The following is a 288,358-nucleotide window of genomic DNA, read 5'->3' as shown; positions in this document are numbered from 1 at the left end:
TCAAATCTACATTTGAAGTCATCTAGAAAGGGTTCAGAGTTTGACCAAAGGTAAAACCCCTAAAACTCAGATATTGGAACTAACTGTGTCCTCATGCCTTCTCTTCTGCTCTGTATTTCTGTTGGAAACACTAGTTGTTATACAAGAAACTTTAAAAAGGCCAATGTCAGATTTTTCTAAGATAAAATGAGTTTGATTTTTTGAAATTATAATGCAATACAAGAACTATGTGTGTATTTTATTATTTTTCCGTTGATACTGGTTTGATTGCATGCAGCCTGGCAATGTGTGATCATAATTTTTGGATGGTCACTTTCGTGTTATGTTTTTATTTTGTAGTTTTCCTCAGAATGATCTTTTTTAAATCAAATGAAACTGATGTGATGCCATTGAATCAAGATTAATTTTACCATTTAGTTCCATTCACAGAATATATACTGTATCTATTGAGCTGTGTGGGAATGTGTGTTAGAATTATATTCAATTAAAAATTAAAATGTGCTAGTTTCATTTACTTACTAATGCCTAGCAACCAGCTAGGATACTCTAGCATTACTGCAGCCAGTAAAGACATTCTATGAAATAATTAAAGACTAATTCATATAATGTACAGGGACTTGATCACTTTAGAATTAAGATTTTATTGGATTGCTTAAAAAAATTAACTTTTCAAGGGTCTTGGTCAAATGTAGTCCATGTGTTGCTGTATTTATGATTTTAATCTGCAGTATTTTCACACCAAGATTTGATCTTCCATTCCGGTTTCCTCTCATTTTTTAAATCTAATTTAATGCTACAAAGTCTAAATCGCCATCGTAGTCACCAAACCATAACACGATGCTGCATGTAACACATGCATATGATGATGAAAGGGTTGAATTGCTTCTTTAAATAAGAAAAGATGAGAGGAAAAAGACAGGAATTAATAAAGTGTTCCCGGTATTATTTGTGGGTGATGCAATAACAGCCTCTAATTATGGCAAGATGGCCTCAAATATCAAACCTTCCTGAGATTTCTATAAAACCCTTTCCACAAATACTTTAATATTTTTCGCTCTGTGTTTAATTTGCATGACATTTCAGAATTAGATTTTGAGGGAGAGAATTAAATCTGTGCAAACAAACAGGAACAGAAAAATCTACTTTTAAGTCTGCAAAATCTAATTAAATAGAGAATTTAATTCAAAGCGGAATGTCAAAACAAATCCAACTAGATTTTAACATTTTCTGGAGAAAATGCTAGCGGTTCTCGTTTGTGCAAAACTAGCTTTTTGTTAGTTCACTGTATAATGTTGGCTACTCCAGGCCATATGCAAATTAATAAATCGCATGCATGCACATTTTTCATCTGATGAGAACTGCAGTCTAATGTATTTAGTTTTACAAATTAGCTTCTGCACTATGCTACTACTGCTATTTCAGTTTCATCTATGTTTATTGTATCTGTCCCTAATAAATGAAACATTAAATAAGTATTACAGGCAAACACTAGGGGGCGTGATTGAGTCTGGCTTCATAAAGCTGCCAGTATATTTCTGTTAGTCCAGTATGAAACCGCTCAATGTCCTAGCAGGACTGCGGAGAGCTCAATACCACCGACAGAGGCCTTGAGGTTTCTTCATGGCATTATGTAAGTGCTGTTGCGCCTAGATGAGGCAGATGACTTCCTTACAACGACTGGCATTTATCCACACACTATTTTACAGTAAGGAGTCCCACCTCTAATTTGGTAGTGTAAGGACTGAAAATTGGTGTGCAACGGGAATGAAAGGGAAGGAAAAACAGTGAACAGTAAATAGTGAGTGAGACTGGAGGGGAGAGCTGTTGTAGAAGTTGCGGCTTCATTGGTGATGGGCACCACTTCAAGTTTCTCTCTCTCGCTCCACCCCAAAAGCCACTTTTATGGTGCTGTTTACTAGCTGAAGCTTCCAGAGATCTTTATCACAAAGTCTTTGATAGGCCAGATTTCTTCCACAGTCCATATGCTGCTGGATCTGAGCACCAGACCACAAGAGACGGGAAAACCAACAGCGCTTACAGGACAGTACAATACTTCACTTGTGTGTTCAGATGTGCTGTACAGATATTCTCTACGGAAAATTAATGAGGGGAAAATAGTCAGGGCATTACTAAAAGTCAGTGACTAACATGTCAAAATATTGTAGCATTTCATAAGAACACACAGAAACCGGGCCTGATATTTACACTACAACTGTACATTTATTCAGCAGTGAATCCTTTGAAAATGTAAAAGTTTACATTTTATCATAAATAAATATTGTTCTTTGGAACTTTATTTTTATCAAAGCATCATGAAAAAATGTATCACGGTTTCCACCAAAAATCTTAAGAAACAAAAACTGTTTTCAACATTGATAATAAAAAGAAACGTGTCTCGAGTGCCAATTTCTAAAGGATCATTTGACACTGAAGAATGGAGTAATAGCTGCTGCTGAAAATCAGCTTTTACATCACAGGAATAAATTATAATTTTTAAATATATTCAAATAGAAAACTGTTATTTTGAACTGTAATAATATTTCACAATTTGACTGTTCTTACTGTACGTTTGAACAAATAAATGCATCCTCGACAAGCATAAGAGACTTCTTTCAAAACCATTACAAAACTGGCTGGTAGTGTATATCAAATATTTGTTATATATGCAATGTTATATTTTACTGGTGATATAAAATTAAGCAACACCACATTATAATAATTAAAAAAAATCATACCTCTTTCGGCAAATATTTATAATTTGCAGGAAATCAAGAGAAATGTAAATTATAAATACAGTCCAACTTATGCTTTATTCAGTACCATATAGCATTAAAATAGTTCAAATAACATTGTCTTTTCTTTTAGCCAATATTCATGTATATTATCATGTTATTTATGCAAATTTTGCCCCAGAAATTGAGCAATGGTCTAGCAACCACTTTAGCATCAACTAACAACTACAAGCTACATCTTATCAATCACCTAACACCACATATCGATGCTTTAGTTTATATGATCCTCTGGCCTAGAGTGAAACACACAGTTATGTAATATCAGACATATGCACAGAAATGGAGACGTTTCAATTCCAAAACACAGAAAATAAACCATGGAGCAAACAGGAGGTATATCACATCCACTTCCACCTGCAGTAAAAACTACAACCGCTTCCACTTAACTTCAATCCAAGCCAAAGCATCAGTGTCCTTCATATTCACAAAAATAAACAATAGCATCTCTCATGTGTAAACTCACTGCCTGAGTGAATCTGTGCCACGACTGACCAGAGCGGATCCCGTAATTATACTGTGTTTAGTGGACGTTGTTCAATCAAACCGTGGTGACCGAGAGGAACAATAGCAGCAGCGCTTAGTCTATGAAGAACCAAAGGCAGCCAAACCAGTCTGGCACCTTCATCAGCACTACTGACTTCCTGCTTACGGTCACATGACCAGGGTCAACAGGAAGTCAGATCCGCTATATACGGCGGCGGATTGCACTTACGAATGGCAACGTATGGCAAGGACTTGAGGGTTTTCTGAGGATATAGCTTTGGTTTGAATGATAGGCTTTCTAGAAGATTATAGGTTTGGATTCGCCTCTATGTTGTCGCTTCTTTCTTTGACAGAAATGGTCTGTGGAGAGGAAAGGAGAGGTGAAAACCCAAAGTGACAAGGAATGTGAAAAAGAGGGAAGGAAAGCTTGTAATTCCTGTCGGGTTTCATGCGGTCCAAAAACGGAGACAAAGGTGGTCTGTGGAAGCGGTGACCCTGCCATTGAAGATCATTTACATAATGGCGTAGACGTTTGGAAGAAAGGTGAAATTTTAGACTTCCATTCTAACACAAATAATGAAACCAAGCCTGGTAATTATTTCCTTCCCCACCCATCTAGTTTAGTTTTTTAAGATGAAAAAACTCTTTTTAGCTGCTGATTTTCTTTCAGTGTTTAGGAGGTGGAGAAACCTCACGTGCTGTGCTTCCAGAGTACGTTTACACTGGTGTAAAGCATCAGGGCTTGTGGAGACATTAGAGGCCCAGACTAGAAGATATGTGGTCTACCTCTTTCCCTCTCTCTCTCTGTCTGTTTACGTTCCTTCTTCCCCTTCATGTTCTATCACTCTTAGTCTCTCTGCGGTGTTTCCATGTCAGATTTTCCCTGGCTTTCTCTTTCTTTTCTCTCTCTGTTGTATATGTGGTTGCTGCTGCTATTATGAACACTGCAGACATGCTCTGATATACACTGCTGTTCTAACGTTTGTGGTCAGTAAGAAAATAGTGCTGTTATTCAACAAGGGAGCACTAAATTGATCAAAAGTGGCAGTAAGGACATTTATATTATTGCAAAAAGTTTTTATTTCAAATAAATTCTGTTCTTTTGAACTTTCTATTTATCAAAGTATCCTAAAAAAACAAATGAATCATGGTTTCTGCAAAAATATTAAGCAGCACAACTCTTTTCAAGATTGCTAATAATTAGAAATGTTTCTTGAGCAGCAAATCAGCATATTAGAATGATTTCTGAAGGATCATGTGACACTGAAGACTGGAGTAATGATGCTGAAAATTCAGCTTTGCATCACAGGAATAAATTACATTTTAATATATATTCAAATAGAAACTGGTTGTTTTAAGTTCTAATAATATTTCACAATGTTGCTGCTTTTATTGCATTTTTGAACAAATAAATGCAGCCTTGGTGCACAAAAGAGATTTCTTTCAAAAATATTTTTAATATGCTGTTTATAGTGCTTGCCTCGTATTGAATCTGGAACTTTCCTTAAAATTGTTGGATCTACAGTATATGTCAAAAATGTTCATTTAAGCTCTCAGCACAGGAAAGATGACTTGTGACAGATCACAGTTTGCTCTTAAGACGTCTTGATTGACATCAGCAGCCTGTGAGAGAGTTCAAAGGTCAGACGTTCTTATGCTGTGACAGTACAAACTACCTAGTGAGTGTCAATATTACAGTACAAACACTGTGTTTCTGGTCTGGTTTGGAGTTCCAAGTAGTGCCAGATGTTTATATCAAATAATCACTACAGACTTGTGATATATAGTGAAACAACATCATGAATAAAACATATCTCTGCATGGTATTATCATAACGTAAAATGTTTTGTCTCTCCTCTGTCTGTTCACCTTCATCTGTCTCTTCTGAAATACAAGAATAATACCCAACTTTTAAAGACTGGAACTAAAACTGAACCGTATATAATTTTATAATTCCTCACAAAAAAAGAAGAAGAAAGTGTCTTTCCCTCAGTGCACGTATACACATCTGGAGAGAATTGTCTGCCGTTTGTTCTCCTCTCTTGTGTTATTGGCAGGGATCTGACCGGAGCGTACTCTCATATTGCCAGTGTAACACTTTAGAATGGAAATATTTAACTTACTATCCACCCTGTATAAACAGCTTCTTCTCTTCGCAATACTCCTGCCCACGACCGGACAGCATGCGGGACATCACGGTGATCTGCTCAAGTCTGATCGGGGAATGGGACTCTTGCATGCAAATGTGAGTGGCTTTGTTTCAGGGAGTGCAATAAGTTCACCAGGTAATAAACTTGTGTGCAGACAAGGAAGAATTTCTTATTATTTACATTTCAGTGAGTTGATATTAGCAATTATGTAATATTAGTAATTACAATTATTAATCCTTTAGGGGTTTAATCAGTCAGTGGTTACATGACATGCTAGTAAATAGAATATTGATTGAAATATTAGTAATATATTGAAATATTACTAAATATATTTAATATATATTCAATATAGTTAAATTATAAAATTGTAATATTTTAATAGCAAAAAACAGTAATAGTAATTAATATGTATTATTATTAAATAATATTTAGGGAGTTATTTAATTATCATTATTTTATTATAATTCAAAAATTAATATGAATTACAACTATTATTAATTTAACTCTAATGATAAAAATATATTAATATAATAATATTAAGATATAAGATTTAAATATAATAAAGATATTACTGTTTAAATTATAACTGTACTATAAATAATTTATTTTTTAATATTTCATAATTCTAATAACAATTTTATTTTATACTACAAGTTACAGTACTAAGATTTATGTTTTGAATTCTTCACTTTCAAACGTTCAAACCCTCGAGCTTTTAACTTGTAAAATCCTTAAACTTTTATTTTGGCAGAATACTAATGAAAATTCCATAAAAACATTGGAAATTATACAAAAGTGTACTAGGACATGCCCTGTTCCCAAATGTACACTAGTAGCTTTAAATCTTCAATTCAATTTAAAATTGACCCGACCCCTAATGGCATGTAAAATAAATGAGCTTTGATTGGTCACTTCATATGTGAGTCATGCAGTCTTTTCTAAGTGGGCGGTGCTTGAGTAGAATCAACTGCAAAATGCACTACAATTTATCCAGACATTTATCCAGCGACTAGAGACTTTATTAATATGATAATTGTTTGTTGATCATAAAAGGCTTCTGATCAGTACAGTATCTTGACCTCCTCATATGGCTACCAGACTTTTATCCATGACGTGAACTCTGTCATTTGCCTTCTTTTTGACCTTTGTCCACTATTTTAAACCGAAAGGCGTCTCTCATTTCTCTAGCAGCTTGGCAGAGCCCTGCGTCTGACCACAAGACCATAAGGAAACCGCCACTCACCAATACAAGCACAAAGGCAGGGGTCGTGACTGGTCACCCGTCCAGACGGACCTGACGTCCAGCCCGTACACTCTCACATCCCTGCACAGCTGGGCCCATTTCCCTGGAAGCTTGACCTTTGACCCCTGACCTTGAACTTGAGCATGGCCTCATTTTCCGAGCGCGGTCTGACCGCCGCGTGACACCGCAGATGACCCTCTCTGGGTTTCGGAAGGGTGTAGTGGTAATGGCATTGATTAGCAGGGTCTGGTGCCAATATATTTCTCTCTGAAGCCGTTTTGATGGATGAGGCCTCGTCTAAATAGATGAGTGTCTGGCTGAAGAGGCAGGTGCGACGTGAAGTTAATGTTTCTAAAGTGATGTGGACATGGTGGAAGGATGCTACCGTTTGACCTTGGGGTCTCAGACGTCGCCCCTCCTCTCTCATTTTCCCTGTTTCCCCCGTGAAGTGCACGTCTTTTGTAGTTTGCGGGCTCAAACACCGTAACCACCAGCAGCAGCTAATTAAAACATAGCTGTTGTCATTTAAACATTTGATGACTTTGACCCTCATCTTCTGTTGGAAGTTTTAGAGACCCCAGTGTCAAGAGTCTTAGGCCTCTTATTAGTTGAAGTATCAAGTTTACGTCATAATTTTTCCTAATCTTATGGGAACTGATTAAGAAAGGTTTTATAATTGCATGTTATATATATATATATATATATATAGAGAGAGAGAGAGAGAGAGATTATTGATATAAAAAAGGAACAATTATCTTTTTTACCAGTGTGTTTTTACTGAGCTCAAATTGTTATTCTGGATAACAGGCACATTTCTGAAAAGTGCATGTGGTAAAACAGGTTTTAAGCTTCAATAAAATCTGTCTAGTGGACTGTGATTAGGTCTGAAATTAATAGTAAAAAAATGGATAGAAAATTAAAAGGTTAATTTTAGTGTTTTACACACTTTTACAATTTATTCTAATATTATTTTATTAAATGCAGACATTATTTTTTTTTTACGAATTCATTACAAATATTTTATTTTTCAATTTATTTTATTTGATCAAAAGTAGTTTAAAATAGTTAGATAAAAATCGTTTTTATCAAAAATATCATTCTGACAGAGATCACTGATATACATGTTGGCAGGATGGCCTGTGTCCTTTTTAGAAATCTGCAGTCAGAAATACTTTCTGTCTATCAGTGATTTTGCACGTTAAGCTTTGCTGGACTGGTTGACGTCTTTATAGGATGAGTTTTTAGAGATGGGGTGTGTTTCACCTCGCCTTCCCTCTCCACAGACCATTTCTGTCAAAGACAGAAGCGGTTCACTCTTAGCGACAACATAGAACCATTTTTAAAGTAACAGGGTTTGGCAAATTTATTTAGATTATTAATGTGACTGAGATTTGTCAGCGTAAATTTGCCAACAGTATTAGTGGATATACCAACAGCATTCAGTCAGTGTTTATGAGGATCTCTACAGGGACAACAGGGGAAAATAAATCCAACTGTCCATTCAGGCGTTGCACTAAACGACAGGCTATAATGGAAAATGAAGTGTTCAGAGAGTGCTTATGATATGAGGCCCTACAGAACACCACAGAAACGTCACACTCTGTGCATTAATATTTCAGAGATCACGCACACAAGCAGACAACACATTCTCACACACTGATGTTGGTGGATATTACTGTTTTGTTTTTGTTTTTTTGTGGTTGTGGTGGATGTTTTTATTTTATAATGTTTCCTGCAATGCTCTTATAATGTTATTAGGATTTTTACATCAACAAATGTCATAATTTTGAAATAAAAAAAAAGTCCTCTGATCTAAAACTCCATTTATAAAATAGATGGATGGATTGATGGAAGGTTAGATAGGTCGTTTAACCTTTTTTAAAACTGTAATTCCATTTCAACTAAGAAATAAGCATTGCAGTCATTAAATATTAACTGTGTCTAAGCCTCACTTTTGTATTTTTTTTCTTCATGCAGAACAAAACAGGAAAGCAGAGGCCTTCAGTTTTGGACAGAGCAACACACTCTGCTATGTAAATGTGGATGATGCCTAGTGAACTATTCAACTGGAGAACACGTGTTATATTTGTTACTAAATTGTGTTTTACCATGACTGTAATGCTGTATAGAGTGCATTATTGCCTTTTTAAGTGGTTTTGGTTCCAGAAGTATTTTCCCATTCATTTTCTCATAAGGATTTTGGAAAAATCTTTGTTAAACCACTAAAAGTCCATACCAAACCAACCAGCTTCCAGGTGAATCGCAACATTACAAACTATTTTATTTGAAGCAAAAAAAGTATTTTAAATTCAGACCGTACAAGATTGTGAAATCAGTGGATTTAGTGAGGGAAAGAACTGCAATCCCATGAGGCATTGCTAATTACATAAATAAAAACAATGAATATAAAATTATGAAGTTGATAAAATGATGAAGAAACGATGAAGTTATAGATATTTAGTTAGTCATAGTTTATTATATATATATATATATATATATATCTGTCTATATGTATGTACTGTATATATACACACACATACACAAACAACATTTTTTGACAGCATAGAGAGGCAGACTTGATTACAACATTTGCAATGCAGTTGGTGGAATGTTTTGCACAGCATCTTGGGTAATGAAGTTTTTAAATCTCAGATTCAGCTGTTAAACACAATTATTTTAACAATACGTTCAAATAATGTGAACGGTTGGCTTCAACAAAAGTGAATTCCATTGATTAAGAGGTTTAATTAACATTAAAAAAAAAATGAAAAATTGGAAAATTTAATAGGATTTTTACTTCTGGAACCTGACTGTTGTTGACCAATCAACATCCAGGAATAGAACTCAGTTTACTTTAGTTCATATTTATTTATATAGCACTATTAAAGCAACAGGCCTTTGAGTAGTGTGCTGTAGAATAATAAAAAGATGATGATATAGGACCGGAATAAATAATTGATCACACACACACACACACACACACAAAATATTAAAGAAAAACACAGGCTAAATCAAAGTTCTGTTGAGCTAAATGCCAGAGGGCTTTTAACAAAAATATAAAAATGTTTGAAAAGTTGGGACTAGTCTTATATGAGGATAAACTATCAGTTTTATAATTCTAGGGCCTGTTTGCAATTATATAGCTATCCAATCGTGAAGATGCTCAACACACAATCATCTTCATTAAAAGTAGTAAGACTAACTTATCTCTCTAGTGCTGATGCTGCTCTCTCTGCTGTTGCAGTCTTTGATCTTGAAATTAGCTGATGATTAATAAAATGCAGCACATATCTGTTGCTTTCATTGATATTAACTCTGTTAAATTTGCATGTTGCATGGAAATTGAAGATCGGATTTATATCTGTTTTGTGCAGACACATTTATGTGGCCAAGTGTAAATGGAACGGTTTTAAAGGGGTCATCGGATGCAAAATTCACTTTTCAAATAGTCTGAACATAAATGTATGTTGGAAGTGTTTGTACACATCCATCCTATAATGATAAAAATCCACCTAGTGATTTTTTTTTTTTAAATCCCTATTTTAAAATCCCCTCTCTCAAATCAGGCTGTTCTGAGATTCCTGTCAGAATGATGTAGTTCTGCACAGGCCACTCCCACGATAGTTGATTGACAAGACCATGTTACCTTAGACCCGCCCTGAGTGAGCTGTCTGCCTCTGATGCAGGGGAAGACAAGAATGTCTCCAATTAAGCGATTGAAGTGCTTTGTTGTTGAATGTAATAATGAATATAGCAGTCATCATTAACTCCCGACATCTGAGCTGCTGAAGATGCAGAGGATTAACGTTATTTTCGCTTTGAAGTGAATGCACCGATCCTCGATCTGCCTAAATGTGTCTATGTTCGCACAAATCATTTGTGATCCAGCTTCATCTACAGAAGAAGTGAGTATAACGTTTTTTTTATGAATCTTTACAAATCGTCTTTCCTAATAATGTGTTAGTTAGCCAGTTTCGCGACTGAAGTAAACAGCACTGCTGGTCACCCCACGGAAGAAAGGGGCGGGGTCAGCAGAGCTCATTAGCATTTAAAGCAACATGGACTAAAAAACGGCTTGATGAAAACAGCTGATTTTGACAGGGTAAAGAAGGTGTTTTTTACACTACCATAGAGACATTTTAACCAAAGTATGTTATAGACTTTCCATTAAGACTCCTATCAACTGAAAAAGGGCATCTGATGACCCCTTTAACAAATTAGATATCTATCCGATCAGAGAAAACACATGAAGTAACCAGCTGTAAACATTCTCCTAAATACTGATAATGAAAAAAGAAATGAACTTCTAAAGAAATGAAGAATCCTAAAAGAGACTTACAATAAAGAGCTGTAACATGAGAAGAGCAGCAAAACAAAGTTTCTGAATTGGCAAGAACAGTACAAGCCCAGACAGAGATGGAGTGTCTCACTTTGGCAGGTTGCTAGTGCGGATTAAAAAGTGCCGTGATAAATGTGTGAAATCATTTCACAATTATTTCTTCATTGTTTCTGGATTTTCCTCATTGTGCTCCAGTCATCTCTGGTCTGATTTCTGATATACCCCGGGGTGAGTGGTACCCTCATCAGAACTCTGCCAGAGCCGCAGCTGGTTCGTATCGACAGTGTAATCGTCTCCAGAAGCTGTTTTACTCAAGATTTAACAGCTCTAACGTATTTTTCACATCACTGACATGTATGCCCTCACCAACAGAAAAAAGCCAGTGCTTTTGATCAAATTCACACCGCATGCATCTCCAAGAAGATGAGTTTGAGACTGTGTGGAAGTGTGTTTTTATCCCTGTTTTGATCAGGCTTTCTCTTCTCTCGTGTGCCAAAGGTTCTTGTGTATGTGGCGTGAGTTTGTTCCAGAGTCTTGCGGTGAGGCTGCACCAGAAAAATGGGTCTTTCTGGATCTTCTGTCAGTGACAGAAGAAGGATGAGCAACAGGCTTGGAGGACATTTATCTCTGACGCTGAGCAGAATCGCCACATGGACACGTTTAGTGGCTATGGACAATAGCTAAGCCGCAAATTTCTCTCTCTGTGTCTGTCTAAACACAAACTGATCCATATGGAAAGATTTCTGCTAGTTTGTACCAGCACACTGGTGTCATACTGAAAACCTCCCCTGTTTGTGAAAAAGAAAAGGCAATCAATGCCTCATATCAACTATCTCGTTGCTGAGATGGGCTAAATGAAGCGTTGGCAGTTAGAGGATGGCGCTCGCAATCAAGGCCCAAAGCGATTTCTTACAAAGCAAAACCAGTGGAAAAAGACTGTCAACAGAAATAAACCTAAAGCCCTGTGACTGTCCGTATCAGTGGAAACACTGGAGAACAATGGCTGTAATGAAGCCAGAGAGCTCAGGTCCAGCTGAATGTTGCTGAACATTAGACGAGGTCTTCAGGAACAAATCTAAGTCTCAAAGGATCAGTGATCATGGTGATGGGATTTGATTGCTCTTTGGCTTCTTGAGGTTGGAAATCTCATGATTTACTCATAAAGTAAGTGATGCAGAGCTGTAGAAAGTACAATCTCTTCTCTTCTCTTCTCTTCTCTTCTCTTCTCTTCTCTTCTCTTCTCTTCTCTTCTCTTCTCTTCTCTTCTCTTCTCTTCTCTTCTCTTCTCTTCTCCTCTCCTCTCCTCTCCTCTCCTCTCCTCTCCTCTCCTCTCCTCTCCTCTCCTCTCCTCTCTTCTCTTCTCTTCTCCTCTCCTCTCCTCTCCTCTCCTCTCCTCTCCTCTCCTCTCTTCTCTTCTCTTCTCTTCTCTTCTCTTCTCTTCTCTTCTCTTCTCTTCTCTTCTCTTCTCTTTTAAAAGTAAAGGTTCTTTATTGGCATCTGTGGTTCCACGAAGAACCTTTAACATTCATGGAACTTTATTTATACTAATTTATTGTGGGAAAAAAAGGTTCTTTAGATGATTCAGATGTTCTTCACACTCAGAAAAATAGTTATTTTGAGAACTGGTCACTGAAACCTTGAAAATAAGTCATTTTTTAAAAAAGTAATTGAAATAAAATGAGATGTAAATGTTAAAAAACTTAAACTAAAACAAAATTATGTGAAATTAAAAAAATTATAAAAAATGAAATTAAATGTGAAATGTTGCCTTGGCAACAATAATAATAATAATAAATAATTAATAGAACTCTACAGAAAAACTAAAAACATTAGTTTTATTTAAAAAAATATAAATGTATATATAACAATTATTAAAATTTAAACTATAATGAAAACTGAAAATATAAAAATAAAAGTTAATTCAAAATAATTAAATAAATTATTAGCACTATAATATTATATAAATAATACTGAAATAATACTGCTTTCACCTTGGTCTAGAAAAGCAAATTAATTAAATATTCTGAAATATATAAAGAAAATACAAATCTCTTTTCTCTTCTTATTTCATTTATTTTTTTATTTTCTTTTATATCTCATCGCATCTCTTCTTGTGTTCCTTTCTTCCCCTTCTCACTTGTTTTCATCTCTTATCGTCTCATCTCAGCTCTTCTCATCTTTTCTCAATTCTCTGATCGCATCCATTCTTGTCTTGTCTTTTCCCTCTTCTGTTTTCATTTATTGTCCCACATCTTCTCTTCTAGATTCTTCTCATCTCATTTTGTATGTTCTCAATTTGAAGGATCTTTGGAGTTTGACTTGGTGTAGCTTAAAAGCTTTAGTAGAATTGTTGGTCTTAGAAGAGCAATAAAACTTGAAATGCAGGTCAGCATAATTAATGTGCTGTTAATGATAACAGTGTTCTTTTAAAAGGCCGGGTTTATTCAGAACGGGTTTCACAGCTCTTCTTTAGGATTTCCTTCACTTGGGGAGGAACGTGAGATCAACTTTCATCGTTTTTCTGATCATGAACTTTTTAAGTGCATTTTATCAGATAATGGTCTACAAAAATGAAAACGATTTTGTAAAATGATCTGCAAATAGCTGCTCTGACCCGTTTTGTAAGTGTCTTTAGAATTTTAATGCTATCAGATATAACTCATAATTGTAATGCTATCAGACATAACTGGAGTTATTCGCATCACCTTCATCACCAGCGCTGAGAGAGAGACACATACAGTAGCGCCGGATCTTCATCTGCCATCAGGAGCATTGATTTATTAATGTTAGCGAGGCCTGCTACGCTAATAGGGTTTAGATCCAGGAAGTGAGTTAATGTAGCTGACAGCGATACAGGAATTTAATCTCTCGAGTGCAGAGAATTATGACTGCTCCCTATCAGAGCCGTCAGCGAGGGGGAGAGGAAATCAATCGGCGCTGAACGCAGTTTAACAGAGATACAGGCCTGATCACCACCATCAGACTCCTGCACGTCAGCTTGCCGACTTCACTATATGTCACTCAACTTTGTGAAGTAAATATGCATTAAATCATTTACATTAAGTGAGGGAAAAAATGTTTTTTCTTTTTTCAAAGATTTTAGTTTTCTGCTAAAATTGAGGCTATTTCAAACTGTCAGGCGTACCTGCAGCCACTATATTAATGTCATGATTTCTTGCATTCATGCAGTGGCTCATCTCTGATTACATTGAAATAACGTTTATATTTCAACTTATTTGAAACTGTCTATAATATATATATATTTTTTTTTTACTTTTATTAGTTTACACTTTATACATTTAATTATATATATATATATTTACAATATTTAACAGTACAATTATATTTATTGTTTTACTAACCATACCTTTTCATGGTAACTGTAACTTCGTTACAGTTAATATGAATTAAATTTAATTAAATATTTTTTGCTAAAAATATCATATATGGTAAAGTAACTTGAAGTTAACCTGTCTTTATTTTAATTATTTCTATTATTTGTAATCTATACAGACTGTGTCTGTTCCCCGAATAGCGAGGTCAAAATATAAATTTAATGCAGGATCTAGAAAAAATCTGATCGTGATTAAACAAGAAAAACGCAAAATAAATGAACAAAAACTATTTTTAAAGCTTGGGCTCCTAAATATTAGATCACTCGCACCCAAAGCAGTTATTGTAAATGAAATGATCACAGATAATAATTTTTTTTTTTTTTTTTTAAATACCGGCATAGTTTTATGAAAAAAAGGCATTTTCAGACTCTTAATCCTGGCTGTGCAACCTCAAATGTCCACTGAGCCAACAAAAAGCATTTGCCCAAGGAAAAAGCTTGTATGTCTAGAAGTAATCATCAGTAATTGAAATTCGCGTGGAGCAAGCCAGCCTGTGCTGATTGTACAGAAACATAAAGCTAAAAGTAGCACACGGCCGGTGGTTTGTCTGCATGTCTACACTGACTCAGCTGTAATTGGCTATTGGTTTAGTAGGTGAGGTGGTGTTGAAACGCTGGTGCCGGTGGGGAGATCTCTTCTAATGGTGTCCAGCGGCCGCCCAAAACCACACAACACACTCAGCATTCACTCCACACGCGGTGCCGCCCAGACAGGCGAGGTGTGTGGGCCTGGGTGCACAGGAGAACCACACTCACCTTCTGTGTCTGTGTCTCACTCCTTTCATTTTCTTCTAGGAAATCACAGGAATGAGAGGTCATTGTTAGAGGAAGAACACATGCAGAGGGACCATGAAGCTTCACATCCAGATGCACTTGTGGTTCACAAGGAAAGTATAAAACAGAGTTTCTCTTGTCTTTCTGGTGATTTGTACATGCAAAGAAGTCGAAAAACCCCAAAAAACAACAACATTTGATCATAACTTAATTTTACAATTAAAAATATCTATATGTAGAATAGTGCACTGCATTTTTTAGATGCATTTAATCCTAATGAGAGTCCATAAACCAGACTATTAGTGTTAACCCAGCCTGACCCCGTCCTTAGTTTAATGGATTGAGAAAGAGCTGCATTGCTTTAGATAAGTCTCTCTTTCTTTTTTTTTTTTTTTTTCTTTTTTTTTAGAAATGAGAAGGACCGCACTGCCCACACTCCAAGTTCTCTTGTCCCGAAAACCACATCTGACCACCAGGACCTCAGGGAAACCACGGCCTGATGGAGGAATAAAGAGAGCGAGAGAGACAGAGAGAGGTGGAGAGGCTTTGGCCCCACAGCAGCTGATGGTGGTATTAAGATATTAATTGCTTTTTGACATTATTTGGTTGTGGGCGGGTTGGTGAACCCTTGTTTTACACTGAAGGCCACACAGACTAAAACACACTTCATTCTGCCTCTGCCTGAAAACAGCATTGATTCTAATATGTGAAATGCTACAAAGGACTGTAATGAAATAAATATGCTAGACTGAATTTCCAATATTGCATGCAAAAACAAAATAAATGTTCATACGTCAGTTCAGGTCAAGAATAATTTGCAAATCATTGTATTTGTTTGAAGAAAATTGTAGTTACTACCGTAATCTATTAAAATGACATATTTTAGGTAATATATTCTGATTACTATAGATTACTTTTAGACTACTTTTGATTTAGATTCCATATTCATATCAGAAAATATATTCTATATAGAAAACATCTAAAAGTGTTAAGATAAAATATAATAAATTTTTATCAAGGACATGAAAGACCTGTGAAGAAACTGCAGGGAGTTTTAGAGTTGATGAAAGTCAAATAACTAACTAAAAATGTAAAAAATATAATAAAATAAATAAATAATCAAAATAAAACACTTGAACACAAAAATGTTTTATTTGTTTACCTGCTTGTCATATAATCATTAGTTTAATTTAAAAAAATGTACTGCCACTGTTTGAATAATATGTAATCATGTAATCAATAAATATTTAACTGTAGTTTGATTAGTTTGAAGAAAACGATTTATGCATGCGCTGATTTGTGACTGCGTGTTTTGAGTTTGAGCTCCATCAAGTTGATTCTTTATCGTCTATTTTCTATCTTAAAACAATTTTATACACTATCATTTTCGTTTCTATAATGTGTGACTATATCCCCTATAGCATTCTAAACCAATCAGAGCGCCTTGTTATCACTAGTTTTATTTGGATTTCTCGAGTCTGCTATTAGCTTATAGCCCGTTAGCATCGGCAGCGCAGCTTTGAGTGCAGGTGAGGACACATTCAAGCTGCATTCGGTGCAGCTGGAGCTGGAGGCCGTGGAGAAGCAGATCCGAGACCTGGTGGAGAAGCAGGCCCAGCTGAGAGAGCGGAGAGCCGCGCTGGAAACATCCCGGGCTGACGCTCACAAGTCCGGGGTAAGTATACAGCACACTGCTAACACCTCCACCACCTCTACTCTGTGTGTTTCTCTGCACAGACCTGTGCACCCAGGACGCGATCTTTCCAGATGTCCTTCACTCCGGCGCCGGGACGACCTCTCCCCCTCCGCCGCCTCCGGTCTTCGAGATCTCCACCCGGAACCGCTTCGCTCCCCTCCGCGAGACGGAACACGACGCTGTGATCGTCGGAGACTCCATCGTCCGGCACGTCCGTGCTGCGTTAGCTGAAGGTAAAGTGCACACTCACTGTTTCCCCGGTGCTCGTGTTCTCGATGTTTCTGTGCAGATACCTGCGATCCTGAAGGGCGACGAGAGCATCGGTGCTGTCATGCTGCACGCGGGGGTTAACAACACCAAGCTGCGGCAGACGGAGACACTGAAGAGGGACTTCAGGAGCCTGATCGAGACGGTACGCAGCACATCGCCCGCGACGATGATCATCGTGTCAGGATCGACGAGGACACGAAAGGTTCAGTAGACTGTTTGCTTTAAACAAATGGTTATTGTCATGGTGTAAAGAACAGAAACTGCTCTTTGTTAATAATTGGAATCTTTTCTGGGAGCGTCCTAGGCTTTTTCATGCTGATGGCCTGCACCCCAGCAGAGTCGGAGCGGAACTCCTGTCGGACAACATCTCCAGGACGCTACGCTCCATCTGAGTAGTAAGCCAACTCTCAGATAACTGCTATGATGACTTTTGTTCTACCCACTTAAATGATAGAAGTACTTGCGTTGTCCAATCTATACAGACTGTGTCTGTTCCCCGAATAACAAGGTCAAAATATAAATTTAATGCAGGATCTAGAAAAAATCTGATTGTGATTAAACCAGAAAAACACAAAATAAATGAACAAAAACAAATTCTACTGCGTCTAGTATTTCAGCTTCATTCATCGCACCCAAAGAAAAACTGCAGTGCTTTACAACTATAGGACAGGAAGAGCTAAATAAACTTATCATTACATCTAAACCAACAACATGTTTATTAGTTCCTGTACCCACTAAACTACTGAAAGAGTTGTTACCTGTAGCAGAAGAACCACTTCTCAATATTATTGAACTCATTGTTATATTTAGGTCACGTCCCAAAACCATTCAAGCTGGCGGTTATTAAGCCTCTTATTAAGAAACCACAACTAGATTCTAATGAACTGGCAAATTACAGGCCCATTTCAAATCTTCCATTTATGTCTAAAATTTTAGAAAAAGTTGTGCTCCTTCTTGCAAAAAAATGATCTCTATGAAGAATTTCAGTCAGGTTTCAGGCCTAACCATAGCACAGAAACTGCACTTGTTAAAATTACAAATGACTTGCTTCTTGCTTCAGACCAAAGCTGCATCTCATTGCTAGTATTACTTGATCTTAGTGCTGCGTTCGACACTATGACATACTCATAGATCGATTACAAAACTATACTGGTATTCAAGGGCAGGCTTTAAGATGGTTTAGATCCTACCTGTCCGATCGCTACCACTTTGTTCATTTAAATGGGGAGTCATCTCAATTATCACCAGTAAAGTATGGAGTACCACAAGGATCTGTCCTAGGTCCTCTGCTATTTTCAATATACATTTTGCCCCTTGGTAATATTATTAGAAGAATACAGAATTAGTTTTCATTGTTATGCTGATGATACTCAACTATATATCTCAACAAGACCAAATGAAACTTCTCAACTATCTAAGCTAATAGACTGTCTAAAAAATTTAAAAGATTGGATGACCAATAATTTCCTCCTATTAAATTCAGATAAGACAGAGATATTACTTATTGGACCAAAAAACAGTACACAAAATCTCTTGGATTACAATTTGCAACTAGTCGGATGCACTGTCACATCCTCTAAAGTCAAAAATCTGGGTGTTATATTAGACAGCAACTTGTCCTTTAAAAATCATATTTCCCATGTTACAAAATCATCATTCTTCCATCTTAGAAACATTGCCAAGCTTCGAAACATGCTACCTGTTTCTGATGCAGAAAAGCTAGTTCATGCATTCATGACCTCTAGACTGGACTATTGTAATGCACTGCTAGCTGGTTGTCCTGCATCTTCAACAAACAAGCTACAGATAGTCCAAAATGCAGCGGCTAGAGTTCTTACCAGGTCAAGAAAATATGATCATATTACCCCAATTTTACAGTCTCTGCACTGGCTACCTATTAAGTTCCGTATCATTTACAAAATATTATTACTTGCCTATAAGGCCCTAAATGGTTTAGCTCCTATGCGTACCTAACTTGTCTTCTACCACGCTACAATCAACCCGCTCTCTAAGGTCGCAAAACTCTGGACTTTTGGTAGTACCTAGGATAGCAAAGTCCACTAAAGGAGGTAGAGCTTTTACACATTTGGCTCCCAAACTCTAGAATAGCCTTCTTGATAATGTTCGGGGTTCAGACACACTCTCTCTGTTTAAATCTAGATTAAAGACACATCTCTTTAGCCAAGCATTCATATAATGCATCTTATAATCTTGTACTGCAGTTATATCTGATCAAATGCACATTATTATTATTCTTTAGCTTGTGTTGAACAAATAATTTTTGCTTAGATGGAACAGCAGCTACGCTAATTATGTCTCTATTTGTTTCTCTGTTGATTAACATCCCGTGGTAACTAGGAATTACAGAAGCTTCAGTCTGGATCTAACCCTTAAATGATCTGAGATGACCGAACACCTGAGAAAAGATAATGCCAACCCCTCAGAGGACCTCATGGATGCCAACGCTCAGACAACATACAGAATTACCAAATTCTGCCATAAGTTAAATATATTAAGGTTCTGCAATATATAAATATATTGTGGAAACTTACGATTTGTATCGTAAAAAGCGCTATTCAAATAAACTTGAACTTGAACTTGATTATGAATATTTTAAAATGTAATAATATAATTATCAGTGTTATTAATATTTTGAATCAGTTTTTATTGGTCTATGTTATGTTTTCATTTTCATTTTAATTAAATTTTTCAGTAATTTATTTTTTTCTTTTTCTTTTTTTTTTCTTTTCTTTTTCCTCCAATGTTTTTGGCTTTATTAATGTCTATATAGTTTTTATTCATTTTATTTCAGATTTTTTTTTATTACTTCAGGTTAAACTACATTAATATGAGAAATGTTGCCTTGGCAACTAGCTATTTTTTTTTATATCTTTTATTTCAGTTAATATTTTTTAACGAAGATTTTTTTTTATTTTTGTTTTACTGGTTTTGATTTTAGCTTTAATATAATAGCACTGCTATTTACAAGTACTTAATTTCTGTTATTTCAGAAATCCAGATTACATGTAATCAGTTACTACCCAGCACTGACAACAGTTAAAAGTCAGGCTTGGCTAACACTAACCTTGAAAAGACACAAACATTGTGTAACCTGTGTGAGTTTGTAGACCACAGGCCCATAAACACCAGTGTTCCTGGTCAGGATCAGAGCGATGGAGAAAGTGAATCACCAGGCGTTCGCTCTGAAGGACATACCCTATACTTAAACTACTGCAGTCATCATGCATTCAGCCTGTGTGTTTAAGTACAGGCAAGCTCATATTACATATATTAGGTGACTTTTTTGCATTTTTTAAAGAAATAGCTGCAATATGGATATTATGTTCTATAAGATCCCTATAGTCTTTCTGCTGGCTTTTCATTCATATGAATCTCTTCAGTCAATCTCTTGAAAGTCAGTCACAAGCTTTATAAAGTATTTAATATTTCACACATTAAACAGGTATTTTTATTTTTACATAATGAATTTAGCTTTATTTTGTTTTAAACTTCTGTTCCACTTGCTTATTTTGTGAAATACATGCTTCTTGTTGCTTGCCAGACCCCTAATCTTAAAGTATTAAACGTATCATCCTTCAGTGTTTTGGTTACAGACATGAATGATTCATTAAATCATGAGGATTTTTGCAGATACGTGTGCATCAGATTTTCAGGTACTTGCTTGGCAAATGATAAAAGACATAAAATCCCATATATTCACATTAAAGAAAAGGCATATAAACGTTGGGAGAAAAAACAATGAATGGATAGCAACATGCTAAAACAGCACAGAACATGCTAGAAACTGGATAGCAACACGCTAAAATGTCGCAGAACACGCTAGAAACTGAAACACATTAAAAATGCACAGAACATGCTTGAAAGTGGATAGCAACATGCTAAAACTGCTCAGTACATGTTTGAAAGTGGATAGCAACATGCTAAAACTGCTCAGTACATGTTTGAAAGTGGATAGCAACATGCTAAAACTGCTCAGTACATGTTTGAAAGTGGCTAGCAACATGCTAAAACTGCTCAGTACATGTTTGAAAGTGGATAGCAACATGCTAAAACTGCTCAGTACATGTTTGAAAGTGGATAGCAACATGCTAAAACTGCTCAGTACATGTTTGAAAGTGGATAGCAACATGCTAAAACTGCTCAGTACATGTTTGAAAGTGGATAGCAACATGCTAAAACTGCTCAGTACATGTTTGAAAGTGGATAGCAACATGCTAAAACAGCACAGAACATGCTAGAAACTGGATAGCAACACGCTAAAATGTCGCAGAACACGCTAGAAACTGAAACACATTAAAAATGCACAGAACATGCTCGAAAGTGGATAGCAACATGCTAAAACTGCTCAGTACATGTTTGAAAGTGGATAGCAACATGCTAAAACTGCTCAGTACATGTTTGAAAGTGGATAGCAACATGCTAAAACTGCTCAGTACATGTTTGAAAGTGGATAGCAACATGCTAAAACTGCTCAGTACATGTTTGAAAATGGATAGCAACATGCTAAATCTGCTCAGTACATGTTTGAAAGTGGATAGCAACATGCTAAAACTGCTCAGTACATGTTTGAAAGTGGATAGCAACATGCTAAATCTGCTCAGTACATGTTTGAAAGTGGATAGCAACATGCTAAAACTGCTCAGTACATGTTTGAAAGTGGATAGCAACATGCTAAAACTGCTCAGTACATGTTTGAAAGTGGATAGCAACATGCTAAAACTGCTCAGTACATGTTTGAAAGTGGCTAGCAACATGCTAAAACTGCTCAGTACATGTTTGAAAGTGGATAGCAACATGCTAAAACTGCTCAGTACATGTTTGAAAGTGGATAGCAACATGCTAAAACTGCTCAGTACATGTTTGAAAGTGGATAGCAACATGCTAAAACTGCTCAGTACATGTTTGAAAGTGGATAGCAACATGCTAAATCTGCTCAGTACATGTTTGAAAGTGGATAGCAACATGCTAAAACTGCTCAGTACATGTTTGAAAGTGGATAGCAACATGCTAAAACTGCTCAGTACATGTTTGAAAGTGGATAGCAACATGCTAAAACAGCACAGAACATGCTAGAAACTGGATAGCAACACGCTAAAATGTCGCAGAACACGCTAGAAACTGAAACACATTAAAAATGCACAGAACATGCTCGAAAGTGGATAGCAACATGCTAAAACTGCTCAGTACATGTTTGAAAGTGGATAGCAACATGCTAAAACTGCTCAGTACATGTTTGAAAGTGGATAGCAACATGCTAAAACTGCTCAGTACATGTTTGAAAGTGGATAGCAACATGCTAAAACTGCTCAGTACATGTTTGAAAATGGATAGCAACATGCTAAATCTGCTCAGTACATGTTTGAAAGTGGATAGCAACATGCTAAAACTGCTCAGTACATGTTTGAAAGTGGATAGCAACATGCTAAATCTGCTCAGTACATGTTTGAAAGTGGATAGCAACATGCTAAAACTGCTCAGTACATGTTTGAAAGTGGATAGCAACATGCTAAAACTGCTCAGTACATGTTTGAAAGTGGATAGCAACATGCTAAAACTGCTCAGTACATGTTTGAAAGTGGATAGCAACATGCTAAAACTGCTCAGTACATGTTTGAAAGTGGATAGCAACATGCTAAAACTGCTCAGTACATGTTTGAAAGTGGCTAGCAACATGCTAAAACTGCTCAGTACATGTTTGAAAGTGGATAGCAACATGCTAAACTGCACAGAACATGTTAGAAACTGGACAGCAACACGTTAAATCTACGTAGAACACGCTAGAACTGCACAGAACATGCTAGTAAAAGGATAGCAACACACTAAAACAGCATAGAACACGATAGAAACTGGATATCAACATGCTAAAATTGCTCAGAACATGCTAGAAACTGATTAGCAATGTCCTGACAACCACCCAAAACACCCTAACATCATTACGATAACTTTGTCACAACTAAATAGTGCTCACAATTGAGTAGTGAATGTTGAATTTGGTGTTACAGCCAGTCTCAGCAAAGTTTCAGTGTGAAACAAACCTGTGTGTGTGTTTGTAAGGTCCTGAGATGTTCTAATTAACAGTTTGATGGATTGTGCTCTATCTAGGTGCTGGATGATATATAGGTCCACTACTGTCAAAGAAAAACAGCTTTCATCAATAGACCTGCACTGAAAAACACAAACCCGTGCCAGAAAAACAATTATATCCAGAAGGTATCAGCATTTATATCAGTGTGATTTTAAGATAAAGAGAGAGATAGATGCCTGAGAGAACTGCAACGCATAAATATTTAGAAAACAGAAAGGTTCCATGGGAACTAGAGACCTGATGAAGTTCCTTTGGAATTACTTGATAATATGCATGCATCAAAACGACATGCAGTATTTGCAAGATTCGTTTTAGTAATATACCATTGTCATATTTAATAATATTTCTAATTAGCTTTAATTTGTACATTTTTATTTTGATTTAAATTTGAGTTCATTTTAGTAATTTTATGTGCTAGAGTATTAAAAAAAATATTATTATATACTTTCTAAATAAATATTAAATTAAATTAATTTTTAAACATTTTCATTTAAGTTGCAGTATGTTGTACTGCATGGATAATCAAGCTTTTTTGCTGCTGGAACTAACATTTTTGTATAGTCAATAGCAGCTTAACATTGACATTCTCAGTGTGCATCTCTGCTGCAAAACTCTGGACTGCAGCTCATTAAAAATAGACAGAGTATTTAGAGAGAGTTAAAGTCCTAATGTAAAATCTTTACCAGTGACTTAAGTACAGCGCTGAGATCTGTTTCTGCTGAGCGTGCTGAATAATAAACTCAATGTCTACTGCGCACTGAGTTACAGCAGCCATGTCTGCGTGGGGCTTTTATTTAATCGCTTTGTTTTTCTCTCATTAAAAGTCCATCAATGTCAAGAAGAAAGCAATAATTATGTTGTCTTGACAAAGATACTGTTAATGTACAAACATCGGCACAATCCCTCAACCTGTTTTCCATTAGTATGCTTTATTTTTTCCAACTTGTTGGAATTGCAGTTTTCACATTGTACTGCTTATTATTTCAAATAAAGCTGTTCTTTTGAACTTTCTATTAAGCAGCACAACTGTTTTCAACACTGATAATAATACGATGTTTCTTGAGCAGCAAGCCTATTAAAATGATTTCTGAAGGATCATGTGACATTGAAGACTGGAGTAATGATGCTGAAAATTCAGCTTTGCATCACAGGAATAAATTACATTTTAAAATATATTGAAATAGAAAATAGTTATTTTAATAATTTTAAATAAAAAACAATATTATTGTTTTTTACTGTATTTTTGATCAAATAAGTGCATGCTTGGCAAACATAAGTAACTTTTTTTTTTAAACTTTAAAGTCATTTTGTCTGAACGAATCTATTATTCTAGTATTGATCCATTTCTAGTTCTACTTAGTGTTTGGCTAATTCTGTGTTTACTTGCATACACTTTAAAGGCCATCATTTTTGCAGGCTTTGACTGAATAACCCATTCCCTCCCTCCCTCTCTATGGCTCTGTCTCCAGCGTCTTTTCAGTATAATACAGAGCGTGAATGTGAAAAGCGTCGCCGATGGGCAGCCGCACAATACCACTAACGCGTTAAAATGACTTCCAGATGTCTCCGACTCCTGATCAAGAGGAGGAAGAGTAGGGGGGAAACCAGAAGAGTACAGGAAACCAAAGCAAAATAAATGATTTGCAAATGTAGCGTGGGGTGGGGGAGACTGACGGACGGCTAGAGCCGGCGGTCTGGTGCTGGTTAGATGTGCTGCTGGCTCCGGGTGGGCTGCTGTGGGTGACAGTGATGGAGGAGGTGAGAGAGAACGCCCGGTGCAATCGGTCAGACACCTGTGCCAGCGCTCGTATCGCCTCTCAGAACCCACTCACAGATCGGACGTCCCATGAGGGCTGCAAACTACAAGAATTTTTAGTTTCAGCTCGCACTCTTAAAAATACAGGTTCTAAAACAGTGTTTTCATGGCAGAGACAGAAAAAGAGTTTCCCAAAAAAACGTTTTTCTTACGCTTCTTAAAATAAAGGTTCCAAAAAGTGTGTTTTTCACAGTGATGCCAACCATTTTTGGTTCCCCAAAGAACCTTTCATTGAACATTTCTTAAAATAACATTGTTTTTTCTTAAAGGGAAGAACGTTTTAAAAACCTAAAGAACCTTTTTGCATTATCAAGAACATTTTATGCTATTGAAAGCTTCAAATTTAAGATTTTTCATGGAACCCTCAATGTCCCAAATGGGTGTTTTTGCAACGATGCCATACAAGAACCATTTGAATTCTCCAAAGAATCTTTCAAACAAAGGATCCAACATAGGATTTTCACTGTGATCCCATAGAAGAACCATTTTTGGTTCCTCAAAGAACCTTTCAGTGAACAGTTCTTAAAAGAACCATTTAGAAGAACATTTTAGTAATTTGAAGAACCTTTTTCCACTGGGTACCTTTTGTGGAATGGAAAGGTTCCATAGTTGTTAAAGGTTCTTCATGGAACCAATGATGTCAATAAAAAGCATTATTTTTAAGAGCGTACAAATGATCATTAGTGCATTTATAGTGCACTCTAAAAGTGTTAAAACACTTCAATTAGACATGGCCTCTAAAATCAGATGGAATTATAAAGCAGAGGCATCCTCTTTTCCTTTTTACAGCTTTTGGCTCTGACTGTCTAATGCTTCCAAATCATTCAGTTTGTCCAACGTGAGTTCATATTTCGGTTCTGGGAAAAAAAGTTAACTGCAGGCAGTGTGAATATGACCGAGTGTGTATATCTGAGACAGATAGGAATGCGTAGTTTGTAGTCTAATAATTTATCATTATTTCTTGCAGTTGTGTCTGAATGTATTCTAAATATATTACATTGGAGGCCTTAATTTGGTGTTTAGATTTGGGGATCTCATTATACAGAATCTCAGCTTCGATCAAATCTGAAATCTGCTACACTGGAAGTCTTTTTTCTGTAATATTGCATGGAGAATTTGCATGGATAATATTCTTCTCCAGATCTTCTCAGTACAGTACGGCACTGTACTCTCTGTACTGTCAACAACACAAGCATCATATGATAGATGTTGACAGCAAATATTTGTCAGTGCTAGTGAGCGTTTTATAGGTGTGGAATCTAATCAAGTGTTAACCTTCAGCTCAATGACCTCTCAAGGGAAAGACACAGAGAGAGAAGATGAGGGGAGGGCAGCATGAAAAATGTGCGGAGAGTAAAATAAAGGAGGAAAAGAGGAGACTAAACATTACACCACAAAGCTTTTGATATATATTTTAATGTAAATGTAAAAAAACAAAATTTAGATTTTTGAATTCTGCAGTGTTTTGTGTATTCATTGGTTTAAAATGTATAATCAATGCTTTCATTCAGCAAGGATGCATTAAATTCAAAAGTGATAGTAAAGACATTTATATTGTTACAAAAGATTCACATTTTTCAAATAAATGCTATTCTCCTGAACTTTCTATTCATTAAGTAATGCTGGAATGTGTTTTCACTAATGTGTTTTCATTACTAAGCTACTAATGTGCCTTTCAGCGTTTGTTCTTTAAGTTCTGTTTCTATCCATTTAAGTATCTACTGCATGTCTTTTTCTGTCTTCCGGCTTCACTGTTTTCTCTTTTTGTCTCTTCAGGCTCAGAAAGAGAGTCAATTATAGGGCTATAAAGGTCTCTTTAGCCTAGAGACGAGCCGCCCGTGTCGGGGGAAGCTGAAAGCTAACATGATTACCGGGTAAGTTTATAAGCTGTAAGTGCTGAGATGAAGTGAATGCTCTCTCAGAGGAGACAAACAGAAAGATAAACTCTCTTATTCTCTTTCAGAGTGGAACAACTAGCAGCACACAGGAGACACACAGGAAAACTGTATACATGCCTCTGGAGGTTAGCACTGACGGATCTGTGTCCTGACTACATCCTTTTTCGGGTAATTTAAAGCCTGGAGAGATCATGAAGTTTTTGAAAAAGTAATTAGCTAGGCTATCCATACCAAACTTCTCAAAAAATGTAACTAGATAAACTATGCTATAGAAAACAGTATTTAAATTGACCAGGGGTTCCAAAAAAACCCACCATAAAAGTAGTCCAGACAATTCATGCATTATATTTTATGATTTCTGAAGCTATTTGAGTGAGAAACAAGACTAAATTTAAGGCAGTCATTCTTGTCGAAGCTTGTATTGAATCTTTTGTCACCGCAAACAAAAGGTTTTCTTACATTGTATATTGTTTTTCATTACAAGTCTAAAAATTCTTAAATCAGGATTCATTTACTTGACATGATGGCATTATTTTTTTTTCGTTTTGGGTGAACTATCCCTTTAGATCAAGATACATTTACTTGTGAACCAAAATGACTTATGATATTAAAAATAAATGACTTGAGATATACAAGATAAGTCTTGTTTCTTGAGAAATGCATCACAATTAAGTGAGTTTATGCTTAAAACAGGAAAAAAATATCTGCCAGTGGGGTAAGAAATATATTGTTTTCATTTTGAATTAAGCATGAGCATAAACTCATTTCACTTTGATGCACTTTTCAGAAAACATGACTTAACATCTTAAGTCATTTTATCTAGCAAATGTATCTTGATTTAAAGGGATAGTTCACTCAGAATGGAAAATTCTGTCATTTACTCACCCTCAACCCTGCTGTTGAACACAAAAGAACATACTTTAAAAAGTGTTATTAACAAGTGTGAGTAGCCATTGACTTTCATGCTATTTTTTCTCTACTATGGAAGTTTGGTTACCCACATTCTTTAAAACATCTTCATTTGTGTTCAACAGAAGAAAGACACTCATAGAGGTTTGGAACAACTTTGAGTTTTCATTTTTGGATGAACGATATATCCCTTAAATAGTTTACTTTTACTTGCATAAATGCAAAGTTAGGGTTGGTATTAAAACAATTTCATTATATTGCTAATTGATATTTCCTTTAAGATATGCTACAGCAGCCTATGTAATGCAGTAAAGCAAGAATGTACAAGCAGTGCTTTCCTTCAATGACCCCTTCGGATTTTTCACTAAATGCGTTTTATTTCACACATATCTTAGGAGAACCACTGACTAAAAATATCTCCTCTCCACAAATGGAACATCATTCACACACACTTCTGAACAGCCCATACTGTACACGTGTGAGTGAACACACACTCACACAGCTCCGCCCCGGGTTTAGTTTGCCCTCAGTTCTCCTGATCTCCGGCCAATGTCCTGCTAGCGTTCTGGGTGGTCCCATTCCTGTGGTTCTGGCAACCCATCTGTCCACCGAGCCAAAATATTACAAACACACCCATTTACTTGTCTATATGACAGAGTGAGGTTAAATGACTAGATCATGAATGCTAGTGACCCTCCTATCCAGTGGTCGTATGTGCAGTACACTTACACGTTGTGAACGGCCATTGTACAGCTTGAGAACACTTCAAATATAGCGCACTAGTAGAACCGGTGACGTTTATGGTTGCTTTTTGGAGCCAAACAGTGAAAAGCATTGTTGAAAAAAGCAAAGTTGAGCTTCAGGTAGAGTTTGGGTAAATTCCTCTGAAGCAAACCAAATAAATGGTTACACTGAACCTGCAATCATCACAATTCATTCAGTGGCAAACATGTTGACACATTTTTGCCCAGGGTTGTTTATGGTGTCCAGAATTCTCGTCATGCATTTTTATATATTATACTGTATTACAGTAATCAATCACCACAAAAAATGGGAAATACAGTAAATTATTATCATGCATATTTATATAATGTATTTATATATTTGATGTAATTCAGTAAAATTGCAAAAAATAAATAAATAAAACAGTATTTTTATTACAGTAATAAAAATTATCATTGAAAATAATGGGAATTTAAAAAACTATAATGCAGTATTTTAAAATAGATTTTTTTAAATGTAATTAAGTAAAATGACAAAAAAGGGAATTACAATAAAAAAAAAAAATATTTTAAGTATTTAAAAAATGTTTATATGACACAGTAGTTTTATTTTTTTCTATGTAATTTATTGTAATGAAAAGTAGAGTCATCAGTTAAAAAAACATTATGTTAGTGTTTAAAAAATATTTAAATGTAATCCAGTTTTTTTATTTAATTTAATGTGATATGAAAATGTTTTAAGAAAATATTAAATATTTTTTTATAAATGCAGTTTAATAGAATACTGTATTGCAGTAATCAGAATCACCATTGAGAATAATGGAAGTTACAAAAAAATGTTTTTAATAATTAGGTGTAATTGTGTTTATATATAGGGAGTCTCAGTCACAAATCAGCCTCAGACCACCCACAGCCCATTCACTGATGGATGCACACAAAAATGGCAAGCACTAACTGAAATTCATCAGATTCGATCAGACTGGCTGGATGTACATCAGTCTACCTGGAAACAAAGTCATGTTTACGAGCTACCAGGTTGATACAGTGAGCACTTCTGAGAAAGAGCTAGACCTGATTTTGCAAAAGTTATCCAGGTTAGTGGCATCGGATCTTTGAAAGGTATTCAGAGCTTTGTTTTGGACATACAAAAGTTTTGATTACAAAGGCTTTTTTGCCAATACAGATGATCACAGATTGACATTGCAATTATTTGAATAAGTGTCTCCATGTTAGTCTGTTAGTGTCTCCAGGTGGATGCTGCACACTGGTGGTGGTTGAGGAGATTCCTCCCTTGTATGTAAAGTGCTTTGAGTGCCTAGAAAATCGCTATATAAATGTTACAAATTATTATTTATTATTATTAATGTCATGTCAAGTTCAAATAAATCTGTAACTAGTTAAAACATAAAAACCAAAACAAATAGCTTTTCATGTAAGTCGGGGGGACTTTTCCTGAGTGGGCGGTTCTTGGTTAGAATAAGCTGCGAACTGGACTAGAATTTATGCTGATAGTCAAACATCTGACTATGTGAGACTAGGCCTCTGCTGGCCATGTTTTGGTTTGTATGGAGAGTCTACTTCAGCTATTTGCAGCGACAAAATGACTACAACTTGTTCAGATGAGCTGACGATTTGTGCACATTGTGAATGTAACCAACAGCCAACAATACAACCAGTCTAATGTGTTCAAGTCCTCCTCAGAAGCTCTTATTTACGAGGCAAGTTGTAAATAAGTTAAAAAGAATAACAGTTCATTAATTTAATCAAATTGCCTTCAATACAGATGCTGCATCTATTGTATCCGCCATATTTTCTCACTGATGCGCCTCAAACTCAGAAACTCGGTTGGGTCCTGTGGATTCATCTTCCATAAGGTCTTGATATCCAGTACTGAAGCCTGAGTATCACTCTTTTGCGGTCTCATTCTCTTTCTATCTCTCTATTTTTATGAGAACAAATCCAGAATAGCATTTCTTCTTAACAAAGCTGTGCAAAACCAGCCAAGCAAGTTAATATATCAGATGGAAACGACAACTGCCTCACCATTGCATACATTTATCAGCATACATTTTCATAACTTTATAACAGCGTGATTTATATTTCTTTAACACCATCCATACTGTACCCATTATTCCTCTCTTAGGATGTGTTTCATGCAGGGGAATTGATTTATGAGTCGGTTACTCTGTTCTGGACTGAGTTACACGCAGCAGTTCACCCCACGAACCGCAAAATGCTGTTGCTTTATATCAACAGGTGTTGATGGATCACATTAAAGAGAGATAGAAACAGATTGAAAAGGTGTGTGTGAGCGCGCACGAGAGAGAGAGAGAGAGAATGAGAAAGACAAGCAGAGAGAGAGAGAGAGCTCCCATCTGCTCTGCATTAGCCACCGTTCTTCGCGGGTCAAGGTTTTGCTCTTTGTAAATGTATGTTTGTACAGGTTCGTGTCACAATAACTTGCAGAGTAGAAACAGCAGTTTCTCAAACGTGTGCAATTGCTCTCCACTCTGTAACCAAAGAGTGATGTTCGTTCTGTCTTCCAGGTCTCCCTTATGTAAGGCTCGTACCCCCACGCCAGCTTCGGCTTCCGCTCTTAATGAGATCCAATTGGAGAAGGGCTGCTCTCGTGGCTTTTGATGGCTGTCACATGTGGAAGTGATTGCCGAATCTCGTGCTGCCGACAGTGAGCGTGAGGACCAGAAAGCCCTGGGTGTGTCTCAGCAGCTCCAGCGTAAGCCGTCCAAGAGAGAGCAGTTTGTAACAGAGGCCTCACAGGGGCTGATTCGCTGAAGTACAAAGTATTTCAATGCAAAAAAACCCAGCATTATGTATTCAGTAAATACCCACAATGCAATTTGTCCTGGTACTATATGCACTGGTATTTTAAAGGGTCGGTTCAGGTGCCTCAATCGTGTTTCATGAAAATTGCATTTAGCACAGATTGTCATTACTGTGATGCAGAGAAGATAATGATAAAAGTATTTTAAATACTTGTTGTACTGCTTTAAATGTATTCTGATTTTAATAAAATAAAATCATTATAATGCAGCATTTAAAAAAATATTTTTATGTAATTTATGGTAATGAGAATGAATGGGAGTTACTGTTTTTTTATTTATTTATTTATTTAAAAATCCAGACACACTACTGCAGTGATTTGAGAGTTTGGGGGTAAATGGAGGCTTAATATATAATATCATTATTGAATTATTTAAATAATATACAGTCATGCCCAAAAATATCGGCACCCTTGGTAAATATGAACAAAAGTAAATATATGCAAAGGAAATACAGTTATTATAAACTGTAATATATATAGCTACGGAAGCAGACTTCACACGCAGGTTATCAAAATAGGTAAGGTTTATTAATAGATGAGCAGTGGAAGGAGATTGCAACGGTGAGTATATACTGCAGAGACTTTTGGATGAAGAGATGAGTGAATCACTAGACTGTGTTGTCTTTGACAGGAGCTCGTGGATGACGGGAGAACCACACACCTCACTCTTGGCAGTACAGCTCCAGAGATGACGAACTGGGATCCAGGACACGGATGGACACAACACTCGGCGAGATCACAAGAGGTAAGTACACAGGCAGGTAGGTCGCTGCGATAGCATACAGGAGTCCACTTCGTATGAACGAGACCGGATGTCTGAATGTAGTGAGTATATATATAGTATATAAATTACATTTTATATATATATATATATATATTAGGGCCGGGACTCGATTAAAAAAATTAATCTAATTAATTAGAGGCTTTGTAATTAATTAATCGAAATTAATCGCATTTTAATCGCATATAAATATTTGACCTGAGAACAGTGAGAAGTAAGTTTTTTTATATGGATTTTTAAATTTCCCATCCACAGGGCCAACCAAAGCGGTCTCATCAGCTTCTTTGTCCATGTTCACTGTGGTTTGTTTTTGGCTGTTTCTCAATATGCGTTCTTCAGCGATCTTGCGTCCTTGTGTTCTCGTTCTACGTCATCATTAACCGTCGAAGTTCAGTTCCAATTCTCAAGAACGCAAGTACAGAGGATGCATGAAAGTGCCCGGATATGTTCTTGAAACTGAGGATGCATCGAGTGCAGACTTGAGAGAATCGAGCCGTTAGAAATCCCAGAAAACGCTGTGGGTGGCCGGTGTAAGGAAGCCTGTAAGCTTTAAAGTCGCTCTCACAAATACTTAACGGCTCTTCAAGTTGAAAGTAAACATTTATCGTTTTGTTTTGGTTAATTTTAATAAAGTTATAAGACCCGGAGAAAGTCTGCATTTTTATTGGCAAATTAAAATGAATCTTAACAGTAAAACATATAACGCTGTAAAATAAAACAATACAATTATATGAAAGTAATATCTATAATAGTATGAAATGTTTTAAGTTATGACATTTTGTAATATTTATTGTTCATTGGTCGCTGCTTATGCTGAGACTATGCGGTCAGTTAAGCAGGAATGCAGTACATCTCAGTTCTCATAAGTGTGCGTTCTGTGTTCTCGCGTCCTTCCGAGTTCGTTCTTCCAAGGAAGCTTGGCAAGACCCATAGATATATATACTGACTAGATGTCGCCTTGGGCCTCTAAGCATGCATCAACATCGCCGCCATCTTGGGTCGGGGATCTGAAGGAAGCGCCAAAGTTTCCCAGCATTCAGATCAACTCTGAAGATGCCGGACTTTTGTGCTGTAGTAGATATTTTCATGAACTGGATGTTTTCAAAGAATGGTTAACCTGTTATATACTGTAGCCTAATCATTTAATAAGCTGTTGTAAATACTGGAAGATGTTTTCACACTACGTACGCACGTTATGTTTGTTTTTGTGTTATATAACCATTTTACGCTGGGTCATTGTATTGCAGGCTTGCTGATGTACAAAATAAACCAGTACAATTCAAATGTTTTAATTAACATGTATTTTTAAGTATGGATATCACACCATTGTAGCCATTTTGTGTGCAGTAGACTAGGCTAAGGTAAATAACAATAGTTAATTTTAAGTTCACTGAAGTGGAAGAATAATAAACTTACACCTAGTTTTGAAGTAGATTAATATCAAAAGCTTCAATTTTCTCTGGACTCGATCATAAATACATGTCTGTCAGTTGGAACAAACCAAAAAAATAAGCAAAATCATTTGAGATTTGGACGATTTATGATGATTTAATTTCTGCCTAGATGCAGATGTTAGGTTCCCCATCCTAACATTCTGAGGTCTGTTGGTCAGGAAGTCCATAATTGTTTTTTCCCCGCTTTGTTTGTTTAACTCTTGCCTTTAACTCTTTAAATTTTGCTCTATTATTTATTTATATTTTATATATACTTTATATTATTCATGTTTTTTTCATATCACTATCAGCATACTTGTAATTGTTTTGTGCATTGTAGAACAAATTAATTAGTTATGTAGGTGTGTCCAAGTATTGTATTGTATATGATATATCACATATTTATGATAAAACATATATATAAGTAAAATAATTAATCTATGTTCTATCATAAATATATGTCTGACATTTATAATAAACCAAACGGCTTGAAAATCGGTTGAAAATTAAGCAAATTAAGGTGATTTTAATCGTTGATAGTTCTCTGCCAATGTTAACTAATGCAGAGTAGACGCGGCTTCCCCCGACCCAAGATGGCGGCCGCGCTGACGCATCGTTCCTATGGACAGCAGCGTCAGAGGTGACATCTAGTCAGTATATATATCTATGGGCAAGACCGGTCTCCACGAGAACGCAAGTCTGAACGCTAGTTGGTGCTCCAGTATAATCGGTCCGCCGAAACTCATCCAGTGAGAAACGTTCCGCGGAGCAAAAATAAGTGCGATTAAAATGCGTTAAAAAAATTTAACGCGTTATTTTTGTGTAATTAATTAATCTAAATTAACGCGTTAAAGTCCCGGCCCTAATATATATATATATATATATATATATGTATGTATATGTATATGTACTGTATGTGTGTGTGTGTTGCTTTTTGAAATGTGTTTCATGTTCATCAAGACTGGATTGATTTGATCAAAATACAGTAAAATTGTGAAATATTGTTACAATTTAAAATAACTGTTTTCTATTTGAATATATTTTAAAATGTAATTTATTCCTGTCATGTAAAGCTGAATTTTCATCATCATTACTCCAGTCTTCAGTGTCACATGATCCTTCAGAAATCATTCTAATATGCTGATATGCTGCTAAAAAAACATTTTATTGATTTATTATCAATATTGTAAACACTTGTGCTGTTTAATATTTTTGTGGAAATTGTGACTTTTTTTTCAGGGCTCATTGATTAGAAAGTTATTAACAATACAAATGATTTTACTGTCAATTTTGATCAATTTAATCAGCCCTTGCTGAATACAAGTAATAGTTTCTTTCAAAAAACCCAAAACACATTGCATATTGTCCATTATCTGGAAGTTTTATTTTTTCTTATCTTGATTCAGACCTGTGCGTTATAGTGTAGTTTGTTTCTCACCCAAACGCTTTCTTTTTTCATTGAATCTTTTTTCCCAAAGAAAATGATGGGAAAGCCCCTGAGAAGCACGGACAGGCCCTCCTCATCATCTGTAAGCCATGTGCATGTGCATTAGAGTTGTGCGTAATAAGTCCTCAGAGGGATCTAATGGATTATGGGCCAAACACATGAAGACCTGTACAAAGAGCAGGGCCAGAAAGACCAGCATTGTGTAGTGTCATTAGCCTTGTCTAATGAGGGTTCTGGTGAATAAAGGAGTTGGGTGAGTAAATAATGCATTGGTGTTGTTTAGGGGGGATTTCTCCCAGTATATGAAAACACAGGATCCATAAAGTATGTATTTAACGAGGACACATGGCATCATTTCCCCTGAGGAAGGAGAAAGTGTGTCATAAACTCATGTGACTGGTTCAAAAGATACAAAACGCACCAAATGTGAGACAAGTGGAAAATTAATCTAAAAGATTTGCTAATTTCTTTCCAGGTTCCTATATACATGCTGTAAGAAAATCTGTTCCTGCCATGGAACAAAATTGAAAAGGTATGCGACTATCTCACAATTCTGACTTTTTTCTCAGAATTGCGAGATGTAAACTCTTCTGATATTCTTGCAATTCCAAGTTTACAGCTTGCAAAGTTTATATCTCGCAATACTGTTTTTTTTCTGAGTTTAAATCTCAAAATTCTTTTTTTCTGAATTCTGAGTTTACATCTTAGAAGTCTTTACTTTTCTGTTTCAGTAACAATAAAAAAAGCAATTTCGAGTTTATACCTTACATTTCAGACCTTTCTTCAAAGAATCTTGACAATTTTTTTTTCTCAAAATTGCTTGTATCTCACAATTCTGAGTTTATCTCGCAATTGAATTTTTCTTAGACTTGTGAGAAAAAAAATCTGAATTTGTAAGATATGGACTTGAGAAATGGAAAAGAGAAATAATCACAATTACCTTTCTATTCTTTTTCCATACAGCCACCAAGTTTGCATAATGCCATCCACGCACTGTAAAAAAAAAAATATTGTAAATAAGACAAAGGTTTACAAGAAAATGCTATTTCAGTCTTTCAACTTCAAAATTTAATGTTTAATTCTATAACTTGCAGTTTCTTTGTAATTGTGATATTTACTGGCATTTTCTGAGTGAAAATAGCTTCAAAGTAAACAAACAGCAAGCCTTTACATTAGATACTTGCATCTTGCACGTTATTGATTAAAAATCCTTAAATATAGCTAAAGAATGACACAAATGACTTCGGACAATCATATGGAGGACGAGTTGCATCATTTCCATTACATTGAGCCGGGATGTGTGTGCTCGGTTAAATAGAACAGAAGCAGATTTTTATTGATATGCCTAATGAAAGAGTGCGGACGGATGGATGGATATATTTCATGCTTTGACGGACTGCCATTCCCGGAGACGAGGCTGAGGATCAGTGTCAGCTGGTGAATAATAGATGTTGTTTATGAGAGTATATATTCAATCTGACCCCAGAGGTTACCGACAAAACTGCAACACTACTCCCGCAGGAGGAGAGAGGGAGAAGGGGAGAGATAGAGAGGGAAAAGTGACAGATGATGTTCGTTCAGGGACGCGATGGGTCTTTGAGTGAGGAGGGACTCCATGATGAGCCATTAGTGACACTTCTCAAATCGTCTAATACACACACACGCACAGCTATTAGTGATGTCAAATGTCTCTGTAAACATGCACAAACACAAAGCACTCAGTCATATGTGCAACAGCATCACATGTGCTGGTATGACCTGTAAGTGGGTCCATGACAAGGTTGTCCGAGATAATGAAAATAAAACACACACACACACGTTGGTTTTTGTGGTTTATGGGGACTCTCCATAGGCGTAATGGTTTTTATACTGAACAAACTGTGTGTGCTATTACCCTACACCTAAACTTAGCCCTCACAGGAGACTGTGCATTTTTAGATTTTCAAAAAAACACCATTTAGTATGTTTTTTAAGCCTTTTGAATTACGGGGACATAGGCAGTGTCCTCATAAACCACCTTCATATTGCAAATACCTCTGTCATACCCATGTCATTATACAAATTTGTGTCCTCATAAACCACATAAACATGCACACACACACACACACACACACACACAGTTGTTGTATTCATGTTTCATTCAGTTTTAAAAAAAACTTTCATGATTTAATAACTTAGAAATGTAAAGTGGTGTAACAATCAAGTAAAAAATTATAAAATAATGTTATATCAATATTATTTAATATTTCTTTGCATGCATTTGCTCACATCTTAATCTTAATCTTAAAAAGTATTATTTTTTACTAATATTTATATATATATTTAAATATTTTTAATTAAAATGTTAGAATTTTTTTTAAAGAATCATGAAATTGATATGTTTTGATTTGACAACCTGAAACTTACATCAGCCTCCCTTTGTCTTACAAAAAACTCTTACTGACCTTGACACACAGTGATGAGGATGTATTAGCGTCCTCTGTGTGATGCCATTTCCTGTTGGTTTTCTTGTGAAATGACAAGCAGCATGGTTACATCACTCTTACTTTGATTTAGCATACAAAGGTTGTTCAAATATTCATATATTAAAACTCCTTCTCCTTATTTATTTTTAGATTTTTTTTCTTCATAACTATACATGCACCACACAGTAAACTCAGATGAATGGAGTGAGTTACTCATGACTGTTCACATACTGTTAGATCTGAAGCATCGGTTTGATTGGTGTCTGCCAGCAGGTGGAACCCCGTGTCCCTGTATCACCTTCCTCTGTGACAGCTGCAGGTCTGTCTGTCTCCATGCTTTGGCCTATTTAAGCTTCATCAAGCTTTAGGTCTACACCACACCATCTACCAGCAGTTATTTAACTGTGTAAGTATTTTCAAATTGTGAAGCACAGAAATTCATGCATTCACATGATGTGCAGAGTCAGACTAAAGCTTACACTGATGCAAAGATATTCTGAAATCTGATGTATCTGTTAGCGTGTGGGCCTTCTTGACTATTTTCTCCTGCCAAAATTAGACATTTACAAATCTGGCAAAACCCCCTTCACAAGCACATATGATGTATCTAATAGAAGACAGCCTTTATATGTTCCAAAAAGACTGTTTTCCTATGGAAATAGGGTTATTCTGCAGTCATTATAATTAGATACATGCAATATATAAAACCAGAGAGTCTCCTGTTCTTATATAAAAACACAGGTGTAGGATTTACCGTGAACATTTTTCACTCAGAAATTGCAAAGAAGCAGCAAGTTAAAACACGCTTAATTTAATATTGTATCATTAACTTTCAAAAAACATTTTTACACTGCAGAGATCTCTTTGTAATGTCAATTGTTTCTCCTAGACGTTAAATGAAAATGGAGACTTCTCAGATTTTTCTCTTGAGAAATTTCACATGTATATCTCAAATATCTCTCAAAATGACCAGTGACAGTTTAATTTTTCAGTTATTATCTGTGCTATACTATCCACATTCATTTTCAGCTACTTTCTCCATTTGTGTCTGTTTTTATTAGGAGCACGTTTAGGAACAACATCTAAGACAAAGTTGATGCTTCGCTGAATCATAACTGAGCGCTCCATTAAGTCTCTTGCGCTCTGGAAGAGCGATCTCTGGGCTATATACAGTATCTTATTTTTGTGAGATAAAGTGACATAACCCAGGATTGATAGAGGATTTGTGAGGGTAAGCAAATTCATAACACTCTCAGATCTGTTCATGTCAGTCATTTCCCTGCCTTCGGCCCTCTAGAGTCCCGCTATCAACTATGAACACACACTCATCATCATCATCTTCATCACACAGACAAGCTCTGGGTATCACAGTGGGCCGCTCTAGATAATATGGGGCTGTCTGTCTGTTTTGCGGCTTATGTCCAGGAAGCAGAAGTGTGAGAAATTAACGAATTGCTGCTAAATGTTGCCTGTGGTTTCAGACTTTCAAATATGTCTGATAACTGTGTGACTGATAATATTAACATGTTTAAAAATGACTCAGAATAAGGAACTGTCTGGCTTCTTAGGGGAAAACTAGAGAATAAACAGAAATAGAATCAAGAGTGAAATAGAAAATGAGAGAATCCGTGAGAAACAATGTCTTGAGATAAGAATACAGATGTAGGGGACAGAAAATAAATGTGTGTGTGTTTGTGTGTACACACATTAATGAGGGGCATGTGATCACAGTTTTGCCTTGTTTAATAATTCACTTGTCTTGGGACAGTCCCATTCTGAGCACATGTCCATTAGAGATGTCACACACCTTGTGTGCGTCTCTTTCTCTCTGAGCACTGCTGTAATAGACCAGAGGTCACAGGTTAGCATAGCAAACACATGACCTTTAACATTAATGTGCTCACACACTCATGAAGCCATTTAGCACCAGTTAGAAATGGGCCCCAGCAGGCACTCGCTCTCTCAGACACGTGCATATAGGCCTGTGAACAGAAATGAGTTTCTTATGTTGTGTTTAATGGCTTTTGTCTTTAATTGACAGGACAGTGGCAGGAGAGAGAGAGAGAGAGAGAGCGATGGGATTTGAACCTGCATGTTGTGAGCACTTCATACTGGGCCACAATGTTTTATGGTCATCCTCAGCAGTTTACACTCTTTGTTTGTTTAGTCCAAGATTGCAGACCTGAGGTAAATTTTACATTTGTTTTGATGGTTCAGTTAATTGTTTTGAATTTAGTTTGAGAAATATTGGTTTGTATTCTACAAATCAGCAAAGTGGGCATAATTAGTTCTGAGAAATAAAGATTCATTTGATTTATTTTACAACCCGAATTCCGGAAATGTTGGGACGTTTTTTAAATTTGAATAAAATGAAAACTAAAAGAATTTCAAATCACATGAGCCAATATTTTATTCACAATAGAACATAGAGAACATAATAAATGTTTCAATGGAGAAGTTTGACACACTTATACACTAAACGAGCTCATTTCAAATTTGATGCCTGCTACAGGTCTCAAAAAAGTTGGAACGGGGGCAATTACGGGCTGAAAAAGCAAGACATTTAGAAAAGATTCAGCTGGGAGAACATCTAGCAACTAATGAAGTTAATTGACATCAGGTCTGTAACATGATTAGCTATAAAAGGGATGTCTTAGAGAGGCAGAGTCTCTCAGAAGTAAAGATGGCCAGAGGCTCTCCAATCTGTGAAAGAGTGCGTAAAAAGATTTGGAATACATCAAATTGCAAAGGCTTTGCAAATCTCATCATCTACAGTGCATAACATCAGAAGATTCAGAGAAACTGGAGAAATCTCTGTGCGTAAGGGACTAGGCCGAAGACCTTTGTTGGATGCCCGTGGTCTTCGGACCCTCAGACGACACTGCATGATCGCTCATCGCACAATCACTCATCGGCATGATTCTGTCATTGACATTAGTAAATGAGCCCAGGAATACTTCCAGAAACCACTGTCAATAAATACAATCTGCCATGCCATCTGCAGATGCCAACTAAAGCTCTATCATGCAAAAAGGAAGCCATATGTGAACATGGTCCAGAAGCTCCATTGTGTCCTGTGGCCCAAGGCTCATTTAAAATGGACTGTTTCAATGTGGAAAAGTGTTCTATGGTCAGACGAGTCCAAATTTGACATTCTTGTTGGAAATCATGGACGCTGTGGCTAAAATGCAAGTTAGGTTTTTTTCTTTAAAAAAAAAAAATAGAATTACTCTTTAAATATGACTGAGGTGCAAACTTACAAAGAACATTAAAAGTAGTGTTCCGGACGGCTCTGATTGATGCTGCCTGCATGTACACGAGAGATGGCAGCAAACGCTTATCGCAGTCGGGATGCTTACAATTAACTTTAATTAAAAGTTGGGATCATTTGTTTGTACAATGGATGACATGAGTCTTATGTTCGGTTAAACTGAAGCAAGACAAGCGGTGTTACGTACGATCTTATCATGGTTTGTGCTAAAATGTCCGGGGAGGTTTTTAGTGGACATTTCACTTGCATTGCTGGGTCAGTCTGTATGTCTACGCATTCATTTTTATTTGTACAGCTCTTTTCACAATACATATCGTGAACTTTACAGTGCAACTTTACAGAACATGCATGTTTATTACAACGCTAAATGAATGCTAGTAAGCTAATCACTTCATGCCATTATTACTGTTTTCATTCGTTTTATAATGTGTGCTTAGTTTGGTCAAATTTGTTGCTGTGGAACAGTGCTAGAAAGCATTTGAATGCTCTATCTGAGCCATCATGTGGTCACAAATAAACAAGATGGATGCAATTCAATGCTGGCTACCGTGTTTTGAAATAACCTTTATTATTTTTTTTATTTATTTTTTTAGATAAAAGTAGAGCCTACATGCAGATTAATAAGTGCACACACACTACAGAGTATATATGTGGGTATGTATGTTGTTATGCACATTTACTGTAAATACACATACAGGTAAAAAGTATGGGCACTTTTACTATTTTTATTTTATTTTAATGTTTTTGAAATAAGTCCAATGCTCATCAAGCCTGCATTTAATTGATCAAAAATATAGACAAAAACAGTAATATTATAACTTTTGTATTATTTGAATAAAAGAACAGCATTTACTTTATTTATAATAGAAATGTTTTGTAACAACAAAAATTTAGGGTCAGTATTTAAAGAATATGGATACATTTATTAGCAAGGATGTTTTTTTTTTAAGTAATAGTAAAGACATACTGTTAAATCCCTGCCAAGATCCAGAAAAAAAATATTAAGCAGCACAATTGTTTCCAACACTGACAATAACCAATTATCAAATCAGCACATTAGAATGATTCCTGAAGGATCATGTGACACTCAAGACTGGAGTAATGGCTGATCAAAATCCAGCTTTTCATCACAGAAATAAATATAAAGAATATTAAAACATAAAACGATTATTTTAAATTGTAATATTTCACAATATTACTGATTTTGTCTGTATTTTTTATCAAATAAATGGAGGCTTGATGAGCATAAGATACTTTTTTCAAAAACATCAAAAATAGTAATGCGTCCAGACATTTGACCCGTACTGCATATAAACAAAAGACAGAGACTGTTTACAGCATATTTATTAACATGTGATCAATATCAAAAGCAGCAGGCTGACCATGAGCAGCTTTGAGTACTACATTGCCTTTCATCAAGTTCTCAAACACATCTGGGTGTTCATATGGTCACATGTGGTTTGGCACTGTCCTGTCTCCCTAAGCACTCACTGTCTTAGCTGTCTTACAGATGATGGCTTTCCTAAAGACAGAAGTAGAAAAACAATTATTTTATTTAATGCACAATATTGACAAATAATACTATTATTGTTTAATACACCAGTACATGTTGGAATTAACATTAGACAAGCTTAATAAGTAATGAAAAATGGTTACCGTTAGCTTTTGTTAACTAAGTTACTGCAGTTAACCGTTTCACTATTCAACATTCAAGTTTACAGAATACATTTCTATAACGTGTTACTCACTGCATTTATCTGCTGACAAGACAGCTAGACAACTAATGAGAACTCATTTAATTATAGCCCACATAACGCTTGCAATAAAACGGAAATAAAAGCTTGGCCTTTTTCACTAAACAACACTAAACACAATGCTGCACCATACTTAAAGAGTTAACATAAATAATTGCAAAGATGGAAAAAACAAGAACTTGTCCTTACCTGAATGGAAATGTGCTGTATATCCTAGAGCTGCTGGTGTCTATTCTTCTTCTCGCTTCACTGCTGCAATCCAGGCACGATTCTCAGAAATCAAAACCCTTTCATTTCCGATTATTTATAAATTAATGTTATTTCCAGGCCAGAGGGAGCAACGATCAAAAAGGATCTAATTTTAATTTTGACATTTTAAACAGCAGAATGAAATCAATTAATCGCAATCCCTGCCGCCATTGTTTTGAATGCGCTCGAACGCTAACGCCGGAAACGTTAGCGTTCCTTAAACCACCGAATATCCGTTGAAATGATCCATAGTGAATAAAATATTGGCTCATGTGACTTGAAATTCTTTTAGTTTTCATTTTATTAAAATTTAAAAACATCCCAACATTTCCGGAATTCAGGTTGTATTTTAATAATATTTTGTAATAATTAATTAAATCATGACATATCTATTTATTTGCATTAATTGGCAGAAAAGAAATTCCTCTGTTGCATGACATTTTAATACATTGCAAGTCAGTAGTTCTTTGCGATTATTGATAATTATTTATTTAATCGATTTAGTAATATAGATTTATCTATTTTTTTTTTTGCAGTAATTGGTTGTTGTGATTATTGATATTTAATTAAAAAATACAAAATATTAATTTATTTCTTGAGAATTTATTTAGAATTTATTTAAATATATTTTTTGTTTTATTTATTTGCAATGTCTTGCGATTATTGATATTTATTCATTTATTTGCAATAATGTTTTGTGATTATTTATATTTATTGCATTCAGTTCTTTTGTACATGCAGTTCAGTAGTGTTTTGTGATTATTGATAAATGTTTGTTAGAAATTAGTTAGTATTTATACATTTATATATTTAGTTTTTATTTAAATGATTTTTTGCATTTTTCTTTTGTGTGACTGCTACATTTTTATGAGTTGCAATTCAGTCATTTTGTTATTATTGATATTTAATAAATTAATTTATTAAGAGATATATAAGAGATATTTATTTGTTTATATGTTGTGTCAACAAAATGTGCTTTGAATCTTTTCAATGTATTGTTTGAACAAGTTCACAAAACCATTCCTAATGATTCAAGAAATTTTAATAGCGAGAATTAATAGCCACAAACAAAATGTACTGGGAATACTTGATTATGACAATTTGTCAACTCACATACAAATCAGTTAGTTTTAATAAATAACATTTATTAAGTCATGCAAAAACTTTCTGTTGAGAAATGGAAATTAATTTTAGTATTGCTGTTTGTAAATGCTAATTATTTTTTTAGTTTTGAACTCACTTTATTTTGTCAGCTGAATCATAGCTGCAGTAAACCAAACTGGAACACGATTTTACAATAAACATGCTTATTAATAAACCCTAATTGAAAAAGAGCAATTGAATTGGCTAAGCTAACCAGCCAATCTTTGACCCCCTGTTTGCTGTGGTTGAGTTGATGGTGACATCTGACCTCTGACTCTTAAGAGTTGAAGAATTTAAATGCTCACCACAGATGATACATTATGTGAGAGTGTATGTGTGAGAGAGCGTTAGATAAGGCAGTTATGTATAACTCTCACTCTCGCACTCTTTTCCTCTCCGGGGCCATGAAATATTACAGTGACATCCGATACCACTTGATTGGGCCGAGGGCTGTCTGACCCACTGCCTGTCAGCAATTACCTCACGTTAAAATATCCCCCTCGAGTTGCAAATTCAATCAGGCAGGGCTATCATTGCCAGCCCTGTCTCCAAACTACAGAGCTGTAAACCAGATTACAGCGCCGACCTCTCTAAGAATCAGATCTCTTACCCGGTTGATCAATATCTGAATATGTCTACAGGCGGCCCTGGAACTCCAAAATGTCTTCTGGGTTCCTCAGACGGGACAATGAACTCTTTAGATCAGTACGGGAGAGAAAAAAAAGCAGCAAAGTGATCTAGAGCTCATGATGAACTGCAAAAGACAGGAGAACGAGTTCAGTTGATGGTTCAGAACATCTAAAGCTAGCAAATTATGGGGAAATTGTTCAATGGCTTCTAATGTTTCTTGTGCTGCTTTTACAGATTTAATTGAGTGCATACACAACGTTCATGTAAAATGAATGATGTGTAAATGTGTGTGTTTTTTATCTCAGGATTTCCTTGGTGCGGTGCAATTGTGGGCAGTGAACGGTCATTTTCGGCATGATAAAGCAGGAAGTGGTCATAATGATTGTCATAATACTCTGTGCTAAGTCACAAATGGGATTGACAGGTATTTTTATGTGTGACTGATGTCTACCGTGCCTTTCCCGGGAAAGAGGGCGATCGGAAATGTTAATAATGTGGTAACATTTGTATGTGATAAATGGATGCGTACAAGATGAATGGTATAGAGTTTAACTATTAATGTGAGTGCATCTGCACAAGCACCCACCCCTATCTAGATGCTTTTCTTATGGTGTGTGTGTGTGTTCTTGAAGAGTCTATGGAGTGTGTGGTCAGCGCTGGACTCAGTGGTTTGGGTTTGACCACGGTGGCTCTCAACTGTGGGCCATGTCTATTCTACCTGATAGAAATGGGCATTATCATTTGTTAAGTGCCCTCTTTGCCTCTGGCCAATAACTCTTAATGCAGCCTGTGGTCACTCTGAGCGATCGGGAAGGTAAAATATTCATCGTTCAGAAGTGGTGGTTTTCCTTTGGCCAGGTCTAAAAGCTTGGACTGGTTTTGTGTCTTTTAACCAGGCCTCTAAAACTCGGTCGCTGAGGAATTGTGCAGTCAGGAGTAATGATCACTGCACTCAAATGTAATGATCACAGCAGTCAGCGGTAATAATCACTGCAATTAAGAATAATGATTACTGAAAACATTCAGTGCAGTCAGACATGACTGTCATTGCAGTCAGATTAAAAAAATCACTAAATCAAAAGTAACGGTCACTGCAGAAGCTACTGTCAATGCAGCCAGATGTAATAATCACTGCAGTCAAAAGTAACGGAGAACAAATGGTATATTCTATACAATGATTCTTCTAAAGAAAATGTTATCTTGTTTTAAATATGTTTAGATAGTTTTACAGTATAACAAGGCAAAATACTGAGTTAAAAAAGTTGTGTCTGCAACTCTCTTCTAGTGTACGCATGGTGTGAGGCATCACTGCACATTATAAACCTTGCACAACATAGCATTCAAATCTACACCCCAAATCTGCATGTTTAATTAATTGCAGTGAGATGATCTAATCTCTGTGTTCAGAAGTAAACTGTCACTGCAATGATCGTTGCAGTTCGAGGTATCGGTCCCTGCACACAGTAGTAACGATGGTAGCAGTCAGACGTAATGGTAACTGCAGTCAGAAGTAATAGTTGTTCCAGTCAGATGTAGTAATCTTAGATATAATCATTTCATTCTGAAGTAACAGTCACTTCAGTAATGTTCACGGCAGTCGGATGTTATAATCCCTGCAGTCAGAAATAACGGTCAATGCAGTCAGATGTTATAATCATGGCAGTCAAATGTTATAATCCCTGTGGTCAAATGTTATAATGCCTGCAGTCTGAAGTAACGGTCACTGCAGTCAGATGTTATGATCACTTCAGTCAGACATTATAATCCCTGCGGTCAAATGTTATAATGCCTGCAGTCTGAAGTAACGGTCACTGGAGTCAGATGTTATAATCACTTCAGTCGGATGTTATAATCCCTGCAGTCAGAAGTAACAGTCAATGCAGTCAGATGTTATAATCAGTGTGGTCAAATGTTATAATGCCTGCAGTCAGAAGTAACGGTCACTGCAGTGAGATGTTATAATCACTGCGGTCAAATGTTATAATGCCTGCAGTCAGAAGTAAGGGTCACTGCAGTCAGATGTTATAATCACTTCAGTCAGATGTTATAATCCCTGCAGTCAGAAGTAACGGTCACTGCAGTCAGATGTTATCATTATGGCAGTCAGATGTTATAATCCCTGTAGTGATATGTTATAATAACTGCAGTCAGATGTTATAATCATTGCAGTCAGATGTTATAATAACTGCAGACAGAAGTAACGGTCACTGCAGCCAGATGTTATAATCATTGCAGTCAGATGTCATAATCACTGCGGTAAAATGTTATAATCCCTGCAGCCAGATGTTATACTCACTTCAGTCAGATGTTATAAAAACTGCAGTCAGATGTTATAATCACTTCAGTCAGATGTTATAATAACTTCAGTTAGATGTTATAATAACTGCAGTCAGGTGTAATAATCACTTAAGTCAGATGTTATAAAAAGTGCAGTCAGATGTTATAATCACTTCAGTTAGACGTTATAATAACTGCAGTCAGATGTAATAATCACTTCAGTCAGATGTTATAATAACTGCAGCCAGAAGTAATGGTCACTGCAGTCAGATGTTATAATAACTGCAGCCAGATGTTATAATAACTGCAGTCAGGTGTAATAATCACTTAAGTCAGATGTTATAAAAAGTGCAGTCAGATGTTATAATCACTTCAGTTAGATGTTATAATAACTGCAGTCAGGTGTAATAATCACTTAAGTCAGATGTTATAAAAAGTGCAGTCAGATGTTATAATCACTTCAGTTAGATGTTATAATAACTGCAGTCAGATGTAATAATCACTTCAGTCAGATGTTATAATAACTGCAGCCAGAAGTAATGGTCACTGCAGTCAGATGTTATAATAACTGCAGCCAGATGTTATAATAACTGCAGCCAGAAGTAACGGTCACTGCAGCCAGATGTTATAATCATGGCAGTCAGATGTAATAATAACTGCAGTCAGATGTAATAATCACTGTAGTCAGATGTTATAATCACTGCAGTCAGTAGTAATGCTTCTTTATTTGATTTATGCAAATGCTTGTTCTGATTATTCCTTGGTCTGTTTTGTCACACTCCAATGGAACACGCAAGCACGGAATGAGGAATTCAAACAAGTCTTTAATAATCCAACAGGGAGCATAGGAGGCACAGGAAACACAGGGAATGACATTCAGAACCGACAAACACTCGCAGAAGGACTGGGGCTTTTAAACATAGGATAATAGGGGAAGACGACGAGACACACCTGGAATCAAATTAACACAATCAACATGAGGGAAAAACTGGGTCACAGGGAACACATGGGGAGCAAAACACACACAAGACAGTCCACAATCCTGACATGTTTCTGTACTGTCAACTTGAGTCAGTGGTACATTGCCAAACTCACTGGTGTTTATTAATAATCAGAAAGCTTGTGGTTTTTGCAGACGTCTGAATATTTTATTTGTTTCATATGTCTTAGGCTCCATTTACACTGCAAGTCTTGATGACCTATTCCGATTTTGTGACTATATCCGATTTTTTTGGATGACGTGCTTACATTTCTTTTAAAAAGTGACCCGTATCCGATGTGTGCATTTTACACTGCACTTGGTGAAACAAGCCAAAAATAGCATATGACATCACAAATCAATTTGAATAGTAGATTGAGTTTAATTTATTGACATGGAATTCATATAGAAACGTTTTAATGCAATGGTTACATCTATACATCAAAATAATTATATAGCCTAGAACAAATTCTTCAGGACAGTGATGAACTTCAGCTCTGCTGAATGGTTGCGAGTGGAATAATACTCAGGTGGAAGGTAATGTTAAGCATGTCACATCGTCTGTGTTTTTAGTAATTAAAACCAAATGCGTTCATCGGTGATTGTATATCAAAGGCAGTGACATGTTTGTGTGCATTTTATTTTGTCGTTTCAATGGAATGAATGTGACTGAAGTGCTCGTCTGTGCACGAGCCATCGTCACTGACAACAGAAGCACATTTCAGCATCAGATCGTCTTTTATTCAACACAAATTAATGAATTTAATACTCTGCTACTCAACTAGAGATCTTTCATTTGTTACAGGTATGTCTGTACCGCGAAATGTTTCAAAAAACGCACTTTTCGATGACGTAGGAGTTGCATTTACAGGGGAATATCCGACATGACCGCTTACACAGCAGGCGCAAATGTACGTATCAGATTCATATCTGATTTATTTCCACATATGAATGAGGCCTGAAACCGATCGGAGAATATCGGAATCCATGCGATTTTCTTTTTGCTGCTTACACGGTTGTGGGCCATATTGGAATTGGGTCACTTGAACCATGCAGTGTAAATGCGGCCTAAAGATATAGGCTACACCAGTCAAATGTCTGGATGCATTTTTACTGCATGACTGCATGATTGTATGTGTCTTTTGATTTTAAAACATTTTGAATTAAAAGCTTAAGCTTAAATGCTTGAAATGAAGTTTGAAGGCAAATATTTGATTTGCTTGCAGAGAAAGGTAATGAATGTAGTTTGCTATTATTCTAAAATGTGGGGAATGATAATCAGTGTATAGGTGTGTCAGCATTTGGTGTAAATCTGCATCGTTCAGACTACTACATGCTTAAATGTCAAGCGAGGAGAAAATACAGAATCCTGCTGATGTGGGACATTCCTGCAAGGCACGTACCACAGATAAGTTTCTTTTACCTGTCATTCTTTTTATATGTCATACTGCTAAACTCTGATTCATATCTAGATCTGCTTGCAGAGTGCAGCACGCTTCAGAAGGTCCCCCGACCCCTTTGCGAGCACGCTGCTCTCTCTGGGTTTTTCCAGCATAGAGTGCTGCTAAACCACAGGTCACATGAGAGCAGGCTGACCTTTAGAGAGGCCCGCTCAGTGTGTCACTCGACTTGCTGCTGATGGGAACGCAATGAGTGAAAATGGAAATCAATCTGTGTGGTTTGTAGCACGTCAGAAGAATTGGGGCCGTTACTGATAAGTGCAGGTCGTAGTTTGACGTAACAATATGCACTTTGAAAAGGAAGAATATCAAAAGTGCAAATATGTTTGTTTGTCCCTAAAATGCCTCATTATGCATCATCATGTTTCAAACTTGTATGCTACTTTCTTCTGTAGAACACAAAAATGGGAGATTTTTTAAAAACTGTCATGCTACCATATGCAGCTCTCAAATTTACATTTAATTTTTTTTAAATGTCTTTGAAGAAGTCTCTTATGCAGTAAAAACACTATTAGTGTGAAATATTATTATAATTTAAAAGAACAGCTTTCTATTTGAATATATTTTAAAGTGTAATTTATTCCTGTGATGCAAAGCTGAATTTTCAGCATCATACTCTAGTCTTCAGTGTCACAAGATCCTTCAGAAATCATTCTAATATGCTGATCTGGTTCTCATGAAACATTTATTGTAATTATCAATATTGACTACAGTGGTACAGCTTTGCAATCACAGGAATACATTACATGTTAAAATATATTAAATAATATTTCACAAAATTGCTGTTTGTAAGGTTACCACTGCATCTTTCTAAAAAAGAAAACATCTGTGATTAATATATAGTTGATTTATAATTATTTTTGAAGCTTTCAATGTACTGTCATTATAAAAGAACTTCATAATTGTTTATTTTATTCTAACAAAAATAATTTTTTATAATTTCTACACAGGAGAGACTTGGTGTTGTTTCCAAACAAAAGGAAATATACCAGTATCGGCATCAGCTATCGGCCAAAATGAGTTAAAATATATTGGATACTGGCAAAAATCCAATTTCGTGCATCCTTTTTACCATATTTTTGATACAAAAAAAATGCAGTCTTCTTGAGACTTTCAAAAACATTATAAAATATTTCTGACCCCAAACTGTTAACTTGTATACTTGTATCTTGTTTTAAAGATGTTTAGATATTTTTACTGGCTAATTAGACAAAATACTGATTTAAAAAAAAAATTGTCTTCCATTGTATGCACGGTGCATCCCTGCCTTGTCAGAATTATGACTTGAATCCTATTCTTTCTTTCTCTTGTTTATTCATTCTGTTTTCTTCTGGCCCACCCATTCTATCTCCCTCCTTCTCTTCCTCTCATCCATCTGTTTGCCATGGATCTCAGTGGGATGTAGGCAGTGGTTTCTGTCCTTTCACTTCAGGCCTCAAATCATATCTGTAGGGCTTGTAGGCGTCACACCACCGGATCCTCCCATGCATAGCCAGACCCTGGTGGCATATTCGGTCAGCCATGCTGGCTCAGCCTGCACCAGTTGTGGCAGGTGTAGCCTCAGCAGCGTGGTGGAGAGGAAAACTGCAGGCTGCACACCATACTGCCATTATCACATACTGCACCTCGCCACACGTGGCACGCCAGACGGAGATCTATGGAAAATGGTTTTTAAACATCTCAGGGTGATATTTTTCACTCTAAAGCCACCACTGTTCTCTATATATATGGGCAGTCGTGGCCTAATGGCTAGAGAGTTGGACTTGTAACCCGAAAGGTTGTGATTGTAGATGGGGGAGTGAATAACCAATACTCTCTCCACCCTCAACACCACGACTGAGGTGAGACCCTTGAGCAAGGCACCGAACCCCCAACTGCTCCCCGGGCACCGCAGCATTGGCTGCCCACTGCTCCGGGTGTATGTTCACTACTGTGTGTACACTTGGATGGGTTAAATGCAGAGCATAAATTCCGAGTATGGGTCACCATACTTGGCCACACACCACTTCCCTTACCCTTCCCTATAGTGCAGGTGTTGTTTTTCGCCTCTCAGGATGCAGATGGGTTGCTTTGGATGCAGCTTTCAGCAGTTAACTGAGTAATGTCTGTCATTGTGGTTTTTATAGTTAAATGAGAGTTTAAGACATCCATGCTGAAAAAAACAGCTTAAACCAGCCTAAAGTGGTTTGATTGTCAAAGCTAGTTTAGCTGGTCTCTTGCTGCCCTTTCAAACCAGCAAAACAGACCAGCCTGACCAATTTGGGTGACCACTGAACAACCTTCTGTGGATATATACTGTCTTAAAAATCTTTAAGGATTTTTAAATGTAGGATTTTAAAGTGACCATGAAATAAAAATGGACTATTATTTTTTTTTATGGAATACTGCAGTATTTATTATAAATTATTTAACCATGCATAGCATTTTTATTATTATTTTATTTTATTATTATTATTTAAATCAACCTTATATTTTTCCTTGTTCAAGAAGCTGTTTGACTTTGATGAGCATCAAAGATTACAATTTCCGGTAACACTTTACAGTAAGGTTCCATTACTTAATGTTAGTAAATGTATTAACTAACATGAATAAACAATGAACATACAATGAAAATGCTATGTTGTTCATTGTTAGTTCATGTTAATTCACAGTGCATTAACTAATGTTAACAAGCACAACTTTTGATTTTAATAATGCATTAGTAAATGGTGAAATTAACATTAACTAAGATATATAAATAAATGCTGTAGAAGTATTGTTCATTTTTAGTTCATATTAACTACAGTAGTTAACTAATGTTAACTAATGAACCTTATTGTAATGTTACCCAACTTCCACTTCGTGCTGATTTCATTAGTTTCACATTTGCCTGTCTCTAAGCTAATAATGCGAAAAACTAATAAAAAGAAAAATAGTTAATCATTGGATGGAACATTTTTATGGATGTTTAATAAAATGCAAAAATATTTTATAAATAATATAAAATATGTAAATATATATTTTAATATATTTTATATTATCAAATCTGTTTAAATGTTATATATATATATATGCTCACACACACACACACACACACGCGCACACACACACGCACACACATATAGTATATATATATATATATATATATATATGAGCAGTTTTATTTAACTAACAGGTCACAGCTTCAAGTACTGATATCTTACTATACAGCCATATTTAATGCTTATAATGTATGTCTTGAAACATAAACCATACAGTGATCGCTTGCTGATTTCAGAGCAGGATATTTTTACTACCAAACCGGAGACATGACAGAAGACGTGACACGAACGGAAAAGGACAGACGGATGGTGTGAGAGAGAAAGAGTGAGTGAGCAAGATATCAAAAGGGAAAGAGACATAACGTGAAAGTAGAGACACTTCTTTCGGCTTCGCTGGAACGACAGATGACCGGCATCATCTGTGTATGAAATTCCATCTCAGGTTTAATATACATTGAGTCTATGAAACTCAGTCCGAGGCAGACTACCTCCAGCCAGGCCGCAGTGGTCAGGCCGTGGGCAGGATAACCCTCTCTCTCCCTCTGTTTTAAAATTTGATAAAGATCAATTGTCATTAGTTTCTCATAACTCGGGAAACTGAGCCCAGACTCTGGAAACCTCAGCTTGAGCTCACTATCAGCAGGTCAAAGCCATTAAAACCTCGATGGTGGTTCATATTTATATACCGAAACCTCTGTGTTAGCGGGACATTAATTCTGATGTTAGTTATTTGATATAATATATTTCCATGCAGTCGGAATCTCACTCCAATAGACCATCTTGTAGGGGTTTTAAGTTCATGTTTATATATATATATATATATAAAAAATACAACCAGAATTCCGGAAATGTTGAGACGTTTTTTTAAATTTTAATAAAATGAAAACTAAAAGACTTTCAAATCACATGAGTCAATATTGTATTCACAATAGAACATATGTATCATAACAAATGTTTTAAACTGAGAAATTGTACAATTTTATGCACAAGATGAACTCATTTTAAATGTGATGCCTGCTACAGGTCTCAAAATAGTTGGGACGGGGGCATGTTTACCATGGTGTAGCATCTCCTCTTTTTTTTCAAAACAGTTTGAAGAAGTCTGGGCATCGAGGTTATGAGTTTCTGGAGTTTTGGTGTTGGAATTTGGTCCCAGTCTTGCCTGATATAGGTTTCCAGTTGCTGAAGAGTTTGTGGTCATCTTTGACGTATTTTTCGTTTAATGATGTGCCAAATGTTCTCTATAGGTGAAAGATCTGGACTGCAGGCAGACCAATTCAAAGCCATGCTGTTGTAATAGCTGCAGTATGTGGTTTTGCATTGTCCTGCTGAAATACACGTCGTCTGGAGGGGAGCATATGTTGCTCTAAAACCTTTATATACCTTTCAGCATTCATAATGCCTTCCAAAACATGCAAGCTGCCCATACCGTATGCACTTATGCACCCCCATACCATCAGAGATGCTGGCTTTTGAACTGAATGCTGATAACACACTGGAAGGTCTCCCTCCTCTTTATCCCAGAGGACGGTGTCCATGATTTCCAACAAGAATGTCAAATTTGGACTCGTCTGACCATAGAACACTTTTCCACATTGAAACAGTCCATTTTAAATGAGCCTTGGCCCACAGGACACGACGGCGCTTCTGGACCATGTTCACATATGGCTTCCTTTTTGCATGATAGAGCTTTAGTTGGCATCTGCAGATGGCACGGCAGATCGTGTTAATCGACAGTGGTTTCTGGAAGTATTCCTGGGCCCATTTAGTAATGTCAATGACAGAATCACGCCGATGAGTGATGCAGTGTCGTCTGAGGGCCTGAATACCACAGGCATCCAACAAAGGTCTTTGACCTTGTCCCTTACGCACAGAGATTTCTCCAGTTTCTCTGAATCTTTTGATGATGTTATGCACCGTAGGTGATGAGATTTCCAAAGCCTTTGCAATTTGACATTGAGGAATGTTATTTTTAATGTATTCCACAGTCTTTTTATGCACTCTTTCACAGATTGGAGAGCCTCTGCCCATCTTTACGTCTGAGAGACTCTGCCTCTCTAAGGCATCCCTTTTACAGCTAATCATGTTAGAGACCTGATGTCAATTAACTTAATTAGTTGCTAGATGTTCCCCCAGCTGAATCTTTTCAAAATGTATTGCTTTTTCAGCCCTTTGTTGCCCCCATGCCAACTTTTTGAGACCTGTAGCAGGCATCAAATTTGAAATGAGCTCATTTAGTGGATAAAAGTGTAAACTTCTCATTTTAAACATTTATGTTCTCTATGTTCTATTGTGACTAAAATATTGGCTCATGTGAAAAAATCACACAACTTACCCATTTATTTTCCTGTTATAACAGTGGTTCCCAACTATTTTTACTCTAAGACCACACATTGTCCACAACAATAATCAAAGGCCCCATTACTTCTCTAGTTCATGATTTGACTGGATAAGGATTTTTAAAAAGATTTTTTATTTACAATTTCAAAATATTTTAGAATTTAAAAAAAGTATATTCATAAAATGTACATGAAGTTGAACTCAAACATTCAAAATTAGAGTACCTCATATATACAGGTTTTTCTTGACTGTGAGCCCTAGTTCTTTAAAGAAAAATAAAACGGTTGAATATCTAGATTTGTAGTCACTTTAGCTTGTTTTAATGTTGTTTTGTTTATTTTTAAATTATTTAAGAGGTCTCTACATTTTTTTTATAATAATATAATCCATAATAATGGCCAAAAATTTATTGATTATTGATTATATCCAAATATTATATTCACTTAACTTTTAAGTTTACTTAACTTTTTTATTATTATTATTATTATTTACTTAATAATTTTAAGGCAACAGGTTTTTTTTTAAGTTAAGTCAACTTATCACTTTTTACAGTGTACATTGTTTTAACATTTCAATGAAAAAATAAAACAAAAAATGCCAAACAAAATATGAAATATAAAAATATAAATTAGAAATGAAGACATGCTTCAATGGCATGTTTTTCCCACCTATTTTTTTCCTTCCTCTTCTGATATGGCACGGCGGGCCCAATCCATTTTAAGTTTAGAGTTTAAAATTATCTTGAAGCCCCCTATTTGAGAACCACGGTATTACAGTCATGGTTAAGTTTAGTTGAGTTCATCTGAGGGGTTGGACTTTATGATTAGGTCTATGTTTAAATTGTTTATTTGTGTTCATTTTGTATGAATTATTGCAGCTTCTTGAGGTTGGGTTGCTTTGGATGCAGCTTTTGTTTCCCAACGGGACGATTAAAATCCTGTGGCTCTCGACTCCTGAAAGTCAGCTTAGTGGATCTCGACTCCTCAGATCAGGCTTTACCTTATTAGTGTGCGACTGGCATCAGTCAATCCGTGAAGCAGTCGTGGGATGATCTGTGGCTGAATCTAATGTCCACCACAGTGGTGAGGAGAGGTGCTCTTGCTGTGCCTCTTGTTGGTTAACGGAGGAAAGGTGCGGCCCAAACCACCTCTACACTTACTTCTCATCGTGTTCAGTGGTTGTTTTTATGTTGTATCGTAAGTCTTTTATGGTTAGCAAATGCAATCCCTGTTACTCTTATCTCTGAGTGTTCGAAAACCTGCCTCACCTTGGTTTGTGGCACTTACCCTCAGTAACAGCAGGCTTTCCACATCTCTGTAAACACACTGAAACCTCATCACAAAGATGAACTAAAGGGCCTCTCTTTCTTCCTCATATGGCGAATTAAATCACAGAGAGGAGAGTGGCTTTTGACAACCTGAGGGCAGCCACTACACGGTCTTGAATCTGTCGTAGGATCACCACAGGCCTCATCTGCTGGAGTGTGTGGCAAACAGCTGTAGATTCATAAAGCTGGGATCGGGTTATTGTGGGTGATACCATACTGATACCATATTGCCACTTGTGAAAATACAGTACCTATTTCTCAATACTATCTGTCTGAAATCAGCACACCTAGACATGACCTCAACTCTGGTGTTAAAACTCTTGTTTCTTCACCTAGGATGTAGCGCTCGAATGTCATTCAGTTCAAGCGGCATCAAAAACCATTGAGCTAGGTTTGACATTGTTGACTTTGAACTGAGTGCAAAAAGTCTTGATGCGGTATGCTGTGACAGAGAGTGAGATTTGAAGTGCATATTGACTTGCCTTCTTTTTTATTGAGCAAGGATGCATTAAATTGATAAAGTAACAGTAAATACAATTAAAAAGTTTCCACACACAAAAAAACATAAAATTATAAAAAATATAAATAAATGAAAATGTTTTCAAAATTGACGATAAGAAATGTTTCTTGAGCAGCGAATCAGCATACTAGAAGGATTTCTGAAGGATCATGTGACACTGAAGAACGGAGTAATGATACTGAAAATTCAGCTTTTCATCACAGAAATAAATTACATTTTAAAATATATTCAGTTATTTTAAATTGTAATAATATTGTTAAATTGTATAATAATATAATGTACTTTTTTAACTATAAAAGGTGAATGTATATATGTATCCTAAAAATATTCTCAAATAGATCTGCAAAGGTGCTCTAAAAACACCTGAAAAAGAAAATATTTTGAACACTAATCTCAGCATTATCGGTTCCTTGAGAATGGTACAAGGAAGTGGATATGGAAATTCTCAGGATTTTCCAGCACAAGTCAGCAGATCAGTGTTTGGCCACATTAGAAACTCATAGTCATAGTGGCCTTCCATGTCATTAAACTACATTGTAAAATACAGATTTGCTTTAAATTTGTTTTGTGATTTAGATTAGTCCTGTCTTAGTTTCATATAGACTAGTATAACTAATACTCCATGATTAGCCCTGTCATGACCTGTCCTGTCTATGGTGAGGTGTGGTATCACAGGGCAGGAAGGTGACTGGTCTGTGGTGGGAGCTCTGGTTTCTTCAGATTACATTCACTTAGTACTACTGCAATAATAATAGTATCATGTGGCAATATGATGTTTTAAGCTTTTTGGTTTATGTTCTGATTTATGATCTGTTTTGACCAATTTAGAAGAGCAAATCTCTTGATAATTAATATTCTTTCTTATTATTTACTCCAGGGTTCCCACACTTTTCGTGCTCCATGGCCTTTCCATTTGTGTGTGTTCAACAGACCTTAATCAGTTAAAATGCCATACTGAAATTAATGTGCAAGGATAGACTTTATAGTGACACACACTGGTCTTAAATCATGTAATTCCCACAAGTCACAACTTTAAAACTGTTTTATGGAGATTTTGTCTATTTTAGGTTTTTTTCATCTATATGTTGGAAACAATAGTACAAACCGTTGAACACATTGCACATGCTACCCTGACTAAGGTCTAAGGATAAGTATTACATTCATGCATTTAGCAGACGCTTTTCACATCACATTCAAAATATACATTTGATCAGTTCATGCATTCCCTGGGAATTGAACCCATGAACTTGACGTTGCTGGCGCCACATTTCACATTTTGTACAACAGGAATTTCAAATCTTTTTGATGCAAAGTGATTCGCTAAAGAATCAATCAGAACCATTTGGGAACCAATTCAAGCAATGGCTAGCATAATCTATACGATTAACTTAGGCAATTAACTATTTTATAGCAGAGCATAACTAGAAAAATGTATTCACTATAGAATTTTCATGACTTTTCAGACTGTGTTTACTTATTTTATTATTAATTCTGTAGTAATGTCAACTTCGAGGCCTTAAAAACATTTCTGAAATATCTCTTGGTCAGTGATTGACAAACCTGCTCTTCACCATCATTGTTGCTTCAAATCCTGCTGTTTTCCAAAAGAAAAGCATGGAATCACATGAGGGAGAGGAAATCACTTCATTTGGGTTTAATTTGGATGAGCCATTTCCAGCCTTTCTGGACTATTCTTCTTATTTTCAGTGTTAAATGCTGACTATATCAACATGCAGAACATCATATATAGGTTCTAAGTTTTAAAATATTATACAATTGTCTGTCAAGCCAATTTAAGTCTTTATTTTGTTCAAATAAACTTTCATTGCAGAATGCAATGTCAGAATTTAAATGATCCTGTTCCTGTACAATGAATCATATGTTTTGCTGGAGAGGGCAGTAAACGACAGGATGAATTCTGCTTGTTGACATGTAAAAAAAAAAATCAAGGATTGACAGGACCGTCTCGTCCTTTCCCACGCTGAACATCTGACTGCCCCCCCCCCCCTTCTGTGAGAGAAGTCTGAAAACCACGGCAATGGCCATCAAAAAACCAACAACTTCCTCTGTCGCCTGCTCACTTCCTGTTTCTGCGTCTGAGGGCCCAACGGTGCAGTGATGATTAGCTGGGCCTTTGCGTGACAATCAAGCAGCCAGACGCTTTTAGTTTCCCCCATTCAGACCGGAAGCAGCACTATTGCAACGGTAAACTGTTTCTCACTTCTGCTGCGACAGTCACACACGCTGTCTGAGCATCTTATAAAATGTGTATTGTTTTGCTTCTTATTTTTGCAGAATCATCTGTGAAATCTGTCTGCACCCTTTCAAAAACAGGAAGTGTGACTGAGATCTGATAAAGACCCTCTCGATTTCATCCAGATCACGTGGGCATCAGTCATCAGGTGTCTCACTGGGTATTTACTGCCCTTTGATTTCTCATAGTTCCATTATTCACTCACAGCGAAGATAAACATGGTTTGTGTCAATTGCAATTTGTTGTGTCTAGTAAAAAGTATTGGATACTGAGAGCACAAAACTGAAATTAGCAAAAAAAACAACAACTTATATTTGCATATGCATGGTTCAATTTGGATGTACATTTACATTTGCAAACTGCATGACTTTTTTGTGACTTTTTTTCTCACAAATCTAGGTTTATATTTCACAATTTATATTTCTTGCAGTTCTGAGAAAAAATGTGCGATGAGCGCATAATTTTATGATGCACGATAAACTCGATGTTAAGTCAGATGTTAACTGAAATATAAATTTGAATTTGGTATTGTGATTGGTCAAATCAACTGTCAATCAAGCTCCCTGCAAAGGGCCAATTGAGAGCTCAATGCTGAGTTTATATTTAAAAAGTCTGATTTGTGAGTTAAAATGCAAATGACCTTTTATTCTGTGGTAAAAGCAGGGTTCCGTGAGTGACATATTGAATAAAATGTAAAAAAAAAAAAGAAAAAAAAAAATTGTAATAACGATAAATATTCAGGTTTGTGACAGCACTCTTATTGACTTGGTACACAGGTGCAGATACTATTGACATCTCTACTTTTATGTGTGTGGGGTTTTCATATTTTTTTTCAAATATTATTTTTAATAGCATATTGGAGAGCCATACTCAAAAGAGATGAGAAGTCATGACTCACTGCCTCTTTTGACTGTTTCTAAAGAACAAATGTGAGTGAATTGGTTCGAGCACTATGGAATTTAGGTCTGAAGTTTCCATGAGTCACTGGACTCATCATAACGTCTGTCCACTGAACCTACAATTGCATTTATCACATTAGCATCAGATAGTGCTGAGATCATTTTCCATGATCAGTAGACTCCAGTTTAATAATGGAAGTTTTGACTGTGCAAACAAAAACCAACAGAAATAGAGAAAACTGGCTGAGGATGATTTAGATGGTGTAACTGCCCAAATACCTGGTGAAACTGGTTGACCATCATTTCTAGTAACACCGGTCAGTCAAGAAAGACTTAAGAGTTAACCCTAAGGCCATCCAAAATAATAATAATTAATAATAATTTGTTACATTTATATAGCGCTTTTCTGGGTACTCAAAGCGCTTTACATGGAATGGGGGGGGGGGGGGGGGGGGGGGTCGAGTAGACGACTACTCCTCACCAGTAGATCTACAAGATGAGTTCTTCATGGGAACAGATTTGGAGAAATTTTGCAATACATAACTACACCAATGGATCCTCTGCAGTGAATTGGTGCCATAAAAATGAGAGTCCAAACAGCTGATAAAAACATCACAATATTCCACAAGTAATGCCTTAATGATGGATTTGTTTATTACAAGCACACAGCTTTTCACTTACAAGTGGATTATTGTGATGTTTTTATCAGCTGTTTTGGACTCTCATTCTGACGGCACCCATTCACTGCAGAGGATCCATTGGTGAGCAGGTGATATAATACCATATAGTTTGTAATGTACCTTGTCTCGGTTAGTTGGCTCTCATCCAGTGCTCAAGTAAGGTAGCAGTGAACATCACCTTTAAAATGCATAATCACCTGCCATAGGTAGGATACCAATTTGAGCCATTTTCACTGAGCTTCAAATGTCGATGATATAAAATTCATAATAATCAAATAAGTTAACCTGAAGAGTTTAACAGGAAAAATGAGTTGAGAAGATCATCTTGTGTGAGTCAGAGTGGTACAGTGGTTTGTTTGGATGTCAGCATGGCCTTTATATTATCATGACGCCCACGTTTCACTGAAATACAGGTGAATTTTTTTTAAACTTTGGGTTGTACCCAGTGTGTGAGAAATATGCATGCATGCATACAAGGATGAAAGCTCTGAGAAGCCCTGCATTATTTTTCCTGTCCCCTTTTCTTACGATCGTGCCTAAAATGTATTAAATTTACATTTATGCACTTGGCAGACACTTTTATCAAAAGTGACCTACATTGCATTGAAGGTATACGTTTGATCAGTTCATGCATTCTCTGAAAACTTAACCCATGAGATTGCTGTTTGCTGCATGCTTCATGCTCTACTGTTTGACCTACAGGAAATTTATCGTGATCTCATCATAACTAAAGTTGTTTTCTTCACTTAATTTTCTCAAGAGAAGAAAAAAGATGTCATTCGCCATTTTCTGGTCAACCACAAACTATTTAATCGGCATCTGTCAAACATCATGCAGACGAGTGAGCAGCCAATGAAACTGACCACATGTTCAGAGTCGCTATAATGAGACGATAAAGTTGTAATCTACAACAATAAAGTTCTCAAGTGTCAGATACTGTTGTGGAAGTTGATTCTGCCACTGACATAAAGATATTTCATCTCGAGTGAGTCTCTGAACAAAGCAACTAATCAATTTGCTTATGTATGTTGCACCAGTACATATATATTGAAATGTCTTTTGTTACAAGACCAAGAAAAACAAGTAACTTTTGAGTCAAAATCACATTCAAATTAAGCTGTTTGCTAGCTACAGTGTAAAAAAGTTGTAAATAAAATCAAGATTATCGGAGTATGTTTTACAAGAAAATACTTTAGTCTTTCTACTTCAAAAACAGATGTTTAATTTAATGAGTTACATGTAGTTTATTTGTAATTATTAGACCATTTTAGACATTCTGCTATACTTTAAGTAAAGTTGGAACTACATGTCAACTAGCTTATAGTGTTAGGGTTAGTAGAATAATTTGTCATGTACTTGCAAAGTTTCTTGTAGTTTTGTGTAACAATATGTTACTGAGAAATTTACTAGCGTGAAAACTGTTTCGGACACCATTTTTTGGTGTCTTGACTGATAATGTGGATGTATTTATCCAATTTAATTTAGTTTCACACTAGACTGTTGATTTAATGCATACTAAATGTTAGCATGAGAAAATATTCAGAACTGACTGAAATATCAAGATTTGTCTTAGAAATCAGCTTTTATTAAATATTTATGCATTTGATTTTTTTTATATTCTGTCATTTTCTTTTCATATGTATGATTTGTCTCCTGCCCGTTTCAACAGGCCGTGTGGCTTCACGTGTCCCATGAAGGAAAATATTGCTCAGCTGCAAAAAAAAGGACCAGGATATTTCACAGAATGATGCCTTTGCAATCAAGGATGTCATGCACCTGCCTCAGGTAACATCTGGATCTAATAAACAATCACAATATGGTTGTTGTGCAGTTTTATTATGGGTAACACATGCAGAAGGACGTCTTTGGCCTTTGCACTGCACATTGCATATTTTCAGCATCTTTAATTGCTTTGTTTTGCATACAAACTGCTATGTCAAGGTACAAAAAGATACAAACAAACAAAACAACACTCAACAATCATGCATATCATTTTATGTTAATGTACTACGTAACATAATTAATTTAGTTAGGTAATTTGTACAAGTTACTTTCACCAACCGCCTTAAAATAGGTATTGATTATTGCATTTTTTATGCATTTAAAGTCACTTTCTCACTTTAGTGTCGCCAAGCGTTGCATTTAACAAAAGCATCTGCTAAATAAATGAATGTCGCAGGCTTTGAGCGGCGAACCATGAATCCGCATGAAAACCAGTCAGCTGCGTCGTTCTCTTTTGGCAGAGTATGTGTTCATGCACTTGATTTGGTCTGATTTCCTGAGCTTTATAATGCAGAGTCTTTGCCCACAAACCTCTGCTGTGGCCCCAATCACAGAGCCCACAGGAGTATTTGGGCCTTTTAACCTCCTACAGCAAACCTCTCGAACTGATAAACAAACCTCTCTATTCTGCTACCCCATAAACACACATCTCTCTACTACTACACTGTAAAAACGACACACCGCATCATGATCAAACGAAATGACGCTTCCCTATGAACCCTCACATACCAAGTGAGAAAATTTAAGCTTGCCAAGTAACGTTTTTCTCACCCTGTAGGTTGATCGATTTTTTGCACTGACTAATAAAGGGATGTTCACACGGACTGAGATTTTCCACAACATTTGTTTTACATGAGTAGATTAATCATTATGATTTTTTTAACAACACTGGAAATTGCTATGAAAAAATGTTTTGTGACGTGTCACTGTGATATAGACCGATGGGAATGAAAAAATATTAATTTTTCACAAATAATTGAAAATATGATTCAATAAGAAATGTTAATGGCTGGTAAGTTTTTTTCAGTTGGTGAAAAATGTGATAAATATGGTGAAAAATGATGTTTGCATCCTAGTTACACACCACTAAATGTATATCTCTTGATTAGTGTAGAATAATAAACAGTATTATCATAACGTAAACGAGCAATGAGAGGATAACACAAACAACCTGACTTCATATCTTATATATGGAAAGTTGCATTGCTGTGCAAGGACAGATACAGAGAGAGAGATAGATAGAGAGAGAGAGAGAGAATGTTTCCACACACCCACGCTCAGGCACATATCGCAGTGCCGGAAACCAGACCTGAGTCTATTGTCACGAAAGCTTCATGTTTGACACAAATGGTGCTGAATTCAGCTTGGTGCGTTCTGCATGTGTCCTCACAGTCAATTCCTTCGTTTGCGAGTAGTAGAGCTTTGACTACAACCGCAAACCCTGTAAACACCTGCCACCGTGAGACACAGAGAACACTGACTATCTGCTCTTTGATTCAAACATTTGTTAGAGATGGTTCTCCGTGATTATGTCACTCATGTTCTAAACAAAACAAAAGAGAACAGCTGCAGCGATTATGACAATTAGGCTGGTGATTAACTGTTGAACAATAAAGTGTGATCAATGATTTTGTCCAATATGGAGCATCATAGTAATACTGTTCTATATAGAAGTAAATTGAACAACAACAACAATAATAACTAATTTGTATGTGTATCTCTCTATCTATCCCTCTCTCTCTCTCTCTCTCTCTCTCTCTCTATATATATATATATATATATATATATTTATATACATATTTATTTATTTATATTTTCATTTATATGAATAATTTATATAAATGCAATTTCATATTTAAGTAATAATTTCATTAATTTTTTTCTAATATAATATATTAATAATAATAACTAATGTGTATGTGTCTCTATATATCACACACACACACACACACGTTTGTTTTTGTGAAAAGTGGGGACATCCCATAGGCGTAATGGTTTTTATACTGTACAAACTGTATGTGCTATTGCCATACACCTACCCTACACCTAAACTTAGCGCTCACAGGAAACTGTGCATTTCAACCTTCCCCAAAAAACTCACTCTGTATGATTTGTGACCATGTAATACCTGTGTCATACCTGTGTCATTATACAAATTTATGTGCTCATTTGTCCCAAAAACGCGCGCACGCACACACACACACACACAGACACATATATATGTTTTCATTTATATAAATATTATTTCATATTTAAATAATAATTTCATATCGATTAATTAATTTTTTTGCACTAAAATGTTATATCTTTAAATTTTACACTCCTCTAGAACAATTCTTCTCTCTCCAAATAATGTATTATATATTAATGCATTATATATTAAAATAAATATTATTCAATAATAATAATAATAATTCTTATTGTTGTCATTTAGTAGCATATTTAAATAATTGTTTAGTATATTAATTTTATTTATGCTTCATTCTGATGCGTTTGGAGAGAATATCTGACATTATGCGTACTCAAAGCTCACCATTTTGTAAAAAATAAATAAATAAGTAAATAAATAAATAAATACAATTATATGAGGGTATTCTCATAAAAGGTTAAGGATGTACAGCTCTTTAATATGTACCTCCCCTCTTTTCCAAGTGACCATAAGTAATTGGACAATTGCCTCAAGAATCATTTCATGGACAGATGTGGGCTATTCCTTCGTTATTTCTACCACAATTAAGCAGGTAAATTGTCTGGAGTTGATTCAAAGTGTGCCATTTGCATTTGGAAGCTGTTGCTGTGAGCCCCCACATCATGCGGTCAGAGGAGCTCTCCATGCAAGTGAAACAGACGATTGTTAGGCTTCAAAAACAAAAGAAATCCATCAGAGCGATAGCAGGAACATTAGGAGCGGCCAAATCAACAGTTTGGTACATTCTGAGAAAAAAAGAACACACTGTGAGCTCAGCAACATAAAAAGCCCTGGATGTTCACAGAGGACAACAGTTGTTGATGATTGGTTGATCCTCTCCATGGTAAAGAAAAACCCTTTCACAACATCCAGCCAAGAGAAGAACACTCTACCGGAGGCAGACATGTCACTGTCAAAGTCTACAATCAAAAGAAAACTTCACTAGGGCAAAAAACACAGGGTTCACCACAAGGTGCAAACAAGGCCAGATTAGACTTTGCCAATAAACATCTAAAAGGCTAGACCACTTCTGGAAAAGCATTCTTTGGATGGCTGAAATTAAGATCAACCTGTACCAGAATGACGGGAAGAAAAAAGTATGGAGAAGACTTGGAACAGCTCATGATTCAAAGCATATAACATCATCAGTGAAACATGGTGGAGCAGTGTGATGGCATGAGCGTGCATGGCTTCCAGTGGCACTGGGTTACTGGTGTTTAATGATGACGTGACAGAAGACAGAAGCAGTCGGATTAATTCTGATGAGTATAAGGGATATACTGTCTGCCCAGATTCAGTCAAATGCAACAAAGTTGATAGGACGGCACTTTATAGTACAAATGGACAATGACCCAAAACATGACCCAGGAGTTTTTGAAGGTAAAAAGGGGAATACTTAGTGATGGTCAAGTCAATCTCCTGATCTCAACCCGACTGAGCATGCATTTCACTTGCTGAAGACAAAACTAAAGGCAGAAAGACCCACAAACAAACAACAACTGAAGTCAGCTGCCGTAAAGGCCTGGCAAAGCATCACAAAGGAGGAAACCCAGTCTCTTCTGATGTCCATGAGTTCCAGACTTAAGGCAGTCATTGCCTGCAAAGTATTCTCAACAAAATATTAAAAATGAACATTTTATGAATTACTATATTTATATGTCCAATTACATTTTGTCACGAATCTAGCCATTCACCACCAGAGGTCACCCGCTCACCACATGGACTATTGTATATACATGGCCGAGTATTGTATAGCGTATATCCTAGCGATAGCTACTCTACGGAGCCCACTCAGTTGTTATAGTCTTGCTAATTTTCTCGTGTTTGATACCTGCCCGTGTTTTCTGGATTAACCCTTTGCCTTGCCGCTCGGACTTTGTTTGCACCTCGTTTGGATCATTGCTCGTGTACCTGGATTATCTCTCTGCCTTGCCCTGTTGGATATTGTTTGTCGATCGTCGACCCACGCTTGCCCTAGGATTACTCTTTGTCTTGCCTGTGTTGTTGCTGTTTGCCATTTCATGAACCTTGCTTGTTTTGTGACCTTGCCTTTGAATAAAGCTTGCAAATGGATCTGTACGTCTCATGTCTTGTTCGCCCAGTAACACATTTGAGCCCCTGAAAATGGGGGGGACTGTGTATAAACATGGTTGTAATTCCTAAGCAGGGAAGCACGATATTGGATTTTTGTCAATATCCAATATGCCGATAATTTTTAACTCATTTTGGCCGATAGCCGATGCTGATACCGATATATAATTATTTTAAATTTTTGGTGCAGAGGTAACCTTAACATTTTATTTTATGATTTAACATATGTAGATGATCTAAAGCAAAAGAGTTGTAAATATCTGAAAATTGAAAATCTTTTAGAGCTCATAATTTGTTTAAAAAATAAAACATATTACACATTAAAGAATAAATCAGTATATATAAAACTGTTTAATTTAAGTGTCATGTTTGCGATTTTTTTTTTTCAAGTAAACTATTGCTTCTGAAATTTAAATAAAAGATTTATGATTTTATGGCATCAATTACTGCTTTATTTAATCCAAAACACAGTCTAAATATTATTTGTGTATTTTGCTTTCATTTTATTAGAAGTAGGCCAACAGCACCCCCTATGGGATTAAAATGTTACTGTGCGGGCATAAGGACCTGGGGAGGCTGCCGCGACTGCACATGCTATTGCTGTTTACTCTATCATACACCGAACACGTCATTCTGTACTTGCATTTTCAGTTTAAATGCAGCAATCTAAATCCAATCACCATTCAGGCGAAACTTTGCTTCAAGAATGAGCCACACTGCTGATGTGATCTAATCGCTAGCACACCCTGAGCACATGTGAGTTAACGCAAGACATATCGGCATAATTTTTCATATCGGGCCAATGCCGATATTTACATTTAAAGCCATTATCGGCCGATTCCGATATTGGTCCGATAATATCGTGCATCCCTGTTCCTGAGCATTTTATGTTATATTTTTGTTAAACCCCTTGAATAAAAACTTAAAGCCTGCACTTCAATTTGATATTGATTGTTTCATTTTATTTCTATTCTGGTGGCATACAGAGCCAAAATGATGAAAATTGTGTCAGTGTCCAAATATATATGGACCTGGCTGTATATATATTCACTCACAACTGCGTATTGTCACAGAGCACAAACAACACATTGTCTGCTGTGGGCCTCTTTAGTTTTACTATATATATATTACTGCATGCACACATCTATTTGCAGAGTAACAAAGGAAAGCGTGGGAAACTGCTGTGTGGTCTTGAGAAAAACAACAGCAGAGGAGAAAAATGACAGAAACAGAAAGCATTTATCAATAGTGCAACGTAATGACAATATCTCCAGTATAAAACCTTTGTAGCCAGCACACTGACACACAGAGAAACACATTAGATGATGATCACGAAAAATATATTCTCAGGCTCATGAGAACACATATATGCACATGCAGTAATGCGAACAGACACGTTTAGGAACAGGCGTACACAAACATGCTCATATAATGATGAGTTTTGGATGTCAAGCGAGGACAAACTGGCAACAGATTGAAATAAATCTCTTTTTGTCTCACATGAAATGCACTCTCTGATTCACAGGATTTCTCTGAACCAAATGAGTGATGGGCCCAACTGAAAGCAGGTCATACCAACCGCACGACTAACCATGGAACACACACATACTTACACACTCACAGACAGAGCCGGTTTAACATGGAACACAAACACTCGCACTTCACACACACAGTCACTTTACCGTGGAACACTCATTTCACAACCGGTGGTCACATCCCTACCCAGAATGCACTCTGGCTGCGGTGACTCATGGCATTCTGATAATCACCCAAAAACTGAAGTTCCACCGAACTCGAATGTGTGTTTTTGCGGGGGTGTAAGGAAAGAGACGTGGATTTACAAATGTACAGATAGATAGATATACTGATGTATTATGAACAGATGAATATTAAATAGAAATGTAATTTTCATTTGTTTCTTAAATTCACATTTTTAAGAAGAAAAATCTATTACCATTACCATATGCACACTGATACCGGTATGTATGTATGTATTAAAATTTTATATTGCTTTTAAATTATTGAATTACGAACAATTATGAAAGTTCTTCCAATAACGTTACTGGAATGTTCATTCAGTGTTATCTGGTCTTTAATAATGTTCTCAAAACATTAGCACAATAATGTTATTTATACATTGTTTATGGAACTTTTTTCAAAAATGTTTTAGTAAGACGTTTGTCTGACATTTTTACTTCTTGCTCCAGACCATTCAGAGAACATTTTTTTAATTATTGAATGTTCAGAGAACCATATTTCTATTTTCATAAACTAATGGAAGCATTAGCAAAACATATTTTTGAGCCCTATAGAATGTTGTTGTAATTTTGTTACAATTCTGTGACAGTAAGAAATGTATAATAGACTCTTTTTTTTAGTCATTTCAATCATAATGGTAATCATCAGACTGCTTTTATCTGTTTATATCACTGTAAATACTGCTGAACTATTATCTGTTGGATACCATTTATCTTCTCATTTCTCTATGTGAAGGTATGATTTTATCAGGGCTGCAGACAACATCATATTCCATCCACATGACTGAGGAAAAAAAACACGCATGCATGCAACATTAACTCTTAAAGGTAACGATTAATTCATTGCATAACTAAAAAATGTACACATTTTTTAGTCTCTTTGCACAATGATTTGTGAATCTGTTGCTTAAAATGCATGGTATCTTTCTTTACAATACTTGCTAACCTGTTGCATATTTAATGCATTGACATTCAAACATTTAAGCATGCAAATATACGTTTTGCCGTTATATATTTGCTGTATTATATGCACTCACACACAGTGTACTGTATGTAAATATGTAAATGTGACTGTCTGCATTCAGTGTGAACAACATCTCTACATCCTGTCCCAAGCTCTGAGCTCTCCTTTTTGTCTGGCACATGCAAACCTCTGTCTGCACCACAGGAAATCAACAGGTCTAATATACACACACACATACAGACACAAACACTAACCAATACATAGACACACACGACACGCATTTAGAGCCGTGTGGCACTGTAGCACGCAACATGCACAAAACACACAAACAAAACCATACATAAATGTGAGCAGAAATACAAATGCACCGTACACACTGACATAAGATACAATAGATGCATTTTATGCATGCAAAATTGATAAATCAGATTATCTGCACAGGTACTTTAGAAACCTCGTGCAGGTCTGGCACGAGAAGCGATTTGTTTGTTTCATCAAAGCCAAACGCAACCGAAACTGAGCAAATTTCATTCTGTGGGAGAGAGAAAACAAGAAATGCGAACGCGGGATTGACTGGCACGGCTTCATGTGACACACATCTGCATGTTTGAAGTGCTCTGAATGGTAAGGAGCCGAGGTTGGTGGTTGGGTTTTGGTCGACCGTGCTCTGGCCCAGATCTGGTGTGATCTGGTCTGGTCTGGTTTGAGGAATGTGAGATGGTGGATCTTGAGGTGGAGACCGTGGCTTTCAGGGCTCCCACGCAGTGGAGTCTGCCAGTGGAACTCTGTAACCCCACATTAATGTAGTTTTACCCCGTCAGAAGCAGTGATGGGTCGCAGAGCAACCCCAGTGTGGAGGAGGTCATTTCTGTGAAGATGACTAAGGCGAAGCAGTATTATTAGCTTAGGAAGCTTATTATTAACCCCATTTAGACATCTGTGCCTTACTTTAAATAGCCAATAGATTTTAGTTTACATTGTAAGCCCTGAACCATGCTAGAAGTAGGTGATTTTCATTCTAGAGTGCATTTGATTGGACAAATTTTGTTTGTAAATTCCACTGAGAGCAAGATGAATCATCATTTTAGAATATTTTTTGGTCTGTTTTCCCAGATAAGAAAGACTGTACACTTTTTATGTGCATTAAGTTTTATGCGTGTTAAGTATGCATGGACGCACTGACATAATTATGCTGCCTTCTATGATACTTTCTTTGGCCAGCATTGCATATATTGATTCACAATACAGAATGCAATCATTTTATTTTGTGGTGAGCTATCCCTTTAAAGAAATGACTTAAAGGGATACTCCACACCAAAATAAAATTTTTTGACATTAATCACTTACCCCCATGTCGTTCCAAACCTGTAAAAGCTTCGTTCGTCTTCGGAACACAATTTAAGATATTTTGAATAAAAACTGGGAAGCTTGTTACTGTCCCATTGACTGCATGGTAAACTGCACTGTCAAGGTCCATAAAAGTATGAAAAGCATCGCCAAAATAGTCCATCTGCCATCAGGGGTTCAATCTGAATTTTATGAAGCGATGAGAATACTTTTAGTACACAAAGAAAATAAAAAATAACGACATTTATTCAAAAATTCGTCTCCTCTCTGTCTCTCTTTGTCAGCGTAGCGCCATTTTGAAGAGCAGCCAATGGACGCAAAGTGCGTAGACTATTCTCTGTCATCAGTAATGCATGGATATGCAGTTCATCCATTCAAATCAGTGTAAATAAACGTACAATACTTATCCATGCGTTACTAATGATAGAAAATAGTCTACGCACGTTGCATCCATCGGATGCTCTTCAAAACGGTGCTACGCTGACACAGAGAGACAGAGAGGAGACGAATTGTTGAATAAATGTTATTTTTATTTTATTTTTACGGGTTTGAAACGACATGGGGTAAGTGAATATTGACAAAATTTTCATTTTGGGGTGGAGTATCCGTTTAAATAATTGCACTAGTGTTTCAAGCATTGTAGTATTGAAGTTCTCAACATAACGGCATGAACTAAACAAGTTCATAGGTCTCTTGAGTATTTGCACTTACACCACAACTGTAGTGAGTACTGACAATGCTTTCTCATGAGAAAAATAATTTTGTAAAGGCCACGTAAACCCGACAGACATGATCTATAAGGAACTTAACGAAGGGGTCATGGGTGTTAGGAGACTGTGTGAAATATTGGAGTGAGGGTGCAGATTGTGCATTTCAGTAACTGAGAATGCTGTGCAGATAATGTGGCTGTACTTGTATGCGAAGGAGATTGGACAGAAGAACAGTATCAGATTTAAAGGAATCATTGACGCAAGTATGTGAGCCATCATAGATGATACTCGGTATTACTAAATGCTCATTAATATGCATAAATGGAATAAAATTTAGCCAGTGCTTTTTTCTTTAATATTTCATCTCAGAAGAAAATGCATTTGCCTGGTGTGTTTTTCTGCTGGTAAAGGCTCTGTGGTTGAGAGAGAGTGTGAGAAAGCGGAAGGCAGGAGGTGTGGGTACAGCTCTGTGGAAAGGGGAGGAGCTTAACAGGCTGGCAAGGCGATAAACAGGGCAAACTTATTTGTTTTTATCGCTTACTTTCTCTCTTTTAAAATTTAAACTTGATAATTGCTTGTATTGTACAATGGAAAGAAGTTATGACCTAATATACTATGTCTTTCTAACTAATTGAACAGATTTTATGTAAAAAGGATGTTGAGAGTGAATGTTTTGAGATTCCCATTATTTTCAAAAAACCTGACCTATTCAATTGGTATCAACAGTGGCAAGAAAAAAAACAAGAAAGACGAATCGAAACTCTACCATCAGCAATGGTACCTGTGGGAAAAAACGGATCCAACACTTTCTTGAGCTTTGTTATTTTAGACGTGTGAGAAGCCAGGGATTGACACAAATGTTATCTTTCATTAACACATGCAAGAAGCCACTTCCCCTTGGAGAGGATTTCAAACAGGACAAGACAAAAACAGGCAAATGAGATTAATTTAGAAAGAGTGCTATAATATCATATAATGATATATTATTATAGCAAACAGATTCCAGTTTGCATTGATTACAAATAAAAATGCACTGTTTATATTCATAGAGAAACTCATTTTAAAGGGTTGCTCCACCCCAAAATGAAAATGTTGTCATTAATCACTTACCCCCATGTCGTTCCAAACCTATAAAAGCTTCGTTCGTCTTCGGAACACAATTTAAGATATTTTGGATGAAAACTGGAAGGCTTGTGACTGTCCCATTGACAGCCAAGTAAATACCACTGTCAAGGCCCAGAAAAGTATGAAAGACATCGTAAAAATAGTCCATCTGCCATCAGTGGTTCAATCTGAATCTTATGAAGCAACGAGAATACATTTTGTATGCAAAGAAAATAAAAATTATGACTTTATTGAACAATTTGTCTCCTCTGCGTCACCGTAGCGCCATTTTGGAGAATATCCGCTGCACGCAAACTGTCCCTGCGTTCCATTCGGAAGGGCTCATCCCTATGCCCTAATCCCTACAAAGGGTTTACCCTCCGGAGTGAGAGCTTCGAAGGGTTGAAGGGTGTAGGGGACCAAACAACTGTTTCTTGAAGTGCCCCTCTGCATCATCATCCCGTGCCCACACGGAGGCGCCGTCATCATGCAAAAAATCAGCGCAAAGGATCATGGGAGTCCGAAGTGTCCACCAGTTGTACCCTTCGAAATCCTTCATTCCGAAGGGCCCTTTGAAGTGGCTAGTTTTGAGCACTTCAGTTTGGAACGACCTTTCAGTATGGCGGCCATGATTGTTTTCACTCCGAAGTGCCCTTCGGAGGGTGATATATCCTGTTTGGAACGCACCGTGTATATGCTGTACTGTGTTAGCTGCACCACATGGATACATTTTCTACGTTTATTTACGCTTTGATTTGAACAAAAACAGTGTATCCATGAGGTGCGACTGACAGAACAGCATACGTTGTTTGCGTACAGCGGCTATTCTCCAAAATGTCTCTACGATGAATAACGTTGTAATTTTCACAAATATCAGCATAGATGCCATTCTTCTTATGATGTAACGAGTACATCATGTGTTATGGGAAGTGTTCCCGGTTCCGGTTGATCTAATTAATGCAGCCTAACAATCCTTTAACGGATTTGAATAATATAAGTGTATTATTGTGTTATTTGTAAGCCAGGTTAAAGAAGTGTGTCTTTAATCTAGATTTAAACTGACAAAGTGTGTCTGCCTCCCGAACAGTATTAGGTAGATTTTTCCAGAGTTTGGGTGCTAAATAGGAAAAGGATCTGCCACCCGCAGTCGATTTTGATATTCTAGGTATTATCAAATGGCCAGAGTTTTGAGAACGCAGCAGACGCGGAGGACTATAATGTGATAAGAGCTCGCTCAAGTACTGAGGAGCTAAGCCATTCAGGGCTTTATAAGTAATTAACAAGATTTTAAAATCTATATGATGTTTGATAGGGAGCCAATGCAGTGTTGACAGAACCGGGCTAATGTGGTCATACTTCCTGGTTCTAGTAAGGACTCTAGCTGCTGCATTTTGGACTAACTGTAATTTGTTGATAAAGCGTGCAGAACAACCACCCAATAAAGCATTACAATAGTCTAACCTTGAGGTCATAAACGCATGAATTAGTATTTCTGCATTTGACGTTGAGAGCATAGGTGTCAGACCTCTGTTGTGTGTGTCTTGTGTTTCCACGTGCTCCCTGTGTTTCCGTGCCCATATTTGGTTTGTTTCCTGTCCTTGTCTGATGTGATTATTAGTTAAGGCTTGTCCAGCCGTGTTCGTCTCATTATCTATGATTTACCTGTGTATTTATAGCCCTGTCTTCAGTATAATGTGGTCTGGTCTACTCGTTACCTCAGGTGTTTCTTGTCTGTGAGTTTGCCTTGTCCTGCCCTGTCTTCAGTAAAGCCTATTGTTTGAGTTTACGTCCTTGTCTGCGTGTCCTTGATCCTCCCTGCTGTGTGCACTGTGACAATAGGTCGCAATTTAGATATGTTTTTGAGATGGAAAAACGCAGTTTTACAGATGCTAGAAACATGGCTTTCAAATGAAAGATTGCTATCAAACAGCACACCTAGGTTTCTAACTGATGAAGAAGAATTGACAGAGCAGCCGTCAAGTGTTAGATAGTTTTCTAGGTTATTACATGTGGGGTTTTTAGGTCTGATAATTAACACCTCTGTTTTTTCAGAATTTAGCAGTAAGAAGTTACTCGACATCCAGTTTTTTATATCGACTATGCATTCCGTTAGTTTCTCAATTTGGTGTGTTTCACTGGGCCACAAAGAAATATAGAGCTCAGTATCATCAGCATAACAGTGAAAACTAACACCATGACTCCTGATAATATCTCCCAAGGGTAACATGTAAAGCGTGAAAAGTAACGGCCCTAGTACTGAGCCTTGAGGTACTCCGTACTGCACTTGTGATCGATATGATACCTCTTCATTCACTGTTACGAACTGATGGCGTTCAGATAAGTACGATTTGAACCATGCTAATGCACTTCCACTAATGCCAACAAAGTGTTCTAGTCTATTTAAAAGAATGTTGTGGTCAATAGTGTCGAACGCAGCGCTAAGATCCAGTAGAACTAATAAAGAGATACAACCATGATCAGATGATAGAAGCAGGTAATTTGTAACTCTAATGAGAGCAGTCTCAGTACTATGATACGGTCTAAATCCTGACTGGAATTCCTCACAAATACTATTTTTCTCTAAGAAGGAATATAATTGCGAGGATACTACAATTCTAGTATCTTTGACAGAAAAGGGAGATTTGAGATCGGTCTGTAATTAATTAAATCTTTGGGGTCAAGTTGTGGTTTTTTAATGAGAGGCTTAATAACAGCCAATTTGAAGGTTTTGGGGACATATCCTAATGACAGTGATGAATTCCCCCCACTCACCATCATGAAAAGCACCGTGACTGCAGTGGAGTCATTCAGATTCCTGGGCATCACCATCTCCCAGGACCTGAAGTGGGATATTCACATAGACTCCATTGTCAGGAAGGCCCAGTAGAGGCTGTACTTTCTTCGCCAGCTGAGGAAGTTCAACCTGCCACAGGAGCTGCTGAAACAGTTCTACTCTGCCATCATTGAATCCATCCTCTGCACTTCTATAACTGTCTGGTTCAGCTCAGCTACCAAATCTGACCTCAGAAGACTATGGAGGGTAGTCCGGACTGCTGAGCGAATCATTGGTACAACCCTCCCCACTCTCCAAGAACTGTACTTATCCAGAGTGAGCAAAAGGGCTGGTAAAATCACTCTGGACCCCTCACACCCAGCACGCTCCCTCTTTGAACTGTTACCGTCTGGTCGACGCTACAGAGCTCTGTGCACCAGAACGACCAGACATAGGAACAGTTTCTTCCCTCAGGCAATCCATCTCATGAACACTCAACAATAAACGTGGAACACACAACTATAACACACTATCCATTCACCACACTCACTAATTTTATCTTTATTTTCTCATTTCTAATTTGCAAAAATTAGAGGATCTATGAAAAGAGGATCTAGAAAAGAGGATCTATGACTTCTGGAAGCAGCTCTTTTAGTAGTTTAGATGGAATAGGGTCTAACATACATGTTGTTGATTTAGATGATTTAACAAATTTATACAATTCTTCCTCTCCTATAGTAGAGAATGAGTAAAATTGTTCCTCAGGGGATCTATAGTGCATTATCTGATGCGATATTGTATACTATCTGACGGCTGCATGGTTACAATTTTATCTCTGATAGAATCGATCTTGGAAGTAAAGTAGTTCATAAAGTCATTACTGCTGTGCTTTTGGGAAATGCCAACACCTGTTGATGCTTTATTTTTCGTTAATTTAGTGACTGTATTGAATAAATACCGGGGGTTATGTTATACGAAATACCTCTAGTTTTGTTTTCCTCCATCTGCGCTCCATTTTCCGGGCTGCTCTCTTTAAGGTGCGAGTGTGCTCATTATACCATGGAGTCAGACTGTTTTCTTTGATCTTCCTTAAGCGTAAAGGAGCAACTGTATCTAAAGTGCTAGAAAAGAGAGAGTCCATAGTTTCTGTTACATCATCAAGTTTTTCTGGATATGCTGAGGAATTGAGAGAAATCAGGAAGATTACTCACAAAGCAGTCTTTTGTGGTAGAGGTGATGGTTCTACCATACTTGTAACAAGGTGTAGAATTTACAGTTTTAGCTATGTGGAGTTTACACAAGACTAGATAATGATCTGAGATATCATTGCTTTGCTGCAGAATTTCAACACCACTAACATCAATTCCATGTGGAACACCACTAACATCAATTCCAACTAAAGTTTGGGTGCGTGTTTCTAATTCTGAAACCTTCTCTGTCAGCCTAACTATTTCCCTGCATTTATCACATGTGAATCACTCGTCGCCGACAGAGAGAGATAAACTATACATGTGGCATGAAGTGCAAACAACAATAGCAGGAGAAGAAGCCATTACTCACCGTGACTGATGAATGATACCAACTTAACTTACCACTTACCACTGTTGTTTGATGAACTCGTGAAAAACGGAGCGAGAGAGAAATGAAAACGGAGCGAGAAAAAAGAAAACAATAATAGGTGCGAATAGAAGCACGAATGGAACCGCGAGTAACAAGCTAACCAGCTGATGCGCTGCACTCGCGGTTTTAAAAAGCGAACGATCAAATTATTTAGATTAGTTTCATAGATAATACCAGAAATATGGTGGGAATTAAGTTATATATCTCAGCAAACCTCTCAGTAGCACAACAGACAGGAACAGACTGAAGAAATTGAAGTGATTAATGACAAAATTAAAATTTTGGCGTGGAGAAAACCTTTAACAATGTCATATACTGATGATATGAATAAGGCAATATTGTTTTGTACCACCATTGCAGATTCTGTTATATCATTTGCAGTGCTGGTACACAGTCTTAACTTTTTACTGATTTTCATATACTTTTATGCTTTAAATTAAAGTTAAATGAGCTTGTGTTTTTTCTTGAAGCAGGATTGTTGGTTGGGTTCATGATTTGAAATCCATATGGAGATAAAAATCTGAAAAAAAAAAAAAACTTCGGAATCAAGGTCGGAGGTAGGTAAGGTAGGAGATCACTTTGTGCTTTCTATATACTGCATAATTTTAATATAAGAATAATTCACTGAGTATGAACATTTCAGTTTCCATACAGAGAGACGAGGTGCCAGAAAAACAGAAAGTGATCAAATGTGTGTGTGCAGGAACACGTTGAACGTTGCTGTGAAAGGTAGTTTTTTTTGTGGTGTATTTTCTGCTGAAGTGGCCTGACGAATATCTTTTTTCCCTGCTGATGAATTAACTACACATTCACAGCTTTTTTCTAGATGTCAACACATCTTAACAAAGTCATCATGTCAGCAGACAACTAATTGTTGATCTTGCATTTCCTGTCGGTTAATATCATGCACATGTGCTGCTAGTTGTACAACAGTGGAATCAAGCATGACATGAATCTTTATATATAACCCATGTAAAATATTTTGAAGTGAAACACAACATATATGCTGGTAAATATATTTATGTATGTATACATTAAATAATATATGGATTTATTTCCCAGCATGATTCAATTTGAGTTTTCCAGATTAAAGATTAAATAATTTTAGCACCACTAGTGTCAACACAATTGTTCAATTAATTATTGTTTCCAAGGTTCAAGTTTACATCGGTTGGACTCAGAGACATATGATTGATTAATGGAATAGTTCAGCTAAAAATGAGCATTTGCTGAAGATTTACTCACCCTCAGGCCATTCACGATGTAGATGAGTTTGGTAACAGATTCATCGTAACAGATTTGGAGAAATTTAACATTACATCACCTGCTCACCAATGAATCCTCTGCAGTGAATGGGTGCCATCAGAATGAGAGTCCAAACAGCTGATAAAAACATCACAATAATCCACAAGTAATCCACATCACTCCAGTCCATCAATTAACGTCTTGTGACGTGAAAAGCTGTGTGTTTGTAAGAAACAAATTCATCATTAATGCGTTACAGCTTAAACAGTTCCTTCTAGTCAAAATAGCCCATAATAACGCTTGCTTCAGTAAAAAAAAAGTTCATTTGCTGTGGTCTTCTCTCACGCTTGTAACCAGTGCTTTATCTGTGCATATTTCTCTCTAGATTCAGAAAGACAATGTTTTTTTTCTCTGGAGAATCTAATATTATGGTGTTTTTATCAGCTATATGGACTCTCATTCTGATGGCACCCATTCACTGCACTGACACCGACTTAGGAATAGTTCACCCAAAAATTAAAATTTCCTGAAAATCCAAGTCATCTACAACTGAATTTTCAGGAAATTTTCATTTTTGGGTGAGCTATTCCTAAGTCAGTGTTGTTTTAATAGGGTCAGTGTTGATATAAAAGCTGTACGATTTTGGGATTCATGAAATCGAAATGGCTGACTGTAGTTTCTCATATCCTTTTCTCATCCTTCAATCCAAAAGCCTCAATCCCCCTTAAGCGGCATAGCCAGATTTAGACTCAGGGCGTTCGCTTTTGGTCCGAAAATGCGTTTGAAGTGAAGATGGCCACCTCATCACTATATTTTTCCTTCTGTCCTTTGCTGTGTTCCCCCTTTATGAGTTGCACATGGGGCAGCCTGCAATTTATACACCACAAAATAAGCCCCTGCACATCTGCGCTCGCAACCGCACGTTCTAGCCACCACCCCGCTCTGCCCCACCCGTGGGGTGGAGGGACATTGGCAGCGTTCGGCCCACCGCAGGTCTCTCAGCAAAACACTGCAGTTATATTAAACTTAAATACAGGGGCTTGATAAACAAGAGAGAGAGAAAGAAAGAAAATCATCTCTGTCCGATCGCTGCAGTGCTGCTTCCACCATTTTTGCTTGTGGTTAGTGAACGTCGCTGCTAAGAAACCCTTTTCCCAAAACACAGAGCAGATGGTGTTTGTGTCTGTGGAAAGAAACTGGACAGCCCCGTCCTCAATGTCCAATACACTCTTCGGGAAGACATGCACTTGTGGTGTACTTGCTAAATTTATACATGTGCATAAAAATCTGAATATGGCATTAAAAACATTGACATTAAACATTACTATTATTATTATTACATATTATTGTCTTATACTGTGTTTCATCTATATGCACACAATTCCAATTTAAATAAAACAATGTTGCAAAGGCTACTGCTGTAGGTAATGCAATCGTAATAAAATTTTGCCAATAGTCAGTGATTTAATGTGTAACATACAGCAACAGTAGCAAATAACAATAGACTGAATGCATTAAGATGCTCTCTAGAGTGAATTTGACCTGCAGCCTGCACTTCCTCAAACAAAAGAAAGCCTTCCATACTGTTCTGGTATCGAATGCCCACATTGATCCAATCAATTCTCAATGAATAAAATTCAAGTTCCTCTCTACAGTGTTTTCTCTTTATCCAGTTTCACTCATGTGACAATGACGTTGAAGCAGTAGATCCCACACAGGTGCACACACAAACATACAGTGACCGAGCTGGGTGATTCTCTCGGGAAACTTTGTGAGGTTGGAATAAGGTTGATAAAAGCCCTGAAGTCATTCTGTGGCCTCGCCATAGGCCACACTCCCTGGAAGTGTGTCATTTGCCTCACGCACACACACATCCACTGTGTCATTTTCCCTGTGCTGCTGACTGACCAGCACACAAGTGCTCATTTTCATGGCACTGTGGCTGCAAATGGCATGTTACAACATAAACTCAATCACACACTCACACTTATCTATCTATCTATCTATCTATCTATCTATCTATCTATCTATCTATCTATCTATCTATCTATCTATCTATCTATCTATCTATCTATCTATCTATCTATCTATCTATCTATCTATCTGTCGTTCTGTCTGTCTGTCTGTCTGTCGGTCTGTCTGTCTGTCGGTCGGTCGGTCTGTCAGTCTGTCTGTCTGTCTGTTGTTCTATCGTTCTATCTATCGTTCCATCTATCTGTTGTTCTATCATCTATCTATCTATTCATCCATCCATCCATCCCAGAACACCTGCCTAACAATATCCAGCAAGCATGTAGCAAAGCCTTAGTAACCAGCCAAAACAGCCTGAAAGCCACCTAGCAATGCCTAACAACAACATACTGTAGAAAAGCCTTAGCAACAAGCTAACAATGCCATAGCAACCATCTAGAATACCTTTCTTAGTTAGTATTTCTAAGTTGTCTTATATATCAGTTGGAATGGTGAATCAAAACTGCATCAAACACGAGATTTATTCTGGGGACAAATTTCACACACACACACACACACACACACACATACCGATATGCACAGTTAGATGGTGTAGATAAAAAGATACACATGTTTAATTTTAACGAGGCCACTGAAATCAGGCCATACATGAAAGGTGTGTCAAATACCGCAAATATTTCGGAAATAAAAAGTAGGCTGCCCACAGTCATGTCAACTTCATAAAGCACAGAGTATTGGGGACAAATGAGGGTAAAAAAGCTAGTGGGAGGCCTAATGAAATGTCTGGCATGGCTGTTTTTAATGAGGCTAACATTGAGATACTATCAAGTGGTGAATGAGGGTGGAAGGGTGGTTTAACATGCTAAAACCACCAAAACACACCCGCAGACACACATCAGCACTCTTTTTTCCCTAATAATCCTCTTACATCCCACATTTTCTGCAGTGTCTTTCACTTGAGAGTTTGTCTCACATCTAAGCTCCGTGGCCCCTCTTCTAGAAGGTCCCATCATCCTCTGAGAAACCATTCAAAAAACACTCATCAGCCAATCAGATGGGTGTGAAACACACTGGGAAAGGAGAACTTCACTGCATGCAAGTGAGAGAGAGAGTCATGTGACTTGAGATCCACCAATCAGATCATGGGATTGCTGTGCAGCAGCCCTACCGCGGGAGCTGTGACCTCGGATACCTCAGACATGCGACTGACAGGCCGTTACCACGGAGATCACCAATGCGAGAGCGTCAGACACCTGAACTTTCAACTACCTGACTAAAACCACGTCGAGAGAACAACCACCACTAGAGAGACAGACAGACAAAAGTGTCCATCATCAAAGGTGAGTCCATCGCTCAGATTGTCTTGATCTGTCTCTCTTTCTCTCTCTCTCGCTCGCTCTCACCACACGGCACATATGCTGTTCTGTTAGTCGGCTTGTGGCGAAAGATTCCTGTGGCACTCTCAAACCCCAAATTCTTGGTTGCAGGCAGTCTATGTAGTTTCTCTATTTCTCTTTCTCCGATTGTCATTCTCTCAGGCTGAAGTCGGTGAGGCGGCGGAGAGGCCAGTTCTTTTCCCTCCCGAGCGAGACACATGGCTTCAAACAGCATCTTTGACACATTCTCCAGCTACTCGCCCAGTTTACTGCGAGGTAAGTCACCCATCGTGGCGTTCCCTTCCCTCCTCCTCCACCGCTGTGGTGACCAGAAAGCTGTCAGGCGTAGTCGTAACGTTCATAAGAGTGTATCTGTTGTAGTTTGTTGTGAATCTGTGGCAGTTTCGCAGTTCTGAACGTGTGACAGTGCATGCTTGGGTTTGACGTGTTGAATAAGGACTACAAACTCCCTTGAGAACTATTATCTAACACTTTTTAAAGTGCAACCTGTCCGTTTAAAGCATAGACCACTTAATGCTTGTTTTGCTTTGTAAACAGACTGCTTAAAATGGCTGTTGCTGTAAAAGAGCACCATGTAATTTTATGTATATAGGTTTGAGCCTTTACGGCCTTCCATAGATGCCGTGAAACCTAGATCAGGGTATTCAATGCACAGATCTGTGCATATGAGTTACCTGCGCATTTGTCTCCCGTAAGATGTTTGTTTTATAATGCCGCAGTCTGTTTGGAGCAGTTCTGATGGGTTTGGATCATAATGGCCTGCTCACCGCAAGCATTAGCACCATAAACGCTCTCTCAGTGCAGGGCGCAAGGGAGGAACCAGCTAGACCAACCTTTACTGGAACTCACAAACCAGTCAACTTCTGGAGCCAGGGCACTCTCGGCCTTTCTGTGGTCACTGTGTATATGTGTGGGTACGAGCCCAATTCAACATTAGTGATTTACTGGCATCTGCATCTCCTGAGCTCCTCAGAAGAAGCCATTTGTCACTATGGTAACGGCAACATGTGACGAGGAGCTTCCTGCCCTTGGATTGAGTCCGGTTTTGTTTTAAAAACAATGCAGAATCATTCTCCTCATGAAGTGCTCATTTAGGGCGAGATGAAGATTTAAATCAATGTGAGGTCAAAGCTGATATTTACTCTTTAAAGCATGTATCTGGTCTAATTGTATGTGATGCAATTACTAGAAATAAAAAATGTTTGACTTCATAACGACTTTCCTAATTGGCTGACGTCACAAATTCTTCCAATTACCTGTCATTCTCATATGGAATTCTCAGTTTTATATCTATATATTCTCTCTCTATATATAGATGTATATATATATTCACATGTTTTTGAGTGGCTTATTGCTTTTATGAAAGGGCTGCAATTGACCGTTCACAAAGTGCTTGATTGACTGGCGAGCTGACCAATCAGAACGCGGATATTATGTGCCACCGCTGCTATCTTGAAAACTTGAATAATGGTGTGGTCCGCAGTTGAAATAAAACACTTTCTGATGTTTATTCATGTTCATTTCGTGCTTTAAGTAAATATGAAAAGTCGATCGGTGTTTGAACTGAGGCAATACAGTGATCTGTCACGACACATTGAAGAGCCACAAAATGGTATTTTTTATTTGAATTTCTTTTAAAAAAGACTCAGTTTAAAAGCTGAGGATCCAGAAGTAACCTGCCCTGATTTGTAGTGTGAGGGCAGGACTGTTTATCGGTCATGGCAATGGTAACTAAGGGTTGGCGGGTTTTGCGAACGGTCAATAGAGTGGTGGAACTATGATGTCACTTTGAAGGCGAAAACCCAGAAGCGAGTTAGCATTTTAGCACTTCCGGTTCCATCATCCTAGAGTCAATGGGTTTTTTGAATGGGATTTTGGTTAAATCAATTAAATAAGGTCCGTGGTTTACACAGGCTCAAGATACTTTCACGTTTTATTCTATGACATAAAACACACCAGTTACACCTCACTCGTGATTTTTTTAAGCTGTTACGTTTCTTTAAAAAGACGGTTGCTAACAAGTTGCTAAATGGGACTACAGGCGCTGTCGGAGACATTCAACGTCATCACGCCGAACAGGAACTCATTCTAACCCGCTTTTACAGTCTCGTGCTCTTTTGGATTAAAATTCATCCAGAGTAAATAATTAGGTAACACTTTATTTCGATAGTCCACTTTAGACATTCTACTAACAGTAAGTAACTTTGCAACTACATGTCAACTAGCAGTCATTAGAGTATTAGTAGACTGTCTGTTTAATATATTCCAACACTTTATTTTTATGGGTCCACAACATACAATATACTAACTATCAGAAACTTTGCAAGTATACGTCAATTTATTCTACTAACCCTAAACCTACCCTAACAGTCTACTCTGAGAGTTAATAGATATGTAGTTGCAATTTAATGATAATTAGTTGACATGTAGTTAAAAAGTTACTTATAGTTAGTAGCATGTCTAAAGTGGACTATCGAAATAAAGTGTAACCAATAATTATCATGGAAAATGTTTCTAAAAATAAGTTTAAAAGTGGTCAGAAACATGGTGGTGGTGACGTTGAAGGAGAGCGACCGTGGTGCTGTAGTTTGTTTATAGCTTTTTAGTTCTGGCGCTTGTATTTAGGCTTCAAAATTCATAAAATTTGTATTACTTTGTAAAGATTATCTCGATTGTCAAAACGTGTAAGTTTCATGAACTATGATTGAACACAGAGCTTATTTTTTGCGATTATCCAAAAGCCTATGGGGAAATCCTATTGGGTTTTTGTCCAGGGAACCAGTTTCATGTTAACAACTGATCCGCCTACAGAGTGACGTCATAGTTCCCCCACTCTATTGCAATATCGTATAAGATGTCAATGTGCAATAGAAGGTGAAGTTTATTAGTATTTATCTTTATGCATTTGGCAGGCGCTTTTATCCAAAGCAAGTACATTGCATTCAAGATACGGTATGTATTTCATCAGTAAACACATTACCTGAGAATGCTGTATATTAATCTTAATTATTCCTCTAGCAAGTAATATTTATTTGTGTAGGCTGTTTACAACGTAGCAACTTGGGGCATTAAAGCAACTGCTTTCTAAAGCAGCTCATCCAATCGAAAATATCTGTTTTAGAAAACAATTTGTGTAAGATCAAAGTAAAGAAGAGCAAATCACCCCTCACCAAGTTTACAACTGATGCTTTTGGTCTTGTTAAGTGACGCCACCCTGCCCGGCAGAGACAAAATATATACAGCCTGCCTGTGTTGTTTTCTACTTTTTTGCAGTCCATTTCACATAGATGACTTCAGATCCATTCATATCCCACTCACCAGCTCACATGAAAGTCTAGAAGTTTGAGTAATTGCTGCTGAATTGATCCTCACATGGTACGGTTGAGTCTGTGTTTACATGCATCAGCAGAACTCTGAGCTGGTTAACATTACCGTAGAGTCTGGGATGGATCTGTGTGAGTTAAATAAAGTAGCTCAGAATTGGACTGAGTGAGCGCTGATGTCATCCGCTTTATGTAGTAAGCAGTAGCTAAATGCTAGCGGGGGTTTAGGTTTGCTATGTTACTGTAAACTCCCAGCATGCCGTTCCACTCTCATTCCACATGTTCAGTACTGGAGGGACAATCAGTCAGTGAAAGATCTTGATTGATTACTAATCAGAATAATTTAGGGAAAATGTATCCCAATGTCTGTGGTGGTTACATCCCTGCGGGAAGAGCTGAGGGTTTCAGTTTGTCTTAACAACGTGCTCACATCCAACAATAAGGAAGAAAAAGAAACAAAGGGACAGAAAACAGAAGTGTCAAAATGTGTGTTTGCTTTAGTAACAGTGTTGCCAAAATAAGAGTCTGGGGCAAGAGAGTTTGCAGGATATTTTTAACCAGTTTAAAGACAACATGAAATACCTTCCGAACTCATTTTACTGTTTTTAATTTATTTTATTTCCAAATAAAACTAAAAAAAATGTAGAGTGTTTTTAACCTGAGCTGATTTATAAAAGCAAGGGCTACATATCAGAATAGGCTCAGGTGATTGGAGAGAAGAGGTTGAGAAGTAATAGAAATTTGTGACAATAGATGGAAAATAATGTCGTTTCAGAGCTTAATTGCATTTTGAGGATGGAATATGATGATTTTCTTTAATTAGCAACATTTTTTAATTGGCAAATATGTGCACTGATGAATCAATCACAATTATGATGTATTAGGAAAGGAAATAGGATCCATTTTGATTTAGTCAGTTATAGTCTTTCTTTGTTCCTTTCTTTCTTTCTTGAATCAATGAACTATGAAATCAGTTTCTACTGAGTCAGAACTTCTCAGATACCAAAACGCCGCTCTAATTACCATTGGAAATCATTTGTGAATATACAATATCCTTTTTTCAGTTTGTTTGGCCATGAAACCAAAAGTGAATCATTTAAAAGGAGAAAGCCATTAAGTTCTCCAATCTGAGATGTTCATATATCCTTTATGTTGTGGGAAAAAAAAAGAAAAGCTTTTGGACCCATTCACGCTTTTGTGTGTGAAATCATACTCCATTTTGTAACATTTGCTCCAAATGTTTTCATAAGGATTAACAGTATATAGAGTATTTACTCTATTATACCTGTCAAGAAATATAGATATATATTCTAAGGTCTAAATAAAAACATTTATTCAGAAATATATTAAATTCTGAAAAGTTCTTCCAAATTCCAAACTCAAATTTAAAGGCAACTTAATTGGATGAAGACAGTCATGACACGTATCCAGCACACAAATAAATAAATAAATAAATAATACATTTAATAAAAATATAATTTTAATAATCCGTATTTTTGTCTTGTGTTGTTTAATATTTAACCATCCTTAAAACAGGGTATATTTACTTGAGAAGCAAAATTTCATAAAATATTTAGGCAATTATCCAGATAATTAACCTTATTTTTCTTACTCCACTGGAGTAAGACGTTTGTTTGTTCTTGATTTAGGTATAAATCTAATACAATTTACTGAGGTTTATGAATAAAACGAGAACATTTTCCTGTAGGCAAAGAATAATAAACTTAATTTAAGTACATTCATTTATCTCATTAAGTACATAAAATTATTCACTTTTAAGTATGTTTAGATATTTCACTGGAAAACAGAAGAAATAATTATTTAAAAATTCTTTGCAATGGATATGTGCAATGATGTACGATACAGAAAGGGTCTCGTAAAATGATTCACATACAAGAGAAAGAGTGAGTGTGAGAAAAGAAGGGTGAGTGTGTGCACATGTGTATGTGTATGTGTGTGTGTGTTGCGTGTTAATCTGATGCAGACTCTGTTTGCTTCTGCTGCTCACCAGCAACCACAATGAGGTCACACCTGTTGCACTGAAACAGCAGTCTAAAGCACACACACACACACAATATATAAATATATATAAACGTCTATACAAGCCATTTACTTGCATAAATGGAAACACATGAACACACAACCACATTCACACACATAAGAGTATGGGTCTGCTCGCATTAAATTGGCCTAAATCTTAAACATGCAATGTAAAAATGATTCACAGATCAAATAAATAATGTTCTTTTACTTGATTATTACCATTTGCATATTTGTTCTAGTAACTTGTCATTTTCAGGAACACCAGTAATGCATCTCAATGCAGTTTATTTCCATATACTTTCTATATATATGTTTTTTTTCTTTGTTTCTATTGTTCAAACTAACACGCACAACTGGACTCATGCAGTATTTGAGTTCCAAAGTCCTGACAAATGAAAAATCTTTGGATCAGTCCTATTCAATCTCTAACAAGCATGCACTAGGGCACAAATAATTAATATGCTTGGATATGTTTAACCAGTTGTTTACACTGTTGTTGTTGATTTTGTTGTCACATTTAGCAACTTGTTGTCTTGTGATGTCAGGATGAGCTTGTTGCTCTCAGTTAAAAAAAAAAACTAAAAAAAAACTATTTTGATCAATTGATTTTTAACCTTATTGCATTTCATGTACCAAGTGTTGTGGTCTATGTGGTGTCTAAAGGGACTTCATGACTGATTTTTGTCTCACGAGTGTTCATATGGTGAGTGTTCATATGATTTTGTCAATAGTTAACTCTACACAACATGCTTAAGTTCGTTTAGGACAAGATATTTCTCACAATTGAATATATATATACATACAATATACATACAATTTAACATTTTGGTCGTCGCTTTTAGTTAAAATAATTAAAGGAATAAAAATTCTGTCTTCATTTATTCACTCTCATATCATTCCCAACCTGCATTACTTTCTTTTTTATCTATGGAAAAGAAAGTACAAAGAATGTAATGTTTGGACCTCAAAGGTCTTCAAAATATATTTAAGTTTGGAACAACATGTGGATGAGAAAATGATTACAAAATTTCAATTTTTAGTTGTGTTAACCTAAAGAAACTGAATTCAACTTAGAAAAACCCATGCAAGTGGTTGCCTTCAGGTTCCCACGAACGCCTCATTTTGTACAGCGTGCAAACATGCGTACACAAGCATACATCTGCATGCATGCACATATGTAGACATGCATGGTGGAACCACTGTGGAATCCTGCCTGAGTCTTCCGGTTGAATTTTACCAACATAACATCGGCTTGAGCTACAGAATACATCTATCATATTCTGCTCTGAAGCATTTGTGGCAGAACTTAAGGACACAGTGCTTCACCCACAGATTTACCAGTGCAGCATGCAGGTCGTGCAAAACTTCAGATGACAGAATTTATTAATTTCATAAAGACATGGTTCGTGCTCCTATATATTGATACTTCACTGCACTGGAGCGCATTCAAAGGCTTTCGGCTCCTGCCCATTACCCTCGGCCCCCGAAAATATCAGCATCCAAGGCAAGAACTGAAATCTGTAACCAGATATTGAGGGTCTGGATATTGGACAGGGAAGAGAGTAATGAAAACTGCATGAGGGTCTCAGCGGAGGGTCTGGCTTCTGTGTCTAATTTAGCCGAGAACAATTCCTATTTATAAAGCACTGGCTCTGTTGTGGGACTGGAGTTGATTAGGGAAATGTCCCGAGTATAAGAGGAGTGTTTTGCAGGGATTTCTTGTCACTGGTCCTGAAGCTAGCGATCAGAGATCTAATGGCTGAGATGAGTGAGAGATTTTCTCATGTAGTCGCTCTCTTTCTTGGGGGAACGTTGTTTAGGTTGCAAACAGAGTTTTTTACCCTGTAAAGCCGGACATATGTGACCCTGGAGCACAAAACCAGTCTCAAGTCGCTGAGGTATATTTGTAGCAAAAGCCAAAAATACATTGTATGGGTCAAAATTGGTTAAAAATATTTTATGCCAAAAATCATTAGGATATTAAGTAAAAATATTATATATAAAGATATTTTGTAAATTTCTTACTGTAAATATATCAAAACTTCATTTTTGATTAGTAATATGCATTGCTAAGAACTTAGAACTTTAAGAACTTTAAGTTGAAGTCATCAACTTTAAAGGCGATTTTCTCATTATTTAGATTTTTTTTGCACCCTCATATTCCAGATTTTCAAATAGTTGTATCTCGGCCAAATATTGTCCGATCCTAACAAACCATACATCAATGGAGAGCTTATTTATTCAGATTTCAGATAATGCATAAATCTCAATTTCGAAAAATTGACACTTAAGACTGTCATGTGGTCACATATGAAATAAGAGTCCAAAAATCTATTTGTTTTTGTTTATTGTATTATTATGTATTGTATTCATATATTCATAACAATATAAAATGTATTCTTGTTTACTAAAGATTTCAGAGCATAAAGACATGTGAACCACGACCTGAAGGTGGGCAGTTTTAGAATTATACTAAAAGCCAAAGTTTTGATCATGTTAATAATGGAGGCTTTAGAAGTTTGTGTATCAAATATGATATAGTGGGCTTTATAGGGTCAAAGTTTAATTCTAGTGTCTGAGAGTCTAAATATATAAAAAATGTTTTATTTTGGGGTAAACTATCCTTTAACATGTGCTTTTCGGTTACTGTCGCGGTAAATGCCATTAACGTGCTGATATTCAGGTACCAAGCTATAGTCAATTTCCTTTTTAGTTTTTATCATATTTAGTCAGCCTATCCTGTTATTTGTTTAGTCAAGTTTTATTTGCTAAAAGTCTGGAACTTTTAGTGTGGTTTTAGCCAATGAAAACTTAAAAAACTTAAACTGAAAATCCCAATTATTTTGCTTAAAATGATAATCACGTTTACTCATCATGATTGATGTCATTTGAGAAATTTCATCAGAATTATTGCACTTTCACCTATAAGCACAAATGAGACGAATATAAACTGATACATATGGATTATTTTACCTCATCTAGTTTCCTGATTTATTAAATTATCATATCAATGTAAATTTACATGTAAACTCTATGAAAACTCGGAAAAGGAGCTTTTCTCAAAAACTGAAACAATGAAATTCCTTGTATTAATTTTTATTCATTCCAATTTATATTCATGTTTTTCTATTAAAACAACAACAGAACAAACTTGTGGCACAAAGGTTGCGTAAGTGCACTTATTCAGAAACCACATCCATGTTTGGATTTATTGCTCCTCACTGAAAAGGTCTGGCAGATTTAGTCACAGCAAACGGCCATCTGAAGGAACACAGACTAACTCTAGTACACATTCATTGTCAATGTTTTCAGCTCATCTGCGCTTTTTCCACAGTGTAGAGAGAACATGTGCGAATGGTTGCCAGGTTGCAAAGATCAAGTAAAACACTGGGAAGAAAGTGTGTCCTTTTAAGAGTAAATCTCCGAGGGATTTGAACCCTTGACATCTAACAACCCCAAGCATGAAAATTAGTTGAGGTCTATACTTTTTCTCTGTCGGTGTCGTCTCATCTTTGCCTCGCCTCTTAATCAAGGAAAAAAGGTCATCAACATATACATTTCATTAACAAAATTAACATTGATTGCATATTAAAGTTGTTTTATTGATTAAACTCTGACATATTTCGGAACATAATGGGTGGTTAGAAGATTTTCCATTCAAAATACTGGTATGTTTTCGAGGCTTAAATGCTGCCTACGTTAGGTTTTGGAACAGAGCCAGCGTGCTTCTTTTGTAAACCAGAATACTAGGCCTTGAAAAGGTCAATGCGTGTGCATCAAAAGTGTTTTTCATGTATGTGCGCTCCAGCAGCCGTGTACTGGGTTCACCCAGAGTTAGCGTGTGTTTTCAGCTCTTGGGCGTGTGATTCTGTGTGACAGCAGCGAGTGAAGCCGATTCCTGGGTGAATGCGAAACACATTACCACAACACACAGTGAGGAACAACTGAGGAACAAGAGGTGTTCGGTGGTCCTTCCATAATGATCTGTCATGATATGAGGAGGTAGAGGGATGTCAATGTCATTTATAATGTCTAGACGAGCTATTTTTGAGAGACCCTCGCTGCAGTGGAACAGACGTCATGAAGGCAGGATGAACACTTCCAGAATATCCACAGCACTGGAAAGCTCAGTGGAAATGCTCATAAAATAGTTTCTGTTTGATTCTCTGAGCATGTTCAAATAAATGCATCTAACATCGCTATAGCTCACATGTTCCAGTGAGTAATGGACCATTAGGAGAGATTGCAATCCCACAGTACAGTTTGATTCATGCTTATGAAACTTTTCTCTCCACCACTGGTGATCTTTTTTATTTCAGTACTGCTCATTGTCTCTCCTTATGATTCATTGCATATGTTTGTGATTTTCATTCATTTTCAGGCAGAAGTGTATGAAAACTAAATAAATGTAAACATAATATAGGTAATTCAGAATTTTACTTGCAGAAACACATACACTATCATTCAAAAGTTTGGTTTCAGTAAAATTTAAGAAAAAAAAATACTATGCTCACCAAGACCTTTTTTTTTAATCCAAAATGCATTAAAACAGTAATTTTGTGAAATATTATAAACAACTGAAAATAACTGTTTTCTATTTGAATACATCTTATCTGCTTAAGAAACATTTCTACTGAATTTAAATTTAATATGTTTTTTTTTCAGGATTCTTTGATGAATAGGAATCCTTATTTAAAACAGAAATCTTTTGTAGCACTATAAACGTCTTTACTGTGACTTTTGATCAATCTAATGACTCCTAGATGTATTAACTTCTTTAAACAAAAAATCTTACTGACCCAAAACTTTTAAAATGGAAATATATGACATGCACTTGTGCTGAATTATAAGTTTTCCATCCCAGAATAGCAGATGGCCTGTAGCAGATCTACATGTAAAAATACACTGTGATAAGAACTTTGTGGCGAGTGAAATTGTTTAGGAGTGGTGTGACATACTGTACTGTTATTTTATGTTATGTTAAAGTCAAAATATTGTGAGAGGAACTGAAAGGTTTACACCCTACTTTCAGAGAGGCCATCAACAATTGACAGTCATTATGACAACTGTAATGGAGGTGGACAAAGTACACAACTTCATTACTTGAGTGAAAGTGCAGATGCACTTGCTTTTAAAAGTACTTAAAGGAACACTCCACTATTTCTAAAATATACATCAATTAGACTGTCTGAGAAAAAAAGTCAGGTTTTAGAGAAGAAAAACAATCACCCACTGACTTTCAAAGCTGCTACATGACTTTCATAAATAAAAACTCTTCTTTGTCTCTAGATTCCAGATGGGATGTGTGTTCGGGAAAGTTTTTTTAATTATTATGGAAATTAAATGTTATTTATTATAATCGTTTGCAATTCCATTTGGTGCCACTAGTGGCGCAAGCCACATTTTGGCTTTAAAATATGAAAGAAAATGTCATCATTCAAGATATAAGACCAATAAACCAATTGGAAGATTCAAAACTTTCCAAATAGATTCAGGTTGTAAGAAAGAAGACCAATTAGGAGACTTGAGAGATTTTTAAACTAATAAGACTGCAAAATTATTTTCAAAATCAGAGTCTGAATGGAGCCTGAATTAATTCCAATACATAGGGTTAGAGGTTTAGAACAAACCTTAACCAGAATATTCGAGGAATATTAATACAGTCCTGCTTTAATGTGTTTAAAGATTGGACGAATATAATCATTTTGACTGTAATAAGAACATGCAATGCAGACGGAGTCGTTCACAGCCACAGACCACTGTTTTTTATCAGACGGACAGAGGAGGACCGGGCTTTAAAACATCATTCTGAACTTATGTAAATTACTTTAGGTCTCACTGTAGCGTTTAGTCATCTCTTTTTTGTTGTTACTTTAAAAATAACAGAAGTAATCATGTATTTTCACCACACAGCTCGACACCTGCTCTTGAACACTGATAAGCTTGTTTTCCATTAGTCTCACTTCCAGACCTCACCCAACACCTGAATGAGAGCGCAGAGAAGCTAACAAACACTCGGCTTTTCAAGCAAACACATACAGATCCTCCCAAACACACCCTATAACTGTTATTGCTATGGCCCCACCAAGATGCAAAACCACTAAGAACATTAGTGCCGCATTTTTCGCTCCAGTTCACACAGTGTTTTCACAGAGTAACTTGAACATTTCCACATTAGGACTTTAACCCTCAGAGACCCGCTGTTGCAAAACTGAAAAGCATCTTAAGAGCAGTTCAGCACTAATTATGGGTTAAAACATACAACAGTTGATCATTTTATGAAATATAGCATTGTTATGAGAAATATTTCCAGTTGGAATCTGTGGGTTTAAGAGACTGAGGGTTTTAGCAACTTATTTCTAAGTTTGGTCAAGAATAAATGGAATACATGGAAAATTAGAATTTGCAGTGATTGCTTTGCCTCTTTAAAACTGTGCCCTGAAGCGTCTGCACACAATCGTTTTATTTGTCATTCAAACCTCAGACCAATGCGTCATCAGTGCCTCAATTATCCGTCTGAAAGCGTACGAGACTGATACGCGACGGAGACTCTTCTGCCATGAGAACTCTCACACACAGACAAAAATCCTTAATCGTCTTCAAAACCTCTCCCTTCCTCTCCCTTATTTGCCAGAGTGCAATAAAACAAGTTAATTATGGCGTTGAAAATATGAGGATAATGATAGGATATAAGATGATGGTCGCCCTGAGGTTATGAGTTTTTGATTCTCTCTGTTGCCTTTTTGTTTTTTTCGCTCACTAAATCCAAGGCGCCCTTCCCAGAAAAAGCTGAAGTTGTTTACAAGCGGTTTATTGACTTGCGTTGGGTGATGGGAGATTTTCAGGTTGGTCTTTGTGAAAGGAAACAACTCAGAGTTCTTTAAGTAAATAACAATTTCAGATGCATATTTCAATGCATTTGTGGTTTCTCCTGTTAAAATCAATGCCTATAGAAGAAAAGGAATAGTCACATCTGAATAGCCAAATCTGTTTTCTTCCTCCATTAATCGCATAAGGAGATGTTAGGCAGAATGTCCAAGCTGCTCTTTTTCTTACAATTAAAGTGGATATTAAACAAGAGAATGTAGGATTTGATTCTATTTAACAGGTGTTGATTGGATTGTAAAAAAAAATCTATTCACTAAAAAACGGGTGTATAAATCATTCTACAAATAAATTTCAAGTAAATTTAATTCAGAAATCGCTAGTAAATTTCACTAGCAATTACAAGGAAATGGCAAGTAACACATCGAATTAAACAAGACATTTTGAAATAGAAAAATTGAAATAGTATTTTCATGTAAAATGTACATATATGCAAAATGTACACCAGTAATGTTTTTTTTTCATCATTTTTACATTGTATGGCATTTGAGAAAAAGGTTGAAAATTTATATGGTGAAAGGAAGTTGTATAAAAAGTTATTAACATGTATTTTTATTTTTGGGAATAACATGCATGGATGAATAATCCACAAAAAAACAGGAATATACATTATTGACATACAAAAAAAACACCAAAAAAACAATTTAAACAAAAGTTCTTTAAAAATTTAAAATTATTGGAGTACATTTATAAGAAAATACTATTTCCGTTTTCTTCTTCAAAATGTACTTGCTATTTCTTGGTAATTGTTTGTGAAATTTACCAGCATTTTCTGAGTGAAAATTGTTTCTACACCATTTTTTTCCCCACTGTAGGCTCCGTTTTGATTTCATGTTGACTGTGAAGTTATAATGTAAATAGACACATGCACAAACATCCAATTTTATTAAGCTACTGTGCACAAAGTGTGTATTTTAGATTGGGTAGTCTTTAAACTACAGTAATCTAGTTTCTTTGAACAGTTCATAAACCATAGGGAACTCGGGAAGTGGCCTTTTCATTCATCTGATGAGGTAGTAATTTTAGTTTCACTAGTGAACTAGTTTTAGTTTTAATTTGAGAATACCTGGCATAATCTAATCTTGAACTGCACGTGTGAGCTCGAATAGAGCTAAAACAACAAGTGTGTTTGTGTGTTTATGGAGTTGCAGAAGTTCCTTTTCTGAGGAAAAGCCCCAGTTGAACAGCCAGGGATTCCCCTTCTCACAGACACACACACACTCACACTCACGCTTTCTCTCTTCCCATTCCTCTGCTCTTCTGTGTCTGGACTCTGGTCAGACTGTCTGGATCACTCTCACGACATTCCCATGCAGACACACATAATACTGTACAAGTTGCAAAATCTCTCACACTTTCTTTCATTTTTGCAGACCGATGACAGACATCATGCTGCTGACTCGTTATGTCACAGTGATGACTTGGCGATTTCCCTCCATCTAGAAAACTTCATGACAAATATTCACACTGTCACTTCCTGTTGGACATTCCATGCTTCATTTAACTGATGTCTCTCTGAAAGTGTGAAAACCAAATTTAGGAATTCATTTTAAAGTCAAAATTTTGCAGGAACAATCCGCCTATTCCACATGAACTCAGAAAATTGATCTGAAATAAATATTTATTAGCTGTGAAATGGCTATTAAAATGTTTATTTATTTAAAATTTAGCATTTTATACATGGGGTAAAATCTATTATTAAATTAAAATTGTATTATTATAATATTATAATTATTATTTAATATTTATTATAATATATGATTTGTATACATTTTATATTATTATTATTATTATTATTGTATAAATATAATTTAAGAAATTTAATTATTTCCTTATTATTGTTATTATTTTTACTAGCTGTTTTTGGTGGCTTTATGCAAGGAATATTTATTTACAACAGATGTTTTCATTTGTACACATTTAGTATGTGTCTTTAATTTGAATAACTCTTTATTTTTTACCTCATTTATTATGTTGCATTTCCTGATGAGGTCACAGACCAGCTGGCAAGTAATTTTTAATTCAGCATATGATTTATGAGTTGGTACCTTAATTGATTAGTAATGTTGCAATGTTGTAAAGGTTCATTATTTTTGCATTTATTGCTTAGGAAAAGGATGTTTGCCAGCAAAAATGAGCTCAGCGGTGTGAAAACACTCTTATCTCTCATTTACTGGCCACTGATAGGAAGTCAAACTTGGCGAGCCCATTATGAGTGATTAAACATGCAGCAGTCTGTTAACGAGCTCGTTTTAGAGCTTTGTCTTTAATCAATGCAATGGCAGAGTCTTTACATGCTCTTGGATTGATTAGTTCAAATAACAGCACAGAACGACACCTTCCAGCACTGTGACTGAGTTTACAAATGCACCAGAAGAGAGCTTTAGTCAAAAACTATACAGGCGGAAATTTTGTTCAAGGCCTGATATGCGATTCAGAGACTTTCGATGTTTGCTGCATATTATGTAATCATTTACATTTTTATGTTTTTATGCACTTATTAGACACTTGTATCCAAGGTGACTTTATGTTGCTTTTGCAGGAATGCATTTCATCAGTTCATGCAATCCCTGGGAATCGAATCCATGACCTGGGTGTATTATGCACCATATTATGCAGCACAGTGTTATGCATCTGCACTTTGTGTGTTTCAGTCAGAAAATCTGCATCAACATAATCATGCGTGCTGACTGCGTTCACTCATGTGCACATGCTCTGACAAGCGTGCTGTTTTGACGAATTCCTCTGTTCTGTGTCGACCTACTTTTTTAATTCCCTCATTCCTTTCATATACAGCATACCTCCTCCTTCTCAGACACTCGTGAGATGGAGCGCTTCATCTGAACAGAAAAAAAAGATAAACATGTGGCTTTTGTTGCAGGCGGGAATGAATGACAGCATTCCGCATGATACCACATAAAAGGCCCCCTATATCTCACACCATTTCTCCTCTTTCTGTTCTACCAGTTTGTCACGCTTTAATTTTTGTCATTATATTTGTTTTTCTCTCGGTTTTAATTGCCTTTTCGAATCTAACAACATCTACCTATTGTTTGTTCTATCATTCATTCTATCATACATTCTGTCTAACATTCTATCAATCATTCTGATGTTCTATGTTTTACTGTATTTATTGTTCTTTCTATCTTTCCATTGTTCTGTCATTCTGTCTGTCTTTTCTTTCTTTCTTTCTTTCTTTCTTTCTTTCTTTCTTTCTTTCTTTCTTTCTTTCTTTCTTTCTTTCTTTCTTTCTTTCTTTCTTTCTTTCTGTCTGTCTATCATCTGTCTGTCTATCTATCTATCTATCTATCTATCTATCTATCTATCTATCTATCTATCTATCTATCTATCTATCTATCTATCTATCTATCTATCTATCTATCTATCTATCTGTCTGTCTGTCTGTCTGTCTGTCTGTCTCTATCTATCATCTATCTATCTATCTATCTATCTATCTATCTATCTATCTATCTATCTATCTATCTGTCTGTCTGTCTGTCTGTCTGTCTGTTGTATCATTCTATCGTTCTGTCATCAGTCGTTCTATCTATCTATCTATCTATCTATCTATCTATCTATCTATCTATCTATCTATCTATCTGTCTGTCTGTCTGTCTGTCTGTCTGTCTGTCTGTCTGTCTGTCTGTCTGTCTGTCTGTCTGTCTGTCTGTCTATCTATCTATCTATCTATCTATTTATCTATTTATCTATCTATCATTCTAATGTTCTGTCTTTCATCCGATCTAATGATCTATCTGTCTAGTCTTTCTTTCTTCCCGTTCCCCCCTTTTTCTCTGAATCTCCCTGTCTGTGTGTTCCGGCTGAGTAAGGGCCCACCGCATGCAAACACAAAGGGGCATTGTATTCTGGGTAAAATGTGGTAAGCAGACGCTGGTGGACAGCCCTAGCGGTTGCTGGCAGGCAGACACACTTCCTAACGCTGCCGGCACATGAGCTCTTGTTTTGGGAAAGCCCTGAGTTATGGCGGCTGTGGCGAGGGGCATTTATGAAATTGGGACGTGGCTTATTTTGGGAGCCTGTGGGGTGGAGTGTAAGTTTAGCCCCACCACAAGGTCACCCCTGGATCTCTTTCTCTCTGTCTCCCTCATTAAGACATCCGTACATCCATCTATTGTCAGGGCGGGACCACCGTGTGCCCACTGAAACTCATCTCTCACTTACTCCATCAAATTGGTTCCAACAAGTCTGAAAATACATCTCTATTCTGTGCTCGGGGATCTTTTGCAAGGGCCTTTTAAGTTTTCCTAGAGGGTCAGACTTCCCAGTGGTGGTGGTGGATTACTTCGGCTGTAAAAATAGAGCCGCATAATAGAACTGTGTGCCAGCAGAATTAATGTATATGAGATTGTATTATTTAGAAATATGGGAGATTTTTTTCCGCTAAATTTTTTTCTGTCCTCTAAGATAATTTTACAGATCTTTTTAGTTTTAAAGGTGATGTATGTAATATCTTAAATATTCTATTTTTTGTCCAAGCTTAATGTGGAGAGACTATCCCCCAGTTTCACAGACAAGGCTTAAGCCTAGTCCTAGACTAAAATGTAAGTCTGAGCTGTTTCAACTGAAAGAAACTTGCACTGACTGATCTTAAAATATATCAGTGCCTTTTTTTTTGTCTCAACCAGTAATGTTTTTTTCTAAGCACGTTTATAAAAATAGCTTAAAGTCCTAATTGACCTCTGATCTAATCCTGGCTTAGTCTAAGCCCCGTCTGTGAAACCGGGCCTAAGTACTTCACAAAAAATAAGCCATTCATAAACACTTTGGCACTATGTTCAAAACAATGACGTTTGATTGGTGACTGAAGCAAATATTCATTAAGAAATCTGTTTGAAAACAGTTATTATTTTGCATTTCCATTTGGTGGCCATAGGTGGAAATTACACACTTCACCTTTAAAATATAGACAGATTATACCCCCGGTTTCCCAGACAAGGCTTAAGCCTAGTCCTAGACTAAAATATAAGTCTGAGCTGTTTCAACTGAAATAAACTTGCACTGACTGATCTTAAAATATATCAGTGCATTTGTTGTGTCTCAAGATGCACCCCAGTAATGTTTTTTTCTAAGCATGTTTATAAAAATTGCTTAAATGTCCTAATTGAACTATGGCCTAATCCTGTTTTAGTCTAAGCCCTGTCTGTGAAACCGGGCCATAATGTCTATATATCTTATATATTATAATATCTAAATTTTATAAAAGTGCCTTATAGTTCATTAGTTAAGTCTTGGTTATAGCTCAAGTCCAAGGCTTATCCCATTTGTCTTTTTAAAAAAAAAAGGTATCATTGAGTCCAGGATATTTTGTAAATGTTTTATAATAAAACTAAATTTGAAAAAGTTAAATTTTTAAGTATCGCAAATGCTTCTAATTGAAGAATCATACATTACTGGTTAATATCAGAGTTTTAAAGAAACCCTCAAAACACACAGATTCCTCTTCAGATGACTCTGTGTGAATGACATCACAAACGTACGGCAGTCATGGGGATTCTCATGTGTTGTGAACTCATAAATGAATGCTGCTGGTCAACCACAGTCAGAGGCAAAAAGTTCTTGGTCAACAGCATGATTTTAATGAAACACTGTACATTGTCTGACCACATATGAAAGAACTTCTTGAAAGAGCAGACTGGAAGAGTCTGAGAAAGAAAGCGACTTCTTGGCTTGGGAATGGCAAATGTTTTAAATACGAGTTAAAAGAGGCACATTTTGGTGGGAAAAATCAGCCCGCTGTTTGTTATGGCAGTGAAATATGTTGTAGTTGTTTTTTGCAGACTGTTTAGCAACTAGACTGGTGTGGTGCATTCTTAAAGGGATATTTTCTTCTTCTTTTTTTATTCATTTTATTTTTACCCCTAACACTCAATAATGTTAGTAAATGTACACATTTTCCACCCTCTCTTTTGCACTTGTAATTAAAAGGGTTGTTTTGAAGCTGTGTGCAAACTATGTAAACTTCCTCTGCACATCTAAAATGTGATAAAGCACTCTGGGGTTTTATTTTCATTTTCCTGTCTTTTTATAGAGTGGAACTGCTAAAACATGCAATTATTCTAGATTAGAGATGCAATATCACAGCATCGGACACACAGTGGGAGTGACACAGTGAGAGTGATGCAGTGAGTCACTCTGTGTGAATGTGGGTGCGAGTTTTCTTGCAGGTGTTTGTGTATTTACAGGTTGTATTTAGACCTTACTTTGTGCTGATGTTTCCTGTGTCTCCCACCAGTGATGTTTCAGAAGCTTCAGCTGATGCACATGCCTCCTCTAGGGACCAGGAGGACGACTGTACCACCATGAAGCTAGTCCAAATCTGACTGAAAGAGGAAATGACATTGAAATTGCACACATCTCCATAAAAGAGCATTTGATTTATTTCTCAAGGGAGGCATTTTACTCAGACAGTTCTTGCTGCGGAGTCTCAATACTCCTAACAGCGTAATAAATCTTTGTACTTTTCTACTGCAAACATTAACTCCGATCTCTCTCTGTAAAACACTTCCTGCATGCTCCATGAAAAACAGACTATTTCGATGACACGATTCATCATGCATTTTCAGTGTTATGTCACATGAAACTTTTCCAAAGCATCTAAGCGTTTTAGTGCTGCTAAAAGTATCAAGCCATGCAAAAATGCACTAAATTGTATTTGTACCTTCACTTAAATAATGCATGAGAAATTGAGAAGATTGGTGACACAGACAGACGTTGCCATCTGAACCCATCAGATATTTCATTGAGTAATGTGTTTTTTGGAGACTTTTAAAGTTTATTCATCCTAGAGAGTTCTAGTGAGCAAATATGGCTTTAATTTTGTGCTCTGTGAGAGAGGGAAATACAAAATAACTGTTTGTTTTACATTCTCTGAAAAGATCCATATACGTTGCGAATGGCGTCATCTGTAATATTTCAGTACAATAACAATTCAGATTCATCCATCAGCAAAATATGCTTTGATCTGACACGCTTTACTTAAAATATAAAACAAATTACAGCTTAGAGTGAATCATTCACCGCAAGCTTCACTGTATTTGACAAAAGGCGGTAAACTGAGCGTCATTACAGTCAACAGTGCCGAGAGCGTGTTTATGTATTCTATTAATATTGTGCATTGTGCATTGATGTTATTTTTCCTCACATGAATTGGAGTGTTAGCTGCATGCGATGAAACAAAAGATGACATTACAAAGACTTCAGAGAGATGCATTGCGCTTTAGATAGGACACTGTGATGATGTCATTAGGGACACCTGATATGAGGTGGGGCTGAAATTCAAGCATGTAAACGGGAGATTTAGAGTTGACTGCAGGTCATCCGTGCTGCTTTCTCAGGCAGACAAACCCGCAGCTGAAACACAAGGAGACACTGTACGGAAGGAATGCTCTCTGCGGCTTCCAGACTTGCTCCCTCTGTAATTTGTAAATGTAAAGAAATGTGCTGCCGCCCACAGAGGGGGGAAGATAGCAAATCCACAGACTTATGTCAGCATTTTATGCCCGATTTGATTTTTTTCTGCGGCTATGGAGGCCTGTGTGTGTGTGTGTGTGTTTGGGGGGTGATGACTAATGAAGTAATGTTTTACCAGTTCAGAGCGTTTGGGCACATATCTGTGGTTTCTTCAGATTCAGTACTCTTCAGATTGTCGTGTTGATTTTGCATGAAATCTAAGTGGGTTCGTTTGTGTGTGTGTGTGTGTGTGTGTGTGTGTGTGCACATGCTCTCAACATTAACCTTAGAGACATATGAAGTTACTTTTGACTTGCTATTGGATAAAGAGTGAATTTAGTTTGGCATGTGGACTGTTTAACATCTTTGTCACTACTTTGTGGGTGCAATGGAGTGAAAAGCCTAATATGTGGAGTTAGGTCCCAGAGTATATGATCATTTATATATATTTCTTGATTGAACAACATAATTTGCATAAAAAAATTGATATGTTGTGATTTAAGTTTTTATGATGAAACTTGTGGCAAAAAGCCTCTAGTTATTGATTTTGAGTAGATATGAGGCGAAACTCATTTGCAACAAATGCATGATATTTTTGGAACAACTTTTAAATAACCACTTTAGCAAATGGTTAACCAGTTTTGTCTGTTTATTCAACCACTTTTGACATTTCATAACCTCTCGAGTATTTTTTTTTTTATTGAGTTTTTCAAAATAATCTGCATACACAGTAATGTGTAAAGCATTAACAGTGTACAATGTATAAGAGAAAAAAAAAGGAATAAAAAAATAAAAATAGTGGTGTGGTCTAATTCAAAACAATATTACAGTACCATCATGTAGACAGTTAAGGATACATGGTAGACTTATTATCAATGCCAAGACAACCTCTCAAGTATTTCATGCAAATAGTGTTTTTCTTTTAGTACAGTAGGTGCAGTGTTAGTATAAGCGTATACTACAAATTAATCTCCATTGTGATTGGAGTAGTCGGTGTGAGCCCACTTTGCACATGCTTTGCAATAAATCTTTTCCCTCCCAATTATGGAAAGCAATTTGTTGCTGTTCAGGCGTACTGTATCGATCCTGTGCCAACCAAAGACTTTTTGGTGATGCTTTTAGCCACAGTGTTTTTTTTATTCTCCCTCCCAAGTGGAGCCTTAAGATTCTACAAGGACAATTAACTTAATATATGTCAGAAATGCGCTATATAGAAGTATTTAATTGTTAATTACATCCTACTTATCTAAAATAGAGTATATGGGGTTTTACTTGAATCGTAAAATTAATTTTTTCATACTATTTCCTTTTTAATAGTTTTTTGTAATGCATTGCATTTTCATAATAAGTCATTAAGAGAGAACATTCACAACTGAACAACTTATGGTATGCATGCTTTGTTTCTTTCTGTTAAATGCATAAGGGGATTCCCTTTTGTTGCAGTGTTCAAACATTTCCTTTTTGTCTCAAAATGCATGATATTTTCAGGGATTCTCATTAGCTACATGAATATGCCACATGTTTTAGTACTAGACAGATCAGATTCATGTTGATCTCAAAATCAACATTTAGGAACTGCGTGCATGACTTCATGTTGCTTGTGCAAGGCATAGTGACAAATAGGTTTAGCAAAGAGCTGTTGTGGTTTTTGTTGCTATAAAATCGAATCAAAAGGGTCTTTTTCTCCTGGAGGCATTTAAAAAATGATGGCATGTTGGTGCTATGGGCTGTATCTTTCATTGTTTGATCTTCAGGCTGTTTTGGAGGGCTCGTGCCTCTTTGAGTCCGCTCACATCATTTCTCAGCGCTTGCTTACTGGATGTGTATTTGACGCGGGCTGTAAGCTGTGCCTCTCTCAGATCACATATCAGAGAAACGCGCGTCATTAAGGAGGGCACGTCGCCGCGCGACTGTAACTGTAGAAACTGCACGCGGAGTCTTAATATGACAGGCTGAGCGCGTGCGGTCACGTATTAATAATGAACAGATGCTGAAATATCACCGATATATGCATGCATAACGACCCCTGACCAGCTTGTGTTTGGGGAGGTTTCTTGGCACGTTCGTGTTCAGGATAACAATTTATGTTATAGTGTTTATTCTTCTTCTTCTTCTTCTTCTTCATTTTTCATAGAAGTAGGCTATATATGCCTAGTTTTTATTTATTTTATTTTATTTTATTTTTTTAGATGACTTAAGTTTAAAAAGCTGTTCTAGTGGCGCCAGAGGATAATTTGCTCTGGGCGAGACGAACTTTGACAGATTGCGCCCCAAAATACCTATATGTTTATGATCAGACTTTCTTATGTTATCAATAAGAACAAACGCGCTACAAAATGATGCAGTAATGCACTTCTTTTAATGCATCCTTAATGTTTATTAGAAATTAGCTATTAGTATTTGCTAGTATAGTAACAGGCACGCTATAATGTATAGCATACGTGTGAATAAAGAAAATATCCCGCTTTAATTTAAGCGTTTAGGCAACACATGTGGGTCTATTTCGACAAGAGTTACTCAATGCAACGGGCGGGTGGAAGGCGTGAAAAGAGGAAGACTACTTCGCAATAGGTCTTTCGAGTTGATGAAACATGCTAATGATCTTGAGATGTAGGCTCTCTTAGACCACTGGTGCGGGTGAGACTTTGACTTCCCTTCTAGGCTATGTTCACAATATTTCCTCACATGAAGATGAAAATAAACATCAGTGGTGTAACAGCAAAAAAATGCTGCGATAACAGAAAAAAATAGACGGATTCTTGGCGTTTTGAGGTTTTCGTGGAATAATAATAGCTATTATTATTATTAATAATAATATTAATAATAGCTAAGTTTTTATTATAATACGTTTTTATTATTATTATTATTATTAAGCTATATGTTTACATGGTTGTTGCTTTTTATTGTTTATTCATTCAAACATGTGTGTGTTTTGTTTTTGTTTGTTTTAATGTGTTGTTGCCTTTATGTGACCAAACGCTGGTTTCAAACTGAGCTCATCTTTAGCATGTGAACCCGCAGAATTCTGGCACGAATCCTGCCAACACCAGCTAAACCTCAAGCTCCCTGCATATATATAACTCTGAAACATACACTCCCTCTTTCCGTCACAGAATGACCCACTAAAGGAACGAATACAAACAGAATAAAATGCATTTTACGAAGTAATCGACTGTTAAAAATGTAAATTACTATTGTAAAGGCATTCCTGTTGGCTTTAAAGAAATATGAGACATGGTAAATTGTATTAAATTATTTTATAAAGAAACATTTAATATAATAATAATAATAATAATTACCTAATAATAATATTTACTCGATTTGTCTTGCGAATGGAAGAAAACATCTGTTCTTTCTGACTGCATAATGCTTTAGTCGTTCAGAGTGAAACTATTAAATTTAACTCAGAATATAAAAATGCACGTTTTTATATAATGTATGTAAATAAATCATTATTTTAGCAGCTGGGGCGTTTGTAGAGAGAAAAGACTTTTCTCCGTTTACTCACCTTAAACAATTTGTTTAGGATTTGTTAATCAGTGAGTTAATTCATTTGTTTCTTTGTGGTGTTAGTTTTAGTGCGCGTTATAGAACATTTATGTAGCCTATCATCGATAATCATCAAAGAAACAAACAAAACAACTGAAGAAATGCAAAGAAAAAGATCAATTCGTTCAGATGACCAGCTGTAGCTGCGAGAGTCGCTTTATTTCTGCCTCTCTGTTTTTTTTTTCTTTCTTTCTTTCTTTCTTTCTTTTCTTTCAGTCTGTCTCCCTCTCTCTGTCTTTTTCCTTCCCATTCAGTGTTAGTTTAATGCGCTTTAATTCGCTTTCCGAGGCGCCACTGAAGGTTTTTAAACGACAAATGCGCCTACTAGTGGTGACAGTGTGAGCTCAGGGTGTGTCAACCACACAGGAACTCATTAGATTCTAATTAAACACCATGTATGAGACTTATAAAATCCATTATCATAATTATTGTTGGTCTGTTATGATGGAGCAAAACCATTAGTTATTAGAAAATTAATTTAGCACAAGATGCATGGGAGATAGACTTTAATTTACCACTTTCCTGTGCAAAAATGCTTGTTTAAATGTTATTACTGTTTGAACGTTGCTTATTGTTATTGCTACAGTTTTTAACCTAATTTGTTTTTGAGGGATAATTGCTGCTTTAACAATTAATGTTAATTAACTGTTTCTGGATTGCTCAATACATTATTCGTTTTTTACAAAAGATTAAACTGGCACACAGACATGAATAACTTCGACAAAAGATATTTAAATTTTTGTCTGTGTTTTTTTTTTTTTTTTAAAAGGTTACACCTGGCAAACTCTAAACCTTAATCCATTATGTGCCATAACATGTGAGGAGAGGATTGAAATATTTATTGATTGTTCATTAAGTGTATGACTGATAATAGCTTTCAGTTTAGCTTCGGCGCGTTTGATGGACGCATCAAACCCAGCCCTGTTCGCGGATTGGTCGATTAAACCCGGTCCTGGTCGCTGATTGGTCGATTAAACCCGGCCCAGATCGCTGATTGGCAGAGCGCTCAGCGCACTCCAGGCTATAATGAGATGAGTAAATAACGCTTGTCTGCAGAGCGCAGAGCGCAGCTTATCGCACGTACGTCTGACAACCACAAACTTTTTTTCTCGTTTAAACTCACTTTCACGCGTAAACATTCAATTGGAAGCAGAGCATTTGACAGCTAAACCGGACTTTATTGCAGAAGCTCTTCTGAAACTGTGGGATTAATTTGTGTGGACTTTATTTTCAGAGACTCTGGACTGAACGGAAAGTGTCGCTCTGGCAGAAATTAAACCGACATCCAGGAGCAGCACACACCTGCTGTACACACTCTGGAATAAATGCGGTTTAATAAACAGCTTTGAGAAGCATACTTGTATCAGTTTTGTGCTTTGACTCCAAATTCCTTTCATCGTGCAGAACGAGAGCGTATGTGTGTGCTTGCGGTTTCTTGGTTTTTGCTGAAGTCAGTGGGAAACTCAAGCGCGCTTTAACGCTTCTGCGTCCTGCACTGAAACGCAAAGTAAACGGTCACGGAGGACACTCTCACGGACTTTCTGTAGGCTACTTACCCCATTTGGGTGCCTGAGCTCTTCACGGGGGTCTCATTTGCAATCTGTTGTGATGCATATTCCCGTAGACCCAAGCACGAGCAGACGGTTCACGCCGCCCTCCGCCTCGTTCCCGTGCGCTAAAGTGACCGAGAGCCCGAACATGAGCGCACCGGGTCCGCTTCGAGCCGGCCGGCCGGTGGAGAGCCGCTCCGTGGTGGACGTTCTGGCGGATCACGCCGGAGAGCTGGTGCGCACCGACAGCCCCAACTTTCTCTGCTCGGTGCTGCCGTCACACTGGAGGTGCAACAAAACCCTGCCTGTGGCTTTTAAGGTAAATAAAACATTAATTTCTGCAATATAACTAATTTTGTCCGTTGAATCACGTTGAATCAAGTCAGTCAGAACGCGCTCTTTTGAAGAGATAACCATAGCAACGGTAGACTGCGCGAGCCTTTTCAGTTAGAATTCAAAACAGATGGTAAGTGCTATCATTATTAATCGCTTCTCGCATATTTATATATCATAGGTTCATAACTAAATATGTTTTGCAGATAGAGTGAAATAGTTGACGTTTGGTTCGTCAGAAGTTAAATCGGTGGCGGGAGCCATGCTCACCAGTTTCTTGTTTTGGAAATTACTGACAGAAATTTCTTTATAAAAAGCCCACTAACCTGAAAGTCACTGAATAACTCTTTTAATGCTTATGCTTTTTTTTAATGTTAATGCTTTTTCCCCTCAGATATCATCGTAACATACTTCTGCTACACTGATAATATAGCATATAATATAGAAGATAAAAACAAAATTTTGATCACGTCAGTGAAAAAGATATTGTACGATCCTTGAATTGTATTATTATTATTTTTATTATTATTATTATAGGCCTATTATTATTATCTAATTGTAAAAGAGCAATGATCACCGCGACAACTATTATAGCCTATATATATTCCGGTAATAATGTTTTGTTTGCGAAAAAAATACCGTTTGGCTAACGTACATGCAATTATTATTCATATCTAAATTGTGTTTGTTTTATGTTTAACATATACACAAATCACAACCGTGAACTTGCAGAACGTAAGCTAATTTAAATAAAATTGCTAAAATAGAAGAAAAAATATTTATGTATTATAATTTATATGTGCATAAAAGTAGAATAATATTAAGAGTAATCGTCAGTATATTGTAATTATGTACGAGCAAGCTTATAATTATTGCGGGGGTTTGTTGGGTTTGTGTGTGTTGTTGATTGGGTTTGTTGGGTTGATCTGTGTGTGTATCAGGTGGTGGCTCTGGGTGACGTTCCTGACGGGACTCTGGTCACGGTGATGGCCGGAAATGATGAGAATTATTCCGCGGAGCTGAGAAACGCGTCTGCCGTCATGAAGAACCAGGTGGCGCGATTCAACGACCTGCGCTTCGTGGGCAGGAGCGGCAGAGGTGCCACATCTAGCAATCTGTGTTTCTGTCTGTCTCTCTGTGGTCAGATGCATGTATGTGTTGGAAATGCAACAACATATTTATACTATATTATGATTATATTTTTTCTTCATGCAAGCACAATTTGAAATTGCTAAATTGTCATGCATTTAAATTTAAACACGTAAGCTGCAGTATTGCACAGTGGAGACTGGAAAAAAAAAATGGGCACATATAACAGCATGCTTCAATTACTTGTCCCAGAGAAATAATTTCCCCACAGCAGAATTTTTCTTAAAAGATTTGAGGTTTAAAACCATCTTGTTTACACACCTAAAAACACCCCACCACTTACATAGCTCACATTCTTTCACAAGCTTTTCCTTCTCGTCTTTTTCCTTTTGGCCTCGCTCCTTCATACTCACATTTTTCCTGTAAATGTAACACTTTAAATAGTTGCAGACGGATGAGTGGAAAGCGCTGCAGTTTGCGAATTAAAAGTACCTTTCATTTCTGCAGTCAATTACCCCACCCTCATAGCCCTCATACAAGCCACGGCTTTCTCCCCCTCAAAGCGTGGCTTCATTGCATTTAGAGATCACACACACACACACGCGCGCACACATGCACACAGACACAGCGGAGTCCCGGGAACAATCTGGAACACATTGTCTGACTAATCCACATCATAAACGCATTTGAAAGCGCATCAAAGCAGTAGTGCTGTCTCTTTTCAGAGGAAACTCATTCATTTCTCCCAGCTGTATGTGACCCACCTTATTGGGATTGTGCATCGAATCTTTACTTCATGCAGCCTGAGGGAGTTTCTGTTTTACCTGAGGGCTTTACTGGTATATTATCAACTTTATGTAATGTAGTCATTTTCCACAACTGAAAAAAACTGAAAAGAAAAAAGGTACAAAGCTGTCAGTTGAGCTGTGGCCTAAGGTACAAAAGCTAAAAGGTACATTTTTGCACCTTATTTACCCCTAAATGCTATCTATTATTACCTTAAAGGTACATTTTGGTGCTTTAAAACTTACTTCAAAAGTACACACATTTTAATACCTAAAGTGTAGTACCTTTCACAGTATTGTACCTTTTTTTCTGAGAGTTTACATGATAGTCCCGTACGCCAAGTATGCAAATATTATGTGAAGATTATTTTGTCATAAGCATGTTGATAAAATACTGGCTGCACAATATTTGTCATTTTTTCAAACCACAAATTCTTTCCATTTTTGACTCCACGTTGACAGTGGGGTCCGAAATCTGAAACAGCTAGATGAAATGCTTCTCTTTTGCAAATTATTTCAATACAAATGTTATTATCAGCAGAATCGTTTCAGAGAAAAGTTGAATTGCAAAAAATTCATTTTAAAATGCCCTCATTTTGTTTTAGTGTCAACAGCACTCAAGCTACATGAACGAAACTTGATGATCATGTTATCCAGCATGATCTGAGAATGCTTATGTTTATTTCTAGGATTTATTTTTTTCTTCTGTGAATCATGCAATCATTTTTCAAACCAGCGAGTGACATTTTATCCCATGTCTTCTGGTCGTCCTTAGGAAAGAGCTTCACTTTGACCATCACTGTGTTCACTGGACCACCCCAGGTCGCCACATACCACCGCGCTATTAAAGTCACCGTGGACGGACCTCGAGAACCAAGACGTAAGTACCCATAATTCCCCTGAATGACTATCAAAAAGAGCGTTGACCAACAGCACTGACAATGATAACATTGTCTTGCACTGGTATCCACCTCTTTGCATGACAATGTTCTGCATGAACTCAATGGTTTGTTTTATATAAAGTACTTTATCAGGAGCTGCGTGTTTCTTTGTGCATGAAACCAGCGTAGAATACAACAGAAAGAGGCGCTGTCTGTTTTATTGATTTATCGTCTGTGTATAATTTCATGCTAGACTGCAAATCACAACTCTGGTAGAAAAGCATTTCTTTTGCGGTGTTTGAAAGCGAGGGAAAGTATTTGAGGAGGTGATACGAGATGAGGAGTCTCTCCTTTGTTTCTGCTTTATACCGTGTTATTTACTGCAGTAAAAACCAGGCTGAGCAGTCTTTAGAACATGTGCCAAGTAAAACAGATTTGTTAATCTGTTGGTTCCTGAAGTTTTTCTTCCTGTATTAGAGCTGGGAGGTTGATTATTGCACACTACTGTTGCTAAATCGGTGAATGTGCATAATGGTTTTGATATTACACCATGTTGGGACGGAGTATTCAGACGGTGGGACGAGTATTTGAACTATTTTCGGAGCACCAACGGCTTTAATAGTCCTATTAGTCATTGACAAATGATACCGGGGAGTAGAGCCACTGTGTGTGTGTGTGTGTGTGTGTGTTCCCAAATACAGTGTATTTTTGTGAGTAAGTGTTGGTTTCGATGTCTCCTTGTATTCTCGTGTTTGGGTGTATACATACCTGCCCAACAGTGTGTGTTAGTATTAAACAGCGAACAGTTCTTCGTGGTCTAGATGGCTGCCAACCTCAGATGTCAGTTGTGGTGTGTTATTAAGCCGTTTCGGGCGCAGAGAGCGAGGGTGCGTCTCTGAGCCGCAAACACAGAGGGCTCAATGAAAGTGGCCACTCTTTCTGACCAGCGGGGTCAGCAGTGCCTGACCGCATTAGAGCCGCTGAATTAACACAGCACCGAACGCCTGCTAGGGGTGCAGATCCATAACGCTAATGCAGCCCGCGACCACAACAAGAGGAGATCAGAGAGAGAGAGAGATAAGAGCAAGTTAGTGCCACTGTTTACAGAGCTGTTGTTGTATTTGTTCAAACACTAGCCCCCAAAAAATACTTTGGAAACTGTAATGAATTTAAGATTGTCTTTGCACTAGATCTCAAACCAAGCACAGGTATACTTTTTAAGCGAAACGGCAGTTTTGTTTGATTTGAAATGATATGTAAATAGATCTAGCGTACCTCATAAATGAACCTCATAAAGTCTGTCAAGAATATGCCCAGCTCATATTTCCAATTTTTAAAAAAAGTAATAAGAAATTATATTTAGTTTAAAGAAGAAGCCTACTTTTAGGAACAATATTTATTTATGTATTTAAATATTTTTTTGACAGTTTAGCACACCCCACTGCCAGTTCTCATGATTTAATGACATATATATTGTCATTAAATTTTATTATATATAAAGTTATAATTATTTTAAGTTCATTTAATTTATACACACACACACACACACATATATACACACACACACACACATATATATATATATATATATATAGTAAATTTGAATTTATGAATACATCATTTGTTGTATTGCCTAATTTGTGCTCAATCTTAAAGAGTTGTATTGCAGTATTTTTGTTAACGTTTGTTAAGAACTTATATTGAGAGAAGACGTGTTTGCATTAAATAATGCAAAAAATCCTAATGACCCTAAAAATAGGCTTTATTTTCTTTCTATATTTTTTATTTTTTTTGAATGTTTGAAATGCGACCTGGACATGTTTTTGTTCTGTAAAAAAAATCTAGCATTACGCATTACAAATGTCACTTGTTTTGATATTTTATAAAATGCAATGACATGTAGTAATGCAAAGTGTATGCAAAAATCCCTTTTGGTTCAATCCGGCACTATGTTTACCTTTTGGTTACGTCTGTAATTCTAGATTTCCTCATGCATGTCATATTTATCATATTGGCTGTCTGACGCTTGGCCTGTAATGACTTTTTAGAGCCATTTCCCGTAGAGTGGGTCGCGCTGCCGTACCTGTAGCCTACGCTCACTCAACTAGCACTAATGAACAGGTGCTTCAGACGCGATGCAGTTTGAAATGATGTGTGAATGAGCATGGTTTCAACGTGGTTATGGTGGCGCGGTTGCATTAGACTTTGAGTATGTGAAATTACTTCAGACCCCCAACGAATATGAGATACAGGCTATGAGATGTTTTTAATAAACAATATTTTATAAATATTAAATGATAATGTGACATTTAAAAAAAAAAAAAGTGTACACTGATCGTCCCATCATGCTGAATACTAATGTGTGTGATAGATTGAGGTCTTGGAATTCACTGCGTTGTTTATTTGCAGTTTGTGTGTGAATATGCGCTGGAGTGTGTGTGTGTATTCTGCTTTTGTCAGATATGTTGTGTTGATGGCATCTTTCATAAGAAAAACCACACCCTCTTCTCCCCCAGGCACGGGCTGACTGAAGCAGTATGTGTACTTTGATAGTGCTGCCAATAGAATAATACCTCATTAATGTTTACCTACGAGTTGATAAACCTGATGGACGGGACCCCACACACACTCACATGTTGGGTTTTTATGTTTTATGGGGACTTTCCATAGACATAATCATGTTGTATTCTATACAAACTATATTTTCTAACCCTTAACCCTCAGAGAAAACTGCATTTCTAAATAAAATAAAAAAATCATCATTTAGCATGATTTGTAAGCCATTTCCCGCATTGGAACCAAAAAATGTCCTCAACATTTGGTCCTCACAACATAGGGTTTACCTGGACATATCTGTATAAATACAACAGACCTAGAAAGTTTTCGGATAATATAGTCACACTTAAAAGATTATTATAGTACATTTTACAAAAAAATACAATTTCGGTCTCTCTACTTCACAATTTCATGTGTAATTCAACATGTCACTTGCTGTTTCTTTGTAATTATTTGCGAAATTTACTAGGAATTTGTGAGCGAACACTGTCTGAGAGTAAATCCAACACCAATTTTTTTTTCAGTGTGTATGAATGTCATTACCTAACAACCTGTCAAACCAAGCAACATTCATTTTAAAGATGCAAGCACACTTATCAAGCAAAACGTCACCATCTGGTTTAGAAGTCATTGCAAAAAAAGGTTCCAAAAAGTGAAGATAGTTCTGAGAAAAGCTTATGCGGCAATTGAGCGCAGATGCCATTTGAATTGAAATAGAAGAGAAGAGTCGAGATTATGGGCAGGGGTTTCGGGTTCGACTGTATTTGCATTTTGGCACACAGCTCGTAGAGGGCATGTAAATCTGTTAACAATATCATGTGCTGTGTTATTTTTCCACAGATATCACTCTGGGTTTCTGTAAATAAAGGAGTGTACATGCATACATTAGTATGTGTGTGTGCGTGTAAAACACCTGCCAGGTGTGTCATCCATTAAATAATGCATGCCGCACCCATAGTTATAAACATATAGTTCTGCATATTGCAGATGATATCAAAAAGAATTTGAACTCATTTAAGATTTTGCTTTCCTTTGGGAGGATAAAAATCTTGCATGTGTGTGTGTTTTTAATGGTGGAATCATCACACTAATGCTATTAACAGTCATTCTGTTATGTGTGCATCATAAGAACGATTCTTCAAAGCAGTGCTAACGGCGAGTGGCAGCTTTCGTCACCACTGACGCTAAATATGAATGGAGCCAATATCAGACGGCAAATGAATGGAATGCGTTTGAAAAATGAACAGACGATTCATTACAGCGCAAATGCATGCAGTGCAGATTTAACCATTGGATGTGCGATACTTGATACTAGATATGATACTAGAGATCCACAGCTACAAAAAAAGTGTCTTTGAGGATGTAACGGATGGTTCTGTCCTCTCATTATCTTCACCTCCCGGTCATATTTTCTTTTCTTTGAGGGATAAACTCAACAAAGGCTGACAAGAGAGGCATGGACTATCTACACCCCTGCACAAGTCACACACATCTTACAGGCTCAACTTGTGTTTGTGAACTTCCTTGTTTATTCTTTCACCCAAGCAGACACCATTAGCAGCTTTAAAGAGTAATTTAATAAAGTAGCATAATAAAGCACCTCACAGTCCATGATAAATGTCTGAGAGGCTTTGAGTAGGAGAGGGAGACAGAAAGTGGAGGGAGGAGTGTTACGGGAATATTATAGTGAATCATCTGTTTATTTTTCTGCCATTTTTAACAGTGAGGAAAATTCTGCAAATAGCCTAATTGAAGAAGCGAGATGTGCCCAGACTTCCAGTAACACACACACACATGCCGAGCTTGTTGGGAAAAGGAGATTTTCTCTTTGTCAGAGCGTAGTGTTTCAGCATTTTAAATGGGTCATATCATGAGGAATCAATTTATCCTTGATCTTTTGAGATGAAAGACTTCATTGTGTCATGAAAAATGTAACTTTTCAAGCTCAAAATGTTCTGCTAACCTATCTTTTTCTTGCTTCCGCACTTCCACAGCTTTCTGACGTCAGACAGACACGTTTGACCGTGACCGCCGTATGTTAATGATGTCAGTTTGACTTTCAGAAACGTCCAGAAATGACAAGATAATAAAGAGGAAGTAGAATAGATACTGTTATTTTTAAATATGGGAAGATCTAAAGATAAGATTAAATGTAGAAATGTCTGTCAAAACTCCCCAAGAATCCCAATATTAGAAATGAGCGTCGGAATTTATTTTCAATGAAATCACTTATCTGAAAAGTTTAAGCAACACATTTCAGTGCAGATTGTCTTGTAAGAAGTCAAATATTTCTTATTTCACATGTGCTGAGGACATTTACATAGATGTTTTAAAGACACAAATACACAGCAGGTGTCAAGACTAAACTAAATGTAAAATTATAATATTGTTTTCAATTATTATAAAATTATATATTAAATAGATTTAAAAAATGGATTTTATGTATAGAATTTAATATATTTTAATGCATTTTATTTTTTGATTCCTAATATTATAAAAATCATTATATACAGTATATATTCAAAATAATATATATATATATATATATATATATATATATATATATATATATATATATAATATTTCAATGTATTTTAACATATCTATTATAATTTAAAATGTTCTATAAAATATATGTGCATATATATGTTAGAAATGTAAATATATATATTTATTCTATTTATATTATTATTCTATTTTATATTAGTTCTAAAATGGTGTTTCTTTTAAGGTTATGGTTTTAGGGTTAATTATTAGTTTTATAATTAATTATTATTATTAGGGATAATTCCAGAAGCAGAATTAGAATACAAAATTATAATTAATATAATAAACTTTATATATATATATATAAGAGTATATTTATATATATATATAGTCTACGCTATGTCCTCATTTAGATGGCAAAGTAAACATTTGCGTGTGTGAACTATAAGACTGAAACCTATTCTACATGACAGATATATCTCAGTTCTCACACTCCTGCAAGCTGCAGTTGCGTCAAATCCTGTCACACGCACACATACACGTAGGCGCTTGCGATTAGAATTCAAGGGTCTCTTCCTGCCCTTTAACACCTCTAGCAGTTCTCATCAGAACATCTCTGCCCGTTTCTCTGTCATCTCCTCCCTAATTTCCATTTCATCTTCCAGAATAATCTCAAATAAAGCCTTCAGACAGTCAGTCTCCGCTAAGAGCCACACGTTTAAAGAGCCGGGTGAAATTCCTCATGCTGAAGCTCAGTTGCGTTTGAATTTCATTAGTTTGGCACGGGAATGCGCTCCTAAATCAAGCTCTTAACACAAAGTGCGCCCTTTCTTTTGTCCTATAAACTCCAGGCATTCGATTTCAGCACATTCCAGCTGCGTACAGCCAGCAGACAGCAGGACACCTCCATCAGATGCATGCTTGTTCGGAGTCACAGTGTGCATACAAGTCGAGCTCGCGTCGCATCATCTGGGTCAGAAGGGTTTCTTGGTTTGAATTACAGCTAGGTCAACCAAAACCAACCAAACACCAAACCACACATAGGTGCATGCACATATGCATACTGCCACTTTGGGCGGTATGCATATGTAGGTTTGGGCGCACTACTCTTTTTCTAAGATGTGTAAAATGAGTAGAAGTCCGAAAAATGAGAAAATAACACAGTATGAGAATTATGTAGTCAATTATATGTGATTAAATGTGAAACAAATGAAAACTCTTATTTTGGAGCTTCTTATTTAGTCACATTCATCAAACAGCTTCAGATATATAGATATGGATATAGACATATATAGATAGATAGATAGATAGATAGATAGATAGATAGATAGATAGATAGATAGATAGATAGATAGATAGATAGATAGATATTTTATACATATATAAACACATATGTAATTTCTCACTGAAGTCACAAAAAACCACAAACACACATGTGTGCTGTTACGCCCTTTTTGTTTATCATGCTTTTTTTTTAATTAGACATGAACAGGAAAAGCAAAGAGGGCGTTACAACACAGACATAGAAAACACAAAGAGGTGGGTGACTGCCTCTGGCTGATGTTTTGTCTGATGGATATGGACACTATTGAAGAGTCTTTCTTTATCTAACCTGCTCCAACTTGCCCTGGAGAATGAATCAAGGGTTAGAGATAATAATATAAGCGACTCTTAATTCCCTTGTGACCGGGGCCATTGGGTTTGTTTATATGATTTTCACACGGCTCAACCACTAAATATAGTTGAATGTTTTAATTTAAAATATTTATATTAATATGGTTTAGTGTGAATATTACCAAATTTCATTCAAACAACTGAATATAGCTTTCTCAATTAGGTAAACACAAGTAATTATTATTTTTACCTTTTTTGCCTATCTTTGTGTTCATGTTCAGTTGAAGGGGAGGTTATTAAAGTCACTAAAGATAACCAACCAAAAGCATTGAGCCATTTCTTCTGGTTCATTGTTTATATATATATATAAAATAAAATATTAATATCAACAACATAATATAATATGCGCTTACACTGTAAGATCTGATGCACAGATCAGATATTTTGACACATATCCAGATTTTCTGTCCCATCTGTTTACATTCTCTTAAGACATAACCGACTGTGTTTACATTAATGCCTTGCCAAGACAGGCATTTTGACCACATTTCCATACATACACGTATCCGAAAGCAGCCTATCAGTATGACGGGCACCTACCAAATGCTGCATTCTGAATTATTAGTACTGTAGAAAGACTTATCTTTAGATATTGGTCTGCTACCAGTGGTCTGAGTACTTTTGATATCCTTAATATCTGAAGTGCAAAAAAGTCAGAAAATCTCAGAAACAGTGTGCAGTTTGAGGTTGAATAGAGGCTCTGTTCAGGATTTTAGTTTACCGCCCAACACACTTCGCTGGCACAAACCCACTTCCTGTCATGGGCTGATGGGATTGGTCATGCATTGGCCTGACATCACGACAACTTTCAGATGGAGAGACACCGAGTTTAGGATGTTTCGAAAAGGAAGACAGGTGCAGCGATCTTAGCAGATGTATTAACGTCTCCAGCGTTCGTTACTACAGAAGCACACTTTCATCTGAGGCCTCGGTTTCCACACCTGACGTACGCAAAAACTCACTCTCATCAACTGTCAGCTACAACTGTAGAGAGAAAGGCAGGTGGAGCTCTGCATTATTCACCATACTGAGATGTTTCAAGTCATATAAAAGTGCTTTAAAATGCTTTTTCAGAGCTGGAAACCCTCAGACGGGCCACGCAAAATCTGTATGTTTACAAGATTTGATATACTTCAAATCAGTGTTTAAAAAAATATCTCTGAATTAACTGCATAAATGTTTCCGTCTTTTTGTATTGTGGTATTGTCTGTAAATGGCAAGTAAAAACAAAATGTGCTGTGGCTGGGAATATTATGCCAAAAGTCAAAAGTTTGCCTGCAATTTCTTCAGAATTGAGTTTAAAACATGAGCTAAAGCTTGAAAAATTCAAAAACATGAAAGCAACTGCGTAAACATACCTATTTTTTGGTTTCTTGCATGTTTATTCAATATTTTTCCAAATTACATTATTTTTAATGTTTTTAGCACTGACAAAAATGGTGTAGAATTAATTTTCACTCAGGAATTACTAGTACATTTCAGTTAATTACAAAGAAACAGCAAGTAACACAATGAATTAAACATTTTGAACAAGAAAGACTATATATATATATATATATATATATATATGCATGCTGATTTTCCTTTAAAATAAGCACCAAAATGTTAGAAAACCCAGCAAAATCCATCTGAGCCTGCTTATATGTCACATCTCTAAACCTTCTTCACTCGGTCGAGCTAAAGTATGCTTTACCCTCAGTCTGTGCAGATCGATTTCACAATGTTATCAAGTGCCTATCAGCCCCATTTATAGACACCCGTACAAATATTTACAGTGTGCCCGCCGTGACATGTCTGGCCCTCCACAGCGAATGTTGAGTTCCAGCCCTGCCCAAATGCACACACACTCCGACAGCGCAAAAAGAGCCTGTGTTCTGTCAGTCCAAAAGGGAACATATGTTTCTTTCTTTTCATCGTTAGAGAGAGAGAATGAAGAGAGGCAGGAAAGGAAGGAAGCTGGGCGTATCAGTTGATCAGTGTAAGTATGAGAGCTGAAAGTGTGCTGAGAGGGCCTCTGTGTACACACGCCACTCGCAGAAAGTACATACTCGAATGAACGATGACGATAGCTGCACTGTTGAGCAGGATAGTTTTACACTATTTAAGAGCACCAATGAAACTGAAAGTGATGCAAAAACAGAGCAGGATGTCTTCCAAATGGGTCAAGTTGAGGAAGACGTTAATATTAAAGGGTGCACAATGAGTTTTATTGTTCGTAGTTGTTTTTTTTCTGTCAAAAAATAGAAATTGTCTATTTGCATGTCAACACATTTGTGGTGTACAGTAGATTAGTTCATTGCATTTGTCACTTGATGAAAGAAAGAATTGAGAGGTGAACTAATCGCTTATGTTTCGTATAATTTATCAATAGCTGCATTTTTATGATTTCCTAATTTGGAATATGATGAAAGATTGTATGGGGAATTCGGCTTTTGAAAATATAACATTCACACTAAATGACTTGAATTAAGATTTGTTTATTTTGTTGCACAAGGATGAACAAGAGTTGGTCAAATAATCTTGAATTAATCTGAAAATGATCTTTCCATCATTAATGTATATTCTATCATTTTTCGACAAGTTTCATTGTTAGGACAGTAGGTGACGACAAGTTACTGTCCATTCCAATCCATTCCGAGTCATTGAATCATTCATTGAGATGATTCATTCAGAAATGGATCAAGTAACTTTCTTTACGAATGTTCCTTGAATCAGTTTCTCAACCAATTCATACCAAAACATTGATTAAATCAGACACCAAGTCAAGTGACTGTCTTTATGAATCATTGACTCTGACAGCTAAATCCTGTTTTCATGATATGAATAATTTGATTATACACACACACACACACACGTTTACTCAGCTATCTAAATGGGGACTCTCCATAGGCGTAATGGTTTTTATACTGTACAAACTGTATGTGCTATTGGCCTACTCCTACCCTACACCTAAACTTAGCCCTCACAGGAGACTTTCTGCATTTTTACAATTAAAAAAAAACTTTGTTTAGTTTATTTTTAAACCCGTTTTACAAATGAGGACGTCCCCAAAGGGAGATTTTGTCAGGTTTACCTCACTTTTGGGTACAAATTTGTCACACACACACTACTTTTGCCAAATTACCATTTGTGTAGTAATTATTAATCTAATTTCACCTATCACATGAAAAATAGCACATACCCTAACCCAATGCTAAAAATAAAATAAAATAAATGTGTTTGAAGATGAGATTTTCATAGAGCTTATTAGGGCTGTATTATAAGAGATTATAAGAGTGGTGTATATGCATATTGTGCATATCATAATATATCTGTTGCAGTTGTGCCGAGTTCATCCCAGACCATTTCCCCATGACATGTGTGTATGTGTGTGTATGAGAGGGATCCACTTATTAATTTGTGTGTCTGTGTGTTCTGTGGTTATGATATCATTCTCACAAAAAGTCAACATTCCTGTCTAAGTGCCCCTTACCTATGAAATATTCATTCATCCATAATAATTCAGACAGGGTGAATGTAGGCAGGGCAGATGTAGGGTTTGACCCCCACAGGCATCCAGGAGAGAAACTGCCCACGCTAGCGCTTGAACAAAAAGAGTTTAAGCATAAAACTTTTCAAACTGCATTAAAAAAATATACAGTATGCACTACTATAGTGACATACAGTAAGATTACAGCTTTAACATGAAACACTGAGTAAAAGTTAGTGTCTGCGGCTGAAAATGTAATATTTATGACTACGCATTACATTTGACATCTTTCATACCTCAGAAGCTGTAATAGAAAGACCTCAGTTGTTTTGCATTTAAGCATCAACTTTGTTTCAGATTTACTACTGAAATTTATTGACAGAAATAAAAATGAGACCTACAGAAGAGAAGATCTAGAAAATGAATGTGGATAGCAGCTCAGGTCATTTGATGAGAAATTGAATTGATGTTTGAGACACTTTTTGAAATTTCTGCAGTCCTTTTTACAAGAAAAACATCTCAAATTTGGAGAATAAAAAATCTCGATTTGCTTTTCACACTGAAAAAATATAAAGGATTTAGTTTTTCACTCGATAGTAAATTTCACAAGAAATGGCCTATAAAATGAAATGTTATGTTATTTTGAAATAGAAAAATCATCTCGTTTAATCTCATTTCAGTCTAGGAGAAACAATTAAAAAGTTATTTTTTCTTTTCCCCTGGGATTTTTGTTTTGTGTATCCCACAATTCATAAACAAACCAAAAAGTACAGAAAAAAGATTTTATTTACCATTTAAATCAAATCAAAGAGGGAGACAGCAGCAACAAATGGAGGGAGTGATAAACTGACAGAAATATTACCCTGGGGGTACAAAAATGTGGAGTGATGTATTGCCCTTGGGTGAAAGAGAGGGCAAGAACACACAAAATCCATATCACAGCGTCTGTTATCCCTCTATATCTGAATAAAATATTCAAATACAGCCATTACTCCACATTAAAAACCACAAAATGTTCACATGTTCCTCACACACCACTGATAGACACATTAAACTCATCCATTAGAGCTGACCAGACTACACGTATGATGATGATGATGATGATGATGAGGGGGTGGGGGGGTCTGTAATGGCTATGGCAACTTACTGTCTGTAATAAACCCACACACACACACACATACACTCACAGCAAGGTTTTTCTTGGTGATTTCCTCTGTGGATGAGTCACGACTGAGTACACAGCTCTGTCTGAAAGCCATAAGCTCTTTTCCAGACCCTTTTTACTCAATATTTGTGTATTTTTATGCTTATTAGAACAGGATGTTGTTAGCTTTGTGAAACACTGATGTCAAACTTTATTAGGATCATTTGTGAGTATGTTTGCTCCTGTGTGAGTTGCTGTCTTTGCAAAGTGTTTCAAAACAGGTTCCATAAGTTAGGAGGCTGTCTTAGAAAGCTGCTGCCTGTGTATTTATTGAGTTTATTTTTAAATGTTATATGGAATTTATTTATTTCACTTTTTTCCTTTTTTACAAAGAGAAGGGGTGTGTTCTTTAAAATTAATATTATGGAAATGAATCTATTTTGTTTTTGAATGCTACATATATGAAATTGTTTGCACTCTATTTACTGCATTTGTAGCATAATGTCAGTTACTACAGAAAACAGTATGTTTTCAACATTGATAATAACAATAAATGTTTGAGCAGCAAATCAGCATAGTAGAATGATTTCTGAAGGATCATGTGACACTGAAGACTGGATTAATGATGCTGAAAATTCAGCTTTGATCACTGGAATAAATTACATTTTAACATACATTCATATGTAATAATATTTCACAATTTTGCTGTTTTTACTGTATCTTTAATCAAATAAAAATCTTACCTACCCCAAATTTTTTGAATGGTAGAGTACGTGTTGTTATGAATTTCCTTACCGCCTTCGCCTGATATACAATCTTTAAGCTTCAGTAATGCCTGTGAAACTTCCACACAATATGTGCATGATAATAGAAAGGGGATGTTACATGGAGAAACTCCACTCACACGAATCATCTCAGTAATAAATAACCAGAAAGTTCATGTGCATAAACAGAATGGCCAGACATTGTTATGTCACATGCCCCCCCCCCCGAATTAGTCATTAAAGTTTCACATTCCATCTTTCAACTGACACAGGCTTGATTTACTCCAAAATGGTAAACGTTCATGTCAACTGAGGGACTAGTGAAAAATGAGATGTTCTGGTTCATTGTGCTTAACTATTGCTATCCTAATAACCCACTGCATTTCTCTCCATCTCTCTGCAGGTCACCGCATGAAGCCGGACGACCCTCATAAGCAGTTTTCCGATCGCCTGAGTGACATCGAGCGTTTCCAGAGGGCCAGTCTGAGGATGAACCCTGGCAACGGGACCACCCGCTCCCACCAGACCCATTACAACCCCTCCAGCACCACACAGATACCAGGTGCGTGTTTTGTCCCTGGATGCCCTACAGATCCAGTGTGTGTGTTTGCTTGATTCAGACGTTCAGGCTCGTCACAACAACTCGCACCTCGACGTCTGGAATCTAGCAACCCCTCTCGATCTCGGCTCCCACGTCATTGTGTGTGATAGTGGGTGAGGATACGTTTTCAGATGCAAGTAAAGACGTTTGAGCATGATGTCTGCTAACAAACCAGCAAAACTCTCACACTCTCAAAGGCACGTATGCACTTCGCTCGCAGTCTATCTTTCTATTTTCAAACAGAAATACACACCCAGGCAGATTTCACACCCCACCCGTTCTCCTACACAGTAATGCTGAAATGTGCTTCTTTTATTCATTTCTGTTTGCTCACTGTTTCTGCAGAGTAGACTGAATCACTCACATTTCAAAAGAACTCAGACTGGTGTGTGTTTACAGTCATCTGACTCACATTTCAATCATACGCTCATCTAACATCAAGAGCCTCAAATGAGTTTTATTTAGTTCCTTCGATCATTCGGGTCATAAACCTATGAATTTATTCCGTACTTCTCTCAGTTTCTAAGTTGGACGCTGTTTGTCAGCTGGATACACAGTGAAATCTTGTATATCAAACGTCTGATATGTTTTCATTGGCTTTGATTTTGTCATTTCGTTAAACAATCTCGCCGTTTTTATTTGTTCTTGTTTGCTCACTGCATCTGTAGTGTAGGCAGAATCGCTCATATTTCGTAAAAACTCAAACAGAGTTGGCGTGTGTTTACGATTATCTAAGCAGTCGTGACTCACATCTCTCTGCGATCAATCAAAAAGCGAGAAAGACCCAATGCTCCCGAGGGTCAAATCACATCCTGCTCTTCTTTCATCTTTTTTTCATTCTTTTGACCATTCGCAAATCCATAGTCGAACCTAAAGCTATGAATTTTCATAGCAAGTTCTGATAGCATTTTGTCAGCCACTTAGTTACTATTTCTGTCAGGTCATGTTAGGTAGCTCCGCCCACTTTCAAATCTCATTGGTTCTATTCTTATGATTGGTTTTAAATAACACATTCATCAAACAACTTTGTGAGGCGCCTTTCCATTAATATCAAGCCCACGTTTATATATAAATAAACAAAAAATTATGTTTTTTAATGTTTTTGAAAGAAGTCTCAGCTCACCAAGGCTACATTTATTTGATCAAAAATAAAGTAAAATCAGTAAAATTGCTAAATATTATTCCAAGTTAAAATAGCTATTTTTTGTGTTAATATACTTTAAAATGTCATTTATTTCTGTGACGATAAAGCTAATTTTTCAGCAGTCATTACAGTCTTCAGTGTCACATGATCCTTCAGAAATCATTCTAATATGCTGGTTTAGTGCTCAATGATTATGATTTGGTGCTGTTAATATTTTTGTGTAGAATGTGATCTTTTTTTTTTTAAAGTAAAAAAAAACAGCATTTATTTAATAAAATCTTTTAAAAAAAATTTAACATGCCTTTACGCATACTTTTAATCAATTTAATGCATCCTTTTGGAATAAAAGTAAATATTTTTATAAACAACAGATATATAATTTAGTTTTTTTTGCAAAGCCTTAAAAAAATGTAACTTGTGTCTGGTTAGGACATGATGTAATGGTCAACCGGAACCCATAAAAATGTGGTTACTTTCGTAACGTTCATTATTGATGAGCAGTTTATCCACAATGAGCCCGTGAATTAGAGGCACCAAATGTTTCGCTGGTGTTTTTGTTTGGGGTTTTTGGTATATTCCTCCATCAGATTGACCTGATTTCTGAAGGGTGGACAATTACACAAGCATTCCTGCAAAACCAAAGCCGTGACTCATGCAGAGCTCAGCGCGAGAAGAATGGGAGATTTACTCTTACCGCATCAGGAGTGGGCTTGAGCTGGTAAAGCACATCTAGTATCCGTATCTGCAGGTGGATTAGGAGAGGAATTATGTCTTCATGGTGCTGTCAGAGACCAAGACTGCCGACGCGCACACATCTGAAGCAGACATAACACATTAACAGAGCTTTAGCTGTCGGGAGACTACGTGTCTGTCACTGCTGTAGGCCTGTGTGAGTGTGTGATACATCAAAACCTCACTGTTATGTCTGATATTAGCATAGTTAGATCTCACCTCAGGGCACTATCTCTCTGGCTGTCTGTCTCTTGCATCGGCCCAACTTCACCTTTATGCCTAAAACTTAACACACACACACATTCAATCAGACAGCTCTGTGTGGTATGAGGTTTGCAGACAGACATGAGTAAAATAGACGTTTAATCAGATTTATCACACTCATCACAGGATAATTAGATGGTCTCTCATTCTTCCTGAATGATGCAAACTCTGTGTGTGTGTGTGTGTGTGTGTGTGTGTGTGTGTGTGTGGTGTTGATTGCATCATCCTGGAGTCTTGAGGTTTGCAGATTGTTGATGACTGTAAACAGATATTAAGTTACAAAATTCACAGCACAAACACAGACATGGTTCATACTTAAACAGATTTGTCAAAGCACACAGTACATACACACACCTATTGTCATGCCGGTGGAGCAGGGAGGCGAATTAAAGTTGGCTTTAGTTGACTTGCATTGACACGCTTCAGACAGGAATTAAATGAATGAGGAATAAACGAAACAAAAATGGAGGGGAAGTTTAATAAAGAAAATAAAAGCACAAGCGCATAGAGATGTAGGCAGAGCTGTGCGGTGTTTATTCATGCGCGCATGCATATCCCACATACTGCGGAACAGACATGCACATCAAATATGTCTGTGCAAAAGATTAATTATTTTGCATGAAGACAAGGAAGTCTTGACTTTATGGACTATTAAAATTTTTTGCATTGTTGCAGTTTTGCAGGCATTCTCTGCCTAAAACTACATGTAGGCATTGACTTAAAAAAAATGTTTTATGCATAATTATTTAAATATGTTTAAATAATCAAATATAATTCAATTTGTTTTATATTAATTAAATGTTTTATTTTTTTAATTGCTCTTATTGTAAAATATATTAATTAATTTCTAGATTAATTTATATTAATTAAATAATAACGTTGTTATATTAATATAAAATATTATGTTTTATATTTATTATATTAATTCAATGTTTTATTAAACATTTATAAAATAGCTCCCATTATAAAATGTATAAAATATTTTATTTTAATTTCTAGATTAATTTATATTAATTAATTAATCTATAAAATAATTCATTTTATGTATAATTATTTAAATGTTCAAATAATTATGTAATTATATTCATATAAAAATATTATGATTTATTTAAGTTACATTAAATAAATTCATTAAATATTTAAAATAGTTCTCATAAAATATGTCAAATATATTAGTTCTATTAATTTAATTATTTTATGGATTTGTGTATAATTATTTGAATATTTAAATAATCATTTTATATTTATAATATACATTATATTTATATAAAATATTAAAGTTTCCCTATTATGGGTTATGAAAGGTTCATATTTTGGTTTTGGGAGTTCCCAATAACAGGTTGACATGCATGCAAGGTCAAAAAACACTTTCATTTTCTTATAATATGCATTTATTTTGACTTTACTTGCTCAAGGACTCCCAAACGATTCGCTCAACTATTCATCTTTCCAAAGCCCTCTTTTGCGAGACGCTAATCTGCGGTGATTGGTCTGATTGGTCTCATTTTCATTTCATCTCGCCTGTAATGCCTGATGATTTGTGAGTGCAGTACTGCTTCGTGTACAGCGTTACCGGCGAAGCCGCTCCAAAAGCGGCACCTAGTGGCAAAGAATGAATTTGCATTTACATTTATGCATTTAGCAGACGCTTTTATCCAAAGTGACTTACATTGCATTCAAGTTACAGTTTTTACATTTTATCAGCTCTTGCATTCCCTGGGAATCGAACCCATGATTGGCATTGTTAGCGCCATGCTCTACTATTTGAGCTACAGGAAAGCTGCATTTTCATTCAGACCAACATGAAAAGACCAACAAGTGGGCGGGCAATATGCTAATGTTTCTTGTTTACGTCAACATGAAACAGCTTTTAAAAACGACTCGTTTCAATGATTCAGAGTCGACTCTTTCTTTTTGTGAGATAACTTTATACACGGTGCACTTTCAGATTTAAAACTTTAACAGGATGTTTTCATTCACTTAGAGCTGTGTTACTGCATGAAAGGTCATTTTCATAGGGACACTTTAATATTTTATAGTAATTAAAATGTATTATTTTATATACAAATATTTTAATGTTTAATTTTTGATATTAGATTTCTTACAACTTTTTGTTATCTTGTTTATATTTTTATGTATAAATATAACACATTTGTGAATTGTAAAGTATATGACATTACAATAATGAGAACAGAGGTAAATGTGCTTTATTGTCATGAAAATAGTGTCACAAAAATGGTCTTGTTCAGAGAGTGAACAGGTTTGAGCCTGAGACTGCATATGTGTGTGGACTTCAGAGAGTGTTTGAGTGTTTTAAGGAAGTGTGGCGAAAGATCTGACAGGAAAACCAGACTTCATGGTGGCTGTGTTTGTTTTTGCTGGTTCTGAGGAAAGCCTGCATTTCCACTCAGCGTTACACAGCTTCTCTCTCTTACTCTCTATTCTCTTCTGTCCACAATCATACAATTTAAATGAGAAATAGCTTTTTGATTATATTTTATACATTTTTTTTTTTATATATATCTATATTTCATTATATATATATATATATATATATATATATATATATATATATATATATATATATATATAAATTAGCATGACATTATTAATTAATGACATCAGACTGAATCATAATTTAGGTAACAGAGTGCTAAACACTAATATAAACAACACCATCTATGTAAATACATCACAACAGGGTATTCCAGTGAACCAGAAACTCATTTATTTGATCAGTGAATCAATCATTTGACAGACATGAGCTGATTCACTTGAATAAACTGATTTAATAGTTCAGTCACGCTCTGCTACTTTGTTGGAAACATACAGAGTTGCTGTCATATTACAAATATATGTATTTAAGTCACATTGCTACTTTTAGTAAGCTTCTTCCCAACATTAGTCCACTCAGAGATGCACAAATCTCACATATTGTCCTGCTCACAGACTGTTTCTGTGACATGCTGCTTTAATAGTGCTAGAATTCTGTCTGTTACTGACGTTGTGTATCAGCCAATCAAAATATTTGAGTGAGATGTTTATTTTCAGCAGAAGCACCAGCTGTGGCCTGAATAAGAGCATTTATACTGAAGAATTTATCATTGTGTGGCGAAAACCAGAGCGAGACTGAGAACAGCGTGTTATTGGTGGTGTTTGCTAAGACAAGCATCACTGTTACTACTGCTCGTCAGGGACGGATTATGACGCAGAGGTGCCCTGGGCACGGACTGATTAAAGGCCCCCCTCAGTTGAAATTGCGCTCATTTTTTCTTAAATTCAAATAGCAATGGATTCTATTTACACCAAGTGAAAATAGCAGTATTTTTAGCGATATGTTATTTACACTAAGTGCAAATAGCTATAGATTATATTTACACTATGTTAAAGTAGCAGGATTTTCTGCTATTTATACTACTTGTCGCAAAATAGTGGCAATTATCTGCACTTCAGAATTGTATTACATTATAAAACAGTATGCAATAATAGTATTGAGTGTAAATTTTTTATCATTTTAATTCAAATTATTAAATGGATGCCCTCCCGACACCTACCCTTACTCGATACTTTATTTTCAACTTTTCGGTTATTTTTCTTAAAAAAATTTCTTAAAATTTTCTTTTTTATTGACAATAAATGCTTTTACGATGTGATATGAGATTTGAAAAGGGAGAAAAAAAGTTCGGCAAAAGGTGGGCTCGAACGTGTCAAAAAGCACACGCTTTACCATCTGCGCCACTGGAACTCACGATTCAAAGCCGTTTTTTATAAATTTGACAGTCCTAGTCACACCTTGGTGGGAGGAATCAGTGTAAATAGACACTCCATTTACATTATCAAAGAACATTATCATTGGCATTAAAGCATTCTCAAAAACTCCCATTAATTACTGAAGTTGCTTACATTGTGAAATTAATATCTTGCTTACATCGTACGCACTCCTGCACTTTCAGCGATGACTCATCTGGACGCCTCTTATTGGCCATTGTTCTCATAAACTCAACAGAATCATGTGTGATTGGTTATAATGCGCAGTGCCAGCCAGCGAAGATGAGCGAACAATTTATCAGCTGATGATGTGCCGCACTGAATGATCTAATCACACCGGTGTGGTCGTTTATTAAATATAAAAAATATTATTCGGCTATTTTTTGTCTTTTGGAAGCTGCATTCAAAATCTGAGGGGGAAATCGCGGTCCGGGAGTAGCTGGGCCCCCCTCTGGTCCAGTGCCCTGGGCACGTGCCCGGTAGGCCCGTGCGTTAATCCGGCCCTGCTTCTCGTGCTTACGGTTATAGAGATTTATTATAAACCCTTTACCCAAATTATTCAACTTTGGCATTACAGACATGAATGATATTTCAAATAAAAAAAAAACATAGACTTGCTTTTGTCTTGGACTAGTAATAAACTAGCCTAGAAAGCACACACTATGTTTTGCATGAGCAAGCACCGCTCACATTTTTCTCAGAAAATGTAAAAATCTACTTGCATACGTCTCATATCTCATATGTGTATGTGTGTTTGTTGCAACGATTAGCTTGTAACAACTATCTCATCTCGGTCTGAGAGCAAACAGGATTTATTTGCATGTCAAATTGGCAGTTCAGTGCACTGACGCACACACACACACACACACAAACATACTCTGTAATTCCCAAAGTATCTTATTTTAGACTCGTGCAGTGACTGTTGAGTGTGTGTGTGTGTGTGTGTGTGTGTGAGAGAGAGAGAGAGCTGCATTTTAATGCTGACAGAGTGTTTTAAAGTGTTCGGATCATACACACATCCAGGCATCACACGCTCAAGATAAGATATGTGATAATCACACATCTTAAACAGACACCCAAAATAATAATGTGTGTAATGTGACACCAGCATAAGATTTCGTGTTTGTTTTTCTCGGCACCTTTGATGAAAACACTAGCAGCTATCTCACATTGAACGTGTGTGGACAAATTAATTGTTTCGCAATCCTACACACACACACACACACACACACAGGTCTGGGTGGCATATCTAATAATCACTGTATATGCATGATGATTTTGCTGCCAAAATAAAATTTAAATTAAGCAACAGCATCTTTGGTTTACACTTCATTAACAAAAATGGCGTTGTTCAGACTACTTCCATAAATCAGTTTAATCATCTGAATCAACTGTTCGTTTCATTCAGTGAACTGATTCAACGGTTCGTTTTTTCATTCAGATTAAAAATGTGTTGTATTCCTCCATATACAGTAACAACATCTCAGAGAAATATAATACTGAGAAATTTCATTTAACTTTATTGCACAGTGCTTTATTTTTATTGCATTAATGCATACTTTAGTTTGGTCAATTTCTGTTTGTTATCTCTTGCTGCATATAATGATTTATTTTTTTTATTAGTAATATTTGTGTTAATTTCCAGAAAAGAAATTAAAGAGCTAATACATACATTTTAATATAAAAATATCTTAAATATTATCAAAAGGATATAAAATATAAAGTTTTCTTTTAACTATATTGTACAGCATTTTATAATTTATTATTGTTTTGATAAATTTCTATTTATTATTATGGATTATTATATTGCTGTATGTAAATGTAAAAGATCTGTATTATGTTATTATGTTGTTTATTAATTTACAGCAACTTTTAAGAGTAAATACATAAATATCTGAAATTTTTTTTGAGAATATGAATATATATTTATTAATTTGTTTGTTTTTTGTTGTAGCATTATGGCCAGATCAGATTGACCCTCCTGCACTGAAGACTTGCAAAGTGGAAGACGAATTACGCTGGTCAAGTAAGAGACCTTACAACACCCATAATTCACCTTTGACTTTATTTATTTTTTTGTGGAGGGGCTGAAACAAACAGAATATAAAAAATTATCTACTTTCGCTTACACACGCACACACATGCATGGAACCAGAAACATCAATAAACATTCTAAGTGTGTGAGATACACACACACACACACACCCACTTGCTTTGGCACACACACATACAAACACACTCACTCGAAAACATTCACACAAACTCTGGCTGCCATGGACACACAGCCACATACCTGGTTCTGGCACGGTTTTCCTTCCCCACGGCGACGCAGAATTCCTGCCCTTCCTGTTCCCGCAAACCCCAAACATTTAAACCAGCTGAGTCATTTTTACCTCCAACACACAAAAACACACACAAGATTCCCTTTGTCACACCAGCCCCTGTGACATTTAAGTTATAACTTTCTTTAATTGCACTTTGATTGATTTATTATTCCTAATAGACTCTCTGCGTGTCAGGTGACATGTTTCAAAATACCAGATGGCAGTTTCAACATAATTCATGCTCTGTGATGCGAGGAAATATTTGACGTTTATTAAAAGCCACACTGCAGCTAAAAATATTGTCACCCCTCTACTGGGTGTTTCATTTCATTCAGTATGCTCTGTAGTTATTTATGATATGTATATATATAAGTCTGCATTTTTTCCATCAAAAATAGCAGTATAAAATGGGTTGCTCTGGCATGCATGTTTCTTTTTCACAGCCATATGACTGTCAACCATCACAAGGTAATTAAAGGTATTCACTCCCGCATTTAACTGCGGTTGTCCTTCCCGAAACTTTGCAGAATTTAAAACAGAGTTCAGTTGTATTATTCACAGATTTGTTCTAGTGCTTCCAAATATGCGTTCAAACTTCTAAATCAATTTTAAACGTACTTCAGGTCAGTCAGTATCAGATTAGATGAATTCATGTTATTCCTAAACAAGGTTATTTTCGTAAATGAAAACTAAGACGAAAACGATTGACAATTTCGTAAACTGAAATAAAAAAACGTTCTCTCCCCTTGGTGGAAAAATGATACAGAGGTGTGTGGCGGTTTAGGGAAACACCTGTAAATGGCGCATCACGCACATGGGGTTATCTGACAGAGGAACGCAAAGAAGTTTAAAGCACGGGTCCTGTTTGGTAAACGTGCACCAGCAGTACTTAACAGTACACCCGACCCGTTATCCGACAGCAGCACTAATTTAATGCTGTACCAGACCAGGGGTGCGTGCGTTTCCCAAAAGCATCGTTAGCTAACTATGGTGGTAAGTCCCATTGAACTCTATTAGTAACGACGTAACTTGCGACCTTCGTTGCTTTTGGGAAACACACCCCAGAACCGTTTGACATAAAGACCGCGAGTCGCTAGCTGAACTGCACCCGCATTAATCTACAACATAGGTGGGCAACATTATTTTCTCATGTAACACAAGCAATGAAACCAACATTAGGCATTCTAAGTTGGTGCTTTGAAGAAAAACAGACACGCAGCGCAACATGATAGTTAACAGAAAAAAAGATGAGAACGCGCATCCTTTCTGTAAACAATACAAAACTTCTAGCATCTTGTGATCACTCTGCCAGGCTTTTGAACAAATATGCATAGGCTAAATCACATCATGCACACGCTAATAAGTCTTCATAAGTAAAGAAAAGAACATATTCAAATATGAGCCTTTAGTGTTAAATACGATTGCCGTTATTATTGAATTTCTTTAGACCCAGTTATGATCTATGTGCGGCTGTTCACGGAAAAGTGTGCGCAAGACACAACAGTTACAATATCATGATTATGGTTAAATAAGAAAAAAGACATCTAATATAACCAAATTAGGCTACATTTATTTTCATATGAAATATTTCAACACACCATTAGATATGACATTAAGCGCAACTTGAAACTGAAATCTGAAAATGATAAAAATCTGTTCACAAAATAAAAACTAAACTAAAACTAACAAAAATATGAATAAATTAATAAAAACTAAACTGAATTTTATAGCAAATTTGAAAACGATATTAGAATCAAAAGTTGACTACGTATTTAAAGGCGTAGTCCACCCAAAAATTTTAAGATTATGTCATCACTCTCATGTCATTCCAAACCTGTATGATTTACTTCTGTGGAGCACAAAAGCAGTTACAAAAAATTAATTGGAAGTCTATGGATCCCAAAACTGTTTGGTTACCAACTTTCTTCAACATGCATGTCTCTTTATCAGTGTCAACCGTCACAAGGGAATTAAGGGTATCTATAATATTTAGCTGTGGTTGTCACTTTTGAAACGCTGCAGTGTATACATGGCCAAAGAGAGTTTGAAACGCACAAAGTTTGGAGCATACTTCAGGTTTGTCGATAGTAAATTAGATTAGTTTACACTACTGTAAAGTTTTACAATAAAACCATTTCAGAAGAGATAGTCCAACCAAATATTTTAATTCTGTCATCATTCACTCACCCTCATGTCTTTCTTCTGTGGAGCACAAAAGAAGATTTTTTTGAATAACCCAAACCCTTTCAGGGCCCTTTCACTTCCGCAGTATGAACAAAAATTACTGTAGAAGTCAATGGGACCCAAAACTGTTTGGAACTGCATACTGGTTTAGAATAATGTGAGGGTGAGTAAATGATGACAGAATTTTCATTTTTGGGTCAACTATCCCTTTAAGTATCAATTTTGTCTCAGATGTTTCTCTTAAAAAATAGCTCAGATAATTTAGGCTTCGAAGAACTTGATGAGAAATGTTTGCATTTATGTGCAGAACTCAGGAGAAACATCTGAGCAGTCTGAGAGTTTCATTTTGCTCTCCACCGCTCTCCATAAGAAACAACTGAGATATTAAGCAGATCTCATTTGTGAAGTGGGTTCAGATAGCATGTGTTCTGTGCTGCAGACTTGCGTGAGTTTAATGTTGACTCACCGCTCTGAACTGCAATGATCAGAAACGCCTACAGGAATAATGAGATCTAACAGTTCTTCTATTTCATAATAATTGCTTCCAAAAAAACGGAATATTGATTCCTTTCAACGTCCTAGAACAGCAAAAGCAGCTTAATAATTGTGATTTTTGGATCAATAATAGTGCAGTTGTTTCAACAAATGGATTTTAGAGTCAATAAGGTCAAAATTCCTCACTGGAGAAAAAAGACATTCCTGATTTATTCACAAATGCGTCTCATTGTGATCCAGGTCCTGAATCAACGACCTGATTTGTAAATCTCCAGTACAGTATCAGATGTTTGTGAATGGTAACCTGAGCCTTCCTGATGTATGAGATGGCGGCGCAGCACATGTCGGAGATGAGCTAGTTTGCATGCGACGTGCCGTGTTGTCTTATGGACTACAGCTCTAACATAAACACACAAGATCTACATGTTTGCCTGCGTCTCAGGTTCTCTGCCTGTTGGAGCGATATGCCATTACCTTCAGTTATTATTCATCAACATCCAGTGCAAACATTTAGCCATTTCAGCCCTGCTCCAGTTTTCTACCTGCTTGTAAAACCATCAGTTTATCATTTGGAAAAATAGGCTATAAATATATGAGATCGCAACCATAAATTGAATTGTTCAAACAACTACATTTTGAATAGTCTATAGTTTTTTTTAACCCAGTAGCATTCTTTTTTGTGAAATATATTGGTCAACACCAATGACTTGTATAGACACTATAAGGGCAAAAGTGTTGGGACACCGCCTTCTTTAGAACAGAAAAAGGCACTAACAAAACTGTGGCAACAAAGATGGAAACATAATTCATGTATTTAAAAATTGTATGTCCATCTCTGTTGCAACAGTTTTGGACGTGTCTAAAATGACAGCACCCTTATGTACAAGTCATTGGTGTTTGGTGATGAGTTTTTGGCTCAAGGTCTGCATATAAAGTCACACCAGAGCTGTTCAGCTGGGATCAGGACTTGGCTTTCTGCAGACCAGTCAAGTTCTTCCACACTGACTCAATCAATCATGTCTTTCTGAACCGTGCCTTATACACAGAGGCACTGTCATGTTAGAATAGAAAAGGGTTCTGTCCAAACTGTTGCTATAAAATTAGAAGCACACAATTCCCTAGAATATCATTATATGCTTAAACATTAAGATTTGTACTCATAGAAATTACTAAAGTAGTCAAACATGTTCATTAGAAGGGGGTGACCCAATACTTTTGGCAATATAGTGTGTATATATATATATATATATATATATATATATATATATATATATATATATATATATATATATATACATATTAGTGCTGGGTAACGATTAATTGTTATTAATCGCATCCAAAACAAAAGTTTTTGTTTATATAACGTGTGTGTACTGTGTAAATTTATTATGTATATAAAGACACACACATACAGTATATACTTTGAAAATATTGAAATATATTAACATGTATATATTATATTCATATAATTGATATAATATATAAATATATTAAATATATAAACATAACATATTTTTCTTAAATATGCATGCATGTGTGTTTATTTATATATAGATCATAAATATACATAGTACACACATTTATATTATGTACACAAAAACTTTTATTTTGGATGCAATTAACCGCGATTAATCGTTGCCCAGCACTATTTTATATATACAGTGTATATATATATATATATATATATAGTCAAGTAAGTACAGTGCAAATTGGTTTAAAGCTGTTTTATAAAAATCAATAAAAAAAAACTGTCTTGAAGCTCAGTTTGTATATGTACATATAATAGATATACATTTTTTTTTATTATTTACAAGCAAGGTATTTCATAAAATGCATGTTGCTGGGTTAAAAAAAACCCATAGATATACTATTTAAACTGTAGATGTTTGGGCAAATTATGGTTGTCAAACATTAGTGGAACATGTTCATATTTATTGTGCAACACCAGTTGGTTAAAAATAATAGTTTGAGGCCTCTGTGTATGGCATAGTTGAGTTACATATAGTGATTGTTTGGTTGGTTCCTGTGGGTTTGTGGCATCAGTTGAGCATAAAACCACATAGTAGAAACTCAAACCGTGAACTAGTAAGCAAGTCTGGGATCCACATCATTGTATGATTGCTGGATATGTGGTATTTTCAATATCCTACATTCTAAAGCAAATATACATGATACGATTAGATTAGATTAGATAGAGTATCAAGTATATATTTCAGTCTTTATGTCTCCATGTCTTTCTTTCCCCTTGCCACATGGTTTGCCTGGTCCAGGTGTAATCCATCTGTTTTTGCATTGCCATTTTACAGGTGAGGGCCGAGATTTGCATCCTCACCAGAACCCTGATCCCACACACAAACACGCACAATTCCTTCCGACTAGCTACTGCTTGCTCTTCTGTTAACAAACAAAATCAGTTTCTACAGCAGTCAAATGAGGCAAACCTCTGTAGTGAGCCGGGTTACACGCTTGACTGTGGGCTAGTGGAACAGGGGAAGGATAGCAGCGTTTGACAGGGGCCGTTTGCAGGGGAACATCATTTTTTCCCATGTATTTTCATTTGGAGACACTACTGCTGAACTTTAAAGTAGCACTTTTTTCCCACCTCAGGGCCATAACTGCCATAGACGGCACAGAAGGATGTTTTTCCCCCTCAGTAGTCATCATGGCTTGGTTGTGCCATTTTATTATTTTTCTTTGTATTAAAATGAATAATATTGTTTCTGCAGAACTTGTCCTATTAAGCATTTTTAATTAATATTAATTTATAATATGCATTAATATGTATTTTTGTAATATGCAAATTTTATTACTATCAATAATAGCACTAAAATATTAGCAATGATTCATATAAATATTGTTTCTGCAGATTTTTTTTAAATTAAGCATTAATTATTAATAATAATTCATTTGTAATATTTATTAGGATTTAATATTTTTCCATACAAATATCTGTTATTTTCCCCATAACAATTTAATTTATTCGTAATATTTATTAATATTTCATATTTTTCCTTAGAAATGTCTGTTATTTTCCCCATAACAATTTGTATTAATATTCCTGTTTATATTTAGCATGACACCGCAAATGTGAGATATAATACAAATACTTGGTGGATAAAAATAAGTTGTCAGGAAACATCAAACCACTGATTTTATATTATATTAATATTAAATATTAATAGTGATTCTGCAGACATTTTTGTTTTTATGAATATTTATTCATTAACAATGGTAATTAATATGAATGTTTTTTCTGTAGAAATGTGTAATTTTCCCAATAATAGAGTTTTAAAATATTAGCATGTTTAATAATATTAACATAATATTGATGTTAATATAAAACATAAGAAGGCCAATGTAAATGTAATTTAAATTACATTTACTCTATTTAAATCTTTTGTTTAAAAAAGGGAATTCAAATATGTTGTCAGAAACATCAAACCGTTATTTTTTAAAAGAGGAAAATGTCACATAATTATGGGTTATACCACATGGTTTCCTGCTCTTTTTTTCTTAGTTTTTAAAGAGTTTTTCCACTGACACTAATGTAGATCATGTGTGAAGTGGCTATGCTGAGAAACACAGCAAACTAGTAACTCTCTCGAGGGCTGGTTTTCGAAAATAGGTCACAATCATGTGTTTTTTATGATGTAAACAACATTAAGTTATAATCAGCCAGGTTTAAAATTAAACTCTCTTTTTTCATAATAACAATAACAATATGTTTCTATTCACCAAGTGCTCTGAAAAGGTCGAAGACCCCGGAAACGTTCTTGTTAGTATCGTGTCAGGCACTAGAGGGAGACGCTGAGTCTGAGTGAACGTGTGTCTTCGAGGGTAATGAGGGTAAACAATGTCTACAGTTTGGGTGTTATATCTGGTTTGCAGCTGTTTCTCAACTCATTTGTCAGATTTCCGCTTTTAGTAATTCATCTCGTATGGTGTGTGTGTAAATGTGTGTGTGTGCACGAGTAAAACTTTGGAGACTGCCAGGAATTTGTGGCCATTTCATTTAAATCAGTGGCAGCTGAAATCTTGAATTCTCCTTAGTGCAAATCAGATTCTGGCCCCCCAAATGGGAGAAAGAGAAAGTCAACACCCCTCTGAGAGAAAGAGTGAGAGAGCATGGTCTGAGGAAATTGAAATGGAACTGTATGTTTTCCTCTCTTTCTCTGTTTCTGTTTGCAAATGGACTCAGTGCCCCAGACAAACGGGGGGAGAGTGTTTTAAACGAGTCAGTGGCACGCACAGACGGCATTCTCCTCCCTCAGGCGCTGGCATGCCAAAGCCTGCTCCAGTATCCCAGCAGCCCCTGCTCGTATGTGGGCAATAAGCAGAAAAATCAAGCCAGAAAACAACACCAACTAACTGGCAACAACAGGCACAGACATTTCTCTTACACCTGTTCGTAAAGTCATAACGCACGAGACATGAACACTAAATGAAACTCCAGACGTCAGAGCACTCCAGACCTTCATCATCATCTTCCTCCCCAGCCTCATAACATTACGCTTGCACTGACTGTTTTCACTTTTACCGTTTATCAGACGATCATGTAGAGTTCACAAATGACACTAGGTGGCGCAAGATCAGTGTGTCAATAGGGTTCTGAGGCATCTCATTCATTTGATTTTAATGTATATTAATAATATATATTAACATTATATTACCTATTATATTCATAAAATGTTAATGTAATGTTAGCATAAATAGTAATGGCATATATATATATATATATATATATATATATATATATATATATTAGTGGCATATATATAAATTAATTTTGATGAATTAATGTTTTATTAAATAATTTAATTTTTTAAAAATAAACTATTTTATCTTTAACTTTAAATCAATCTTGCTCTAAATTTAAAAAAATATATAATTTAATTTAAACATAATTTAAATTAAATAAAAAAATGCAAACACTATTTAGTAATCATGGAAAAAGCATGGAATCTTGCATTCTGTGATTTTTGTTGTTTAAATCTTAAAGTGACACTTTCTTTATCTTTCTCGTCCAGGTACGGATCTATTCCCTCAGAGGACATCCTTCCCATCTCTGTCCCCATTAACGGCTCCTCGGTTCTCAGATTCACACATGCATTATCCGGGTCCCTTCACCTACTCTGCTAACCCGTCCAGCACTGGAATCGGCGGTCTCAGCATGGCCGGGATGCCCACCTCCAGCCGCTACCACACCTACCTGCCTCCTCCATACCCCGGCAACCAGAACCAGAACTCCCACTTCCAGACCAACTCCTCGCCGTACCACCTGTACTACGGCACCGGATCCGGCTCCTACCAGTTCTCCATGGTTCCGACTGGCGGCACCGGATCGGGAGGCGACAGGTCGCCCACCCGCATGCTGACGTCCTGTACCGCGGCGGGCGGAGCCGGGGGCACCGGAGGCGGAAACAACAGCCTGCTCAACGCCAGCCTTGGCAACCAGAGTGACGGCGTGGATGCTGACGGCAGCCACAGCAACTCGCCCACAGCGATGAGTGCGTCCACACGCATAGACGAGTCCGTCTGGAGGCCTTACTGAGAAAACGTGTGCAGAAAAACTGAGAGAATTCTGAAATTTAGAGAAGAGGTGAAAAGTCTTGCATGTTTGATCGTTTTGTTTCTTCATCCTTCTATGACATGTCAATTGCTTCTAAGAGCACCAAAGTGAACCGATGACCAGAAATGAGTCTGAGCGCTCCATACAGGACAGAAATGGACCTCCGCTGATCAAAACTAAAGGAGGACAGAAGTCTCACAGGAAAATGAGGTGTATATAGAAAGATTATAATTAAGAAAAGGCATCCCATAGTAATATATCAGCAACTTTTCTAACTAAAAAAGCTGAAAAACCAAAGAAAAGACATATTCTGATGAGCCTGTATCTGAAAAAAGCCAATTTATCCAGCCTTACAAACCAATCTGCCTGAAAGCTGTAATTCCCAGAGTGCTTTGCAACCACGAAAACGTGTCGAGCAGACAGTATGAGAGAGCTTCACAGAGCTGCAGGACTGTGGGACTTTTAATGTGTAAATACGATGATAAACAAAAATGCTACCCACGAGTTTCAGGTACTTTCCAAACTTACTAAGTGTGGAGATTTGTGAGATGTTATGCCAATGGGTTTTTCATTTAAATGGATTTTAGGGTGAATATCACAAAACCTGTCAGGAACATATTCATATTTAATGAGAAATGAGAAATTATATTTTGCATGAAGAAAATTAGGCATTTTGACATTTGCATTGTGACATTGTTTTCATCAAAATGAAGCACATTTGACCCTTACGTTCTTATTATTGTAATGCAAAAAATTGTTCTCATTACTGTAATGTAAAAAGAAATAATGATATATTATTTCATTTGCAAATCATTTAAATTTACATAAATATAGGCATTTTCATTATGCAAAAAATATTTTTTGTTTTGGTTTTAGGGTGAAATGTGATCTGGATGTGCTTTCGTGAGATTCACCCTTCAGCTGCGGCTTCTCGATTTGCAGAAACGTAAAACAGTGTCTATAATCCAAAGACAGACAGGTGTTTGATTTTTTTTTTTTTTCTTGCTTCATGCCAAAATCACGAACAATTTATTCGTCTTTGAACTTGTGGAGACTTGTCTTTTTTGGAATAGTTTTTAGAGTAATTTTTTATTTTTTTCTCAGTGTTGATCACTTTTTATGACTTTCTTCAGACTGTTGATTTGAGCTCAGTTTTATGTTTTTTTATTTTATTTTTTTTATTTATTTGAGCCAAAGAGGATGCATTCCTATTTTGGATCGTTTCCAGGTCACAAACATTTCGTGTTTTTTTTTTGTTTTGTTTTTTCCTTCTTTCGATTTCTTTGTTTTAATATAAAATTGGAAGTTATGCTACTGTAATATATTCTTTCTAAATTATACAAAAGATTTAATGTAATGCCTATGTTTTCCAATGCAGCTTTAATGCACTAAAACATTTATTTAAGATGTTAGATGTCCTTTCTAAACCACATAATGGAGGCATTCTTACTAGATTGAATTCCATGTGATATTTAGTCATGTGCCTGAAAGGCCTCAACCATCACAAGCCAAAGAGTCCAACCATCACCTGTTGTCATTCCACGTCTCTAAAGTGTGAAAAATTAGTTGCTCTAAGCATCTACATAACGTGTCTATTTTACCTACCTTGTTCTTGGAATGACTGAAATCGGAGACAATAATTGGGCATGTTTGAAAGGAGATCGCCTGTGATTATTTGAATAACAAAACCATGCACAAGCTCATACATGGAGGGTAAAGTGGCCATGACACACACACACACACATACATCCGCGTAACAGGTGTAAGTGAATATTTCAGCGCATAACCCAGAGGTTTTTCCCATGCTCACACCTGCTGCCATCACCTGAGGGCTGAAAGCCCCAAAAGAGTAAAGGAAACAGGTAGAAAGATGAATGAAGAGAGACATATCTCCTTTCGCAATCATTGGTCATCCTTCAGGCCTTGTTATCCAAGCAGAAGTGCCCGTGTTCAGCTTGATTCACGACCGCTTTGATGCCTTTATGTGGACGGTTATTTTCCTTCCCATTGTGCCTCTGCTTGATTATCGCCCCAAGCTGCAGGCTACAGGAAAGATGGATTCAAAATGTGAGCTAGTCTAGTTACAAGCGGGAGTCGATTCTCTCCTGCAAGGACTTCTGGGTAATAGAAACCCTGCTTCTGTGTCGTATGATGATTCTCTCTCAGTGCCTCTGGATCTATTAATGTCTGTGGATATCAAATCCTGTCAGTGTAACAGCTGTATTTTCTCCAAAGAGTTTCTTGTGATTGCTGATTATGATTGAGATGGATCAAGAATCCAAATCAAGCTCAATTAAGATTTGCTGCCCCAAAATAAGACCAAAAACATATCTATTTATTTCCACTGTATCAATACTGATTGTGTGTTGTACTGAACATTGTATTGACATCAAGGTTCTGTTCCAAAACCTAACTTCTAAAAAGAAAGGTTCTTTATTTGCATTGATGGTTCTATGAAGAATCTGTAACATCAATGGAAACATTCCAAAGAGGAAAAGTTCTTTAGATTATTAAAATGTTCAAGCAGGGAAAAAATGGTTATTTTAAGAATTGTTGTGGTGTAAATATCCCTGTGGGTTTCTCCCTACGTGAAATGTTTCCAAATCAGTCACTTATTTTGAAGGCAGAAGTCTATGTAGGCAGCAGTAGGTTTTGGAACACAACCCAAATGTTGCCAGTGAAGTGAATGTCACTGCAGGCCACGAGTCGGTGGCGTTTGTAAAGTGCACAGATTCTAATCATGCCGAAAGAGCTAAAAAGCACAACACACTCCTGTTGAACAAATTGTCTTTTTCACTCATTGTACGTTTGTAATTTTGGTTCCAAAGTATGCTCTTTTGTTCCTTCGTTGTGTGCTAATGATGTAGTTTTTTATGCATTTTAATTAAAAAAAGATCAGGATTTGCTTGTGATTTTGAATTTCATTTACTTAATGTTTTTGTAATTCAGCCATTGATTTTACAATGCCATAAAAAAGATATATAAATTAAATTTCCTCAATATTTCCACATTTCAGTGGTGTCATTTGTTTGAGATTGTGTAAGGTTTAGCATTTTTTTGGCCACTTAAATAGTCCTACAGACAGAAATGAAACTACTTCTAAGTTTTAAAATGATGTAGCATAGTCTAGCAACTTGTCTACACAAAATATTTGCAACAAAAAACATTATCATTCAAAGGTTTGAGGTTGGTAAGTTTTTTAATCTTTTTGAAATAAGTCTCTTCTGCTCACCAAGGATGTAATTAAGCAAATGTACAGTAAAAACAGAAATATTGTGAATTATTATTAATATTAGTAACTCATTAATGTATTAGTACTATATTAATATTAATAAATATTACTATACTTTCTATTTTAATATATTATAAAATGTAATTTATTATTGTTATGCAAAGCTGAATTTCCAGCATCATTACTCTAGTCTTCAGTGTCACATGATCCTTCAGAAACCATTCTGAGATGCTGATTATTTCTTATTATTATCAATGTTGAAAACAGCTGTAATATAATTTTTTTTGTAACATTTTAAATGTCGTTATTGTCACTTTTAATCAATTTAATGCATCCTTGCAGATTAAAAAGAACAATTTTTTTTTTTTTTTAATTACAGGCCCCAAACATAAGTGGCCTAGAAAAACTTTTAATTTACACAAATTATAGCATGTCAATCTGCTACATGACTAAATGTAATGTAAATAAAGAAATAAATAAAATTGTCTCAAATGTCACATCCCTTGCTTATAACCCTCAAATGTGACGTTTTGCCTTTTCAAACGGTCAAGCCAACATTCAAAGTTTTTCTTGACAGACCTTCCTTCTCTAAGTGAATGTCAGTATGTTTATGTGTGGATGTGCTTTCTGTCACTTTAGAAGAGGTTCACACTAACAGCTTCTGACTTCACACAACCATAGATGAGCTCAGTTTTCATGCCTTCCACCAGACAAACAGCAGCTCGATAGTTTCACATAACATGAAAGATGTGTGAAGATTCACATGTTTCATCAGATTTAACTAACGTCTGAAACACCCCTGTGGACACAAACACAGAGCTCTGCTGCTCGGACCGTGCTCAAATGTAATGTAAAAGTAAACATGGCCGCTCTTCCAAACCTGTCATGCAGTCAGCAGCCATTACTGTCAGAACAGGTCATTATTGGAAAAGACTAAACAGGATGCGGTCACTTGCATCACCCTCTGCGGGATGTAAATAAAAACAGTAAATTCCCCTAATGTATCGAGTTAAGTGAATATGACGGGGTTTACGAGCGTGTGCTGCATTTCAACATAATATAAGAACAATACTATCTTGTTTTTGGCATTGTAGGGAAACATGCTGTTATTGCACAAACTTGACTTGTTTTTTGCAGTCTATCTATCTATCTATCTATCTATCTATCTATCTATCTATCTATCTATCTATCTATCTATCTATCTATCTATCTATCTATCTATCTATCTATCTTTCTGTCTGTCTGTCTGTCTGTCTGTCTGTCTGTCTGTCTGTCTGTCTGTCTGTCCGTATCTGTCTGTCTGTCCCTATCTGTCCGTATCTGTCTGTCTGTCCCTATCTGTCTGTCTGTCCGTCTATCTATCTATCTATCTATCTATCTATCTATCTATCTATCTATCTATCTATCTATCTATCTTTCTGTCCGTCCGTCCGTCCGTCCGTCCGTCCGTCCGTCCGTCCGTCCGTCCGTCCGTCCGTCCATCTATCTATCTATCTATCTATCTATCTATCTATCTATCTATCTATCTATCTATCTATCTATCTATCTATCTATCTATCTATCTATCTATCTATCTATCTATCTATCTATCTATCTATCTATCTATCTATCTATCTATCTATCTGTCTGTCTGTCTGTCTGTCTGTCTGTCCGTCTATCTATCTATCTATCTATCTATCTATCTATCTATCTATCTGTCTGTCTGTCTGTCTGTCCGTATCTGTCTGTCTGTCCCTATCTGTCTGTCTGTCTGTCTGTCTGTCCGTCTATCTATCTATCTATCTATCTATCTATCTATCTGTCTGTCTGTCTGTCTGTCCGTATCTGTCTGTCTGTCTGTCTGTCTGTCTGTCCGTATCTGTCTGTCTGTCCCTATCTGTCTGTCTGTCTGTCTGTCTGTCCGTCTATCTATCTATCTATCTATCTATCTATCTATCTATCTATCTATCTATCTATCTATCTATCTATCTATCTATCTATCTATCTATCTATCTATCTATCTATCTATCTCTCTATCTATCTATCTATCTATCTATCTATCTATCTATCTGTCTGTCTGTCTCTATCTATCTATCTATCTATCTATCTATCTGTCTGTCTGTCTCTATCTATCTATCTATCTATCTATCTATCTATCTGTCTGTCTCTATCTATCTGTCTGCTGTTTGTCTGTCTCTATCTATCTATCTATCTATCTGTCTGTCTGTCTGTCTGTCTGTCTGTCTCTATCTATCTATCTATCTATCTATCTGTCTATGTCTATCTATCTATCTGTCTGCTGTTTGTTTGTCTGTCTCTATCTATCTGTCTGTCTGTCTGTCTGTCTGTCAATTCAATATGTGCTTTATTGGCATGACAATTGTTAGAATGTATTGCCCAAGCATAGTGTTTACATTGAATCTAGAAAAAGATATATATGCAACAAAAACAGGCATGAAGATACATTTAAGAAGTAGAACAAATCAACATTTTAGAATTCTATGATCAATTTAAAATTCAATGTTGTGCGTGCGTGTGTGTTTGTGGGCGCATCATTGATTTGTTGACTCCTCCCTCTTTTTGTGACAGGCATCAATGTATCTTGCAGCAAGTAGGATACAATCTTGTTTTTCCCCTAATAAATATTGAAGTTGTGTTTTCTTGTTTAACATTTTGAAGTCAAGGTAAAGTAATAGTAGAAACAAATTCTACTGTACGGGAGTGAAATTTGGGGACCAATAATACATTTTAAAAATTGGGATAAAACTTCAACAGAAAAACTACAACTAGAAATGATCAAAAACATTTTAGGGGTCCACAGAGGTACGTCAAATGATGCCTGCAGAGCTGAATTAGGCTTATACCCACTGAAGATTGAGATCCAGAAGAGATGTGTTCAGTTCTGGCATCACCTCCATCAATCTGATCCTGATTCAATCCGATATAAAAACAGACAGACAGACAGACAGAAACAGACAGACAGAGACCGAGACAGACAGACAGACAGACAGAAACAGACAGACAGACAGACAGAGACAGAGACAGAGACAGACAGACAGACAGAAACAGACAGACAGACAGAGACAGACAGACAGACAGAAACAGACAGACAGAAACAGACAGACAGACAGAAACAGACAGACAGACAGAAACAGACAGACAGACAGAATCAGACAGACAGACAGAAACAGACAGACAGAGACAGACAGAAACAGACAGACAGACAGACAGAATCAGACAGACAGACAGACAGAAACAGACAGACAGAGACAGAGACAGACAGAAACAGACAGACAGACAGAAACAGACAGACAGACAGACAGACAGAAACAGACAGACAGACAGAAACAGACAGACAGACAGACAGAAACAGACAGACAGACAGAGACAGAGACAGAGACAGACAGAAACAGACAGACAGACAGATAGACAGACAGACAGTGTTTCTTGTTTGTCAATCACTCAAATTTGTCTCTATCTGTCTGTCTGTCTGTCTGTCTGTCTGTCTGTCAGACAGAAACAGACAGACAGACAGAGACAGACAGAAACAGACAGACAGACAGAGACAGACAGACAGACAGACAGACAGATAGACAGACAGACAGTGTTTCTTGTTTGTCAATCACTCAAATTTGTCCTTGTCTTTTGGCAGGTCTTGTCCATAATGAATGTAACATCAGTAAGTTGTTGGTGTTTCCAGTTGTTGGTGTTTTTAGAGTCTTAAATTTTGGTTTCAAATAAACATTACAAATATAATCACAACTTCTATTTTCCTGTTCAACCCAATGTTACAGTCACTCTCCCAGTCCCATAGAGTGCAGAAAAACGTCAAGTTTTTAATTAACTAAAGCTCAAGGGAATTGCTGATGCACAGGCCTGATGCGGGAAAGTTTTACTCTTTCTTACACAAACTTTATCGGAAAATCTCCCATCTTTTGCAAGTCTTTTACCTCGGAGTATCTTTTCCTTATTTTTTCTATATATTCTCCCAAAGGGCTTTTTAAGAAGTGAAATGAGGCCTAGTCAGAGGACAGAGCTACACACCACAGGATTTTTCTGAGAAACATCTGAAGTATAAGGAAATTTAACATGATCATGAAATTTTAATAAAATATTAAGAAGTTATTACAGTAAAAACATCTACTGTTACAAAAGACTTGTTTCAAATAAATGCTGTTCTTTTTGTCTTTCTATTCATCAAAGAATCCTTAAAAAAAACTCTATCGCCATTTCCACAAGAATATGAACTTTTTTTCAACATTGATCGTAACAAGAAAAGTGTCAAATCGGCAAATTAAAATGATTTCTGAAGGATCATATGACATTGATGACATTCAATAAGAAACACATTATCTTAAATTGTAATAAAATGTCACAATAGCACTGTTTTTATAGTATTTTAGATCAAAGAGACGTCATTCATTAGATCATTAAAGACTTCCCTCAAAAACAATAAAAGATCGTACCAACTTCAACAGCGCTGAATTTAAGTATTTTGAACAACGACTTCATCTTTATTAACTGTGGCTGTGGGAAGTCAGCTTCACTTGGTTTAAAACACATAAAAGAAAAAGTCATACAAAGACAAACAAGAGTTGATATATTTTGGAAAAATAAGGGACTGTCAAAAGCGGCTTTGGTTTCTCATGGAAACCACTTCCTGGGTCATGGGGGAGCCCTTTTGTACCTGCATCCATACGAAACCCATTACAACTGTACTGACCTCTCTCTTCCCAGCCTCCGTGAGAAGGGGCAACAAGCGGGCTGGAACCGGTTTGCTTCGGGAGCTCGTGAGCGCAGGACTATTTTTTAACTGGACCGGAGAAAAACAGACTGGGATGGGAAAGAGAAACTGTGTCCAAAATCACGATTCCCACACAGAGACCGTGAAACAGAGACCACAGGGACCAAAAACTGATGATTATTCTCACATTCCCACTCAGGAGGGGACAGAGACCAAAGATGACTTCTTCTGGATTTAAGAAATGGAGAAAAGACAGAAGAGAATGAGTAACAATAATCTCATTAACATCTCATCAAAACTCAACATCATAGACATCAACCAAACAGAGACTTTGCTTTAGTCTCCTGCTCGTCAGATTTTTCTCCTGGTAATCATATATGTTTTATATAATATTGTACATAATGTCTGTGCTCAGATTTAGCCAGATACCAGTCTTTGATCAGAAGGCATGTGTGATATTGCTTTTATAGGTAGCCTACAATAGTTCAACAATTCAAGAAGTAAACAGGGAATTATGTTATATATGAACATTTCTTTTATCAATTTAAACAGCTTCATGTTTTTGTTCATCTGAGACAACATTAATGCTTCAATGAAACCTAACTTGAATCCCCACGAAGTTTCCTGAGATATCAAAGAGCATCCTCTGAGCAGTTCTTCGCAAAAACCAACCTGGAAATGAATCTTTAAATTTACTGTATCTGATTTTGTTCATTCATTTGCTTGTGTAGCAATCATACAAATATTAATGTTCACCTTCAAGGCTAAAAGCAAAAAAAAAAGAGGCCCCGTTCCCATAATGCATCATGAGAACTGATGCAGCAGGCTGGTTTTCTCACATAAGAATGGCATGCGATCAAACTCCAACAAGAATAGATATTGTTTCCTGCAGAACCCGGGAAACCAGGAGGAGGTGCACACTGGGCTTGAGATCGTATCTTATAAGGGATCTTGGCTCATTAACTGATTTTGGGAGAAACAGAGATGGGGGGGGGGGGTTAAACCCTCTCACACCCCCTCATTCCCCCATCAACCCATCTCCCTGTAGACACAGTCCACGGGAACAGCCCTCCTCATGAAGATCTGGGAAATGCTTGTTATGACATTTCATTTGTTTCCTTCTAAATCCAGCAAGTTTAGACATAGATCTAATGATAAATCCATAGACAGAAATATAGCTAAAATTATGTATTAAAAAAAATGAAAGAATAATAACTAGAACAATAGTATGTTAGCATAATAAAATGATAGAACAATAGTACACTAGATGGATGGATGGATGGATAGATAGATAGATAGATAGATAGATAGATAGATAGATAGATAGATAGATAGACAGACAGACAGACAGACAGACAGACAGACAGACAGACAGACAGACAGACAGACAGACAGACAGACAGACAGACAGACAGACAGACAGACAGATAGATAGATAGATAGATAGATAGATAGATAGTAGTTAATAACTAAGCAATTCGGTGGTAGTTCATCGTAATTAAATAAATAAATAAATAAAACACGAAAAAACACAATTATGAGTGTGGTATTGTTTTATAGGAAGCCTACAATAGTTCAAGAAATAAACAGTAGATTAATAATGAGTACCTTACAGTTTAGACATAATATTCCCAGTTGTTTTGTCTATTTTACTTCCTCCAACAAAAATATTGAAACAATGGCAAAGTATAACCTAGCAGCGTTTCGTTTCTGAATGGATTCATGTTTTTGAATGAATCAGTTGAATGAATGACTCAATGACTCACTCTTCCATAAAAGAGCTAATCTGTTAAGTGAATGATCATCGTGACTCACTCGTAACGATGGTCGCTCACTTCTTTCCTGAATGAATCAGATGTTTTGAGCAAATTGGTTGAATAAATGGTTCAGAATGCCACAATGAAAGAGATGTTTCTCTGAAAATAATGGGCTGCAAAGTAAGGTATTTTTGTTGGCCAAAACCTGAACATGAGTTAGCATTTTAGCACTTCCAGTTCCTTCATCCTCAATTTAATATTTTGTTGTTGTTGTTGTTTTATGGGGTTTTGGCTGAAATGTCTGAAATAAACTATGTGGTTAACATAAGACATTTTCATATTTTATTCCATTAGCTATATAACACACATCAGTATTTTCTGCAATAAAAAAAAAAACAGTGATAACACCATTTGGTTTTTGTCATGCTAACTTCTGGGGTGGCCTACAAAAATACATCATTTTAACACTTGGAGAAATAAAAAATTGATGCAATTGGAATATTTGAGCTATAAAATTAATGTGTGTAGCATAACTCATCATAATATCTAACTTGGATAGTAGACTGAGCACAGTTTGAGACATTGCTTTAATGTCTTCTGAAGTTAATGGGGTCTTTGTTCCCACCGATCCCCATTAATTCCTATTGTCTAGGAAAAATGAGTGCAATATTTAAAAGACGTCATTTGTCATTTTATTTCCTACAAGATTAGACTGCAGTGTGTGCCCATGTATATATGTTTAACATTCTCAGAAATCGAACACCTTCACATCTGCTCCCCCGAGGCTGAAACAGAGCCATCTCTTCTCAATAGCTCCATCCGTCTGGAGAAATTCACATTTAGACATAATTACCAAGATAAAACACAAGGAATGAGAGGAGAAACAAAGCTCACACTCTTTTTTTAAGGCCTGGAAAGAAAGAGTCATGTTGATAAGGGGGTTTTCCTCAGAGATGACAGAGCGGAGGTGGATCACAGGGAACGATTCAAACGTGTTAATGCTCCAGATTACCTCAGCAAAGCCGCCGCGTGTGTGTGTGTCTGTGTCTATTCTTTGATCGTCTCTGCTGAGATCCTCCACAGAACTTTGCTTTCATCCGAGACTGTCCTACAGGAAAGTCTTCCTGGCATCTCGTCTCATTTGCAGTACGTGCGTGTTGTAATGGCCTAGTCTGTTGTTCCATATCAGGCCTCATTAGCCAAACTGCTTTTGAGCTGCACTGAAAACTAAGTGAAATTTTGGACTTGAAAGAAACGCTCTAAAAACAGGCATTGGTCACAAATAAAAAGCCAGTGTTTTTGAATAAGAGCTAAGTCTCTTTGTACTGCTTACATATGTTTTATGTGTTTTCTGCGTTATAAAACAGATCCTTTTCATGAAGATACCAGCTCACTAGAATCTAGTCAGCTGCCGACTGGATTTAGGCATCATAAGTTTCATAAATGACTTTTGGTGTAAAAATTTTAAGGCAACATCACATATATCATTCATGGTAAATGTGATCCCATAATGCATTGTGGCTCAAAATGCATTCAACAAAATGAGCCAAAGGTTGATTATCAATATTCTTATAAATAATTTAACCTGAAAAGTATCATAGCGAGACATTCTAATACCAGACTCACATGTGAGTCACATTTAAATTAATCTCCTCTGTGTTTTGTGCTCCAGACAGAGAAAATGTATAACAGTCACAGACGCTTTCATTTTAAAGAGGGGAGATTTGACAGAAGAAGCAAACAACGGATAAAACAAAGCGTGAGCTGTTAAATGGCATGTTACTGTTGTTCACCACAGATGAATCTTTTACTGAACCGAAGCATGTGTGTGTATCAGTGAGTACCTGGATTTTTTAAGGGTTTTGGGTCCACTTTTTTTCTTTTTCTTTTCACCAAAAACAGTCCTAATTTTGCATTTTATGACTTTTTTCTGATATTAAGAAAGAAAGAAAGCATGTGAGTAAAGCGTGTGTGTTATTGATGGTTAAAGCAGTCTGTGCTGTTATGCTACTTAATGCCACTGGCTTGAGCTAATGGAGCTATTAGACTAAAGCCCTTAAACCCCACAGAGAGACACAGACAGAGATGCCGAGGGAACATCAAGGGTCTATTGTGCTATACCTACGGCTGATGTTTCTTGAATTTAGTTAGATATGTGTTCTGAGCACTAAACTATGATAATATGGAAAAAATATCACATTTTACAACCTGAATTCCGGAAATGTTGGGACGTTTTTTAAATTTGAATAAAATGAAAACTAAAAGACTTTCAAATCACATGAGCCAATATTTCACAATAGACCATAACAAATGTTTAAACGGAGAAATTTTACACTTTTATCCACTAAATGAGCTCATTTCAAATTTGATGTCTGCTACAGGTCTCAAAAAAGTTGGCACAGGGGCAACAAAGGGCTGAAAAAGCAAGACATTTTGAAAAGATTCAGCTGGGAGAACATCTAGCAACTTATTAAGTTAATTGACATCAGGTCTGTAACATGATTAGCTATAAAAGGGACGTAAAGATGGGCAGAGGCTCTCCAATCTGTGAAAGAGTGTGTAAAAAGATTGTGGAATACTTTAAAAACAATGTTCCTCAACATCAAATTGCAAATGCTTTGCAAATCTCATCATCTACAGTCAGGCCCGGTGCCCTACGGACATCCCTGTGCCGAGTTCTATCATGCTCGTTACTTTATTAAAAAAGTTTCATTGTGTGGTCACATTCATTGGTTGAAATGGAACTTTGTAAGATAGTGATGAATGAGTGACAGTTTTTACTAAATTTAAAGGGAGCGCTCTTTATTTAAATAAAACTTGTTTTTCATGCTTGACAAGCGACCACGTATGACACAGAGATAGCTTAGTAACTACTACACTATATAGATGAAGATAATCATTTCAGAAGCACAGTGATGTGATTCTGCAACCGAGCCTGGTCCAACCGCAGGATTTAGGTAAGGAAACGGTTATTTATTATTTGTATTGGCTGCCATGCCAAATCATGCACCTGCTTGCTTTTCTGTGTAATTTAAGTGTTAGTGAATTATTGTAAAGTGCTTGCATGTTTTGGAAGGCACTATGAATGCTGAAATGTATATAAAGGTTTTAGAGCAAGATATGCTCCCCTCCAGGCGACGTCTGTTTCAGGGAATGCCTTGTGTATTTCTGCAGGACAATGCAAAACCACATACTGCAGCTATTACAACAGCATGGCTTCGTAGTAGAAGAGTTCACGTGCTGAATTGGCCTGTCTGCAGTCCAGATCTTTCACCTATAGAAAACATTTGCCATATCATTAAACAAAAAATATGTCAAAGACGACCACAAACTCTTCAGCAGCTGGAAACCTACACTTAAAAAAATGACTGTGATTTTAACGGTAAAAAAAACTGTGAAAATGCTACAGTAAAAACCTGTTAAATGGTTAACGGTAAGTTCCTGTAAAATTTTTAATTTGATGTTTTTTCTTTGAAATTACTGTTTCTTAGTTTTTTCTTATCAGTTATGTTTATTAGTGTTGTATGTTACATCTAATGTTGTTAAATTAATGTTTATTGCATATTTCAGTCTCACCATGATGGTGTTTAGTGTTTGTGTGAATGACACTGTGCACCTTTTATATATGTTATTATTTAAAAGCTGTTTGTGATGGGCTTCGGTTCATCATGTGAGTTTCTCATCACCACCTGACTTTGGTGGTTATCAGTGTATTTCAAAGGTACAAAACAGATTTCAGTACTTTAAAAGGTTGGTATATTAACATTATATCAGTTAATGAAGTTAAGGTATTTAACTGTAAATTTAAGTTAAAACCGTAAAACCTAAAATGTTGTTACCGTATTTTTTACGGTAGAATTCCGGCAACCGCAGCTGCCGTTTTTTTTACTGTAAATGTTTACAGATTTTTTTTTTACAGTGTATATCAGACAAGAATGGGACCAAATTCCAACTCCAAAACTCCAGAAACTCATAACCTCGATGCCTAGACGTCTTCAAACTGTTTTGAAAAGAAGAGGAGATGCTACACCATGGTAAACATGCCCCCGTCCCAACTATTTTGAGACCTTTAGCAGGCATCAAATTTGAAATGAGCTAATTTTGTGCATAAAATTATACAATTTCTCAGTTTAAACGTTTGTTATGTTATCTATGTTCTATTGTGAATAAAATATTGGCTCATGTGATTTGAAATTCTTTTAGTTTTCATTTTATTCAAATAAAAAAACAAAAACATTTCCGGAATTCGGGTTGGGTCATAAAATCTTTCAAAATAAAAGACTAACTAACTAAATAATAATAAAAAAGAAAGAATATTTTGCATTACATTTTTTTTGGCATTCTTTTTTAATTAATACATGCCAAAATTATACTTGCGACATGAAATCACAGGTTTATATCAGGTTTTATAGTCTTTCTTAATTCTCTGAAAAACATTATAATATAGTATTCATGTTATTTTAAGCTGAGGTATATTACTCAAAATAACTGCACAAAATACATTAGAATTCCTTTTTTAAAACATATTCCGATATTTTGTAATACTTGGCTACACATGCATGAATCAGCAGCTGTCATGAGGCCACACGCAGTTTAAAGTGTTAATGTAATTGATCTCTGTGACATTGGCGACCCCTAGTGACCAGCATTACTAATTTCAGAGAATAGACATTGCTTTGTGTGTTAATTTGGAGTGAATTACTGTAAAGTTTTTACTGCTGAATTATGAATTAATCTTGCCAAATAACTTGAAAGATTTATTACCGAGCATTTATTATCTGAAAACTGTTTCTCTTATTGCACAACAATGTATTATCCAGCATTTGGATATGTCTTTGTTTAAATTAGCATTGTTTGAGTATTTGCACAAGTAAATGCAATGAAAACAGAAAAAGAAGATGGTGAGACGCTCTGTAAATTAATAGAGTAACATTATTCAAAACTATGATTTTGTTCACTCTTGATTGCTTGCGATATTCGTCAATTGTAGGTCTCTATGGATAGAAGCATCTGATGAATAATTAAATGCCAGTTTTTTAAGGCCTAACATTGTAACATTGAAAATGATTCCTCATATTTCACCCAACACAATTCCAATAGACTATGACTTAAAATGAATTATGTATAGGCTATTTCACACTCCACAAAGTTTCAAATGAAAAGATTGCAGTGCAATATGTGATAGACTACTTCAGTATTTGTACATGAAAATTTTATGCTGTTCTTAGAAAGTGGATTTTGTACTGCTAAGCTGGAAAAGAGCAAAAAAGCATAATAGAAGCTACAAATGTCATTCATGCTTGAGTTTAATTACAAATTAAGTCTTTAAGTTTGTTTAGGCTAATTAGACACTGTTGATGTGATTGAACAAATGAGATTTAACAGAGGGGGAAAACTCAGAGAACATTTGGAATATGATGCACGAGTTCTATAGACTAGGACCTACTTTTGGGGGTTTTATGGACTTTTTGAACCTTACTGCATAAATCTAACCGTCCACATGAAAATGTATATCTTGTATTTCACTGAATTAAACACTAATGTGTGGTTCAACATGACATGAAGAATTAATCTTTAAATTCTGAACGGAATGTCAATGCGTCTTTTGAATAGATCAAGTTAAATTGGAAATGACAGCATGGTTCCCGAATCCATCTTCCTCTCTCTCTCTTCTTTATTGCACCTACACTCTTTAGACAAGAGTGCTTTCAGAACTCTACAAGTGTGTTTCCATCCATATTGACTGCCTGTTTGTGAGGAGAAAGTATCATTTTGCAAAGGTCTTCGTGTTCACATATAACTCCTGTTCTGTAAAAGTGCCACAAACCGGGATAGAGCGAAGATATCCGACCCCCAGCGCTTTCCCGCTTCACGTCAGTCCACGGAAACGGAAGATCTCACACAGATAAAGTTGCTGGAAGTCATTAGAGCATATGGGTTTACAGGGCTGGAGAAATGCTCTTGCCTGCCTTCAAGACGTCCAAGAGCAACAACCGTGCAGCAGGCGTTTCCCTGTCCAGCGTGAGTAAATGCAGGCCTCGGCCCTGGGTTTAAAACGGTAAGCTTTGTATTACAAGTCATGCAACCACTCAACTCTGGATATTTCTTGGCAGGAGGAGACATTTGCTCTTTTATTGAGCTTGAGGTGCCCTGCGTGCCCTAAAATCAGTTTATTTTCAGGAATGGAAAGCCACCTGTTTCAATAAAAGTGTTGTGAGCTCTTTACCTGGAATCATCTAAACTAGTTTGAAGCCCTGTGCTATTTGTGTTTGCAGTATAGGGTCTTATTTGTTAATATTAGTTAATGCATTGGTTAACATAAACTATGAGCAATATATTGCCATGCAGCAAAAAGTAAATAAATAAATACAAAGAAAATAAATAAATAAAAATAAATACATTTTAAAAATCAAATATAGCCTATATTTTTAAATATATTTTAAAACATACCAAAATGGCTTTTCTACCAATGTTTTTTTTTTTTGCACATTTTTGAATATATATGACAACAGCTTTTAAATTTCTTCAGTCTGCAGCATCCAGGGGGTCTTTCTCTCTGAGAGACTCTATGTAGGCAAGTAACCAGCATCAATATTTACCCAGCTGCATGAAAGCATGTAATGAGTGTTTGGACTACCGCACCATATGCTGTACACATATGCTCTGCCATTTATTCTAAAATATTTCATAATAACAATAACTATTTTATGCTGAATGTTTTGTTTCACCTGTGTCCTCAAATTGTATAATAATAATAATAATGATGATCAGAATCAGAATGAGCTTTATTGCCATTTATGTTTACACATACGAGGAATTTGTTTTCGTGACAGAAGCTCTACAGTGCAACAGAAAGACAGTGACAGGACAAAAACACAGATAATGAAAGAATAAAAATAGAACAAGTAAATAGGGAATAACAATATACAAATTGACAATTGTATGTACAGGTATATTACAATAGACAGTTTTGTATGTACAGGTATATTATGTGAAAATTTGAAATGTAAACTAAGTATGTGTGTTAGATAAATAAGTGTATAAATAGTGTTGTGTGTGCCACAATTTCAGATGGATTGCCTGAGGGAAGAAACTGTTCCTGTGTCTGGTCGTTCTGGTGCTCAGAGCTCTGTAGCGTCGACCAGACGGTAACAGTTCAAAGAGGTTGTGTGCTGGATGTGAGGGGTCCAGAGTGATTTTGCCAGCCCTTTTGCTCACTCTGGATAAGTACAGTTCTTGGAGAGTGGGGAGGGTTGTAGCAATGATTCGCTCAGCAGTCCGGACTACTCTCCGTAGTCTTCTGAGGTCAGATTTGGTAGCTGAGCTGAACCAGACAGTTATTGAGGTGCAGAGGATGGATTCAATGATGGCGGAGTAGAACTGTTTCAGTAAGTCCTGTGGCAGGTTGAACTTCCTCAGCTGGCGAAGAAAGTACAACCTCTGCTGGGCCTTTTTCACAATAGTGAGTGTCCCACTTTAGGTCCTGGGAGATGGTGCTGCCCAGGAGCCTGAATGACTCCACTGCTGTCCAGTGCTGTCCATGATGGTGAGTGGGGGAGTGCAGGAGGGTTTCTCCTGATGTCCACGGTCATCTCCACTGTTTTGAGCGTGCTGAGCTACAGGTTGTTAAGATGCACCAGACAGCCAGCTCTTTAACCTCCTGTCTGTAATAATAATAATAATAATAATAATAGATCTGTACTAATCTAATAATAGGCCGATACTATTTTGAAAGATTATTTATTTATGAATTAATTAATTAATCTTACTATTTGCTTTCTTTAGTTTTAAGTCAGAGGTTTGGTGTGATTTTCTGCTTCTTCTTCCAGCTTAATATTTCTGGTTCTGGTTTATGCCACAGTTGTAGGCAATCTGATATTTATCCACATTGGCTTTGTGGATAGTTATTTTAAGAATTGTTGAGGTTGTTAAATAATGAGCGTACTTGTTGCCTAAGCATCTAAACGAATAGATGTTTTGCCATATTTGTATTGCTGGACCCAGTAATCCCTAACACTTCACTCTTCTTGCAGTAGATGGCATTATTACCACGCAATCCTCTCTTCAACCACACACATATATCACCATCTATCACATGTTGATCAGAGTGATGTAATGCCAGAGTAAAGTAAAGCCACAACTTACACAACAGTGTTCAGATCATCGTTTTTCCTGACAAAATCAATATAATGCAATATTTCTATCTGCTGAATGTAAGCTTTTCCATATTCCAAGCTTGCCTTCTGCACTGGAGACATCACGTTTTTATCAAAATAAATCTAGGAATGATTTGATTGTTAGATTTTAAATCAGCGGAGTTGAGGCATCAAAAGTAACTATAGCTGTTTTATGGATGGTAACTGTAATATTATTACTGAAATCTTATTAGTAATTAGTTACACTACTAGTTACTGCAAAAGTAATATTATTACAGTAACTAGTTACTGCCCAACACTGCAAATGAGTCATCTCATACCACTGAAGTGAATGTTTTATCAGTATATATTTACATTTACATTACATTTACATGTAGTCATTTGGCAGATGCTTTTATCCAAAGCGACTTACAATTGGGGAATACAAAAAGCGATTAATCTTGAAGAGGCAATCAGACAGAGGAAGTGCTTGTAACACCATGTCTCAGTCATTGTTCAAATAAGTACAAGCTAGTAAGCGGAGAGAAAGATAGAGGGAAAGAGTTTTTTTTTTTTGAGTTTAGGATGAAGTCAAGTACTGCCGAAAGAGATGAGTTTTCAGTTGTTGCTTGAAGATTGCCAGGGATCCGGCGTTCCGGATAGGAGTGGGAAGATTATTCCACCAGCCAGGAATGGTGAACGAGAATGTTCTGGAGAGTGATTTTGAGCCTCTCTGTGATGGTACCACAAGGCGTCGCTCACTAGCAGATCTCAAATTTCTGGAGGGGATGTAGGTTCATAATAGTGAGTGGAAGTAGGAGGGTGCTGAGCCTGTGGTAGTTCTGTACACACGCATCAGTGTCTTGAACTGGATGTGAGCTGCCACTGGTAGCCAGTGCAAGGAGATGAAGAGAGGTGTAACATGCGCTCTTTTGGGCTCGTTGAAGATCAGTCGTGCCGCTGCATTCTGAATCATTTGTAGAGGTTTGATTGTGTTTGATGGCAGACCAGCCAGAAGAGCATTGCAGTAGTCCAGTCTAGAAACAACAAGGGCCTGGACAAGAAGTTGCGCAGCATGTTCTGTCAGAAAGGGCCTGATCTTTCTGATGTTGTGTAGTGCAAACCTGCAGGATTGAGCAGTCTTTGCAATGTGCTCTTTGAAGGTCAGCTGGTCATCAAAGATTACACCAAGATTTCTGACCGAAGTTGATGGGGTAATTGATGAGCTGAATCGTGAAGTCATGCTGTAGAGTCGGAGTGGCAGGGAAGACAAGAAGCTCAGTCTTTGTCAGACTGAGCTGTAGGTGATGTTCTTTCATCCATGCCGAGATGTCCGCCAGGCAGCCTGAGATCCGTGCAGCTACCGTTGGGTCATCTGGTTGAAAAGAGAGATAGAGCTGTGTGTCATCGGCATAGCAGTGATAGGAGAAGTCATGTGCCTGTATGATGGGACCCAGCGATGTAGTGTACGTGGAGAAGAGGAGGGGTCCAAGAACTGATCCCTGAGGAACTCCAGTGACCAGTTGATGTGGTTTGGATACCTCCCCTCCCCAGGCCACCCTGAAGGATCTACCGGTGAGAAAGGATTCAAACCAACGAAGTGGAATCCCAGTGATGCCCAGTGATGAGAGTGTAGACAGGAGAATCTGATGATTGACAGTGTCAAAAGCAGCAGAAAGATCCAGCAGAATGAGGACTGACGATTTGGAATCAGCCTTTGCAGTTCGCAGGGCTTCAGTGACTGAGAGTAGCGCAGTCTCTGTTAAATGGCCACTCCTGAAACCTGACTGTTTAGCATCCAATTTGTTGTACTGTGAAAGAAACCGCGAAAGCTGGTTGAAGACAACTCGTTCGAGTGTTTTCCCAATGAATGGAAGGAGAGAGACAGGTCTGTAGTTATCTAAAAGAGAAGCGTTTAATGTAGGTTTTTTGACCAGTGGGGTTACCTGAGCCTGCTTGAATGCTGTGGGGAAGATGCCTGTGAGGAGAGATGTGTTGATAATGTGTGTGAGTGCCGGTAAGAGTGTGGGAGAGATTGTTTGGAGAAGGTGTGAGGGGATCGGGTCGAGAGGACATGTTGTAGGATGGCTGGAGAGGAGAAGTTTGGATACTTCTGCCTCGGTGAGGGGACAGAAGGAGAAGATGGGAGTTAGAGCGGTGGATGTGGTTGATTGGAGGTCCTGTGGAGTTGAGAACTGGTTACTGATGGTTCTAGTTTTGTCTGTGAAATAAGAGGCAAAGTCATCAGCGGTTATCAAAGTGGTGGGAGGTGGAGGAGGGGGACAGAGGAGAGAATTAAATGTTCTGAATAGATCACGCATGTCTGGAGCGCTGGTGATCTTGTTGTGGAAATGTGAGGATTTGGCAGTGTGGACTTCAGTAGAGAAAGACTGAATATATTTGAGAACTTATTGTATCTGATTGTATTAGTCTTAGAGTGATAGTCAATGTAAAAAGAGCAAATGGGAGAAGCAGATGAACACAAAACAGCACAACAACATAAAGTTAAAGAGGGTAAACTTTATCATTCAGCTGAACTGTGATTGTATGTTTTAAACACTTCGGCTACCTTATATGTTCTTACTCTGCTCATGTAGCCTATTAAATGTGGTATCAGTTGTAGCCTATGACCTATTTCAGATGAGGCTGAAATTACAACACCAGTGGTTACATACACATATATTTAATAATTTGATCAAAATGATTGCTATACGGACAATTTAGTAGTCGCTGGATATTGGTAGGGACATGTCCCATAAGGCCCTACTGAATTATCTGTCTATATAGGCCTATGTAAGTAGACAAGGATTATAACAAATTGTGGCTTTTCTTAATAATTGCAAAAATGACTGTTCACCGAGAGCTTCATAGAAGTCTGTTTAGCGATAAGAGTGAGGAAGCTCAAGCTGATTTTTCAAAATGACAGTGGAATGTAATTTAGATCAGTATTTGTAACAGTAAAGCATAAAAATATTAGTGGTGGTAATGATAAACATTCAAATTCAGCACCATCATGAAAGACAACTGCATGCCTCTTTCTAAGAAATAAACTCTACCTTTTTGTTTCCATAGGTTCTTTTGTTTTCCAGCTTCTCACAAGCTATAATTAATTAAATGTCTGAGCCAGGGTTAAGCTAAAACTATTAATTTTTTTTAAAAATAAATCTAATCAAATATAAATAGTAGATGAAAAAGAAAACTTATTTCAGTTACTTGCCAGGGCAACATTTATAATTTCTGTGAAGTTTAAGTTGAAGCACAAAAATTGCTAAAATAAAACTGAAAACCTAAATAGTAATCATTACATTTTTTTTACAAAAGCACATAAAATTACCAAAACTTTAACAAAAATTTTAATAAAAACAAAGTATAAAAATAGCTCATTCAAAATATTAATAAAAACTAAAATGGTAGCCTATATAAATAATTTTCTGACAACAAAAGCACATTTATTTTCAGCCAGATACTTTAAAGATCAGGAATTAAAGTTTATTTCTTTAAGACCGAAAGGATATAAATTGCAGATAAATATTTATATATTTATATGGTTTTGTCTTTTGAATGGCTTTCTGTATAACCCTTCATTTCTATTGTGCTATTCTCATTTTGTGAATGTTGCATTTTTCTGATATAGCATCCACATTTCATTTTTGTGTTCAGCCCTCAGCAGAAAGCGCACGCCTGGCCCTTTAAATCCCGGCCACTTGACAGACAACCGCACCGACCAATCATAGCGCGTTATTCTGTGGGCGTGTCCAGCGCACACAAACACCCAATCGGAAATAGTACACGACACTCAGACCAACCTTTAGCTTAGCCTTTCAAACTCTTCCTTTATTCAGCTAGATTTGATTTGTATCGCTTCCGAGCCGGTTGTAATTAAGAAGCTGGAGGTGAATAACGCAGGACAGACAGTGGTGAAGGCTGACTGCTCATCCGAGCTCCGTGTTTAGAGATCAGGAGTGAATTTCATGTGTTAGCTCGAGCTGATCTCCAGTAGAATCAGCAGTCATGGGCTCCAGAGCTTCATCTTTACTCAGAGAAGAGGACATTGAAGAAATCAAGAAAGAAACTGGATGTGAGTAGCGGTTTCGGGTGGATTAATAGTGTGTCTGGGTTATATAGAGTTTGGATAGTGATGACACATGCGGTAATGGGAAGTATTTCATGTCCTGTGATGTGACATATGACTAAACCCCATCTAAAATTATTTTAGCTACTTCTTGTGTGCTTGCATTTTGTATGGCATCGTATTACGGTACTTGAGAGAGATAAGGGAAAATAACTTAGCTAGTGGAAACTCGTAAAATCTTGGGGAAACTGGTGAGCAGTTACAGGATCTAGGATACACCCCCTTATAGATGTATAATTAAAAAAAAAAATAGAGAAACTCAGAACATGATATGCCTCAACTACCTATATAACTAACCTGATTCAACTCATCTGCTGGTTGGAAGTTTCTTGGCCAGGTTTGAGAATCACTGATCTAAAGAGACTGGGTGGCCCCTGCTCTTATTTGGGGCTGATGATCTGGTGTGTGTGTGTGTGTGTGTGTTGTGATATGAGTGGGGTGTGTGTGTGTATTGAGGGGCAACAGATGAATATCTCTTGTCTTCAGAAGCTGCTGGTGTGTTTGTGTGTCAGAGTTGGTTTATTGCCACAGAAAACGTGTCTTAGAGGGAAGATCATATAAACAAGCATTACAGAATACATTTGTTTAATAACGCTTAAAATTGTGATTAGAAATATTGCAGTGCTATATATATATATTACACATGTATTAGTATAGTATATTAGGGAATGTTTTTCATGCTGTTTCTCACCAAATGAACACAACACATTTGTTTGCTTGTTGTTGTACAATAGATTAAAAATGTTTGACCGATGAAAATTATTGTAAAATGATCATTTTCACTCAGAAGGAAATGTTTCTCAGAAGAGTGTCCTGAGAGGGTAGAACTCATACAATACTGAATAAAACGATTTTAAAAGCAGTCATTTGTGACATTTTGAATGTATTAAAATTGTTGTTCATTGCTATGTGTTGTAATATTGGTGTTATTAAAAGAGAAAATGTATAAACCTATTTCTTTAGTGAAATCCAGAGAGCAGGAAAGCAAGCTTTGTTTTAATCTAAATTTTACAATAATTTGCATCTGTCAAACATCGTTTATTCATTTTAATAATAAAAAATGATATCGTTCCATGAAGAGCCTTTAACATCCATGGAAATGTTCCACTGCACAAAAGGTTCTTTATAGTGGAAAAAGGTTCTTCAGACTATTAAATTGTCCTTCACACTAAAAATAAATAAAATCTTTCTGTTCACTGAAAACCCAAAATTGTTCTTGTAGACTCTCACTGTGAACCCCCCCTTTTCAAACTGGGTGAAGTTATGCCTGCATCAGTGTTTGCATTGCACTAATGAAAATAATTAGATTTTAATGACACCGTTTGCACCTGTGCCGCTGCAGTTAGAGGTTTACGAAATGTTATGAGGGCCGAGCAGCATTTTCTGATCTCTGCCGTCTCAGTGCTTCGGCCTTCTGTACGGATGAACCACAGGGAGAGAAGCATCCACCCCCACCACATCTAGAAATACACTGGGGATATGCTTTATATTGGAGCTGTATGGGTTATATGTTAGTCTTTATTTTGCAGACCACAAACCAAGCTCAAAAGTTCTGCAGGCACCCTTTTTAGAAGTTTTGAATAGCTGTTAATATTCATACTTTCTAATGCCAAGATTTGTATGCATGTGTTTCATGACCTTTTTATAGATGCTTGTAAACCCAGATTTTACTACATTCCTTTAAAGCTACATAAAGTGCTCTGCTTCTTGTAATTGTCTGTTTTTTCCGCTCTCGTCCTGAAAAGAAAGCCTACTGGGCAGAAGCCAGCATTTCACACTGCTTCTCTTTATGTGGTTGTGTGACTGAACGACACTTTTGTGACTTCCTTCATCATGTGGGATGGTTATGTATTCATTCACCTCATTTACTTTAAATCTGTGGATGATGTTCCACTGATGTGGTCAGTAACTGGCTTTACTGCGGTACAATGGGAAAACCACTTTCCATTAATACTGTGCCAAAGCAGCTATTCTCTGGTGACCGGATGTTCCAGTTTACATGAATTTCTTTACTATTTTTTTTTAGTTTGGCTAAATTGTGTTGAAGTGAAGGAAAATTGTGATATAAGACTGTCACAATCTCCTCTCTAGTTTGAGAAATCTCTAGTGTGTTAGGTCATGCTGTTAAGCTTTAACCAGTACTGTCAAGCTGATGATCACATCTGTGACTTGAATGTTCACTGTTTTTAACCAGACCTTATTGTGTTTGTGTTTCCCAGTCTCCCACAGTCAGATCACCCGCCTCTACAGCCGCTTTCACAGTCTTGATAAAGGAGAAAACGGAGCGCTCAGGTACATGCAATGAGTTGGTTGAGTAACAATGAACTTTCACAGTGTGTTGTTGCAAGACCTTTGGCCCAAGAGGAAGCAGGTATTACACAAGTCTGCATGCTCGCTTTTAATGAACATCTTTTGATCGTTTCAGTTTGAATGTATTCTGGCTCTCTGGTAAACATTTACACCAGCCTCAGGCTCTGCAAGTTAATATGTTAAGGAATGGCTAGATCAGTGTTTGAGTTTTGACTACGAGGAAAAACTTCCTGCTGTTACACTGCTAAAAATAGGACTTTATTGTAAATATTCCTTGTAAAAGTGGGAGCTCAAGGACAGTTATGAAGCGTCTGTTTCCTTGTGCCAAAGTTGTTTGCGCCATGTCCTCATAAGTGACCTCTACACGCTGATTATGATCGATGAAAGGTTGTCATAAAGAAGATGAGAAAGCAGTAGCACAGTGGTGATGGTTAAAACCTGGTGATAAATCCAGCATTAATAGTGCATTTATGGCACATTTATCACAGACATCGTCCACAGATATTGCAGTATGTCTTACTGTTGTGCATTTGATACTTGAAATGGATTTGGTACCATTTCTAATTCAAGTTTAATGTCTCATCATAGATATAAACTATTGTGTATTTTGAAGGATTAAAACAAAATAAAGCCAAAAGTATTTTTTATTTTGTTTGTATTTTGTGAAAAGAACTGTATGCGCTACAAAATTGGTATAAAAAAAAAAAAAAAAAAAAATTAGCAACTTTTTTCCGCCAAAACTGTGACCAGGATTGGATTTAAAAAAAAAAAAAGGCAGTAAACAAGTTTATAATGTTGCAAACGTTTTCTATTTTAAATAAAAGCTGTTTTTTTATTCTTTCTACTCATCAAAGAACCTTGAAAAAAATGTATTTCCACGAAAAAAAAGCTACACACTTGCTTTTAACATGAATAATATGAAAATAAATGTTTGAGCAGAAAATCAACATATGTGACCCTGGACCACAAAACCAGTCATAAGGGTAAATTTTTCAAAATTGAGATTTATGCATCATCTGAAAGCTGAATAAATAAGCTTTCCATTGATGTATGGATTTGTTATGATAAGACAATATTTGGCTGAGATACAACTATTTGAAAATCTGGAATCTGAGGGTGCAAAAAAATCTAAATATTGAGAAAATCACCTTTAAAGTTGTTCAAATGAAGTTCTTAGCAATGCATATTACTAATCAAAAATGAAGTTTTTATATATTTACAGTAGAAAATTTACAAAATATCTTCATGGAACATGATCTTTACTTAATATCCTAATGATTTTTGTCATCAAATAATTTTGACCCATGCAATGTATTTTTGGCTATTGCTACAAATATACCCCAGCGACTTAAGACTGGTTTTGTGCTCCAGGGTCACATATTAGAATGATTTCTGAAGGATCATGTGATACTGAAGACTGAAGTAATGATGCTTAAAATTCAGCTTTGTGTCACAGAAATAAATTACATTTTTAAATCTATTCAAATAGATAACAGCTATTTTAAATTGTAATAATATTTCATATTAATTAAATTTTTACTGTATTTGTGCTCAAACAAATGCAGATTTGGTGAGCATAAGAGACTTCTTTCAAAACCCCCAAACTTTTGTATGGAAGTGTTTTGTAAAGCGTTTCTGTGACATGCCTTATGAAACTAACACCTTCTGTTTACCCAATATGCTGAAGTCACAGGTTGTGTTCTTGCTATAATTGTTTGTTTTAAATGGCAACATCCTCTGTGGTTTGAAACCAGCTGAGATGATGGTTAGTTCAACAAACTTCATCAGCAATATGGTTAATATAAAAAGAAAATCCAAAAGTGTTGATGACCTTCTATACTTGTTATCACCCTAAACATCCGTCAGGCTGAGATTAGAGACACCGGCTCTTGTTTGAACCATAAATAGTCTCAGAAATCAGGGTGAGGAGTGTATCCTCTGAATGTCGAGGTCACTTCATGACTTTCCTTATGCACGAGAAGGTTACTCCCAGAAATAATCCATTATGAAACTGCTTTTTCATTGTTGTAATGGGACTACAGATCTAATTGAGAACGGTAATTATCACACAGTATCCATTATTACTCGTACTCGCCATATAAAGAGGGGTAGACGTCAAAGTATCCTTTTAACAAGTCCTATTTCCACAGAATTAGGGATGGGCTTTCCTGCTTTATTACATGTTACACGATCCAATGTCAACCCAAGAGCACAGAGAGACGTGCGCAGGCTGAAAAACTCTTACTGGCTCAGAGTAAAAAGCCACGTCAGGTGTTTCTGCAGGTTTACATTTCACTAGGAACAGCTGCTTTTCATTCGAGAAAGACAGTTTTATAAGAATAATCATAGTCTTATTAAATAAGGATGGTCTCTCATGTTACTTTATACACCTGGCTAGTTTCTGTAGGTGCATCTGTGTGCAAAACCTGAAATTTATCTGAAATGCATACTAACCCCTACCTCCCTCTCTCTCTTTATCTCCTCCTCAGCCGAGAAGACTTCCAGAGGATTCCTGAGTTGGCCATAAATCCTCTCGGTGATCGGATAATTAATGCCTTCTTCCCAGAGGGGTGAGGAACATGCCATAAGACATTTGAAACAGCAGATAGATCTTTTATTGCACCAGTATTTGTACTGCATACAGATTGGATTTAATGTTTTTTTTCTACTTGTTCAAAGAACATGGTGCACAAATGAAAGAAAACTATTAAATGGTAAAGAAAAGACAAAATGGGTAATAATAAAATAAGAAATATGTGTCTGTATTTCACGCCAAAAGCAAAACAATAAAAAATATATATTATATACATATATACATATATATTGTTTTGCATTGTGACACAGTTTTCATGACAAATATGTTTTAATTATGAATATGTATTTAGACACTACTGTTCAAAAGTTTGAGGGTTGGGTAAGATTTTTTATTTTTTTTTGTATGTTTTAAGAAAAAAGAACCAAGACTGCATTTATTTAATATAAATATGGTAAAAACTGTAATATTGTGAAATATTACAACTTTGTGTGACGACAAAACTGAATTTTCAGCATCATTACTCCAGGCTTCAGTGTCACATGATCCTTCAGAAATCAGTCTAATATGCTGATTTACTGCTTAAGGAAAAAATCGTATTAATATCAATCAATATATAATCACAATGCATTATGATTTTAAAACGGGTTTCATTTTCCCTATGCAAAATTATTTTAGTTTTTTGTTTGTTTTGCTTTTTCTTTTTGCTTTTGAGGGCAAATTCTTGATCGTTTTCAGAAGATTTGTCTCAGTTTCTCAGAGAATGTTGTTTCCGTATCAGTGTTTGTGTGGATTTTTGGCTGTAATAATGTAACTGTATGATATAACGTTCAGTAACTTCTGCAAACTCTATCATTACTGTCTCAAAACACACAGCATGTGGGTAGTGTGTTTCTTCTTGGTTTGAATGTTTCCATGCCATCAAATTCCTTAAAGTATGAAGAAACCACCTTGAGGCCATGTCAGTGAAAAACATTGTGAAGTCTAAAGTAGGACAGCGGCTTCCATGTTTTGGCATCAGGGAGCTTGTCTGGTGCAGCGTCTGGCCCTATAGAGATTAAAACCATATCAGTCAACCACTAGTGTGAATCTGATTAAACACAACATCAGTTTTAAAGTCTTTTGTGTGTGTGTGTGTGTGTGTGTGTGTCTCTCTCTCTCTCATGTATTTCAGTGAGGATCAGGTGAACTTTAGGGGCTTCATGAGGACTCTGGCTCACTTTCGTCCTGTGGAGGATAACGAGAAAAACAAAAACCTGACTTCTGGCGAGCCGCTCAACAGCAGGGCCAACAAACTCCTCTGTGAGTCCAGCTCAAACACCTCTCATATTAATGTCAAGTTTTTCTTTGTGTCCACAAAAATATCGAGCAGCACAACTGTTGCCAACATTAATAAGAAGAAGAAATGTTTCTTGAGCAGCGAAGTAGCATATTAGAACACTGAAGACTGGAGAAAACGGAGAACCATTTTTAACATGGTAGTAATGTTCACGGGGATCTCCATCAACAGTTTTAAAGTGCCCCTATTATGGATTTTTGAAAATGAGCTTTCATACAGTGTGTAACACAGCTCTAAGTGAATGAAAACATCCTGCAAAGTTTAAAATCTGAAAGTGCACCGTGTATAAAGTTATTGTCTCTCAAAAGAAAGAGTCGACTCGTTTCAATGATTCAGAGTCGTTTTTAAACCGATTCCCAAGCAGTTTCATGTTGACATTAAATATTAGCATATTGCCCGCCCACTTGTTGCGCAGCACAGACCTGGGAAAACTTGATTTTAGTGTTGGTCTGAATGAAAATGCAAATTCATTATTTGCCACTGGGTGTCGCTTTTGGAGCAGTAATGTTGCGTCACGCAAAGGAGGGGTTTGGAAAAATGAATCGTTGAGCGAATCGTTTGGGAGTCGTTGAGCAATGAAACAATGACAATGAAAGTGTTTTTTGACCTTGCATGCATGTCAACCTGTTGTCGGAGACTCCCAAAACCAAAATATGAACCTTTCATAACCCATAATTGGGGCACTTTAAATGACACATTTTTAAATACCATCTTAAACTAAGTTTGAAGAGTCTCAAGACAATGAATGATTATGAAACTCATTTATTTGGCCATTAAAAAACTTAATGGCCAAATAAACGATGCATTAAAAGCTTTCAAGAATGGAGCAGTCCATCATTTTTATTTGAGTATCATCTAAGCATTTAAAAGCAGGCAAAATGTCGTTTCCAAAAGGGCTTGAACTGATCCTGGTCTTAAACTTCCTTGCTCTTTTTAAGGATCCTGTAAAACATGCTTTAGCTGCTCTTAATCTCTGCCAGAAAACCTGTTCTCTGTTACCAGGCCTTGCAGTGTGTTCATGTAGCACAAAGTGTTGCGACTTAAAGCTTTTAATAATATTTAGTTTTTCTCTTCGCAGTCGCTTTTCGGCTATACGACCTTGACAGAGACGACAAGATCTCTAGAGATGAACTGCTACAGGTAAGAGAATCATGCTTAATGCACAACAGAAAACCGCTACACCTGTCTCTGACACAGGAGACACAAGAATGTTCTGTACCGTCTGAACAATGAGGCACTGACTCACCTACCCTTGCCTTCTGAAACCAGCTATTCATATTCACAGAAGACTCTCTGTTAGACTGGGAAACCCCGTTACTGCTGGATTTCAGAAGATCAGGTTTAAGGGACTTACTTCAGGGATATTATTTTTACTTTCCTATGAGACATTGGAAATGGAATTAATTGAACATGCAAAATGTATAAACCTGGTTTAAACTGTTGTGTCATAAATGAACGCAGATGTTAATATAGCTACAAAATACTTCTGAATTATTATTGCAGTGTGTAATCTTTCCACAAGCTCAATCCTTCTATTGATAGGGAATATTTATTTATTTTAAGAAATCCCTTTAGTTTTACCCCTTAAATTTAACAATATATTTTTATTCACTTATAGTCAGATTTCTTTTTTAGTTGCTTAGTTTTTGCTGACTTTATTCCACTCTGAGATTGTTAGAATTTCACATGCCATTTTTTTCCTTCACATATAAAATAATAAACAGCACTTAAACAGGATTGTCGTTCCCAATAGTTGTTAACTGTCCCATCTTGAATAAAGCCTCGTTATAAAGCATCTGTACATTTTTTTTTTTTTTGGTAGATTCACAAATCAAACCACACTGAAATAAACAGTCAAGACGAGTATAAAATGATAATTGATAAAGAGATATTGTTAAAAATAAACTTTAGCCACTCATTTTTTGGGGTTAAAATTCTAAGGAAGGATATGCAATGTGACATAATATAAATAATTGTATCTAGCATACTTATATTACTTTACTATTACTGGGTGGGTCAACACTGAATAGGCATGGACATGTTATGATTGCATTTTAATTATTCAGAATTCTAACAATATAAAATCTAGCATGAACCTTGTTTGCAGGTTTGTTTCAGTAGATGGTCTTTTTGAACCTCAGGAGATCAAAACAAATTTAATTTCACATGAAATAAGTGATTAGGGAATCAGTCTGCTATTGAGCCACTTGATGGCACCAGATAATAATGTAAAAAATCGAAATAAAGCAGAGACGTTTGTGTTTTCCAGGTTTTGAGGATGATGGTGGGCGTGAATATTTCTGATGAACAACTTGGAAGCATTGCAGACAGAACCATCCAGGAAGCTGACACTAATGGAGACATGTGTATCTCCTTCAGCGAGTTCACCAAGGTAATGCCTGGAAATGCAGTGCAGTATGTGTGTTCCACGTCAGGGAATAGTCCACCCAAAAATGAAAACTAGCTGAAAGTTTACTTGCTCTCAGACCATCCAAAGCCGCTTTTCCACCGAAATTACCTGGGACAATTTGTCCCTTGGCTACCGCAATTTTCCTGACTGTACAATTAGACAAATATATCAAACACCACTGCGTTTTCATTTAAACATATTAATATAGCCACGGAAATTAAACAAAATATTACATCAAACAGGTCCGTGTACCTTCAGATAATTCGTTTTTTGATTTAATATGGAAATCTGAAAAATTTAAAAAATTCATTTAATTTTTCATTTGTTCAAACAAAACGAAAAATGCAAGAATTCGGCTTCATTTTTCGCTTTTACGTTCAGGGTCAGAAACAGATAACGGAAAACTTGAATATTCGATCTCAACAAGTTGGCGGAGTGAAACACCCCTCTCTGCTGATTGGTCAACCAAACATTACAACATAATAATAGTCCTCCGCTTCTATAGATTCTTAACATGTTTATTTCTACTACATTTTATTTCTTTCTCTTCATCAAACCATACTGAGTCCTCTGGCACACCGCCTGTTTTATTATAGTTATCCACCTATCAAAACCTGTGTGGCAAAGCTGCACGACGCACTGCAGCGCGGGGAAAATGTATTGTAGTTCAGCGCAGACCGGTATCAATGTATGTGAACATACACAGGAGTCATAACTTTTGTTTTAGACAATACGCTGCGTTTTGGACAATGGAGGAACCTAAATAATATGATAGATATGAAAAGAAATTACTTTGTGTAATTTACCTTCACAGCACATCTATTAGCCTAGCTATTTTTCTATTTTGAGTTTTATTCATAGAGCACTTTATTGGAAATCATATGTTGTTATCCCACTGACAGTGCTGTTTTAGTGAAATGTGAATTTGACGTCATGATTTGAAGGTGAACTAGTTTGAGTTATAATGACATATACAAACTGGAGGATTACACGGGAGTGGGTTGTCAAACCTCTCCCATCCCACTCCCACACAAAAAACAAAAAGTCCCATCCCACTCCCACAAGGTCCCGTCTCGTCCCATTCCAGTCTCAGAAGAATGACCTCCATTTCCTCCCACACCCATATTTTTTGTTATTGTCCGGAATCTGTCAGTTACAGTAAAAATACAGAACAGATCACAGCATGTCCACCTTCCAAAAATCCAAAATGTAGTTTTATTTTATTGAACTGAAAGCCAGCTTAAACAATGCCAAATATTAACAACAAAACTATTTTTGATACACAGAGTTTCGAAGTTTCCCACAGAGACCTAGACGGCAGAAAGCCATCCTGTTTGCTTTAATTATTTTACAGAAGCGCAACATTTCGTTGTTATTCTGAGTGCACAGCTATTTTCTTTTTTTTTCTTTTTTTTCATATTTAATGTTAAATTCTTACATCAAATAAATTACAATATGACAATAGGCTTTTACCAATTAAATCAGTATTCAGTGATATAGAACCTGCGTCTGAAGATGCTTTAAGTTTAATGCTGATAAGATCGTATATTTACAGCGCAATAACAAATGTATAATGAAATTAGATTAATGTTTTAATACAGAAATTAAAACTAAATGAAATACTTGAATTAGGAAAGTAATATCGCCACTAGTTATCGCTCAACGGTTCTGTAATTTAGTTGGCAGAGAAAATAAAAAAATTTTGTATGCCATCAGTTAGCTGGCCAATACTCAATATTAATTAAATAAACTCCGCTTATTGTCTAAAACTACATATGTTCACATAAATTTGTAGAGATCTGCACTAATACAGTCTCCCGCGCTGCACTGCGTTGTGCAGTTTTGCCACACACATTTTAATAGGTGGTTAGCTATAATAAATCAGGCGGCCGTGCAAAAGATGTGGCTAGTAGGTAGTTACACAAAGAAAGCTCTGTCTAGGTTCTGCCTCGGTACGGTTTGTGTCAAGCCATTCCTTAATCTGGCTGTTTGATGAAGAGAAAGAGATAAAATGTAGTAGAAATAAACACGTTAAGAATCCATAGTGGAGGACTCCTTATTATGTTTTTCAGGGGTGTTTCACTCCACCCACTTATAGAGATTGAAGTAGTTTATCTGTTTTCTGTCCCTGAATGGAAAAACGAAAAATGTGCCTTTTTTTCATTTTTCAGATATCAATATTAAATCAAAAAACGAATTATCCGAAGGTACACAGACCCAAACAGCATTGCCTCTTTTCATTTTACCATATTAATAGATTAATAGAATAAAGACCAAAGATTACCTGGTAGATTTACCCAAAGTGAATTATACCACTACAGAGACATCAGAGCCAACGGAAAATGTCAGAAGGACTAGCCGAGGTTATGCTCCTCTCTTCGGGATACATGAGCATTTGTAATCGGTGATCGTCTCCGAAATCGGCGAAGCACATTTTCAAATAGGCGCTGTCTTTATAAATAAACCACAGATTTGAGTTTTAAACAACTACATTCTTGCCTGAAATACTTTTAAAACTACATTTCATGACACAATAACAGTATAATATTTTTTAAAATTCTGCAAATATACAGTGCTGCGTGAACTCAACCAATCAGTATGCTCAGTGCCCAAGTCCCGCCCCCGAAAGTTCCGGACCTTTGAAAAAGTACTACCTCACCAGCAGGTACTTTCTGCAAGTATAGGTCTCTGCAGCAAAGTAATGGGAGTTACCAGATCGGGGCGTTTTTCGACCATGTTACCTGATTGGCTGGCATCATAGTAATGGTAGGTTTAGGGGTGGGGTTAGGTCAGGGGATCATTTTGATTGCATGATTTAGAAACACCCAGCAGTTTGAAAACGCCCAGAAATTCAGAAACGCCCACTTTTGCTCTACAGAGACCTCAATCTCACTTTCTGAGGGCCAAATTTGGACCCGGAACTTTATTTAGATCCTGTTTCAAACACACAGAGTACTGGCCCTGCGGTGGAAAAGTGGCTCAAGATGAACATGAGTTAATTTTTTCATCTGAAATGATCTGGAGAAATTTACCAGTACCTCACCAGTAAATCATCTGCAGTGAATGGGTGCCGTCAGAATGAGAGTCCACACAGTTGATAAAAACATCACAATAATCCACATCACTCCAGTCCATCAATAAATATCTTGTGAAGTGTGAAACAAATCCATTGTAAAAGCGCTTTAATGTAAAACCAAAAATAAGTCCATAATTTATTAATAGCACTTCTTCCAGTGAAAAAGTTAATCATCTATTGTCCTTTCATATCAAAATCCACCAGAATATTTGGTGTTTGATCTGAACATATTTCTCTCCTGATCCAGGCAATATTATGGATTGATTAATTTTCAACTGGAAGCAGCAGAAGTTAAAAACATCTTGATGGATTTGATCATTACAGACATGCAGCGTTTGACTTCACAAGACATTAATTGATGGACTGGAGTGGTGTGGATTACTTGTGTGTTATTGTGTTGTTTTTATCAGCTGTTTGGACTGACGGCACCCATTCACTGCAGAGGATCCATTGGTGAGCAAGTGATGCAATGCTAAATTGTTCCCTTTTGGCTCAGGAAAGCAACAATAACATGAAAGTGATTAAATGATTTCAAAGTTTTTGAGTGATTTATTCATTTTCAAACACCCTGTTTCGATCCTCAGGTATTGGAAAAAGTGGATGTCGAACAGAAGATGAGCATCCGCTTCCTTCACTGAAAACCAAACGCGTTCTGAACTCTGATTGGAGACCATCAGTGTCAATAGAAATAGAAATATTGACATTCTGGATCTTCTCTCTGTGGGCTGATTCATCCTTTATAAACAGGATCATGTTGTCATGGTTATGTTTGTTCCAATCATCTATCACTCTTGAGTTGCTGTTGCACTAGAAGGTGCCTTCACTATTCTCAAAATTCAGAGTGCTAAATAATTTTTATTCCAGCTGTGAAAGCAGCTGATTAAAACTTTCCAAATTTCAAAATGATATTTCGCCCCACAAAAATACCTCATTGTAAGGGTGGATAAGGGTGTTTTCATTCTCGTAATGTATCTTGCGTCAACACATAAAAGGGAGTGAAATGGCTGAACGCCTCTTAACTCTGAAAAATATATTTTTCACTGAATTTGAGTGGCTTAAATGCCTAATAAACAGAAGAGAAGCAGTTCAGTTGAGTGCAAGTATATATCTTGCAATTATGACTACTTTTCTCAGAATTTTAAGATATAATCTTGCAAATGTATGTTATAAAGTCCAGTTCTGAGGGGAAAGAGCTGTTTTCTTACAATTGTTGCAATTCTGAGGGGAAAAAAGTCAGAATTACCTTTTTAGTTTTTATTCAGTGGCAGAAACAGGCTTCCATACAGAACATTTAACAATATGACAAAGTTACCCTTTAGCGACACTACAATATTTTGAACTCACCTCCTTCAGAAAATGTAAAAATCTTTGCAATTCTGTTTAGTGGTGCAGAAATGACTCCATTCGCCTCTTCAGCTCTCATTCATTCGGTCCAATCGGTTTGTAAATTGATTTAGTGTTGGGTGTGATTTGTGCTATCTGACGTATGTTCTCAGAATTGCCATGCATCATTATTTATAAGAAGGGTACTTGAAGCCAAACGTTACTCAAATATTTGTCCGTTGATTGAACAGTTAAGTTGATCAGGGTGGCAACAACAGTTGCATTTTAATGCTTTTTTGTCTTTGCTTTATAGATATATGAACAAAATCAAAGTTATGTGCCCGTGTCCTTGACGGATGTAAACACTGATTGTCGATTATCAATGCTACGAATAAATCCACGTATCGTACACAGATACTTCTTCAGTGCTTCTTGCGGATTCTTGCTTTATGTACAGATTTCTTGAATGCGTTTGACTCGGAGTTGGAGTGTGAAAGGTTTTCATAGCCTTTCTTGTGAACAAAAAATAAATGAACTCATTCAATGTGGCGTCATAATCATGAAATACACTTGAGACGTGGACTTCAAGTGACATGATTCCCTGGTGTTTTGTGGTGCAACTGTCTCTGGTGCGACAGACTAAACAAAATCCAAATAATTGTGGGTGCAGTAGGATGCTCATAATGAAAACTAGCTTTTGTAGGATTTAAAAGCAGAATGTTAAGCGTTTGCGTATTTTAAAGCGCTTGCAACATTATTTGGAAATGAAATGTTCAGTTGAACTATGAAGTTGTCTTGAGAAAAGATGGATAAAAATGTCTGTGTAATTTCCTTGGTATCCATTGTGACGGCACTTATTTTTATTTTTACACAGTTCTGAGTATTATCAAGACCAATACTTCCAATACAAATACTGATCATTTTTTTTTGTGATTTCTATGTATAAAATTTCAGCTATTTTACATTGTATTAAAAGCTGTCATCGTTAACAGTTAAATAGCAAAGTATGAGACAACAAAATCCAATCATTTGAAGGACAGAAGGCATTTAGTAGATTGTGTACAACAGAAATGTCCTTGTCTAGTATGATATTGTGGGCGTCACAGGGTAAAAGTCAACATCCAGATTAGGTCAAAAGGAACATGGTTGCGTTTCTATAAAGCATCATGAGATAAGTTGATCATAGAGACGATTGGTGGCAATGAATCTATAATCCATTTAGACTTACAATGCTTCTGAGAAACGCAGCCCAGATTTTTGATATGGAAACTGGGGATGTTTTCTGTTTTATTATCTAAAAATGTACAAATTGAGGGAAGAAAAAAGATGGTATTTTTAAACGTTGAGGGTTCCAAGTAAAGCCAAGCCACCTTTATTTATATAGTGCTTATACAATACTGATTGTGTCGAGGCAGCTTTACTGTGTCAACAGGAAAATAGTTTGTCAATAACGCAAGAGGACAATGACAGTCATTTTTCCAGCTAAAGTCAATTCAGTTCAGCTCTCTTCCAATATGTATGTGCAATCAGTCAAACGTCCCCAACTAAGCAAGCCAAAGGTGACAAGCGGCAAGGAACCGAAACTCCATCTGGTGACAGAATGAAGAAAAAACCTGGCTCAGTCAGGGGCCAGTTCCATAAACTAGTATTATAATTAGTAATTATTAATAATTAGTAATTATTAAGCATAATGTTTTAATACAATGAAAAAAATAGTAAAGAGTAAGCACATATCAAAACAGTATACAACAACAAACAAAAATATATATATACAGTGGTGTGAAAAAGTGTTGCCCCCCTTCCTGATTTTTTTTGCATGTTTGTCATACTTTAATGTTTCAGATCATCAAACAAATTTAAATATTAATCAAAGATAACACAAGTAAACACAACATGCAGTTTTTGAATGAAGTTTTTTATTATGAAGGGAAAACAAAATCCAAACCCACATGGCCCTGTGTGAAAAAGTGCTTGCCCCCTAAACCTAATAACTGGTTGGGCCACCCTTAGCAGCAACAACTGCAATGAGTCTGTTACAGCGCTGTGGAGGAATTTTGGCCCACTCATCTCGGCAGAATTGTTGTAATTCAGCCACATTGGAGGGGTTTCGAGCATGAACTGCCTTTTTAAGGTCATGCCACAGCATCTCAATAGGATTCAGGTCAGGACTTTGACTAGGCCACTCCAAAGTCTTCATTTTGTTTTTCTTCAGCCATTCAGAGGTGGATTTGCTGGTGTGTTTTGGACCATTGTCCTGCTGCAGAACCCAAGTTCGCTTCAGCTTGAGGTCACGAACAGATGGCCGGACATTGTCCTTCAGGATTTTTTGGTAGACAGCTGAATTCATGGTTCCATTTATCACAGCAAGTCTTCCAGGTCCTGAAGCAGCAAAACAGCCCCAGACCATCTATTTTACTGTTCTACCATATTTTACTGCTGGTATGATGTTCTTTTTCTGAAATGCTGTTACTTTTACGCCAGATGTAATGGGACACACACCTTCCAAAAAGTTAAACTTTTGTCTCGTCAGTCCACAGACTGAGTATTTTCCCAAAAGTCTTGGTGATCATCAGATGTTTTCTGGCAAAACTGAGACGAGCCTTTATGCTCTTTTTGCTCAGCAGCGGTTTTCGTCTTGGAACTCTGCCATGCAGGCCATTTTTGCCCAGTCTCTTTCTTATGGTGGAGTCATGAACACTGACCTTAACTGAGGCAAGTGAGGCCTGCAGTTCTTTATATATTGTTGTGGGTTTTTTATGACCTCTTGGATGAGTCGTCGCTGCGCTCTTGGGGTAATTTTGGTCGGCCGGCCACTCCCGGGAAGGTTCACCACTGTTCCATGTTTTCTCCATTTGTGGATAATGGCTCTCACTGTGGTTCGCTGGAGTCCCAAAGCTTTAAAAATGGCTTTATAATATTTTCCAGACTGATAGATCTCCATTACTTCCTTTCTGATTTGTTCCTGAATTTCTTTGGCTCTCAACATGTGTAACTTTTGAGGATCTTTCGGTCTATTTCACTTCTTCTTCTTCTTCTTCTTAAGCGTTTTTGGCGGTTGCTTTACCGGTGCTTTACCGCCACCTGATTACAATGTGTACATAAACGATTTGTGTGCTTACCTATTAAATGCAGAGTCTTATTGAGTCCTGTATGCCCTATTCTGAGACGAGTAATAACTGTTTCCTCCCTCCGATTTTTACCCATTTCTCTTCCTACACCGTATCCCAGTACATGCCTTCCTTGCTTTTGCATCTCCTATCCCTACAAAACTCCTAAAATTTGATTTATTATGTTCCCAACACTCTTGTACTATTGCCTTTGTAGGGTGTAACTCATAATGCCCTTGTATGCTCACCCAGTACACAAGTTTAAGTCTTCTAATGCTTAGTGGCGTCTACTTCACTTTGTCAGGCAGGTCCTATTTAAGGGATTTCTTGATTGTGGTGTGGCTAGAGAAACTGAACTCACTTTTGGGCAAACACTTTTTCACACAGGGCCATGTGGGTTTGGATTTTGTTTTCCCTTCATAAAAAAAAACCTTCATTTAAAAAGCTGCATGTTGTGTTTACTTGTGTTATCTTGGATTAATATTTAAATTTGTTGTGACAAACATGCAAAATAATAAATAAATCAGGAAGAGGGCCAACACTTTTTCACACCACTGTGTATACACACACACACACACACATATATATATATGTATGTACGTGTGTGTGTGTGTGTATATGTGTGTGTGTATATATATATATACTGCCCGTCCAAAAAAAAAGTCGCCACCTGGATTTAACTAAGCAAATAGGTAAGATCCTCCCATTGGATAATTACTGCATGGATGATTGTGTTATTTGCCCAAAGACTGAGGTCAGCTGACTACCTGAATATACTGAATGACCAGGTTATTCCATCAATGAATTTTTTTCTTCCCTGATGGCACGGGCACATTCCAAGATGAATGCCAGGATTCATTGGGCTCAAATTGTGAAAGAGTGGTTCAGGGAGCATGAGACATCATTTTCACACACCACAGACGTATTGACCACAGGCCACCACAGAGTCCAGAGTCAGACCTTAACCCCACTGAGAATCTTTGGGATGTGCTGGAGAAGACTTTGCGCAGCGGTCCGACTCTCCCATCATCAATACAAGACCTTGGCGAAAAATTAATGCAACTCTGGATGGGAATAAATGTTGTGCCATTGCAGAAGCTTATTGAAATTATGCCCACGGCGAATGCAGTCAAAGCTAAAGGCGGTCCAACGAAATAGAGCATTTGTTTGTTTTTTTTTGGACAGTGTATATATACATATATAAGATTATTATACGATAAAACTTGAACAAACATTTTAACATTTTCTTATTGTATTAACATTTTCATTTTCACAAACTGAATATACTGTATACTGTAATTATAACTTATACAGTTATAACTTACAAAGTTTATGATGATAACTGCTAAAAGAGCAATTTCCTTAGACTATTGTATTGAGGAGACCTACACAAAGCAGACTCCTGGTGATAATCAGGTTCCCAAGCACCCATTCATCTATTGTCCTGTGCCAGACGTGTTGTAAACTGCCCCATTTATGCTTCTTTGTCCTCGCCCTGCTCACATTCTCACTCTTACCCTGTGTGAAACACATCGATATTCCCTAATCAATATTCTTTTGTCTTCAATTTTGACATTTACATGTGAAAAACAATCCGCCCCATCAACATCAGCCTCTATTCTGCATCTACACATCATTGCCTTTGTAATGTCAGTCTAGATGATTTAATCTGCAAGTCATTTTAGAATTTTCATGTCTTTTGTATAATTCTGTTTTTAAATGCTGTGGTTCCATATGGGCTACTATTTTTATGACTAGTAATATAGCTGTAGGCCAAACTGACTGTTTTTATTACCATTTTCCCAAAAATCACACTATGATTAACCACTACAAATAGCAAACGGATCAAAACAGTATTTTAGCTAAATTTAATTTACAAAAACACAGTACAAAAATAAATATGAGAACATGATGAATAAAACTGTATTTAACATTTTCTAGTTTGAAACCCTGGAGCACAAAACCAGTCATAAATCATATATATATTTATAGCAATAGCCAACAATGCACTGAATGGGTCAAAATGATCCATTTTTCTTTTATGCCAAAAATCATTAGGTTATTAAGTAAAGATCATGCTCCATGAAGGTATTTTGTAAATTTCCTACTTTAAATATATCAAAACTTCATTTTTGATTAGTAACATACATTGCTAAGAACTTCATTTGGACAACTTTAAAGGCGATTTTCTCAATATTTGGATTTTTTGCACCCTCAGATTCCAGATTTTCAAATAGTTGTATCTCAGCCAAATATTGTCCTATACTAATACACCATACATCAATGGAAAGCTTATTTATTCAGCTTATCTCAATTCTTATGGCTGGTTTTGTGGTCCACATTTTAATTTTCACTAAATGTGAATATGCTGTGTACAGTAATTGCAGCTCTTTTACAAATGTAACCTTTATAACGTGCTTGATCAGTCAGCTAGTATATATTTGTTGGATAATAACCTCTTATACTGCATATAGAAATGTTGCTCAATTTTTCCCTCATGATGGGCCTAATCTACAGCAGAGTCCCTGACATATGTTACTTTTCTCAGCGCTGATCAGGATTGGCCAATCACAGCCGGCGCCCCTCCCCCCAGCTCCTCTTAAACAGAAACGGAAGCCGCGTGACCTCATTTCCACCTGCGCCATCAACCGCCGTTTTCTTTGTTAGGAGAAGTAGAAAGCGTCAGCACGCATTTCCAGCATCTGCTGTTTAAGTTATCTGCAGAAGTCCCGTGAGCGACATGGATGTTAATAACAGCAACAATAAGCGCAAGAGCAGCGCTGGAGACAGTAAATATCTGCCGGAGTTACTGGCGGAGAAAGACAGCCTGGACTCCTCGTTCACGCACGCCATGAAACTCCTCTCTGCAGGTCAGTCATTATTAATCAATTCACACACAACTTTTACTGCAGCTTCTATAATTGTTTTTAAATAGTGAAGTTAGAATATCCCTGATATTCATACAGGGGTAATGTCACGCGCGACGCGGTGGAGTTGGGCCTTGTTCGTGTTTTTTGTCACGTGCTCTTCTGTAATTTTGCGTCGAGTTGTTTAATGTTGGAGATGTGGAAAGTAATTTTGCACCGTAAACTGTAAAAACATAACTATACTTTCAGCGCTGAGAGATTTGGCTTACACCATATAATTGACAAAACTGCCTTGTTACAAATAGGTTTAAATTGCAACCTCTTTTAAACCATTGATGTATGATTCGGCCTAAGGTGCTGTTTGCACACACGTGTGAAATGTGCATGCATCTCCTGGTGCATTTAAACCCGTTCCAGGGAACGGTATGTTTGAGGGGGGTTTGTTTAAGCGAAAGCTGCATGCATGTTGCTCACCTTAGCATCGTTTGCATTTCCTTTTGAGAAAGACAATCCCATGATGCATTGCTTCAAGCTGCGTGGGAAGAAAGAGAAACCCAGGATAGCAGACAATGCAAGAGACGTTTTTTTTATACAAAATGTGTTGTGTAACTAATAGTAGTGCGATTTTCATTGAATACCTGGATGTCTCTGCCATTTTCTTTCTTTTTCTTTAAGCAGAAAAAATAGTTGTTGTTGATGTTAGTGATAAGATAGTTCTTCTATTTTAGTATTTTTATTATTTATTGGATTATAAATTTGTGCAATTTTCTTGAGTGTTAAAGACTTGCATAGTTGCATCGTGTTTGATTCCTTGTTAAAGTCAAGTTTGACTGTGAATTGCATGGAAAACGTGTTATGGTTTCAACCAAAAACTGCAGTCAACATTTTTAGATCCATAATTTTATGCTTGCTGACCTACAATAAATGGATTGCATGTAATGGAAGTCTGCCCTTTCATCCATGGTTTGGTCCACGTTACCACTGCATTTCCAAATTACTGGTTGTCATGCTAGAAGTTTTGATTTTTTTATTATTTGCACCTACACATGAAGTCAGTGCTTATGACAAAGTAAAAGTTAACCATTAATTTCTTGTTGCATTTGGCAATGTAGTGATGGATTTGATTAACATTAAATTTAGTTTTGCTCTGAGCTGATCTTGTTTTCTTTTGCAGAGATTGAAAGGGTCCAGAAAGGTGAGCCTAAAAAAGAGTCCGAGACATATCTGGATCTGTTCACCGCCAAGAACGTGAGGGTGAAAGAGAGAGTGCTCATTCCCGTGAAGCAATACCCTCGGGTAAGACCCCTCGGGTCTTGAGTTTTGTCTGTTCATTGCAAGAACCTGTTAGTTAACACACAATTTCTCAATGTTTCCCATCAGTTCAATTTTGTGGGAAAGATTCTGGGGCCGCAGGGCAGCACCATCAAACGTCTGCAGGAGGACACCGGCGCAAAGATCTCAGTGCTGGGCAAAGGATCCATGAGAGATAAGAGCAAGGTAATAAACCAGTCTGCACTGCTAATGAGTTTACTGTTAAGTGACCTGGTTACTAAAGATTCAATTGTGAAACCTGCAGGAAGAGGAGCTGAGGAAGGGTGGAGATCCGAAGTATGCACACTTGGCCATGGAGCTGCATGTGCACATTGAGGTTTTTGCTCCAATTCCTGATTGCTACCTGCGTATGGCTCATGCCATGGATGAGGTCAAGAAGTTCCTAATGCCTGTAAGTGTGAATGCAAGCAAATTGATGCTTTAACCTATTGATATTTTTCACATTTATCACTTGTTTCATTTTATCTTCATTTTAATATAACGTTTAATTGTAAATGCTCATTTCCCCTGTTTTTAGCTAAAATGTAAAAAAAACAGTCTTTAACAAAATACTGTAGTTTATTGTGTGTGTATATATATATATATATATATATATATATATATATATTAGTTAGTAGTGGAGCAAATGGAAATGCTAAAAAAGTGGGGTGGGAAATCCATGATGGCATTTCTATGGCTAGAGAAAAAAAAAATTGAGTGTATTTACATTGATCAGAAAAGAGAGTTGTCAAATTTTCCATCATTCACTTCAGCGTTATTATTAGAGAAACGGGTGCTTTGTAGTTTTCTGTAATTTAATGTCAAAGTTTTAAAACAAATTGTAGTGTTACGAATGTCCACTACCCTTTTTTTATGAAAAAATACAATGTTACTAACTAGAAATGTCATCACGGTCTGTAAAAAGTTATTTTGACATTTTCTAAATCGAAGTTAACTTTAAAAATAGCATTAATAACTCAATTTAACATTGTTGCAACCCCATGTACATTTTATATTTTCATATTTAATTAATATTTTTTTTAATGGAGCTGTAATAAGTCTGCTGTTTAAAGCTATTTGAAATGATAGTAAACTATTTAATTAAGTGATGAGCCTGTTATCCTTTTTCTTGTGTGTCAGGTGGAAGGGCTTGATGAGATGCACCCAGACGCATTCATGGATCCAGGGTTTCTGAACGGCTCTCAGGATATGCATGGCCCTGGCAGAGGTCTCCCTCCTGGCCGAGGCCGTGGTGGCCCACCACCCCCAATGGGACTTAGGTGAGAGAACTATATCAAATATATAGCCTCTGTTACACAACTTGCATTTCTTAATATAATTTACTCACAATATGAACAATCTTGAATATTTGGAGTACATGTGTAGTAATTAATTCATATATATAAATAAAATAAATATTTGTTGTACTCAAAGGGGTCGTGGTATGCTGCCTCGTGGAGCACCACGTGGAGGAGCACCAAGAGGAGGTCCAGGACGTGGAGCTGCATCGAGGGGAGCCCCTGCAGGAAGAGGTGGTCCTTCACCCCAAACACAAGGCAGAGGAGGCACATCTGCTCGCTCAAGACCACCAGCCCCAACTCAGAGGATGACACCAGGAGCCGCTCTCTCCCACCAACAGCACCCAGCCAAACCTGAAACATACGGCGAATATGTAAGTCAATGTCCACAACACCACTGTTAAATATAACGGTTATATGCACTCCCATTCAGAAGTTAGTTTTTTTTCTTCTCCATATTAAATTTATCAAAAGTGACAGACATTTATAAACTTGTCAAATAAATGCTGTTCTTTTGACACTTATGTTCATCAAACAATCTTGAAAACATAATTTTTATAAAACGCACATCACAGAAATAAACTACATTTTGAAAAATATATTGGTTTTGAATTTTAATATTTCACAGTATACCTGTTTTTACTGTATTTTTAATCAAATCAACTTTAGTGAATGTAAGACTTTAAATTACAACAAAAAAATGAAGGAAATCATAACAACCCCAAACTTTTGAATGGTCATGTGCTACAAAAGTCTTTGGTAAATGGTTTTATAATTAAATTTACACTTTGTTGCAATACTAATTTGTGACTGCATTTCCTTTATTTGACTACACAAACTCGTTCAGACTAAGTAACCAACCGGTCTGTTGAAATCAGCCAGTATTTTGTCAAACTTAATTCAAAAGTCAGTTAAAAGAACCATTTGTTTGTGAATCAGACCACACTGGTAGCGCTGACATATATGTGTATATATATGTGTATATGTTTTGTTTTGTTTATTTATTTTTTTGCTCCGCATTAGTCTCTTATTGCATGACCTTTGCTAGGAAACAGCCTTTTCACTGGAAATAGGAAACACTCCAAAAGTCAATATATTTAGCTCATGATGCATCTCCATGTGTTCTGTATTTTCTCAGGCATATGAAGAACCATACGCAGAGCCTTCCTATGAAGGGTATGAGAGCTACTACAGTCAGCCTGCTCCACAGCCGTGAGTGCTGTTTGCTGTTTTTTCTTCTCCCTCTTAGAGACCTCTTTCTTGGATTCATTTCTGTGAATCTTTTCAAGTTGCAACAACTAAATTTAGCATTCTTGCTCATGGTTTCTCAGAAGCAATGTAATCTTCTCATCCAAAGTCTTGCTTTGAATTTTAAAACCTTGTACAAAACCGATTTAAAAAAAATTTTTTTTTTTCTTCCACAGAGACACAGAGTATTATGATTACGGTCACGGAGAGGCACAAGAAGCATACGAGGCTTACAGTAAGACATGTTCTCATTTATACATGCAGCATTGAGTGAAATGTGCAGCTCTTTGAGACCATGCGGCCAGATTATACTACAGACTCTGTGAAACCTTTATCATGCTTAAACTACAGCATAAACCTGTGTATGATGCACTAAGCTGTCCTGCAGTCAGTTATCCATGTTAAGGGTGTGTGTTTGTGTTTCCAGCTGAAGATGACTGGGAGGGTGGAGCTTGGGGAGGCGCAGGTGGAAAGGCTGCAGCTGCCCGACAGGGCAAATCGTATCGGGAACATCCATACGGCAGATACTGAGAGCTGTCCGTCACTACGGTTGCCTGGCAACTTCCTCCCCTCGTAACCTCTTGTAACCACCTAAAGTAATTCTAGTTGTTATTTTTGTATTCAGTTTTTGGTTAAGACTCCTTTTTAATATTCTGAATCTACTCTTTCAGTAGGATGATGACCATAATTTCGACGTGACTCATTTTTAGCTTTGCCATTTATATGCTGTGGTTATTCGTTTTTTTTTTCTTTTTTTTTTTTGGCTGTTTTTGTTCATTTATTTTAATGCTTAAGTGTTTCTTATCTGAAAAGTTGATGCCTGAATGCTAGATAATTAGCTGACGGCCATGTGTAAAATGGCTTGCTTTAAAAGCTGAAGAAAAAAATGCTTGTTAATGTCACTTATTCCAAACGCGCTTTTGTAAGGCATAATGAGAAAAATCTGAGAGGAATGCACAAAAATATTAGTTCCTGTACAAACCAACATGTTACTTATTTTTCAAAGAACAAATTCCATTTGGTTTGAGGCTACTTATTGTTGAAAGTCTCGTAAAAACTTTCAAACTTCGTATCTGCTTATTCGGTTTGTTAAATTAGCAAAACAAATCTCGCGAAGTTTGTAGTTTAGGTTTACTTGTAGTCTGACAAAAAGTACAACTTTCAACTCTTTGTACGTACAATACTCAAAATATTAGAAACTTGTTCTTTGGTGTTTATAGATTTGCAGTCTTCAAAATATTAGCAAATTTGTGTGCATTTCCTAACTAGGGAACTAAATATGTCCAAAATGTGTCCCTATCAGTTTGTCAATAAAGATAGTTTTCTTTTACAGCCTTCAAAACTTTTGTATTTGACTTATTAAAGTGCTAATATTCATCCCATATAAACCTGTCAAACTGTTGCAAACTGTCCAAATCCTGCATGCAGTTTATAACATCACAACATTTAGATAGAAAACTTGTTTTACTCACTTAATGCTGTTCAAAACTTATTGTGTATAAACCGTTGATATAAATAGTCTGCAATTATTTGTATTAAGTAGATCGTGAAAAATGTGCATATTATGTCTTGTACAGGAACAATTGACCTCAATATTATTAAAGACCAATATTTCCAAAATGTTACCTTGGTCCCCCCCCAACAAGCTAATCAATTCTTTTTAATAATTTTAAAGGGGTCATATCTTTTAAAAGCAGCTGTTCATTAAGCTTTTGAGCATTAATGTTCATACTATGAAAACGTGCTATAACATTTAGGATTCAAAACTTCTAGTAAAATTCACTTTAGTTAGTGTGAACTAAATGTCTGCCTGTTTTTGGTGCAAAAACAAGTGGATTTGATTTAATATGACCCCTTTAACAAATAAAGCTATTCAACATTAACAATGATTTATACACAATACTAAGAAAATCCTGGAACTTTTTTTTTTATGTGTTTATACCTGTTTTAAAAGCAATAACCCTGTTGCAACCTTGCATCAGAGTCACTAAATCCCTCTGATGTCACAGAGACTCTACCTATCTGTCTTCTATTGAAAAGGATCTTGAGGTAAGACCTGCAGAGTCACCTCTAAAAGCGCACATAGATTCCCCTTTTTAAAAGGTAAAGTATACATGCACAAAACTATTTAGATGTTTGGTGCTCTGGTAATATCTTGTAATTTTGCGTGCAAAAAAAGCAATAGAAACGGAATGTATTGTTCAACCAAATCACTCAGCACAAAGGCTTTTGTAGCCCAGGATGAAAGTTTGACCGTGGAGATGATTCAAATGTTGCATTCGCTGGCTTAATAAACCACAAAATTGGGAAAGAAGGCGTAAAGTGTAATGCAAGCTTCAAAAAAGGTAATATCAACCCTAAATTTCTCTCTTAGCACAAATGTTCACTCACTCATTTTTACACAATCATTACAAATTCAAATTCCGTTATTTGCAAATTCAAAAGTCAATATTCCTAAACCTGGCTAACGCATCAGAAAACATTAATTTTTCTAAAACATAGTATGTTTTATATGCAACTCTTGTTTTTAAAACCAAATAGATTTTTAGTCAAAATTACACTGTTATTAAAAAGTGTTCTTGTAGCTGTACAAAATAGACACAAAAATAGTCCTCCAATCTAGCAAGCATGTAATGAGATGTGTGTAGAATTGGACTTGTGTTTGTGGAAGTGAGTTGTTGATTTGTGAGATCTTGTGTACTAACTCATCTTTTGTGTTGCTCAGTGACTGATGCCGAGAGGTTCTTTCCAGACTGGCTTTACCAGGCAGCTGCAACAGGTGAAGTGTTAGTGTATATCTACAAAATTAATTACTTGCATGCATGCCATAATTTGAACAAGCAAGTGTACATGAATGAGAATTCTGTATAACGTCTTTAGCTAATTGGATCTGTCTGTATGCTGTTAATGCATGAACTTCATTATTTGTAGCGCACCTGCCGTCCAATAATGGCAAGAAGCTTGGTGTTTTGGTACCTTCTAATAAACAAAGTTTCAGCTTTAAAATGGTCAATCATAACAAAAACCAAATAATAAATAGTTGCCACTCTTTAATGTGCGATCGCTTTAACGCCTCAATTCAAGCGGCAAGTGAACTCGCATCTTTTTACTGCTAGGCTATAATACGAAATGAATATGAATGAACATCAAAAAGTAGGCTCGGGTAGGTCCATTCAGAAAAAAAAAAAAACTAATGCTCTTTAAGTGTATGCATTATATTGCATATTTATTTTTACTTAACCTGTGTTGTCTACACAGTAAGACAGGATGCAAGGAGCTAAAGATGAAAAACTTAAAATAAGATTTGTGAAAGACATGTGACGACATTTATAGGATGCGTTGAGGAGGAGCCCAAACTACGCTCAATGGCCAAGTGATGCTGACATAGTTATGGTCCATGATATTGGCACAGATTCGGTGTAATAAACAATTCTGTGACGTATGGTTTTCAAGTTCAAAATGACATTGTTCCCACTTCCCAGGACATCTAAATAGTTCGAGTTAAAAATGAGTTATTTGTGGATAATTTTGGCAGTGTTCACTGTCAAACTGAGGTTCAGATCAGTAAGGGCTATGATCAGTCAGTTCCAAAAAGAAATGCAGAACCTGGCCTAATTGAAGCTAAACAAGTTGATTTTAAAAAGATTGAATCCAATATTTCGTAATACAAAGAATTTATAAGCTATTTTTCGTAGGCTGTTCACCACAACTGTAACCAGGTAGGAAGATCCCAAAAAAGTATGAAAAGTATCAAATTTTTTGGAAGAGGAAGTTGTTATACCCTATGTGAGCAAGTCAGCAAGTTTTAGTCTAGTGAAATAACGTTAACTAGCATTTGTGGCCAAAAGAAGAGTCTCCAAATCAAAATGACTAACACAACATTAGTATTAATCTGGATGCAAGTCATAACTGCTATGTATATAACTCTAATCATTAAAGTAGTCAAATACAGATTCTTTGGTGGATTTTAAACCCCCCCCAAATTCCCTCATTTCACATATTTGGTAACCATGGTACTGAAAGGTCTGTTTTGCTTATAATCTGAATCCTGATAAAACGGTTGCCTTTTGTGGTCTTTTAGAATCATTTCTTGAACTATGGTTTAAAAGGGTTAATCGTCCAAATCGGTCCATGTAGTGTAGAACTCTTTAGCACAGCTACAACGTGATACTGGGTGTAGATCCAACTTTCTATGGCAGGTTATTTCACGTCTTGTCTTATGCATGCCTCTACAGCTCTTTAATCTTTGAGTGGGGAAATCTTGAGACCTGTCAGTGTTCAAATGTGACTGTGTACTACTTTTGTTTACTTTGTCTTAGACTTTAAGATTTAGACTTGGTCTCTAAAAAAAAAAAAAAACTAACGTTTTAATTGGTTCTGTGTTGCAGGCTTTTGGTGTCATTTTGTACCACAGAGGAAAATGACAACGCTGTTTTATACAATCTCTTGTGACACAGGAATTTTTTTTTTTTTTTTTTTTGTATTTTTAAGTTATTTTTGTTACTTTTATACTTTTTTTTTTTTTTTTTTTTTGCGGATCTCAATAAATGATTTTACACTCTTTTATTAAACCTGTATTACTCATTGATTTGAAATGAGTTGGTATTACAGAAGTGTGCATGAGTATGCTTAACTTTTAAGTGAAGCGCTTCTCTGGTGGTTGTAATTAGAGTGTTTCAGCCTAAATTTACGAGTTAATTTGTGTTCCTGTGGCTCAGTCGTAGTTGCGTTAGCCGCGCAAAGGACATGGTGGGTTCAATTCCCAGTGAGCACACAATAATAATAATAAATAAAATAAATGTATAGCCTTGTAATGCACCAAGCCGCTTTGGATAAAAGCGTCTGCTAAATGCATAAATGTAGTCATTATTTAGGAAAATTGGCAACTTATTACTACAACCAATCAGTCAAAATCAACTAAAGTGTCAAAGCAAACTTTGAAGTTATTTAAAATACAACGTATGAGTGTAATTTTAAATGGGTGGTAATCAACTTGCATCCGAAAAGTATTTTTAGGTTGTCCAAATGATTACTTTAAATTTTAGTATCATTCATTTAAACATTAATGTGAAACGTAACAGGCAAATGAGGGGGTCATAAAAATTGCATGTTGTTTTTATTTAGTAAGGTTACTGTCCTTAAGCCATTTCACCTAACAGATGTCGACATATACACAAGAAAAAATTATAAAAATGGCTCCATTCAAAAATTTTACCTGCTCTGGTTACCTGAATGATCCACGACTGTTCATGTTTTGTGATGGTTGTCTGCAGTCCCTTGTTTGTCCTGATCCTGATAGCACAAGTACATCATCAAGAGATGTCTCTTTGAAATCTGTATTTACATCTGCAAGATGTATTAGTGTTTACTCATCTGCATATGTATCCAAACAAGTCAAATCTACATTTGTTTTAGAGGTCTTCAAGATGTTTATAATGTAGCCAGGGCTGGATGGGTAATCGACACCAGGCATTTCCTGGTGGGCAGACACACTTTAGGGGCTGAAAGAATGTTGTTTTTGTATAGATACTAATACTTTTATTTAGCAAGGATGCATTAATGTTGATAAAGGCATTTATGTCACACAAGATTTCTATTTCAGATAAATGCTGTTCTTCTGAACTTTCTATTCATCAAAGAAACCTGGGAAAAAAATCTACTTGGATGGTTTCTGAAGGATCATGTGACTGGAGTAATGATGCTGAAAATTCAGCTTTGAAATCACAGGAATAAATTACATTTTACAATATATTCTAATAGAAAAGAGTTATTTTAAATAGTAAAATTGTTTCACAATATTACTGCTTTTGCTGCATTTTGGATAAAATAAATGCAGGCTTGGTGAGCAGTAGAGACTTAGATAAAAAAATCTTATGTTCAAAATCTTTTGACTGGTGGTGTATATCATATATATATATATATATATATATAGAGAGAGAGAGAGAAGTGGTGGTGGGCCGCCAGGGCCGAGTTTTGTCCTTGAATGTAGCCTTTGTGAAACTATCTTGCATAAGTTTGTACACCACAGATAACTCTCTTCACTACCTGCCAACAGGGCACTCTTGAGAAGGATGGGTTGCTAAAAATAGCTTTGGGGGAATTCCGTATCGATAGGCGCGTTTCCTTTACCCTTAAATTGAAAATACGCAAACGCGTCAACTTCGCAATACTTTTTTTTTTTTTAATCGACATTTATAAAATATCGCCAAGGTTTTGCGCAAATCTGTAATGGAAACGCGAAGCTGAACGAGTTTAATAGGCGACGTGTCCAGCTAGAGCACAAAACAGCTAGAAAGAGCAAACGAAGTAGCTTCAATGTTATTGTATTTGAAGTTTTGGCTGATTCCACGTTTTCTAGCTTGAAATGTAATGAACTGTGTTTCTTAGCAGAGGTTTAAACAACTCAAATTATTCCGTGTTTATTTTATGACGCAGTATGGTTCCTGACTATGTTATTCGGTTTAAATAGCTGTTCGTAAAACGTATTGTTTTAGTTGGTTTGTGATGAAGAGAAACCCTCCTTGTGGCGCAGCAGAGAGCAACATCCGTGGCGTCGTTTTATATAACGCTACATTAAACCCGAGCTCTTTACACGCTTTCCAGGTGTAAAATCTCCATCAGTAGAAATACTCTTCACATATGAATATGCTGTGGCGTTTTCATCTGCTCTGGATCTTACTGAGTCCTGCAGGTCAGTGCAAAGATTGTTTGTCGTTTTGTAACTATATATATATATATATATATATATATATATATATATATATATATATATATATATACAGGACCGCTAACACGAGGCACTTTGCATGCTGAAACTTTTTTGGGAAATTGTATTTGCTTTGCCATAAGGGTACAATTAAACCTAAAAAGTGGAAATGTGTTATATCCCACCATTTTCTTTCTAGAAAGTTTTTCTATGCGTTTTAATTGCATCCCATTCTCTCTAAACGAGCATGTCTTATGCAAACCGTGTGAATTAAAGTTAAGGCACTTGAGTATAACCAGCAATTTCTCGTGTTGCGAACCACTGGTGCAATATGGATAAATTACCCTCAATATGAGGCGAGTTACTTGAATTCAATGTTTTCATTAATATCTATGATAAAGAGTCGATGGACACCTTTAAAAACTTTGTTGTAATAAAAATTGTTTATTTTAATGAAACATGTCCTTTTCCTAGTTTTATTATATATATATATATATATATATATATATATAATATATCAGCTGAAGTATTCAGTTACCTGTTGAGTATTTGCATTTGTTATTCTCTCAGATTTGTTATATTTTGCAAAGTTGACAATTTTAAAAGTTGTGGAAGAGTTGGTCATATGTTTTAAGAGGCAGTGCATCTGGGACCTACTGGGAGAAACACAGTCTACAGTTTATAGAAACACATTTATTGTACCATAGCTTTGATGAAAGGGTTTGTTATTCAGAAGGCACTACCAATGTACCACAGAAATATTTCTGTGCTGTGTGCTGCAAAGACCCGGCCTTTCACAAATAAATGAGTGTTTAGATTAGACCGAAGGAGTCTTTCTTCACTTATACATGCAATTATTAAATGCAAGTGGGTGGAATGATTCTTCAACTGTGTGGAAGAAAAATATATAAATAAATCGCATGCCGATGCCGACAGTCTGGAAATGAAAGTGATGTATTGCATATTTCAGAGGACAAAGTTCCCAACAGCTCTGTCCATAAATCATGGCTTGAAAAAAAAAAAAAAAAAGATACAGTGTTAAATGTTCCTTTTGTCCAGTAAAACACTTTATGAAGAAATATTCCAGCCAGTTTCAATACTGGCTCAAATATTGGCAGAATTTTATCAAGAGAACAGTCTTTTGAATTCAAATGCAGTGTGCTTGTGTTTTTGTGCAGTAGACTGATGGCATTCGTTGTGAGAAAAGAGCTTCTCTGGTGATGCATGTTTCATTGTCTCCTTGACATTCTGCCTGTGCGCTTCACACCAAACCTAAACTTTATTTGCTTTGAAACTCACAGTGCCATTCCATTCTAACACTGCAGGATGTAAATGCAGCTTATGCCAAGTATTTGGCATTTGGCAGTGTTTTTTTAGTTACCCTTTTTCTGCAATCTCCATTCATCCTTGCATTCTTATGTCATGTCCGGGAACAAACAAAAGAAGATCAAGCCACTGTTTCTATGGGCTTTTTTTTATTTGAATACAGACCACTTTCTGTTCTAATAATTTGCACCTGGTTGGATACACTTGTTGCTTTTTGGTATTTGATGCAATAATTAAAGGAGTGGACTAAGATTTTTTTCTTGAGCAGCAAATTAACATATTAGAATGATTTCTGAAGGATTGTGTCAAAAGACTGGAACAGTGATGCTGAAAATTCAGCTTTGCATCACCAGAATAAATTACATTGAAAATATATATTTAAATAGAAAACAGTTATTTTAAATTGTAATAATATTTCACAATATCACTGTCTTTACTGTGAATGGTAGTGTAACCTATTTTCTTCTCAGTAGTAATAGTATACTGAGAATTATCGGAACATTTTGAAATAGTTTTATTCTGTATGTGCATATACAGCTGGAAATATACTGTCTAATTAATTAAGTGTACTGTGTGAACATGACACATATGCCAGTCCAGTTAAAAGGAATTAGCATTTTATAAATGCTATTTTTGTCTTAATAGTGTTTAATTTAGTCATGATAAATGTAATTGTCCGCTTGAAATATGCGTTTGACTGCAGTGACCCATAAAATATACGCTGACAGAAAATTACAGTCCATTATGTTGACCGAGAATTTAAGGAGTGGTAATTAGATCTCAAATTATAGAGTTTACATTGAAGGTCTTGCTGAGAGGTGTGGGAACCGCACACTAGGAAGGCTTTAAAGATGTAAACAGGTAAACAAGCATTCTCAGAAATCACAGTTTTCCGTGAAATGCAGTTTGGTGTTGTGCTAATGGGAAAGCAACAAAATCAGCAGTCATTGCAGAGCATACATTGGGAAAAACAAATTATTTGATCCCCTACTGATCTTGTACATTTGCCCACTGATGAAGAAATGATCAGTCTATAATTTTAAAGAGAGGTTTATTTTAACAGCGAGAGACAGAATAACAACAACAAAAATCTAGAAAAATAGAGTCAAATAAGTATTTGATCCCCTATCAGTCAGCAAGATTTCTGGCTCCCAGGTGTCTTTCATACAGGTAAGGAGCTGAGATTAGGAGCACTCTCTTAAAGGGAAAACTCTTAATCTCCCCTGGTTACCTGTATAAAAGACACCTGTTCACAGAAGCAATCAATCAATCAGATTCCAAACTCTCCACCATGGCCAAGAACAAAGAGCTGTCCAAGGATGTCAGGGAGAAGATTGTAGACCTACACAAGGCTGGAATGGGCTACAAGACCATCGCCAAGCAGCTTGGTGAGAAAGTGACAACAGTTGGTGCGATTATCCGCAAATGGAAGAAACACAAAACAACTGTCGATCTCCCTCGGTCTGGTGCTCCATGCAAGATCTCACCTCGTGGAGTTTCAATGATCATGAGAACGGTGAGGAATCAGCCCAGAACTACACGGGAGGATCTCGTCAATGATCTCAAGGCAGCTGGGACCATAGTCACCAAGAAAACAATTGGTAACCCATGACGCCGTGAAGGACTCGAATCCTGCAACGCCCGCTAGGTCCCCCTGCTCAAGAAAGCACATGTACAGGCCCGTCTGAAGTTTGCCAATGATTCGGAAGCACCGAATCCGCTGAGGAACATTACAAACGCGCTTTACAAACTCACTTTAGATGCTTCTGTTTAGAGTCGAGCTGAGTTTGTTGACTCGATATGCTGCTCACAGACTCTCGAATCCATGAGCTAGGACTAACTAGTACTAGTTAGCGACTAACCTATGGCTCGTGTTTGCATTGCATGGCTTGAAATGTGCGCTGCGTAAAGATCCTTTGTTAGTTTTGACTGTAATATAAGAATAGTGATCGCTATGCTCACTGTCTACAGCAAGTTATACAGTATTCCAGCATTTGTTTGTGTGTACAAATATGGATATTATGCCTTATAAGTATCAAAGCAAGTGTCGTTTGATTTAAAGAAAAGCAATATATAAACATTTAGTCGCTTGATGTTTTTTTTAACTAAACAAATTTGCAACAATAACTGTTTCAGACAGGTTTTCCTCCGAACACTCCTCCCGTCTGTCATTGGTCAGTCAAACAGATGGCCCCGCCCCCAAACTATCGTTATTGGTTGAGTCAGAAGTTGACATGTCGGCGACAGCTGCGGTGTCTAAAATTCTATGGATTTATATAAAGATATTAAATAATATAATCCCGAGTTCGAATACAAGAAACGTCTGACCTCTGTGATTGCCAACAAGGGTTTTGCCACTAAGTAGTACTAAGTCATGTTTTACGAAGGGGTCAAATACGTATTTGACTCATTAAAATGCAAATAATTTTTAAACTTTTTTTGAAATGCATTTTTCTGGATTTTAATTTAATTTAATTTTTTTTATTCTGTCTCTCACTGTTAAAATAAAACTACCATTAAAATGATAGACTCCTCTTTTTTTGCCAGTGGGCAAATGTACAAAATCAGCAGGGGATCAAATCATTTCTTTCACCACTGTATTTGTGTCTAAACAAGTGTCATAAAGAGTACTAAATGTTCAGAAATTGACTCTTAAATTTCAGTTACAGTTGACTTCATGTAAATACACACACTTAGTTGCTGAGGTGTTTTGAGTGCATTAGAAGGCTGTTGCTAGGGTATTTTCTGTGATTTATAGGGCGTTGTTCACTGGCCCAAGTCTGAAGGGCCTGTGCTTAATATTCTTTTCTCTAGAAGAGAGGTCTTCAACCCTGCTCCTGGGGACCCACTGTCCTGGAAAGTTTATTTCCAACCGGCTTCAGCACACCTGCCTGCAATTTTCAAGTAGTCTTGAGGTGCTTGATTGGCTGCTTCAGTTGTGTTTATTTAGGGTTGTAGCTAAACTCTCCAGGATTTTGGGTCCCCAGGAACAGGGTTGAAGACCTCTGCTCTAGAACAGCGGTTCTCAATTCCAGTCCTCGCGTACCCCCGCTCTGCATATTTTGCATGTCTCTCTTTAACACACCTGATTCAGATGAGCTCCGTGTATGGACTGTGTGCTAATTGACATGCTTCCTACACAGTGTCCATTCTTCCCTACTCCCTGAGCAGGGAAAATCCGTTGAAGTTTACTTCACTTCGGAACATTAATTCACGGCCACAGCCTGCAGCATCTTCACACACAGACGAAACTTACTAGAGAAGTGTGACATTGTTGGGAAAACGGATAAAACCCAAGAAGCAGGGCCCGCATTCCTAAAGATTCTAAGAATCCTTTTAGAGAGTTCCTAATTTAGCTTAAAAATTTCTAACTAGGAGTCTTAGCACAGTCTTTTGAAGACTATGATTGGTTTGTTGTCCAAGAAGGAAATAAAGAGCGCTTTTAAGAGTAGGGTTTATTATAAGCCTTCACTTGTAATTTTTCCTGTTTTACCGTACTCTCTCTCTCTCTCTCTCTCTCTCTCTCTCTCTCTCTCTCTCTCACTCACTCACTCACTCACTCACTCACTCACTCACACACACATTATATATGTGTATATATATATATTAGTTTATTTTTTATTTACCATGCTGTCATACTTAACGTATTTTATTGGAAATGAACAGTGACCCAATAAGGTTCTGAAAGTGCTGTCAGGTACAGACCCAAATCATCGATGCTGCATAGTTGCATTTTTCCAGTTGCCAAATATGTTAATGTAGTTAATGTAGTGATTTATGGCGCTATGGCATTTCAGCGCAGTGTCGGAGATGTTAGCGTGTCTCAAATAAGATCGGTCACAAACATGATCCCTGCACAATCTAATGTGTAGCGTCTTATTAACTCACTGTCATGCATTGTGTGCAACACATTTCTTCCCCCTCTTCATGTTTTGTCCAAAGAAACTCTTAAGCCGCTTAAAAGTCCTCGTTTGTACTCCTAACAATTTTGGACCGTAAGACCTCATTTAAAGGTTAAGATGCTTTCTGAATTACATTTTTCTTTACTAGGATCCTGCCTGATTTATCTCAACTGCTCTGTGTACCCATAAATACACATGAACTAGACGAAATGACTAGCAACATGGGCACTATCTTCTCTAACACATTAGAAGTTGTTGCCCCCCTCAAATTGAAAAAGGTTAGAGAACAAAACGTACTGCACCATGGTACAACAGTTATACCCATTCTCTCAAGAAAGAAACTCGTAATCTTGAGCGCAAATGGAGAAAAACTAACTTGGAAGTTTCTAGAATTGTGTGGAAAAACAGTATGTCCAGCTATAGACAGGCTCTAAAAGCTGCCAGGGCAGAGCATATCCGCAAACTCATAGATAATAACCAAAACAATCCAAGGCTCTTATTTAGCACAGTGGCTAGACTAACAAATAAACAGACGCCACCCGATCTAAATATTGCCCTCACAGTTTAATAGTAATGACTTTGAATTTCTTTACTGATAAAATAGATAACATCAGAAATACAATATCAAATGTAGATTCTACTGCGTCTAGTATTTCAGCTTCATTCATCGCACCCAAAGAAAAACTGCAGTGCTTTACAACTATAGGACAGGAAGAGCTAAATAAACTTATCAGTGCATCTAAACCAACAACATGTTTATTAGTTCCTGTACCCACTAAACTACTGAAAGAATTGTTACCCGTAGCAGAAAAACAGCTTCTCAATATTATTAACTCATTGTTATCTTTAGGTCACGTCCCAAAACCATTCAAGCTGGCAGTTATTAAGCCTCTTATTAAGAAACCACAACTAGATTCTAATGAACTGGCAAATTACAGACCCATTTCAAATCTTCCATTTATGTCTAAAATTTTAGAAAAAGTTGTCTGCTCAATTGTGCTCCTTCTTGCAAAAAATGATCTCCATGAAGAATTTCAGTCAGGTTTCAGGCCTCTCCATAGTACAGAAACTGCACTTGTTAAAATTACAAATGACTTGCTTCTTGCTTCAGACTAAGGCTGCATCTCATTGCTAGTATTACTTGATCTTAGTGCTGCGTTCGACACTATAGACCATGACATACTCATAGATCGATTACAAAACTATACTGGTATTGAAGGGCAGGCTTTAAGATGGTTTAGATCCTATCTGTTCGATCGCTACCAATTTGTTCATTTAAATGGGGAGTCATCTCAATTATCACCAGTAAAGTATGGAGTACCACAAGGATCTGTCCTAGGTCCTCTGCTATTTTCAATATACATGTCGCCCCTTGGTAATATTATTAGAAAATACGGGATTAGTTTTCATTGTTATGCTGATGATACTCAACTATATATCTCAACAAGACCAGAGGAAACTTCTCAACTATCTAAGCTAATAGATTGTGTAAAAAATTTAAAAGATTGGATGACCAATAATTTCCTCCTATTAAATTCAGATAGGACAGAGATATTACTTATTGGACCAAAAAACAGTACACGATCTCTTGGATTACAATTTGCAACTAGACGGATATACTGTTACGTCCTCTAAAGTCAAAAATCTGGGTGTTATACTTGTCCTTTGAAAATCATATTTCCCATATTACAAAAACAGCATTGTTCCATCTTAGAAACATTGCCAAGCTTTGAAACATGCTACCTGTTTCTGATGCAGAAAAGCTAGTTTATGCATTCATGACCTCTAGACTGGACTATTGTAATGCACTGATAGGTGGTTGTCCTGCATCTTCAATAAACAAGTGAAGTGAAGTGACATACTGCCAAGTATGGTGATCCATACTCGGAATTCGTGCTCTGCATTTAACCCATCCAACGTGCACACACACAGCAGTGAACACACACACACTGTGAACACACACCTGGAGCAGTGGGCAGCCATTTATGCTGCGGCGCCCGGGGAGCAGTTGGGGGTTCGGTGCCTTGCTCCAGGTCACCTCAGAATGTCACTGGACATTCACTCCTCCCACCTACAATCTGAACCCACAACCTTTGGATTACGAGGCCGACCCTCTAACCATTAGGCCACAACTTCCCTATAAACAAGCTACAGATAGTCCAAAATGCAGCGGCTAGAGTTCTTACCAGGTCAAGAAAATATGATCATATTACTCTAATTTTACAGTCTCTGCACTGGCTACCTATTAAGTTCCGTATCATTTACAAAATATTATTTCTTGCCTATAAGGCCCTAAATGGTTTAGCTCCTGCATACCTAACTCGTCTTCTACAACGCTACAATCCAACCCGCTCCCTAAGGTCGCAAAACTCTGGGCCCGTATTCATAAAGATTCTAAGAATCCTCTCAGAGAGCTCCTATTTTAGCTTAAAAATTTCTAACTAGGAGTCTTAGCTTAAGAGTGATTCAGGACCAATCTGAGAGCAACTCTGAGCAAGGAAAAGACAAAAACTTTTATCTTAGTGAGGAGGCGGGGCTAACCCCGTTGCTAGGAATGACACAGTCTTTTGAAGACTATGATTGGTTGGTTGTCAAGAAGGAAATAAAAGAGCGCTTTTAAGAGTAGGGTATATTCTAAGCCTTCACTTTGAAATTACAGGCGTAATTTTTCCTCTCGCTCTTTCTCTCTTTCTCACAGACACACATTATATATGTATATATATTCTTTATTTTTTATTTGCCATGCTGTCATACTTACCGTGTTTTATAGGAAATGAACAGAGACGCCTAATAAGTGCTGTAACAGACCCAAATCATCACTGCTGCATAGTTGCATTTTTCCAGTTGCCAAATATGTTAATGTAGTGATTACGTCCATTTATGGCGCTATGGCATTTCAGCGCGGTGTCGGAGATGTTAGCATGTCTCTAATAAGATCAGTCACAAAGATGATCCCTGCTGCACGATCTAACGTGTAGCGTCTTATTAACTCAATGTCATGCTTTGTGTGCAACACATTTCTTCTCCCTCTTCATGTTTCGTCCATTTTCTCCACTGTTAAAGAAATTCTTAAGCCCCTTAAATGTCCTCATCCATACTCCTAACAATTTTGGAACTTAAGACCTCTTTTAAGGGTTAAGATGCTTTCTGAATTACTTTTTCTTTACTAGGATCTTTTCTTTAATTTTAAGAGCAAACACCCACATTTCTAAGAATTTTCTTAGAATTTTGTTACTAGGAGCAACTCTTAGCACTAAGATTTTTCATGAATACGGGCCCAGGTGTGTTGAAAGAATACCAGGAGTCAAGAGATGCGATTCAATTGAAGAAATTTACTGAAGAAAATAGTTTGCAGTTTCAGGCAGAAGTCAGCTTTAACACTCGCACGGAGTTCATTGGCCACTCTGCTTTACAATTCATAAACACCAACAATTATACTCTTAACAGAGGTTGCTAATTGCGTCAATGCTGAAGTCATCCCAAATTCTGATGTTCTAAAACCTAGATAAACTAAGACAATTTCCAGATATGGACGTAAGCTTGAAGCATGTCTTCTAACGATTTCTAGCATATCTTTCGTCCTGGAGCTGTCTCTGCATCTCCCTGTACAGACAGATACTAACACGCATACGCAGGGAAACGCTTATCTTGCTTCAAGGTTGCCTGGCTCAGCCCTAAACCTTATCGAGTATGGTCACACACACAATGAGAGCAGCTTCTCAGAGAGGTAAAAGGCGATTCACGACTAGAAGCTCCCTTCTAGCGTCTCACATTCTCTCTGTATTTCTTATACCTTCCATTGCACTATTTGCCTTTACGGCTCTTAGTGCCTTAGAGAATGCATTTGTGCAGTTTTCTTCTGCTGGTGTCCCTCACTCACGTCTGAGTGAGTCCATCGCTCTCCCCCTCCCGCACTCCCTCCGCTTACAGACAGTCACAGTCCCTTGCCAGAAACCAAACAAATCGAACTCAGAGGTCCTACTTTAAACTGATTAACCAACAAACTTGTCTTTCTTTGCCCACATTCCCTTTACAATCACAGCACTTGCTTTAGCCTTCAGTTTAAACTTTTAAAATTATATAATAATTTATTTAAAATGAATTTAGGATAGAAAATGATTATATGTAAAGTACAGTGCAATTAGTTTCGGATGTAGCACAGTGCTCATTCAACAAATGCACAGCTAAACAGAAGAGTTTTGAGTCTGGATTTAAATGTGGCTAATGTTTTAGCACATCTGATCTCTTCTGGAAGCTGGTTCCAACTGCGGTTGGCATAATAGCTAAAAGCAGACTCCCCTTGTTTTGTGTGAACCCTTGGTGTTTCTAACTGACTTGATCCTAATGATCTGAGTGATCAGTTAGGTTTATATTCAGTGAGCATATCTGCAATGCATTTTGGTCCTAGGCCATTTTGTGATTTATAAATGAGTAAAAGAACTTTAAAATCAATCCTAAATGTAACTGGAAGCCAGTGTAAGGACCTGAGGACTGGTGTGATATGCTCAGATTTTCTAGTCAGAATCCTGGCAACAGCGTTCTGGATGAGCTGCAGCTGTCTAATGGGCTTCTTTGGAAGGTCTGTGAGGAGACCATTACAATAGTCCACCCTGCTGGTGATAAACGCATGAACAAGTTTCTCCAAATCTTGACTGGAAACAAAACATCTAATTCTTGCAATGTTTTTGAGATGATAGTATGCTGATTTAGGTACTGATTTGACATGACTACTAAAACTAAGGTCTGTCTCCAGAATCACCCCAAGATTTTTGACTTGATTTTTAGTTGTTTGACACCTAGAGTCAATGTATGCATTCACCTTGAGAACTTCATATTTGTTTCCAAATGCAATGACTTCAGTTTTCTCCTTGTTTAACTGAAGAAAGTTTTGGCACATCCAACTGTTAATTTCATCAATGCATTTGCAGAGGGAGTCAATGGGGCTGTAGTCATTTGGAGATAAGGCTAGGTAAATCTGGGTATCATCAGCATAGCTGTGATAGGCAATTTGGTTCTTCCTCATTATCTGACTTAGTGGGAGCATATATAAGCTAAACAAGAGCAGTGCTAGAATTGAGCCTTGTGGGACACCGCATGTCATGGACGTCCACTTAGACTTATGCTCTCATATACTCACATAATAACCTCTCCCTTCTAAGTATGACCTGAACCATTTGAGTACCGTCCCAGAAAGCCCAACCCAGTTTTCCAGTCTCTCTAGAAGTATGTTATGATCGACAGTGTCAAATGCAGCACTAAGATCTAGTAGTACCAGCACTGATATTTTGCCAGAATCAGAATTAAAGCAAATATAATTTATTATCTTAATGAGCGCTGTCTCTGTGCTGTGATGCGCTCGGAAACCAGATTGAAAATTGTCCAGATATCCATTTGAGTTTAAGTAGTTGTACAGCTGATTAAAAACTACCTTTCAATAATCTTACTTATGAAAGGAAGATTGGTCTATAGTTGCTCAATATGATGTTATCAAGATTTGCTCTTTTTCAGAAGGGGCTTAACTACTGCAGTTTTCATGGAGTTTGGAAAAGTCTCAGAAAGAAGTGAGGCATTCACCACTTCTAAGAGATCTGCTTTCAAACTGTTAAGCACACTTTTGAAAAAAAAAAGATGTGGGAAGTATGTCAAAATAGCAGGTTGATGATTTAAGGTGCTGTATTATTTCTGCCAAAATTTTGCTATCAATTGCTTCAAAAATGGACATATTTACTTATTTTTGAAATTGCGGTAAAACCCTTGACCTCTGCATAACTGGAAGATGTGCCAATCACCTTTCTGATATTATTGATCTCAGAAAAGGAGGAGGCAAACTCAGTGGTAACATTGCAGTGGTAACAGAGATCAATATATCAAAGAAAATACAGAAGTGATCAGATAGTGCTACATCATTAATAACAATGGATGAAATGTTTAGACCACTACTGATGAGTAATGAGTAATGAGTAACTGTCTAGAGTGTCCACGATTGTGTGTGGGTCCATGCACATGCTGAATCAGGTCAAAAGTGTTTTAAAGCAGTTATAATTTCTTTAGTAGTTTTGATTTCTGCATCATCTATGTGAATATTAAAATCCCCTGCAATAGCAAAACAGTCAAACTCAGAGGAAATCTTTGATAACAGTTCTGTGAACTCTTCAACAACGGCTGGAGAGTATTTTGGAAGCCTGTAAATAATGATAAACAGAATACGTGGAGCACCTTTTAGCACAATACCTAGATATTCAAAAGACAAGTACTGACCAAATGACACTTGCTTGCATTGATGGACATCTTTTAAAAGAGCAGCTACACCTCCACCTTTCCAAACAGTCCTGCAGACACTTATAAAATTAATGTTAGGAGGGGCTGTTTCATTTAGGCATGTTGTACTGCAGTTGTCTTCTAGCCATATTTCGGTTAGAAACATAAAATCCAGGTTGTTTGTGGTTAAGTCATTGATCAGAAATTATTTATTTTTTAGTGAACGAATGTTTAAAAATGCTAACTTGATGGCATTATTTTGTGTTTCAGCAATCTTAGTTTGAAGCATTATAGGCTACAGATTAGATGGGTCAGCCGTACGGCTTGAGAAGGCCTTAGACTTTATATCACTTGATAGAACAGAGATAGAGAAAGCTACAGGCACACTGGGTTTCCGCTTGTTCTGTAAACAATTGTGAAAATTGCTGCTATCATAGCGGGGACCTGACACACATCACTGAGAGTAGCTATCAGTTGTTTTTGATTCACTTACAGTCCATGGAGGAGGGCTTGGCCCCTGGCGTTGTGGCAGCGGTCTGGGGGCTTGCAGCGAAAGAGTGGGATAGTTTGGTCCCAGCTACTCTCGCGTAGCCGGACCTTCAGACCGACGGCAGAAGGTCTGGAATATATGTCCGCTTTCATTGGCCAAGGTCTGCCCATGAGGCCGTTTGACCGACATGTCAAACAAACAATCACAGTTAGTTTCATTTGGCATCACGTTTCGGGGCATGGAAATGTCGCCACAATAACAAACTGGTGTGTGAAACTCTCGGATGTATTTAAAAGATTATATGCCGTGAACTTTAAAAATTTCATGTACTTTCCAGCGTTTAGTTGACCCTGATAAGCGTTCGTCTTCACAGTTGTAAACACGGCGGCTTTCTTCTTTCGTGAGGGGGTTTGGCGCCACGGCATCTTTATTTCCCGGCGGACCGAAAATAAACGCGACACTCGCATCTCCCGGAAATCCGGTTTAATTCAACCAGTCAGATGAAGACTTCGACATTCCTGAAGTGTTTCCAGGAAAGTGTGCCATATGCATCAGACATTTAGCCAACGGTCTGTGGGCGTGACGGCTGAGACTAGGTCCCAGCATACACCAGTTTCTCCATTTTATGTGAGAAGCTTATAAGTGGAGATGCTGGAGAGAGGGAAAGCGTGTCTGGTGAACGGGGCTCTGGTGTTTCTGGTGGCTGTGATATGTTGTCCTGGCTTCCCTGGCTATTTTCCAGAAAGTCGTCCTTGGGTGCTGAGTCTTGGAGCTGTTGTAGTACATCACAGTCTGTCTGTTATGAGCTCTGTGGGCAGGGCTCAGCTGGGATAGTTTCTATGAGCCGAGTTTGTTGTGGCGGCGTGGCGTTATCAGTGTCCTTGTGGGATTCTTCAACAACATGATAACTCTGAAGCTGATATGAAGTCCTGTGGTCACTCATATTCTGTCCAGGTGTGTGTGTGTGCCATTCAGGTTAAGTGGATTGGCACACATCACTGAAGGATGATGGATGGAGAAATAGATATTGTCCTTTAGCACTCTTGCACCAAGGTTGTTTGAGTGGAGCACATTGTCGAAATCATACTGTAGATTTAATACGGTCACATGAAATTGATGTTAGTGGTGTTGAAATTCTGCAGCAAAGCAATGATATCTCCGATCATTATCTAGTCTTGTATAAACTCCACATAGCTAAAACTGTAAATTATACTCCTTGTTACAAGTTTGGTAGAACCATCACTTCTCCAAAAAAGACTGCTTTGTAAGATGAAAACAAACATAACCCCCAGTATTTATTCAACAGAGTAACTAAATTAACGAAAAATAAAGTGCACTATAGATCCCCTGAGGAACAATTCCACTCATTCTCTACTATAGGAGAGGAAGAATTGTATAAACTTGTTAAATCATCTAAACCAACAACATGTATGTTAGACCCTATTCCAACTAAACTACTAAAAGAGCTACTTCCTCTTTTGGCTATTATTAATTCATCACTGTCATTAGGATATGTCCCCAAAACCCTCAAATTGGCTGTTATTAAGCCTCTCATTACAAAAAACACAATTTGACACCAAAGATCTAGTTAATTACAGACTGATTTCAAATCTCCCTTTTCTGTCAAAGATAGTAGAAAAGGTAGTATCCTCGCAATTATATTCCTTCTTAGAGAAAAATGGTATCTGTGAGGAATTCCAATCAGGATTTAGACCGTATCATAGTACTGAGACTGCTCTCATTTAGGGTTGGGTACCGGGTTATGGCACCAGTACCTATGTAACCGGTATGTACTAGAACCGAATCAGAACGCAGATTTCGGTGCCTCATTTTGGTGCCATGCCTGAGCGATCGATTTAAATATTTGTCCTTTGTTTCTCCAAAACAAAAGTAAGAAGCATCACCACTGGCACCGCACGTGAAAAATTATTTCCTGACTGAGAAAATGCATGTGAACTCAAGTCGGAATGCTCTAATAATACAAGTCCAACAAATCGTTGTAGTAACGCGAGTGTGCTGTTTTCACATTCTGACTTAAAAGCACAACTCGGGAAATGAGAGCATCTGAGGAGCGTGAGAATTAGGGATGTTCATTTTAACCGTTAACTGACTGATAAAGAATCTTATTTTGACCTATTAATACAATCAGTTAAACGGTTTAAAGTCACTTATTTCAGTAATTTATCAAAATATTTTTAAAAGTTTGCTGCATGGTTAAAATAAGCTACACGTATAAAAATAAAACATTTTTAGAGAGAGAGAGAAACATAAGTCGCCTATAAGTTGCATTTTATTATTTCATTTAGAAATATGTTTCTAGAGTGTGGAACTTTGGAAATATACTACTGTATAGACTTACAGAAAGGATCTAAGCCATATCTAAAGAGTGATGCACCCGAATGTCCTTCAGACAGGAAAGATGACACCAATCTAGTGGTTTATTGAAGAATAGAGTCTTATGTTTTAATGGGGGTGTAAAAATCCCCATTCTCTTTGTCGGAGGGGCTTCAGGCACACCTACATGCTTGAAAATACAGGTTATATAATTGCATTGATGGTTTCATGAAGAACCTTTAACATCCATGGAACCATTTTAATAGAATAAAAGGTTCTTTAAATTTAGTTTTAAATATTTTCCACGATAAGAAAAAATAATGGTCCTTTTGAAGAACTGTTCACTGAGTGGTTCTTTGGGAAACTAAAAATGGGTTCTACTATGACATCCCTGGAAAACACTCTTTACCTTTGTAGTGTAAGAACAGAATATCTTGGAGATTTGAGGTTGGACTTTTGGGGTACAGTAAGAAACAACTTCAGTAACTCCCTAGCAACTACTAAAACACCTTATGCACCTTATTAGGTTAAATTGCTGGTTTCCATCAAATGTAAGTACAGAGGAAAGAATTTCAGAAATGGCTCTATGAAACCCTAAAGGAAGGAGACTGGTACCAGGCCAACTCCAACATTTGTGGCTCATTTTGCACAAGTAAGCACAACGGTTTCCTAATTTTTAGGAAATGCTTTGAATGGGGTCCTTTATCTGGTAGTGTACTTTTTGTGAATAAGTAAAGCTGACCTAACCCAGTCTGTTACAGTCTGTAAGATTGGAGTTTGGCGGATGAGTGTGTTTGTTTGTACTGTATTGTTGAACCTGAAATCACAGGCAGGGGACAATCTCAACTACAGAATTCAAAGTAGAGTTTGTTCCCCGCCCAGAGCCTCCTGTGAGCCTTGATCAAAAACAAAACCCTGTTGGTTACATAAGATGATAAATTCCAGATCATATTTAGCTTGTGCAGTATGCTGTTTCTAAGCTTTGAAAGCTCAAGTTTTATTCTGCTACACACAGAAAAAAACCAACTTTATCCTAGATGCAGACAAATAGACAATCTGATTGAAAGATACTGAAGAATGGGGATGTACTAATATTAGAGTTCTGGCTGATACATTTATAGTGATTTATTACATGGCTGTTTAATCCCCCAGCTGTTCTTTGGTCATTTTTGACTGAAAGATTTTTAGGTATTGATTTTTTAGAATTGGTTTTAAGAAATGGGACAAAAAATATTTTACATGCTATAGGCATCACAACACAACAAGTGTATGAAAGACATTGTGATGTATCTTTTACAGATTATGTTTAACAGACTTTGTCAGTAGATGGCGAAAAGTGTCATCTAAATGTAAAAGTTCTAGCAGAATGCAAATATGCTACCTTGTGATGCGTGAACTTCACAGAAATGGGATTCGAATTTTAAATGACTCGTTTCAGTGATTCAGAGTCGACTCCTTTTTAGAGACGATAACTTTATGATGCACTTTCAGCTTTATAACTTTGCAGACTGTTTACATTCACATACGGCGGATTCCCATGAAAAAGATTAGAGTTTTCAGTGGGCAAAAAAATTTTTGCCTATAAAAAAAAAAAAATGCATATGCATTCATCAATAACACCTGCATAATCATGGAGGTTCATTCAGAGGTTCTATGAACATTGTGGGCTGGATGCTGACCTTGAATTGTCAATATGTGTAATCATGCGGAAGTAACAAGCTCCAAAATCAACAGCTATGGATTCAGACCACTTATCATCACACTACAGTGACGATCTACCCAGTAACCAGATCTTTCTGTTGACATCCAGACAATGGCTCTTTTACCAAATGTGCTCAGGCGTACTCGCAGTGAACAGTTCTAGAAGCCTGTTCATATAAAGCATATATACGAAAACCCACACTGAATGTTGCGCTACACAGATGCATGTGCAATAATTGTTTATGGTTCATTGAACAAGCATGAAAAACATATTTGGATTTTACTAAATTATTTTTAAAGTACAGTGTCCTGAAAAAGCATTTATATACATGTCACCTTTATTTATATAGCGTTTTTTAACAATACAGATTGTGTCAAAGCACTTAACAGTATCAAATTGGAGGATAGAGTGTCAGTAATGTATAATGATAAGATTAAACACTCAATTTTCAGTTAAAGGCATTTCATTATTGAGTTCAGAGATGTAATTGTCTAGCTCAGTTTAGTTTAAATAGTTCAAATTGACGATAATCGCTAGAAATTAAGTGTCCCCAATTGAGCAAGCCAGAGGCGACAGCGGCAAGGAACCAAAACCCCCTCTGTGACAGAATGGAGGAAAAAAACCTTGGGAGAAACCAGACTCGGTCGGGGGGCCAGTTCTCCTCTGGACAGACGAAACCCGCAGTTCAATTCCAACCCCAGCCATGTCAGATTGTGTAAAGGGCTTATCTGATTCCCGTGGTCTTGTCCCGATGGGGCATTTTAATTTAGAATTTAATGAATTTGTGTTTTATTCATTATTTGAAGTTTTTCTTTTATATGATTTATTCATTTGCTATAATTGTAATGTATAGTTTAATGCATTTGTTTCTCCGTCTATTTTTATAATATATATATATATATATATATATATATATATATATATATATATATATTTGTTTGTTTGTTTGTTTATTATAATTTTAATTTATAGTTTAATTCATTTAATATATTTCTTGTGTGTGTGTATATATTTTTTTATTATTATAATACTATTTATTATTTTAAAATGTATTTATAAATTTTTCATATTTGTATATTGTTTTAATTAAAAATGTAAATGTATAAATGTATTATTTCTATTTTTATATTGTTGCAATTTCTATAAATAATAGTATTATGTAGCTAGGTATTTCATTATATTTTTAAAAATAAAACAAAATAACTAGTTTTATTGCATTTTTAGTCAAGGTCTTCACTGGGGATATGTCTCTGGAGCTCATCTAGCTGACCTGGTCTCAGCTGAAGATCAGGGCTGTAGACCTCATCTCTTGGTGCTGATTCACCATCTGATCTGGATACGGACTGAGAAACAGAATAAGAAAGAAACAGACAAATATTAGCGTAGATGCCATTCTTCTTACGATGCAACGAATACATTGTGTGTTATGGGGAGTGTTCCCGGTTCCCGTTGATCTAATTAATGCAGATTAACCTAAGAATCGCCAATTACTAGAGCACTTTCATCAGGTTTCTCAGTGAGTAGGGAGAAGATGTTTGATGTTCTGATTGGAACGGAAGAGCGGTGTTTTGACCCGTGACTATGCCTCCTCACAGTCACCCAGTTGCCCTGCTGGTACGGGCTCTACCTGAAACAAACAATGTACATGACTCGCTGAACTAGTCACATCCAAATCTGTATCTACAGCCCTCACATTCTTACTATCCTCAGTTAAAGTTTGGATGCGTGTCTCTAGTTCTAAAATCTTCTCTTGTCAGCCTAACTATATCCCTGCATTTATGACATGTGAATCCCTCATCGCAGACAGAGAGATAAACTGTACATGTGACATGAAGTGCAAATAACAAGAGAAGGAGAAGCCATTATTCACCGTGATTGAATGATTCACTTACCACTGTTGTTTGATGAACTCGTGAGTTCAAACGGAGCGAGAGAGAGATGAAACAGAGCGAGGGAAAAAATAAAACAATAGGCGCAAGTGGAAACGCAAATGACAAGCTAACCGGCTAACGCATGGCACACGCATTGCACATGGTTTTAGATTAAAAGCGAACGATCAAATTAGTCAGATTAGTTTTATAGATAATATCAGAAATATGGTGGGAATTAAGTTATTTTTTTTATCACTTTAAACAACAGAGAGTAATAGTAAGAGTTTCAGCAGAAAAGCGAAGCTACACGGAGCAACAATCGCAAACCTCTCAGCAGAATGGCCAGTACATGCCAGTGTTGTTAATTTGTGCTTCAAACAAACATCCTCTCAATCTAATCTTTCTTATCTCCAGACTCCTTTATCGTCACAGTACCCTCCAGTCCTATACTTGTGGTCCGTGGAGCCACGGTACTTCTTCCCTGTGAATTTGAACCAGACTCTAACATCTCTAATTTGGTGATCACATGGCAACGGCAGGAAGACTCACGAGTGGTCCACAGCTTCTACTACATGAAAGACCAGCTTGATCGACAAAGCTCAGATTATTCTGGCCGGACAAAGTTGAATTACAAGGGACTTGCTGAAGGAAACGCATCCCTGAGTATAGCCAATATTGGACTGAAGGATGCAGGGAACTATGAGTGCATAGTGAGCAACAACAAGGGAACTGACAGAGGAGTGGTGCGGTTGGTTTACACAGGTACGCCAGTGTAATTTTAGTATCATCCAGCTACTATAGTAGTTTTTATTAGTAGATTTTATTTTTATATATTTTATGTATTTGTTTCATTTTAATTGTAGTTTTTTTTTTAATTCGATTTTTTTTAGTGTCCATTTCAATTATTTTTGTTTCAGTTTTTGTCATTTTAGTACATCGTTAGACTAAATGAAATTAAACATTTGATTTCAGTTAAAGTTTATTGTTATTTTAAGGAACAAAGTTTACGGTTTTAGAATTAGTAATAACCATGCCAAACATTAGTCGAGTTAAAGCACCAGTTCTGTCATTATTACTCACAACCTGTCATTCCAAACCTATATGTTGCAATGTTTTAGGTACAACACAAAATTAGAAATGGGAACTGAGACTAACTTTTTTTGTAATATTATTGCAATATTGTATTTTCAATAATATTATTGCAATTTGTTCCCTTTGTTTACATTGAAACAAGTCTTGTACTTGTACAAATGCATATACTAAGTCACATGGATTCATATTCTGTCATTTAATTTTGACCTCTAGTAGTTTGATGTGAGAGATGATCTGGAAATCATTGTGTGTGTTTTGTGTCTTCAGCCTTCTATTCCGAGCCGAGATTAAGCATCCTTCTCAAATCCACCGATGTGACTGTCCAGTATGAGATGGAGGGCTACCCGAGGCCAGAGGTCATATGGCTGGGGTCAGAAGGTCAGAATCTCACTGACCACCTGGAGGTTTCATCTGCATCAGACGGCGGACTGTACTACTTAAAAAGCAGCTACGTAACCCAGAGTCCAGTGTTCAATGTCACATTTACTCTGAAAAACCCTGTTGCGCATCAGGAGGTACAGAGGCAAGTTAACCTCAGCTATGGTAAGCACTACTTTCTGGGATAACATTGTATTTGATTGTACTTCATCAATTATTTAATTTGATTTTATTGTTTTCACTTGTTTACCCAACTGCTATTGCAACTATGAATTTTTACTTATTGTACAGAAGTTTGGAGTTGGCAAGGCTTTTTTAAGTTTTTGAAAGAAGTCTCTTATGCTTACCAATGCTGCAATTATTTGATTTGATACAGTAATATTGTGAAGTATTATTACAATTTAAATGAACAGTTTTCTATTTGAATATATTTTAAAATTTTGCAGTTCATGAAAGATTTCTTATCGTCATCAATGTTGAAAACTTTTGCTATACTTTATATTTTTCTGGAATACAATATACATTTTTTTTTCAGGATTCTTTGGATGAATTGAGTTCAAAAGAACAACATTTATTTGAAATATAAATCTTTTGTAACACTGTAAGTGTTGTAACTTAAACCAGCATACAAAAGCAAAACCTTACGTAGTAAATGGAGTAAAAATCATTGTTGTGGTACACCAAGAAGGAATGTCATGATGATTATCATGATGAGTACTTCAAAATAATTCCCATTGGATTTCCGTAAATAAACATCTGATTTTGACAAAGTCAACTGCTTAAAGAAACAGTTCCCCTAGAAGAAAATAAAATGGTCATTTGCTAACAAGTATCATTTTTAAACCCAAATGCATTCTTATTTCAGGGAGATGTTGTTTAATCCAGACAGCATAAGTGACTGAATCCTGGAAGTGAACGCATGAAAGTTGTCCATATAATTCTTGTGCTGTTTTCCAAGTGTTATGAAACCATATTTGTACGAGAAATATCTAGTGAAGTGTTTTCTTAGCTTGCAACTTCTTTGACTGTGAGGTTCCTCTGATTATCAGGGTGCAGCAAGATCTTATCAATTTTATCAAACTGTATGCAAAAAAAAGTAAAGATCTTATCTAGCAGTATAAAAAAGATAAAGATCTTGTTTAGTAGCATGTAATAAAAGAAAAGTTCTCATCAATATATATAATCTGTCTATAAGATTTTATCGAGTTTATAAAAAAAACAAAGATCTTATTAAGCAGAACCCAAAAAACATGTCATGTCAAGCAGTATGCAAAAATGCAAACGCTGTTGTTACTAAAACTCTTCTGAACACTTTAAGTTTTGTGCCAGGAGTGCGGCCTTGTCTTTCCATTCAACCAAAGCTCCTCGGACCTCAGCAGATTTCTTTCTTAGCACTTCTTCTACTCTTTACCTGGAAGAACATCTCTACCTCAGAACATCTTTGGAATTCATCACTCTTCAACCCGGAAGAACGTGATCAGGAATGCAAAACCTTAAAACCGTGAAGTGAAGTGAAGTGACATTCAGCCAAGTATGTGACCCATACTCGGAATTCGTGCTCTGCATTTAACCCATCCAACGTGCACACACACAGCAGTGAACACACACACACACACACAGCAGTGAACACACACACACACAGCAGTGAACACACACACACACACACCGTGAACATGCACCCGGAGCAGTGGGCAGCCATTTATGCTGCGGCGCCCGGGGAGCAGTTGGGGGTTCGGTGCCTTGCTCAAGGGCACCTCAGTCGTGGTATTGAGGGTGGAGAGAGCGCTGGACATTCACTCCCCCCACCTACAATCCCTGCCGGCCTGAGACTCGAACCCGCAACCTTTGGATTACAAGTCTAGCTCTCTAACCATTAGGCCACGACTTCCACTAAGAAGTGACTTTCATCTGAGACTGCATTCTGGAAACTCGTCACGACCGAACACATTGCAAGTATTGTACATTTAACTAAATGAAACAGAGTTTATTAATACAAGTTATAAACCCCATTATAAACGGCGCTGATGGTTTTACTCAGGTGGTTAAATGACTTTTTCCATAACTGCATTCTCTGGTTTTCCTGATGGTTTCATCCATCAACTCTCATTAGCCCCTTCCCCATGTATGAGTGATGGTACGTATGCATGTTTGTTAGTCTAGTTTGCGTTAGTGTTTAGTTAATAAAAGTTGTGTGCACAAATTACGAGTTTCTGGTTCTGCCTTGCAAATTAAGTGTCACTTTACGATTTTGACACTCGCTACATGCTCTAATGCATTAATAGGAAAGTATTTCCTGTGGCCAAGGAAATATCCGGTCCCACTTTATATTAGGTGGCCTTAACTACTATGTACTTACATTTAAATTAATAATTTGGTACAATGCACTTATTGTGTACATACATGTTTTTACATTGTACTTATATTTTTAAAAATACCTATATGTAGTTACATCTGTAATTAATTTCTGTAATTACATTTATAATTACACTGTTGACCCATCCCTTACACCTTAACCCACCCTTAAACCTACCCATACCACCAAACCTGTCCCTAACCTTACCCATATCCCACCTCAATAGCAGCAAAAGTGTTTTGCAATACAGTATGAGCACAATAAGTACATTGTACTTATTTTTTGATGTAAGTACATAGTAGTTAAGGCCACCTAATATAAAGTGTGACCAAATATCCTTTCTTAGAGTTGATTCGAACTTGCACTGAATGTTCGCTTGACGGACAGATCAGTTGATGACAATTTAATTCTGCTACAGTTATTACTGTCAGCCGATATAAATAATTGTAATTAATCAAACTTAATTGTAATTATTTATATACAATTCCCTTTTAAGCAAATTTGCTACATTGCAGAACAGGTAAGCATATCGCGCGATATACACTTTGCACGTAGTAATGAGTGTTTAGATGCATTAGGGAAGTGGTGTGCGCCATCCTTGTACTTAGGGTTATTATTGGTGAGAATAGGACATTTAGAGCGTCGATACGCTGAAGATCTTGGTTTCTTTTCTACTTTTTTTTTTTTTTCTTTTGTTAGGTTAGGGGATTTGGGGAGCTTTACGGGAATTTAGTTTTATTCTGTTTTTTGATTTGGGTGCCACTCAAATTCCTTTTTCCTATATTAGTGGTATTTTTAGTTGATTTCAGTTATAAATAATAATTATTATTCTTATTATATTCATTCCAGCAATTGTAAATAGTGCATTCCAATCATATTTTCTTGTGGCTTCGGCTTTATGTAATAAATTATTCACAGTCAAGCTTTATTTGTGTGTTTATGGTCATTTCTGTGCCTGGTTCAGTCCATCCAGCAATCTATTTTTCTAAGTGTTGCAAACCAACTTCTAGACTTTTAAGGATCGTAACAACTGTATTGATCTTATCAAGCAGTGTGCAAAAAGTGTAAAAATCGTATCAATTAGGGATGCATCAATCCGATACTCAGTATCTGTATCGGCTCTACTGGCGGGTAAAGGTCAGACGAGACGATCCAAATCTGATATTGTTGTGCGCATATTGTTTTGCACATTACACTACACTACTAATATCTCTTTCCTTTGTGCTTTGAAATGTTCTATGCGGAGCGCTGCGACGTTCTGGTCTGTATTGGAGCCTTTCGCATTATAATACTTTTGTGCAGTGAAAGATTATTAGTAACCTGTCCTATGATAGGACAAATAGTATTTTTGTCATGGATTATGATTAGATTTTTTTTCATTTAAATGAAGTAAAGGCTACTTCTAACACAGAAGTGTAGTAATACTACATGAATTAAAAAAACAAAAAACTGTGCTGTATTGGATCGGTGTCAGCCGATACTCAGAATTATCGGTATCAGATCAGATTGATTCTGAAAAATGGTATCGTTGCATCCTTAGTATCAATCTTATCAAGCAATATGCAAAAAACTTAAAGCTTTTATTGAACTAATCGAGCAGTACAGAGAAAAACAAAGATCTTGACATTCTTATCAAGCAGAATGCAAAAAAAAAAAAAAATGTGAAGATCTTATCTTGCAAGCAGCATTAAATAAACATCTTAGATATCTCATCAAGCAGTACACTAAAAAATAAAAACAATGCACGGAGGGTCAACCAGAGGTAGAAATGACATTATTTTGGAAAGAGTTAATTAAACTGTCAGCTCATAATACAGGATTGTAGAAGAAAGCATTTTAACAACAAACTTAAATAAAATAGCACTGAATTTCATTACAAGTAATTTGAGTGAAAAACTAAACATGAAATTCATATTTTCAAATTTGAAGACCCCTCGAATTGGAAAGTAATCTGAATTCAAGTACTTTGTTTTTCCCGTTTTGCTTTAATGACATTAGCATTCGGGTCTATTAGATTATAATAATCTGTAGTAAATAGCGAATGTCTGGGTGGAGAGCTCAATGTCCTTCGGTCTGTCTGTCCCACAGATGGAGTCATCATTGGCCTCCGCTGTGTTGATGTGGTGATGAAGCTCAGTGTTTTGGGACGCGGCTTGTGGAAGCTGGGGTAATTTTGCCATAGTGAGGCTGCAGTTCATGTGTGCATATTTATTTGCTGCTTAGTTTCCCTTCTGTGTGTGCTGAATTTAGTCTGTCACTATGGTTACACCCATTTTTTTCCCAGAACTGTTTTGACTTTAAGTTAAAGGGATAGTTCACCCAAAAATGAAAATTAGGCCATGTTTTAATTACCCTCATGCAAGGCATACTAGGTGTATATGACTTTCTTCTTTTAGACTAATCCAATCGGAGTTATATTAAAAATCATCTTTGCCCTTCCAGGCTTTATAATGGCAGTAGGTGGGAGAATTTATTTTTCAACAGTCCAAAAATAGTCAAGTAAAGCGCATCCATCCATAATAAAACATGCCTCACACGGCTCCGGGGGATGAATAAAGGGCTCCTGTAGTGAATGGTAAGAAAAATATCCATATTTAAAACGTTTTTCTTCTTCTCTTGGTTATAAACACTTTTCTCTCACTTCTGCTAACTGTCATACGTGCAAGCCGGTCCGGGTGGATGACGTAGGACTTATGCAAAGTTTCCTTACTTTAACAAAAGAAAACAGTGGGTCCGTGTACTTTTGCGTCCATTCATTTTCATTTTTTAACCCAGAAATGAAATGCGGAAAATGTGGTTTAATGATTCAAACTCTGATGAATAGAATAAGCAGACAAACTACAGTAGTTTTAATTTGTCCAAATTCATATTTAATTAAAAATGTTACAAATTATATATAAAGCTGTGTTATTTGCCAAATATGTTTTTCAATGTATATAAATGCTAAATTTAATTTCTAGCCTTTTTACCATCTCTGTACAGACGCTATAAGCGCCCTCTTGCGCTACCGATGTGGCTACCAGTAACCTATGCTTTATGAAAACCTTTTGGCTTCGATATTTTTATGATCTTGATCAATTTTCACGCCTAAAAACATGTAGGCTATCAAATACTCATTACATATTTTTGCAATTAACTGTATACAGGGTCGGTTCATTGGGAGTGAGGGAACGAAACGAAAGCAAGAGAAACATCTGTTGAATCTACTGGTGAAACATTTTCCAAACCCTCCAATGTTTATTTTTTTAAACTCTGGAGAGCTTCAAAGGTTTTTCTCAATGGATTTTTGTATCACTGATCAATAGTCAATTACCGATATTTTATTTTATTTTATTTTATTAAAAAAGTTTAACTTTACTGGACAAAAAAATCACATCAAGCACCTTTTTGATAGCTGACCAATGACAAGTGAGTGGCGAGTCGTTTCCATAACAAAAACAACAAGAAAAAAGGAGAAGATAGCCGGACAGATCGTACTAGTTTCGGAGCACAAGGAGTTGTATGATACAAGTAAACTCTATCTGGTCTAAACCCAGATAGCACACATATGTCTGCAAGATGTCTGTTAAAGATCTCTTGATCTGGAAAGCATCTGCTGTCTACAAACTTCTGACAGATGCCTTTCAGATGTCAGTTTAACATGCATTCTAAATCGTAAACATCTTAAAGACATCTAATAGATGTCTATTTGATCTCTAAAAGAAAACATCCTATAGACGTTTTGCAGAACACTCTAAAATATGTCTTGCAGATGTAAATGCAGACATCAAATAGACGTCTTCGAGATGTGCATGTGCTATCAGGGAAATATGCCGCAAATGGCACGCTCCCACAAACATCGTTGTGAACCGACATTCCCCTCTCATTAACTTCAAAAGTCAACATTTCTGCAGCACACCGGGCCAGGCTACCATTGCAGCTGTTGTTATAGCAACAAAAGATGCCCTCGGCTGCTATTTGTAACCAAAACGCTGCTAGCTTTTTATTTGACTAAAAAGCGCTCTTGTCAAGCACCAAGTGTGAGAACGCCCATATGCTACCTTCATGTGCTATCGGAGTTATGAGTTTCCTAAATAAGAAATTGGTCATGAACGGCCTCTCAAGTTGTATTTACTACTGGGAGATTATTTTGATACTCGAGTTTCCGAGTTAGGCGGGTCATAAACTTTAAATATGGTGAAGGGGACAACAATTTCTGCTGTCAATGATATTCTTTATTAGTTTTCAAAAAATACATCACCCTGTCTTGTCGGTAAAGGGGTCATTGGATGCAAAATTCACTTTTACATGTTGTTTGAACTGAATTTGTCTTGGCAGTGTGTGTGGTACACAACCACCGATTGTTGATTGACACTGGTAGACCCGCTGTGAGTGAGCTGTAGACAGTCGGCCATTGTTTCAGTGCTGGAGCAGATGTAAACAAGAATGGCTCCTAAGTGATTGAAGTGTTCTGTTGTTGGATGTAATAATGAATATAGCAGTCGTCATTTACTCCCAACATCTGAGCCGCTGTGTTCGCGTGAATCGTTCGTGATCCAGCTTCATCAACTGATGAAGTGACTTTGAATCCAGTCCAGCACAGCTTTGTTTACAGAGGTTAGCATGGAAACGGCTCTTTTCTGCAGTTCATAAGCGCCCTCTGCTGTCAAACTGTCAAATTCATTCAGTCTGTCTGCCATGTTTTGTTCAGACCAATGCAAAAATCGGACCAAATTTTGTTGTAAATCTTAACCACTCGATGGAAAATAGGCTACCTAGATTTTTAGAATGCACACAAGCTTATATAGAATACAATTCTACAGCAGATACCATTTAATTTCTTTCTGACTCGTCCTTTTTATATAAAAAAAGAGATTTCAAGGCTGAAATGTTATAATTAAATTTTTTTTTTTTTAAAAAGGTCAACTTTTTCTTAGTTTAAAATCAGGCCATCGTTATTTCATGTTTTTATTTCTCTGTTTATGCAAAGAAAAAGTGCTTAGTGCTGCTAATTTTATTTGTTGGCTTTTGTCATAAAACTTGGTAAAATGATTTCTGTGTGTATCAGTACTTTTTTAATATTTCCAGCTAGGGCTGGGCGATAATTCGATAACGATAATTATCGTGATATAACTTTCCTCGATAAAACGATATAAAGAGTTCGATAAATGTTCTATATAATGTTTATGCGCCAAAAGCGGAACGAAACAGCGCGACTCATTTGAATTGACCATATGCACGGAGCGCTATTTAAAACTTCCGGATAAAGATAAACCAGCTCGTAATCTTCCGGTGAAGCTCATTTTATATGTGCTATATATATATATGTATGTAGAGACTCTCACAGAAACATCTCCTGCCTCATTCTTATCGTAAACTGAGAAACAAAATAATTGCAACACCGTAGATAATGATTGTGGAATTAACATACAGTTTCATGTTATTAAAGAACATATTTTATATGCAGAGTCTGGTAATCCCAGGAAAGTGCCATGTATAACTGTACATTTAAATGCTGACAAATAAACTCTATCGTAACTGTTTATGCAGTTTGGCTAATCTCTTAAAAGACATTGTAATGGTATACTCGATAATCAATATCTTACCTTCGTAGCCATGAACACATTTTTAAAATTTTAAAGCATTTATTATTTATCAACTCTGTGCGGTAAAATTCCCATTATTAAAGGTTCACTTTTCATTCATGAAGACGACATGAAGAAATATGCTAAAAACGTGTCTCGGCGAAAAATAGACGAAAATGAAATTACCGTTATAACAAGGAGATGGCAGTAGATGATGACTCATTGGCTGCAGCTGCCATTTCAGCTTAGTTTTTCACGTCCTTTGATTTATTATAAAATATTTTAACAAATTTAGAACTTTCTCGCAATGAAGTAAAGTATAGCAAGTGCAGGAAGTTACAAAGTCACAGCCTATAATGCTGAATTATTTAAATGCCTATATAGTCAAATACAAATTAAATAAGTTGGTATAACAAATAAATAATGCATTCAATATTTTAAAATGTTTAACTTTAATTTAATAACTAGGCTGCATTGTTTAAGTTTTATCCAACACAGACCTGTTGTTTTGTTAGTCTGAATCATTTAATGCACAGCTTTATTTTGACATCGGCTCGTACAGTACACTTGACCGGAAATGACTGAGCTGGCTTATCTACATCCAGGAAGTAACATAAGGTCGATTGGGTCACACGGACCGTTTATCTGCTTGGATCAAAGTTCAAACTGCCGCACGGCACGAGCTCACTAGAGCAGATGTGTCTACTCGGACACGCGAGCATTAAACAGCGATCCAGTGAAGCACTTGAATTCAGCGATGAACACACATGACTCTGTGATTTAAACTAGTTTAGAGCCAAACAGGAGAAACACTGTGCAGTCAGAAGGCTTTTCAATCTACACATCGCCATCGTTTACCATGGATTTACTGTAGTAACACTCACTGCACCATGGTATTATGACAGAAATGTGGGATATTCACATTTTATTACAGGAGTAATGGTGTATAATTATAGTGTATGTATTTGTGATTAAGCTATAGCATGTGTGCATTTATACAGAATGTTTTTAGATTACTGTTTTTCATACAAATAGGCTACCTAAAAACCATATAGTTATATTTTTACCATGTATTGAGGTGCTATTTGTGTGGTTTTAATTGTGTTTATCATGATTTAAATGTATGGGAGATCATAAGCTTAATTAAAAAAAAAAAAAAATGGTCAGAATAAATTTAATCATTATAAAACTGAGGTTGGTACAATTTTTACAGATGTTACTGATTTTAAAAATGAACAAAAATTTGCCTCTGCATCCTCAACTCGAGCTACTATCAAATGTGCATTTTTAAGAGACAAAAAATGGATGTTATTATTATTATTATTAATATTAATATTATCAGGCAACCCAAACCTTTTTCTTGATTTGAAACGATATCACTCATTAGAACGTGCAGAGACTAAGAAATACATTTTTCTATTTAGATATATATTTTAAGGAAAATTAGCAAATGGAGCTAAATTCTGGCTTTAAACTTGAAAGAAATAAAGATTTGACATTTATCGTGATAATTATTGATATCGACTGATATGAGAAATTAATTTAATTTGTTAATTTTTTTTTGCCATATCGCCCAGCCCTATTTCCAGCACATTTTAACAATGCCGTGTATAACAGTTTGGATCGATACATTATTTAAGATATTTAAATATTGTATAAAATTGGTAGCTCTCAGCCGCTTTCATTTGTAAAAAGTAGCTCCTGAATGAAATAAGGTTGAAGACCACTGATTTAAAGGGACATGCACCGCAAAGGGTTGCTGTGAGCAGAGCTGTTTTTGACAGGATAAAAAGGTTGTTTTACACTACCAAAGTATGTTATAGACTTTTCATTAAGACTCTAAAGAATCGATTTGTGGAAAATTGTAGTGTCTGTATCATTTTAAGCATATTTTATGCATTATAAACAGTGAAATAGGCATGTTTTATTGTTTTTGTTTTGTTTTTCATGATGCTAAGTCACCCTTGCTAATTTCAGAAGCACCCTCAGTGATATGATTATTCTGGAACCGGGCCTGCCTGTACCTGGAGATTATAATTTTAAATTTTTCTATAATATTTTTATGTATTTACCTTGTTTATTAAAGCCTCCTGTGCATAGCGCATTAACACAATGTACTGTATGCTTTGAGCGACCATGCTTGGTCCTCTGAAATACCGTGATCCAGATAGCACACAAAATTATACCTCAATATATAATTTCATGACAATAAAGTTTCCAGTATTCTGCAATGTCTATTTTAAAATCATATTTGTCTCTACTAATGCAAGTCTCTGAGGCAGTTCTATAGTTCTCAACTGAAGAAGCATTACTTGTATTATTTGGCCAATGAAAACTTGTTAAAATCGACATTTTTAGCAAATATTAAGCTGGGAGAACATCTAGCAACTAATTAAGTTAATTGACATCAGGTCTGTAACATGATTAGCTATAAAAGGGATGCCTTAGAGAGGCAGAGTCTCTTAGAAGTAAAGATGGGCAGAGGCTCTCCAATCTGTGAAAGAGTGCGTAAAAAGATTGTGGAATACTTTAAAAACAATGTTCCTCAACGTCAAATTGCAAAATTTGCAAATCTCATCATCTACAGTGCATAACATCATCAAAATATCCCGCGAACTGCCAAAATACAGACCGCATGTTACATGTCCCAGCAGAGACAGTAATATATTGGATCATTGTTACGCAGTGATAAAGGACGCATATCACTCTGTTCCACGAGCAGCTTAGGACTCTCTGATCACTGTTTGGTTCATCTTATTCCCATCTACAGGCAGAAACTTAAATCTGTTAAACCTGTATTAAGGACTGTAAAGAAATGGACTAATGAGACAGAGCGGGTTTTACAAGCCTGTCTCGCTCTCACTGATTGGAGTGTTTTTGAAGCTGCTGATGATCTGGACGAGCTCACAGACACTGTAACATCATATATCAGCTTCTGTGAGGATATGTGCATTCCTACCAGGACTCATCTAACTTATAACAACGACAAACCATGGTTCACTGCAAAACTCAGACAGCTCCGTCAGGCCAAAGAAGATGCTTCCAGGAATGGGGACAGAGTCTTGTATAAACAGGCCAAATACAGACTGGAAAAGGAGATCAGAGTGGCAAAGAGGAATTATTCCGAAAAGTTATGGATCCAATTCTCCTCCAGTGACACGGCTTCAGTGTGGAAAGGTCTGAAAGACGTCACCAATTACAAGACACCACCCCCCAGCACTGTGGAGAATCAACAACTGGTAGACAATCTTAATGAGTTCTATTGTAGGTTTGAAAAAACACCATTCACACCTCCTGCAACCCCCCTCTCCCCCACACCTGAACTGCAGATAAGAGAAGGTGCACCAGGTCTTCAAAAAGAACAAGAGAAGGAAGGCACCAAGTCCAGACGGTGTGACACCAGCCTGTCTGAAATCATGTGCTGACCAGCTGGCCCCCATCTTCACACAGATCTTCAACAGATCACTGGAGCTGTGGGAAGTCCCCTCATGTTTCAAACGCTCCACCATAATCCCCATCCCAAAGAAACCCACGATTACAGGACTTAACGACTACAGACCTGTGGCTCTAACATCTGTGGTCATGAAGTCATTTGAAAAACTGGTTCTGGCTCATCTGAAGGACATCACTGGACCCTTACTGGACCCCCTGCAGTTTGCCTACAGAGCAAACAGGTCTGTGGATGATACAGTCAACATGGGACTGCATTACACCAAAGACTATAGAATACCCAAGACATGTCACTCGTATAGTTTTGAATGGGGAAAAATGCAACGCTAAATATGGCCGCTCGTTTGCAGGAAGCCCCGCCTTCTGAATGAAAGAGCCAATCGCTAATCGGTAAAGTCAGCGCGTCACTGCAGCTGCCGTTAGAAGTCCCGGTTGCTATAGTAACAGTCAGCGCTCTGAGACGCACACTCAGAACTGCGCATGCGCCCTGGTTGATCTAACTTGAGAAATACGTTTTTTATAACGCTATTTGAGCAAAAGAAACAACATTTATGACACAGTTGTTGTCCGATTTCATTGGTGATTTCAAATATGAAATTTAATCATAAGCTTAGTGAACAGTTTTGGAGAATTTGATGTTTCCCCATACAAGTGATAGGAGCTGCTCTTGGATGCCCGAGAGGCGTTTCAAAGATGGCCGCCGAATGACATGACTTGTCTTAAAGAGACTTTGATTACACACTGCAACACCTGGACAGACCAGGGACTTATGTGAGGATCCTGTTTGTGGACTTCAGCTCGGCCTTTAACACTATCATTCCAGACCTCCTCCTGCCCAAACTAACTCAGCTCTCCGTCCCCACCTCCGTCTGTCAGTGGATCAACAGCTTCCTGACAGACAGGCAGCAGCTAGTAAAGCTGGGAAAATTCTCATCCAGCACCCGCACCATCAGCACTGGAGCTCCTCAGGTCTGCATTCTCTCCCCACTGCTCTTCTCTCTGTACACCAACGACTGCACATCTAAAGACCCCTCTGTCAAGCTCCTGAAGTTTGCAGACAACACCACACTGATCGGCCTCATTCAGGACGGTGACGAGTCTGCTTACAGACAGGAGGTTAAGGAGCTGGCTGTCTGGTGACCTGAAGTGGGACATTCACACTGACTCTATTGTGAAAAAGGCCCAGCAGAGGTTGTACTTTCTTCGCCAGCTGAGGAAGTTCAACCTGCCACGGGACTTGCTGAAACAGTTCTACTCCGCCATCATTGAATCCATTCTCTGCACTTCAATAACTGTCTGGTTCAGCTCAGCTACCAAATCTGACCTCAGAAGACTACAGAGGGTAGTCCGGACTGCTGAGCGAATCATTGCTACAACCCTCCCCACTCTCCAAGAACTGTACTTATCCAGAGTGAGCAAAAGGGCTGGTAAAATCACTCTGGACCCCTCACATCCAGCACACAACCTCTTTGAACTGTTACCGTCTGGTCGACGCTACAGAGCTCTGTGCACCAGAACGACCAGACACAGGAACAGTTTCTTACCTTTGGCAATCCATCTCATGAACACTTGAACTCTTAACAATAAACATGAAACACACAACACTGTCATACTTTTTATTTTTATTTTACACACATACTTATTACATTTCAAATTTACACCTAACATACCTGTACATACTGAATTGTCCATTTTTGTATATTTGTATATTTTATTTACTATCTGTGTCCTGTCCTGTTGCTGTCATTCTGTCGCACTGTGGAGCTACTGTCACTAAAACAAATTACTCGTATGTGCAAACATACCTGGCATTAAAGCTAATTCTGATTCTGAAAAGATTCAGAGAAACTGGAGAAATCTCTGTAAGGGACAAGGCCAAAGACCTTTGTTGGATGGCCATGGTCTTCGGCCCTCAGACGACACTGCATCACTCATCGGCATGATTCTGTCATTGACATTACTAAAAGGGCCCAGGAATACTTCCAGAAACCACTGTCGGTAAACACAATCCGCCGTTCCATCTGCAGATGCCAACTAAAGCTCTATCATGCAAAAAGGAAGCCAAAAAGATTTGAGTTGGACAAAGAGTGATATAATCAGTGTCATGCATTTGGTTTGTAACCTCAAACAACCAGTGCAGTGAATCTCAGTCTTTGTCTGTGTTCTTGAGAGCAAACTCAATCCTTCATTGTCTGATAGCTAACAGGTTTGTCTCTGTCATGCATTACATTCTTTTTCTTCTAGGACAATTTTGAACAAGCGTCACCCTAGTTTAGGTGTTTTGAAATTCCTAGTTCTCAAACTGGCATCCATTTCAAGAATAATAGACGCATTGTTTGCAAGATGACACTGCAAGTGACTATGACTCAAAAGCCTGTTTGTCAGTCTTTAAGCATTGCAGCCAATCTACTGTTGTACAGACTTGTAATTGCAATGTCAACGTTAATTTATTTTTGCTGATTTGTTTACCGGGTGTTTTGCAAGCATTGCAAATTGCATGAAGTTTGAGAAATCTGTCAGCAAAAAAATGTTTTGAAATTTAAGATAATTTCCTTCCTTTCTTCCATTGAAAGTGTTGCATGATGCAAAACCTTCTGAAATGTCAATTGCTCATTAATGTATTTTAGACATTTCAGTGTAGATCCATAATCTGTGGTCATAATACAAAATGAGCTGGAATATGATGTATTGATTTGTTCAGATAGGATGCATTTAGTTGATTAAAAGTAAAAACGTGTATAATGTTTGAAAAGATTTCTGTTTAAAATATTATGTTGGTCTTTTGAATTTACTATTCATCAAAGAATCCTGAAAAATATTAAGTAGCAACTGTTTTCAACATTTAAAATAATCAGAAATGTTTCTTTAGCCGCAAATCAGCATATTGGAATGATTTCTGAAGGATTGTGCGACACTGAAGACTGGAGTAATGATGCTGAAAATTCAGCTTTGCATCACAGGAATAAATTACATTTTAACATACATTCAAATAGAAAACATGAATTAAGTTTCACAATATTATATGATTTTACGGTGTCAAATAAATCCAGCCTTGGTGAGCATAAGATCTTATCCACCCTTAACATTTGAACAAAGGCATCAACTGTTATTTAAAGTCAACATAAAAATGAAAATTCATCAGTCTGCATTATTACAAAAAAATAATTAGACATTGACAATGTTGAATATAATTGAATATCCTGTTTAAAATGTCAGTACAAACGGTGTTAATGTACATGGAGTCCCCTGTCAGTAATATGTTCCTCTCGTCTGTCTCTTATTTTAGATGGGAACATGAGCTCCAGTAAATCAGTGGTGGTTCTGTCTGTATTGTGTTCTTTCCTCCTTTGTTCGACGGGTCTTCTGCTATGGTTATACTGTCGTGACAGGAGTAGATGACCTCTCGTCTACACTGGATTCATGCAGACCAAGATTCACATGAATTTCTGGAAATTAACGTGCCTGTGCTGAGCGGCACCTACTACTGCCATTCCAATAGTGCCTCCAACATTATTTTTAGTCTTGTATTTTTTTAAATATAAATGAATACTGCTGCTCTACTAGGCTTTATGTAATCCAGATTATGGAGAGAAGCACGACATCATTTTGAACAAGTTGAAGTGTGTGATTTTTGTTGCAATTACATTGTTTCTTCACTAGCAACTATCCTGAGATGTGAGGTAAAGCCAGAAAAAGTCAATTTTAGGTTTTTAGAGCATTCATAAAAAGAAATAAGAGTGAGAATAATATAATTAGAACCTTTTACAAAAATCATATTTGCTAAATTTATGGTTCCTTTTGAATGGCTGTTTATGGAAAAAGTGACATGACCATGCTAACCATCTTAACAACACTAGCTTGAATTTAAGGCAGGGCTATCAATCTTTTTTAGTCTGTTTGGCACCACCGAAATGACACATTTCAGCTTTAAAAGTGACAGCTCATTGAAGATTGATATATTTAAAAACACCGAATATACAAATGTTTGTGCATGCAATTTACATATGACTGAAAGAATATTCAAGACAAAAACGTATTGTATACCTGCTGATTTTGAAGGATGTTACTATGCACAGCTTAACTGGAGAAGTTTACTTTCACTGTAGCATTAATGTTAACAAGATAAACTGTTTGTATTAATGTATTTTAAAATGTTTGAATTGATGCATTTAATTTTTTTTTTCACTTTTATTAACTTTAGTACAAAAAAGTGATTTTTATATTGATTTTATTTAGACATTTTAAATAATCTTTGGACCAAAACTAAATCTAACCAAAGAATGTATTTTCAGCTCATGAGTGTTTCTTGTTGCTTGTTTGTAAATTACAAAATTAAAATAATGTCATTATAATGAAAATCAGACCAAAAACAACAAAAATCCTCATATAATCCACAAAACATTTCATAGTTTAAGAAATGACACCTCATATGTCCATTCCAACTAGAAGGTACAATCTTTAAAATCACGTCAATTAACATGGTATTAAATAATATGCAACTTGTGTTTTTGTTGTTTAAATATCGATGATGACAAAGATCTCTGGTTTCTCTGTGTCATGTACTTGCATAGCAGAGTAGGTGATAGCTTTCACTTCTGTTCCCTGTAAAACAGAAAAATAAAAGCATTAAAATCTTTGCCCCCTGATGCCTGTTTAAACAAAAGAGTGCATCATTTAACATCTCGTGATGCAAAATGCTGGGAGTCTGTAATAAATCCACTATTAAAATGTTTGTAAACCATTGCTTCCAGCTTCAATACGAGTCCTCTATCCATAAGATTCCTTAACCCTGCAGTGAAAAAGTCATTAGGAGAGAAATATGCACAAATCAAGCACCGTTTAACCCTCCAAAACAGTTCTAATCAAATATGTTGGCGAATTTTGATGCGAGACAACAACTGAATGGACTTTCCTTTACTAGAGGATGCATCATTGATTATAGACTAGTATTTTGGCTGGAAGCAACGATTTAAAGTTGGAGTGGTGTGGATTATTGTGATGTTTTAACAGCTGTTTAGACTCATTCTGACGGCACCCATTCACTATAGAAGATCCATTGGTGAGCAAGTGATGCAATGCTAAATTTCACCAAATCTGTTCCAAAGAATCAAACTACATCTTGGATGAGTAAATGTACTGCAAAATTTCATTTTTGGGTTTAAGCAGCCCGGGCCAGACATAACAGCATTCCATGTGAATTTGGGGCAGGATTATGTGTTTGCTCAAACATTGGTCGTTTTATTCACCACTGATTCCTATCACTTGTTTACTTCCTCTGGATAAAGGGATTTGCTCAGATTAATAAATACAGCCCGTGTAAACGCTTTCTCAAAACAGTAATCTGCAGTGAAATAGCTATAAAGACTCATATGAGCTTTATTACACGTGAAAGCGATCACACTGAAAGAGTTTAATATTACACTATCAATATTTATACATTTGGAGAGAGAAATTAGACCTGGCAGCAACAAACAACACTGAAAACATCCTGAAACTGTGAGAAACCTCTGTCCTTGGCTAAAATAAAACTGCATCATGAGTTTAACATTAAGCTGTATATTAGTCTAGAGGCACAGCATGATTTCACGACTACTTTAAACACTGCTGCATTGTAAAGGAATTAGAGGAATGTGTTCCCCAGACAAATTGTATAACAGCATTTTACAAGACTACTGTATAACACGAGGTAAAGTTAATAGTATGATCATAAAGGACACACTATATAACAGTATTTATGTTGCATATAATATTCACAAGCCAGTATGAACATTTTAATTACTTGAATGGGGAAAGCAGAAATCTGTAAGATTTTAAGGAATTGAATCTGACATTAATTCAACTTAAATCATGCAAATAAATTATGGCAGGTGCATACATCTGCACTATGAATATGAACTGATATCTCCCATTCATTTTATCTCCCATTCAGAACCATCTCTTCCCATTTATATTGTCAATCTCTGTACTCTAATTCAACGCTGCAGAAATAAAAACCAAATGATCGAAGAAATGTTCAATTATACATTGCAACTAGGTTTACCAAGAAGAGTGTGGCTAGGTGCTGTTTGTCCGTTTTCTGTATTCGATGTAAATACTTGAACACAATCTATGTTTCAGAACTTTTTCTCATTCTATCAGTAGAGGGCGCTATGATTGCGAAACCAATAACTGCTACTTATTAATAAGGGAGGTTTCAATTCTGCATGTTGTTTTGGTGAAAGTGTGAACGTACTAAAATATGACATGGACAAAAGTGATTGTGATATGTTTTTATGTTTGAACTAATTCTGACGGCACCCATTCACTGCAGAGGATCCATTGGTGAAATCTGTTTCCATGATGAAACAAACTCAAATACATCTTGGATGGCCTGGAGTCATTTTTCATTATTCTTTAAAGCAGCCAGACCAGAGTTCCAGTGATGAGTCTGTGTCAGAACTATGGCTGAAACAGCGGTAGTCGGTTATTCACCACTGATTTGTAAGCACTTTTATCACACTACATGGTTTAAACCACAGGTTTGCATAACATCTCCATCTACAGCAATTTTGGTTTTTATAATTGCTCCCTTTTGCAGCTTACTGATGATGCTATATTAGGAATTTAACTCCCTAATAATCTAGGAAGTTGATTTTGTTGTTCCAACTTCCATTGTTGTTGCTCACAATTACAAGCAACCCATAAACTCCCCTGTGGATTTCCATAAGGGTTTACAGGGCTGGAAAAGAGATGTGCTACTGTTCAACTAGATGTGATTCAGCAGTGAATGTGTAAAGCAAATAAACCACAGATGTGTTTAAACATCTGTTTATGCTCTGGTGGTCTCCCCCACAGACAAATGGAACGTACCTGCGGGTGCTTGTTTATGTTAAACTCTTCACCCCACCTGCAAATAAAAAAGAATGACTGTAATCTGAAAGAAACATGCACAACAGTCACACAACATGAAGGAATTGTACAAAAATTCAGATTTATTTAAAGGGATAGTTCACTCAAAAATGAAAATTCTGTCATCATTTACATTCAATTTCTTCTACTAAACACAGAAGATGATATTATCAAGAACGTGGGTAACCAAACAGTTTTTAAGCCCTGTTCACACCAAGCATGATAACGATAAAGATACCGATATTAGCGTCCACACCAGCGAACGTCTGTTTATTCTAAGCGCACATGCATCTGCCGCTTTAAATTCTCAAGCTTGTTATAGCAGGATGGATTCTGATTGGCTGTCAGTGTTTTTATCGTTCATCAGCTGGAAAGTGATTCCAACGATATCGTTTCTCTTTGCCTTTATCGTTATAGCTGTGGTGTGGACTCTGCTATACTGAGAACGATTTTTAGAACTATATCTTTATCGTTATCGTGCTTGGTGTGAACGGGGCTATAACTCTTTAAAGTAAAGGCTCCAACAGGAGGGTGATGCTATAGAAAACCATTTTGGTTCCCCAAAGAACCTTTCAGTGAACAGTGAACCATACATTTTTTAAATGTAAAGAGCATTTTAATAATCTTTCCAGTATAAAAGAAGCTTTAGTGCAAGGGAAAGGTTCCATGGATGTTAAAGGTTCTTCATGGAACCAAAGATGCTAATAAAGAACCTTAACTTTTTTTAAAGTGTATGGGGAAAAAAAAAAAAACCTGTGGAAGTCAATGGAGACCAGAAAATGTTTAGTTATCCACATTCTTCAAAATATCTTCTTCTGTATTCACCAGAAGAAAGAAATGTAGTACTGGCATGAGGCTCTGTAACTGAACATTTTTTTTCTCTTTTGGCTGAACTATCCCTTTAACATTTATTTTAGGTAAACGTAATTGATGTTTGTAATTTTCAGAAGACAGACTCTGAAAATCCCAAATCCCAGAGTGTTTAAACACTACAAGACTTGTAAGCTGGAAAAGCCAGACTCTTGTTCGGGAATGTGGGGCCTCTTTCTGAGCACAGGATAGCAAACTGAAAGTTTATTTCATGCTTTACCACATGGGTAATATTACACATTGTAACTTTTGTTTTAATGTGAGAGACTCATCCTCTGGTGAAATTTCACACATCAGAATCATTCCCACTGAAAATGATTCAGCCCACTTTCACTAGAATTCAAATTCCTGATGTCTGGCTATGTAGATTCATTCTGACTGATAGCATCCAGAGAATTCATTCGGGTTCAGACACAAAATGCTAGTGTTCAGTGTTTTTGGCTGAGCATCGACAGGGGCTCTGTGAGTGTATAATGAAAAAGGCTTTCATTATTCCCGGTGTCCTGTTTTAGAGTCAGAACTCACCCTATAGAGCGGATTTTCCAGCGCATTCGGTCTACATTCAACACCTTCACTTCCTGCAAAGCAAAAGACAAGCTTGTTGGAAAACGGAAAATACCAAGGTCACAGGAAATCTAATGTTTGCACATTACCCTGGGAATGAAGAAGAGATCAGCACTGAATTTAAAGAGCCAGTCGTCCAAGAAATGTAAAAGGAGTGACTCCATGTCGTCTCCTGAAACAACAAGATAAAGTCACCATCTGGCTTTTCAATTCATTTCCTTTTTGTCACACAACACCAACAAGTCGAGTCACATTGAGTTACTGTTACTCAGAAAATGTACTATAGAACATTTGCACTTGTGCATTTGACGCTATTTAAAATGATTTATAATTTTTGTAAACAATGTACCATTTTTTTAGTTTACAGTCCACACATGCAGTGCACAGACTTTCTATAAACAATTTATTGCCATTTATGGTGCATTTTCATCTTTCATGAAGCTTGTAACTACCAGGAAAAAATGTATCCTTTTCTTTCTCCTTTTGTGGAGAAAAGCAAGTCTTACTAGGTTGCAGCAAGATGAGGGTGTAACTGATGACAGAATCTACTTCATTTCTGTAATTATATTATTTATAGCCTGTATAGTCAACTAGCAACCTATAAAAGTAGGCCTGACCTCAAAGATATTAAGGTTTCTTACTGGCAAAATAAATTATCCTCTAATTAATAAATTATTCCAGTAAAAAAACTCAGTGTAGGACTTGGCATCACCATGCACCGCTTGATGAAGTGAAGTGAAGTGTGAAGTGACATTCAGCCAAGTATGGTGACCCATACTCGGAATTCGTGCTCTGCATTTAACCCATCCATCATGCACACACACACCGTGAACACACACACACACAGCAGTGAACACACACACACCGTGAACACACACCCGGAGCAGTGGGCAGCCATTTATGCTGCGGCGCCCGGGGAGCAGTTGGGGGTTCGGTGCCTTGCTCAAGGGCACCTCAGTCGTGGTATTGAGGGTGGAGAGAGCGCTGGACATTCACTCCCCCCACCTACAATCCCTGCCGGCCTGAGACTCGAACCCGCAACCTTTGGAATACGAGTCCGACTCTCTAACCATTAGGCCACGACTTCCCCGATACATACACGCCATCATAAATACATAAAAATTTCACTAAATCACAAGTGTATCACTACTGAAATTGTGCTGAACGATAGAAACAGACTGCATGGCTATATTCTGAAAAAATATATACATAAATAAATAAATATATATATACACACAAACACGTACACACACACAGTTCACTCAAAATGGACATTTTTATAATCATTGATTCATTTCTATGTCGTTCAAACATCAGATTTGCCTCCTCTTCTGTGAAACAGTAAAGATACTAGGCAGAATGAAGTTGTGTTCATACAATGAAAGTAGATGGTGAATTTTATTGTTAAGCTCAGAAAAGGTAAGACTGTTTTAGAACAATAGGCTATAAAGACGGATTAGAATAAATCATTTCCAAAATTTCCATTTGAGTGAATTTTATTTCTGTTGTGCGTTTTCATAAGCTATTTTTACTATTTTAACTAAACCACATCCTGTTTTTATATTTGGAAGGCTGCTTCAGAGTGCACTCTTGTCCTGTCATTATAAGCGTCCTTGGGCTTGTTGTTTGTTTATGGCTCATAAAGCAATCAGAGTTATTATTGTAGGCAGGTATTTTGGTATTATTTGATATTTTGGTCTCATTTTAAATAAAAAGCATTTGGAAATTATGATCCATTTCTTGAAAATGTCAGTAGCTCTATAGAAAGATAGAATTGGTCGAATAAATATTTTGAAAATTAATATTTTGCCAAAATTTTTATATTTATTCCAGAACTCCCTCCCCATAAACATCTATTTCAACGACTTAAAAAAAAGTTAACTAAATTAATTTGTAATAACAGATGTTCCAGACTCCGTCTATATTTGCCATATGATAGAGGAGGTCTTCAGTGTCCTGATTTTCATTGGTATTATTGGGCTGTACAACTATTATGTTTTATATTTTATCTCCCATTTTGGGTGGATATGGAATCGGCTGCCATTAATTCTGGCCTGCCTTTAAATTTGTGTTTATATTCCTCAGAATTGAAAGATCTTAAAAAAATAAATAAAAATGTTTCCAATTTTATAAATATGATTACTGTATGATTTGATGTGAAAAAATATCTAGGTGCCTTCTACCCTTTGTCTTGTTTTAGTCCAATTTGGGACAATGAAAAATTTTAACCAGGCAGATCAGACGCATGTCAGCCCTAATCTTGAAACAAGGAAGCAGATCTATATGTTAACAATACTTTTATGTCATTTGATGAAATAGTTAATACATACAATAGTCCTACGAATAGTATTTACAAATAAGAAATGTTATCCTCAAATCACAAAATAATTCCTTCGATATGCCACCAGTCTATTTTGGAAAAAAAGTGACAAGAAATTGTTTTAATAAAGGTTTAATTTCTTCATTATATAATATGCTGGTGTCAGGTTCAAAGGACTCTTCAAACAGTAAATTGAAAGCTTGGAGATCGGATCTCAAGGACGATATTGAGATGGAGGACTGGATGGAAGCTCAATCCCTAACAATGAACACACGACTGAAACTGCTACAATATAAATGGTTGATGAGGATTCATATAACTCCAGTCGTATTGCATAAATATAATGAAAATATCCCAGATACCTGCTTAAGATGCAGCGACTTTAAAGGAACGCTATATCACTGTATATGGGAGCGTGAAGAATGATAGAAAAGATCCTTGATGTTAACATACCACTGTCACCTTTAATCTTTTTATTTCATTTATATCACGAGGAGATCAAGTATACGGAGTATATATATATATATTCTTCAAGAGAAACGGCTTATTTCTTATTATAACTGGAAAAGTATATATGCACCAAATATAGGACGATGGCTGAAACAAATGGTAACATATGTAATGGAAAAGATTATTAAGAGAGAAATACATAATTTTTGATGGCGTTTGGGGACCTTTATAATGTGGTGGACTTGGAAATGTGTTGATAGAAGACTAAAAAAAAAGTGATATTGTATATTATATATATATTTTTGTGTGTGTGTGAGTTTTATCTGTTACATGGAAATTTATATGTACATGTGTATTGTTAAAATGCAATAAAAAGTAAGCATTTGGACTTATTTTGGTTTAATATGGAGTTTGTTTCTAGCAGGATCTGGCAACACGAATCAGTCAAGGCATACGTTTCTTGCAGCTAGCATATTAAAGAGAGACGCATCTGTGATGCACGTTTAAATACATCATTATCTAGTTGTTCAGTTCGGTTCTGTATGGAGTAGAAGTATTGTAAATGCGGTCATCACTGCCTGAGTTTATTCAGTTGTAGAATGCGGTTGTCACTCCTGTAAATTACTGAACTGTGTGTGTACAGAATTGATAATTAACTACCGAACTTAGCTGTGTGTATGTGGAGTCAAATACAGTAGACGCTTATAACCCCAGGTGGTCTGAAAAGAAAAGGTTGAATATACTGTCCCACCTTCTGATTCTACTTCTACAGTGTCAGTGGGTTCAACAGTTTCTGTGTCCGTCATGTAGCCAAACATCCCCATTGCACACTGTTCAAACGCCTCTTCCAGAGAATCACCCCATGAATGAATCCTACAGTGAAGAACAGCAAGCACACATAGTCATTCAATTAAGGGTGTGTTATTTTAAAATCTTGCCCTCATCTTCCACTAAACATATTCCAGCCACAAACTTTCACCAAGAGTTGAGGCAATGTTGAAACCACTCAAAAAGTGTTTAGTGCAGCTTCTTTGCATTTTATTTAAGTAACAGTGCACTAGTCACAGGCAAATACTTACTGGACATCTGCAGTATGATCAAGATCTGAAACAGAAAATCAAATATTGCTTTAATGATGATGCTGATTCACAACCTACATAAATATAAACGTGGCATTGCAAACCCTGAGCAATCGCAGAATTAAACTATTTTACTTCCAACAATGTGAGAAATGTTTCTTTTAACCAGCAGGTTTGTTTTCAAGTAACTAGGCCTAATCAACCGATTCAAGGTCTCGAAGCTTTGTTTTCGTCATTACTACTCCATGCACATTTTGCCATTATTCATCTCGAAATGAGACGTACGTAGTGAAACTATTCTAAAAAAAAAAAAAAAAAAAAAAAAAAAAATATATATATAATAAATTGGTATGTTGCGTGCTGACGTGCACATCTTGGAGCGTCCTATCACGTGACCTAATTAATATTCATGAACCTTTACCAAATCAGAAATCGTACATTATACAGTGCGTTTCTGTAATGCATAGCTCTAACGTAAGACCAGTGTGTATTACATACTTTTCAGCACATTTACGTCTAGTTTCAGTAGGTTTTGTTTGTGTTCTTTACTGGATTTACATGACATGCGAAATAAACAGTGAATTCGATTCCACTTACACTCGTATTTCCTGGTGATAGGAGGATATTTTGATTTGATAGCCTTTTGCGCTTCTGTGAGATCAAGTTCGCGGTCATTCATTGTTCTGTGAGTGATTTTAATGCTCTGTAGGCGTTATTATTTCCGCGAAAACATGCTAGACATATAGTGTGAAAGCAGAAACAGTGAAGCATAAAGTATTATAAGAGTCCGCTGGCTCCTGCATTCGTTTTCATAATAAAAGTCCCATTCCTTATTTAACTAAAATCGTGGTTGCTCGTTTCAGCTATATGTGATATCTCACTTTTTCTATGTATATTGTTTAATGTTACAGTCATATGCAAGGTTAGTGACAATGATCATCTTATTTGGTATAAAATTTCCACTCACTGACACTTAAAACACTTGCAGTACAATAATTCATGTCCCAGTGAATAATATTACACTCCACTTTTATAGTCCAGTAATTGATATATTGTAAGACTTACAATTATTTGAAGTTATCTGAAGTGGTGTTAACCAAAGCAATATTAAACTGATTTGATGGATTGTTACAGGATTTGCCAGATACAGCCATTTATCAAGTTAATCTGACTCACTTCAGTAAAGAAACCATAGTTTGCATTGCTCTAGCTGAGAAACTGGTGGAGACAGATAAACACATGTGTTGTGTAAATCACTGCTGAAATGTAAGGGAGCAGGAAACTTCCTCTGTGAAGTCTCATGGAATTCATTTGTGGACTTTCAAGGTTTGCTTATTTTATAACTGTTTACTTTACTTTTACTGTTTACTTTGTTTTTATTGCAGAACAAGAACACTTGCAGAGAAAGCTACTGAATCCCCTCCTCTTCTAGTGTATAATGAACACGTAATCATAGTTCTCTTAGTGCTTCTACTCTGGTATTTATGATACAAGCAATGTCTGTTTTGGGTATCTCACCTATGTCAGAACCACACTATTAACTCTAATCTGTATTATATAAAGAAGAGATACACTCTGAATATTTCTGGATAAAAAGTGTCTGCTAAATGCATAAATATAAATGCAGAATATCAAATGTTGGTTAAGGTCACAGGGCATCGTTTGCAGTTTATAACATCAAGATATAGGCTATTATTTACATCGAAATTACAAAGTCAAGCATTATATTCTATATTTTGTCTTTGAAACACAAATAGTTCTTTATATATTTTAAGAAGCTTCACTCAGCACTGTGGACACAGATGAGCAATACAAAAACTTCCCAAAAAACACCCCTCCCCAGAGTAGCTGGAAACTAGGCTATTCTTAAAGGCAGGAGGGGGCAGCACTGTCTATTTTTGGTCAAGCTATCTAACAGTAGATAAAGAAGAAGATGCATGCACGAGAAAGTTTTAAATGGATTTGATCAATTCACTGAAACTGTGAATGTTGCTTCTTTGCAAGTAAGTCCTTTATCATTAGGTTTTAAAATGATTAACCGGTAGTTTTTAATAGGTTTAAAGTTCAAAACTATAAAGAGGTGAACGTGAGTTGACAAATGACTGGAAGCTGATCAAAACAGTGCAAACATCTGTCCATGACACTCTTTACAAACATATTGCGAATGTTTTAAGAAAAGTGTAATCTGTTAAACGCAATCTAAATATCATTTAATAACTATGGTTTTGTAAAAATGTGTGTTTTGTAGGCATATTCTTATGCAGGGCTTGGCAAACTAGGTCAATAAGAAGCAAATAAACGGTTCTCTTTTTTTCTCCTTTTTATTATACATGTATATGCATTAAAATTCATTAGTTCATCAATAATCATCAGTATTTAATAAAGGACCAACATTATAAAACTGACCAGAGATTATATAAATTACATGTGTGGCTTTACCTGATCAACTACAAAAAGTGAATTATTTAGTAATATAGTGTAATTATTTCATGTGATGACGAAGCTGAATTTCCAGCATCATTACTCCAGTCTTCAGCGTCATATGAGCCTATAGTATATATATATATATTTGTGTGTGTGTGACCCTGGACCACAAAACCAGTCATAAGGGTCAATTTTTTGAAATTGAGATTTATACATATGAATAAATAAGCTTTCTATTTATTTATGGTTTGTTAGGATAGGACAATATTTGGCTGAGATACAACTATTTTAAAATCTGGAATCTGACGGTGCAAAAAAAAAAAAATCAAAATACTGAGAAAATGGCCTTTAAAGTTGTCCAAATGAAGTTCTTAGCAATGCATATTACTAATCAAAAATTAAGTTTTGATATATTTACAGTAGAAAATTTACAAAATATCTTCATGGAACATGATCTTAATGTCCTAATGATTTTTGGCATAAAAGAAAAATCTATCATTTTGACCCATACAATTTATGTTTGGCTATTGCTACAAATATACCCCAGCGACTTAAGACTGGTTTTGTGCTCCAGGGTCACACACACATACATGTATGCATGTGTCCCCACGTGTCTCAAATCCACCTCCATAATTCCAGTACTAAAAAAGAAGTCACCTGTGTCCTGTTTGAATGACTATCGTCCCATAGCACTGACCCCATTCATGATGAAGTGCTTTGAGAGGTTAGTCATGCATCGCATCAAGTCCAGTCTCCCAAACACGCTGGACTCATTCCAGTTTGCATACCGTCCAAACCGTTCCACGGACGATGCCATATCCATCACTCTCCACCTAGCTCTTACTCACCTGGAACAGAAAGACTCTTATGTAAGAATGCTGTTCATCGACTTCAACTCAGCATTCAACACAATAATCCCACAACAGCTCATCCACAAACTAAACTTGCTGGGCCTTAACACTTCCCTCTGTAATTGGATCCTGGACTTTTTAACTGCAAGACCTCAGTCAGTCTGTGTCGGCCACAGCACCTCGAGCACTACCACACTGAGCACAGGTGCCCCACAAGGCTGTGTGCTCAGCCCGCTGCTCTTCACACTGCTGACCCACGACTGCACTGCCAAGTCCAGCTCCAACCACATCATCAAGTTTGCTGATGACACAACAGTGGTAGGTCTCATCAGCAACAATGATGAAACGCACTACAGAGAGGAAGTGACACAGCTGGCTGAATGGTGTGGTGCTAACAACCTTTCCCTCAATGTGGGTAAGACAAAAGAGGTTGTGATGGACTTCAGGAGAAACTCTGTTGACCACCCCCCACTGACCATCGACAGCTCGACCGTGGAGAGAGTCGGCAGCACTAAATTCCTGGGGGTGCACATCACAGAGGATCTCACCTGGACCACCAACATCACGCCACTCAACAAGAAGGGACAACAGCGCTTCCACTTTCTCCGCCGGCTGAAAAGGGCAAGTCTCCCGCCACCCATCCGCACCACTTTCTACAGGGGCACCATTGAGAGTGTGCTGACCACCTGCATCACTGTGTGGTATGGGAACTGCAGTGCTGCTGACCGCAAGACCCTACAACGGAAAGTGAACACTGCCGCAAAGATCATCGGTGCCGCTCTCCCCTCCATCCTGGACATTTTCCTTGCACGATGCTCCAGCAAAACCAACAGCATCGTGAAGGACCCCACCCACCCCTCCCACAATTTCTTCCAGCTCCTACCATCAGGTAGAAGGTACCGGAGTATCAAAGCTCGCTCTGTCAGATTGCTCAACAGCTTTTTTCCCCAGGATGTGAGAGCTCACTAGGTATAGTAGTTATAGTATTTATAGTATATGTATAGTCAGATGGTTGACTGTTGTATAGCTTTATTGTTTTTCCTATACTTGCATTGTTGTATGTTTATCTTATGTTTAACTAGTATGTAGCACCGTGGTCCTGCAAGACACGACATTTCGTTCCACTATATGTCCATACAGAATGGCAATAAAGCTCGACTTGACTCGGGGGGGGGGGGGGGGGGGGATAAATATATATTATTATTTTATTTTTTAATTTATATTCTTGCATCCTGAAACAGGTTCTGTCACTGGTCCACTGATTTCCATCTGTTGACTCTTTCCTGTTGTTTGCTTGTTATTGCAATAAATGCATAATACGTTTCTCTCAATTCCTCTTAGTCTTATTGAACACGTTTCTTGTACAACAGGCCAAGTGTGGTGTAAGTGGCCAAATAAATTATAGGCTTATTGTATTATTCATATATGGGAAATTTGGGTTTTAAGCATAATACTGTTGAGGAATAAATCTGAATATTTACATCTCTATTCTATCTGTTTCCCTAGTTGATGGACTGGCATCCTGACTGTATCGACATGAAGCCTGTGATCAGAAAGTCTTTTCCTGGAGATCAAAGGTCTGGGTCGAATAAGGAGGGTGTTGAAACTTTGGTGCTGAGCAAAATGGAGGAATCAGGTGTGCTCTTTTGCCAACGGCTGAAATATAAAGTAAAAAGTACTCAGATGCCAGATGAAAGTCCTTTGGATATTAAAACAAAAGCCGAACCTTTCATCTCCCTGCCCTTAAACTGCAGTAAGACTTCTGTTGAAAAAGTCAGCAGTGAGACTCCTGTTAAAAAATACATCTGTAAGCTGTGTGGCATGGAGTATCGCCAGAACATAAGCCTGGTGCGTCACATGCGAATACACACAGGTGAGGCACCACATGTCTGTGAACTCTGTGGAAGGGGTTTCCGTCGTAAAGACTGGCTTCAGCTGCACAGCAGTGTTCACACGGGTAACAAACGAAAGCTTGCGAAGAGCTTCAGTTGCGACGAGTGTGGGAAGAAGTTTACTGGCTCCACTGCACTCCAGAGTCATCTGTACAAACACAGAGGAGAGAGGCCGTTCGCCTGCGCGTACTGCGACAAGACCTTCTACAGTCAGACCAATCTTAAACGGCATCAGGTCGATTCTCATTCTGACGACAAACCGTTTTCTTGCCCAGTGTGTGGAAGCAGATTCTCACGCCTTTTTACGCTGCAGAAACACACGCGGACTCACACAAAAGAGAAGCCTTTCTCCTGTCCAGACTGTGGAAAGACTTTCAGTAATAAAAACTCAATTAATATGCATCGTAAACGGCACGCAGCTAAAAGTTGATGTAATGCACATTCATGCATGTTACATGAATTCCTGATTTATTCGATTTGTTTTGAATTGTTTGAGCCATGTCCGTTTTATTGATGATTTTTCTTCTGAATCTTATACATGTTTAGTGCCAAAATAAAGAACCTTTCTATCACCTTTTCATCCCTGTTTTTCTCACTTGCTTATATTTTACAAGTCATGCCCAGACATCAGTTTCTAGTTTCAGGAACGTGGACACATATTTTTCTGGTTACTAGAACAGACATTCTAACATTTTCTAATGGTTAGACAGGAACGTTTTATTTTAGGTAAATAGACCGCTCACTGTGGTTTCAGAGACATTGCCTTACCGTTCTCGGCATGTTCCCAGAACTTTCTTATTTGGTTACCATAAAAATAATTATATAGAAACATTAGAAGAGCTTTGTGTGTTGGCTACATGTATAACCACTGTTCTATGAATCTGGTAAATTTCCATCACTACCTGAATTCAGTTAATACACTTCATATATAAAGTTATGTCTTGTTTATCTTTTTTTCTAGATTTTTGCAAAGGTTTACTGAGCAACTTTTCCATACCAGAGGGGGCAGCACTGGCTGTCTGTCTTGAAGTGAAGCAGAACAAGTGTCTGAAGTTGGCACAGTCTCAGAGAATGTTCCTTTGAACAGCAACCTTGCAAGTAAGTGCTTTCAGCTCAATTTTCAAAACGGGTTTGTAACCTTTAAAGCACAAATTGGTGTTTAAGTTCAAATTTATATGCATGGGTAAGAGAAAGTATGACTGGGTTGGCAATATAGTTTCTTAAATCACAAAATCGATATTCTGTGCTGTTTTCAGGTGATGAAACTAAATTTCAGCCTTTAAATGTCAGTTTTATCACGAAATTCAAGCAAGAAATGTGGTTTTGATGCTTATCCGCCTCAAACGGTGCGTGAACATCATCTCTTCCTGTTTCTTGGTAGCGCGAAATAAACATGAATTAACATGAGAAGATATTTTGAAAGAAACAAAACTTACTAAAATGCGTCTCATGCAATCGCTCAAGTGTTTCAGCTGAGAAAAGACGGTTGTAAAACATCTTGTAAACAATGTCAGAAAATTAACCATGGTTTTACCACAAATTCAACCAAAAACACAGTAGTTAAACCATGGTTTTGCTACACTGACCATAATCTAACCATGGCATTATATATATAGGTTTCACACACTTAAGGAACATTTTTAGCAAGCAATAAATGTGACCCTGTGCCACAAAACCAGTCTTAAGTCGCTGGGGTATATTTGTAGCAATAGCCAAAAATACATTGTATGGGTCAAAATTATCAATTTTTCTTTTATGCCAAAAATCATTAGGATATTAAGTAAAGATCATGCTCCATGAAGATATTTAGTAAATTTCTTACCGCATATATATCAAAACTTCATTTTAGACAGGCCATTTTCTCATTTAGATTTTTTTTTTGCACCCTCAGATTCCAGATTTTCAAATAGTTGTATCTCAGCCAAATATTGTCCGATCCTAACAAACCATACGTCAATGGGAAGATTATTTAATCAGCTTTCAGATGATGTATACATTTCAATTGCGGAAAATTGACACTTAACACTGGTTTTGTGTGTTTTTTTCTCTCTCTTCTCAAGTCAATCTGTTTCTCTGTCTTGGTGTCCTGATTGCATCGATATGAAGCCTGTGATTAAAACAAGAGAGAAAACGGAGCATTTATCCGAGTCTCCTGTTAAAAAGTTCCGATGCAAGCTGTGCGGCAAGGAGTTCGGTCGCAAGGCACATCTGGTGCTTCACGTGCGAATACACACAGGCGAGGCGCCGTTCGTCTGCGATCTCTGCGGGAGGGGCTTCCGTTGTGCTGACTGGCTGAAAATGCACAGTTCCATACACACTGGTGAGAAACGACAGAATTTGAAGAAGCACGTTTGTGGTGAGTGTGGGAAGACGTTTCCTGGCACCACCTGGCTCCAGAGTCATCTGTATAAACACAGAGGCGAGAGGCCGTTCGCCTGCGCGCACTGCGATAAGAAGTTCTTCAGTCAAACCAATCTGAATCGCCACCACAAGGATTGTCACTCTGGAAAACACTTCTGCTGCACCGTTTGTGGAAGCGGATTCTCACGCCTCACGACGCTGCAGAAACACACGCGGATTCACACAGGAGAGAGGCCGTTCTCCTGTCCAGACTGTGGAAAGACTTTCCCTTATAAATACACCTTGAATATGCATCTTAAACTGCACGCAGCCAAAAAATAATCTGATGAACATTTATGATTTATTTAGTTTATTCTTATTTCCTCTCATTGACGATGCACGTGACTTCACATTGCTTTAATAGTTTTTTATTCCCTCAGTTGCATAGGGTGAAGTCAGCTAAAATGGGCCACGTTTTGGTAAATGACTTATAATACCATCAAATAAGGTTTGCATGAGATCTAATGATATTCTTATAAATTAGCATGGGTCTCTTAAATATATTTTATACTTTTTCACATTTAAAATTATGAGAGTTAAAGTATCAGCAGGTACCTTCTTGAGCCACGGCACAACATTCAGGTAAAATGGGTCGATATAAAAAGAGAACAACAGCTTAAATCATTTTATTTTTAACAGTAAATTGACACTATTGTCTTTAGTGTACCATAGCAACCCCATTAACACATTTCATTAAATAGAAAGTTGAATGAATATTTAATTAAACAATGTAATTAAAAATTAACTGATCATGTTGTGTGTTTCTGTGCATTGGTGTCTTTTGTGTGCATGTACTGTATTTTTTTTTAAGACTGTTAAGATTTTGTATGGATACATATCTAGGCCTATAAACCTATTTTCACCCTCAATTTCTGTCTAAAAGTGTGTGTGTGTGTGCAGCCCATTTTAGCTTAGCAATTTCTCAAAAATCAAAGTTTCTTTTATAAATTACAATCTTAAAAGCCCAACTTCAGTCTACTCATCATCACTTTAACATTAACTGTGTTTGAGATGGCATCAGCCAGACCGATAAACCAACACAGACCAGAAGTTAACTTCGGGCTAGGTGCATGCGGCCGATAAAACGTCTATAAAATATATAATATACAATATAAAAGTCTGCTAAATGACAAAAGTAAAGAGTGTAAAGACCATCAACTCTACCGTGCGACTCCACCGGGCAGGGACACCGGCAAGGGATAGAAGTATCACTTTTTATTTTAGTTTTTTCATTTATATGTTTATTATTGAAATGTTGTTATATGCATGTGTCAATTTTATTTAATTTCTTTATTTTAAGTATGTGGGTAGATAGTATTTATAGAGTTGTAACTTTTAGTTGTAGTTACTTTTTCTTATTTGTAAGTCGCTTTGGACAAAAGCGTCTGCTAAATGACAAAAGTAAGTAAAATGCATGAGTATAAAGTTCTTGAATGCTATGGAAAATTCTTGCTACACATCCATTTTTAACTTTAAGATAGGATCAAAAAGCAACAGTTTTGAAAGTTAGTTTCCTGAGTTTCATGTTTTGTAATCAACCACAAAGAGGGTACACAGGGGTGAAGAGAGCGTTTACAACCTCGAGCGGAGATGAGACAGCTGAAGACAATGAGGAGGAGTGCTGGAAAAATATATAAAGGAAGGACATTCTTCTGTAAACATGAGCTACAGAGACTGGAAGACTGGGTCAACAGAAAGATTGAATCATACAGGAGGCATTTATGATGGTATTAGAATTCCCCAACAAGTAACTGCTTTCAATGTTAACAGGCCTTGGTAGAGTCTAAGGGAGTCAAAGAAAACAGGTTTATCAATAGTATGACTTCATTTTAGCTGATGGATTATTATGGGATTCTGAGGAAGACTAAGGTGGATGAGGATGTAGCCTAGATTTTTTAAAATTTAGAAGGGCTTATGATATTTATAATTTATCCAATCCAAGAAAGTTATTTATTGTGATATATAATCACATTATCTTGTCAGTTTGCAAATATTCTAAAATATGTTCCATGTGCATTTGTATTAACTTAATTGCTAGCTCGTTTCCCATCGCCATCTTTGTTATTTATTAAAACAATAAGACGCTCTTGGACATTTAAGTCAATTTATTTATTTAATTTAAGGTGCATTATCAAGACTAAATGGAGAATAGATGAACTTTTTAATATGTCTGTATTTGAATGATTTAATGATTCAATTTCTATTTATGTGCACACATAAAATTCACATAATATCTACATGTATGTGCATGTTCTTCTACCTGCATCACTGCAATAGGGTGAATTCGGAGACACCTACATTCCAGTGTGTTTATATCCTGTTCTAACAAAATTTTGTTTTGTTGTGTAATTATAATATAGATACAATTCCAGCCAAGTTATCTACTTTCCACAAAAAAGTGCTCCTATCTTGGTCATTAATCTATAAGCACAATTTTTATGTATTTATTTATTTATTTTTATTACTAAATCTTATATTGGTAAAATGTGTTTTTCATCATACCTCAAGAGTAATAATAGGGGCTAAAGAAGCTGGTCTTTCATGCCAAGAACTCTCATGTGTTTACATAATGATGCATTTAAAAGTTAATGGCCATACGTATCATTATAAAAGTTCACAGTGTTGCTGCAGATGAAATATAACGTGGATAACATTAAATAAATATTTTTTCATCAGGTCAGACATTGATTATTTATCACTCAAATCCCTTTCTCTACCTATCCGATATCCGCCATGTTTGTCGTTTTTTAACACTTTTTATGCGTGTTTGTAGTTCTAATCGAATCCTCGTCCACCGCGCAATGTGTTGTGACGTGTCACTCGTATAGTCATGTCTCTTTTTGTCTTAGATCCATCATCGGGCTTTAGGGCATAGGGACGAGCCCTTCCCAATGGATGTGTGCATCGATCTGCTCTTCGAATTGTAACCGGAAGTAGTAGACCATCCGGTAATCTACTTTTTTAAACATACTATGATTTGGGACATAAATAATACGAATTAGGACGGATAGTATGCGAATTGGGGCGCAGCATTAGTTCTTTAACCCTTTTGTTACGTTTATCTGAGGGGAAGAGAACACCACAGTTCTCTTAATTTTAATACATTAGCACGTTTATGGAAAATAATGCACTCACTGAGAAACACTTGTTCGCTCTCTGCAGGAAGGACAGTTAAATTACAGCATCTCGGTTATTTCATCGCCCCTCCCACAGTTGCGTCAGACCGCTGACGCAATGCGCAATGACCACGCCCCCTGTGTGAGATCTTTCCGCCAAAGTGTCAGCCGCCAAGTGACCATCAAGCCGAAACGCAACTGAAAATGACCGACCAAGGGCTGACGAATGAAGCAGCTGCCGCTGCGTGTAAAGAGGGGAACCCCATCACTAAAGTAAGACGCTGCACTTGAGTCCAGAACTAGGGCGAGACCTGTCAATCAAACATGAAGATCGTCGCACATTTCCCTATTCTTTAAAACTACCGCGATTCATACTTTACAGCGATTTATTTGCATCTCTGGGTCTCTTTTAGTTCCTCAGCTGAGTTTGTATGCGCAAGTGCTGTATTGCTGAGTCATATGGATATGAAAATCAATACAGACTTGATTCTGTGTGTAATGCTGATTGCTAGAAGTTACTAGGATGACCTTTGACATTTTACACAGATGAAATGTTGACCTGTGGCTCCTCCAGTGTCACAGACAGAGCAGTGCCTACATATAAATATTACTAGAAGAACACCAACAAACTTTTCATCAGGAAAAACCTAGTAATATTAGGAAATATTAACACTTTTTGTCCATTCTTGGAAAAGCCAAGTCATAAATAATCTTAACATAATTACATATAACCATAACGGCACATCAATAGCTGCTAGAGATGACAGAATAAGATCTTTTGAGTAATTGTAATATTGCAATTCTATTAATAATGTAACTCAAAGGTTTGAAAACAGGTTATTCCACTGTTTATCATTTTTCATCACCTTATCAGTTTTATTTATGCCACTGCTGTAGGACTTCATGATGCAGCAGACGATGCTGCGGGTGAAGGATCCGGTGAAATCCCTGGATTTCTACACACGCATACTGGGAATGACGTGAGAGAACTTCTTCTCTACCAGAAATGGGAATTCAGTCTTGATATGATTCATTTTAGTTTTAGGCTAATTACTTTGTAATATCTAAATGTGCTGTGTATGTAGAAATGTTTAGATAAAATGCATTTTAGTAATTTTAGTAAAGAAGAATGTGAATGGGTTTATCAGTCAAGTACAGTAGTTTGCTGATCTTTGCAATGAAGTATTTTTTAATGCGAATGTTTCGTTGTAGGCTGTTACAGAAGTTTGATTTCCCCTCCATGAGATTCACCCTGTATTTTCTGGGTTATGAGGATAAGAAAGAGATCCCTGCAGATGTGAAGGAGAGGACAGCCTGGACATTCTCCCGTCGAGCCACTATAGAGCTCACACAGTAAGTGTGTGTGTGTGTGTGTGTGTGCTGTAAGGAACAAATGAAAACCTTCCTGGTCTATCAGCCAGTTGAGCACTCATCGTCTGGCTGTTTTTATGTGCCATTCTGTATTTCTCATTTGTCTTTTTATTAGTAACTGGGGCTCAGAGACAGATGACAGCCAGTCTTACCACAACGGCAACTCAGACCCAAGAGGCTTTGGTAAATATAACATGCGTGACACCATTTCTGTCTGTCATAGGCTGGACTATATAGCTAAAAAATATATACATATATGTAGAAAGAGAGACATGTACAGTAGGCAGATATGTCATGTCTATATTTACGTACTTTGATCTTTGTACACTGAACCAGTTTAAAAGGGTGCTTTTTATTAAAGCTGCAGTCTGTAAGTTTTGCCTCTTTGTTGCCATCTGTGTTTGAAAACCTGGAATTGCAGTTACTAATTCCGTGCTTGGGGTTGTACTCTGGCATGGCTCCAGCGCGGATGAATATAATGTTTTGAGGTGAATATGTAGCTGTCAGACACCGCACCGGTGTGAATCCTATACTTAGTAATCACAGATTCTAGCCTATGTCTTGGATTATATGACCCAAATAAGAATTTTCACCGGGTATTGTCATCTGAACAAGTAACAAGTCTGCCACGTTTGTTCTGACCAACTGAGGAAAAAAAGCATTACAATAAATCACGCTACCAAGATCGGTTAGCTCATATCACATCAAACGGTGCAAATTATTATTATTGTTATACTTTATTCTCAAATTATTAATGTTAACAACATCAGCATTGTGTGACTATGAGTATAGTGTGTATTAGCATTTCAATTTCTGTAGTCTAATCTCTAATCGTCATGCCATTCGAATTTCATACCAAGAAATTCTTTTAACCCAAAAAGCAAACTATGCTCTCTTCGAACTGATTCTCTTTAAAATACAAATCTTGTGTAATCCCAGGCTATCTGTAAACAGAAGCACATTTAAAACTGGAATATAATTAAATTTCATTCACATGTGTCATATAATCCTTTCTGGATTATAATCCGCCATCAAAATGCTATAAATGATCCACCACCTGCAGGATCCTTACATGCGATAGCCTACTAGCCGGGACAACTTCTTTATGTTTACAGACGTGACGTAACGATGCAGTGCCATGCTCGAATTTCCAGTGAAAATCTACCTGTACCACTCAAATTAGAAAACATTATTATAAGATAACCGTTGTGAATCGGGCTAAAGTAAGGCGATAGTACTTGCTCAAATATTGATTTTGGATCATTTTTAACCAAAAAAAAAGTTACGGACTGCAGCTTTAATTTATAGAAACCATAATTTCAGCTAAACAGCAATTGAATTCAAAACTTTTCATGTAATAACTGAAATAAACCATATGCCCTGAATATTTTAGTTCAAATATTTTGGGCCTATTTTCCAAATTTCAGTATGTAGTTCACTGTATCAGTATATACAGTATTAAACCGCAATATTTACTTGCATATATTTTAACTAAACTTTTTATTGCACTAAAAATGCCACACGGGGACTTCAGTGAACATTTTTGATCAATAATGCACACTATTCAAATTCACATTTATTTCCTCTGCCATTTTGGCTCCTGAAGTTTAAATCAGAGATGCAAATAAACGCTCCCATACTTGTGATTCACAAAACAAAGGAAGGATTGTGAAACCCAAGTCAGTAGGAAATGTAATGATCAAATGACATTCATGATGTTGCATTATTCTGTATTTTATATTATATGTATTCCATGCATTATTTTAGATGATTGTGATTATGTGAAATATAGTTCTAGATAAAAGTATATTGTAATATCTTTATATTACATTATTAACCTAAAATATGAAAAATATAATTTTTTTTCTTAGGCCATATAGGAATTGCTGTACCGGATGTCTATGCTGCCTGCAAGCTGTTTGAAGAGAATGGAGTGACCTTTGTTAAAAAGCCCGATGATGGTAATTTCTTTTATGTTATCCTATGATTATTTTAAGCACATAGTGTTTCTCCACCTGCAACACACTCTTTTGTAGTGTCACAGAATTTGCATGTTTGGATGTTTATATTTGCATGTTACTGTGACTATATTCTCAATGGCATACTCTTATTTCTGGATTATATAGCATATGTGCTGTGCACAGAGTATGCACATTTTCTGTATACATGCAATACGAAGAAAATTGGATTATAAATGCAAAATAACACACTTTGATCTCCAAAGACCGAATGTCACTGAAATAAACTTATAATAATTAAATTATTTATTTATTTATTACTTGCAGGTAAAATGAAGGGCCTGGCCTTTATTCAGGATCCTGATGGTTACTGGATTGAGATTCTCAGCCCTAACAACATGGTGTCCATCACTTCTTAAAGACTGTTGTTATGCTGTGACCTGATCAGAAGACACTAGTTGTGAAAATCAAGGACAGTTGGGTGATCAGAATGGGGGATTGCTCTGTGGACAGCATGGAAAGCTGTCCACTAAGAAGACTGGCAATCTTTGACATGACAGCGGCAGTGTGCTAGACATCTGGTCACCTGAATATAAGATATGACACTATAATTTGACATTTACTTTTTGAAATAATGCAGTCCTCCATAGAGTCTAACCCCAAAAGTTTACATTACTAAAATAAAATATTTTTTGAATTTTTTAAAACCCTACCTTTGTTAAAATAAAGCAAGGCAAGTATTTTTGTGTCACTCTTTCATTGACTGTTTGAAGGAGTCTAGTACATTTGTTTTAGGATACAATATTGGTATGCGCCCTGTTAAAAAGACAATAAGATTTGTATGAGTTAAATTGAAAGGAAATGCAGCTGCAAACATACTTTTCATATTTGAACATGTCTGAACACGTGGTTTACACTGAACCAGGTTTAAGAAGATAAAGCACTCAAACGGCTGACCAGCATTAAAATGTGTCTTAAAGCAGAGTCGGCTGTTAACACTTGCAAAATGGGGTTGGTCAAAATGAAGAATCTTGCTGGGCAGCAATCCAACCAGTTTCTGTCATCATTTGTGCCAGAAGAAGTAAGGCAGTTGGTAACACCTCTTGAGAAGCTGTAAGAATGCATTATTATAAAGCTACAATAAAAAAATAATTTTAGTAGGGCTTGTCTGTTAGAGCTGTTCAGCTCTCAGTCATAAAGCACAGAAGAGAATTTGAATTTCTACATTTTAATGCAAAAAGAAGGAGTGAGCTGAAATTTAGCTTGGCATGAGTTAGCATAATATTGTATTTTTGTTTAACTTTCAATGATTTGAGCCCCTGTTGAAGACTCCTTGTGGTTTCTTTGTGAGTACTTTAATTGTCCGATTACTGATTCATCATGTAATTAATAGATATAAAGCATTAGGCCTTTGTATTTTAGAGAACAAATTAGGGTTATTATACTTAAATATACATTAACTGAAATACACTTATTTTATTTCATATAGTTGCCAAGATTTGTTTTGTTGTAGGCCTAAAATAGTGGTGCTAATACATCTAAAAGCTCCTGAAATCCAGGTCGATGCAGCACTCAGTCGCAGAATGACGTTATTCCTCCTCCGTCCACTAGAGGCGCTGCAACATTAACACGGAACTTCCGGAGGACAAATTAAAAACATCCGGTAGGTGTTTTTACAGAAGAACAGATGGATTAGTAGCTCTTAACAGATGTGTTTTTAGCATATTTTATTTAATGTTAAATACATATTTGGCATATATTCACTGGAATCAAGTGAATAACGTTAGCTGGAGACAGTTTGAATCTGTTGTAGTGTGGGTGAGTCAGTTTTCACGACGATAACATCGTTTTCTAACGTAACTGCTTTATTTCATTGTTTTGTTTTAACGAAAATAGAGCATTGAATGTGCTCTTATTATTACACAAATGATCAGTCATGGTGTCCGGAATTATGTTTATTTATTTAGTGAATAAACATTTATTAGTGTCAGGACATATCTTATTGAATCATTTCGATCATAATCTGAATCATACGTCATTTTGTTACTGAATGTTATATTACGTATCTATATTATTATTCTTATTGTAAACCGTGTCCTGCATCAGAATGTATATAAATTTGATATTTGATTCGAAATTTTGACAATTTAATTGTATTTGTGAAACTCTATTTACCCTGACTGAGAATTTCAAAACAAGACAAACCAATTAATTAAATATATATATATATATATATATATATATATATATATATATAGATTTCGATTTTCCAAAAGATGAACACTAGCAGTATGGAAAGTGACAGGCGACAGGGGTAAAGAACTAATATACTAAGACATATGTGACCCTGGACCACAAAACCAGTCATAAGTCAGTCAAAACTGAGATTTATGCATCATCCGAAAGCTGATTAAATCATCTTTCCATTGATGTATGGTTTGTTAGGATCTGACAATATTTATGAGATACAACTATTTGAAAATCTGGAATCTGAGGGTGCAAAAAAATCAAAATATTGAGAAAATCACCTTTAAAGTTGTCCAAATGAAGTTCTTAGCAATGCATATTACTAATCAAAAATGAAGTTTTGATATATTTACAGTAGAAAATGTACAAAACATATTCATAGAACATGATCTTTACTTAATATCCTAATGATTTTTGGCATAAAAGAAAAATCAATCATTTTGACCCATATAATGTATTTTTGGCTATTGCTACAAATATACCCCAGCGACTTAAGACTGGTTTTGTGCTCCAGGGTCACATATGATCCTGTAGGAATGCTCCTTTGTACAGTGTTCATTGAAAAATTAAAATGTTTTGTTCTTTATGATTGAGGTGTGAAGGTGTTCTCCAGCAGGGATCATGAGTGACAGTCATCCTTTGCGGCCGATGAGCTCCGCGTCTGAGATCGACCACCTCCATCTCCTGTCAGAGCAGCTCGGCGCTTTAGTTCCCGGTGAAGAGTACAGCGATGTCACCTTCGTGGTGGAGGAGAAGCGCTTTCCTGCACACAGAGTCATTCTGGCGGCCCGCTGCCAGTATTTCAGGTTAGTCTTCGAGAGATGTTTCATGTCTATTGGAGTGTTTCTATTATAATAAGAGCAGAATCCATTAGTAAACGTGAAAGTGAAGTGACGTGGCCAAGTATGGTGACCCATACTCAGAATTTGTGCTCTGCATTTAACTCATCCAAGTGTACACTCAGTAGTGAACATACACCCGGAGCAGTGGGCAGCCAATGCTGCGGCGCCCAGGGAGCAGTTGGGGGTTCGGTGCCTTGCTCAAGGGTCTCACCTCAGTCTAGAGAGAGCGCTGGACATTCACTCCCCCACCTACAATCCCTGCCAGACTTGAGACTCGAACCTGCGACCTTTGGGTTACAAGTCCGACTCTCTATCCATTAGGCCACGACTGTGAAACATTCCTTTTCTTCTTTTTTTTTTTAGCAATTGTTTGATGCTAAACTATTAGATTTTGGTAAAAATAAGATCCCATTATTTAATGTTGTATTAACTAATATTTACAAACAATGACCAATACATTTGTTACAGTATTTATTCATCTTTGTTAATGTTAAGTAATATAAATATAACTAGTTCATTTTAGCTCAGGTCCATTAACTAAATGTACAGATTTTAATTTTAATTAAGTATTAGTAAATGTTTAAATTAGCATTACCTAAGATTAATAATGCTTTAGAAGTATTTCTCATTGTATGTAGTTAACAAATCTTTAAATTGAAAATTGTTATAAAGTATTACCTAAATTTATATATGCATTAAGATATAATCAATTCAGAAAGCTAACAGAATTATTGTTTCACCAGTTTATCTTCGAAAAAGAATTTAATGCTGATATTTCTACAAAATCCACAATTTTTGTTTTCTGCACAAAATCAGAAAATAAAAAATAAAAAGTCATTTTGTTACACGTTAATGAGAAACACACATTTCGAGGCAGTTCAGTTCAAAAACAGTGTCAGTGTTGCAAAGAGATGCCCATTTTGTAGAATGTTTATGTCTTGTTGATAAAAAAAAAGTCTTCATTCATTTCAACTTCTTTTTCTTTGTCTTTCGTTCTGACTCCTCAGGGCTCTGCTGTATGGAGGGCTGAAAGAGTCCCGGGACCAGGCGGAGGTTCGGTTGGAGGAAACGCGTGCTGAGGCTTTTTCCATGTTGTTGCGGTACCTGTACACGGGTCGAGCCACTCTAAGTGAAGCCAGAGAAGAGACTCTGTTAGATTTCCTGGGGCTGGCGCACCGCTACGACCTCCAGCCACTAGAAGGCTCCATATGCGAGTTCCTCCGCACTTTATTGAGCACGCGAAATGTCTGTCTGGTGTTTGATGTGGCTAGTCTGTACTGTCTGAACGGGCTGACCGAGGCCTGCATGGCCTACATGGACCGTAACGCCATCGAAGTGTTGAAGTCAGATGGTTTTCTCACGCTTTCAAAGGTGAGTGATAGAAAATTTGATGGTAGCACTGTATTTTAAGGTGTCCTTGTTACGTGTACTTACTATTATATTACTAAAACTTATGCATAATTACATGCAAGTAACTCTGTAAGCCAACCCCCAATCCTAACTCTAACCATATAGTAAGTACATGTAGGCTTAGTTAATTAATATTACTCAGTACTTAAATGTATAATTACACTGTAAGAAGGACACCTTAAAATAAAGTGTAACCAATTTGACAATTTTAAAACATAATAATTAAGTTGACTTGAGAAAGCCAATTTACTGATTTACTATTTAAGCTGCTTCTTCTTCTGAGACTAAATTTAAAATGAATTTCCTTATAGAGTTTTCAAAATACAACCACCAGTCTCAGGTGAGACCTTCATACTGGGCTGACTTGAATTGCTATATCTTACTGACTGTTTTCATTAAATGGACAATCAAAAATATGAAAAGTTGCATTGAGGGGCTCAAAACTTATACGATAAGACTTCTAAAGTGTTTAAGACAACATGCTAAAGCTGGCTAGCAATGTACTAAAACATGTTAACAAAATGCTAACTGGGCTGTATCCAAAATTGCCCCCTATACCCTCAAATAGGGCACTATTTGAGGGAACAGCCATTTTTAGTGGTGTCTGAATCCATAGTGATCGTTCTTGAGTGCACTCATTCAATCCCACAATGCACCGCAAAAACGAGTGTACAACCGATGTACACTCAATGGCTAGAGATAACCCATAATGCACTGTGAGAGTCGCGCATCGAATGAATCCCTGCGTCTCGCCAGAAGATGGTGCCCGCAGCTGAATCATCCATTCATTCATTTTAAAAGCGCTCATCCACAGCGTAATACAGCTTAATACAACACAGGTACACAAATTCATTGTAAATTGACTATTAAATTGTTTAACTAGGGTTTATACATAATTTCCCTGATAGAGTTCAAGATAAATTCTTTAATCTTACTACTGGAGCTGCCCTTTCAAATGATTATTAAACAGCAAGCAGTGCTTCCAGTGCACTCAGTGTCTGAATTCACTCACTCGTTTTCATTCACTCCTTCAAGTGAACTGTATGAGTGGCCTAATGTAGGGAATAGTGAATGAGGGTATAGGGGGAGATTTCGGATACAGCCATGCTATCAGCACTTCAAACTTCAATAGCATGTTATTCATGCTAAAAACATGTTAGCAACATGGTAATCATGCTAACAACATGTTAATCACGTTAAAGACATGTTAACAACATGCAATCAACATCTGTTTAATTTATAAACTTTCAAACTTCAAGCTTTTACAACTGCTTCGAACTGTCAGGATAGGCTTTCTCAAGCCAACTTCAAAGTTTGTCTTGACAAATGTTTTTGTCTAGTTAAGATGAAAACATAATCTTTCTGTTTCCTCATTTTCCTCTCTGCAGTCTGCCCTGTTGACCGTGGTGTGGAGAGATTCCTTCGCTGCAAGTGAGAGGGAGATATTTCAGGCCCTCTGCCGCTGGTGTCACCACAACGGCGACGGCCCAGAGGCGAAGGAAGTGATGTCAGCAGTGAGACTGCCCCTGATGACCCTCTCTGAAATGCTGAATGTGGTTCGTCCCTCGGGCCTCCTGAGCCCAGACGACCTGCTAGATGCCATACAGACCCGCTCGGAGAGCAGAGACATGGACCTTAACTACCGTGGCATGCTCAGTGCGTTTACTTCTCTCTGCTTATCAGTCTGTAGATGCATAGGTCAAAAACGAGACATCCCAGTTTGGTGTCTGCATCAAATTAAAAAACAAAAGTGATTTTATATACAAAGAAACCACGTTAAATGCAAGTAAAGTGTCTGCTTTATTGTTTCATATAATATTTGTGAAAATAAAATGTCAAACTATGGGTGAAAAAAATGAAACAACATACTTATTCTGACTCGTGCTTATTAAATTTTATTTATTCAATTTTAGTTGAATTCTCACTGTTAACAAGCATGCATATTGACTATTTATTAGTATTTATAAAGCACATATTCTACGCATCTGACCCTATTTTAGATCCCTTAATCAACCCCCATACCTAAACTTAACAACTACCTTACTAACTATTAATAAGAAACAAATTAATTAAGTTTTTGAGGCAAACATCGTAGTTAATAGTGAGAATTGGACCTGTGTTGAGGGGGTTGCACTGTGTCGAGTCTTTTAATGACATCTAATGTTTCTGGTTCTAAATATGCCTAAAAAGAGTATGATTTTTTGTTATATGAACTATTGTTACTATTCCTTTTAGTGGGTCTTTCTGTATATCATGATAAAAATATATTATAGTCATTATTTTTTTCCTTAGAAAAAAAAAATGAAACAGGACACATTATAATGTACGGGAAAGAAACTAAACATGTTTGAGCGGAGTCAGATCCCGAGGCCGAAGAAATTGAAACTGCATGACCACAAGTCTGTTTTGGTGTGATAAAATGTTTCCACTGCTGTGCTCTGTGTGTTGTAGTCCCAGAGGAGAACATTGCCACTATGAAACACGGTGCTGTGGTGGTGAAGGGTGAGATGAAGTCTGCTCTGCTGGATGGAGACACGCAGAACTATGATCTGGACCACGGCTTCTCAAGACACCCCATAGAAGAAGAGGGACGAGCCGCTGGCATCCAGGTCCGCTTGGGTCAACCCTCCATCATCAACCACCTACGTCTGCTGCTGTGGGACAAAGACAGCAGGTAATGCAGCATTAATGGGTTAGTTCACTCACAAAAATGAAATTTGTCATATAATGAAAGGGAATGAGAATAGATGCTAATGAGATAATATAGATAATATATATAGTCTGTGATGATGAAATATCATCATCACAGTCCCTTCTCACCCTGGACACGACCTGTTTGCGCTTCTCCCCTCAGGCAGACGCTACAGATCTCTGCACTAGAACATCTAGGCATAAAAACAGTTTTTTCCCCCATGCCATCTACAACCTAAACAACTAACACCGGAATTATTACCTGTATCTTGTAATTCATGCCTGTAATTCATTCCCCATCTCTAATTATTGACTCTTTCCCTAGTACTTTGTAAATATATATGCATATTTTTCATATATATGCATAATGAGGCACAAATCTGCACATAAATCTTCTGTTCCAGATTCTTACACATTATTATTATTATTATTATTGTTAAGTCTTATTTAAATGTTTCTGTTCTCATGTCAGATATGTATGTATGCATGTATGTACCAAGAGCTTCTTAAAAACCACAACAAATTCCTCGTGTGTTTGCACACACTTGGCGAATAAAGCTGATTCTGATTCTGATTCTGATGAGCTCCAAAAAGGCCAAAAACTATATGAACCATAAAAGTAGCAATATGAGATATGTGACCCTGGACCACAAAACCAGGCATAACAGTACATTTTTTGAAATTGAGATCTATATACATCATCTGAAAGCTGAATAAATAATCTTTCCATTGATGTATGGTTTGTTAGGATCAGACAATATTTGTTCGATACACAACTATTTGAAAATCTGGAATCTGAGGGTGCAAAAAAAATGTAAATATTGAGAAAATCACCTTTAAAGTTGTCGAAATGAAGTTCTTAGCAATGCATATTACTCATCAAAAAATAAGTTTTGATATATTTACAGTAGGAAATTTACAAAATATCTTCATGGAGCATGATCTTTACTTAATATCCTAATGATTTTTGGCATAAAAGAAAAATCATTAATTTTGACCCATACAATGTATTTTTGGCTATTGCTACAAATATACCCCAGCGACTAAAGACTGGTTTTGTGCTCCAGGGTCACATATGATAGCTTTGGATACAAGACACAAGAACTAATGTTAAACTTGGCGCAACGTCTTCTTGTGGCTCATTTTAAATATATAGAATATCTTTACTAAACTTTTTGTTACATATTTGTCATATTGTTATATGTGGTCTTTCTTGCCCGTAGGTCATACTCGTACTATATCGAGGTGTCTATGGATGAGCTGGACTGGGTGCGTGTGGCGGATCACTCCAAGTTCCTGTGCCGCTCCTGGCAGCATCTTTATTTCCCAGCACGAGTCTGCAGGTAGAACTCGTTACACAAAACCAAATGGGCTTTGTTTATCTTTGAAAAACATTCTTTTGTCATACTACTTCCTCTGTCGAAAACATCAAGTCTCAATTACATTCAAATTAAGGTAAGGCTAAAAAAGACATTTTGCAGTTGCAAATCAAATTTTTTGTCCATCAAATTTATTTCTTGCCTACTGATATAAAAATGCCAAAAGTAATATTTTTGTATGTACACTAGTGTGTATAATAGAAAAGTAGCTGTTCCTGCATTTAAGAAGTGTTTTTAATAGATGTAATTGAAATGACACACAGAAATGTCAAATTCCACAAAATTTTTGTTGGAAGTCAACGAAATATTGTATTAAATCTGCTAAATTGTGATGTTAAAAAAAAAAAAAAAAAAAAAAAGGCAAATAGAGGAAGTTTGAGTGGTCAAACCCAAAACTTGGTATCTCGGAAACGTTTAGGATGTCCCATGTGGCATGTATGGTCTCAAAGATATTTACTTCAAACAAATATCCACTGCAGAGAACAGAAATGAATTACTGTGTTGTAAGATGTTAGATGTTATACTAACTGATGTCTGTGTTTGTGAACATTTCGGTTTTGTGTTTTTTGTGAATGCAGGTTTATTCGTGTTGTGGGGACACATAACACTGTCAACAAAGTGTTTCACTTGGTGGCTCTGGAGTGCATGTACACACAGCGACCTTTCACGTTGGAGAAAGGCATACTGGGTAATGCAGTTTTCCTAATTTCAGGAAGTTACATACATCAGCTTGGCTCCTGAAACTCATCCCATGTCTCCCTGCAGTTCCCACAGAGAACGTTGCGACTGTGCAGGCATGTGCGAGTGTGATAGAGGGTGTGAGTCGCAGTAGAAACGCCCTGCTGAATGGGGACACCAGCCACTATGACTGGGACTCGGGATACACCTGCCACCAGCTGGGCTCTGGAGCCATCGTTATCCAGCTCGCTCAGCCATACATGCTGGGCTCAATGCGGTACGAGAGCTCATGTTCAGGGTTCAGTAGAAGTCATAATTCTGTCTCATGTTGATTCCGTATGAATTTCTTCTGTGGAACTTAAAAAATAACATTTAGATGATGATAAATTAAATTCTCAGACTCTGTCCAGCTCAAAACATTACTTAAAAGTATCATAAAAGTAGACCATATGACTTACACGATCAATAGGGCATGAAACAAACTGAAATTGAATCAGTTGTTTGCCAAAAACCTGCTCTACCACACATCTCAAATCTAATAACAGTGGATACAAAAGCCCTTACAGTGGAAGTAAATGGAAAAAAAACAGGGTGAGGTAATAAACCACACTGTTTCAGAAGTGTAGCCAAAAACATAGCCGCAAGACATGTTAACACAAGAGGGACTAAAATGACAGTCCTACTGCTAAAATAATGATTTATACAACATCTAGAAAAAAAAAATCAACTTTAAATCAAAATCAAACCTGTTGTATTTTTAGTTTACTTTGCACAGTTTCTATACATCCTGATTTAGAGGAATAGTTATGTGTTATACCCATGTTTCAGAACCCAAAACATTCCTTCAAGTTGGATTCACCCTCAATATGCCTTTCAATCATTGAAGTCTCAGTCTTTGGTTAAAACATACTGACTCTGTGTGTGTATAGGTTGCTGTTATGGGACTGTGATGAGAGGAGCTATAGTTATTACGTGGAGTTGTCCACAAACCAGCAACATTGGGTGAGAGTTGTAGACCGCACTAAGGTGGCGTGCAGGTCAGTAAATAGTTTTTATTATCTCATTATTTGCTTGCATTATAATTTTGATGTTTTATCTCCCCAGTGTTTACATATAATTGTAAGTTGGTTCTTGCATGTAATTCTTACAGGTCGTGGCAGACTCTGACGTTTGACAGACAGTCTGCATCCTTTATTCGTATTGTAGGAACTCACAACACATCTAATGAGGCGAGTAATCTCTCTGAACGCTCTCACATGATGTTCTGTGACTCTATCAAGCTTCACGTTAAAGGAGAAGTTCACCCAAAAATGAAAATTCGATCAAAATTTACCCTCATGTCATGCAAAATGTAAATGAGTTTGTTTTTTCATGGGAACAGATTTGGAGAAATATAGCATTACATCACTTAATCACCAATGAATCCTCTGCAGTGAATGGGTGCCGTCAGAATGAGAGTCCAAACAGCTGATAAAAAACGTCACAATAATCCACAAGACTGTGGTCCATCAATTAACGTCTTGTGACGTGAAAAGCTGCATGTTTGTAAGAATCTAATATATCCTTAAAATGTTTTGAACCCGTTATCCTCATACATCAAAATCCACCGACATATTTAGATTTTTTTCTGACGTTGTGGCTTGTAAACGGTGCTTGATCTGTGCATATTTTTCTCCTGATTCAGACGTGAGAACTTTTTAACTAGTGAAAGCATTATTAACAGTTTAAAGTAAAAAAGCTTTTATTGATATGTGTCTTAAAAACACACAGCTTTTCACTTCACAAGACATGGATGGACCGGTATTACTTGTGGATTATAGTGTTTTTATCAGTTTAAACTCTCATTCTGACGGCACCCATTCACTGCAGAGGATCTAAGCGAGTGATATGTTTCACCAAATCTGTTCAGATGCAGAAATCAAATTGAGCCGGCTTAACTGAAAATTACAGCAGATCAAATTACTGCCCTAATGCAGTTTTTCCTCATGCTGTCTCCATTAGGTGTTCCACTGTGTTCACTTTGAGTGCCCCGCACAGGCGGACATGGTTGTTAAAGAAGGAAGTCCTGGACCAGATCAGCCCAAACCAGAATGCAGCTCCCATAACTTAGATTCACAGAGCCTGATGTCCCAAAAACCCTCCTCATTTCCACACACATAAGCATTGGATGATTTCTCCATGCTGCTCACTTGGATTAAGTATGACAAGACACACTTGAGATGCTCAATTTAAAAGGCTGTTCTCAAGGTTATGTGCTGCTAAAGAAAGGACTATTTATATTTATGAGAAAATACTTGGGCTGAATGTAACATGATGGTGAATATAATAATGACAGTCACATGCACTTGTTTTATTATGTTCAGATGACTATAAAAACCATAGTAATAAAAGTATTACAGACAATGTTTTTGTGATACGATCTCATTTATTAGACATAACCATTGTTTAATATAGAAAAGTACACAACAATCCAGGTTAAAATTAAACATTTAAATCCCCATGAACTGCATGGTCTTTACTTTGAACAGTTTTGTTCATGTTTTTGATGTTGTCATCAAACCAACTTCTGCCAAATGACTGTTTGCATTGAAAAAATGTAGAGTTTGATTGGACGTGCAGTCTTTGACGTCAGCAAAAAAAAGATATGGGTGTTTTCTCTTCCCTTTTTGAAGTTGCTGAGTCTTTTTTTATTATTTTGCTATCTTCACTAATATAAAAAGCAATATTATGTAGTTGCATTCTATTATTTGCATTTAGCATTGTTTTGTTTGTTATTCTTTGCTTTCTCTGAACCACATTAGTACAGACTTGGGTTTGAACCCACCAAATAAGAATCACTGGTTCTGTTCAGGATGCTCACAAATGAATATCATATGAGTTTTGTTTTAATGCAGTCTAGAATTTGACTGATTTATTGTCAGGTGATGGTGAGAAACACAGACAATGAAAGAGATCGAGACTCTTTAGTCAAATCATATATTCATATGCTTCCCTCCGTGAGGACATCTAATAAATACTGAGTTTCAATCAGACACGGAAGGGTGAGAGACACCATAATACCACCAGGAACAGACACACCCTATCAAACTTCCTCGTCGCAATCAAGAGACTTCCCCAAGGGCTGGAGAAATATAGAGACAGACTTACAGGGATTGTGAGGTTGAATGAGACTCGCTTAACCCTATCAAACCTACTGTATTACATTTGATATGCAAGTTGCTTAGGCCTCTAAATTATTGACTGGATCAAAACTTTCAAAAACGTTGTTCACAGTGCTCTACTTGCTTTCTGTCATATGTTATTTCAATACGTGTTAACAAGTAAAAGGCCTTTTAGTATAAATGTAAAAACAAAAAAAACCTCCAACCTCTGGTTGTGATGCATGTGTCAGCTTTTAATGAACATTTACTGGAGAGAAAGAACTAAGCTTTACTTGATTATGCATCATTTATTGGAAAATTGAAGTTAAAATGTATCCGATATGATACATCGGGCTTTTGAGGAACATTTATGTGTATTTATTGTATTATATGTTTAGAAAACTAAGCAGTTAAATATAATCTTACTAAGACATTATTTCTATGCATTTTATGTAGTCTGTTACAAACTATCAGAATTTAATCTAACGATTGACCGTGTACATTGCCACCAAATTGCACAATTTTGCTCAGTTTGGGTGTTTTACGCCATAAAAGCCTGACGTAGGCTACGATACAAAACATAAAACATGCATTTTTTTCATTTTTTTAATATATTTTGCCTAAAGATAAATAAATATATAAAAAAAACTTTTACCATTACATTTGTATCACAAATTTATTTGTGACGCATTCAAATCCGATTAATTTGCAAACGAAACGTTAACATTAAGATGGACAGGTTGTGACGTCCTCATCCTCAAAAACAAGATTACACAAGATAAAGGATAAAATAACCCACACTAAACATAAACGTTCACGTTAAGGATAAACGTGGTCTGTGTCGACTAAATTGTCGACACAGATCTGAAAGTCTGAAGAAATTATTTTAGATATTGTTTAAATTCAGTGTTTGATTTTACGGACGTATCTGTTTAGGCCTACTTTTATGCTAAAATATTTTTAGTTTGGGTCACCATTTGATGTCTAATGCAACATTTACAGGGTTTCTTTAACAGTTTAAAGAGTCTTAATTCGCCCCTTCCACAAATTAAGGCTTCAAAAGTCTTAAATCCAGCGGCAAAATGAGGAGCTAAGCATAGCATGGAGCATCTGACCAACTGCAGAAATGAGTAATTGAAGCCATTTAGGATTATTTTAGTCAAAACGGCTGAAAAAACATAAATAAACCTCTAGTAATATGATTTATTGTCTTATCACGTTTGACCAACAGGTGGCACCGTTATCAAATCGATGTGGTGTGTTCTGTTTGAGGTGACAATGGCACACAAAGTTTGGTGTCAATATGGCAAAGCATTGCAGAGATACGGCCTCAAATGTCATTTTGGCATCATGCCTCAAATTCATTGTTGTTGTATGGAAAAACAGTTTTGTCTATCAACACAAAATCCAGAACTTTTTGTCAGCATGGTCTGAAGATGATATGATTTGATTTTGGTGAAAATCGGACCAACGGTCTAGGAGGAGTAAGAAAAAGTAGGTTTTTAAAGAGAATCAAAATGGAAGTTTGGCTGACTACGGCAACATTGGTATCACTGTTTTCAGCCCGACCCAAGGAATCTATTAATACCAGTCTCATTACAATAGGCAATATTCACAGTCCTTCGAGTGTGCTCATACATATGTGTGTCAAATTTGGTGAAAACATCTCATTTTGTTTTGGAGTTAAACACATATTTGTATATGAGTAGATGAAAAATGACTGTTGACTTTGTTTGCATTTTTGTGCCACTTACTATCAATATTGTGGCAAATAACATATAGCAGGCACGCTATGTTTCCGAATTTCCTACGATGGTTTTGTGTCGATCGGAGTAACAGTTTCTAAGATATTGGCAAATATTTTTTTAAGCGCTAAAATGCAACGTAGCACAAACCATAAGGCAAAATCTTGCAAGTTTGGTATCGATGGACTCGGCAAGGATTCAGGAGTCTACAAATATAACTCTCGTGAAAATAAGTCAACCCCACCCGAAGTTATAAGCATGTGAATATTTGATTTTACCCCTAGTGGCGCTGCCTCGAAACTTCTCAGGCTCCTTCAGGGCATCGTGCTGATGACCCATACCAAGTTTCGTAACGATACGTTAATGCGTTCATAAAATATAGCATTTTACAACAAAATTCAACATGGCCGACGCCCAAAATGGCTGACATGGGATATGGATATGGTTTGACTCGGCATGATGTACCGAATTTAAAGAGACCATTTATTTTTTATTTTTGGCCGAATCATTCAGAAATTATAAGTAAAAAAAAAAGCAATTTTTCGTATCTCCTGACCACTAGGTGGCACTGCGCCGAAACACTGCAGGTAGCCTCAGGTCATGCTTGTTATAACAGTCTATGGTTATAACACACACCAAGTTTGGTCTCAATACGCTAAACCGTTGCAGAGATATCGCCTCGCATCCATTTTTGCGTGCTTTTCGTAGAATGTGTTCCCTTATTATTAGAAAACTGCTAAACGAATCAACTTAAATTCCATAACTTTTTGCCAGCATTGTCTGAAGATGATCTGAGCCAATATTGGTGAAAATCGGACGAACCGTCTAGGACGAGTTCGAAAAAGTAGGTTTTACTTTATGTTCACTGAAACATAAGTGCAATAGCCACAAAATGACTCATCATCACAGTGGTTTCTTTCTCATGACATAGAGATTGAAACCATTGAATGCAACATTTTTACTTTAATGTACGTGTATATATTTTTTTTTCATTTGCGCGATCAGGATATGGAGGTTTCCGTAGTGTAGTGGTAATCACGTTCGCCTAACACGCGAAAGGTCCCCGGTTCGAAACCGGGCGGAAACATAGTTTTGCAACCATCGGAAACACATGATTATTATTTTTTTTATAAATGAGTTTAACACAAGCTTATGAATGTGAACGTATAAGATCTGTATAAAATGTATATTAAAGACTTATGCTGAATTCAGAACAACATACTAGCTCACTGCTGTGGTAGAAAGATAATAAGAGTAGTATGCTAGCATGCGGTACTGGATTAGCATAGCTGGATTAGCCGACACAAAGTTTTTCTTAAACTTCATTATACTAAAAATACTTATTTTTCCATTAAATGGCCTAATGTACTGTGTATTTATCTATGGTAAATAGATGTTAAGTGTCATTATCTTAATGTTTTTGACTCACACTTATAAAGTAGTTATTTTTACAAATCTGAGAGAAACATTTTTAAATGTTTTTCAACAGAGAAAAGCCTTGTGAGAAGTGATGGGAGCAAATCGTCCATGGCGAAAAGATCTAAATGACTCTTATTCTCAAAACATTTACCACAGTTGTGAGAACAGTTGCAAGCTTCAAATTATAACCTAGTAGCCTTAAAAACTAGTTATTACTAATAGAACAAAAATTAAGAAATTAAAGTTCTCTTTACAAAACAGCCAAATGTTGTTATTAATTCCTGGATTGCAAAGAAAATTTATATTAGACTTGTAATAAGTAATAATATCAGACGAGTAGGTTTCCGTAGTGTAGTGGTTATCACGTTCGCCTCACACGCGAAAGGTCCCCGGTTCGAAACCGGGCGGAAACATAGTTTTGCAACCATCAGTTTATTTTACATCCCTGAATTGTTCCAGCCTTTCTCATTTATGCTATAGTCTTTTTTTTTTCAAAGGCCTGCACACTAAATAAAAAATCCCTCTGTGTTTATAGTGATTGTAAAACTCAACTAAACCTCCACAAGATGGCGCAATAGAACCAGTAATGCTGGGTAGTCTTGCACTCATCAGCAGTCTGGTTCTCACACAGTGTTGATCTTTCTAAGACATAACTGTTATTCTTGAATACATAGTGGGTCTTGACTCTCCTAACCTCTATCTCATTATTATCTCTTCACTCCTCCTGTTTTAACATCTCTTTCTTTCCTTCCATTGCATTTGCTGAAGGTTTTTCTCGGTATTCCCTTTGATCTTCGTTCTTCCTCTTCCCATGCCCTGTAGAAGCTCTAATACAGGGCTGTCCAAACTCGGTCCTGGAGGGCCGGTGTCCTGCAGAGTTTAGCTCCAACCCCAATTAAACACACCTGAAACAGCTAATCCAGCTCTTACTAGGCATACTAGAAACTTCCATGCAGGTGTGTTGAGGCAAGTTAGAGCTAAACTCTGCAGGATACCGGCCCTCCAGGACCGAGTTTGGACAGCCCTGCTCTAATAAGACTCTTGCTTTGGCTCTTCGTGACCCGTCAGCCACAGTCAAATTCACATGACCAGACGTGAACGTGTTCTGTCCACCTCCATTTGTTTTTTTCCTTTTTTCGGTATTTGCACGCGGAGAGAAACAGTCTTCGTGGCTGCTGCAGCCGTCTTGTTTGCCTTCTGTAGTTTCTGGCAGTTTAGCAGCGCTTTGATCAGTGGACTGAGTGATGGTAGATCGGCCTGCCCTGACACTAGCTAGGTTGCTCCGCTGGTACGCTGTGCCACAGAGTCTGCAGTCTGTTTATTGGCACCGATGGAACAGAACAACTCAGTGTGCCAGCAAAACCCAATACATCTCATTAAGGGGCCAAGCAGTCAAGGTTTGATACATTACAGGAGTAGTTCACCCAAAAATGAAAATTTGCTCAGTAGTTACTCACCCTCGGGCCATCCAAGATGTAGATGAGTTTGTTTCTTCTTCAGAACAGATTTGGAGAAATTTAGCATTTTAGTACATTTTCATTTCTTTTAACACATTTGCATGTAATGAATTTGATGGCAAGCATGCCACAGGAGAAAGCATGTATTTTCTTTAATCTGCTGTTGGGTTGTGCTTAGTCACTGTGACTGGAGTGTTCAGAGAAAACGGTGGACTAAAAAAAGCTGTTCAATTTATTATTTTATTTTATTTAGCCTATTTTTTTTTTTTTTTGATGATGCTGTAAAGTCAGATTTGCATCACATGAATAATATATATTCAAATTCAAAACAATTTTAAATCATTTCACCATATTATTGTTTTTACTATATGTTTGATCAAATAAATGCAGTATAAGAGATATTGTGCTGTGGTGGACACTAACATAGTTATAGTTATAATAGTCTTTATACTTTTATTTAAAAAAGTTTTTTCAGTGGTTCTTTATTTATTGAAAAACTACTTTGCACACTTAGTCTAGTTAGGTTATGATTAACATAGTAAGAGGGACATTTTTCTGAACACCCCACACCACAACCCCATAACACATTACATTACTGCAACAAGAGTCCAATCCAGTTATAACCAGATTAATCTTTCTTATAAGAGGGCTGCTTTCTGTTATCCTATCCACAGCCCTATAAACACTGAAACACTTGTCAATAAAGCCCTCGCTCTTTCTTGGGAAGGAATTAAAGGATAAGAGAAGCACTCGTTTATGGAGAGACATGCACACAAAGATTTCCCATGAAATCCATGGCTGTTTGTATCTCAACATCCCTCTTCTGAAACTGGCCCTCATGAGTCAAGCAGCTATATTGACATGCTGAGTTTCTAGAGCAGCACGTGCCACATTTTCTTTCATTTTTATAACTTTAAATTAAGAATATCTATCCATCCATCCATCCACTTCTACCGTTTTAAACTCTGGATGATTGCCTGGTCAAGCCAACATTTAAAGTCAAACTTTCTTTTCTAGTTAAGTCTGAATCATAGCAAGATTTGAAGACAAATACTTGAAGAATGTTTGTCCTTAAAAAGTGACACTTTAAAAAAAAAATAAAGGTTCTTTATTGACATTGATGGTTCCATGAAGAACTTTTAGCATCCATGATCGATGCACTTTTAAAAATAAAGGTGATTTTTTTTTTTTTGCAGTGATGCCATAGAAGAACCATTTTTGGTTCCTCAAAGAACCTTTCAGTGAACACTTCTTAAAAGAACCATTTTTATTTATATTTATTTTTTTATCCACTTGTGATCAGATCGAAAACACATCTTAATACCAGGTGCATTTTGCATGATAAAGAACCATTTGTGCAATGGAAAGGTTCTTTATAATGGGTAATGCACCTGGTATTAAGATGCGTTTTTGATTGTGGAATCTTTCCATTCCATGAGATGCTCTTTACAGTTGACAAATGTTCTTTAGACTATTAAAATGTTCTTCACACTAAGAACTGTTCACTGAATGGGGAACTAAAAGTGGTTCATTTATGGCATTGCTGTGAATACCTCCTTTTGAAACCTTTATTTTTAAAAGGGGTCATCGGATGCAAAGTTCACTTTACATGTTGTTTGAACAAAAATGTGTGTTAGAAGTGTGTGTACACATCCACCCTATATTGATAAAATTCCACCCAGTGTTTAAAAAAAAAAAATATCCCTATTTTAAAATCTCCTTTCTCAAATCAGGCTGCTCTGAGAGTCCTGTCAGAATGATGTAGTTCTGTACAGACCGCTCCTACGATAGTTGATTGACAAGACCGTCTTACCTTAGGCCCGCCCTGAGTGAGCTGAGAGCTGTAAACAGTCCGACCACCATTGTGTCGACTCCGGTGCAGGGAAGACAAGATGTCTCAGTTTAAGCGATTGAAGTGCTTTGTTGTTGGATGTAATAATGAATATAGCATATGAATATATGAATATAGAATATATTTACTCCCGACATCTGAGCTGCTGAAGATGCAGAGGATTAACGTTACTTTTGTTTTTGAAGGGAATGCACCGATCCCCGATCTGCCTAAATGCGTCTATGTTCGCGCGAATCATTCATGATCCAGTTTCATCTACAGAAGAAGTGAGTATAAGGGTTTTTATGAATCTTTGCAAATCGCCTTTCCTTTACAAATGTTCTTCGCATGAGTTTGCTTACTTGCTTTGCCAAAGCTTAACATGTCCACCCTGTCGGTATAAAATATGCCAGAAGTGAATCGAACGCTGTATTTTCAAAATATGCAAGTTTAAATATAGCAAATTCTCTTCAACAACCAGGCTAAATATTAAGCTAGTTACAGTTTGTTGTAAGCTAATATGCTAATTGAAGCTTAAAATGTCCACCCTGTCGGCCACTTAGACTCATGACAGCATTCAATTGTAATTAATATTGCTAAAAACTCAAATGAATGTGGGGGGGGGGTTATGTGATTGAGGATGTAATTATATTATTTATTATTATATTTTTTTTTTCCGAAGTTGAATAAATGTTTAATTTTCATATTTTGTCATGATTTGTGTGTTCTGCATTATGTGTCCACCCCGTCATGTGCTGGTCCACCCTTTCATCTTGATATTTTACAGTAATATTTTAAATAATTCAATCATCTCTATATAATCCAGTGTATTCAATAGCTAGGTGTGGGAGCAATAACATGCAAACAAAAAAACTGCATCCAAATATCAGTTTTCTCCAAATAAGAAAAAATACATGTGCGAATTGTACGAGTTTCTTTAAAAGCACTTGGTTTACATAAAATTGTTTATGTATTTATAATTTAAAAGCAAAGTCATAACCCTGTTTAGGAAAGGGACATCATACAGAAAATATAATTTGCATCTTAATTTTACAATGAAAATGTATTTAACAGTAATATATATGTCCATGACAGGGTGGACATACAGCATCTTATGGTTTATGCTTAGAACAATGGCCCATAATTGTCTAAAAAAAAAAAAAAATGTGTAGGAGCTCAGCTAATGTGTTTCTATAGTACTTGAGTGTCTACTATTTATATGACAAAGCGAATGGGAAATTAAAACCAAAATTTTTGAGTATTGTGAAGGTTGAAATGCACTCTATGGTGACATTGACCCATATGTGAGCCAGGAACTTTCCATTGTGTCCTAGAATAAAACCCTTCATACTAGTTTGCCAAGTGTGTTTATACCTGCAGTAGCTCTGCTGAATTGCATTGGACCCACTGTATAACTCTGAAAGGAATCATCGTTCAGTGTAGCGCTTTAAATAAGCTTTTGAATCAGGGGCGTTTCCTCCAAGGAGGCAAGGGAGGCAGTGTCTCAAAAAATTGGATGAGAAAATAATTGATATTACAAACATAAATCGCAAATATTACTAAATATGGCATTAAACGTATAAAAGTAACTAGTTTTTTTATAAAGTAACGCTGTCAAACAGCGACACCCGCAGGTAAAGTTACAGCGGAGGCTTGCCTCCCCTCGGTCCATAGACTTAAAACAAGAGACCCTAAAGCGTGTGGTGACTTTTCTGGAGGCTCATTGAAATGAATGGGGGAAAGTCACGTGAGAGGAGGCAATGCCTCCATCGCACTATAATTGGATATGATTGGATGTGATTGGTTCCTGCGATAAATCGGAAGTCGTGGCCTAATGGTTAGAGAGTCGGACTCGTAATCCAAAGGTTGCGGGTTCGAGTCCCCGGCCGGCAGGGGTTGTAGGTGGGGGGAGTGAATGTCCAGCGCTCTCTCCACCCTCAATACCACGACTGAGGTGCCCTTGAGCAAGGCACCGAACCCCCAACTGCTCCCCGGGCGCTGCAGCATAAATGGCTGCCCACTGCTCCGGGTGTATGTTCACGGTGTGTGTGTGTTCACTGCTGTGTGTGTGCACGTTGAATGGGTTAAATGCAGAGCACGAATTCCGAGTATGGGTCAACATACTTGGCAGTATGTCACTTCACTTCACTTCACTTCACATAAATCCCGCCTCTTGTTTTCGTGCGAACTCTCGCCTGAATGAAGAAAATGTGATTGAATAATTATAAAGCAAGTAAACAACTCTCCAGCTTAGATACCACTGCTCACGTCAAAATAAAACTTGAAATGGTCTGAAAACGTGATGACTCAGTTTTGATTGAGCATTCAGTGTGATGAAATGAAAGATATATCTTCGTGTCTGTGGCAGTGTTTACGTTGCTTTTATGACGATGATGACCCGAAAATAAGTTGACTATTAAAAAGAACAGCTGAACATCAGTTCACAAATAAAAAATATTGGTAACACTTTACAATAAGGTGTCATTTAATATAACATGAACAAACAATGAACATTTATGACAGTATTTAGCCTATTAATCTTTGTTTACATTAGTTAATACAAATACAGTTCATTATTAGTTCATATTAGTTCACAATGCACAAACTAATGATAACAAACAACTTTTAATAATGCATTAGTAAATGTTGAAATTCATATTAAGATTAATAAATGCTATATACATAGGCTATTGTTTATTCTTAGTTTATGTTAACTAAAGTAGTTAACTAATGTTAACTAATGAAACCTTATTGTTTCCAGAATATTGTTCGAATTGTTACTGCCTTTAGTTATTATTCTGGAATAAATCTAAAAATGCATAAAAACACTATGAAATGTATAATTAGTATTAAAAAGTTTAAATAAAATACAAAATATAAATATATTTGTTTTATTTTTTTATGTAATATTTATTTACCCAGGAAAATGTGACAACATTAAGTGTAACAGACACACACACAAAACTGCCTCCTCATTTTAAAACACCACCGCACGCCACCTACCTTGATTTCAGGACTTGAAAACGAAAAAAACAAAAAAGTCAATCGGTTCACTCAGAGAAGAATCGATATTTTAACGTTTCCGTTCCTGCGTTCCTCTGTATTATTACCGTTCCGAAACCGGTTCGAGTAGAAAAAATAACGGTTAATAACGTTATTTTTTAAATCGTCTTTGCCTATATTAATAATAATAAAGTACAGTGTTTTCTTTACACCAAAAAAACAAAACAAAGAGATGCTATCTAAACCCGCTGCGCTTAGTCACAGCATCATCTTTTCTAGATTTTTAAATTTCTAAATGTAGGCTACTTAAGAAAAATTAAAAATAAATCTATTAATGCTTTAAAGACATTAAAGTATTTTTTAAAGATATATTTAAAAATGCTGCATTGTTAAAACAACGCTACTTGTATAAAATTGCGTTTTGAGAAAAAAACAAACAAAGGCTAAGCCGCATCGCATTGTATTAGGTATCCGATTCAATGATCTATGCTAAGCTAAAATAAAAGTGCTACCGCCAGACCCAGAGATCAGCTGAATGGATTGAAAAACGCTAAATCTCAAGTATTTAACTCTAGAGGAGTGGTAAAATGAGCCTATTTCCAAAAAAAGTGGAGTGTTCCTTTAAATGGAATGATAAAATAACGTTATTAACCGGTTAATGGCCATTTCAAATTTTCAATTCTGTTCGGAACTATAAAATTTGATTTTGTTTTTGTTTTTGTTTCTGTTCCAGTCAAAATTTTGTTCGTTTTCCTTGAACCGGTTCAGAGACCTGCTTGATATGAAAGTTAAATCTGAGTATATTTTACTCAAAGGCCTTGTTACCGTGTTTTTGAAAAGCATGAAAGTTTACCCGTGTTCATCAATTCACTGCAAAATCATCACAGTTGTTTTCCCCCTCTTCCAGGCACCTTTCGGTCTCTTTTTTTTTTGGACATTAATGCATCTACAAGGTCCCGCTGCACCGCACCTTCTGATTTTCCCCATTAAATAATCAAACCTCCTTTGAGAGCGTTGTCTTTGTAGTCTCTCTTCAGGCAGGAAACAACACGGAGAGTAAAGGGGGATTTCTAACTCTGCAAAAAGTTGACGTGAACTCTTGTAAACCATCATGAATGTGCACATCAGCCTGATGGTTATTTTCCTGAGTGACTGGTGTTTGTGTGCGACTCGAGTGAATGAAACGTTGTGAAAGAAAGCAAATCTGTGTCACTCTTGATGAGCTCAAGCTACATTATAGCTATGTCATCTTTGAAACAGTTTCTCATTAATTCCTAAAGTTCTGTGTGTAGAAACGAGGGGAAAATTGACTTTGAAGTTGTGTGGAGCGTCTCAGGAGACCTGGAGGCCTCAGGCTGGACTTAGCCAGTGATGAGGAAGATGTTGCTTTGAAAGGGAGTCGTTTTGCTCTCCGCTCATGTTCAGCTATCACATGATAAAGAAAATATAACTTGCTCTAATGTTTGGTGGGTCATGATACAGTGACTGCATTTGATTACACATTCTTTAGACAAAATTCAGATTCATACCCTGAATATTTGCAACATATCAATGTAATACTGAATACTGTAATACAGTAACATGCTTTATGTTGTAATTTTGTTATTATAATTATGAATTACAGTTTGTAGTTGACACAATGAGTTGATATATTGATATGTTACTTTTTATATTTTTGCAGTTTAATGAATTATACTCTTACTGACATTGGGGCAAAAGGATATGTTTATATGTTAGAATTTTTTATTAAATATATATTTGCTGTTTAATCAATCATACTCTTACAGCAATTGGGACATCAATATTTAAATATCAATATTTACAACGAACATGTACTTTTTATTTCTAGGGCAACGTATTTATTAAGAAACTATTAAGAAATTGATTTTTTTTTTAAATTAAGAAATATTCACTGGATCAAAGAGTGTAACAGCTATCAACTATCTCCAGTTTCCGTTATAATATAGTATTTATGTGTATGAAGTGTACTCTGGTTTTGCTAGAGTGTTATAATTATATCAGTAAATATCTATCTATCCATCTATCTATCCCTTACAACTTGAAAAATATGTAAGTATTCAAAGTCTATTAAGCATATACAACATTAAAACTCAAAATTAGTTTGAGACATTCAGGTGAACCAACAACATATTAATGCACTTTCCTTTTCTAGTTTTAATTCTTCAAGTGTATATACAAATATAGTTTTGTACCTGAATATTTTCAACACAACAACTTCTAAAAAGGTAAAAAAAAGTTAAAATGTTATCATTGGAATCCCCCTTCCAACAGAGAGAGAGAGAAAGAGGCATTACTGTATGGCCTTGAGCTAGTGTGTTGTCAGTGTGCAATTCCGTGTCATCGATTTGTACTGTCATTTAATACTTTTAATGTAATTTTTGTGTTTTGCTTCAATATGTGTTGTAGACAAGGCCATCGCGAGCGGTTCATCTTATATAGGGGTCTGTAGCAGGTCTTGTTCTTAAACAGCTTTAAAGCACAAATCCCCTTTACAAACAAGGAATACAGCTTGGGACGTTCCACTTTCTTTTGGGGGAACACTGGTTCGCTAAAACGTTATTAACACGTAATCTTAATGTATGTAGACCAACATTTAAACATCGTATTATATAATTACATTTTTAACAACAGGATCTTGTGAAAATATGAGAAACTAAAATATCAGCATTTAAATGGATTTTACTCATGCTTAACAAAACCCTATTCGGAAGTTGGTATCTTCCACTCGCCAGCTGATCGGCCTCGACTCCCGGTGCGGTCCGTCGGACTGTACGCGGCCGTTAATTTCTTGATTTTTGTCTAAATTACGTCGAATTCATAGTAACGGCCGCTCGTGTCCTCATCCTTCACTTCTTACGCTGCGTTTTCAGCTCGGGGATTTCGTTGTAAAGCACTTTTGATTAAACGTCGAGCCGAGGAATTCCCGCACAAGCACTAGGCCGCGAGCGGATCCCCGGTGTTTCCTGCAGAAACCTGCCGCCTTCACATCGCCACCATGGGGGACACAGGAAGCGAGCGCAGCAAGCCGCCTAGTATTCCTCCCCGCTGCCCGTGTGGATTTTGGGGGTAAGACGATTCATTTTACACGTGAGTGTACCTGTGCGCCGAATTTGATGCGGAAAAGGCGATAAATGTGAATGAAATGTGTAGTGTTTGTTGTTCATTGTTGTAGGCCGGTGAATGGGGGTGGGGAACAACCACTCCTGTTTTTCACATCCACAGCTGCTGTTTCCCCTCGAATACACACATAAAACACACACATCCATGAAACACACATTACAATTAAAAATCCAGGCACATCAATAGCAGATTTGGGCGATTTAGGGGTTTTTAACGAGCCTTGTGAGCTGGACTGACAGATCATATCACATCACTCATGTCACAATCATTGGCTGTGTTTGAAAACCTTATCTAGGTAGGGTTTTTGGCATTATAGATTGTAAAATGTGTGTGTGTTTGTATTGAAAAAGCGTCTTGAACTTGACGCTGTTGGCATCATAGGCGTTTGCAGGATTTTTTGGCATCAAAGTGGACGTCGTTTTTTGTTATAACAAAACATTCATTGCCAGCATTAGAGGGTGCATCAATTTTTGGCTGTATTCAAAATCTAGTTTCCTGCTTACCTAGACAACATTTTGAGCATCAAAGGTGGCATAATTTTTGGATTGTAACCTAGTAAGCTGTCTACCTAGACGAGCTTTTTAGGGCATCACAGGTGACATTGTGCTGTCTCTTTAAAAAAAAAAAAGTATCTTGCTTCCTTGATGCTATGGACCCCGAATGTGATCATCATTATTTGAGGGACCCTCATCCTACAATTAAAAAGGCAGCTATGTGTTTTATGTAAAAGATCCCATTTATGCAGTGAAAAAATTATAAAAAAATTATTTTTATTGTTTAAATTTGGAAAATATTTAGTTTCTATTGCATTACAATGTTACACATTTTTTCCTACTGTATTCATTTTTTATTTTTTTGTAAGTATTAAATCAATTATTAATTCATATTTAAAAATATATTTTTTATTATTATTTATTCAGATTGTTTTCCATGGACCCCTATCACTTCCTTGTGCCCTCTTTGCCCCAGTTTGAAAACTCTTGTCCTAGACAACATTTTGGATTTTATTTTGACATAGACAGCATTTTGGGCCATGTAGTTGCTTACATCAGGTTTTGGCATCGAGGATAACACTTAAGTGCTGTGTGTCAAAACCTATTTGGTGACCTATCTATAAGCATATTGATCATTTGATACACACCTCCGATGACTTGAAATGCTGTCTAGGTAGACACCTCCCTGGGTTTTGAGACACAGCCATGAAAGGCTAATGACAGATTGACTTTTTCTTGAGTGACACATCAATCAGGGCTCTTCTTCGAGCACGTGTCAGGCTCACAGGTGCCGTCATTTGACACTCCTTGCTGTCTGTGCTCTGAACAAATGCATCAGATTTGAACAAGACCAAGACATACCTCTGACAGGTGATCATTCAACAGCCTTTATCTAGCCATTTTTCCATTTGCTTTCATTAAAAAACAAACAAAAAAAAATGATATAGTGATGGTTGGATCAAATGCTGATGATACACCAGTGATTATATGTTTCATGGCTCGTGTATCAGGTAATTTAATCACATAAAGCCCCTCTCACTTTACCCGTGACTAAGCTATTATAAAATTTTAAAAGGCTCAACTTGCTGTTTTGTGTAAATTAGATTGTAGATCTATTGATGGTGTCCTTGATTTGTTAGGTCAGGGTTTCACAAATAGGCATTTAGGGAACTGAATGTAATAGAAATGTCTACTAATTCTACATACATATTTTCAAAATAGACTAATCATTGGTAGATCCGGCACATTTATCAACTTGTCCTCCAAAACCCAATTAGAAGCCCATTGTGGTCCATCCAGTCCAACAGCGCAAGCTTCACTGAACCAATGTTGTGAGTTTGGGATGGGACTACCTGTTTGAAGACCTGTCATTTTTTTGCGATTCTATTTGGTGCTGCTAGTGGCGGAAAATGGCAAAATGCAATGTCATGTTTCATTCCAGCTAATGTGAGAATAAAATCTATTCGGTGTTTACCATTTCATAAACTGTTTTACTGGAAATCTTACTTTTCACAGAAATCTACAATGCATTCATGTTAGGTTCTGTTAAGATGAAGTTTGAGTAAAAAGAAGTAATAGCAATAGTATATTAATGACCCAGTCGAGTGCTGTCATTGTCATTTGTTCAGAAGCATTTTCTGGACTGAAGTCAAGGTTTACTTGAAGGTGTGTGTGAGTGTACATAGGTGTGTGTATTTTAGTAGATAAATGTGATGACACATGATGAATAATCTACAAATTGGTCTCTTCATCATCATTATGCTCACTGTAGTCATTTTCAGCTCTCTTCTTTAAATGTGTCATGTTTGTGTGACTGAAAGACTCAAATAGATTATAGCAGTGGTTTATTTTGGACTCTTTATTCAAGTGACACAGTTGCTGTCATTGAAGATGAACATGAGATTTGAAACTGGACGTTAACATAGCACATCATATCTGGCTTTTGATGGCTGTGTATCCTGAAGATTTAAACCACAGGCCATCTCTATTTTGATTCTTTGACTGTTTTTCCCATTCAGACTCAGACTTTAATAGACTGACTGGTTTACTTTGTGCAGAGATATAAGAAATGAGACAGTAAATGTCCTAAAAGGTGTTTTTAGTTTCACTGTGGTTTTTATTTTAAAATAACTGCAAGTGCCAAAGAAACCACAATTTTAGGTATGATAAAAGTCCACTTGACATGTAGTAGTTTTATGTGATAAAGAGGCCAAGATGTCAATATTTGTATTATTCGGCATCATACAGTTTGGGAATGACATGATCATAGTTTCATAATTTGTAAAGTTCGATTCATTTCTCCTTCAGTTAAAGCTGCCCATTTGTTTGTGTTATTGCTTTCGTCTTTGTTTACTATGCAAAAACTATCTGGTAGTTGTTGTTTTATGGTTTTTGGTGTATTGGTGCACATAAATGACAATGATTAAACAGCATTCTTGTGATTGTTTAGTATAAAACTGTGCAACTTTTACTCTATTTCAGCATTATTAGTGTACAAATGGTGTTATAATACCTGTTGGGTCAGAATTGTTAAAAAATGATTTAATTCTAGGCCAAATTCATGTTATAGTTTTAAATGTGTTAAGTCAATCACCCAACCGTATAAACAGTGAAGGGTTTTGTCTCTGTTTTCAAAATTTCCATATTACTCAGATGGTCAAATGAAGACCCACAGCCTGTGTTATATAAATAATTTTCTTATAAATGTCCTCCATGCTTTGTTTCTCTTGGTACTTTGCTGCACCAATATGAACATTTTCCTGTTTATATCTGGTTTTAGCTTTAATTTGAATGGTCTAATGTGGACTAAATTGTAGTTTACTTTAAATACTAATGGCATCTGATGTCAGTGGTCTTGTTTTTCATCAAAATCTGAAGTATAGGCCTATATTTGTTATCCCTGGCATGCTTTTGTAAGTTAGTTATTTTGATTGGGCAAAACATAAAACCTAGTAAACCGATACTTGATGGAAAGGTTTCGGCTAAACTGTTGCATGTGTAAAAGCCGTCTCAAAACGTGAGTGGTTCTTCCCTCAACCTTGTGTAGACTTGCCCAACTGGTGTTGAATGACACAAGCAAATGTGGCTATGTTTTGATAACCAATGTCAAGAAAAATTGTGCACGCCTACTTCAATTGTAAAACAACAGCACATCCTCACTAACATGTCAAGATTAAACCAACGGCTATGAAGTATCTGATGGGAAGTCACGTGAGGAAACTCAGCCCATCTTTAGTGCATGTTATCTGAAAATGTGGTTAACTTTTAGATGGTGTACAAGTAACGACAATAGTTAAGAAACAAAACCGGTTGCTGTGTTGATTCAAATCTTTTATTAAAAGGGTAGTTCAACCCAAAAAAGGACAGTTATGTCATAATTTACTCACCCTCAAATTGTTCCAAACCCTATTTGAGTTTCTTTCTTCTGTTGAACATAAAAGAAGATATTTTGAAAAATGTGTTTAACCAATGCTGGTCCCCATTAACCTCCATATGATGGAAAAAATACAATGAAAGTCAATGGGGACCGTTAACTATTTGGTTACATTGTTTTTTTCTTATGTTTGTGATGACAGAATTTTCGTTTTTGGGTTAACTATCCCTTTAAGGTAATTTTATGTCATGCTAACACTGTCAAATTATAAAAATTTTCATGGAAAATTGATTAAATAAAATAATGTTTATTTATGGATGATCTAATGAATTAAATATGTAATTTCACTTGATCGTATTTAAGTTTTTGTTTAGATCTATATGGATGCAAACCAGAAGATCAAATGATTCGTAACAAAAATGTCTGGTATAAAAGTTATATCTATAGACATTTCTCTGTTTGCGTAGATAGAGGATGCTACAGTTCAGAGGGGCTGAAGTGTGAAGGGCAGCAGTGGCGTTTCATTTTTCATCCCATTTCCGAACTTCCATCTGGCATCTTCCATTTTAACACCTGTTAGCACGTCGGTCTTCTCATTTTCAAGCATGCATTATCTTTTGGGAGCTGGTGCGGGCAGGGAATAAGTGTGGATAGTGAGATCATCTGTTGTGTTTGGATGCGCCATCCCCTGCGATTCCCACAGAATACTCTCATTATTTCTAAAGAAAGCCTTCACCATTTCAATGTTGCTATAATTTTCTATTCAAGGTAAGTGCAGTAATATCAGTCCTTGAACAGCAGCTACTTTTTAAAACCTGTAACATTCTTGATGCTTGCTGAGACTCTGTAGTAGATGTTGATCTATGCACATAGAGACTACACATATTATTAATCATTTAATATTTGGGGTTTTAAGTTCCTAACCATATGTTGAATGTGGTGAGAAAAGACTGTTTCATGAAATAATACAAAGCTAGTTATTTTAAAGGAGTATTTCACTCAAAAATAAAAAATTACTCACCTTTATGTTCTTCCAAACCTGTTGAAGTTTCTTTCTGCTTTTGAACACAGAAGAAGATATTTTTAAGTATGTTAGTAACCAAACAGTTGCTGGTAGCCATTGACTTCCATAGCAACCCCCCCCCCCCCCCCCCCCCCCCCCCTCCACCTTATTTTTCCCGTAAGAATGGGCGCAGCCTTTTGTAAATTTCATGTGTTTGGCATCCGGTGTCAACCGCTTCCAACTATTTTTAGCTGTACAACACAGCTCGTTTTGCTACTTGATATTGCCAACTGGTGTGTCTTACCATATTATTTTAATCTATTATCTTTATGATAAACAAACTGGTTTGTAGTGCAAACAGTTTTCGCGTTTACTGCACGTTGTTATTCTTCTTATTTCCCTACAGCGGCTAATGAACCGGAAGTCTTGCACATTCACAGAAAACGGCTTACTTCCACATTGAAAAATAAGGTAAAAAAATAGGGTTGGTGATAGCGCAGTGGATAAGACACATGCCTTTGGTGTGAGAGACCCGGGTTCGAATCCACTATGAGACACCAATGTGTCCCTGAGCAAGACACTTAACCCCTAGTTGCTCCAGAGGCGTGTGACCTCTGACATATATAGCAATTGTAAGTCGCTTTGGATAAAAGCGTCAGTTAAATGAATAAATGTAAATGTAAATGGATAGAAGTAAGTGGCTACCAGCAACTGTTTGGCTACCAACATTCTGTTCAACAAGAGATAGATACTTTTTAGAACAATTTGAGGTTAAATGATGACAGAATTTTCAGTTTTGGGTGAACTATTCCTATCAATCAGTCTAAAAGACTCCCGAATTTGAGTTGCTTTTTGAAAGCATTTGAGACTTCGCTGAGAGTGATAGCACATATTACATCATCTTTTGAAGATACACATTTGTTGTTTTTGTAGATAAAGTTTTTTTTTTTTTTTTAAATGAATTAAAACTTACAATAAAATGTTAATGTTGTTTTGTTTAGTATGTAGTTAGAGCCAATTATTGGCGGGTGGGTTCATTCTGTAGGAAGTATATCAATCACGTCTCTGAATTAGATTGTGTTATTGTGGTTATTTAGTAAAATGGCTTGATTAGTGGTGTGATGTGATTTGTTGAATATGCCACACACACAGTGACTCTTCAGAAGGTGGGCTGAGGTGTGTGTGCTCTGGAGTCTTGATTGGGCTGTTGCCTCTTTTCATAAGCCGTAATTGCAGGTGACATTTAACAGGAGATGTCAGATTAATCCGGAGAGAGATCGGTTTGATTGGCTCGGAGTCAGGAAGACCATGTGCGCACGTGCACACATACATTGATGCATTTCCTGAAAATATCTAAAAAGTTTGGCTGCACAATTTGTGTAAAATGTCATTTATGTTTTAGGTAAAGCGTGTGTGTGTTTTGTTTTATCCAACAGAAGTTGAATGTATTGCTAATGTTTTTTGTTATTTTTACAGTTATGTTATTTTTGAGATTTATTTTTATCAAGATGTATTAGATTTTATTTTATCATCTTGTCTTTTTGACATTGTTTTTTTGTTTTTCATGCAGTCATTTACAATTTGATTCATTTTACAAAGATTTTTTTATCTAAAAATATATGCATATTTTTTACTTTTATGCACTTTTATTTACAATTTTTACAATTAATATTGCAAACATAAGATACTTTTATCTATTGCAAAACAACTTTTTATGCAATCATTTATTCAATAGCTACATAATATAGTAGCAAGTGTCTTTTTTGTTACTACTAGCTATCATTATATAGCTTTAGTTATTGATAATCACCTTCTTAGATCATTAGCCAGCAAATTCTTGGTAAACATTGCAAGGGTAATGAAAGTCTCAAGTATGGAGTGTTGCTTTATTTAATCGATCCAAGTGGCTGCTCGAAATGAACTCATTCACTGATTCTTATGTTCGTTGCATTTCTTGATTTGATCGAAAGTTGAATTGAAGTGACGAGTTGAATTGGGTGAGTTGTTTACTCTGTAATTACTTGATTGTTCCACCAGTGTGATCTATTTGAGCTGATTTGTGGATGAGTTTCAGTAGGTGGGCATTATAGCATTGATCAGCCAGTCATAGTGCTCAGGAGGCACCTGATGTGTTTTGACAGATTTAACCATTTCAGCTTATTTCAAGGACAACCGCCATACATGTTACTCAATCAGCACTGTCAATTACACCTTTTTATTGCTCATACACACATGGCTACCCCTTCGGTGTGTTCATGTAGTGATGTGCTCGTCATGCTCATCTTCTTAATATGCATTATTCCTACCCACAATGCCCTACTCTCTCCCCATGCTTCCTTCCGTCTCCTTGATTGGGCGCTGATTATGATTGCTCTTGATTGTGCTGAAGAAGGTCTGTTGATGTTGTTTTCATTGCTAACCTGTGTCATTCTGAGAGAGAGTTTCGAGGCGCATGCAGGAAGTGCAATAGCTGTTTGCATGTGTGTAAATAAAGTGTTTGATATGTCACCACCCTCAGCCTGCAGGTAAAGAACAGTGAAGGGCTCTCCACTGAAGAGGCGTCTGAGGCTTTGTTCACACTGCAAACAATTCAGATTTGTTTTTCATATGTCCCCACTAAAATATCTCATTAAATAGGGATTGCTTTTGTGTAGAGTAATTTGATTGCAAGCCATAGTGTTGTTATTTGTGTGAGCTTATTGATCTTTTGAGGTCTTTTCAGTGAGTCAAATGAATCTATTCGGAATCATATTTCTGAATCCAATTCATTTATAAACATCTTTATCCATTAATCACAAACAACTGAAGGGTCATGCAGGAAATGCATTGAATAAAAGCATGGGAACCTTTTAATTTGTCTTTTTTTTTCTTCAAAATATTCAATATTGTATACAAATATAAAATATTCTATCATATATAAAAAAATATAAATATTAAAACTATTATTAAACTTTATATAAACTATTATTAAATAGTAAAATCCACAGAACACTAGGTTTTGCTGTGGTATTGAAATCTGTATCAAGAATCATGAAATATTATTAATATTGGCTGCAACTACTAATATTTTGGTGTCATGATGGTCATTTCATAATAGAGATGTGGTTTAGCCCTATACAGGTATTTCAAAGAATATCTCTGTCTTTTCTCTTACCAGGTCCAGCAAAACCATGAACCTTTGCTCTAAATGTTTTGCTGGTAAGTTTCTTTCATCACATGGTCTATATAATTCTGATTATTCTTGAATCAGTGTGTGTGGGAGACTCTCACACTCTCTCTGTTCTCTCCATCAGACATACAGAAGAAACAGCCAGACGAGGACTGCACTCCAGAGCCTGGCCCCAGCTCAAGCAATAGCCAATCAGCAGTTTTCTGTAATGAGACGAGCAGCAGCAGTAGCCAAACCCTGTCCTCCAAGCCAGCCAGCTCTGAAGAGCCCTCAACAGAAGCCACGCCTCTCCCTGCACAGGACGGTGAGGACACACAAATTCTAATAAGTCTTCTAATAACAGAGATGATATTTCAGCGCTCATTGCATTTAGTCTCAGGTGGGCTCCAATCATTTTAATATCACACAGCAGTCATAGAGAATGATAGACCACTGACACATAATACTGCAGATGAAAAAGATCCACGGGCATATTATAATGTGTTTGTTTATTAACTTTTGGGAATGTCAAATGCCAAAATATGACTTGAGGGCAACCAGAAAGTCTGAAACCTTAGCGATGTAGATTAGTGGTTCTCAAACAGTAGGTAAAACTCTGCTAAATAGCAATGCCAAGGTCATGGGTTTGATTTCCAGGGAATGCATGAACTGATAAATGCAATATACATCGCTTTGGACAAATGCATCTGCCAAATGCATAAATCTAAATCTTATCATTCTCTCTCTCTCCCAGAAGTCTCCAGTACAGACACAGCTCGCGGCACGCTATCCACTCCTACAAAACGACCCTGCGACTCAGGTACACCTCACCACCGCTCTTGTGTATGTGTGTGTCTGACAGCTTTTTATAGTCTAGCACATCACACCGCTGAGGAACTGAGTTGTAAATGTACAGCAGCATACAAATGTTGTTATAAAGACTCGAAGCAGCTGTTTGAAGGTAGTCAGGTGTTACAAGTTGCACAAAAGTTATCTTCATCTATAATGTTTTGTTGTAGCATTTGTCCTATTGTTTTTAGCAAACATAATTCAGTTAATTTAAAAATTCAGTTGTCAAAAATGTAATTTTTTGGAGACAATGTAGAAATGTGATATATCATTACTTCACACATTCCTTACCACCTGAAAGCTCTGGTTTAGACTGACTAACCAAGATCAGAGGGAGCAAAATCAATAGAGTTGAAGCTCTGGTTAAACCATGCTGCTGTCTAGTGTATTTGCAAACTTTCTGCTGCCTCTGACATTCCTTTGCAGTGGGTCCACATTATACCCACTTCCTAGGGCTGGGTGGTATGTGTGTGTGTGTGTGTGTCTGTGTGTATATGTATAATATAATTTTACATCCAAATCAGGTGAACGGTGTAGGAATTACAACAGTTTGCATATGTGCCTCCCACTTGTTAAGGGACCAAAAGTAATGGGACAGAATAATAATCATAAATCAAACTTTCACTTTTTAATACTTGGTTGCAAACCCTTTGCAGTCAATTACAGCCTGAAGTCTGGAAATTCCTCAGAATCTTCATTCTGAATATAAAATTTTTAATGAAAATCTTACAAACCTCTAACCAAACAGTTTACAGTAGCCATTTTCTTCCATAGTATGGGAAAATATATTATGGAAGTCAGTGGCTACCAGCAACTGTTTGGCTCTGAATATTTTCCAAAATGTCGTCTTTTGTGTTCAACAGTAGAAAGAAACTCCTACAGGTTTAGAACAAGTGGAGGATGAGTAAATCATAGCAAAATGTTTATTTTTGTGTGAATTATCCCTTTAAATGCTACTGTTAAATAGACCTGAAAAACTCATTAACTTATATATTCATAAACTCATATAAGGTCTTGCATACTGAGTGGCAACACCTTAGCAACCAACTAGCAACCAGTCAGAACCACCTTAGCATGCACCTTGCAAGGCCTACATCCTTTAAACCTCAAATGTGACCTGGACCACAAAACCAGTCTTAAGTCGCTGGGATATATTTGTAGCCAAAAATACATTGTCAAAATTATTCATTTTTCTTTTATGGCAAAAATTATTTGGATATTGAGTAAAGATCATGTTCCATGAAGATATTTTGTAAATGTCCTACAGTAAATATATTAAAACTTAATTTTTGATTAGTAATATGTATTGCTAAGAACTTCATTTGGACAGATTTAAAGGCAATTTTCTCAGTTTTTAGATTTTTTTTGCACCCTCAGATTCCAAATAGTTGTATCTCGGCCAAATATCGTCCTATCCTAACAAACAAACCACACATCAATGGAAAGCTTATTTATTCAAAATCTCAATTTAAAAAATTTACACTTATGACAGGGTCACAAATAGCGACGCACATGCAACTGCAAAACCATTGAAAAGTGCGTGTTTGTGTGTTCAGCCTCAGATTCGGAGAGTGAGTCATCTCCGGAGAAGCGTATTCGTGTGGGAGAGGCCTCATGTTCTGAAGATTCTCCACGAGTTCCCAAGCAGAAGAACCGTCGGCGGTGCCATCGCTGCCAAACCAAACTGGAGCTCGTACAACAGGAGCTGGGGTCCTGTCGCTGTGGTTAGTATGGGTGTCATCTTACGGCGTGTCGTCTGCGAGATGATGTGACAAAACTCTAATGCTTCCTGATTCGCATGCGTGAAGTCTGGACAGCTTTGTTGATGACAACGAAAGTTTTCTAGTTTTATCACATCACTAGTTCTGAGACGTGCAGAATTATGTAAATGATGGGCTTTCCGATTCTGCCGATTCCATGCAGGCTTGTTCATTCCTCACCTGACTGTTTGCAATTTCAGCGAGAACTTTTAGATCCCTACAGAACTAAAGGAGTATATTTAACCCCCCTCGGGCATTTAAATTTTAGACATTAACTGTAGGTAATGAAATAAAGGGAGCATTTAAACATAATTGCGCAGTTAACATCAGTCATCCTGGCTGTGCTAGTTATTTTTTGTCTTGTTTTGTTAAACTGAAGGTGGCATTGTAAGTCATCAGTCTAATGACAATTCCCACTGCTCTGCTAATACACTTATGGATCTGACTGTTCCCGTGACAGCTCGCATCTGAGTCATTATCCCGCCGGGGTTTATCTCAGACAGGACTCCTGCCGTTATTTGACGCCGAAAACTTTGCCGCATCTTCCTCCTAGGGTTCGTAAAATCTGTTTGGATGCAGTTTGGATGTACAGTAACGTATAATAACCTGCAGTCCAGTGAGTGAGTAAACTGAGTCAATGTAAAGTAATTGTTTACCTAAAAAAAATTACATTTGCTACAGATGTACTCGACCTCAGGCCATCCAAGATGTAGCTGAGTATGTTTCATCATCAGAAAATTGATCAGTGCAGTGAATGGATTCCGTCAGAATGAGAGCCCAAACAGCTGATAAAAACATCACAGTAATCCTCCAGCCCATCAGTTAACATTTTGAGAAGCGAAAAGCTGCATGAGAAACACATGTGTCATGAAGAAGTTTTTACTTCTGGCCATAATCCATAATGTCGCTTTCTCCAGTGAAATAGTCAACCCTCTCTCGTCTCCTCGCTTGGAAATCCACCGACATATTTGCATCTTGGATAACCCGAGTCATTTTTCAGTTAATTTTCATTTTTGGGTGAACTATTGCTTTAAATGTTTGACTGATTCAGACCTCTGCTAATCGAATTAATAAATTAATTAATACGAACTGCTTCATTTGAGCGAATCTCTCATGAATCAGGCAGCACATTATGCTTTGTTCATGGTTGCATGCAGTCAGTGAGAACAACGCCACGTTATGTTTTTCTTTCTCATCAGACAATTCAAAAGCTGACAGATCATTATAATATATATGCACATTCTTTTTTACCGTGTGGTTGCAGCTTCAGCGACGTGGCTCCTGAATAGCGCTACATGATGCACTGGTGTGTGCAGTGCCATGCAGCTCTTCTGTGGCTGCAGTAATTGAAACATTGTAAGCTTTTAATCATCTCTGACTCATTAAAAACACCATGTGTATTAATGAATATATTACACTGCTTAACGAGACTTTCTTCTTAATGAGGCTCTTAAGACAGAATGGATCGTCCTCCGTGTGCAGAGCTGATTTTTATTTACTTGGAAATGAGCTCAGATCAGAGATTTTACTCTAAGAAGTCAGCTTACTTTTTGCTTATCTATCCACCTTATTTTTCCCGTAAGAGTGGGCACGGCCATGAGGAAATTGTATAGGTCTAGCTTGTGGTCTCATTCGCATCCAGCTATTTTTAGCTTTACAAAACTGCTTGATATTGCAAACGCGTCTTTCCAAATAATTTTTATGTATTGTTTTAATTATGAACACACTGGTTTGTAGTGCAAACAGATTTACCATTTCTCGTTATTTCCCTATAGCGTCTAATGAACCGGAAGTCTCACCCATAGGCTTACTTCCGCGTTGAAGAATAAGGTGGATAGTGGTGTTTGCTAGCATATATATTACTCAACTTGGTCTAAAGAATTTGATGTCCAGTAAACTTATTTTTTAGCTACTAATGCAGCTAAGTTATGAACAAATATAAATGCACAACTTTTGTCATGCCAGTCAAACAGTTAAATTACTCTGAAATAAAAGCTAAAATTTGAAATTTGATCCCAGCATCATGCCAGTGAATTTTGCAAGCACCACTAAAATCTAGTTAGTTATATTAAAATGATCTCATCACAGTTTTTACACTCCCAACCTATGATTTTCTCATTTTTAGTTATAGTGGTGTTTGTCTGCATAGCTATTTCTCCGTGTGGTGTTAGGGATTTTAATGCTGCACATTGTGTCTGGCAGAATGCCCTTCTTTATTTTTCAAATTTTAAATTTTTTATTGTGTTTGTTTACCCTATTTATAAAATATTTAGCATTTTATATACACACATATATATATATATATGCAGATTTCAGATTATTTAGCTTCTAACACAGATTCTGAATACCCAAATTTTGTCATGCCAATAATACATTCGAACTGAAATTGATTTTGGAGAGAATAAATGACCAAAAAAGAGAGACCAGAGCTATATGTAGAGATTTGGGGTTATTTTATTGAATTTACATTTTTTAAAAACTTTATGTAAATTTAAAGGGGTCATGTGACGTTGCTAAAAAGAACATTATTTTGTGTATTTGGTGTAATGTAATGTGCTTATGCGGTTTAAGGTTAAAAAACACATTATTTTCCACATACTGAACATTATTGTTGCTCATCTCAGCCCCGCCTTTCTGAAACGTGTCGATTTTTACAAAGCTCATCGTTCTGAGAAGTGAGGCCTGCTCTGATTGACCAGCTATCCAGTGCGTTGTGATTGGCCGAATACCTCAAGCGTGAGCCCGAAATATTACGCCCCTCACCGTATTGTGATGCCGTGTCCCGGTGCAACAACACAAAAACGATAAAACCCATTATAAACGATTATAAATGTTGCATCCAGTGGGGACATAATTACTGATTATAATGACTTATACTGTCTTTTCACGCATCGCGCCATTGTAAACATTACCATGTCTGCAATTGTGATCGGAGAAATGACAAACAACAAGCACTACTCTACACTGCTCAAAACTCACGTTTGAATCGTCAGTAGCAGAAACGTACTTACAGGCTGTGAGTCAGAAGCGCCAGACTGTCCTTGCAAAGTTGGAATTGCTTTATAGAAACAGCCTTTGTGCAAGCCAGCACTGTAGGCTACTCTCCCAGGTTACGTTTGGCCGGTGTTTTGCAAATCTTCCCACACCGTGACGTAGACATTTGGGGACGTGGTTAAATGAGCCGTTTCGGGGGGGCGTGGAAGAGTCTTAACTTTTATAAAGAATATCTCTTTGGGTTTAAGACTTTAGTCTTCGCAACTTTAGGGATCTTATCTATGCACAAATAGCTTGTAACACTCCAAAGAGAAAGGAAAACTTGAAATCGCATCATATGACCCTTTAAAAAAACTAACAAAAAAAAACATTTATTTTATTTGTTTGATTTGAACTATTTATTAAACATTTTTAATTCTCACATTTGATGTTTTACTTCTAAATAATATGAATAGCACCCTGGTGGCAACTTGTGCTGACAACTTTTTTTATTTGTTTGTTTGCAAATTATTTATTAAATATTTTTGTTTTTCATTTCTCACGTTTTTCATCTCATTAAGCTGCAAGCAAATCTAGATGCGCAATTATTTTCATTCCAACACTAAATTAAAAACTGAAATTTGGAGAGGTAAAATAATGGCAAAAAAAGCATTAAATAGAATTGCACTGAAGGATGGCCTGAGCACTATTTAGCTTTAGGATATAGAGACTTGGAGGAGGCTCTATTTAATTGTTCCAGTTTGTAACCACCTCCTACAACTCATCTTGCCAGTGTTTCACTTCTTTTTACTTCAAAATGATCTGAGATCATTATAATCTCTGTGCCAGCTCTCTGGCGTTCGTTTAAAAAAGCCGACACTTCAGCAGGGTTAACGGTGACATAATAAGTGACTTTTCGGAGCCATTCCCGATGTCTCAAAGAGGCGGCGCGTGTGGGGAACAATACGTGCTCTCAAGCATGCTGTTAAAATTCGTTAAACGTGCCGTGCTATTAAAATCAACCTTGAGCAGATTATACAACACTTTCATCTCATTCTGATCGCTCTCCCTCTCTCTCTCGTTCTCAGGTTATGTGTTCTGCATGTTGCACCGGTTGCCGGAGCAACATGACTGTATGTTTGACCATCTGGGCCGTGGCCGAGAGGAAGCCGTGCTGAAGATGGTGAAACTGGACCGCAAGGTGGGCCGAACCTGCCAGCGCATCGGAGAGGAGTGCTCTTGAACGCCCCCCTGCACACACACACACACACACTCATGCGCAAACACACACACACACACACGTATCCACCGATCACACGACTCACTCACCTGTTAGTGGCATCTTTTTTCCTCCAACACATCTCAGAGGACCTACACCCCTGCTTGACCTCTGACTTGTGACCCCTCTCAGTAGCCTCGTGCTCATCACACACAGGCGACCCGCACAGCCTTAACTTTCTGTTATCTGTCCCTCCACACACCTCCAAACGCAGGTCAGACGAATTTGGCGGTCTGTACTTTGGAGAACTGCTCTCGTCTCAGAGGCTGCGATCGACTCCAGGGGAAACACATCGATCGATCGAGACCTCTGGGAACTTCTGCTCTGGACGTTCCGATGGCAGACACCGACCGAGGGAAGGGGGGGCGACCTGGATCGCACGAGTCACCCCATCCCGGGACAAAACGAAAAAGAAAGGCTGGCTCTGCCGCGGCCCGTGGGCTCGAGCCGTATCAGAGCCGTGGCCGTTTCACTGGTGTACACTCACACTCACATATGCACTTACAGCCGTGTTTTCAAACGCCGCTCGGCACGAGGGCCGAGGGGAAACCAGACGGTACCCTTCGGTTTGGGTTCGGTTGGGAAAGGGCCGCCCACAGCTCATCTGAGAACTAGTTCGTTCAGGTCTGAATAAACACACTCTGTAACCTCGTATGACTCCCATCAGTCCTAGCATCATGCACTCTGCCTCTTTTAAAGCAGCTGAAGATCTCAGTGGCTTTTTTTGCCCTTTTTTCTGTCTTTCTCTCTTTCATTCTCACTAGTTCCTGTACTTTCTCCTGCCTGCTCATGCTAACCTTTCTTTCTGTATTCTCTTGATGCGTTCTCTCTTTTTCTTTCTTTCTTTCTTTCTTTCTTTCCTTCCCTCCCTCACATGCATTGCGGAGGGATGTGTTCAGCTCTGGTGGGAACGAGGAAGGCAGAGTCTCAATTTACCTGCGCTTTTTTTTTGTTTGTTTCAAAATGTTTTTTTTTTTTTTTTTTTATTACTTTGACTGGTTTTCTGTTGAGATGTCGACATGGACAGAACTGAAGAAAAGAGATGAATATTGTGTATCTTAAGAAAAATCCTTATTTAACCTCCTTTGTGTTTCTGGTTAACTCTCACTCTAAGCATAGAGCTGCATTACTTTGCCCTTTTTAGGTTAACATAAAAAAAAAACATTAAAAAAACGAAGATATGGATAAGAGAAAATTCTGTAGCCTTTTTTGTTTTCTTGTTTTCCTTTTTTTCCTTTCCTCTTTTGCTGAAAAAGAATAAAACTGGATTAGAGGATGTGTGGTATGCTTTTCTTTTACTATATTAAGAGTGTTTTTCATTTACATACACAGAGTTTGTGCAAAAACATGTAGATTTAAACCGCTGCAGAATGAAATATGTGAAGAATTCATAAATATACTAATACGCTACCAAGTTTGGGGTCAATATAGGTCTTTTAATGTTTTGGAATGAAATATCTTATGCTCACTAAGGCTGCATTTATTGGATTCAAAATACAGTAAAAACAGTAATATTGTAAAATATTTTTACAATTTAAAATAACCGCTTTCTATTTTAATGTAATGTAAAATATAATTTATTGCTGTGATGCAATGCTGATTTTTTTAGCATCATTACTGCAGTCTTTAGTTACATGATGAAACATTTATCATCATCAATGTTGAAAACAGTTGCAATGCTTAATATTTTT

The 288,358-nt window shown here is 36.7% G+C and overlaps 9 protein-coding genes across 21 annotated transcripts; 8 read left to right on the top strand and 1 right to left on the bottom strand.

Moving 5' to 3' along the window:
- The first annotated feature begins 81,110 nt into the window (after positions 1–81,110).
- Positions 81,111–141,404, top strand: LOC306884604 (runt-related transcription factor 3-like). Its single transcript, XM_079440604.1, has 8 exons — positions 81,111–81,255; positions 81,454–81,567; positions 106,207–106,451; positions 107,407–107,563; positions 109,115–109,219; positions 121,718–121,876; positions 129,778–129,849; positions 137,854–141,404. The coding sequence occupies exons 2-8, from the start codon at positions 81,510–81,512 to the stop codon at positions 138,375–138,377; spliced, it is 1,320 nt and encodes a 439-aa protein (XP_079296730.1). The 5' UTR covers positions 81,111–81,255; positions 81,454–81,509; the 3' UTR covers positions 138,378–141,404.
- An 18,595-nt stretch (positions 141,405–159,999) lies between these two features.
- LOC306884607 (calcineurin B homologous protein 1) lies at positions 160,000–174,288 on the top strand. Of its 2 annotated transcripts, XM_079440608.1 has the most exons (7): positions 160,003–160,320; positions 162,594–162,666; positions 165,174–165,254; positions 166,392–166,519; positions 167,635–167,696; positions 168,826–168,948; positions 172,627–174,288. In XM_079440608.1, exons 1-7 carry the CDS (start codon positions 160,254–160,256, stop codon positions 172,678–172,680), a joined length of 588 nt encoding a protein of 195 aa, XP_079296734.1. In that variant the 5' UTR covers positions 160,003–160,253; the 3' UTR covers positions 172,681–174,288. The 2 variants fall into 2 exon arrangements, with proteins under 2 accessions (XP_079296735.1, XP_079296734.1); XM_079440609.1 differs by lacking the exon at positions 165,174–165,254 and having other exon boundaries at positions 160,000–160,320; positions 172,627–174,282.
- Positions 174,289–179,064: 4,776 nt separating this feature from the next.
- LOC306883895 (KH domain-containing, RNA-binding, signal transduction-associated protein 1-like) lies at positions 179,065–188,400 on the top strand. Of its 5 annotated transcripts, none has more exons than XR_013785392.1 (11): positions 179,065–179,342; positions 180,514–180,635; positions 180,720–180,836; positions 180,916–181,062; positions 181,791–181,930; positions 182,085–182,322; positions 183,087–183,160; positions 183,373–183,431; positions 183,624–183,792; positions 185,922–185,975; positions 187,585–188,400. XR_013785392.1 is itself a non-coding variant. In XM_079439399.1 (9 exons), the coding sequence occupies exons 1-9, from the start codon at positions 179,213–179,215 to the stop codon at positions 183,725–183,727; spliced, it is 1,131 nt and encodes a 376-aa protein (XP_079295525.1). In that variant the 5' UTR covers positions 179,067–179,212; the 3' UTR covers positions 183,728–184,814. The 5 variants fall into 5 exon arrangements, 2 of the variants coding, with proteins under 2 accessions (XP_079295525.1, XP_079295526.1); XR_013785393.1 differs by having other exon boundaries at positions 179,091–179,342; positions 183,087–183,124; XR_013785394.1 differs by lacking the exon at positions 187,585–188,400 and having other exon boundaries at positions 179,067–179,342; positions 185,922–185,984.
- Positions 188,401–189,171: 771 nt separating this feature from the next.
- On the top strand, positions 189,172–225,267 carry LOC306884752 (CD276 antigen homolog). Of its 2 annotated transcripts, none has more exons than XM_079440927.1 (4): positions 189,172–189,887; positions 208,200–208,547; positions 209,145–209,420; positions 223,909–225,267. In XM_079440927.1, the coding sequence occupies exons 1-4, from the start codon at positions 189,836–189,838 to the stop codon at positions 224,019–224,021; spliced, it is 789 nt and encodes a 262-aa protein (XP_079297053.1). In that variant the 5' UTR covers positions 189,172–189,835; the 3' UTR covers positions 224,022–225,267. The 2 variants fall into 2 exon arrangements, with proteins under 2 accessions (XP_079297053.1, XP_079297054.1); XM_079440928.1 differs by lacking the exon at positions 223,909–225,267 and adding an exon at positions 210,121–211,452 and having other exon boundaries at positions 189,301–189,887.
- LOC306884753 (protein archease) lies at positions 224,552–233,594 on the bottom strand. Of its 2 annotated transcripts, none has more exons than XM_079440930.1 (7): positions 233,391–233,594; positions 232,794–232,818; positions 232,466–232,587; positions 229,034–229,116; positions 228,906–228,958; positions 227,472–227,508; positions 224,552–225,224 (listed from the first exon to the last, which is right to left on the bottom strand). In XM_079440930.1, exons 1-7 carry the CDS (start codon positions 233,470–233,472, stop codon positions 225,138–225,140), a joined length of 489 nt encoding a protein of 162 aa, XP_079297056.1. In that variant the 5' UTR covers positions 233,473–233,594; the 3' UTR covers positions 224,552–225,137. The 2 variants fall into 2 exon arrangements, with proteins under 2 accessions (XP_079297056.1, XP_079297055.1); XM_079440929.1 differs by having other exon boundaries at positions 224,806–225,224; positions 227,472–227,535.
- Positions 233,595–234,682: 1,088 nt separating this feature from the next.
- LOC306884751 (uncharacterized protein) lies at positions 234,683–241,792 on the top strand. The gene is made up of 4 exons (XM_079440926.1): positions 234,683–234,796; positions 237,575–238,337; positions 238,922–239,058; positions 240,021–241,792. The coding sequence occupies exons 1-3, from the start codon at positions 234,731–234,733 to the stop codon at positions 239,041–239,043; spliced, it is 951 nt and encodes a 316-aa protein (XP_079297052.1). The 5' UTR covers positions 234,683–234,730; the 3' UTR covers positions 239,044–239,058; positions 240,021–241,792.
- Positions 241,793–243,163: 1,371 nt separating this feature from the next.
- Positions 243,164–248,266, top strand: LOC306884403 (lactoylglutathione lyase-like). The gene is made up of 7 exons (XM_079440224.1): positions 243,164–243,308; positions 243,523–243,749; positions 244,374–244,456; positions 244,689–244,829; positions 244,963–245,030; positions 246,719–246,808; positions 247,133–248,266. Exons 2-7 carry the CDS (start codon positions 243,681–243,683, stop codon positions 247,222–247,224), a joined length of 543 nt encoding a protein of 180 aa, XP_079296350.1. The 5' UTR covers positions 243,164–243,308; positions 243,523–243,680; the 3' UTR covers positions 247,225–248,266.
- Positions 248,267–248,350: 84 nt separating this feature from the next.
- Positions 248,351–258,554, top strand: LOC306884402 (BTB/POZ domain-containing protein 9-like). Of its 4 annotated transcripts, none has more exons than XM_079440222.1 (11): positions 248,351–248,468; positions 249,647–249,858; positions 250,902–251,265; positions 252,693–252,960; positions 253,756–253,978; positions 255,219–255,338; positions 255,953–256,062; positions 256,140–256,329; positions 256,982–257,089; positions 257,203–257,281; positions 258,054–258,553. In XM_079440222.1, exons 2-11 carry the CDS (start codon positions 249,674–249,676, stop codon positions 258,210–258,212), a joined length of 1,806 nt encoding a protein of 601 aa, XP_079296348.1. In that variant the 5' UTR covers positions 248,351–248,468; positions 249,647–249,673; the 3' UTR covers positions 258,213–258,553. The 4 variants fall into 4 exon arrangements, with proteins under 4 accessions (XP_079296348.1, XP_079296349.1, XP_079296346.1 ...); XM_079440223.1 differs by having other exon boundaries at positions 248,397–248,468; positions 249,655–249,858; positions 258,054–258,551; XM_079440220.1 differs by having other exon boundaries at positions 248,446–248,623; positions 258,054–258,551.
- Positions 258,555–271,085: 12,531 nt separating this feature from the next.
- LOC306884606 (AN1-type zinc finger protein 3 homolog) lies at positions 271,086–287,945 on the top strand. Of its 3 annotated transcripts, XR_013785460.1 has the most exons (7): positions 271,392–271,734; positions 279,816–279,856; positions 279,952–280,131; positions 280,561–280,626; positions 282,212–282,379; positions 283,680–283,771; positions 286,477–287,938. XR_013785460.1 is itself a non-coding variant. In XM_079440606.1 (6 exons), exons 1-6 carry the CDS (start codon positions 271,664–271,666, stop codon positions 286,629–286,631), a joined length of 681 nt encoding a protein of 226 aa, XP_079296732.1. In that variant the 5' UTR covers positions 271,086–271,663; the 3' UTR covers positions 286,632–287,945. The 3 variants fall into 3 exon arrangements, 2 of the variants coding, with proteins under 2 accessions (XP_079296732.1, XP_079296733.1); XM_079440606.1 differs by lacking the exon at positions 283,680–283,771 and having other exon boundaries at positions 271,086–271,734; positions 286,477–287,945; XM_079440607.1 differs by lacking the exon at positions 283,680–283,771 and having other exon boundaries at positions 271,375–271,755; positions 286,477–287,945.
- The last annotated feature ends 413 nt before the right edge of the window (positions 287,946–288,358 follow it).

Source organism: Barbus barbus, assembly GCF_936440315.1.
Source record: "Barbus barbus genome assembly, chromosome: 18".
NCBI classification, from domain to species: Eukaryota; Metazoa; Chordata; class Actinopteri; order Cypriniformes; family Cyprinidae; genus Barbus; species Barbus barbus.
The sequence above is the reverse complement of the archived record's forward strand: the minus strand, read 5'-3'. Positions and strand labels throughout refer to the sequence as shown.

Excerpts from the sequence above, each read along its gene's own strand:
- LOC306884604 (XM_079440604.1), top strand. The coding sequence starts at position 81,510 with ATGGCTTCAAACAGCATCTTTGACACATTCTCCAGCTACTCGCCCAGT. Across the intron at positions 107,564-109,114 it reads CGTGGGCAGGAGCGGCAGAG|GAAAGAGCTTCACTTTGACC; the intron begins GTGCCACATCTA and ends GGTCGTCCTTAG. Across the intron at positions 121,877-129,777 it reads CAGCACCACACAGATACCAG|CATTATGGCCAGATCAGATT; the intron begins GTGCGTGTTTTG and ends TTTTTGTTGTAG.
- LOC306884607 (XM_079440608.1), top strand. The coding sequence starts at position 160,254 with ATGGGCTCCAGAGCTTCATCTTTACTCAGAGAAGAGGACATTGAAGAA. Across the intron at positions 160,321-162,593 it reads AATCAAGAAAGAAACTGGAT|TCTCCCACAGTCAGATCACC; the intron begins GTGAGTAGCGGT and ends TGTGTTTCCCAG. Across the intron at positions 168,949-172,626 it reads CCTTCAGCGAGTTCACCAAG|GTATTGGAAAAAGTGGATGT; the intron begins GTAATGCCTGGA and ends TTCGATCCTCAG.
- LOC306883895 (XM_079439399.1), top strand. The coding sequence starts at position 179,213 with ATGGATGTTAATAACAGCAACAATAAGCGCAAGAGCAGCGCTGGAGAC. Across the intron at positions 181,063-181,790 it reads TCAAGAAGTTCCTAATGCCT|GTGGAAGGGCTTGATGAGAT; the intron begins GTAAGTGTGAAT and ends CTTGTGTGTCAG. Across the intron at positions 181,931-182,084 it reads CCACCCCCAATGGGACTTAG|GGGTCGTGGTATGCTGCCTC; the intron begins GTGAGAGAACTA and ends TTGTACTCAAAG.
- LOC306884752 (XM_079440927.1), top strand. The coding sequence starts at position 189,836 with ATGAATATGCTGTGGCGTTTTCATCTGCTCTGGATCTTACTGAGTCCT. Across the intron at positions 189,888-208,199 it reads GATCTTACTGAGTCCTGCAG|ACTCCTTTATCGTCACAGTA; the intron begins GTCAGTGCAAAG and ends TCTTATCTCCAG. Across the intron at positions 209,421-223,908 it reads GCAAGTTAACCTCAGCTATG|ATGGGAACATGAGCTCCAGT; the intron begins GTAAGCACTACT and ends CTCTTATTTTAG.
- LOC306884753 (XM_079440929.1), bottom strand. The coding sequence starts at position 233,472 with ATGAATGACCGCGAACTTGATCTCACAGAAGCGCAAAAGGCTATCAAA. Across the intron at positions 232,588-232,793 it reads GATCATACTGCAGATGTCCA|GATTCATTCATGGGGTGATT; the intron begins GTAAGTATTTGC and ends TCTTCACTGTAG. Across the intron at positions 227,536-228,905 it reads TGGAAAATCCGCTCTATAGG|ATTACAGTCATTCTTTTTTA; the intron begins GTGAGTTCTGAC and ends TGTTTCTTTCAG.
- LOC306884751 (XM_079440926.1), top strand. The coding sequence starts at position 234,731 with ATGCACGAGAAAGTTTTAAATGGATTTGATCAATTCACTGAAACTGTG. Across the intron at positions 234,797-237,574 it reads TGAATGTTGCTTCTTTGCAA|TTGATGGACTGGCATCCTGA; the intron begins GTAAGTCCTTTA and ends CTGTTTCCCTAG. Across the intron at positions 238,338-238,921 it reads AGACTGTGGAAAGACTTTCA|ATTTTTGCAAAGGTTTACTG; the intron begins GTAATAAAAACT and ends CTTTTTTTCTAG.
- LOC306884403 (XM_079440224.1), top strand. The coding sequence starts at position 243,681 with ATGACCGACCAAGGGCTGACGAATGAAGCAGCTGCCGCTGCGTGTAAA. Across the intron at positions 245,031-246,718 it reads CTCAGACCCAAGAGGCTTTG|GCCATATAGGAATTGCTGTA; the intron begins GTAAATATAACA and ends TTTTTTTCTTAG. Across the intron at positions 246,809-247,132 it reads TGTTAAAAAGCCCGATGATG|GTAAAATGAAGGGCCTGGCC; the intron begins GTAATTTCTTTT and ends TATTACTTGCAG.
- LOC306884402 (XM_079440221.1), top strand. The coding sequence starts at position 249,674 with ATGAGTGACAGTCATCCTTTGCGGCCGATGAGCTCCGCGTCTGAGATC. Across the intron at positions 253,979-255,218 it reads CTGTGGGACAAAGACAGCAG|GTCATACTCGTACTATATCG; the intron begins GTAATGCAGCAT and ends TCTTGCCCGTAG. Across the intron at positions 255,339-255,952 it reads TTCCCAGCACGAGTCTGCAG|GTTTATTCGTGTTGTGGGGA; the intron begins GTAGAACTCGTT and ends TTGTGAATGCAG.
- LOC306884606 (XM_079440606.1), top strand. The coding sequence starts at position 271,664 with ATGGGGGACACAGGAAGCGAGCGCAGCAAGCCGCCTAGTATTCCTCCC. Across the intron at positions 279,857-279,951 it reads TTGCTCTAAATGTTTTGCTG|ACATACAGAAGAAACAGCCA; the intron begins GTAAGTTTCTTT and ends TCTCTCCATCAG. Across the intron at positions 280,627-282,211 it reads AAAACGACCCTGCGACTCAG|CCTCAGATTCGGAGAGTGAG; the intron begins GTACACCTCACC and ends TTGTGTGTTCAG.